The sequence below is a fragment of the Schistocerca cancellata genome, chromosome 3 (assembly GCF_023864275.1).
Source record: "Schistocerca cancellata isolate TAMUIC-IGC-003103 chromosome 3, iqSchCanc2.1, whole genome shotgun sequence".
NCBI lineage: Eukaryota > Metazoa > Arthropoda > Insecta > Orthoptera > Acrididae > Schistocerca > Schistocerca cancellata.
In genome coordinates, this window is record NC_064628.1 from 743499058 (window position 1) to 743787415 (window position 288358).

The window sequence follows — 288358 nt, forward strand, 5'->3', positions numbered from 1 at the left end:
AAAGGGGATAGTGGGCATTAAAGTCACCAAACAGCAAAAGGGGATGCAGGAGCTGATCAATAAGTTGGAGTAAATCTGCACTAGTGATAGCAAATGATGAAGGGTTATAAACATTACCAAGAGAAAAGGTGAAATGCGGAAATAAAATGTAGAGTGCAACAGCTTGCAGCTCGGTGTTCAATGAGACGGTTTGGCTATGGACATCATCTTCAATGAGAAGTATGACTCCTCACGAGATGGAATGCCATCTTCAGGTGGAAACAAAGGAGACTGGAACAAAATGTAATCTTGGAGGCAGGGAGGGGGGGGGGGGGGGGGGGGGACCGACACTGATATTTCAGGAGCAGCCGTAATTCCTCCTTATTGCATCTAATGCCATGAACATTCCATTGGAGGAGAGTCATAATGAGGAATGGGGAGGCGAGTACCAGCCTTCGAAGACTCACTGCTACAGGGCATATGGGCTGAAGAATCCAGTTACATGAAATCTGTGGAGGTGTCAGCATTCTTCTTGGATTGGCCTGCAGACTCCATGACACACAAATGCTAGGTGGTGCACACCAGCAAAATTAAAGTCAGGTGAGTGAGGTTACCAGGTGGCGAGACTGTTGGAAAGGATCTCCGAGTCAGAGAAGGAGAAGACTTTTTCCTTTGTTTGATTTCTTGGAGCCACTACAGTTGGTGAATAGTGACTCAGACTTTTTTTGGCTGGAGGGACATAAACCATCTTCACAGGAGTGTTGCTTTTGTCCTTTCTGGCCTGTCTGTAGTGGAGCAGGTGATTTTGCCAACAGGGGCAAAGATTTGATTGCTTGTTGCGCAGCAGTAGAAGAAGGAAATGGGGAAGCAAATATGATACTGGGGTGATTTCACAACTGCAGTACTGAATTGGAGGTAACAAGTCTGCATGGCCATGTCCATCATGGAGCAATGTGTAATAAGAATGATACTATAAGTTGTGGGTGATAAAATGCAGGGCTTTCGACTAGCCAACAACTTGCAAGCAACAGGGTAGGGTACCTTTTCCTTCACCTGGATCTCCTGAATGGCTCACTCAATAAGATACATGGGACACTCATGGGATGAGGTGGCATCATCACCATTAATATTGATACAGTGGGGACAAGGAGGCAGGTAATTGCCCTCATTAGCATCTGTACCACATTTGGTCTTGTTTTCATAGGATACGTAAGTGTGGTTATAATTTTGACACTAGTAGCATGAGGTTTGGAATGTACGGTTGGACTGTGATGACTTCATAGCCTGCCTTAATCTTCTATGGAAACACTACTCGATCAAATGTGAGAAAAGGGTGTGTGTAGGCACTGTGTTTGCTTCAACTGTTTTCATTATTTGATGGATCACAGATACACCCTGATCAGACAGGTAACGTTGCATTTCCCACTCAGTCATACCATCAAGCAGCTGAGAGTAAATAACACCACACAAAGAATTCAGTGAACAATGGTTCTCAACATGAAAAGGATAGCTGTGGAAGATCAAAACTGTAAACAGGTGTTGGGATTGAAAATCACAACTGGTCTCCAGAAGCAAAGTTCCATTACATCAATGAGAGCAGGATTTCACAGGGCCTGCAATTACATCAGCACCTTTCTGGATAATAAATAGATTAACTGTAGCAAAAGATTGGCCTTCCTCTGTATGTGACACCATAAGGAACCAAGATGCAGTTTGGAGAGTCATTGACTCTTAAGCTTCATTCCATCTGTATTTAGCAAATGTAAACTGAGATGAAGATGATGGGCTCATTGCGAAAAAACCCTGCGTGATTTCCAGCATCTCTGATGGTTCACTCCTTCTGACTGGGGACCCTCTCAGAGGGAGGCTTATCCACCTTAGGTGATTGTTCATACCTCAGGTCACACCTCCCAAACTCCAGATAGAGGGACCAAATGGCAATTGAGTAGGTAACAGCTGAGGCAATCATTTCTCCCTGGGCCTGGCCTGTACCAGGGGGTGCATGCTAACCCTACCTGTTGACCCGGGGCTGGGAATTAAGGGTTACCCAGTCACCTGTTAAGCATCAAACATGTGGGCTGGCCATCTGGAGTGCACAGGTAAGAAGAAGAAACAAAGAGAGACCTCAAACACTGAGGTGGAAGAAGGGGAGGAGATGGAGAATGAAGAAAGAAGGAAAACAAAGATGAGGGACTGTTCTTACACGAGGCTACCAAATCTTCAGAATGCTTTTTCGCAAATAGCCAAGACATATTCCCCAGGGGAGGGGAAAAAGAACAGCAGGAAGATAGACATGCAGCATGGAAAGGGGAGAGGTGCAAAGTATGAACACACCAGTGTGGTGAGCCCCTGGGGGGATGAGGGATGTTGGTGTATATGGAGGTGACATCAACAGTGATGAGCAAGGATTCAATCTGGGATGGGCCAGAGGATTTAATTAGGAATTGGAGGTTATGTTGGACTTCTAGGATGGGATTACTATGACAGCTCTTGTAGTTGGAGGAGTCAGACTGTTGGTGGAAGCCTTCTGTTGGGTAATCACTGTGATTTATCATAACAGTGGTACAGCCCTTGTCTGTAGGGTGTATGACTCACTCAGAATCTGTTTTAAGGTTGTAAATGGCTGTCCTTTCTTCATTTGAGTGTTTAGTGTTCTTACGAAGGGACTTTCGGAAGGCTGACAAAGCCAAGTTGGAGGTAAGAAATTCTTGGGAGGTGACCATGGGGTGATTAGGTGGGAGGGAGGAGGAGCACGGTTGAATTGTGTATGAAGTGCAAGTAGCAAGGTTCAACATTGGGATTATGCTAACTTTGATTGGAGGGATTGGTAACAAAGAAATGTTACCACTGCAGGGATCAGGAGGAGAGTAGGCCTTTGACAAGTCCAACATAGTTGAACTTTGGTGTGGGGCTGAAGGTAAGACTTTTGGATAGGACTGAAAATTCTGTAGGGCTGAGGATTTTGCTGGAAGTGTTAACAACAGTTTTTGGTTTTGTTTGGGTCCTGGATTTCGTGGAGTGTTGAGCAGGACTTTTGGAGGATGTAGAAAATTGAAAAGGTCAGCTGGGCAGGGTATGAGTGCAATGAGGCATTGAAAAGATGGTTCACTGTGGGTGGGATAGGTGTTGATAAGCAGTGGTGCTCCAAGGCGGGAGTGGGTTATCGAAAGGGTGGACAAATTATTGCCGTCACCCCTGCCAATCTGTGTCATACTCATTGTGTGCTGCACCTCACCAGCTATGAAATGTGTGTGTCATGTGCCTAGCTCATGCACTTGCCATCCCTCCCTTCCACATTCCTATCCAGCAAAACTGCTGCCTTCCTCTGAGCCACTAGCTACCCATCCCCATATTCACTCATCCCTTGTTCACACCATGATTAGTGATGAAATGAGGAATGTGGGAGCTGACAAAATAGTTAGAACACTGGATTCATAGCCAGGAAGAACAGCTTTTAAATCCCTTTTTAGCCATTTAGTTTTACAGTCCTCTTCCTGCCCTCTCTCTCTCTCTCTCTCTCTCTCCCTGTACCCACCCAATCCAACACAAACCCCACCCCATCCCAATCCAACCACCATACCGTGTGCCCAGCCACTACAATGCAGGAGCACAGGTATTTGTGTGTGTGTGTGTGTGTGTGTGTGTGTGTGTGTGTGTGTGAACTCTACCTCATCAAAAGGTTTATTTTGAAAGTTACAAGTTTTCTTTCTCTCTTGAGTTTGCCTGACTCAATGCTTCTGCTATTTGTTAACTGTCCTAGTACCACTGGGGTCAATATGGCCTCATAAGCACATTGGAAATATATATCTCCCTTGTTTTCAGAACTATTATTTTTAAAATATATGACTTTCTCCCTGCTGTGTCCAGCTACCAGTGCATGTGAATGTGAGTGAGTAAGTGTAGTGTCGCCGCACATCTTACTTAAATCAACTGCCACCTGTATCAGTGTGGACTGGCCACTAAAGGCCACTAGTAGGAAGTGTACATATGACACAGTCTCTGCTATGCCGTCTACCAGTGACTCACACTTGTATATGCATGGAACAGCACTTATTTAACCTCACCATTTTCTTTAGTTTGAATCACTCACATCAGTTAATCTGTGTATCACTTATGTTGCACCTTCTGTATGATTCAAACACTAACAAAGAGATAGAGGGGCTGGCCAGTACTTACCTCAGCTCAGTACAGCTGATAGATACACAAAAAAACAGAACCGAAAATTTACGTTCCTAGCTTTCGGAACAAATGTTCCTTCATCAGGGAGGAGAGAGGGGAAAGAAAGGGAAGAAGGGAAAGTAGATTCAGTTACTCACAACCAGGTTATGAAGCAACAGGGAAAGGAAAACAGGGAGGGTAGCAAGGATGGAGGCGTGGTTGTCAGAGGGAAGCCAAAAAAAAATTTTTTTTGGGACATTTCTGCGCCACCCGCGAACTTTTTTGCGGCACGCGTGATCTTTTTTGCGGTACGAGTGAACTTTTTTGCGGCACGCGCGATCTTTTTTTCGCCACTCGCTATCTCTGTTTTTGAGCAACGTGTGTTCTTTTCCCCTGATCTGGACATACTTGCTTGGTCTGGTCAACTTTTTTCGTATTTTTCTTATTTAGTGGTCTTCCTTTGGTATTGAACATTACCAACACAATTTCTTTCTTTCTCGTCCTTCCCTCCGTGTTTTATTCCTTCTTATGATTACTATTTCAACTTTAGTTATTTAATTTCCCTACCCACCAGTTACCCACTATGTACCCTAATCCTATACCACATTATTTACATTCATTCCGGAAACATGCATTCACCGTAGCCAAACTGCAATCCCACATACTTTTCCTCCGGTCCTGCTTAACCTTTGGAATTACCCCTAAAAGGCTTACCTTAAAAGTTCCCATCTTTGGGTGCAATTCCTCCTTCCACCAGTCTCTCCTGGACTTACAGAACCTTCAATCCTTAGCTCTTACCCTGTCCCAACAGCTCCTATCTCTCTTCAAAGTCCTCCACCTCTCAAACCCTTGCTTCGAGAACACACTCAAGAACATCATCCTAGAAGCCAGCTGCAAACTTGAGTCCCATGCCACACACCACCTGAAAAAACTATCCACAGTGCTAGTGCAACACCTAAGAAGTGTGGTCCCTCTCCCTATCCCTCACAAACACCAACCACAACAGAACCTTCAACAAATCCCCCTCATAGCCAACAAACCTAGTCCAGCCACCCTACTCAATCTCCTCATCCCAGCACATACTCCACACAGACCAAATCTCAACTATAACCACAGTCAAATGCCACATATCACCAGTCCCAATTCAGTTCTAAACCTCTCATCCAGATACCTCTCTCCTCCAGAGACATCTGTTCTATCAAAAGGCTTAACCTTTAGCCCCCCGCCTAAATTCAACCACACTGCCCCGGTTAAAGATCTCCTCTCATTCACCCGGAACCTCAACTGGAAGTATCACTTCACTACCCAAACACAGCCCCCAAATACTAGACCCAGTGTTGAACCCTGTCTAGAACAGTTCCGACCGCCTTCTCAAAGGGATCCTCCTCCCCTCCCCCAAAACCATCCCTTGCAGACATTTCAGGAATTCCTCACATCCAGTGTTGCCTCCCAGTCCTTCTTGAAGAACATCCTGACAACCCCCAACATCAGCCCAGCTGAATCACATGCCATTAAGGAGCTGAAAATAGACCGCTCTATTGTCATCCTCCTGGCAGATAAAGGCTCTACAATTGTGGTACTTGACCGTGTGGAGTATGTGGCAGAAGGACTGCGTCAACTCTCCAACACCTCAACCTACAAAGCTGTTACCCAGGATCCCATTCCCTCCATCCAGACTGAGCTGCAGAAAATCCTAAAAATCCAAGGTCCCTCACAAGGCCTCGCAACGGCTTCCATAGACTTACTCACTCCACGTGAGCCACGTACCCTTACCTTCTACCTATTAACCAAAATCCACAAAGAGAACCATCCTGGCCATCCCATTGTAGCAGGCTTCAAAGCCCCAACAGAACGTATCTCAGCTCTGGTAGACCAGCACCTCCAACCTATCACCCACAGACTCCCATCCTACATCAAAGACACAATTCACTTCCTAGAACACCTCAAATCCATTCCCACTCCTCTCACATCTGAAACCTTTCTTGTCACCATAGATGCTACATCCCTTTATACAAACATCCCACATACCCATGGTCTCTCTGCCCTTGAGCACTACCTCTCCCAACACCCACCCGAAGATCTTCCAAAAACCTCGTTCCTTATCACACTTACCAACTTCATCCTCACCCATAATTACTTCACTGTTGAGGGCCAGACCTACAAACAAATCAGGGGGACGGCCATGGGAACCAGGATGGCTCCATCCTATGCCAACCTCTTCATGGGCCGCATGGAGGAGGCTTTCCTGAAGACCCAACAGCTGCTTCCCCTGGCCGGGTATAGGTTTATAGATGACATCTTTGTGGTCTGCACTCATGGTGAAGAAACACTCCTTAATTTCCTCCATAACCTCAACTCCTTTTCGAATCTGAATTTCAACTGGTCCTTCTCCAAAACCCAAGCCACCTTCCTGGATGTTGACATTCATCTTGTTGAAGCTCACATCCACACCTCTGTCCATATCAAACCCACAAACAAACAACAGTACCTTCACTTTGATAGCTGCCATCCATTCCACATCAAATGCTCCCTTCCCTACAGCCTAGGTATTCGTGGCAAACGTATCTGCTCCAGTGACGAATCCCTCAACAATTACACCAATAAACTGACCAGTGCTTTCCTCTCCCGCAACTATCCTGCAGTCCTTGTCCACAAACAGATCTCCCGAGCAATACATTCCTCCCCGTCCAACAACTAATTTCCTACCCCCAGACCACACAGAAGCATCCCCCTTGTCACCCAATATTATCCTGGCCTCGAAAACATCAACAAATTAGTCCACCAGGGATACGACTTTCTCAAGTCAACCCCTGAAATGAGATCATCCCTTGACAAAATTCTCCCCACACCACCCAGAGTTGCCTTTCGTCACCCCCCCTAACCTCCTTAACATTCTTGTTAAACCCTACAATATTCCTAGACCACCTTCTCTACTCAGCGGTTCCTACCCATGTAACCGACCCTGCTGCAAAACCTGCCCCATGCATCCACCCACAACCACCTACTCCAGCCCCGCTACTGGTAAAACATACACAATTAAAGGCAGGGCCACATGTGAAACTACACATGTAATTCATCAACTGACATGCCTGCACTGCACAGCCTTTTACATCGGTATGACAACAACTAAACTGGCTGAGCGCATGAACGGACACAGACGAACTGTCCACCTAGGAGATGCCCAATACCCAGTAGCAGAGCATGCCCTCCAGCATAATTCTAGGGACCTAGGAACCTGCTACACCGTATGTGCCATTTGGCTTCTCCCACCCAACACCAGTCCCTCTGAACTGCGGAGATGGGAACTTCCACTCCAACACATCCTTTCATCCCGCCATCCCCCTGGACTGAACCTACGTTAAACAACCTCACTCCCATTTACTCTTCAGTCTTCTCCTCTTTCCCTTTCCTTTTTAGCCATTCACGCATCTTTTCATCCTGAATAGTTGTGTTTATCTTTATACTATATACCTCTTTACTTCTGTATGCATCCTCTTTGGTTTGAAGCTGGCACAGTACTTACAGTAGAATATCTTTGGCTTCCCTCTGACAACCATGCCTCCATCCTTGCTACCCTCCCTGTTTTCCTTTCCCTGTTGCTTCATAACCTGGGTTGTGAATAACTGAATCTACTTTCCCTTCTTTCCTTTCTTTCCCATCTCTCCTCCCTGATGAAGGAACATTTGTTCCGAAAGCTAGGAACGTAAATTTTCAGTTCTGTTTTTGTGTATCTATCGGCTGTACTGAGCTGAGGTAAGTACTGGCCAGCCCCTCTATCTCTTTGTTAGTATTTGTTTCACATATTTATATGAGATTTTCCATTAATCATTTAGATCTTCTGTGTTACTTGGATTGGTTTCGTGTATTAATTGGTTACTACACTCCCTCCAGGTGAAAACGCATTAACATTTATTTATGGTTTTTGTGCTGAGTACCATGCAGTCAGTCTGTCCTCAGCTTTAACTGCATATTTCTTGACTGTAGCATTTATGAAGCTAGAAAGAATAATGTTATGTTGAACAGGTTTATCTGAAATAACAACTGCAACAATGAAAATATTATTTTCATACCCATCTTTAAAGTTTCTTGTATCAGCTGTTGTTGTTTGCTTCCTAGTATCACTGGGGTGAATATGACTCCATAAGCATATTGCAAAATTATATATCTTGTTTTCAAGGCTATTTGTTTCAAACTATATGACTTTCACTCTCTAAGTCAGTTGTACATAACGATGTTTTGCTCAGTTTGATACTTAGGCCTACTACACATTAAAATTTTTCACGTTTTTTTGCACAGAGTACTACTGCAGTCAGTATGCCCCAATTTAAATTTCTTTTTGCTTCTTGAGCATAATATTTATGAATATATATATTTATGAATTTATGAATATATATGATTAGGAGGTGTTGAGGTCATGTAACCAAATGAATGGATGGTAGTTAGACTAAGCAAGTTCTTCATTTGATTCCAAGCAAACAGAAATGGCCTAGTGATGAACTAACAGATGTGTAGATGACATTAGAAAATATGCAATACTGACATGAAAACAGATGACTGCAGACTTATAATACATAGAGACATCTGAAGGAAGCCCTTATCCTGAGTAGATGTGAAGTAAGTCATAATGATGTTGGTGACAATAATAATGATGGTGATAATGACTGGCATCTTGAGACTATGCACAGCATGCAGATGGCCTAATACTTGATTCCTGCACCAGGTCAGTGGTTGAAGGTGAGCTTTTGGCAAATTTCAATGGTACAAGAAGGCCCCTTTGGCATGGAAGTCAAGTGGTGAGGACGCGTGCACACCACTGGCTTCATTAGCCAAGAATGCCGCACTATATTATGCTTCTGCAAACATGTCACACTGCCAATAGGAATTCTGTGTGCATCTGTTGCCAGAATATTTAGGGCCAGACTGGCAGCTCTGCACACAGGTTCATCACAGTCAGCTCCCTTAAGCTCACTGACCATGCAGTTGGTCACCGCCAGATGCTGCGCCACCCACTCCTCATCAGTCCGCCCTGCCAGGGCGCCTTTCTACTGGAAGTGTGGTATCTCACTGGTGTTTGATTTCAGCCAAACCAATCAGCAGTTTTGTCTCAGGCTGTTGTAGTGAACTTTAAGTTTACAAAGGCACTTTTAAGTGTGGACTTTAGTTTTGACCAGTAATTCAGATTTCTCCTTATCTGTCAAGGAAAGATTAATTTTTTCACTGGATGTCTTTATTAATAGACTGCCCGCAGGACAGTGATATGTATTCAAAGTAGTGATCCATGGACTAATTAATGGCAATAATTGGAAGAGACTGTTTTTTTCATTGGTAACAAATTTCCAGAGAGGACCTTTTGTGGACACCATCTTCAACTTGTTAGTTTTTGGTTCAGTGATAAACCTTTGCTTACCAATTTGTGCTTCAAAGATTCAGAACTGAACGTTAAGAATAAAAGGTGTTTTGTTTTGGATATACACATGTTCTTGTAGGAGTTTCCCCACCATGGAACACTTCAGTGGTGTTGGTGGTGGTAGTGATGACGCATACATCTGTGATTTCCAATAATAGCACAACTACAACTTTATCAACAAAACTAAATAGAAGGGATCAATTGTTACTCACCACATAGGGGATGTGCTGAGTCATAGGCAGTCACAATGAGGAAGAATGCTAGAAATATTTCAGCATTTTGTAATATTAGTAATTTTCGCCTCACAAACATCAATATACGCTCAATAGTAAACGCCTGATGGCCTAAAGTTATCGAACAATTGTAAAGTAAAAGAAATGAACCACTGCATAACAGCGACAGAATCTATTATTCTTTATCTTTGCCGTTCTTGCGCGGTGCCAGTAAATCTCTATGTACATGTATCGATTAATGGTGTAAAAAAGAATTCTGTTGTTTCAAGACAAATGAGGCTTTTGGCGCCTCACCTTTTACTGTTTGTATTCCATGAGAGGCGGACGCGGACTTGCTGCGTTCCGCAACTGTATTTTATATTCTATGTGAAAATATTGAGTGAAAATGCTAAATGTCTTTTTTTTTTTCAATCAGAAAACATGTAGTTTCTGGTAACTGATTACGAACAGACAGCATCAAGAGGACATTTTGACTGTTATGTATAAAGTATTTAACCACTATGGTCATCTATTGTAATTTAATATGAAAAGGTACGTAGCATAAAAAAAAAAAAAAAAAAAAAAAAAAACAAAAAAAAAAAAAAAAAACATGTGTTAAAGATAAGTGTGCTTATTTTCGTAAATTAACCTGTGTTACTTCATCATCAGAAATTACGATCATGCTGATGGGCCGAACGCAGCATGAGGCAGAAGGAACATTATCGTTTTCCTATTATTTCTGAACCAACTTTTTTGTGTAGTGTTGCATTTCTTTTAAAGTCCATAAATCTTCTGGTCCCTTAGTGTTGATCCGGGTATGACTACATCGCAACTATAAAAAATGCACAGAAATGATAAAGTTTCTTCCGAACGATCTCAAATATATATATCAATATGCTGCTCTTATTCAGGTATTTAATGGTCAACGTATGTTATTATAATAGCGTAATAAATCCCTGATTCTGTTGCCAAGTGGCCCACCAAAATATTCATTTTTCGACATTTTTTTTTTAAATATAAAATAACAATTCTTTTTCTTTTTGCCCCCCAAGAGCAACGCTACAATTTGGACAAAGACTTTTTTCAGAAGCAGATAACTCACACATGTATACACAACAAAAACTCACACACAGATGGATAATGTCTCTAGTCTGTAAGGTCTGGAGGCAGTGGCCATGTGAATATGAGTTTTTGTTGTGTGAATATGAGTGAGTTTTTTACTTCTTAAGAAGGACTTGGCCCAAAATCTGAAATTTTTCTAGTATTCTTTTTTATGGTGCCTGTCTGTGATTAAACGGCACCTCTGTGTGTTGCGTAGCAATCAATCCTTTCCATATTGTTGTTATTCTATCCTAGACTTTTGATTGCTCAATAAAACTACAAAAATGTAGAAAAATAAAAAGACAATCACTTCATGATCAGGACCTGGAGACTACAGTGTTGACTAGCTGTCATGTCATCCTTTGCCAATGGTGTCATTTGGATGCAATATGGAAGGGCGTGGGTTGTGTCCACCTAAGAAGCCGTACAATGGTTCCAGTACAGTTGAGAGACAACATAGCTACTTTCAGAGATGAAATTTTCTGCAATGGGATAGTATATGCCAGAGGAAGCTGGAACTGAGTGTTCTGAGAAGATCCTGTCAATAATGAGGTTATCAGAGTTGGGACACAAGTTCAGGATGGAAAAGGATGTGGAAGGACACTGGTCCTGTTTGTTTCAAAGGAACCATCTCAGCATTTGACTTATGCAACTTATGGGAATCAAGAAAAAGTAAATTTAAATGGCAGCAATGAAATTCAAATTGCGAGTCCAGTGTCTTGCCAGCACACCATCTTTGCTTAGTCTGGATAGATGACTGGGACAAGCCTTGCAATTGGATGTTTCACACAGATATGACCTATGTAATATGAGGATGAGAGCAGAAGAGGCATAAGGATACAAAAGGATATTTTTTAGACTAGACAGGTGGCAGAATACCACATTTAGAAAAATGGGAAGAAACATGATGAGGATATCCATCATTTCAGAATGTGGTGAAATGTTATCAGAGTTCTAAATTTTCGATTATCATATTAGCTTACAAATCTGAGATGTGCCATTGTGATGATATGTTGTGTAACATTTCTTATGCACATAAAATTGATGGAAAGACTTCACATGTAAACAAACGAAACAATTTTCCACTGATATGTATGTGGAAGACAGTTATTAAAGAGAAGCTGAGAGTTTCAAGCAATCAAAAGTAGTAAAATGATAGAATACACTGAATTACACCAAACTATTTCAAAATGTTTTTCAGAGGATGTGAAAAAGTACAATAATAATATGGCAAGAGAAATAAATTAAACAATAAAAGTGTTAAGAAGACCAAACAAAAACTTATATTGGATAGATACTACATTTCATGATTTAAGATAGCACCTCACACACTAATTGCCACAGTGAAAATTGTGCATACACTGCATGATTTCTTTAATGAGCAAATAGTTCAAGGAGAATCATAAATACAGACAGTTAATAATGAAAATAATCACATCCTGAAAGGTGTGTACAAAGCCATTTGAGATAGTAAGAAGGGAAAGGCAGCCAGAGATGATTTTTTTTTTTTTTTTTCAGTGGAAATGGTAGAAGTAATACAAAAGGAACTTGCACAGTTGTTTGCAGATTGTTTATAGAAGAAGACACTTCTTTGAAACTGGAAAAATAATTGATTTATTCTGCTTCAAAAGTAATGAGACAGACAAGAAATATTAAATATAAACTTATCAGCTTGAGGAGCTCTGAGCAGCGACCATTGTATTGAATTATATTATTCTTCTTTCTTTTCTTTTCTCTTCTTATATTTAAGCTATATGTAAACTGAATGAGTTATAAGCCAAAGACACCACCAAAGGTAAATTAACGACTTTTTTTTTTGTGGCAAGGATAATGTTTTGATACCTTGTTAAATACTTGTATAAAAAAGCAAGAAATATGCTCTTCAATTTATTAATTAATGTATCTTCACTCTTTTTGTTTCATGGAGTAGTAGTGTACGGACGTATGCTTGCATCTGTCATACCAGCATTGTTAAAAATGTGTATTTTAATCATTCATCAAAAGTATTATATAAAGTACATCTAAAACCAAAGATGATATGAATATAATAGAGGGAAACATTCCACGTGGGAAAAATATATCTAAAAACAAAGATGATGAGACTTACCAAACAAAAGCGCTGGCAGGTCGATAGACACACAAACAAACACAAACATACACACAAAATTCAAGCTTTCGCAACAAACGGTTGCTTCGTCAGGAAAGAGGGAAGGAGAGGGAAAGATGAAAGGATGTGGGTTTTAAGGGAGAGGGTAAGGAGTCATTCCAATCCCGGAAGCGGAAAGACTTACCTTAGGGGGAAAAAAGGACAGGTATACACTCGCACACACACACACACATATCCATCCGCACATACACAGACACAAGCAGACATTTGTAAAGGCAAAGAGTGTATACCTGTCCTTTTTTCCCCCTAAGGTAAGTCTTTCCGCTTCCGGGATTGGAATGACTCCTTACCCTCTCCCTTAAAACCCACATCCTTTCATCTTTCCCTCTCCTTCCCTCTTTCCTGATGAAGCAACCGTTGGTTGCGAAAGCTTGAATTTTGTGTGTATGTTTGTGTTTGTTTGTGTGTCTATCGACCTGCCAGCACTTTCGTTCGGTAAGTCACATCATCTTTGTTTTTAAATATATATTTCCCACGTGGAATGTTTCCCTCTATTATGTTCGTATTATATAAAGTTTTAGAAAAGGAATATTTATTCGCACGGTTATAAGTTCAAATCCTATCTGTTCATCATTTCACTCGTCACCAAGATCCTGCATCAAGAGGTTTGGTGCAGACAAGAATAATTTACGTGATATCTGGAGGAGCATTCCTGCATCAACATTCTCACACTCAAGACTAAACACAATGGATTTAATGTGAAAGTAATGACTCAGACTTGGTAGGCACCTATTGAACTTCGTTTACTTATACACTACTCGCCATTAAAATTGCTACACCAAGAAGAAATGCAGATGATAAACGGGTATTCATTGGACAAATATATTACACTAGAACTGACATGTGATTACACTTTCACGCAATTTGGGTGCAAAGATCCTGAGAAATCAGTACCCAGAACATCCACCTCTAGCCGTAATAACGGCCTTGATATGCCGGGGCATTGAGTCAAACAGAGTTTGGATGGCGTGTACAGGTACAGCTGCCCACGCAGCTTCAATACGATGCCACAGCTCGTCAAGAGTAGTGACTGGCGTATTGTGACAAGCCAGTTGTTCGGCCACCATTGACTAGACATTTTCAATTGGTGAGAGATCTGGAGAATGTGCTGGCCAGGGCAGCAGTTGAACATTTTCTGTATCCAGAAAGGCCTATACAGGACCTGCAATGTGTGGTTGTGCCTTATCCTGCTGAAATGTAGGGTTTCACAGGGATCGAATGAAGGTTAGAGCCACGGGTCATAACACATCTGAAATGTAACGTCCACTGTTGAAAGTGCCGTCAATGCGAACAAGATGTGACCGAGACGGGTAACCAATGGCACCCCATACCATTACACCGGGTGATACGCCAGTATGACGATGACGAATACACGCTTCCAATGTGCGTTCACCACGATGTCCCCAAACACGGATGCGACCATCATGATGCTGTGAACAGAACCTGGATTCATCCGAAAAAATGACGTTTTGCCATTCGTGCACCCAGGTTCGTTGTTGAGGACACCATCGCAGGTGCTCCTGACTGAGATGCAGTGTCAAGGGTAACAGCAGCCATGGTCTCTGAGCTGATAGTCCATGGTGCTGCAAACATCATCGAACTGTTCGCGCAGGTGGTTGTTGTCTTGCAAACGTCCCCATCTGTTGACTCAGGGATCGAGACGTGGCTGCACGATCCGTTACATCCACGCAGATAAGATGCCTGTTGTCTCGACCGCTAGTGATACGAGGCCGTTGGGATCCAGCACGGCATTCCATATTACCCTCCTGAATCCACCAATTTCATATTCTGCTAACAGTCATTGGATCTCGACCAATGCGAGCAGCAGTGTCACGATACTATAAACCGCAATCGGGATATGCTACAATCCGACCTTTAACAAAGTCGGAAACCTGACGGTACACATTTCTCCTCCTTACACGAGGCATCACAACAATGTTTCACCTGGAAACGCCGGTCAACTGTTGTTTGTGTATGAGAAATTGGTTGGAAACTTTCCTCATGTCAGAACGTTGTAGGTGTCGCCACCGGCGCCAACCTTGTGTGAATGCTCTGAAAAGCTAATCATTTGAATATCACAGCATCTTCTTCCTGTCGGTTAAATATCACATCTGTAGCATGTCATCTTCGTGGTGTAGCAATTTTAATGGCCAGTAGTGTACTAGAAATATTGTGCTTCATGTGACAAATCAACAATTTCAATGGTTGTGGTGATTATTTGGCACCACACACTACTGGAAGCAGCAGTACATAATAGAGACGGGCAAACTCATTCATCCTTGGGAACTTGTTCACTGGTGATCACTCTTTTTTGGGAACTGTCCATTTTTACTTGTTCACAGTTCATTTGTGCTTGGTATATGGTTCTTATGAAAAATTGAAAATTAGTAGCATAGATGACTGAAGACGGAAGATGCCAAGAGGAGGCAGTTGCCTCTGCCCAAGAGTACAGAGTTTTTATTCATAACAGAATTCTCACACACTTGTAATTTTTGTGATTCTGCAAAACCTCTCATTTAGCCAACTGTAGTGTTATGTGGCTGATCGCAGTGAAATAATATAAGGTGGTGTATGAAAATCCGGCCCCAAGTATAGACTGCTTGCCAATTACGCAGGATTTGTTGACCACTACGAGCAGAATAGGTAAACTTGTAATAATTAGGCAGTGAAGAAATAACAAATAAGCTAATGCAAACAACAACTTCAAAACAATAGATGACGATTGGTAGTCGACAGTGAGCAGTCTAGTATTCAGGGCTGATTTTTCGTGCGCCACCCTGTACCATTGAAATAATATTGTAGAAGTTATCATATTCTCTTTACAAAATGTTAAACCAGACACTTGATTATGGAGTGCGGACTTCATTTGGTTGTAAGTCGGTCTGCCTTCCATAACAATTGAACATGCTCTTTTACCTCGGATCAAAAAAAGACAGAAAATGGCCACTCGTGTGTGCCTTGCTGATTTTCTTTGTATGTGTAATAACAAAAAATTCTTGTCTTTTTACAAGTATTCCTTCTGCTGTTTATCAAAATAGTGAAGTAAGCTGATATGCTGTTTCGTTACCTGAAAAGGTGTATGTATTACATAACACATAATTTTATGTAATATAGGTAATTATAAAATACATTTTAGTTACCAGTCATTGACGCTCAATAGAATACCTGGAAAAGAACCAGAAGTTCAGAGTTCAAAAGAGGTTTGAAACAGTTCCAGAATGGGCGTGCGCAGCGAATGAAACGAACAACTCGATACTGAACTATGAGCAAGTGGTCACATGAAGAAGAAGAAGAAGAAGTCTGGCTGAATGAGACTAAGACTGGGACCGAGACAGATGGGAATGGGACCAAGGCTGGAACGAGACTAGCCGGCGTGCCGTTGCAGGAACGAGACTGACCATTTCCCGTTCCCGGGAACTATAAGTAGAAAGCCGCGACTGAGACCGAGACAGATGGGAACAGGACCGAGGCTGGAATGAGACTGGCCGACATGCCACTGCAGGAACCAGACTGACTGTTTCCCATTCCTGGGAACTATATGTAGAAATCCGCGACTGAAGTGAACTATGAAAGACCGTTCCCTAGAATTCGTTCCTCGCTCATTCCGTTCATCTTGATGAACCATTCCTATGGACCTGTTAGTTCACGAATGACCCATCTCTAGTACATAATGCAAATTATGTTTATTGTCATGGAATGTAATGATATTAAAGGTCTGTTGATATTGTTATCACTTTAAGTTCACCCAAGATTGTGCACTGATTCATAAATTACCTTCAAAAATTTTTTTCAACAATTCCTTCCAATCTATTTTTCCAGTTATTGAAGCAATTAATAATCCATTTCCATTACCACATCTCTATTCAATGGTGACTGTGACAGGACGGCACCAAGCAAAATATGAACAGAGCTTTCAATTGTTGAAATAAAAATATTTGAGATAAATGATTCACATTATTGTTTCATTGTATTTTACAATATAATGAAAAGCAAAGTTGCTGGTCACCGCATAGCAGAGATGCTGAGCTGCAAATAGGCACAACAAAAAGACTCACAAATACATAAATCTTTTGGCCAGTAAGGTAAGCCATTGTATTTGTTACACGTCCATGAGATTGGAAGTGATAAAACCACTGAAGGAGGAATTAAATGCTGCCTACAGATGAGACAAGCTGGGAATACTGATCTCAGCAGTAAAGGTAGGAAGCTGCTACACTGTATGTTTATACAGCCACACTTGGAGCTGTCTCTCTGGCAGTAGATAATCTCTTTTCTTTCCTATTAATATCCTTTACGGAAAGTGCATTTCTACAGAAAAGATGAAAATTTGTACAAAGTCATCAGTAAAGTGCAACTTGACTCATTTAAATTCTATAAGACTGTGTCAGATAATAACCAGGTTCATTAGTTAATACACAGTTAAATCTACTATAATTGAGAAATACCAATACAGACAAAATTTCATTTTTGAAAAATTTTATTCATAATTTTGTCAAAAACTATTCACAATGGAGTCAAAGGAAATGGCCATTGTTGAAAATTCATTACAAAATGCATTATGCCAAGATGTCGGAAATCCGAGCTTGTAACGGATGAAGGTAATGCACCAACTTGTGAACTGGTCGATGGCAACCAAAACAACAAGGTTGGCATCCCACTATCAATAAATGATGACACTGGTAATGTAACTAATCATGATGTCACTTTTATGATGCTCAATGTGATAATTTCTCAATTCTCACCAGGAGACATTTTTTCAAATAGTGAGACTGAAGGACACGACAGCGAAAATTCCTTTGATTACTTGCTCACGAAGTCAAAAACGCAAGAGACAGTTCATAAAAACAATGTAAATACTAGTGAGAGACACAATTTGACATAACTCTTGCAACAAATAACACAACAGTTTACAAAACAACAGGAATTTCAGGAAAGTGTAACACAACAACTTAAGGGTATGACACAGCAGTTCACAAAACATCAGGAAAACACAAGACAACAGTTTACATTGCAAAATCAGGCATTTAATGATTTCAGGAATAGTATTAGTCAACTGTTCAGTGAGGTGAGCAAAACTATCCGCACTGAATTATCTGATGAACTATCTGGAAGTTGACTGAGCTACGTAAACAACTAAAACAAGAAATAATTACCAACATATCCTACAATATAAATATGTTAATGGAAAGAATATTATTCATAGACGACAAACAGGAACAACTTGCAGCTGAGTTACAAAACCCTCGTGAAGCATATTCCCGAATTCAGATGATACAACCCCAAGTGGATGCGTCGGTAAAAAATGGGATGTACACAGCCAGTGACCTGCAAGACGTGTGCAAAAACTTACCTACAAAAGTACAAAAGTTAAGTCTAAGAGTAGACCAGTTAAGTTTAGAGTTACAATTTCCCAAAAAACGGAGAGATAAGATATATGCAGATGTAAAAGAAGTAATTGAACAAGCTGAAGCCGGTATGCTGGACAAGGGCAGCACCCTTGCTGAAAAGGTAGTGTTAGAGTGCAAGATTTATGTAGATACAGGTTTAAAGGAAGCAGAGGAAAGGTTACGAGGCAGTATTGCTAAAACTACTGACATTACAAAACAACATTTGACAGATAACAAACCCATGCTTTTAGAGAAGATGGATACTTTCACTGGTTACCCACAATACGTGGTTAGCCTGTCGAAGGAAAATAGTGAAGGTTGCAGAATGCAACAACACTTGCCAGCAGCTGTAACTGTCAAGCAAGCACAGTTGCCATGCGCTATGTCACAAGTGAACATAAATATGCAACTCACTCACAGCACAGCGTCTTTGTCAACATTACTTGCAAATGAAGGATCACTTAGGCATTGACAATTTCTGGTATTTACCTCTGAAGGGAAAAGAATAAACCCCATGGCCTTTATCAGAGCATATCGAAATGTTTTACCTTGTATATGGACCAAAGCACAGAAAATTAGATTTGTTGTAGGATACACACAGGGTGACTTTCTGCTATGGGCTACAGACATGGCAGAACATTGCAATTACTATGAACAGTTTGAGAGAGCCTTTCTGAATAAATATTGGTCTTAGGCTGTACAAGAGAGGCTCCATTCAATAGCAAACATGAAAGCTTAAGGGCCTATTTTGAAAAATATTTGAATAAAACCAGATACTGGCTGAATCCGGTGTCTCAAGTTGATGTGCTGAAAATTTTAAAGAGCTGTCTACCTGCCCACATTAGGGAAAAACTCATTACCATCGCGGAACACAACACCGAATACTTCCTTTCTGTCCTGGACTCAATAGATTTGATATAAGAAGAGGGACTAGTACAACTGAAGACTGTTAATATGCAGGTAGTGCCATAGAGATTTACGGACCAATAAGTGAACAACGGATTCATAGTACAACACAGATGGCAACCTTACCTCACACAGACCTATGGTAATCGCCCCTACAGAAATTAGCTTTGTCAGCCGCACCTTATCCGAAGCTGAACGTTGATATTCAGTTATGGAGTTGGAGGGTTTGGCTGTAATATGGTCATTTAAAAAGTTTGGATATTTCCTTTGGGGTAAACATACAAAAGTATACTGTGACCATCAGTCCCTATAATTTTTGTTAACTTGTAAATTTCTTCACCAATGGATAACCTGGTGGTGTACGTATCTTCAAGAATTCAATTTTGAAGTAGTGTACATAAAAGGAAACCAGAACATAATAGCGGATGCTCTTTCTTGATTACCACAAGGCTTAGAGGAATTCAATGATCTTTCAGAGCAGGAAGGGGAAATGGAAGACAAAACTCTCTGACCATGCTATGTCCACATGTGTAAACACATGGAGAAATTACACCAGGAAAACACACACTGGAATAAGGTAAGAGCAAAACTTATGCAAAACGGTGATGAAAACTTAAAAAGGTTTTTCACTATTCACAAAAGTATTCTGCACCATAGGAACCATCCCGAACAAGAACAATGGCACATGTGTGTGCCAGAGGAATATGTGGATGATTTTACCATGTCCATATACAATACTGCAAAGTGCACTGACAAAATAGGTAAATATTGTTATTTCCACAACCTTAGACAAAGAGTACTACTGGTGGTAAGAAAGTGTATTGTCTGCCAGAAAACAAAACATTCTAACAGCTCTAAACAGATTGGACTACAACCCATTGTGGCTAAAAAGAAAAAAAAGTCTAGAGAAGGTATCTGTGGGTGTGGCTGGACCCTGTCCCAGAGGTAGGGGTGGCGTAAAGTATATAGTTTGTTTGTATGATATTTTCACCAAATATGTAAAACTGAAGACTGTACAAAACAATACAGCCAGTTCAATCATAAGACAAATCAAACAAGTTTATTTTGTAAGAGTAGGAAAACCAGAAGTCATATTAATAGATAATGCCTCACTGTTTGTTGGATGTAAATGGAAAGAGTTTGTAGATTCCAACCAAATCAAACACATTTTACTATCCAAATTTCATCCCGAAGCATCCCCCATAGAAAGGGTGTTTAAGGAATTCAACAGGTTGTGAGGACCTATATGCCCCGTAAACATACCAAGTGGTTTGAATATGTCACTCCCTTCTTACAAGTTGTTAACAACCTCCCCCATACATCAACTGGATTTACACCAAATGAGCTATGTTCAATTGCAAACAAGTAGGTGAGTGGGAGAAGCCTTTGCCCAAGATACCGATACAGGAGTTATCACTGGAGGATAAAATACAAGCAGTAATCAACCTTGAAACCTGGGCTAAATACAGTAAAGGAATTTATGATAGAAAGCTGAAACATACAAAACAATTTTATATAGGACAAAAGGTGTTACTTAGAACACATCCCCAATCCACAAAAATTGAAAAATTGAACGGTAAGTGGCAACTACTATACACTGGACCATACATAATTACTAAAATCCCCTACCCGGAAGCATACACATTGATACACATGAACACGTGTAAAGAAAAGGGCCTTTGCCCACACAAAGACTTGAAAACGTTTATATATTGAAAGAAGGGCGGTATACCCTGTAAGTTGTATAAATGTATAATAATATTACATTTACACTACTGAAAGGTCACATTCCAAAATTTATGTTGTTAGTTGTTAAGGAAAATTTTTGTTTGCAATTTTTTCTTATATATCTAATGTGTAAATAAATGATGAGTGGTTGTAATGAGGAATACTTTTACTTTTATGTGTCTAATGATGACAATAGTCTAAATACAGTGCTTTGCTTTGCTTGTAGCCCAGTTGTAAACAAATAAATGAACTTGTGAAATGCACGGTAGCGTGCACTGCAACAACTCACCATGACCTGAGTTGTATCAGAGAGACACAGCGCATATGCATTGGGAAACAAGCTGGTCAACAAGCCACAAGCGCATGCATGCCAGACAGGCACAGCTGGAAGCGTTGGAACCTCCAAAACAAACAAACCTGATGAGCTACAGCCTGCACTAGCATTTGTAAAGCTTACTGAATAAACAGGCATAGAAAATTAAGGGAGAGATTTACTACACCTACGACTACCTACACAATACACACACACAAAGATAAGTTAAGGGATTATATACACAGGAAAGGTATGCTAAACTAGGAGATATTTACTTAAGCTATGCTACTATATATGTACTAAATTCACACATTTAAGTACTGAAAGTGCACACACTAATTATACTTGGTAGATGAGAAAAGTCTTGCCGAAGGTAAACGAGCGAGTACAGTATAAGTGGCAAACTCAATAAGAGGCCACACCATGCCTCTAATACACTTTACCTTTCAGATTATATGGAATGACATGAAATATGTTTTGTGATAAAACAACTGCACACTGAAGTGAATGAATACATGGTTGAATATATGAAGAGAGTATTAGTACCCACTGAGCCACTATACACTTATCTACGAAGATTTAGTTTTAAGTTAGTATTAAGCTTTTTATTCCAGGGAACGATGCAGTGACACGTCCTAAAGTGAAGAAAGATAAATGCTTGTAGAGTGTTAGGTACCATATAAACATAAAAAATGACCGCACTGCAAGTAAATATAGCTATAAGTTTATGATATGTATGAATGTGATAGTGTAAAAGTATGTGAAGAAGAAAAAAGTTGCACTATGTCACATATCATGATGCTGAACTGAGGTTGAGTACTACCAAATAATCAAGGGGTCTAAAACTAACTACTGTGAGCATTGACTACCTAAAAAGGCATCAAACACCTGGATTACATTTAAATTTTTATGCATGTTTGTTTCTTATGTAAACATTGTGTTATGCTCATTATATGTAACATATTGTATTTATGATACAACTCTGTAAACCTCAGCACATGAAATGGTTACCCTTTATGCAATGAACATAACAAGTAAATACTGAGCTGCACTTTTAAATAATGAACAAATATTTGATCAGATTTGAGTTGTGCTTCGAAACAACAAATTATTTTGTTCTTGGGATCACCATTAAGTCTATTAATGAGACGTAACTGAGCACATAAATGCCTTTCTGTGGAATTTCCGCAACCCTATAGTCTGTAGATCCTTCCTGGAGAAAGCTAGAGAGGCAAGGCCATGCATAGTTATATGGGCGGTGCATAGTGTCTATTATGGTGACTATTGTTTACTTCTTTGATTCTTTTTGAATTGATAAATATGCTCTAACAATAAGTTACTGTAAATTGAAATGAAATGTTGATCAATTTATGCTATAAATGAAAACAGAATCTATTTTTTTACGAATGTTATATGAAGCATGTATAATCAAACACCAGTAAAATGTGCACTCATATAACTGGAATCAAATAATGTAATGAAAAAGAAATCTGATAAAATGTACTAAAACCAAATAACAACTAATGACCCTACATATAAAAAGGGGAGAGAATATGTTACAGACTATAAAGCATATGAGTGACGATAATGGCATTTCAGCAAATGAACAGGATAAGTGTATTTTGTAATTGTATTTTATTATGTTATGTGTACAGTATGCAGAAAGGACAGTGCAGGAGATTTATGTATTGCAACTGTATGAAACACTCTCAAAAACAAAGTGCAAAAACATGCCAAACCTGGCTGCAAAGCGTTACATGTACATGTGTTAAAACAATATGTGGGTGTGCATGTGGTAAACTAAAGATGGCAATACTTCATGTAACACGAATTTTTTGTGCTCGACAATGTCATACAAGCAGCAAGGAACTTACCTTGTCGATAGATGTTGGATGTATGGCTGGCTCCCCACAGAATAAGTGAGAGCAACGAGGTGAAACAAATTCCTCAGGCCACTGATATGGAAACCAGTTGTTACCACATTGAAGATTTCACAAATGAACACACCGCTGAACATGAGCTTCACAAATTTGTGCAGTGAAAGCCTCTGGCCTCATACTGTACATATGAGTGCGAACTGTAGCGATAATGGACATTGGGCTGCGTGCGTGTACTTCGCAAGCTAAACACTGTGCAGATGATGACTGACAATAATGGGACTATGTGGTTACAGCATGCACTTTGTTAGGAGAGAAAACTTATATATGTATGGGTTAAAATAAGCTGACATGTCCATATTAATTGATAACCACTCAAGATAACTACAATGGCCAAACATAAAGGTTATGCCCATTCCGGCCAGGATTACCAAACCTCAAAAAGGAAAAATAAGCTCAGCAACTGTGCACCTCCATATGACGTCAGTGCACAGTGGGAGGCAATTGTATTGAAACATATTATTTTTCTTTTTTTTCTTTTCTTATACGTAAGTTATATGTAAATTGAATGAGTTATAAACCAAAGGCACCACCAAAGGTAAATTAACAAGTTGTTTTGTGACAAGGATAATGTTTTGATACATCGTTAAATATCTGTATGAAACAAAGTAAGAAATACACTCTTCAATTTATTAATTCATGTATCTTCACCCTTTTGTTTCAGGGAGTGGTAGCGAAAGGACGTGTGCTTGGATCCATTGTACGAATATTGTTAAAAATGTGCATTTTAACCGTTCATTAAAAGTATTATAAAAAGTTATTAGAAAAGGAATATTTATTTGCACAGTCATAATTTCATATCCTATCTGTTCATCATTTTACTCACTGCCGAGATCCTGCATCAAGAGGTTTGGTGCAGACAATAATAATTCACGCGGTACCTGGAGGAGCGTTCTTGCATTCAACAGTGTCACACTCAAGACTAAACATAATGGAATTAATGGGAAGGTAATGACACAGATTTGATAGGCATCTATTGAACTTGGTTTACTTCTACTGAAAATATTGTACTTCGTGTGACATATCAACAGTTTCAATGGTTGTGGTGATTATTTGGTACCGCACACTACTGGAAGCAGCAGTACGTAATGCAAATTGTGTTTATTGACCTGGAATGTAATGACATTAAAGGTCTGTTGATATTGTTATCAGTTAAAGTTCACCCAAGACTGTGCACAGATTAATAAATTACTTTCAAATTTTTGTTTTGCAATTATTCTTTCCAATCAATTTTTCCAGTTATTCAAGCAATTAATAATCCATTTCCATTTCCACATCTCTATTCACCATTCAGTGTTGACTGGCCACCATATCATCCTCTGTCCTTGGCTTCATTCATATGCATTATGGAGGGGCATGTGGTCAAGCACACTGCTCTTGAGGCCATTGTCAGATTCCCAGATCTTGGAGCAACTGCTTCTCATTCAGGTAGCTATCATTTGGAATTACAAGACTGAGTGGAAACTTCCAGTTCTCCCACCAAAGAAAAATTGCTGGCAGTACCAGGAATTAAACCCAGGTCCTCTGCATGGCAAGTTATCAATCCTCTCTGCATAACATAAAATATGTGCACTAAAATTATCTCCATGTGACGGTGTCTACCTGCACTGTTCAGTAAGCTCTCAGTCTCACTGATTGATGTCTTGTATAATAGCTATAAACTTATTTCTAGAAAAAACAATCCTGTCGAAGGAACATCTGCAATTGAGTATTATATCAGCGGTTGAAAATACTGCTGCAGTTGTAAGATTCTTTTATTAACACACGACCGGTTTCGGGCTCTTGCACTAGTTGGTAGCACACCACGTCTTGTACACGTCCACCACAGCACTTGGAGTGACAGCACCAAGTTATGACACCCGAAGATGGGCGTATAAGAGCCTGAAACTGGTCATGTGTTAATAAAAGAATGTTACAACTGTATCGGTATTTTCAGCCTCTGGTGATTTCTAGAAACTGTGCAAATGATGTAAACTGTACAGATTTCCAGGTAATGTCCCTTTTTCCACGTTACCCCTAAAAACATTGTAACAATGAAAACAATCAATTATTGACAAAATTATTTAATTTTTGACAAAATTATCAATCAATTGTTGACAAAATTATTTAATTGGACAGATAAAAAATCTACTCACCAAGTGGCGGCAGAACATGCATACATAAAAGACGGTTGTAATTGGCAAGCTTTCAGAGCCAACAGTTCCTCCTTCAGGCATAAGGGTTGAAGCAGAAGTAAGAGGGATGAAGGAAACGGACTGGAGAGGTCCAGGGAAAGGGGTAGATTTTGGGAAAGTCACCCAGAACCGCGAGTCGGGGAGACCTATCGTACGGGATGAGAAGGAGAGTGATTGTTGGGGACTGCATTGAGTGCAATTTGAAAATCTGAGAGCTTAGAGGTGGAATACAGGGTAGTATGCAGACAGAGATTACTGCTTAAACATCATGCATGAGTTAATAAGAGTGAAAAGATAAGTGCATTGTACGTAACAGAGGTGGGAGGGGTGAAAAATAGATGAGTAAGACGACGTAGAAAACTAAAACGGAGTGAAGCAAAGAGTAGTTATAAGGAAGAAATGCTGAGACGGACGTAATTAACGTAAGTTAAGACCGGGTCAGTGGTGAGAACCAAGGACATCTTGTAGTGCTAGTTCCCACCTGTTGAGTTCTGAGAAACTGGTGTCTGGGGGAAGAATCCAGATGGCGTGTGTAGTGAAACAGGTGCTGAGGTCACGATTGTCATGTTGTGGTTTAATGTGGCTAGAAGTATGTGGCCTTTGGTGAGGACAAGATCAACATCAAGGAAAGTGGGAAGGGGTTCACAATACGACCACGTGAAATTTAATTGGGAGAAGGTATTCAGAGATTTCAGAAATTTTAGCAGGTCAGCCTCACCATGAGTACATGTGGTAAAGATGTCATCAATGTACCTAAATCAAACCAAAGCTGAAGACTTATCGCCCAAGAAAGCCCCCTCCAAGTGACTCATGAAAAGGTTGGCACACGAAGGAGCCATCCTGGTTCCCATGGCCGTACCCCTGATCTGTTTATGTGTCTGGTCCTCAAAGGTGAAGCAGTTGTTGGTAAGTATAAAGACGATTAAGTTGAGTACAAAGGATGCCATAGGTTTGGAATCAGGTGGGTGTTGACTGCGGAAACGTTCAGTAGCAGACAGAGCATGTACGTGGGGGACATTGGTACAGAGGAAGGTAGCATCAATGGTAACAAGCAATGTGTTTGGTGGGAGTGGGATGGTCAGATTTCAGACGATCTAGAAAATGGTTGGTATCTTTGATACAGTGCTACAACATGTCTTTGGTTCTCGCCACCCACCTGGCCTTAATTTACGTTAATTTCTTCCATCTCAGCATTTATTCACAGTGGCTACTCTTTTCTTCACTCCGTTTTAGCTTTCCACATCTTTCATTGTCTTACCTGTCTATTTTTCACCACTCACCTCTGTTATGTACAATGTACTTAGCTTTTCACCTTTATTAACTCATGCAAGATGTTTAAGCAGTAACCTCTCTCCTGCATATTACTCTGTCTTTCACCTTTACGCTTTCAGGTTTTCAAATCTCACCCAATGTAGTCCCCAAAAAGCAGTCTTTCCTTCTCATCCCATGTTTTAAGTTTCCCCTGATCCGTGGTTCTGGGTGACTTTCTCAAAATCTACCCTTTTGCTAGACCTCTCCAGTCCTTTTCCTTCACCCTCCTTCCTTCCCCTTCAAACCTTCTGCCTGAGGAGGAAGGCACCTGCTCCAAAAGCTTGCCTAATTACAATCTTCTTTTATGTGTGTGTTCTGTCACTGATGGTGAGTAGATTTTTTATTTATCTGTCAAAAATTGATTTTTTCTGTAAGTTAATTAGTTTCACAGAAATTGAAATGCATTACTGTAAAGTTGGAATGCTAGTCTTTTGTAATAAATTGTGTCACTAAGTCCATAAATACACTCCTGGAAATTGAAATAAGAACACCGTGAATTCATTGTCCCAGGAAGGGGAAACTTTATTGACACATTCCTGGGGTCAGATACATCACATGATCACACTGACAGAACCACAGGCACATAGACACAGGCAACAGAGCATGCACAATGTCGGCACTAGTACAGTGTATATCCACCTTTCACAGCAATGCAGGCTGCTATTCTCCCATGGAGACGATCATAGAGATGCTGGATGTAGTCCTGTGGAACGGCTTGCCATGCCATTTCCACCTGGGGCCTCAGTTGGACCAGCGTTCGTGCTGGACGTGCAGACCGCGTGAGACGACGCTTCATCCAGTCCCAAACATGCTCAATGGGGGACAGATCCGGAGATCTTGCTGGCCAGGGTAGTTGACTTACACCTTCTAGAGCACGTTGGGTGGCACGGGATACATGCGGACGTGCATTGTCCTGTTGGAACAGCAAGTTCCCTTGCCGGTCTAGGAATGGTAGAACGATGGGTTCGATGACGGTTTGGATGTACCGTGCACTATTCAGTGTCCCCTCGACGATCACCAGTGGTGTACGGCCAGTGTAGGAGATCGCTCCCCACACCATGATGCTGGGTGTTGGCCCTGTGTGCCTCGGTCGTATGCAGTCCTGATTGTGGCGCTCACCTGCACGGCGCCAAACACGCATACGACCATCATTGGCACCAAGGCAGAAGCGACTCTCATCACTGAATACGACACATCTCCATTCGTCCCTCCATTCATGCTTGTCGCGACACCACTGGAGGCGGGCTGCACGATGTTGGGGCGTGAGCGGAAGACGGCCTAACGGTGTGGGGGACCGTAGCCCAGCTTCATGGAGACGGTTGCGAATGGTCCTCGCTGATACCCCAGGAGCAACAGTGTCCCTAATTTGCTGGGAAGTGGCGGTGCGGTCCCCTACGGCACTGCGTAGGATCCTACGGTCTTGGCGTGCATCCGTGCGTCGCTGCGGTCCGGTCCCAGGTCGGCGGGCACGTGCACCTTCCGCCGACCACTGGCGACAACATCGATGTACTGTGGAGACCTCACGCCCCACGTGTTGAGCAATTCGGCGGTACGTCCACCCGGCCTCCCGCATGCCCACTATACGCCCTCGCTCAAAGTCCGTCAACTGCACATACGGTTCACGTCCACGCTGTCGCGGCATGCTACCAGTGTTAAAGACTGCGATGGAGTTCCGTATGCCATGCCAAACTGGCTGACACTGACGGCGGCGGTGCACAAATGCTGCGCAGCTAGCGCCATTCGACGGCCAACACCGCGGTTCCTGGTGTGTCCGCTGTGCCGTGCGTGTGATCATTGCTTGTACAGCCCTCTCGCAGTGTCCGGAGCAAGTATGGTGGGTCTGACACACCGGTGTCAATGTGTTCTTTTTTCCATTTCCAGGAGTGTATATACTAACTCACGTGAAAATTGCCAAGCTGAACTATAGTCAAAAGTTCAAATCAATCATATCGTTTGATTAACAGATTTTCCAGTGAAATTAGCTGGATAAAGAGTTCTTCTTATGGGGCAACCACAGCTCTGTATGTCTATTTTGTAAAACAAAGAAACTGCACCACAGCTGTTTAATACGCACTCTCTTATTGTGTACAATAATAGATTATGGACTAAGCTGCTGTTCTGCAGTTCCTTCATTTCACAAAATGAAACTAGCTGCATCTTTGGAATCAGTATATTGAAAATAGTGCTTTGAATAATGAATTTAAATGGGGACAAGCATAGCTAAGGTTTTGAAATATTTGAGTATCTACATTCTGTATACTACTTAGAAAATATATGGATATTGAAAAATGAAAAAATAAAAAAATTAGTAGAGCTGCAGTAAAACAAATGGGAGTTCCAGCTTGCTCTCCTTCAACCAACCACATAGAAAAAGTGATAGACTTCAGCCAGGCAAAGGAACAAGTTGGATTTAGAAGTGGATATAGTACAATGAATCATTTTAATTTGTATACAAAACTGGAGAATAGAGCAATGGGTAAGAATGACCACTTTGCCTGGGATTCCTTGATTTTGAGAAATTTTCTAAGTCAGTTCAACAAAATCTGCCCTAGCAGTCCTTGGGTAACAAGGCACTGATTCAGTCTTTCCTCGTGCTCTGTTTACACTTCATCAGGCCACAGTCAGACCAGAGGTTCAAAACCACTAGTCTCAGAAACAATAAAGCAATTTTTCAGATCCTAAACTGGGAGAAAGAAGAAGGAATACATGTTAAATGAATGTAACTGAATCAACTTTGTTTGCTGATGTAATTTTAATATCTGCTTCTTGTGCGGATAAAAAAGGAATGAAAAATCTGTATTGTGCAATTTGGAAAGTAAAGCTGAATATCAGTTACAATGAGACTAAAATAATGAATAACCAACATACTGAAAAGAAATTAGTATAAATTAACAACATAATCACAGAATCAACAGTAAATTGTTGTATTCTTGTTTTTTCTGTTGAATCCTGTAACTAGATGGACAGGAAAGAAATAAAGCAATAAAAGTGGGATGAAATGTTTAAGCTGAATATGATTTTGAAATCTAAACCTCTGATCTGTCTGAAAACGAAATTTTACAATTTGTTTGCATTGAAAGTTTTACTTATGGCAGTAACATGTGGCATTTTAATGTGAAAAAGTTTCAAAAAGTATGGACTGCTCAAAAACTAATAGAGAAATGAATGTTGGGAATTACAAATAAACGGATCAGGTAATAAAAGACAGGAAAACAAATCAATGGATCAGATAACAAACGATTGGAAAACAAATAAATCGGTCATGTAATTTTGACCACATAGAAATAAAATTGAGGTAGGGAAGGCATATAGACGTATCAGTGGATTGTAGATAGCCCAAGAAAGCTCTTTGCTGGGTCCCAAAATGACTTAACACAAAGTGAGCAGAGGACATTAGAAAACATGCAGGAGCAACATGGAGGCTTATGACTACTAGCTATAATGCATGAAAAAGTGCAGGATAGATCTTTATCTAACAGTTATATCACATGAGTACTGCTACTGATGTTGACTATGATGTTCACATGAAAATGCTTAGCTCGTGTTCTACTGTAGTTTGGTTTCATCTCATGGAGTAGTTTTTCATCTTACTTAGAAGTGAAATTTCAAAATGACATCACTCAGAATGAGAAGTTTTGACAAGTTACATTTTGTAATTGGTCTAATAAACTAAAGTTATGTTACATAAAAATTATTGTTCCTATGTTTTCTTATGGTTGTGCAATTACTCACAAATAGAGAAAGTATTTCAGAATTTTACTCTCATGAGAATCACTACCAGATGGGCTAAACTTTCTTTTGTTGGCAATAACAAACAGATGCAGTCCTTGTGATTCAAATATACTATTGAATTGCCTTAGTGCTGTAGTTACTCGCCTACTTTGTGTTTTCCAAATAAAAATAAAATATTTGTGATTTTCTAATTGAAAAATAGAGAACTATAATCTTTTAAAAAATAGCTATCCAAACAGAGTAACTTCCTTTTTTCTAATAAAGAAACTATTCAGTTAGAGGTCAATGTTTTACGAATGGCTTCTGGCATCCTTTATGCTCCATCTATCAGTTCAGTTGATTACTTACACTTTAAACAAATTCCCTTCGTTCTTCTGACCTCTTATCTCCTTCACCTGTGTACTGGTACAGGAACTTATGATTACAAAAGAAGTCTACAACTCCTTTAATTGTCTATATGTATGTAAGTCTGGAATGTCCTCCCAAAACCCTGGATGGATTTCAACAAAATTTGGCACACCAACAGCAAACTTCACGAATATCAGCACTGTGTGGTTTGTAACCTCCTAACTCCAATAGGTGCACATATACGGAAAGAATGTTCCCCCCTCCAGCTCTTGACATATAGGCTGCCTTGCAAGACAGGTTGTGTTGTAGTAGTATGAGCCTGCCTTGTCAACCTGATTAGCTGGGCAGCCTAAAAGTCAGGGGTAAAAAAGTGGTTTTCCAGCACACAATGTGTAGACTACCCAGTTCGCCAGGTGTGTTGTGGCAGAAGGATTGGCATGTTTTTTTTATCTATTTTGCAGGAGTTATATGTGCGGATGGGCATGGCTGGTGAAACTTTGAGACAGATAGGGGAGGGGCTGGTCTGTTTGTGCAAGTGCTTGGAGCTTATAGGCACTCAACTCTGAAGTTATCAGTGACTGGGGGAGGGGGGAGGGATTGGGGGGGGGGGGGGGGAGGAAGGGTAAGCAGAGGGATCAGGAAGGCATGAACAGAGTGAGGGAATGAGTGGATGGACAGAGAAATGGAAACAGGAAAGAGAAATGGAGAGAATGAGATTGATAGGGAGAGAGGGTGGAGGAGATCAAGAGAGAGAGAGAGAGAGAGGATTAAAAGAAACTACCATCTGGAACGAAAATTCTTTATTATGAAGATACACAATTACAAATATAAAAAAAATCTGGTTTATCTTAAACATACAAAAATACTTTTATTGTCACTTTTGTATCATGCACACATCAAGGATACAAAATGTACTGCGACACAGAGGACAAGTGCACTTTGAACTCAGCCATGTTTCTGGATGCTGCTGATCCTGCCTTGAAGCAAACCTGAAAATATATCAGTGCTTCATTTTCACAGTCTTCACTAAACATTACCTCAATGTTTTGTGATGTTATAACATTCAAACATTCTGCTGCACCTGTTTAAATTTAAAAGAAATGCCTTAGTACTTTGGGACAGCTACATATATTTTCTATCACATTCAGGTGCAGAACAAGGCACGAACATGGTGCAATATGGTCATATGGCCTAAATAATGGCTGCACCAACCTGTGGATGAAATGATGGGATGCCACATGGGGCAGTGTTGCAACAACCTAGGACAAACATTAGGAAAGGGGGGAGGAATGCACAACCTTTTATTAGGTCATACACAACTGGTAACTGATTTTGGCAAGTTTGTGATGCTTGTCAAGGTCTTTCTTTATCACATTTGACAGTTTAATTCCCAACTCAATCTTGTCCAAGTGACATACATTTCTTGATTGTATAAAATTGTGGAAATCATTACAGTACAGCCTGAAACATACAGGAGAAGTATTTTTATAACATTCTCTTTAGGTTATTTTTCATATGACACTGTTGACCATTCTCCCCACTACAGTGGACAGAGCATTAAGTCACTAGTGGTGGGATGTAACTCACAACATCCTATTCAGTGTCTCACTTCATGATCTTAACTGCAGTGATACTGTTGCTTATTTTTTGCTAGGATGTTATTGGACATACAGCTTTCTAGCCTCACGCAGCTCTTGTTTTACTTGGAGCACTTACATAATTTTGGACACTTTGAGATTTAACACATACTATGTACCAAACATAGCTGTAACCCTGCTCAGATCAGTTAATCACCAATCTGGCACACATATTTAGTGCTTCTACATGCCGGGGTGTCTTAACTGGCACAATGATTCTGTTCCATAGTGACAGGAGGTATCCCATGAGTCACAAATGTTTTACTTGAGTATCATTATTACATGTGACTGGACTCTATCAGATCACGCAAAGCTATTATGTTTCAGTCTTTGGAGTTTTCAATCAGCTCTCATTTGCTCTCTGTGGATGTTTTTTTCCTTTTTCAGCCCAGTTTATCCATGGGCTTGTGCTGAATTCATTCGCTTGCAGCACATCTCATCTGCAATTTTTTTATCTGTATGAGCTTACGCTGAAAATGGCTGATGGATGTATTTGAGCCTTTTCTAAATCCTTTTTGATATTATGGATCCAGGGTACTGCTTCAACCTATAATATGTAGATCAAAATTTTGTAAGTGAGTCTTACTGTTTGGAATCTGTGGATATGCCCATAAAATTTCAATCTTTTTCTAATGTCTGCTGTGTCATTAAATACTTCTTCAGTTATTATTTTGGAGCCAAGTATCTTTCTTAGAAGTTAGTGTTGTTCTTTTAAAATATCTTCTGTATCAGATTTTCTGTGGAGTATAAGAACTGATCCAGTATAAAAAGGCTTCAGGCATGATAACTGTTCACAGAGCCTGTTTTACGTCTGTATAAAGATACATCTTTTGTTCTAGATGTTGTAGGTTTTACTATAAGCTCTCCTAAGTTTTTGCATGCAAATTTTTCGTGACTTTTCTCTTTCCTTGTAGGTTCAACAATTTTACCTAAATGCTTGAAGTATGGAACTCATTTGATTTACTTGATTTGTCCATATGTTGTGAATAGCTTTTGACTAGGGTATTCTGAGCAGATGTACTTGGTTTTCCTGGAAAGATATTGGGAGGACAACTCTGTCAGCGCATTACTTGAGAGTTTGTATCTGTTTTACTGCTGTTGTCTGGGTGTTTGCTAGTATTGCCAGATTGTCCTTAAGATCTAGGTAAGAAATTTGGATGTCATTTTTACAGCTTCAAAGTTGTATGGATTTCCAATAGTACTGGTTCTTCCTTTTTCATACACTCAGAAGACTTGGTCCAAAACCAGATTAAAGAAGATAGCAGACAGAGTGATGTGTTGCCAAACACCAGTTTTAATCAGAAATGGTTCTGATTTCTCTCCCATTAATTTTACTCTGGATATTGATTGCTGAGTGTTTGATGAGATTTAGCATTTTCAGTTTGGGTCCTTGTTGTTTGAGTCTGATAAAGGGGGACTGGCAATCGATGTATCATATGCTACAAAGGAACATAGGATCAGGCTGTTCCTGCTTTGTATTTTAATGCTGTTTTTAAGCTGAATATTTGTTCTATACAATTTCAGTTTTATGATCTAGCTGCTATTGACCTCTTTGGATGAGGCCTCATGAAAGAAATTTGTATGTAAACTGAATAAGGAAGATTCCTTGATAGTTATTTAAATTTGTTTTGTTGCTTTTTTTGTGGAGTGGGTGTATGAGGGTGCGTATTTCGAGGGAATTTTGTTCAGCACTTTTCAGTATTTCTCAGGTGATAACACCTTCTCCTACAGCTCCCTTATTTTTGAATCTGAGGATATGGCTGTGACTCTCTTCTTGTGAGTATGGTGGGGATTCAGTGTGGGTGTAAGTTGAGATTTCCTTAGGGAATCTTGAGGGAGTAAAGTAGAGTTAAACAGTTCAGAAAAAATATTGTGGAAGTTTCTGACAGTTTTCCTGACTGGTCAAGGCGAACCATCCACCTGATTTCCTGATACATAAATTTTTGAGGGGTCTGCCCTCAGACTATTCCTGCAAAAGTCCCATAGAAATCTCACATGTTGTAACTGCAAAAATTTTCTTCAATGGTGTCCAGTTGTTCCTTCCTGTATTACCTCTCAGTCTGTCAGATGGTTTCCTGATTTCACAGAAGGATTATTTACTTTTTCATGTTTTTCCTGTTATACTTACAGAAAGTTTCTTTGCATTCTTAAAGCACATTTTTGCTTTCTGGATTTCACCAAGGGCACCTGGAATTTTTTTCAGTAATTAATCCTTTGGGCTCTCATGTGATTTTGGTATTGAATTTTCCCACTTGTTTGCATATTCTTTTTCCCATTCTTCTTTGAGGCTGGTTTCTCTGATTTTGCATGTGATATATTTTTGAAGGTTTTCTTTTTTTTGGCAATTTTCTTTGGGGTGAACATTGCTTTGATCCTCGTTAAATAGTGATTTGACTTGAAGTGTGGCCCTCTGTGGATTTGAACATTGTGGATTTCTGTCGGTGGTAGGAAATGACTTCATGGCTGATTTGATATTCCTGTATGAGGGACCTCCAAGTCTTTTGTTTCCAGGGAAACTCTCTCAAAGATGCAAATTTGATCCTTGAGTTGTTTTGTAGACTTACTTCAATGAGTTTTGTGCTGTTTTTGTATGTAGATCTGTGGGCCTGATGTTGGTCTACAGTTTTCTGTATTCTCTTTCTTTGCTGACTTGGATATTGAAGTCACCCAGTCGAATCTTTGCATCTTCTGTAGAGGTTTTCACAATGACATCCTCAAGTTTGGCCAAGAAGGTTACAATGTTTTGTTGGAGTTTTCCATTTTCTATGTTAGTGTGCACAGTCACGAAGTGATTGTAGAGACTTCTGACTGTGGTGACTACATTTTTGGGTATCACAAAGGCCACATCCTGAAGAGGAGCACTGTTACCATCTTGTTTTGGTTTTACACTTGAAGCTCTACTGTGTCTTTTTTGGTGAATAGGTTTCTTGGAGGGCTAGCATCAGAAATTTTTGTCAATTTAACTCTGACACTAGAGTGTGTAATTTTCCATGTTGAATTAGTGTGCTGATGTTGAAGGTGCCAATGTGTGTGTGAATTCTAGATGGAACTTTGCCTGAGAATGTTGACCTTCTCTGCATTTGTGATTGCCATGGTCCACCACAATATAAATACCTGGTTGCCATGTCAGTAAGTGGATTGGTTGCCACCTAGAGTAATGCTGTCTATGCTATCACAAATCTTGATAGCCTGTGACTGTTTGTCCCATGTTTTTATTGGTTATTTAGAACAAAAGATTGTCAGTTACTGGAAGGCAACCACAATCAACGGGTGAAAAGATGATGACCAAGTCATCAGTGGTTTGCACTGCAGACATGTCATGGTTGTTTTGCTAGTTTTGGCCTGTCCTTTTTCCCTGGTACCTGAAATATTTGGCAGGCATTCCTCCGTCTGCAATCTGTATGTGAAAAGTGCAAGGAATTTTGACTAGTTTGACAGGAAATGATAATATGGATTTCAAAAGGATATATCCATAGCTGGAACTAAATTCTCAGTGACAAATGTCTGTGTTAAGCAAAAAAATATTGCTTGATGAAGAGTGCCAGTACAGCATCAGAGGATCTGTGGGAAAGTGGTTAAAATCCTACCTCCACAACAAGAAGCAGAAGGTAGTCTTGTATAAATGCTGCACAGTTGACTGGGGTGTGGGTCACTGTGTGTGTACCATGCAGACTTGTGGGGATATGTCATTACTCTTAAATATAAATGACTCACCCTTGCCCTAAAAAAGTTAACTTTGCAAACATTTTGGCTTTGTGGTGACATTAAATTTTTAACTGATCTGCAGGCAGATAATAATAAATTTGGGGTGAGAGTTTCTTACTTGGTTTGACGTAAATTCTTTATAAAACTGAACAAAACAAATTACATCCATTTTCCATTCTGGAAACAGAATTACACAGGAAGTCCCTGCTGTATATTGCACCAGATAGAAAAATATATTGTTCCACATGTTTAGGCAACTTAGACATACCTAGAAACAACACATTGTCCAGATGTTTAAAGGATCGGCCACAATTACATTCAGTGCTGGTAGAGTTTTGAAGATCAGAGTCGTCAGTATCAGAAAGTACATTTATTTTGGGTTCTGAGTCTTTCTATATTGCATTATGCAACTACCTTTTGAAGTCGTGTAACAATTTCAAAGAAAATTTTCAATTTTTTAAAATGTTATCCACATCATGTGGAGAGTATCTTGGTGTTCTGAAGAGTTTCTTGCTATAGTATTTTGAAGAATGTCAGCTTTCTTACCACTACTTCCCAACAGATGTATTCAATCATAAGCTTCACGATTTACAAGCCAGCACACTGTGCATCAAATGACATGTATCATGGTCACAGCACAAGAAGGAAGTCTCACCTTTACTGCGATCTACTAAGCTTAACACCAGTAAAGAAAAATTTAAGTCAAGCTTGGCAGTCTAGCAGTAGAGCTAATGCTGGTCAAAACACAGAAATTTCCAGTCTTCCTTTAATCTAACCTCTCAATGAAGTGTTGCGTATCCAGGAACCACATGTGGTTTGGACTCCATCTTAAACTGTGGGACCTCTTTTCTCGGTTGCATAACTTGGGCACGTCAGGGGCATGCAAATCACTGAAGTGGCACACAATGGAAACACTTGTACTCTGCCATTGAGCCACACACAATTATTATTAAAATCTTCCAGCCACTGCCAAATAACATTAAATGTTTATGCAATAACAATACATTAATTGCAAATAAAATAAAAATTAAAATAATTCTTTATAAGATTTTTTTTATTCTTTAAATGAACTTTTTAGAGTGAGAGACATGTGGTCTGTTTCATGCTGCTTTAGAAGGGAACAAAATCTACACCCACTTAAGTAGGAAGTAGGTGAGCACATCCTACATTAGATAGACCACAACACTCCTAAAAAAAGGAAAAGAAGCGTTCTTAAAAAGGCAAGAAAAGAACAAAGAAGAACTGAAGACAGCCCTTACGAAAACTAAATGTAGTGTAGTTCCTGGTGACTTTGTTGGGAAACTGTGTAGTTGTTCACTGAAGTGTGAAGAAATATAATTACACATTAAGAATGAAAACGTTGATGGCTTCCAGAATATGGCTAATTTTGACAAACAAAATTCATACTCATACACAAAGGAACTACGAACACTGGCTGTGAGTCAGTGTTGATTTAAATCAATGGGGAAAGTTGAAAATTTCTGCTGGACTGGGATTTGAAACTGGGTCTCCTGTTTACTAGGCAGATGATCTGACCACTAAGCCACCCGGACACAGTGGTCATCGCAACTGCATGGACTATCCTAGCATGACTTCTGTTACACACATATTCTCAACTTATCCACACACAACTAATGTAGTGCACCTTGCCCCTTATCCTCATTATTCACAGCTTTTTGCCAATTCCCATAAGAGTTTGAGTCTGGTGTACATCCTCACTGAACAGATTACTGCTGTTCTCAATTTAATTATATATATGTGGCGTCCATTCTTTTGGACATGCACAATGAAAACAAATACACAAGTGTGCTCACAATAAATGACAACATATTTCCATTAAATACTGTTTAAAAAATTAAAACAATTGTTTAGTCCTCCTCGTCAGAAGCGTCTTTTGGCACTCTTTTGTGGGTCTCCTGCATCGTCCCCTACGCTCCTCGGAGTATGGGACCTCTTCATCATCATCATTACAAAGACAAAGTCAGCCAATACATGCAACTGACCACTTCTTAAATTACCGTGATTTCGCATTATCAATTGTAATTAATGTTTAAATAAAGTTACTGGCAAAACAGTGAACTGTTCATTATATAAATACTGCAGTATGACAAAATGTGAGGTGTTCATTCTGTATTCATTTTCTGTGTAATTGTGAAGGATACAATGCTCTGACAAACATTTTCATAATAAAAAGATATAAAGAACACAATAAATCAAGAAATAAAATCGATAAATATAGCTTTCAGAGATGATAGCTATAGTGTAATGCTATCATTTGAGATATCATATGTTGAAATCACATGAAGCTTGTAAAAGCTGTTAATTCAAACGTTCAGTGTGAAAATGTTTATTTGCTGTGAATATTAACTTCAATAGTTTTAAAGATATTGAGATGCTGTTGTCACTGGATGCATCTCATTTTTCTGAGATTGCAGATGTATTCAGGTTTGCTTTAATACTTGACTGTGAATTATTACAGATCCTTGAAGAGCTATCTTTCAGTTTGTCTGACATTCCATCATTTCTTGGGGAACTGACTCCTCAACAAAGGTCATGCAAGCAACAGCTGTCCAAATTCCCAGCTTTAAGATTTACCCATTTCCAGTGGTGCTGCTCATGTTTGTATCTGGCTGGCCTGTACCGGTTGTTGTGGCTTGCCCACACATGGCACTTCGGCTGAGGTGGCCATGCCAGACCCTGAGCCCCAGGGCTGCACAAGAAAATTCATCTCACCTCCTACCAACTCTACGTGGCCAAATTGCTCACCTACATACACATAACAATACAACCCGGATACCTACTTACCACGAGCAGTCATCTTAACGACTTCAGCTATTCATGCACACTCTCCAGACTGACCCAAACTTCCATATGATACACTGTCTACATCATTATATCATAGTCCACTAAATTCCTCACCTAATGGTTGCAGCATAACACGGATTCCTGCAATAGAAAGAATGTGACAACAAGCGATTGAGACCACTGTTGTTATCATAGTGTGCCAGGCTAGGCTTGTCATACATGCATGTCTGAAAGAATAGACACTGCTGAGTGATGAATTTAGTGGAATACAATATAAGGATGCATAGTGTGTTTAAAATTAGTTGCAACTCTTGACGTTTGGCTGACCGGAGGAGGATGTTGCCCAGGTAACACCAATGGAAAAATGGGTTTCCCTACCATGCCACCAGTGGTTCGGCTGGTAAAGTGCCCCTGTTGCCAAACCATGAGTACATAGTACCATGTGGTTTCATGCATTAGATGCATTGACATTTGTCAGCTCTCGTATTAAAGTCATATTTTCTGACACTGATGTGTTTTGTGGTTGTCAGGTATTGTGAACAAGTGATTTGTGTTGGCAATGCATTAATGACAACAGCGCAGTACATCTGAATATGAGATTTGCAATAAAAGAGTCATCCAAGAACAAGTTCACCAGCTGGGAAGAAAACGTTCTGCTGCAAAACATTCCTTGGAATTCAACAATAGTAATGGACAAAATGCCATCTTCATTTAAATCCGAGTATATGGGCCTAAGTGAAAAGTAATGTGGCAAGAAATTGTTGTAACCATGACCGTTCCAGTTGCGAGGTTGACGCGAAGGGAAGTGCTGCGGGACCCATGGAGTGGCCCGTGAACAACACAAACGGGAGAGGACGGACATGAACAATGAAGAACCTTACGAACAATAACCAGATATAAACAACAGAGTCACAAGAAAGCCTAACAAATCAACCACGTCCACTCGTACACGGAACAAAGAATGTAAATACGCTGTCTGAGGCGAGATGTTGATAGATGCACACCAAGGTTACACTGACTGTTGGAGGGAGAGGCAGGCACTTAAATACATGATCAAGGACTCCGCTATTGGTCGCTGAGACCACGTTTTCCACCATGGCCCCCTCACATTAAACGTGGGCCATGAGGTGCGCGCCACCATGACTTACGGTGCGACAGTGCAGAGACCTCTACGGGTCTTTGACGTCCATGCCATCTGTCGTGGATTCAAAACCTACGGCGTGTGGTACCAGAGAAATAGCAAGAAGTTTACACTCACTGAGACTGAAATGCTGATAAAAGAAGCCACTGCAGACATTACACGAGAGGGCTCATCTTGAGTTATTAGCCATAATACCAAGAAGGTTGTTGAGGAGACATTGATTCATGAAGAACTGTGATGAGTTTTGAGGAATATGTAACTTCTCCTGTTGCCACATTAAAAACTGCTTCTCTTGTTAAAACACAGCAGAGTTTAGAAATATTAATCTAACATTGTAATGCAGTTAACATTGCTACATAATCCTGAAATAATGTATCATTAAACTAACAACTGAGTGCAAGTCAGGTCAATAGTTTATGAAACAGCAAATTCTCAGTATAAAAGTAAATGTGTATTTTCTTCACCTATATTTTTACAAAACCCACAGCAGTTCTAGTTTCACCATGTCCCTCAATCATTATATTATTTCTTTGAAAGAATCTGTAGTCACCTGAATATCACTGTAGATATGGAAATTCCGCAAATTAATCATATGACAAAATAGTCTCATAATCATCATCATTTGCCAAAATGTTGTTTCGATATCTCAAAACATTTATGGGATATGAGGAATTTATAAATATTTCATTCTAGTTTTTTCACTGATGCACGAGTGCATGTCAGAGCACTTAATGTACACTGAATTTTCTCAAGGGTGGAAACAGACAGCAATTTCGTGGCAAATGTAAAGAGTAATTTAATATATTATCTACATTTAATACACAGCAACATGTAACCTAACAAGCATCAAACACAAATTTATAGCGACACCTATTTTTCACGGCAAACTAACAATTTCTTGCAGTAATTTACCTACTAAAGTAGTATCACAATAGCTATGAGTATTAGCGAAACAATGGGTGGTTTGTCATGAAGCTGACAACTTCAACTATATGATGTGTGAGAATGAGAGTCTATTACCAAATAGTTTCGTCAAAATCATTTTAGAAAGATCGAAGATCAGCCACCTTGCTGTTCTCGCAGTCACCCTGCCAGGTTGCTTGCCCGGCAGGACTGCCATTATACTGTGGTCATCTGCTGATGTGTGATACACACGCTGGCAACTACATTTCCTTCCACACACTCCATGCTGAACTGTCAAAAGTCACAATTTATTTTAAACGCACTATAAGCATTGTGATGGGGAGCATGTACGAACAGCTGAAGTGATTAAGGCAACCACTCACGATACATGGGAAATCTGGGTTTGTGAGTCCTGGCCCAGCACAAATTTTAAAATGCCAATACTGGGTAGTAGATCTATACCTAATACAGGTGATGTCAACAAATTTGCAGTTTGCAAGTTAATTTTGAAGTATTTCATACAGCTACTTATCGTCAACAGTGTCTGTTCTTTCAGAAATGCATATACATATTACAAGCCTAGGCAGGCACGTAACAGTAACAATATTGGACTTGATTTCTCATTGTCTTATTCTCTCTGTTGTGGAACCCAAGTAACGTTGTGAGCATTAGGTGATGAATTTAGTGGACTACCATATGACACAGACAGCGTGACATATGGAAATTTGGGACAGAAATATGCATATAAGGAATTCACAATGAGAAAATTGATTCTGAAGTATTGTTAACAGTATCTGTTCTTTCTGACATGCATGTAAATATCTTACCAACAAATGCCTGAGACTTAAACAAAGTAACAAAAGTTATTTTTGGGAAGCCATATATTTGTATCCTACAACAGAGCAGGAGATAGCTAAAGTGATAACGAAATTTGATGATCAAACCTTCACTGACATAAACAGGTTTTCAAGTCAAATGAAATGACCAAACCATTTTGCCACCTAGTTATTAATATATGACAGAAGGTACTTTCCCAGATAAACTGAAAGTAACCATAGTCTTACCACTATACAACAAATGAGATCCAATGTGCTTCAACAAGTACAGACCACTTATCATACTATCCATTTCCCAAAAGTTCTTGAAAAAATAAAATACATTAGGTCTATGTCATATTTTGAAAGAAATGGCATCATAAACAGTAAACAGTTTCGATTCCAGAAAGAAGAATCAACAGTTTCAGCTGCATTTGAATGTATAAATTTAATCTTAGTGGGATTCAATCAACACCAAAATCCTCTTGAAACATTTTGCAACTTATTGAAAGCTTTTGACCATGACACTTTAATAAGGAAACTTGATCACTAAAGGATTAGAGGAACAGCTGCTAGTGTCATTAAACCATAACTGCAAAACAGAAAACAACAGTAGAAATACAATTCAAAGAAAAGAAATATTCACCAAAATTCACAAAATAAGTCATAGAGTACCACAGGTTAGCATATTAGGACCCTGTTGTTCCTGATATAAACAATTTCATATTTGAAATATCATCTTGAAAGATAAAGTTAAGCAAACAATAAAACTATTGCTTGTACAGAGACCTTTCTATTCTGTCAGTGAATACGTATGAAATGCAAAAATTGGAAACAGACATTTGCTGTAATGGAATTAAAATGTGTCTAGGCGGACAGATAGAAAATTCATGACATGCACTTATATTTGGCATAACAGAATTAAAATGTCTGTAGGTAGCTTGTATAGTAGAAACAAAATATTTAATTATATATATATTGTATTTAAAAACTGATACACCTATAACAATCAAATAGTGTTTGTGATTAATATTTTGCAAAACTGACAATGCAAATACGTACTCGGATCTGATTCATACATGTACATTCAAAGCTGCTAAATAAATAATACTGGATTTCAATTACCAGAGTCAGACACTTGCAAAATTTGTGGCAGAGTTCACATTAAACTTACTAATCTGATGAAATATTGAGCTAATGTTCATGTGGGATGTGGGTGCTGCTGTTAGACTCGACCATGAAATAGGTAGCTACTGTTTACTTTGAATTGAAATGTAAAAGCCCCACATGTATTATCATTAACATAAAGTGAATGCAGATGTTTCACATGTCATCATGATAAAGCAAGTTTCATTTGTGGTAACAAACCAGCACACAAAATCTTGTTCATTTCTCCTAAAACGGGACAAACATTGTTCTGATATGTCCATTCTCATGTGTTTTTGATCCTGCATCAAGACTCATTATCTTGCACATAATTTTTTTCATTTTTAATTCTTCAGTTAAAATGTGATACACCCTTTTGCACACATTCAACTGCCAATCCTCCATGACCATTTTGTGCACTTTTGGAATGATTTCTGGAGTAGTGATACATCTTGCCCGACCACTGCGCATATCATCATCTAAGCTCTCCTTACCAAATTTAAATTCATTTGTCCACTTGGCAACAGTTGAGTATGAAGCAGCAGAGTATTCAGAGTATTCTGGAAATCGGCATGAATGTCCTTTGCTTTCATACCTTTATTTATGGATTACTGAATCACTGCTCGAATCTTGATTTTTTCTATCTTTGCAAATCAATATGTGGCAACAACAACAGAGCCACATCACCACCACAGCTGTCTTCTGAGAGCACTGACCTTGCACATGTTTACAGGCAGCAGTCCAATGAATATCACGTGAACAACTCATTGCACTAAAGCTGGCCTCTTGTGGTGATTCTGAGAACTTTACAAACCACCCTCGTAGTATAAAAAAATTAAGTTGACAAACCCTCATATGGCATGACATTTAACCATTCTACACGCGAGATCTGAAAGGTGATAATAAGCAAAGAATATTATGCGGTGCCTGTTCTTTCAGACATGTGCAAAAGAACAGACACCACAGAGAACCCGCAACTGTGATACATTACATCTAAACGGAAGGTGAAGGTGGAGGTGGGGAGGAAAGGGATCACTAATTACACAGACTCAGCAGTGATGAGTGAAAATGTGTACCTGGCTGGGATTCGAATCTGAGGTCTCTTGCTTACTAGGCAGGGATGTTAACCACTCACACCATCTGGGACACAGTGTTATTGCAACTGCGTGGACTATCTAGGCACTCCCACTGAGCGCCACCTATCTGCAGTCCCTGTCCATTTCCTATATGTTCACTACTCTGAGCATGCCTGAAAGGACCATTTGCCTAGATAAGCAATGGCACCATCTTCTTCAATGTAGATGCACAAGTACATCTGACCACCTGTGGGAATGCCAGAGTAGCTAGCACGGAGGAAATGGATGGGAACTGCAGATAGGTGGCGCTCAGCTGAAGTGTGGATCGGCCATGAGGCGTGCCCAGATAGTCCACCCAGTTGCAATAACACTATACTCCAGATGGCACAGTGATTAATGCATCTGCCAATTAAGCAGGAACACCCATGCTTGTTTGAATTCTGGTCCGGTGCACGTTTTCACTCATCACTGCTGATTCTGCATAATGTCGCAATGCAGCTGACATCGGTAACACTTCCCTTTCCTTTCCTTTCTCCCTACCTCCACCTTCAGTTTAGATATAATGTATCGCAGCTGTGGATTTCATGTTGTGTCTGTTTTTATGAAGATGTCAGAAAGAACAGACACCGTGCATTCATATAATTGATTCGCCTAGATGGGCAATGGGTCCACCAACTTTAGGGTGCATGCACAAGTACATCTGACAGCCCGTGGGAATCTCAGAGTAGTGAGCACAGAGAAAATGGACAGGGTCTGTGGACAGGTGGTGCTCGGTGGGAGTGTGAATCAGCTTTGAGGCGTATCGAGATAATCCGCACCATTGCAATAGTATTTTGTCCCGGATGGTGCAGTGGTTAACGACCTGCCTGGTAAGCAGGAGATCCCAGGTTCGAATCCCAGTCCAGTACACATTTTCACTTATCACCACTGATTCCGTATAGTGTCCCAATGCATCTGACATCAGTAATCCCTTCCCCTTTCCCACAACTCTACCTTCAATTTACAAGGCATAATTTCACAGAATACTGATGCAGCTGTTTGTACACCTTCAGATAAAAGGCTTGTTGAATTTTGTCATACTGTTCCAAAAATAAATTCTGTAAAACTTACGTTAACCCTGAAAACTAAAATTTAGTAAAACTTGTTTCATCTTGAAACTAACTCAAAATTGGATGGCCTCTTCTTCCACTTAGCTACTCAATTATTCTTTGAAAAGCTGCTTATACTGGAGTGGCTGGAACAAGTCAGAATGATTATCAGGCTTTTAAGACACTATATTATGGTCACAGGTGTTGTTATATATGAACCTCACACAATAGAAAGTCCAGGATGGAATAATATTATGAAAAGGATAGATTGCTACTCACCAAATAGAGGAAGCGATGATTTGCACACAGACACAATCAAAAGACTGCTAAACATTTAAGCTTTCAGCCAAAAGGCCTTCTTCGGAAACAGAGAGCACAAGACACACACATGAACCACTGTCTTTGTCCGATGTGGTTTGTGTGTGTAAGATGTGTGTGTGTATGTGTGTGTGTGTGTGTGTTTTCTCTGCTTCAAAGAAGGCCTTTAGGCTGAAACTTTAAATGTTTATCAGTCTTTTCATTGTGGCTGTCTGCAGCTCAATGCTTTCTCTACATGGTGAGTAGCAATCTATCCTTTTCATATTACTATTATATAGAAACATTTATGACAAAATAATAATTTCATGTGGCTCAATGGCCAGATGCAAGTCTTACACGTGGACACCACTTCAGCAGGTTGTGTGTCCCTAGTCTACTCCAGTTATCCAACTGCATAAAGGGGACATACATTTCGATGTGGGACCTGAATCACATGTCATTTCTTGTGGCTCCTCACATCATGGAGAGGTGAAGGCCAGATTAAAGGTAGACCCAAAATTTATTTGGTCCAACCAAGATTTGATCTCATGACCTCGGTTTCCAGGTACATTCTTTACCACTATACCAACAGGCCTGACAATATCTGTTATATGACAGATGTTACATTGAATAATTTATACTGTTTAGAAACAAATATAATTCGCCACTTTAAATATTAAATTGGTGACCAGTGTGTTTATTTGGATGATTGTGGGTTAGTTTCAGTAATTATTGATGTAGCTGGCATTGATGTACTCATGGCATACTTCCCATATTGCTTACTCAGAGAGCTTGATAGGTACCACAGAGAATGTTGTACATCCTAACTGTATCTAATTTTATATGAATGATGATGTTTTCTGTTAAGAAAGCAGTGTTTATGTTGTGTGATCTGAATATATTAGCAATTTTGTATGAGACTTTTGAATGAATGATATGCAAGCATGGTTTTACATTTTCATTCCATGGTATTACTTTCAAATACTATATAAAATGAATAAGGGACATCAAATGGACATATATTATATTGCAGCCACACGTACGTCCACATTGGTGCCAAGTTGTTCCAGCACTCCCCAGCATCTTTGTTGCTTGGCATTGCATTGCTTTTGCCACGTCCTCCTGGCTGAGCTTCTTGATGTGATAACTCTGGTGGCTGCCATAATTTGAACCTACACCTAACCAATGTCATAGCAGGCTGCCCATTTTTGGCTGAGCTGATGGGCACTCTGCTGACTTCCAACTGGCCTTGAGAGGTGACTTGACACATGCCTCACTGCTTGGCCGACATCCTGCTGGTAACTTTGAGTCTTTGGCAGACATCATTGGCAAAGCTCCTGCCTTCCATGAGTCATTTCACAAAACTACGATGCTTCCTCAGGCTGTTGGTATTCTTGGGTTTTGGGTAGCTACTGATGATCGAGCTCCTGTCTCCCATTGGCTGCAGATATCCTGCTGATGGTGCCTCGCAGTTTTCTGCTGTCTTGGACTCCTGTCGTCATCCCCTCCTGTTGCTCTTCCATGCCTGCTGTGTCTCTTCAGCATTTCCACACCCTACACCCATTGTACCCTCTATCAGGCGCATCACATTTTCAGCTCACAACTCTATTATGGGCAGCTGGGCATCGTGCTGTCTTTCTTTTCTTTGGTGCCTTTTCTTGGTGTTGCCATGCTCCCGTCTGTGGCACACCTTCTGCTGTTTTTGGGCCTCCTTCCTAACCCTCCCATACTGTTTGTGTGTTTTTTCTGCTTGCCTTGGAGCTCTGGCCGGTAGCCATGGCTGTCATCAGCCAAGCTTTTGATTCCCATGACTACCAATGCTCTTACAATCCATCCTTTCCACGTCACTCACTTAGGCACTCCTAGTGTTCCATCCACCAGAGCCCCATCTCCGCCCGCCATGTGTCTCCTCTCCCTATTCTCTCTTTTCATTTTGGCTGGGGTGGTGCCATCATCTTCTCTTAAGGGTGGGGGTGGAAGGGGAAGGGTATTGTAGTCGACCCCTAACTGAGCCATTACAACCACTAATACTACCCCCGGCATCCTGTGCGACATATAGAGGCTGGCCACAGGCATTTCCCTGTCAAAGATGTGAGTTTTCTCACTACACTGTGTGTGCCAATATAGCGGTGCTGTGACCACAGAACTGTTTTCTTCATCCATGATCCTGTAGCTAGACATATCTACATCTGCACCAGCCATAGTAGTGCTACAATCATAATTGTGTGATACTGCGCATCTCAACCGGCCTGTCTTTAAAGGCCTTGATGAGGCCACCTGCAGAAAGATCAGTCTCCCACTTGGGGCAATTACACTGGTCACTTATGCCCCACCAGTCAGTGCCTTATCACTGCCTCACTGGCATTTCCGCATTGCTGATGTACTTGGGGGCCACCATACAATGAGCCTTCCCTCTCATCAGTCGATATGGAAGCATGGTCAGGATATCCCCATGATTTTTTGTGTTTAGGGTATGGTAATGAACCCATTTTTTGTCCCTGGTCACAAAGTGATGCAGAAATCCCTTCCGTTTTTGCCTCTGAAGCAACTGTTCACAAACACACAAATGCCGTTCAATGTCTCTTGGTTTCAGCTCACATGGGACCAAAGGTCCTTCTTTCTTAATCATGTCCATAGCCATGGGATGTTTTGAATTGGCTTGCTGTGTCACTCCCCCTAATCGTGCCAATTCTTCTTGAGTTTGACATGAGTCTTCACTCAGCAATGTCTCCAGTTCTGCATCTTCAAAAACATTCTCTTTTCCACCACTATGCCGGTCTATGACATTAAAATCACCGTTCTTGAAGCATTGAAACCACTCATGCCACATTCTTTAACTAACAGCATGCTTCCCATACATACTTGAGAGCATCCGATGAGACTCGGCCACTGTTTTATTCATATTGAAACAAAACAGCAACACCTCCCGCAAATGATGAGAATTAGGCTCGTAAACTGACATTTTAAATCAAGAACAACTTTATGATGCAGACACAAACAGACTAATGTTTGAATGAGGTTATGTTGACCGAGGTCCAAGTTAACCGAGGAGAGAGTGTTAGTCTGTTAGTTCCATGGAAAAACACAGTCCAAATGCTTAGCAACGAATTCAATACCAATATTGTTTCTGTGCTTACTGATCGCTCAGTGCTTCAGGTATACAATAAGTGGTTACCTCTACACCTGATGTTACTTATATTCCATCCACAACTTACCGCTATAGTATCAATATATTTATGCATAATAGCAGTAGTGTGTACAGTACTGCATTTTAACAGCTTAATAATGTCTATGACCTTCTCCAGCCACCCAATGTAAACTTCTGTATGATGAATAACTTTGAGGTGTTGCATGTTCTTGCTTGAGTCATGCCATCAAAGAGCTCACACTTGCCATCAAAAAATTCTGAAAATTAATTTATTTAAACTTTCCTGGCAAGAGATCATATTTCATCCTCTTGGGTAGCTGTTACACTCAACAGAAATAATGCATTTGAAATGAGTGTGGAATACATAAAATAATGTAATAACAGCACTTAGTATATGAAGATGGCAGTGTATGGTTGAAATATGATGTGGTAAACTATACTGGAAATATAAAGTGATAGAAGACAAATATATGCACCAAGTTCTGTAAACATCCAAGTTTATTTGCTACAGTTTTAGCCTTTGAAGTGCCTGACAGAAGATGATGATCAGTGCACTACGCCCACCTTTAAGGCTTTTTACCTTCTCAATTGTTCTCACTGTCATCATCGTCATAAAACACTAAAGGTGATGCCTTGTTGATGTAGCCATCCTTCTTCCCCCTCACCCTCTGTAAAACACAGCTGTTGCTGTTGCTGCTGCAGGTCACGGCACTGGTAACACTTTTTAATATGGATATTCTGGAACTGCTTCTTCATTTTTTCACAGGTTTCTTCCTGCCAAGATGTTTTTAATGGAGCTGTTATGTCGAATTAAGTGTTCAAATAATTTAGTTTTTTTTTTCTCTCTATCATCTTCATTGCTTCTGTTTTTCTCTCTTGTTTTTTACCTCCAGAGTACACCCTTCTCACAGCTTAAATGCTCCAAATAATCATTCTGATAAATTTTCTTTTTGTTTCTATTTAGGGTGCTTGTTTGTTAGTAAATTACTCTCATTTCTGAATGTTTTTTTAGCCACTGCAATTCATCTTTTAATGCCCACTATACTTCTGTTGTCATCTGTTATTGTACTTGCAAATTAGCAAAATTCATTTACTTACACTAGCATCCTATCTCAATGTTTGCTGTTACTTGTCTTTTCAATTTGACTATCACCATTAGTTTAGTCTTGTTGGCATTTATTTTCAGTTTGTGGCTCTCTGAGGTGTTGGCAACTATTTTTAACATACTGTTCCTGTTCTTTTCAGTCTGTTAAGAGTACTATTTCATCAGCAAATCAGATGCAATGCATTTATTTATCACTGATTTTGATCCCTTTATTGTTACTTTTCATTGTTTGTATTGCACTGTTTATGAGTAAATTAAATAAACAAGGGGAGAGAGAGCAGCATGTTGGACACCTTTCATTAGCCTAGCCTCTTTCTTAGTGCCACTGATACCTGTTTCTGTACTCTGGTCTTTGTGTGGATGGAGACTCAATCCTTTATCTCTCCAGTCTATTCCAATTTTATTCAGTTTTCCAAACAGTAACCCCCCCCCCCCCCAGTTCACTCTATGAAAAGCCTTCTCTAGGTCAATGTTCAATTCTTCTTCCTAAGATCATTCATGGCACTATTATAGCTTTGCTGGTTCCTTTTCCTTTCCTAAATCCAAATTGGTCTTCTTGTAAACATTAGTTGATTTTTGCTTTTAGCATTTCATCCTCATCAAATGCTTCTACTGCTCTGTTCAAGAGTTAATGCTCATTTACTTTCCCTCTTCTAAGCAGTCCTTGAAATGATTGAACCTTTGTCACATCTTCCAAGTAAATTATATCTTTACTCATTCAACACCTCAGTGCATTACACACGCTCAATGACAGGTGGAAACATGAGACCTTTCTGTGTCACAGAATGGAAAAGGCAAAATGTAAAGCACAAACAATCCTGACTCATCTGTATGTAAGTTCTGTTTCTACAACGGACTAAAGGCTTTTGAATGTTAGGCACATTCTTTCTGTTTTATTTATTTTAGAAACATCTTTAAGACTTTTTTTATGGGCAATGCCCAATCATCACTGTGCTGGATATCTTTCTAAGTTACACTTACATAGCACTAGGTGATAAATTTCACTCTTTATTAAACTCACATGTCACTGGCTATTACTAGAGCATTCATTCTCCACAGAGGAGAGACAGATATAGATAGACACACAGACAGACAGACAGACAGAGAGAGAGAGAGAGCAATGACTATCTCAGTGGAAAAGAAACATAGGAACAAAATGACTTACCATCGGCCCATACAATCCACACACCACATAGGTCGGCAGTAACATACTGAACACGCATCAGGTGATGATGTATTTTCACAATGTCTTTCAAGTTTTACATTTGATGGTATCTGCATACAGCCAGCACAAGGTTCGAGTTCCTGTTGCTAAAAGTGAAAACAATAGCTCAGGTTTATATATGTGCTGCAAAAGAGTGAATATCAGTCTACTTCAAAACAGTCGTGTTTATTACAGACAACAGTAATTCACATGTGAGTAATTTATAAAGTACTAATGTGCACCTAAGAAGTGCTGTCTGTATCCACTGTTGCAGGCAATGAAAACAAGTATTTTCCAAAATTATTGTACAGTCATAATTTTAACAGCAAACTCTCAGTACAAGGTAGAGCACACATAAAATGTTCCAGGCTACAGAGAACTGTTTCACAGTGATTAACTGTAGTTTCTGAAAACAATAATCAAGCTGATTTACCTCATCAATCCTATGACGGGGATTCTGTGCAACAAGTTCACGGAAAGTTTCTAAGAACTGATCACTCAGGGAGCGGAACAATGTAACATTTTGCAGAACTGTTATTGGACGACTAATCTTGTCTTGCAAATCACGGAAGTCTGTTGATTCCAACCTGTGAAAAATTTGCAGTAAAGGCATAAGTTATAATCAAAGGAAAGCAGCTGAAAACAAAACATCAAATTCTTGAATATGTAGGAAACTATTTAATTGGCTGATGGAAGTGAAAAGGATGTGGTAGGAAAAAATGTAAATAATACAAGAGGCAGCACAAAGAGAGGACGTAATTAAGAGCTGATTCTTCATGTGTTCTATACATGGCCTCATCAAAATTAAATCAAAGTTGAATCACAACCTTGGTCAACAACATTTAAGAAAACATTTTTTTTTTAAATATCTGGGGATTTTCAGTTTTCCATCTAATGCAACCTGTTATAGATTTTTAAACAAGAATATAAAACTCCATTCTGAACCTTACATAGACATGCATACTCTACCTGGAAATCATTTTTACTTCTAATACTGTGGTTGTGAACTGCACAGTTCATCCAAAATTCCATTCAAAAATCACTCTTATAACTAACTGCAAATACGAATTGGGGAATATACGAGGTCTGTTCAAAAAATTACAGAACATTCATAATTTTCCGCCAATGATGAGTTGAAGTACAATGTGGTTGCCATTCCTGCACACACCTGTGTTTAATGTGTAACTGCTGGAATTTCAATATTGTATGTGTGTTAGTTATTGTGCAGTGCTGCATTGAGTAGAAAATTGTGTTGTACAGTTTGCGAATTTCGATGGCATGGATAGGCGAGCAATGCACCTGCATTAAGTTTTGCATGAAACTCAAGAAAACCTTTACAGAGACACACCAAATGATGCAGGAAGCCTGTGATGGGTGATTAAGCCACTCAGTGTTACAAATGGTTCACAAGGTTCAAAAATAGCTGGACGGAAGTTAAAGATGATCCTCATTCAGGACATCCTAACACTCATGTCCATCATGGCAGGAATGTCAATGAAATTGTATGTGCCAATCGCAAACCGTCTGTCTGAGAGATTGCAGAGAATGTAACCCTTCAGTTGGATCATGTCACGAAATCCTGACAAAGCATCTTGGAATGCATCGTGTTGCTGCCAAGTTTGCCCCATGGCTCATGAGTCAAAGCAACTTTCGCCACACAATCTGTGACAGCTCTTGGAGTGAGCAAATGAGAACCAGATTTTCCTTAAGAGAATCATAACTGGTGATGAGACGTGGATCTACATTTATGACATTGAGACCAAATTTTAATCTTTACAATGGGTCGGGAAAGGTTCTCCAAGCCCAAAAAAGCTTTTCAGGTCAGGTCAAATGTCAAAGCCATGCTGATCGTTTTGAAGGATTAGTTCAACATGAATTCATACCACAAGGACAAACTGTTAATCGATGGTACTATTGGGATGTGTTGCAACTGCCTGCATTCAATGTGACAAGGAAAATGCCTGAAATTTGGCGACACAATTCATGGCTCTTGCATTATGATAATGCACTCACACATTCGTCCCTGTTGGTGTTTGACTATTGCACAAAAAATGAAATTATCCTGCTGCCTCATCCTTTCCACTATCCAGACCTGGCCCTGGATGCTCCATAAATCTGGATACTGCAAGATTTGACCAGGTCTGCCAAATGTAGACCTACAATGAGGCCCCTTTTGAACTCTGTCAAGTGCTGCTAATGCTGTCTCACATGAGTATGCAGCATGTCCTTAACAATGATCACTCAACATCTGATGCTGTTCACACCCTTTGTATATCCTACCGGACCTGGTAACAACACTAAACATGAACAACACTACCACACTCTGGTGGTCATTCTAACAGTCACAGTGAATTTCAACCCTACATCATTTACAGACATACTGATGGAGTGTTTATACAGACATCCTCCATTTCTTCTGGATGCTTCACTGTTTTTGTAAGTAGTGTGTATTAGCCATTGTTACTGTAAGGCAATGACAAATGACAGAAAGTGATTTACTTATATATTAGAACTCTTACTTGCCTTATTGTGAATGATGGCACAAACTGTCTTGTAGGACGAACTTCAATGTTTAAGAATTGTGTCCCAATAGGACTTTCAGGAGCAATGTGATGAGTGTCACTGCTACACACAATCAAGGCTGTGTCACTCTGGTGGGCACAGTCCATACCATATGGTCGCACCCAAAAAACCCAGTTGTCTGTTGCCACTACCTTGGTCACGGGACTTGTTTGCACACAGAATTTATCTAACCTGAAAAGAGCACAGTATAGTGAAAAACATACATTGCGCATAATAGCTAGGAGTAGCTAATGGTGTACATTTTAATTTACTTTTGGATTGGTAGGGTTTCTGTGATTTTGCAAAACACAGTTCTGTTGAAACTACTTTATTGTCACCAGTAATGAACGCCATTAAGAAGTAAATGTACAGGAAGTGAGAATAACAACTCCACGATCTACAAAGAGACTGCTAGAAGATGCATGTTTATTTACTTCACACAATATTCATACTGCTTGTTTCAGGTGAATAAACCCTTTGTTTACTTTTAGTGCTCTGCACAAGGAAATGATTCCATACGGCAAAAGGGAGTGAAAAAGGCCAAATAAGCTAAATTTCTTATCTTTGGGCCAAATCAATTACAAATACTTTTAAGAGCAGAACATGCTAGACTGAGCTTTTTGATTAGTTTACCGTTTTATTGACTCCAGGTAACTTGTTCAGTTTCACCCCAAAAAAATTTATTTTCTATCCTTGAAGAAGCAGGTGCTGACAGGTGTGAAAACTATTGAACTATTTGTTTAATACTAACATGAATCCTTTACAGAAGAATGAAAAAACTGGTTGAAGCCAACCTCGGGGAAGATCAGTTTGGATTCCAGAGAAATGTAGGAACATGCGAGGCAATACTGGTCCTATGGCTTCTCACAAAAGATATGTTAAGGAAAGGTGAATCTACATTTACAACATCTGTAGATTTAGAGAAAGCTTTTGACAATGTTGACTGGAATACTCTCTTTCAAATTTTAAACGTGGCGGGGGTAAAATAAAGGGAGAGAAAGTCTATTTACAATTTGTACAGAAACCAAATGGCAGTTATAAGAGTTGGAGGGCACGAAAGGGAAGCAGTGGCGGAGAAGGGAGTGAGACAGGGTTGTAGCCTATACCCGATGTCACTCAATCCGTATATTGAGCAAGCAGTAAAGGAAGCAAAAGAAAGATCTGGAGTAGAAATTAAAGTCCAGGGAGAGGAGAAAAAAACTTTGAGGTTTGCCAATTACATTGTAACTCTGTCAAAGACAGCAAAGGACTTGGGAAAGCAGTTGAATGGAGCAAATAGTGTCTTGAAAGGAGGATATAAGAAGAAAATCAACAAAAGCAAAATAACGATAATGGAATGTAGTCAAATTCAATCAAATCATGTTGAGGAAATTAGATTAGGAACTGAGACATTTAACGTAGCAGATGAGTTTTGCTATTTGGGAAGCAGAATAACGCATATAAAATGTAGATTGAAAATGGTAAGAAAAGGATTTCTGAAGAAATGAAATCTGTTAACATCAAATACAGATTTAAGTGACAGCAACAACAACATTCTTGGTTATAAATGAAACACATACACCATGCTGAGACAGACTCGACAATGACTGAGAACTGCACTCATGCAGAACGAAATAACAAAGCTAGGCAACTGCAGAGTGAGGACAGGAACACTAACTGAAACTGTGGAAATACAGAAATCATTGTGTGCCCACATTAACATAACCACAGAAGGATTTTTAAAAAAAGGTCAGTAGCATAATCAAGAACTGTTGTTACACACACAACTACTTCACAAACACATGGAAGGTGCCAACTGTGGCCAGTGAACTGTCCTGTATATTGCCCCCTTTTTTTGCGAAAGAAAAGTACTGACACCTACTGCAGGGAGTCTCTGTCGCTGCCCAATTATAATTGTAAACTCATCACTTGCGAATGAGTAAACAAGTTCACAAGCATAACTGAGAACTTGTGGCACTGCCACTACCTTAGCAACCATTGGGTATGATGATTATTATACACCAACACAATGGTGACTGGTTGGCAGTGAACAAAGATGCGCACCTTAAGAACGAGATTTTGAGAGGCATTAGTATGGACCAAAACAAGAAAAATAAGTAAATTAAACATGGGATCCCAAGTGCATATCTTGAGAGTTATGAACATTTGTTCATCTTTGTTTCTGTGGAACACATCCCTTCTACTGAACAAGTGCTCATAGCTCTTAATGTGGAAAGCAAAGAGCTTGCAGGAGAAGAGATCTGTTTCATAGTATTGAAGATGAAGAAGTGATTATAGCTCTTAAGGCATGCATTTTAAAGCCCATGTTTACTCGACTTGCTTCAAATCATTGTTCCTATCATATCCCTGAACACTGATAATTCCTCCTGGGGCACCCTGTATATTATTAAATAATGGAAAGTCCAGGATTGAATAACAATAATACGAAAAAGAGAGATTGCTACTCACCAAATAGTGGAGGTGAGCTGCAGAAAGTAACAACGAAAAAAAAATTGCGTGTCAAGCCCCAGTGCCCAGAGACAGTGGCCATATGTGCTTGTGTTTTCTATTTAAGAAGAAGGACCTTTCAGTCCAAAAGCTTAAATGTTTAGCAGACTGTTTCATTGTTCCTGTCTGTGACTCAGTGCCTCCTCTCTGTGGTGAGCAGCAATCTATTCTTTTCGTATTGTTATATATATTTTATTATATGCAATTGGACTCTATTAGATCATATGAAGCTATTATGTTTCAATCTTCGGAGTTTCCAGGTTGCTCTAAATTTTTTTATTAGTGGATGCTTTTTTTCTTTCTTCTGACCACTTTGTCCTTGGTCTGATGCTGACTTTGTTCTTTCGGAGTACTTCCCATTTGCCAATTTTTTATCTGTATGTATTCTGTAGAAAATGTCTGATGGACTTATTTGAACCTATCCATGTATATAAATATGCATGTGTCTGTGAGTATGTGCATGTATTTAGAGAAGATCCCACAATTATGTTGTTAAACACACTTCTGTCATGTTACCAAATCTGTGATGACACTACAAGAAAACAGGATGCGAGGCTGAAGTGTACTCTCTAAATGGTGGTTGATTATTAAAATGAATTTACAACACAATTTACTTTTGAACTGGGTTATGGGAGTAAGCCAATCTGTTTAGACAGTCAAAATTTGCTAAAAGACCTTTGTGTCGCCGATCTGTCTGCAAATTCAAAGTAGAATTAGATAATCTCTTTACAGCATGATAAATCTCAACTTCTTCTAAAATACTAATGGTATCCCCTTCGCTTTCGAAATGTAGTACCCGTATATTCTTTTGGATGTTGGTAATAAGGTGACCAGTGCTGTGCAAATGTGCTCTTAGTGCCAACTTTGTGCTGGAATCACTGATGTGCTCTCTGACACAGGTTCGGAAGTTTCTTCGCATTTGACCTATATATATTGCATTATAGTCATCACAAGTGATACTATATATCCCTGATGAATTAAAATTAGCCTGTTTTGCAGTCTCCCTATGTCTGTATTTTTGACCATTATTCTTGGGATGTAAGAAACTGGAGTTATATCTTTAGAAGGCAAACACATTTTACAGCCAGTGCAGATCATTTCATTCAAAATCCATAGCCTTACAAAACATAGCTTCATTAGAGACGGTCTGATCCTGAAAATTGGTCATTTTGCCCTCTCATTCCTACATTACAACAGCATGATCATGCACTCAACTTCCTCACCACGTCATGACCAGCTTTACAACCTTGCATGCTTCTGTAAGAGAGAATGAGACAATGAGTAGGAAGTGTCTCCTGTGTCATGGTTCTCAGACTCTTCATACTCACAGAAGGTACAGTGGGAAGAAAAGAAACTGGTATAGCACTGGCGTAATAGAGGCACCTTGATTTCTAAGATATGCAACCCTCAACATTAGATTTGTACCCATGGCATTTCTTATCTCTACTGCGCCTGTTGATACTGTGGCTTGAGTAGGAAATGGGTAAGAGATGTGCATACCTGCAGTCCCATTGCTACCACCTGGCCCATGTTCACATCAGTCACATACACTCTTGTATGTGCTGTGGAAGCAATACAATCTACCATTGCTGCTTTTGCAATGCAACAATCTTGGTGGGTGTCCATGCTGCTTGGATGTCCATTACCTTGTCTATGAGTGTGAGAATGTGCATGTGTCCACAGCTGCGAGCATCACTACACAAGTGGTGTGGCATGTCCGACTTGTATGGCGATTCTCCAAAATCGCCATCCCATCACTCGAGAGACCGCAATTTAATCCCTCTCAAACTGTTGGAAGCGAATATGCGTCTCAATGGTATGGAGCCTGCTTGCCCTACACACATCTGCATCACACTGAGCCCTATGACAATGGGCATTCTCTTTTAAAAGATAGACACAAATGGGATTCCGGTAGCTATGATACTATGTCTAATGCTGTAGAGATGCCATTCTGTTAATTGGTGTTTGTCTTATCAGTACTGTACATCTACCATCTTGCAGGTGGAATATTTGGTTCATCACTGATGATGTCCTTTTATCAGAACTCTCCTTATGAAACACTAAACTATGATCATGGAAAGTTCCGGCAGAATGTAAATAATTTAAGGAGTAAAGGTAACAGTTCAATGCATAGTAGAGGCACTGAGCCATTGAAAGGCACATAAAGAAGAGAAAGAGAGAGAGAGAGAGAGAGAGAGAGAGAGAGAGAGAGAGAGAGAGTGTGTGTGTGTGTGTACTCTACAGCTCAAAAATGGATTCATCCAAAAACTAGCAAAGTTTCCATCCTTATTTATGTCCCTATCAACAAATCAAGATGTCTATTATTCTGTGAGTTGTTATCTTTTCTCCTTAAGCCATGTACTCAGCTTACTGATCCCAAGCAGAGGGGCTAATTAGTGGTGAATTTAATATATCTAAAAGCTGTATCACTAAGGCCCACAGATTTTTTCTTGAAAAGTTAGTGAAGATGCTTAAAAGGATGCACAATCTTTTTTTAAAGTAGAGGGTAACAGAAAAATTAAATGAGGGTGTTATTGTTGTCACTCACAGTTGCTTCTTCACAGATGTACTGATGCGGAGCTGAGATGCTATTTAATGGAATGAGAGTCATCGGAATAAAATGATAAAACTATTTATTATATGTGGATAGCTGACCACTTAATAAGAAACAGTGGCCAAGCTGTCCACTCTGATGCCACTGACATCTGCTCCAAATATATTTTAGCTATGAGGCCCAAAACTTCACCCAATTTAAAAATGAGTATTAAGCTAGGATGGTGGATAGGGTTTCAGTCTGGCTGAGGACTGTTCTTATGTCAACTTATGAAACATTTGCAGTTAAAACTTGTTGTACAAAAAGTCGTATTCCACTGGAGGACCATCCCACCGGAAGAGGAAACTCTGTCAATGGAAAGTGACCGATTTTTGATCTGATTGGCATCATTCCCTTCCATTGATGTGGCTGACATGAGGTTTGCCACAGCTAGTTGGAAAATCTGATTGACTACTGCTTGTTGTTTACCACCTCCAACCACTCCTCTTCACATTGACATGTGATCCTTCTGTACAATAGTGAGCCAACAGCTTATAGGAAGACAGCAGACTAAAACAACACCTACTCTACATGCTTTTTTTGTCAGATGCATCATTTTCCCATATCCCAACATGACCCACTATCTAGCAGAATACCACCTCTTTCCCTCGATTTTGGGTCTGCTCTTAGGCATCTTGGAGAGCCTGAACCATTTATTTTATTGGATATAGTTGTAGAGACTGCAGAGCATTTTGAAGGTTAATTAACTTTTTAAAAAATGTGAAAACTTGTTTTATTCAGTGATTACTTCATTTTTAAATCACATTTTTTTTTTCAAAAATAACACCAGTGTTCTGTGGAACACAGTTTGGGAAACCCTGTGATACACAAGCATAGCAGCAGTGGGCAGTGGCTGATGCAGCCTAATTGCTCTTGGAAACTCCTACAATACAACAAGACTAACACCAATTAACAGAATGGCATCTTAATACGTATGCAACAGCCATACAATCCAGAAAGCTCACAAAAAATAACTATGAATCAGTTTCTGGGCAAAGTTGCTGTCTCATGGGATGAGCAAAGGTACCCCTCCTTATATTATGGCCTGGTTTGGCCATATACTTTTACTGACAGGCAAAAAATCACAGAAGTGCCACAGTCTCATATAGCAATGTTAATGAGGTTGCTTTTCCTAATGATACTCACTTTTAAAAAATGTGACTGTCACATATGCGGCTCCACACACTGCTCGTGGCAATCTGAAGTTTTATGCTTTGAATGTTTTTATCATACATATCACCCTACAGTATGCACTGGTTCTCCTAAAGTATATATATATAAAAAAAAAAAAGAAATCCAAGCAAACAATGAAACATCCTTTTTTCCAATTACCATTCAATATATAAGATCAATGACTATAAAATCTATTTTTAATATGATGTATTTCTTAATGTCACAAAAAATATTGATGTCATTGATGTTACATAATTACGCAATGACAAGGGGGGGGGGAGGGAGACATACAATTGTATTTGAACATGGAGTGCAAAAATTCGAAATTGTGCTACCGACTCACTTGGTTTAATGCTGTGTATACAAACTGATGAAGTAGCATCAAAACTTTGTCATTTTGTCAGAAACTACTGAATGTTGCACCTAAGATAAAATAAGTGTCTCGTTATTTTCATCCTCTTTTCACCAAGCAAGTCACCACAGCCACTGTGTCAGTGAGCGACCTATGGCAGGTTCCCTTTGTTAGCCATGCTTTCTGATGAAGTCGAAGGGTGCTAGTTGGGCGTTATGTGGATTCTGGAAATGGTGCATGTTTCCGGATTAGTAGTACCAATCTGGAAGTTACGTGAAGCAATCCCAACTGCTACAGAGAGGATGGTGATGTAGAACTGGTCACTTGTTTATCCTCACCTCATGGGTCAAGGTGAGACTGGTGAGCCTTATCTAAACTATTTCATTAAAACCAAGATGAAGGGTATTGATCTGTGTCTGCCTAGAAATTTTTCCAATAATGGTTTAATAGCACCAGTTAGTGGGAATGCTTGCTACATTGCACCAGGAATGTAAAGGCAATAGTATATGGTGTAGGAAGCTCCCCACTGCAACCTCGAGTTATCACAGTAAGAGTCTAAAATGGCTTGAAGATATATTCAATGACACATATTTGGCATCTGTTAACTTGTAGGTCAATTTCAAAATGGGAGTACTTATAAAAGCAGTGATCCATATTTTATCTCAAAGTGTTTAATTTATTTCATCAGCCTCATTTCATCTAAATTCAATGCCTAACCAATATTCAACTTTTTCAAGTTGTTCCATGGTGATGGTTTTTAGTCTCAATGTCCTTCTGATTTTGCCCTATTTATGCGACCCTCAATTTTTAGCTAAGCAAGAGCCAATGAGCAACTGTATCAGAAGACATGTTGATGCAAGGTGCGCAGGATCTATCTTAAAAGCATTATTAAACTTTCCAACAGACTTCAAGATGAAATGAAATTTCCCACCGAGTCAAATTCACCCACAAATAATGTAATATTTAATGTAGCTGTCTGTTTTAACAGTTACACATTGATACAACTCTCATATGAATGTTATGATAGCCTGAAGTCATCATTACTGTGAAACAACCACAAAATAAACTATGAGCAAAATGCACCAACTGTGAAGTACTGCATAGAAATTCTGTCCCATATTCCCCTATAGTAATATCTTCTTGTTACTTTGGTTCCTCTTTGTCTTAAGTTGTCTGAAAACTTAAAACCTCATTCACCAGGCACTTTCCGCTTTTGTTGACAAAACACAGGTAGTTATATTGTAGTCATTACAAGTAGACAATACTTTTCAATCCTTTCATTTCCACAGAATGAACGACAGTTTTGCTTAAGAATGGCATATTTGAGGCATTACTGTCAGTACTTTTTTCCCTTGTTTCACATTCTCATCACAACTGCTTCTCCTTTCATGTTATCAGAAGCTGGGATAGAAATTGCACTGCACTCATTCACTTGTTTAATTTTCTTCACGGCTTTTGAATCCTATTTTTGGGTCATAATGGAAGGTTTCCTTGTATGTCTTCCTTTTCTGATTTGAAACTGTATGTTATTTGCATCTTATGGAATTTCCTTGTGGATGTTCACTTTTGTGTAATTTGTGTTATGCTGTCTTTGCATTTGTCTTACTATGTGCTAGAGGTGTTGCAACAAAAACATTCATAAGAAAAAGTGTATTCAAGTAAATAATATTAAAATGAATGTTATCTATTCATAATGTTAGCAGCATCTGGTGATTAAAAAAAGCAAATCTTTTTCAGTGAATGAGTTTTTTTTTAGTTTGCAGTTCACTTAAGGTAGAAAAACAAAAATAGCTGCAATAGCCAGTGAAGCGGAGAGCAGACATGAAATTCAAAAGGAAGAGGATGGATCATATTGCAGAATTCAAGTAATGGAATGAGTTAGTCATTTTAGCTGCTCTCACTAGAACAGAATGGACCACACACATGTAAGTAGTCTTTATATGTAGGATGTATCAAAATTAGTAGCAGGGGAGCAATTAGAAGTTTCCACACAAGGGCAGGAACAGGTAAATGGTAGCACCTAAAACACACATCAAAAACAGCAAATAATAGTCTGAACCAGAGTTCTTTCATTCTGTGCCTCTGAAAGAGGGTAAACTATGGAAGCAGAAACCTGAACAGGATTCAAAACAAAAGGACAACAACAGAAGAGCAAAAGTTAACTACCATCTGTCTCTCTCTCTCTTAGTCTGCAATCCTGGGACATTTACATGCTCCCACATTATCTCTTTATCATTTCCTTTCCTTTCCTCCTCTCCTAAATGAGCTTCACAAAATGGCACTGTTGGTTTCAAAGGCTCAGTATTTTACTGTCTTCTTATGCAATCCTTGTACTGCTGCTCTTACAATAAATGAACCTCAGTATCTTTTTGTCTAATGAAATGTTCTTGTACTTTTGTCCACACGATTTCACAAAATGTGTATGGCATCTTGAAAAGTCTGTCTTTTCTCATCTCTTAGCAAAAGACCAGTATGACCTCCTAACACTAATATGTCAAACAATAAAAGGAAAGTGCCATTACAGAATGTTGTAATCAGGGAAAGAAATGTGAGTAAAGGAAACAGGAGATCTGCAAACATTTCATTTCAAGAATGAGATTTTCACTCTGCAGCGGAGTGTGCGCTGATATGAAACTTCCTAGCAGATGAAAACTGTGTGCTGTACCGAGACTCGAACATGCGACCTTTGCCTTTTGCGGGCAACTGCTCTACCATCTGAGCTACCCATGCATGACTCAGACCCCAACCTCACAGCTTTAGTTCTGCCAGTACCTCATCTCCTACCTTCCAAACTTCACAGAAGCTCTCCTGCGAACCTTGCAGAACTAGCACTCCTGGAAGAAAGGATATTGCGAAGACTTGGCTTAGCCACAGCCTGGGGGAAGGTAGGATACGAGGTACTGGCAGAACTAAAGCTATGAGGACGAGGTGTGAGTCGTGCATGGGTAGCTCAGATGGTAGAGCACTTGCCCGTGAAAGGCAAAGGTCCCGTGTTCGAGTCTCGGTCTGGCACACTGTTTTAATCTGCCAGGAAGGTTTATTCCATTTCAGATCAAACAGTCCTCGGGTGTACTGCCCGCCTACAGCATTGAACAGACACATTATTTCAGCGATCAGACATGTCGCCACTATCAAGTGTGCTGACGAACTGAGCATCACTGTGTGTGCTGACATGCATCATCAATTGCAGACTGTAGGGTTTTATCTTTCTCTGAGGACAACGTACATTGCAGCAAAAATGTATTAAATGGATTGTTATGCAAAAAACTATAATTTTTTGGAAAAGCTGTGCTTCATGGCCAGATTAAAGAATGTAAATACAATACAAATGTTTATATATTTCTTGTACAAAATACACATGTTAAAATGATAGTTTGCAAATGTTTCACAGTTCTAGTTTCAGCTAGGATGGTCTTCAAAACAAACAAAACCTTTTGTAGTACAAAAACACCTGAGCTTTCCAATGAAAAAGGAGACAATATTTATTAATAGTAGAGCAAAGTACGCGCAAATTTTATGTACAATTTTTTGGATAGCATGTTTACATACCAATAACTTTCAGAATATTAACACATAAATGCTGAAGTTTACTAGAACTGATAACAAGCGTAACTTTTCTGCATAACTTCTGAAGGGCAATTAATATTATTTATTTATTTATTTCTCTCTCTTTATTCATCCAAGGATCATCCCCAAATGATGCAGTAATTATCATGATAACATAACATGAATCAATAAGTCAAAACTTAACAATGGAAACTCCAGGTAGGAAAATCAACAATGTAGGAAAAGGCAGATTTCTACTTACCGTAAAGAAGACACCTTACATAGCAGACATGCACAATTAAAAGACATTTCCATAAAGCTTTCGGTCACAGCCTTTGTAAGTAAGGCTGTGGCTGAAAGCTTTATGTAGCATCTTTTAATTGTGCCTGTCTGCAACTTAACACATCTTCTTTATAGGAAGTAGCAGCCTGTCTTTTCCTACATTGTTGATACTCTTAGCTCAAAATATAGATATACACCAAAACATAAGTATGCTTCACAAGGACAGGACAGCTGTTTTGCTGTGGCCTTGATAAAGTAACCATTTTGGCATTTGTCTGAAGTGATTATAGAAAACCTACCTCATGATGGCCAGCATAGCTGGCCTGCACACATTCTACAAGGAGCACTGGTGCAAAATTATACTGCTATTGGAGATGGTCAGGTAGGGCTCACTAGTCCACTTGGTGTGGAGTGACCTATAGTTTATTTATTTATTTGCATTTATTTGATGTGGAAAGAGCCAGTAGTGAGCACAGGGAAAAGGTCAACTCAAGTTTATCGACTCTTGGCCATTCTCCTCTACAATGTCAGAAAGTCTCAAAATTGGAGTCACAAGAGTATATAAAGTGAAACATTTTGTCAATTATGAAGTGAAATTTGTAGACAGATTATAGTCTCTATAGGGTTTAGGCCCAATAAATTTATAAAGCTTCCGTTAGAAATTAAAATTGTGAAGAAGGCACAAACTGCATATACTTTCCTTTACTGACATCTTTCATTTAGCAAACATGAGCATCTTCATAAATTACTAGCAAAGGGCCGCATGTTAAATATATCTAACTGTGTGTAGTGCTGCCATTGTACATAAAACATGTAATTACAGACCAATATCCTTATCACTTTGCTGCAGAATTCTCGAACACATTCTTAGTTCAAACATAATAAACTTCCCTGAGACAGGAAAGCTTCTGTCCACAAATCACCATGGATTTAGAAAGCATCATTTGTGTGAAACTCAGCTTGTCCTTTTCTTGCATGATATCCTGTGAACCATGGGTGAAGGGCAACAGGCAGGTTCCATACTCCTAAATTTCCGGAAAACATTTGAAACAGTGCGCCACTGGAAACTTTTGACAAAAGAACGTGTTTATGGACTAGGTTCTCAGATAAGTGACTGGCTCCATGACTTCTTAAGTAATCGAATTGAGTATGTTGTCCTCAACAGTGAGCATTGATCAGAGACAATGGTCCCATCAGGAGTAAGGGAAGTGGGATAGGACTACTATTATACTCTCTTTGTAGGTATAAATGATTAGACAGAAATGGTGAGCAGCAATCTACATCTGTGTGCTGATGATGTTGTGTTGTATGGGAAGCTCTAATATCGAGTGACTGTAGGACTATGCAAGATGACTTAGAAAAAATGACTGCTAACTTTAACTGCAGAAGACCGTTATTGTGACCCATTCTTGAGTACTGCTCAAGTGTTTGTGATCCCAACCAGGTTGGATGAAAGGAAGACTATGAAGCAATTATGAAGCACACTTCCAGGTTTGTTACTGGCTAGGTTTGAGCAGCACGCAAGTGCTACAGAGATGCTTCATGAACTCCAATGGGAACCCCTGGAGGGAAGACAATATTCTTTTCATGAGGCACTACTGATGAAATTTAGAGAACCAGTATTGAGGCAGACTGCACAATGATTATACAGCTACCAGTGTACATTTTACATAAGGACCACAGAGATGAGATGAGAGAAATTAAGGCTCATATGGAGGATTATACATAAACGCTTTTACCCTCACTCTATTTGCAAGTGGATCAGGAAACGAAATGACTAGTAGTGCTATGTGGTACCCTCCACCACGTACTGTGTGGTGGCTTGTGGGGTATGTATATAGAATATTTCTTTTATTGTCCTTCTGTGGTTCCAGCTCTGTTGGGCCTGATTACAAAGCCTGCATCATCAGCAAAGAGAACTATTTCTGCTTTATCAGTATAAATTGGAAAGTCATTTATATACAGCAAGAACATTAGCAATACTTTTAGATTCATCATGTGAGCTGCATGATATAGCTAACATGGTCATTTGATTCCTATCAGTCAAATATGAAATGAATGCCTCACTCATTGTACCTTGAAAGTCACAGGGTCATTCCATATCAGTTCAACCAGGGGCTCCTCCAGCTCATAGTCTCAGATTTGACTGAAATTCAGTACACTAATTCTACCATGTGTGGAACACTCGTGTACAAAGTATTAGTTTCCCCTACCAATTAGTTCCAGAATTATGACTCGAGAAAGAAGGTGGTGTGACCCGGAAATTGCAACACACATCTGGCAATCTATCTTCAGACCCAACTTCACGTCTTAATAACTTTGGAACTATTCCACACAGTCCAGTGAAATTTTTACAACCCAGTAACATCCATTTAGAGAACAAATTCCATGAATCAAAACACCAACAACATATTTCTGATTGAAAATAAAAAATTCCATAATATGATTTAAAAAAATGTAATATGTTAAAAGGTACATATTCTAGGTGCCCTCTATGCCAAATATAATTCACCCAAAAAGGATATAAATTTTTTTTGTGGTAAGCTTAATGTGGCCTAAACTTACTCGGAACTCATCATGCCCATATCAGTCACAAAAACTGAGTTATATGCACACGAAAATACAAAAATTTGAAAAATTACCTGAAAAACATGGATTTTCGAACTGTGATAGCACAAAAGGGACAAGTGGTATCCAAGCCAAATTTCACACACTGCATCATTAGACCATAATGATATATATCTCAAAATTTCAGCATGTTATTGCAAGACATTTGTGTAGAATGGAAGTTGACAGATGTATTTGGTGATGTGGCCATTGTTCCACAACACAATTTTGTAAAAACATATCGTAAACTGTTCTGCCTCTTCTTATCCTCTCACCTGTTTAATCACTAAGCAACAACATTTAGACAGATTAACACATCCTATAATTAATGTTTACTGCACCTTAACTGCTACAAACCAGTCAATTGTGCTTCGAACAGAAGTTCTTCCACACTTTAGCTACTGTACTCTGTACATTAAGTGGCAAATTGCACTGTCTTCCCGACACTGTGGTAGGAACTGGAACTGTCATAAGAATATGTTCAAAAGGAATCCAACACCTGTCTGCCAAACGTGGCCAATGAAATGATCTTGCTGATCCTGATGGTGCCATGAAGTTCACAAATACATCACCTTCTGCTTCACAGCACTCTGCAACACATCCTAAGTACCACTTGTCATCATAAACAGCAATAACATAGCAACCTGGTTGTATGTTGCTGCTTTTGCTTCTGAATCCTGAGTCAGACACACTATGAAGGCACATGTTGTGCATGAACCTATAGTTATAACTGGACAGTCTACTCATCTGCACATTGTCAGAGTCCGCTGGATGGGTCCTTGTGCCTGCAACAGTTTTTACGTGTTCTAGTCTGCTTTTTAGCAACTCTTTGACTGATTTCACCTCATCTTCCGAAACATAGAATGATTGTATGCCAGAGATATTTTTCTGTGCCCAGGTAAATAATTGAAGAGGTGTTAGAATGTGACCTTCTTTAGGGTGCTGCAGACTAGCTTGTGATGCCATGCACTTAATGGTAGCTCCAATACCATCACATACATTTTTACCATGACTTGTTGCAAAAGAATTCCATTCTGTGTGAATCTGAAAATCATGGTAATGCATGCATAAATTTTTGAGATTTTTACAGTTTTTGTACTGCCTGGCTGCCCCATCACTGAAGTATTTCGCAAAATGTATGTGAGGCAGCTTGTTTTTCACATATGCCATGACAGTGCGAATGTGGGCATGAACTGCAATGGCATCATGAATTAAACAGTAACTAAAAACGCATACGTTCATGACAGACACATCACCTGATTCACCTCTATAGTAAATCGCAAATGGCTGGAGAGTTGCTTGTCTGAAACTTCCCGGCAGATTAAAACTGTGTGCCCGACCGAGACTCGAACTCGGGACCTTTGCCTTTCGCGGGCAAGTGCTCTACCATCTGAGCTACCAAAGCACGACTCACGTCCGGTACTCACAGTTTTACTTCTGCCAATATCACGTCTCCTACCTTCCAAACTTGGACGTGAGTCGTGCTTCAGTAGCGCAGATGGTAGAGCACTTGCCCGCGAAAGGCAAAGGTCACGAGTTCGAGTCTCGGTCGGGCACACAGTTTTAATTTGCCAGGAAGTTTCATATCAGCGCACACTCCGCTGCAGAGTGAAAATTTCATTCTGGAGTTGCTTGTCTGTTGTCCCAATGATATCCTTGGATGGCATCTTGAACTACAAATACATAATTTTCAGAAAATAGTATTACTATAATTTCATCTTGTTTCGAATTATCCTTACAAAACTGGAGATAAGCCGACTGTGCTGTTGCTGTGGAGCTGTGTGTGGTCAGTTTGTCCGTTTTCTGACAACACATTTCAACAAAATCTTCCACTGTACTTTGCTTTGTTTCAAGACTTTTGCGATCCATGTCTGTCCATTGTTTATAAGAAACAAGTTCATTGTCATCCATAAGGAGTTCACCATACAGTTTGTGATTCATGTGTTCTGCAAGATTTTCCGTACCAGGACACTTTTCACACCTGTGTATCATGCACTGGTAGGAACTGATGTCACACACTAACAGCTTCATTGCACCTTTATAATCCAGACCAGAATCCTTTATAGCAGCAAACATCAGCTTAGCATTTTGATGGGTCTCACATACACAAACATTGTGTGTGCCCCTTGCAGCTACAGGCACAACCCATTTTGTCCGAAGATTGAAAAAAGATGATAAACCTACTTTGGTATTGGGATATTTTCCTTGAATTCTACATATAGTTCTGATATGTTGCATAGCAACAGTCTCTTTTGCATCTGTACATGTACATTTCCCATTTTTACCATTACATAGTCTTTTTTTTTCCAGGCATTATTCGGCTGTAGTCATTATTTTCATAAAACTCCGACACTAGCACCTTTATTTCTGAACTCAATTGCTTACCCTGAGCCTGCTGAAGTTGTAGAAGCACTCCTTGGGTTGCTTTTATTTTTCTAGCTTGTTTTACCATATATGTAGAAACATTGAATTCCTTTGCAGTGTAGTCAATAGACTAGCTAGAAGGTGCAAGGGTAAGAATAGGTACTTTTTTTCTGGAATGTGGATATGGCACATTTTTCTTTCAAATCATGCACAATTTTGTCCAAATCAGAACATTTCTGGCATGATTTCTGGTTCTTTGGAGCAGATAGTTCTTCCTCTTCCACCATTAGTGTGTCAGCTATTTTGTGTTTTAATTCCATTTGAGCTTCTTGTAGTTTTCTTCTACTGTAGCTGGGCCTGTCTCTTTTCCCAAATTTGTATGTCTTCATGGGAGACAAACCAAGAGCAGTCACTGAAGTATTTAATTGCTCATCCACACAGGTTGTAGGTGGCTGATACTCTTCGTCACTGTCATGTAAATTATCAGAATATTTTTCATTTTTTAGCAGTGTAACACACCTGGAACATAACTTTTGTCCTGGTTTCATGTTAAGTCCCATGCGCTGATTCAATTTCAATACTGATTTTATATCACTTTCTCTGAGGCTGCACTTCACTGTCTTCTTATGATTCTGAAATTGATCAAAACAACTTCTTTGTAGGACAGAATACTTATCCAGAAACACTTTCATATGATGATAACAAACACTAAAGTTTCCTGGAACTGTACTTCTTGTGCCCACAGGGTGTATCCTGGATCTCCATAGCAACAAATCTTGGTCCAATTCATCCAGATCATACAGTACAAAGCGAATGCCACATTTTGTTCCATGTGTTGTTTTATGACATTCAGATGCTTGTGCTATACCAATACTGCAACTTGTTTGAACAAAAGCACCACTAGTACACACTTCTGCCTGCATACTGACTTTCCACATTGCTTGTTTCCTTTGTTTTTCCTGCCTAACAATGATTCATTCTGTCCCTGAAAACTACCATTGTTTAACTTTCTGTTGCCTAATGGTTCCCAACAATTGCTGCAGCTTTATCTGAAACAAGCTGTCTGCATCATCACAATTACTTGCTAAATTGTGTTAAAAGAAACATAACCAAATACATCTCTGTCAACTTTTATTGTACACAAATGCCTTGCAATAACAAGTTTAAATTTTGCCAGATATTATATTATGGTCTAGTTTGCAGTGTTTGAAATTTGGCTTGGATATCACTTGTCCCTTTTGTGCTACCACACTTAGAAAATCCATGTTTTTCAGGTGATTTTTCAAATTTTTGTATCTTTGTGTGCATGTAACTCTGTTTGTGTGACTGATATGGGCAAGATGAGCTCTGTGTGTGTTTAGGCCACATTAAGCTTACCACAAAAAAATTATACCCTTTTTGAGTGAATTATATTTGGCATAGAGGGCACCTACAATATGTACCTTTTAAAGTATTACATTTTTAATAACATTTTGAAAATTTTTTCTTTCCCTCAGAAATATGTTGTTGGTGTTTTGATTAATAGAGTGTGTTCTCTAAGTGGATGTTACTGGGTTGTAAAAATTTCACTGGCCTGTGTGGAATAATTCCAAAGTTATTAAAACCTGAAGTTGCGTCTGAAGATAGATTGCCAGATGCAAGTTGCAATTTCTGGGTCACACCACTTTCTTCCACAAGCCATAATTCTGGAACTAATTGGCAGGAGAAGTTAAAATTTTGTACATGAGTGTTCCACACTTGGTAGCATTGGTGTGCAAAATTTCAGCCAAATCTGAGACTATCAGCTGGAACATTTTCTCAAATTGGTTGAATTTACATGGAATGACCCCATATACCTTCAGGCTCCTCCAACATAATGTTGTGCAACAAAATGCCTTAGACAGACCACAAAAAGAGTTGAAATCTTTTCATATTTTCATGCATGATCAGTGAAATAGTAGATGGCATGTTCAGCAGAGAAGGCCTTCTGCAATCCAAAATGTGACAGAGTCAGAATCTTAAATTTTGGGATGTAGACCTACTCAGCCATTGTTACATACATCACCTTTTCAAATATTTTATAGATGGTAGTCAATAGCAAAATGTCTTGATAGTTATTAATATCTGTCTTCCTTCATTTGAAGGAAAATAAGCATACTTTAGTTTGCCTGTATACGTTCCTTGTGAAAGTGATGAATTAAACATATGGCCAAGTATAGTAGCTAAATCAGAAGAATATAATTTTTAATATTCTTCTGGGAATGATAAATCTTGAACTGACTGAATGCATGGGGTACATGTATTGGATTGACCTTTCGTTTCTGAGTTGACTATACGAACTTTCCCAGTTTGCTTACAAAGTAACTGTTAGCAGGAGTGGCCATACCTGCGGCAGGGGGGGGGGGGGGGGGGGAGAGGGGTGGCCAATCCATAGTTCTCAGGTAAAGAAAAACCTGTAGTGAAGATAGCTGAGTTCCTTTCAAGAAAATGATTTGAAAATCTGCATTATACAGGTTTTCAACACGGTCAGAGATGACAGTTTTTATGGCTACCTACAAGTCACTATTCATCTTCCAAAATATTAAAATACAGTATACCTTAAGTCCAGCCTTTCCCTTTCCTCATAAGCTATAAAGCGTCGACAGAAGCATCCGATCTCACGAGTCGGCTTTGACCCGTGACGTAAGGTTGTTGTGGTGTGTGACGTCATTACGGCGCGGAGTTTGGTTTGTGAGTGTGGCTTGTTTGTAGGTGTCGTCGTGTTGTGGTTTGTTGTGCCCTCTGGTGGTATGTTCAGGGTTTTCGTTTGTTTGGTGTATTGGGCTCAGTTTGCTGTTGCTCAGTGGCGAGTGCTGCTTGCGTATTTTTGAAGCGGAATTTGTATCAGTGAGGTAACAGTTTTGTGGTTTTGTTTGAAGGTTAATGTAGTGATGATTGCTGTACGTCGGGTGGTTTTGTTATTAAGTTTAATTGGTTGTGGTTTTTTGTTCAGGAATGGATATGAAAGACAAGATCAATAGTTCTCAGTTGAGGGCTATGATGGGGGACACAGCTTTAGAGCTGATTAAGTTCCTACAGCTTTTTGGCTTAATTGCCGAGGTGGTGAAGTGCGGTGTGTGCCGTGAACCAATGAAATTGGTTAAAGTTCCGGCCTCTCGGACCAGGGATGGTTATATGTGGCGCTGTCGCAAAGATGACATATGGCATTCCATACGGCGCGGTACCTGGTTCGAGAAGTCTAGGTTGGGCATGCGTGAGATTGTGCTTGTTACGTATTATTTTTGTTATAGATCCCCACAGAGTTTTTGCGCGCATGAGACTGGTGTGAGTGAGAGGAGCGTTTTAGATTTGTATTCCTTTTGCCATGAAGTGTGCGGAATTTATTAAGTACAGGGGTAAGGTGGGGGGGGGGGGGGCGGCATGGGGTTGTTGTGGAGGTGGACGAATCACAGTTTGGGAAAAGGAAGTATGGGAGGGGGAAGTCTGTGGCTGGTCTTTGGGTGTGGGGGGGCTGTTGTTCCGGGGGGTGGGGGTTCCGAATGTGTTTTTAGGGTTGTGGAAGGGAGGTTCAAGGCTGAGTTAGTGGGGTTAATCGAGGAATATATAGAGCTGGGGTCCACAATAGTTTCTGATGCTTTTTCTTCTTATATGGGGTTGGGTGAGAGGGGATTTAATCATTTAGTAGTGAACCATAGTTTAGAGTTTAAGAATTATGAGACAGGGGCTTGTACTAATACAATAGAGGGGATGTGGGGGGCGGTTAAGTCAGTTCTTGGGAGGGGTAAGAGGTGCACCTTCCAACTTTCAGTCTCATTTAGATGAGTACTGTTGGTAGAAGTGTGTCCTAGAGGGCTATTGTATTGTTTGGGTTTTCTTAAGGGCTGTGGGTAAAATGTATAGGTCGAAAGTGGTTAGTTAGGGTGGTCTGGGTAGGTGGGTGGGTGAGTGGGTGTGGCTCAGGGTGGGGTGGATGGTTTATTTTGTTGTCTAGTATTTGTTAAAGGGGGGGAGGGGGCGAGTGTGTTTGTTTTTTGTTTTAGTTGTGGAGGATCTATTTTGTTGAAGTTTTTGTTGAGTTGTAGTGATTGAGATGTTTTTTATGTTGCATTTGGTTTTTGTTTGTGGCTTTTTTATTTTGGGGTCGCGGGGGGGGGGGGGTTGAGGTGTGGGTGGGTTGGGTTTTTCTTTTGGTTTAGTATTTTTTCGATGGTTTATGTGTGTGTTTGCGGTGGCAAATCTAGTTTGTGGGGCTGGAACTTTCTTGTGGTAAGTTCTCATTTTTTTTGTTTTTGGCGTATGTGTTACGTATTGGGGTATAGGGAAGTGTTTCATTGAAATTTGTGGCTGTGAAGGTTGGTATTGGTATTGGGAGATGTTTTTGAGTTACATAGGTCATGGGTAGTGGTCGATCCTAATTTATGGGATTGGGAGCTGCTGTTGAGCTATATAGTTGGAGGGAAGTGTTCAATCTCAATGTTTGGTGGATTATGTTGGTTTTTGTAATGGGAGATGGGATCGGGAGCTGCTGTTGAGCTATATAGGTCAAGGGAAGTGTTCGATCCCAATTTATGGGATCGGGAGCTGCTGTAGATCTATGTAGGTCAAGGGAAGTGTTTATTCGTAATGTTTGGCGGTGCATTTTGATTTTTGTATTGGGAAATGGGATCGGGAGCTGCTGTTGAGCTATATAGGTCAAGGGAAGTGTTCGATCCCAATTTATGGGATCGGGAGCTGCTCTAGATCTATATAGGTCAAGGGAAGTGTCCGATTCCAGATAATATTGTATTTTGTGGTATTTGGTGAGTTTTGTGATGCCGATTTTTTTCGTCGTTTTGTATGGGGGCGGGTGGCTACATTTGTTTATATTTAGTTTCTCCCCACCCAAAAACCCCCAATTTCCCACGCTTGCCCCGTTAGTCGTTAGGCTTTTTGTGAAACGTGTGTGTGTTTGTTTTTTGATGTATTTTCGTCTTTATGATACGTATGCAACGATTTTATATCCGCCATATTGGAATTGTCGTTTATGGTCGTTTCCGCCATATTTGTGACGTCATGGGTCAAAGCCGACGGGTGGGATCGGACGCTTCCGTATTTCCGTTATAAAACGGGTGCTCTTGATTGTTAGACTTGTTTTAAGTTTAGGGTCATGGGCCATTTAATCATATCTTTAAATACAAGATCATCTTGTTCCCTGATGGAGTTTCCTGTTTTCCTTTTAACTACACTTCATATTGTTTTTATTTTATTTTCAGAATTGTAAATCTCTGATATGACATGTTAATCTTTTTTTATATACATAACACTTGTCAAAAAAGATAAATATCTTATACAATCTGAAAGCAATTTGACATCTGTGCTTATTATGACCATTTTGTACAGTTTTGACTTTCTGCTTCATGATAATGACTTTGCTACTCAAGGTTTCTACTACTTGTGCTATAATGCAGTTTCTATGGGGAAACAAAGGTTATGGCAGAGATAAATTTACTTAGAAATGAATTAAATTTAGAACCCATTGCCACATATACTTCATTCAAGGTGATCCTTTGCGAGTTTCTTCTAAAGGCGGGCAGTAGTTTATAGCATTTTATAAGAGGCCTTAGATCGCCACTATATTTGTCATAGTCAGCAATCAGAAATTATTGTATACGATTGCACTGTGTAGCGATGATATTATACGTTAACATTAAGATTGTTGAATACCTTCTAAATTCCAAGTTTATATCTGATGCTACAGATTCCCAGGCTGTATTTTCGGTAGCAAATAACCTCAGCGTCTGGCAAATTGGATGTCGTTTCCAGTTGTCTTTCCACCACGTCCATATAATACATGCTGTTGCTATAGGTAGCAGTACTGATGCAATTACAAAAATGTTCCACAAGTATCCTCCTTCAAAGAATAACATATGCAGGTCTTCAGTGATAAACAGACATAAACCCACCAGATAACCTAATAAAAAAAATAGAAACATTTACTCAATGTAAAGTGAGATTTGGCAGTTGCAAATTGACAAATACCGCATACCTAACGGTAAAAGTGAGTGGGAAAGTATAGTTATAGATGAACGTCGAATATGGTACAAAACAAAATTTTCAAACTCGCTACCGAGCCAGCTACTGAAAAGCTCTTCCACAGTTAGTCCTGCATAAACGAACGCACTCGTTGGATAAATAAAACAGATTGACACAGCAATATAGAAGAGTGTGAACAAATGAAGTGCCATAACAATAAACTATATCAACTATATACAAAACATACATCAGAGATGTTATGCTACGTTGAACGAAAACATAAATATCTACTTTGTTTGTAGTCGTACTGGCACAAGATCTCTGAAGAGCATATTGTATTCATCTGAATATATTTACATTTTATCTTTGGTACTGTAGACTATGGGGACATGTACTTTCTTGCTCCCGTAGTTTTACGTGTACTATCAATATTCTCTGTAACGCATGGAACAGAACAAACAATGTGCATTTTGCGTCAGTCTAGCAATGACTAATGGGTATTGATTTTTAGTTTTTTGTAATGCATATGTAGAAGGGGAAGATGCAAAACTAGCGTGTAGATGTCTACTTTGTCTCTGATTATCTTTGGCAAGTTTGTATTTGAGAATCAGTGTATATATGATCAAGATGGCGGTAAGGTTCGGTTTGATGATATGGTGGGTGGCACACAGTGACTAATTTGGTGTTGTTTGGAGTAAAAAATGTGTAAAATGTATACGTTTGTGTTATCCGCAAGAAATAATTACACACTGAAATTTATGACAGCGGATTTACTGCCTTAATTTGATCTTACCGCTTTTGTCATGTTACGGGATGTTTAAGAAGATACTCGTATGGCAAATGCTAGGCCTTTAGCGTCAGATATGAATGATCCAGAGCTACAGGCTCATGAGTACGTACGTCGGAAAGACTGGTTTAATGCTAAGGAACTTTTTGATCAACTTTTGCTTTCAGCGCTGAACAAAGGCACTCCAAAAGAAAAAGTTGTATCGTTTCTTCTAGCACGCTCCGAATGTTGTGTGGAACTCGGGTTGCATGAATTAACTGTTTCAGACTGCCGACATATAATCAAACTCACGTCTGATACCGATACTGTAAATCACAATGGAGCAAGAGCGAGACGTCGTTTGGTACATGCATTGTTTTCCTTGCATAAATTTTCTGAAGCCGAAACAGCAGCAAGAGAATGGGTAGACTCAAGTACAGGAGGACCAAGCCTTCAAGAAGCAGCGAAAGTCTTGGAACGCATTCGGATTGTGCTTCAGATGGTGAAGGGCCAGAAAACAAATAATCACAAACATGTACCGCCTCAACAAAGATTGGAGCCAGAGTCCAGTGTAGAAACAAAAATTGAAAATTGGCCTGGATTGGAAGTGGTTGATCGACAGCGAAGAAGCAGGAAACATCCCGTAGAACTTTTAGCTGAATCAAGTGAACAGCATCCTGTTGTACAAGATGGTTTGGTACCTGCGTTTACTTTGGAACCTTTAAGGGGAAAGCAAACAGTGGAAGTTTTGCCTACAGAATGTGCCAGATCATCAACTCAGTCTCAACAAATTAATAAAGGTATGTATAGATTTATGTTTTTATTATGAGCAGAAAATATATTTCTCTTGATTTAATCTTGTTCTCTTGACTAAGTCCTTTTTACAGGTAACAAATCCTATTTGTATTAGAGAAGATTATTGTTCAAATGTAACTGATTTAATACACATTTTTAAAAGGAGTTGAGTTAGTCTCATAGGCTTAAAAATGTGCTTGCATGGCAAATGAAGGCTGTCAGCAGCATCACTGGACTTTTAACTCTGTGAATCGTATATAGATCATTTCAAACAACTAAATATAATGATAGTACCTAGCCTGTATATCTACAGCTGCCTTGTCTTTGTTAAAGAAAACCTAAGTAAATTTGACCAAAGGTGGGTAATTCATGACCACAACACAAGAAATGGACATCCAATTTCCCATACATTGGGCTGGCAAAGAGCCATAAAAGCTACAAATGTCATAGCTCTCTCTACTTCAGCAAATTACCTGAAAACGCCTACCAGTGCAAGTAAATAAATTTAAAACTAGTGTTGTGAAATGACGTAAAGTTAAAGGATTTTATTATGTTGCTCAGGAGTCATTTGAGTGTGTGACAAATGAGCTACATTTAGTATTAGAATGAACACTAAGTAAGCAACAGACTTTATTAACACACACAAACATATATATGTCAAGCTTTGTAACTATTTTATTAACAACCCACGTTGATTATCAATTTACCTGTTTAATTCTTGGTTCCATTGGCCATTCACTTTATTATGTAGTGCAGTTAATTTATAATTGCCCTATTATGGAATTATGTATTGTTATTGTGATTTACTTAATTATATGGTGCATAACCTTGTGTTTTTTCTTACACTTAGTTTTTGGGAAGATTTTTAGGCCCTGAAAACGCTGAGGACTGAGGCAGCTGGTACCCTACTTTTCAGTCAGAATCTTAGAAAAAGGAGCATATTCACCTTTTTTGTACTCCAATAGGAACTCTGCTTGTTTTCTTCTTTTCCCTGCTACAGTAGGACGTGTCACTTATATGAAAAAAACTTTAAATTTAGGTAGTTTACGTATGTGAAATCAGAATAATGAAAGCCAGTTTTACACCTCTGACTGGATTTTATGTGCACAAACATTTTTTGTGTGCTTTAGTCTTGCACCATGGGGTTCCCAAAATACTCCTCATTATAGGAGACATTTTACAGAATATTTCTCCATGTGCATCACATGTTTTCAATGTATACTGCATTTTATGTTTATATTTTATGTGTATGGGGAGGGTAACATCGAACCTCTGTATCTCAGAAATGGATAAAGATCTTAAGAACATATTGTGAAAATTGCAGCCATGCAAAAATAACCAACCAATTGGCTCCATTTGCATAATCTGGAAGAAGAGTGTAATATTAAAATTGTTGCCTTGCGCTGTAGGATGGTTAGAGTAAGACTATCCTTCTATAAAAATGTTCCTTACCTCAAGGTCTGTCCAAAAACCTTGATCCTTCCGTCCTATCACCAATAGAACCCAAGGTTTGATGCTCGGAAACTCTTCACTTTTATATGCGACTTTTTGGAACATATTGGTAGCATATGATGTCACATGCATACCGGTTTTGACCGGAAAGTTTCATTGTCATATGAAGATTGTTTAGGCCTACTGAAAGAATGGCAAGGGTGAAAACATATAACTTTAAAGTTTTAGGATTCTGCTTTCAATATGCTTAAGTATTTAGGGCTGAGAGGAACATTTGATATCAAGTCAAGTTTGACCGGTGATGTAATGTTAATGGCTGCTGTGACATCACCTTTTGGTGCATATTTTTATATTCTTGTTATTAGTTCACTAAGCCCAGAAATACGAAACCAAAATATCCGTTGTGATAACGTTTCTGATCTGTAGCTTAGCCAAAGATCTAGATTGGATTGGAAGGTGACAGTTTAGTTGTGAGTGAACAAAGCCAACATATGTTAAAGAAAAACCCTGGTTATGATGACAGTCTAATCTGTAGCTTAGTCCATTTGAGGGGGAAAATGCTACTGATGTCACTTTACAATTGTCATGTTGAAACTTCTTGGCAGATTAAAACTGTGTGCTGGGCCAAGACTCGACCTCGGGATGTTTGCCTTTCGTGGACAAGGGTTCTGTTGTCTGAGCTACCCAAGCATGACTCACGACCTGTCCTAACAGCTGTACATCCACCAATACCTTATCTCCTACTTTCCAAACTTCACACAAGCTCTCCTCTGAAACTCGCAAGACTAGAACTCCTGGAAGGAAGAGTATTGCGGAGAAATGGCTTAGCCACAGCCTGGGGAATGTCACCAGAAGGAAATTATCATTCTGCAGCGGAGTGTACACTGATATGAAACTTCTTGGCACATTAACTGGTGTTGGACGAAGTCACGATCTGAAGTTGGAAGGTAGGAGATGGTGGCTGTAAAGCATTGAGGACAGATCTTGAGTTAGTCTTGAGTAGCTCAGTCTGTAGAGCACTTACCAGCGAAAGGCAAAGGTCCTGAGTTTGTGTCTCAATCTGGCACACAGTTTTAATCTGCGAGGAAGTTACATATCAATGCACACTCGGCTGCAGAGCAAAAATTTCATTTAGGAATTGTCATGTTGTTTACAACAATTGTCTCAGTTCTCACTTGTCAAAGCCAATAACTAGTATCGAATATTCTGACATTATGGAAGCATCTGATTCCACTCGTCTGCTGTGGCTCATAATGTCATCAGTAGGATGGTAATGACTACTTTCAGGGTATACAAGATGACAGTAACATCACTACATACACACGTCAACAAACGTGAACAAAATTTAAAATGACACAGTAACATCTCGAAAAGGGGGGGGGGGGGTAACTAATGGGACGACCATGGAAAAATGGGGAGTTAGGGCAGGTAAAAGCCAAATATACAACAATAAAAGAACCCTGCACCACACCAAAACAAATAATATACAAAAAAATTAATTCACAGCATTCTGCTACACCAACATAAAAAAAACCCAATCACCTACAATTCTGAAAAGTGGGCCCCAACCCCAAAAACTCAAATACCCCCTATTCACTTCCCCAATTAAAACACAAGCGAACTACCATAAATATGCAACACACAAAACATCACGATTACCGTAAAATAAAACCAAAATAAAAATTACTTTCCAAAAAAAGCATCTGGTAATACCACCTACATTGGCCACCACACACGAGTGTGTGCCCTCACACACACACACACGCGCGCGCGCGCACACACACACACACACACACACACACACACACACACACACACATACACACAGTGAGTGGCCTGAGCCACTGGGACTCTCATCAACATCATGTTATTGCCACAAATGTGAAACCTAACATACATGTGCAGAAACTCATCTCGGAACGTAATGATATACTCATGAACTTACCTGTTATATCCATACCCAACAAAGGGGGAATTTAAAAAAAAAAATGTCAAACATGCGAACAAGAAAATACCGTAATAACTCACTGAAAACACTTCCACAACCCATGTAATCAAATCAACTACCTAAATTCAAAACCACGTTACCATGATGACAAGAAAAACTCAAATGAACCCAATACCACAGTTAAACTCACTACATCCACATCCACCACCAGACGGCACCATCAAATAGAACAACATGACATCTGCAAAGACAACCAACTCGGAAACTCCACACTGTAGTGACTTCACACACCTTAACACCATTATGTCATGGGTCAAAGGAGACAGGTGGAATCGGACACTTCCAGTGACCCTCCTCTTCATCCCATATTTCAGTTTGATGAACAGAGCACTTACTAGTTGTCGTCTACTGTACAATTTGATGTGAGAAACTATGTAATGCAGCAATACCACCCATCTACTGTCAGCCATAACACCATCAAACTGGGGGAACAAACCACATATAGAAACCTGGTTTGCATAAAATATGTGTAATAAAAATACAGATATTATCGTGTCATGTTTGTTATCGTTATTAATTATCAACCAAACTGTTACATTTCAGACTAACCTAAGCCTTGAACTAAGCTACAACTAATCGATCCCCACTACTAAAACATCTTATTCACATTTTCTGTCTTCGACTACTCACAGTCAGTTACCTTCCAACCAAACTAGACTATAGGGTGTGCTACAGGTCAGTCCAAAACCGCAACCTATGCACCAAACCAAATGTTGTCATTGTTCAGTCCTATCTCCATTTGCACACACATGGCCAATAAGAATTAGAAAAATATAACCTTTAGAATAATTTTTGTCTTTTGTGTATGACATACACGAACTAGATATTGTACAGATACTTTAATATGGTAATATTTAACATATGGGTCTGAACAGTGGTTGCCTAAATTACTGATGTTGGATGGGCCTTTACTACTAAATTTATGGCACGGCCACTCTCATCAAGCAGTTGCACTAGGCATTACCGAATAGTTTGTGTTGTACATTGCCAATGCTTCCTTTCCTTGTTTTAAAATTGCTGAAGAGGCTACTATGCGTCCATCTCAGGATTTGAGTACTACTCCCGCTACCTGAAAAAGTATCTTCAATCACCAGCACCTTGTGTCAGTTCTGCTTGCACAGAAGCTTAAATGTAGGTTTCAAGGCATGTTGGGGGGGGAGAGATGTTGATCCCCTACACTGTTCCGTTCCTCGTGGTGGTCCAAGTTTGTGTTTGTTTGTGCTCACAGCTGTCATTTGTCTAGGTGTTGTGTGTTTAATATTGATGCAGTAGTCTACCTGTTTCATTATTTAAAAAGTTCTGAAAAATGATAATTAAATACACAGATCCTTGTTAGCTAGTTTGGTCAAAATTATTGTATGTTTGTTGTTTCTTACACCTTTCAGCCCATGGTTGAAATGGAACAAAATAAGGTGTAAATTTTAACCCCCCCCCCCCCTCCTCTCTCTCTGTGTGTGTGTGTGTGTGTGTGTGTGTGTGTGTGTGTGAATGAATCAATCACACAGTTGTTAATTGGGTTATTTGCATTAAAATAGAAAGAGCTGCACTCGGGTATTACCTGCCATTAAATTAAGTTACTGTGTCAAAATAAGTTGTGAGATTTATGGGGGGTGGTTAAGTTCGCAGATCAGCACAGCTAATATAAAAATCATTTTAGAATACACAGAGATTATTTCATGACTGCTTATAATACTGAATCAAAGTCTTTATCAGTCATAGTACTCTAAGAAATTAAAATTGTAATATAAGAAAAATACTAAAAGTATGAGTAAAGCATTTGGTGACATGTTGGGTGGTTGGAGCATATGAAGTTGCAGAAACAGTGACAACATTGCGTCCAGTGTGCATCATTGTGGCATTACACATGTCATAATCCAAACTAAAGTAGAATAACTCTCAAAAAAATTGTGAAGTATGCCATTTAACACTTTTTAAATCACATTTGACTGGCTTTTACATACATAGCCAAACTGTCATATTGTCACATAGAAGAAGGTGTAATTAGATGAATGACTAACACTAACTTCACTTAACAAAGGTTTATTCAATGCATGCACATACAAGAGTATAGAGCGAACTGCTTCTGGCCAGAACACATACAGTATATAAACAGCTACAGAACATTCCAGTACAATTTGTGGATACTTCTAGAATGTACTCGAACCGAATATAGAAATTAAAATTGTACAGTTCAGTTGAGTTTTGAACTCACGACCATCCATGCAACAGTTTAGTATCATACACCACAATGCTACTCAGCTTCTTCTGCGACATTGCTCCCTCCTTAAGAGAGCAGCGTCTCGGTGTTATGTCCTCCTAGTCCGGGAACAAGTCATCGGCCCTTCATCCTCCGACTCCCGATGACTGATGTTTGTCCTGGCAGTGATCTTCTTAGAACTTCCTTTGCTGCTATGCTCTTCGTCACCTTTCCACTTGTTGTCTGTCACTGGAGCTTCAAATTTACCCTGGGTTGCAGGATCCTTATAGGGCTTCATTCGAAGGACGTGGACCGTACCTGTGGGGGTCGAAATCTTCAACTTCATAAGTAACATCAGACAACTGTCTTACAACCTTATAAGGTCGAAAATAGCACCTGAGGAGCTTATCAGAGAGACCAGTCTTCCGAACAGAAGTGAAGATCCAGACGAGGTCACCAGGCTGGTAGACAACGGGACGGTGGCTTGTGTCATACCTGTGGTGATAATTCTCTTGAGCCTGCAGCGTGTGGAGTAGACCTAACTGCCGAGCTTCCTCAGCTCTGGTTAACACCTAGCCAATGTAGTCATCATCCACGTCATCAGGATGCAACGGAAACACAGTGTCCATCGTCGTAGTCGCCTCACGCCCATGCACCAGGAAAAATGGCGTAAATCCTTTTGTGTCTTGTTTGGCGGTGTTGTAGGCAAACGTCACGAAAGGTAGCATCTCATCCCAGTTGCACATTGACGAACATTGACAGCATGTCGGCTAAGGTCTTATTAAGGAGTTCAGTAAGCCCGCTAGTTTGCGGATGGTAGGCAGTTGTCATGTAATGAGTAATGTTGAACCGACGGTTTATCTCTTGTCACAAGATTAGATTGAAAAACTTTCCATCAATCTGTAATTAATGATCTTGGGGTACCGTGTTTTAATACAATGTCTTCCACAATGAATTTGGCTACCTCAGATACTTCAGCTGTTTTCATGGCTTTTGTAATGGCATAACATGTCACATAATCAGTGCAAACAATAATCCATCTATTGCCACTAGCAGATGTTGGAAATCATCTGAGGAGGTCAATCCCAACACGCTGCAAAGGCGGTCGGCTGGTGGAATTGGTATGAGTCGGCCAGGTGGTTTCTGAGGAACTGCCTTTCTCCTCTGGCACTCTTGACGGTGCGACATATGGTGATGGACACTCCTAAATAAACCTGGCCAGAAAAATCTCTTGCGGATTCTATCGTATGTCTTAATAAATCCTAAATGTCTCGCCTTAGGTGTGTTATGGAATTTCTGTTGAATATCTAAGCGCATGTGTTTAGGAATCACTGGTAGCCATCTCTTTCCAAATGGATCAAAGTTTTTCTTGCAAAGTAAGCCATTAACTGCCGTAAATTGTCCTTTCACATCCTCTGACCAATTTAAGGCAACCATAATTCAAGATATCTTGGCGTCCTTCTTCTGCTCAGCAGAGAGATCACTATCTTCATCGAAGCCTTGATCATCTTGCACAGGGTTTCTTGAGAGGCAATCGGCATCTTGGTGTTTTCTTCCACTTTTGTACACTATGGTAATGTCATACTCTTGAAGACGTAATGGCCACCTGGCGAGTCGTCCTTTAGGATCCTTAAGACCTGTCAACCAACAAAGTGAATGACGGTCTGTAACAACTGTGAATTGCCTTCCATAGAGATACTTTCGAAATTTGCACATGACCCAGATCACAGCAAGACATTTTCTTTCTGTAGTTGAGTAGTTTCTCTTGACTTTTGTAAGTGTCCTAGAAGCATAGGCTATAACCTAGTCTTTTCCACTGGAACTTTGCACCAGAACAGCACCTATCCCATACCCACTGGCATCTGTGTGTAGTTCTGTAGGTGCTCTCTCATCATACAGACCAAGTACAGGGTCAGTCGTCAGAGCTTTTTGCAGCACATTGAAATAATCTTGTTGAGCACCACCCCAGATAAATTTAGCATCAGCTTTTAACAACTCTTGGAATGGCCTGGCTTTGCTACAAAAGTCTTTAGTAAAACAACGGTGTTAAGAACATAATCAGAGGAAGCTTCTCACATCTCTAATACTTTTAGGAATAGGAAATTCCGTTATAGATCTCACCTTTTCTGGGTCTGGCCACACACCTTCATTTGACACAAGGTGTCCAAGTATTTTGATTTCTTTTGCTCCAGAGTCCACAAGATCTTGGACTGATCGGCCATCCAGGAGGATATTAACATAGTTTACTATCATTTTTGTAGTGATCGGCAGTGGAGGATTTTTCTCTTCAGTGGCCTCACCTCCAAGGAAGGTCGCACCCTTTAGTTTTCCAGGTTGCGATGGCTAGGTGATTGGCTGGAGCTTCTAAACGGCGATGGAGACCTTGATCGGCGTGTTGGGGAGGGTCCTCTCCAGCTGCTAGCTTGCAGCAATGATGACCTAAGTCGTCCTGACCCACATCTTCTTGTTCACCTTCATTGTTCCAGAGTTGGCGTCGGCTAAGATTGGTCTGCTGTCTTCTGGCATGGGCATCATCAAATATCTGCCGCCTTTCTTGACAATAGCGCACCACATGTCCCGGTCGTCCACAGTGGAAACATACTGGCTGGTTATCCTGGGTCCTCCAGACGTCAGTCTTCCTTGGTGCCTAAACAGGTTCCTCATGCGGCATTGTAGAAACGTAACTTCACCTGGGTTTTGACTTTTTCACCGTTTTAAAGGGAAATGAAGGATGAGAGATTGGGTTCAGTGTCTGTGACTTCTTGAAGCGTCTCGGTTTTTTGCTCGCCATGCAATCCAAGTGCCTTCTGAACTTCCTCTATCACTATCTGACGAAGAACATTTATGAAATCAGTTGCTTCCTCCATCACAGACACAGATAGTACATTTGGAAGCTGTCCAAACTTCTTGCATGTAATTCTTTTTTGATGCATTGTCTTGATATACTGGCACCATTTTATGAAGTCGTCTGCTGTCAAAACCTCCTTCAGGAGTAGGGCTTGATACATGTCCTCAGCAACACCCTTCATGAGATGTGCAACCTTATCTTCCTCCTTCATTCTAGAATCTACTATTTTATACAGCTCCAAGACGTCTTGAATGTAGTATGCTGTAGTTTCTCCTGGACGGTGTGCCTTGCATTTTAATTTATCTTCAGCCTTGCACTTTTGTCATTGGGTGTCGCCGAAATACTTGCTCAGTTCGGCCTGGAATACTTCCCAGCTTGTAAACTTCTCCTTATTGTTATCATACTATTGCTTGGCAGTTCCCTCCAAGTAAAAAATATGTTAGCCAAACACACGGTGTCATCCCATTTGTTAAATTTGGCTATACGCTCATATTCCTTCAGCCACTTGTTTGGATCTTGGCCATCGTCATCAGAGAACGAGGAAGGATGTCTCGTGTGGTGGCACACAGTTGCTGTCATTGTAATGTCCTCTTCTTCTCCTGTCTCCAATAGATTGTGATGTGTTGAATATGGCTCAAACTCGGGTTTCTCGCCACGTAAACAGCAGCTCTGTCGTGGCCTGATGGGAGCCACTGTGTTGTCGATAATGCGTGCTATCACAAGTTCCGATACCCAGCATCTCCACCAGAATAATGTCATATAGAAAAAGGTGTAATTAGATGAATGACGAACACTAACTTCACTTAACAAAGGTTTATTAAGCACTTGCACATACAAGAGCACGGAGTGAACTACCTCTGGCCAGAACACATACAGTATACATAGAGCTACAGAACATTCCAGTACAATGAGTCTTGATGTTTGTGGATACTTCTAGAATGTACTCGAACTGAATATAGAAATTAAAATTGTACAGTTCAGTTGAATTTTGAACTCACGACCCTCCATGCAACAGTTTAGCATCATAACCACTACACCGCACTGCTACTCAGCTTCTTCTGTGACAATATTTCAACATAACCCAGACATCATACTGTACTTTGCTCACATTTGTTGACTTCACCATCTCACACTTAAACTCTCACTACGACGTGCACTCCAAAAAATTATAAAGAACAAAACTGAGTATTGTCAGTGTTCTATTATATTTTTGTTCTCTTTTCGACACCTTGCTCACATTGAGACAAAAGCATGTCACAAGTACGTTGTCTCTGTTAGCTGATATCTTGTTGCAAAAGAAGTGCTAGCACTGCTCTGAGATAGAGTTGCTAGCTGTCGTTCATTTCAAATATATGCTTAAGTTTGTTCATTTAAGAAACAATTCCACATTTATGGATACAAAAGTTGAGAATATTCACAGATTTTACACAGACATGAATTATACTTGATGGGGATTCCGAATTGCCCCTTTGAGCACATCATGCAAACAGCTCTTAAGCATAATTTGAAAATACTGTATGATACATTTTACTTTTTGGAACACTTTTCCTTCTTGCTCATACTGAAACTGTCACAAACTTTGCAGCCACATTTGGTGAAGTTGTTTTTCAGTAACTGGTATTTTTCCAGAAAACTGCCTACCATCAAGTATATTTGGTGCTTGGGCTAAGCTAAGACTGGAAATGATGAGTTTCTTGAATTTAGTTGCCTTTGCTGCAAAATAATTTCTTATATCTACAAGGAAATTGCAGGCTGTACACTTCTGAAACAGTGTTAGCAATGCCAATCGCAGAAAATCGAGAGATGTTATTCCCTCCATTTGAACTGCATTCAATTGAAAAATCAATACCTAGTCATCAAAAAGTGCTTTTCATATTAGTGTATGGAAACTATAACCCCATATTACACTGATTTCATTTTCATAACTAGATCTTCTTTCAGTTGCTTTGATATCCATTGCTAGATTAGCATGACATGTTGATACATCTAAACATCTCTTGTGTGTGACTTTGTTCCAGGCAGAGCTGATTCTTCTACTGCAAAAATGTTTTTCCCCCTGTCTTTTTTTGTCTCGTAGTGCGAGTTATGCATTGTGTCATCTTAAATTTGTGCAATGGAACACATCATTAACAGATAGTAATGGTCATATATTCATTATAAGATTTGGTGAAATAATCTGCGTGACAAAAAAGTGAAGCAATCAAAAGTCTTGGACAGATATCAGCGTAACTTTGCAGAAGTGCACTCCATCAGCAGGTATTTAAATTATTAGAGTTGCAATTCCCTGTGGCAGGTAGAACAGCTACCAGTATGTGACAGTGTTTTTTGTGTTTAGTGTTGTTACCATGTCTTGTAGGGTATGGAAGAAGCTTGAATAGCTTCAAATGTTGAGTGATCAATGTGAAGGACATGGATGAAGTTTTGTGAGGCAGCGTTATCAGCACCTGATAGAGTTTGAAAAGGGACCATTGTGTTATTTGTGTTTAGTGTTGTTACCATGTCTTATAGGGTATGTAAGAAGCTTGAACAGCTTCAAATGTTGAGTGATACATGCGAAGGACGTGGACAATGTCTCTTGAGACAGCGTTATCAGCACCTGATGGAGTTTGAAAGGGGACCATTGTGGATCTCTGGATGGCCAGCTGGTTGAATCATGCAATATCCAGATTTTTGAGGCATTTGGTTATGACAGAGGCATAATGTTGGACTACATGCGGATTTGATGGCTGGCATACTTGGTGGTAAGGTTCCAGTTGACCATGTCTGACCACCACAAAGAAGAATCTCTCTCTTCTGTACCAAGCACATCATAACCCCTTCACATTCATGCCTGTGATCTGAGGCCAAGTAATCGACATCCTGCTACATTCTGCATCATCCCGCACCATTAGTCAGGAGACTAGCAGCAAACCGGATTAGGGAATTCTGTTCCATGCATAAGCTGCCATTAACACGACACCACGAATGGCATTGTTTGGATTAATGCCATGATTGGGAAGCATGGACTGCTGATGAATTGAGTTTGGTAATGAATCATGATTCAGCATTACCGGATGTGATGGTTTTCGGCAAGTACAACTGTGGCTTGGGGTGAGACCTGGTTATTCCAATGTTTTGGAGAGGCAGAGTGGTGTTACTACTTGTGTCATGGTGTGGGATCCATTATTTGTGACTTTGGTCATGGCTGACAGTGATTGAAGGAACTCTGATGCCACAACAAAATGTCACAGGTGTCCTGCGTCCTTGTATGTTACCTCTCATTTAACAGTATTGTGCCAATTTTCAACAGTAAATTGCCTTGGGAGAGGGTACAATGGCTTTATGACAGCCTTCCTTTATGACAACCTTCCTAACCAGTGCATGCATTCAGGCTAGAGAATGTGGTGTGTCATAATGATAGGCAAGCTAGTACTGTCAAGTTCTTTGTATATTTGACTTGATTTTGTAATCACTGAAATAACACCACATGCCTCTCAATTCATGAAATTTCATTTCTTCCTTCCCACATGGGTGCTTCACTTTTTTTTTGTCAGACAGTGTAGTTCATGGGCAGTCCATAGAAAAGTACCATAACCACTAGCTCCTGTGGCATTTACCGTGCAGTTATCTCTATCCTCAGCATATAGCCAGTCAAAGAGTTTGGCAAAAAAACTTTGACGTACAGTGTTTATCTGGTTCATCATTCAATTTGTACTGTGTGCCAGACCAAGATTTGAACCCGGATTTCTGCAATTTGTCGGCTGTGTGCCATCAGTTATACTGTCAAAGCATAACTCGTAGACCAGTTCAAATTTTCAGCTTGTCACTGGTTACTTTTCTTAACTTAATTCATTATTAAATATATTCAAGAAACGAAGGAGAGATGAAATTCAGACAATATAGAAAGAAGCAAAATTTAAAAAATTTATTCTTATCATTCTAATTACAAAGAATATTTTTCATTGTTGAACTGCAATATTCAAATCATACATATATAATCTATACATGTATATTCTCCACAAACTACTGTACTGTTCTTAGCAGAGGGTATATTGTACCAGTGCTAGTAGCTTTTGCTCCTTTTCCATTTGCTTGTGGACAGAAGGGAGAAAGGACAGTTCTAGATAATTTGGTTTTTTTGAAAGGTAATTCCTTTATGGTTACAAAGAAATCCTCCATTTGGATTTATCTGTCAAAGTTCTTTTACTATAGTGTTCTGAACTTCTTTATAATTTATGGAAAATTTTTTTTAATCAATGCCAGTCCATAAAATTTTGCTTTTGATTTTTTTTTCCCTGTTGATTAGTACCATATAGTTCTACATTCCCAGAAAAGGAGAGCTTCCACTTTTATATTGAACAGGTCTTATGAAAAATTGAATTTTTTGCCATACATAAAACATGTTTTATCATCACATAACAGGCTCATAAAAATCAAAACCTAGCCTTATTTAACATGACTTTAGTTTCGAAAAATGAGTGACAGAGACTCATTTTTTAAACATTTTAAATGGTTCCAAAATGTATTTGAAAGGTCCAAAGGCATAAATGTTTCAATTTATACAACTTCTGTGCATTCTGTTTTGTACTGAAAAATGCCAGTCAATGTGTTCCACTGCTTCAGTATCTTCCATTGAGATAGTGAAGCCTTCCTGTTGAACCAATAGGAACTGGAACACTTACAATCTTCAAAACATTGTGAACAGGAAGTGAGCACTGATGACATTGCTGCTGTCCTTCAGCAGGAAACCTATATCCAGCAACTGGTCCATGTGGTAGCATAAAGTTCACTACAATTTCGTTAACTCATAACTGGAGTCTATAATCTCTGCAATCCACCAGTCACAGTCATACACACACACAACAAACCTCCCCCTTATCAGGTTGTAAAGCTGAATATTATCATGCTGTTTCTGAGGTGTTGGCCGAACAAACAAAATTTCTTCTTTCTTGCCATTTAAAGTGTATGCAATATGAGTTTGCCCATCACTTTGAGTCCAAAAAGGTGTCTTCTGAATTGCTTTCGCAGGAGTAGTTTGTTTGGACCAGTCTTCTTTTTTCTGCTCATGGAATTCTTCAATTTCCTCTTTGGACAAAAGAATGAGGACACTGTGCATGTGTAAGATTTCATGACTCTCGTAAAATTGTCAGCATTCTGAATCACAGCTGTATTTGGCCTGGAGAGATTATGTTTTGTAGCGTGGTGCTTCAGCAGGCTTCTTACACCATCACAAGGACTAACACCTACCTCTGTAGTTGACTGATTCAGGGTATTTAATTCTTCCTCTATTGATGCAAAATCTGTATCATCTGCACAATGGGAGGCTTCACCTTGTTCAGATACTATCATTGTTGTTATTCTGTCAAAACATTTAGAACCCAAAAAGTTGCCACTGGAAACATCTTCACTTTGAAACAGTCTTCAAATGAGAACTTATTCCCAACATGAAAAAAGTCAGTTTTTTTTTGTTTGTCTTATATATCACTCTTCTATGGATATGCAAATAGTCAGCACATTTCACTCTTGTGTGGCCCCAGTCAGAAGACATTTCAAACAGTCCTTTTCACAAAACACCCTGCAACTGTGTCAACTGGCAAATTCCTCACGAAAACACAGAACTCGCAGGATGGTCTCGGATTTCTCAGCAGCCTCATCAGTAAACAAATTAGCACTGAACAATTAACAATACAGAAACCTGCAATGAACTAAGACGACAAAGAAACTGGCAAGAAACTACAACAAAGTGTAAGAAATATCAGCGACAATGAAAGTGAAAAGAAGTAACTGCAACAAAGGAAGTGATAAGAAATAACTGAAACAAAGACAATAGAAATAAACATTGTAACAAAGTAATTAAACAACTTCAGTGGAGACATACATTACCCTTGAAAGTTAAAATGATTTTTTTAAAATAAAACCTGTCCAACTGAAAAGTGGAAGCTCTTCTTTACAGAGAATATAGTACTACATGGTACTAATCAACAGAAAAAATCTAACTTTTCTCGATTGGCATTTTGAAAAAAAAAAAAAAAAATTCTGTAAATTATAAAAAAAAAATCTAAAGGCAACAGTAAAAGAACTTTAACAGATGTGTCCAAAGGGAGGATACCATTGTAGTCATAAAGCAATTATCTTTCAATAAAAGAAAACTCTAACAAAATATCTAGAACTGTTACAGTCTCTACGCATACACATATTCAGAGTACCAGGTAGAACAACTGGTGGAGCGCGTAAACACGTTCAGAGCACACAGGGACAGGTACAAAGGCGCACGCGTTAACACGTCCAGAGCAGTTAAAGGGTTAATGAGTAGGCTACAGGTGATTGGCTGTGGTCTTGGTGGAGGAACCATTCTGACATTGCCTGAATTGCTTTAGGAAAATCTAAATTGAAGCACAGGGCATGGGCCTCCATCTCTTGAATCTGAGGCCAGTGTCATAACAAATGTAACACATGTTCAGTTTGATTTTAGACTGTGCTCTTATGCTGTCATGTACAAGACAGGAAAGAATGCACATGTAAACAACTCCAGATGACTTCAAACAGCACATCAAGGAAACTTACTGCTCTCTCATCCATAGGCAATGTAGAAAGCAAGTTGAGTTGTATATTCAGGAAAATAGGCATTCGTTTGAACACCCCATGTAAATGTATGTCCCCCACCAGAACATCCATTCAAGCACAGCCAATTATGTATGTACAGCATGGTGTATCTACCCCCAAAATTTTGAATATTCACAGTTCTAATGTTTTGTTTAAAAAATTAGAACTCATTACTGTAACACTTAAGAAAATAACTAAATAAGCCATGATCACAACTCCACAGAGTGAGTAACATTTTCTAGATTCACTCTAAATAAATATTCCTTGCGCTTATTATTTTGTAAGTTGTAGAGGACACAACCTTTTCTGAAACACCCTATATGCAGAAGAGATTTTGGAAATCAGTTATGGAGAGTAAAAGCAAAAGAAAATATGCTAAACAGTATCTGCTTGTTGGCTGTGTGCATCAGTGTGTTTGCAATAGATTGTGCAAAAATGTAAAATCCTGAGCAAATGTCAACCATGCATTTTATTCATCATCATTGTCCAAAATGAACATGCACTCAGTGTGTAATGACAACCTTTTTGATGACTCATTAAATTTTGCTGCTCCTCCTTACCTTCTTCTTCTTGAACTATAAACAGTTCTACAAGGGAAGACTGCCACTCACAGTGTTGAGAGTAGACAAGCACATAAACTAGGTTTGTTTGTTGACTGCTTTAGCCATTGAACTTTTATTACACACACACACACACACACACACACACACACACACACACACACACACACTATTTGGCATGGGTGGGGGAATAATGTCATTTGTGTGGCTCTCTCATGCTTAGTGCTGTTTGTTTATCAGAATAAAATAAAAAAAAACTTTAAATAACAAAATATTTCTTTTTGGTGTCTTATTTTTCAACAGGTGCTCAGAACCATTAAAATTAAGGTTTTTGTTGTTTTTTATGTCTTAGTGCCCTCGGCAGTCAATAAAGAAAACAGCAATGACCAGAAAACGGCTTGTAGTTATTGCTGTCTCAATTTCCCTGATCGAGCTGCACTGCGTGCTCATTGCCAGACACCTGCACATCAAACGGTTATCATGTCAGATGAAGGGAGAGACTGGCAGTTTCGCCCACCCCCACGTGGTTTTACAGCTGATACTTATAGTTTATGTGAAAGTGGCACACACTGCCGCTATGGTAACCAGTGTGTGGAAGCTCATTCTGCCGATGAACTGGCTGAATGGCGGGAGCGGTTTGAATATCGACGGATGAAGATACAACGAGCCTGTGAGAAGGAACTTTTTGGAAAATCATATACAGAGCAATTACTCGAGAGGTATGATGTCCTGAATTAATGTAGTTCATATGTATTTCTTTGCTTATAAATTTTTTCTGTGTGCTTTATCATGGCAGATTTATGCTGCAAAATATCATAGGAGTCTATTTTTGTAAGCTGAATCATGACCACCTTTCGCATGTTTCTGTATGAGAGAAGAAATCGTGTCATTTGTCACAGGTCTCTATCAGTAGAGTGAAGATACTTGTGTTTTATTTCTTAACTGAGAAACGTCTGCACATATTAGCAATGTTGGATACAGATTGATTATACTACTTCAGCTGTGACACTTCAAACTACTTTCTTTCTGTGCTATTGTGTGGGTTCATTGCCATTATTTAATTGTTTAATGCAGTGTACCCAAAAATTTAAAACCAAATAGATTGGCAGTTCTTTGTTAGTCAGTGAATGTTCTGCACAGTAAGCTCACAAAAACTTGATTTCAACTTATTTCTTCATACAGGCCTTTCTTTATGAAGCCTAGTGTGACTTGACGAAATAGCTCAATATGAAATTAAAATTTTGATAACATATCAAATTAATCTGGATAATTTCAATACGCAAGTTGTGAAATTTGTATCTCTCTGGTTACCATTTTTGTGTTGATCTACTGACAGACTGTTTCTTCTTAAGATACATGATCCTTTCTTTACACTTAGTGTGCAACTACAACAAAGTTCAGAGCAGTGATCACAACAGTGGAGACACTATTGTACTACCAGACACAAAACAGTTATGTCATTTTTTTTAAATATTCCAGAGTGTGTGCAGCAGTTAAGTTACATTGGATGAGTCCAAAGGACCACCAGTAATATTTGGTAAGTTAGTGGGTCATCTTTGATGGGAAACTAATTTTGTTTATGTTTAAGCGAGTTTCTACAGGTAATCAGACTGTCGCTATGTCTCCCAATTCTTTTCCTGCATCCACTGCATTGTCCACTTGCTTTATCCACTCTTTCTGCAACCTTATCTGTATTTTAAAATGTGGATTACATACAAAAAGCTTCTCTACCCACAGCCTCTATTAAAGTGGATCCAAATAATCAAGCACGTAACATATTGGGTCTGCCATTTCCTCTAAAACTGGCTTCTTCCCCTGTTTCGAATTCTACCTTTTAATTTCACTATTGCTGATTCTCTTTAATTGTAACACTCCATTATTTCTCAAAGTACCTTTATTGTGTTAAATTTCTACATTTTACGCACAGTGTTGTTTTTATTTTCATATGACATTACAGGGATACACTTCTTGACAGCACAGTGTATTGCGTTTCTTATTCAACTGAGAAAGACAGTGCTATATTTAAGATACTGGACTCGCGTTTAGGAGGATGAGAATTAAAGTCTGTGCTCTGATATTTAGGTTTAGGTTTCTCAGTGTTTCCTTTAATCGATTAAGGCGAATTGGAACGCCCTATCCCGACAGTGTTAAATTTAGTTACTTGGCTTCCCTGTATTTCAGGAACCACTGTAGCCATTGACATGAAACTTTTACAGGACATTAAACTGTATGTTCTGAGTCTACTGAATTACAGTAATTGTGTTTCAGCCACTGCTTTCGGAAATACAATATTTTAATTATACATATCATTATGATCTTCTTTTAGTTCAGTAGTCTCAGGATATGTATGTTATTACTCCCAGAAAATTTGAATACTCTACTCGAAGTGGTTTCTGAGATTTAGAGAAAAATGGAACAGAAAATGTAAATTTTCAGGAACGGCTTCTAAAGTTTCAAGAGACTGTAACTCACTTAATATATGCTTAATTTTTTTTTTGTATTTTTAGTCACCATACTGTATATCATCCTCTTGACCTTTTTCCAAGTTTTTTCTTCTTTCTGGACTCCTTAGTGGCCAACTGTGCTGCATACTCTGCTCTATCAATGTGAACCTTATCCATCCGTTCAAGTTCTCTGATGCAGTTTGCTGTAGGACTAATTCCCATATGCTGTAGCACTTTCACCCCACCAATGTTGCCATCATTAAAAGCAATAACAGCATCACTGAACCCCCACTTTAGTGTCTTCATTCCAACAAAAACATTTTTTGGTAAGGGAGTCCATATAAAATTAATGAACGACTCATTGGGATTTTGAGTCTGACCTTGCACACACTTCATCAGTAATTCAGGATTTGCCAGGTCTCTGTAAATGAGTTTTATGATATCCATGACTGCTGCTGGGATGGAATGTTTATGGCTGCATGAACTGTTTGAGTACTGGGCATTGCGATAATTGCACCATGAATCGTGTTCGGGAGGGCAAAGGTGGTGTACTGATTTTTCATCAGTTGACAGCATGTGGAAGAAGTTAGCCCATATTGCCTGCTCTATTTTCAACAAATCCTCAGTATTAGTTCTAATGGTCATCCAATAATACTGCTGGAATTCATCAATCATTTTGTCTGTCGGCATGCCTCTTACGGTTTTACCATCAGAAAGTCTCTTGTCTCTCAGACTTTTTTTCTATTTCCTCAGGCTGGTGCCCATCCTCTTCTGGGCATGACCAACACATTCCAGTTTGTGATAACCTTCTCACCATAAGGCTGAGTGGCTACTACATTCCCCCCTTTCATTCACAAATTGACTAAATAGCTGCAGAGGCCTCCATACCACCACTTGTTCCGTCACAGATATTCCCTTCTTCATTCCCTGATTTACACTTATAACAGTGTTTGGTTAAAATCTGGAAATCTATTACCTTTCCAGAATCCACACTGATCACTGTAGCAACAGAATTCTTAGAACTGTAGCTGTGCTTCTGCTAGGTGCCATCAAACACTACTGGTATGTCAGTCATACCATCATTTATTTCAACAGCTTCATTTCCAGCACCATTCATTGGCTCACATGCAACAGATTCCACAGCAGCTTCAATAAATCCTGCATACTTGTCCATTTTACAAGGTGGGTGTGGCATATTCATCATGGCACACATGGTTTCTGCTGCAGTGTGTCCTTTGCCAATGGCTCTCAATCATTAAAACCACCTAACATTTAGGCTACTTCAAAATAATTATCTTTACGTTAATCAGAATTCCAAAATGAATGAGTATATTTACAACTGGCACAATTAATGATAAGTTTCCTGGCTAGTCCATTTGATACCTCAGTTTTCATGTAAACTAATTGTCCCTCCACATATTTTACAACACACACCTTCATCTAACAACCTTTTTAGGATGTATAAATCTATCAGAATATAACCTAACCTACCATTTACATCACTTTCATTTTGAAAAAACTGTCTATCACAACGCTTTTTTAATCTTCGAAGCACTAATGGGTGTTTCTCTAGAGACTGATGAGTTTGCCTGTATTTCATTGTCTGTAACTTCACACGCCACATGTTGAACACAGTGTTTCCATTTATTCGAAAATCTATTACCATGAAACCTGTGTTTCTTGAAAACTCTTCATTTTGGCACCATACTTTACTTTTTGAGAGATATACCAATCTATTCGTCACTTTTCCTCGGAAAAGCATTAGCACTTCGACATACAACGAGTGTTTACACTATGAAATGATACGATACTGTTTTTGATAGTGCTACCAATACAAACACGTAATTTAACCATTATAACACAGTAATCCACAGCCTTCTATATAAAAAGTTACCGATTTTATTAGATCTTGAAGTAATCCACATAAAAATTTTAACATTTTCAACCGGTGTAGAATCATATTTAAAAAATAAATAAATAAAATACTTCCCATGTGAGTTTATAAGTGATATATATCATTATATTTGGAAAATTGCAAATTTTATAATGAGATAAAAATCCGAAAATGTGAAAAAAAAAATGTTTTCCATTCTAACTACCCTTAAGATGACTGTTAAGATGGCACTCCTGAAAAAGAGGTGAATGCTTTTGTTCCCTCTCTTTGTCTGTTACGAACTTGTGCTCCATCACCAATGGCCAGATCATTGATAATGTGGTAAAAACTTTATTTCACTTGTTTCATGCCTTATTTTATGTATCCTGTGCCTTCCTGAAATAACTATATTGCATTAGGTATTGGTTGATAAGTTGTGAATATTCTTAATTTTGCTTTGTGTATACTAGCACCCAAAGTTAGTGTTTGCTGTTATGTCTGAATTACGAGCAGATGAGACACATTCCATGTTGCAGATTCATATGAAATGCCGGTAGCTTAGACACAAGTCTCTAATTACTAAACAATATGTAGAGCAAATTGAGATAATAATATAGTGTTATGAAAATCTACAGAATGCTGAACAACAAAGTGGATGTAGGATAAGGAAACCTAAATTTGTTTCTACTGGGAAGGACCTTAATGAGAAGCAACACAACAAAAGTCCTGTCTCAGGGTAATTGTAAGATCACATTTATGTACACTTTCATGGAGAATTTGCAGTCATGGAAATTTATGGCTAGTTTGCAGTTGATAGAGTAGAAAAATGTTCTCTCAGAACAATCCTAGGCCTTTGCTATATCCTTTCTTCCAGATGTGCTGTTTCAGCCTGGCTGCATTTCCTCCACCCTGCCCCTCCCTCCCTATCCTTGCTCCTTCCCCATTGTCTCCTCCTTCCCCCCTCTCGGTGTTCTGATTTATGTCGTCCTGGCTATCGACCTAGTTCCCTGTATTGCTTGTAATTTTGTTCCTTACCTGCCTATTCTTTCGTCCTTTTTGGCGTTTAGGTCCCCACTTCATATTTGACCTCCATTTCTAAATTTTCTGTTTTTAGGGTGAGCCATTTGAACTCCCTTCCTAGTGTCTACGGTGTGGCTTTCTCTCTCGCCCCTTTCCTTCCCCACCATAGCCTCCTCCCAACCTGCTAGATCACCAGCACTTGTAGCCAGTCCGTGCAGTGGGGCCGTTATGTACCCATCTGGCTGAGCCTCATGATGCCACAGGGATCACACTACTGATACCAGAGCAGTTCGTTCCCCATGTATGCCAGGGTGTGGTTGCTTGTCTTCCTGGAGCATCGGAATTTCTGGCAATGGCCGCCATGCCAGGCAATTCTCGCTGTGGCTGGATGGTGCCCATGGTGAGAGCCCCTGATTGGAGTGGGTTGTATCAGCACGGATACTTGGTGCATGAAGCGTATAAAGCTGCAAAAATCTGACTGTTCTCAAGTGGCCATCCCTACAAATGGTGCTGGACCATTGAATGCTGCTTCATGTGACCCAGCTGCCTTCACTTTCCTGTCTACACCCTGGGAGGAGGGCCAGGCTCACTGTCTTGGGATGAAACTCTTTCCCTGCTACCTTGTCTGCACTAGGACGGAGGGGGACACATTCACCACCATTAAGTCATTGTTTTATGTGGAGTTGAGGACAAGTTTGGTGAATTGGAGTATCTCAGTAGGATGCAGTTGTGCTTCCTGTCGATCAAGCTTCTTCTGCCACGCAATCTGCAGCTCTTCTTGCATATGGTTGTGTTGGTAATGTTCCAGTGTCTGTTGCTATCTGAATGTGGTCCAGGGAGTGATTTTTCATAGGGACCTCATTCTGCAAACTGATGAGGAACTCTGGGCTAATATGGAGTGATGCGGCGTTCAGTGTGGCAGAAGGGTTGTAAAGGTAACTGCACGAAACTTGTGCCTTCGTTCTGGCTTTTGAGGGAAATACCCTCCCAGAGAATATCAAGGTTATGTGCCACAGATGTGATGCGAAGCCATACATCCCACCACTCATGAGGTGCTTTCGGTGCTTGCATTTTGGGCATATGTCTTCCCTCTGTACAGCGGACCCTTTGTGTGGTGTCTGGGGACACGAAATCCATGACGGAAGCCCCTTTGTTCCGCCACCCATGTGTGTCAGTTGTCATGACCGCCACTCTCCAGACTCACCAAATTGCCCTGCTTACAAGAAAGAAAAGAAGATCCAAGAGTACAAGTCCCTGGATTGCCTATCTTGCTGACACTTGCCAAAAGTATGATTGACTCCATGGAGTGTTGCTTTCTTCAACTTTTGCCTCTGTTACATCCTTTCCCATTCTACGTCTTCCTTACCTCAGCTCCATCCCCTTCTCCCCTCCACTTCCCCCTCCCCCTCCCTTGCAGTTCCCAGGACCTCCCCCCCCCCATCTCTGGGAGCCACTCCCCCTCCCTCACCAAAGAAGTGCACCCCTTCCTCGGCACCTGCCAGTGTGATGGGGCTCCCCTCCCTCTCAGGACCCCTCCATCTGGCGTCTCTCAGGCTGGAAGCCTACTACCACAGCTCACCGTGAGACACACCATATGTGTGTCCCAAGGTTGCCAACTTTCTTTCGGTTCTGGATCTTGAAGATGCCTATTCTCCCTCTGTGCCCGGCCCTCCTCCACCTCTGAAAGAGAAGAAGAAGCAACATAAGTCCCAGGACAAGGCTCCTCCCTCCCCCAGTGTCCCTAGAGATGCCATCTTCCCCCTCGCAACCTGAGTCTGAAATTTTACGTATGGATGTCACCCAGTCCTTGTCTGTGTGACAAACAATGGCTGAGTACATGACCTCTGACCTCCCCTCTGCTTCTTTATGTCTAATCTGGCCTCTCACCACATGGTAATCCAGTGTAATTGCAACGGATACTATCATCACCTACTGGAAATACAATGCCTCCTTTCTTCCTATTCTGTGTTCTGTCTTGTTCTTCAAGAAACACACCTCTGTGATGACAACTCTCCAACATTTCATGGTTATTGGGCATTGTGTTGGAACCATGCTGGCTCCGAGATAGCATTTGGAGGAGTCTGCGCTTTGGTTCATGCTGATGTCTTTAGTGACTGGACCCCCTTCCTACCAACCTGGAAACGATAGTGGGGGGAAGCCAAGGCCATCCACACGAGTGCAGGAAAGTTTCTGCTGACGTTCTTATTTGATCAAGATGGCCCGCTTCTGATTCACTTTCTGCAGCACGGGACAACAGTGAATGCCCAGTGTTACTCACAAACCTGGACCACCCTTCGCCAAGCGATCAAATCAAAACGACCAGGCAATCTCACCTGTGGGGTCATTCTGCTCTACGACAATGCATGGCCTCATATGGCCAACACAGTCATGGCATTCCTGCAGAAATTCAAATGGAAGGTTCTCGGTCACCTTCCATACAGTCTGGACCTCTCTCCCTGTGATTACGCCATTTTTGGTCCCCATAACAAGGCGCTGAGGAGCAAACGAATCACCTCGGATGAAAACGTCCAGCTGTACATGCACAACTGGTTAACATCGCAGGCCCGGGAATTTTATGAGACAGCCATTCATCGCCTTGTGTTACAGTGAGACAAGTGTCTCAACAGCCAGGGTCAATACTTCTAACATACAGGTACGGTTTCTGCAATTATGCCTGCGGCTCATTTCTTTTTGGTTGCCCCTTATAGTTGTCCACGTCTGTAAGGCCGGGAATAACCCAACATTTCTTGACAGCTATTGCCCGATTAGCCTGACAAACATACTTTGTACACCGCTTGAGAGGATGGTTAGCTTCCGATTTTGTTGGGTACATGAATTTCAGGGCATTTTGTCCCAATATCAATTTGGCTTCTGGACAGGACGATCTCCAACTGACCATTTTCTCAGATTTGAAAGAGCAACCTGATGGGCTCTTACTGACCATCATCACCTTGTCGCGTTCTCCTTCAACCTCCATAAGGCATAAGACACAGTTTGACCCCGTCATCACACTCTTCCTCGTAGTCATCAATGAGCTTGTAGCCTCTCTTGGGCATCTGGTTACTCCAGCATTGTATGCCGACAATTTTTGCATCTGGTGCAGCTCCCACTCAGTAGCATCTGCTGAGCACTGGCTCCAAAGTGCCATCCGATGGGCCTCTGCATGGGCTGTATGCTTTGGCTTTCAGTTTTTTCCCTCCAAAATTTGCGTTATGGTTTTTTGTAATTGACCCGTAGTACACCCCGATTCATAACTTAATTAGGCGACCAGCTCCTAGATGTTTTAGCAAAGTTCTGTTCCTTGGGCCTTATTTTTGATAAAAAAGCTAATGTGGCCGCCCCATATTTGTCACCTGAAGACTATATGCATACATAAGCTTAATAATGCTCTCTGCCGTCTGGCCCTCACATAATGGGGTACAGACTGTGGTGCTCTTCTCCAGCTTTACCGTGCTCTGGTCTTATCCAGACTAGATTATGGTAGTCAGGTTTATGGCTCAGTGGCTCCTTCCACTCTGAAAATACTTTACCCTGTTCACCATTATGCAGTACACCTGGCTATTGGAGCCTTTCGCATTAGCCCCATTGACATTCTCCTTGCAGAAGTGAGGATTCCCCATCTACGGATACAATGGAGCCAACTCCTGGTTTCTTATGTGATTGCCATTCGACAATTCCCTGACCATCCCATCTCCATAAAATCTCTCTTTGTCCAAAAGTCGAATGACATCTGGTGCACTACTGCTATCAGGAATAAACTCCGCACAATCAAGGAGACTACTACAGTTTGGCACTCTTCCTTCTGCTCCTCTCAGAAGCCATCCGCTGATAATGCCGTCTGTGCGTTGGTCATACCAGGCTGACCCAATATTTTCTTTCATATGTAGTCTTCGAGATTCCTTAATTTTAATATTAGCAGGCAATTCGCTTTCCTCTGCGAAAGTGGTTTTTATTTTCAGATATAAGATTTTGCTTTACTCCTGGAGCAGGGGCAGAGTGGTCGTGGTTGTGACCACTCTTTGTGTCTTTTCGGTCCACTTCCCCGTGGAAAGATCACACTTTTTTCCAGTTTTTATGTTTTGTCTACTCATTTATGTCTTCTGTGTGTGTTTTAACATCTTTATTTCATAATTTGTCTTCTCTGACTGGATCCTTCCACTTTCAATTGAGCCTCTCTTTTCTGTGAGTAAATTTACAATTGTGGGACTGATGACCTCTCCGTCTGGTCCCATAACCCCTCTCAATCAATCATTCAGTTACAGTGAACTTTGATTTTAAGTTCTATGATTTTATGTTCGTGGTTCTACACCATAAACATGTAGCCCCTTTGAAAAACCCATAAGATCAGTGCTAAAAATTCCCCGATTTTACATTTCTTTCTAGTACAGTTTACCTCAGTTCTAACTTCTTACTTGACTTTGTCCTGTTTTCTTGCTACTGACATTTGATGTGACTGAACGAGTTACAAATGGTTCAAAAGACAGATGGTTCACACCATGGGTTGTTATGGAGTTATGGGAATATTTTAGGCCATTGTGAGGGTGGGGTTGTGAGAGAGGAAATGCTGCATTAATCTATGATCGATGTTGCTAATACAACTTGCAATACTTAGCTTCACCACGCAATTATGATACAACTACTGCTTGGTTGCAGCGGTAATGGACACTCTATACAAAGTGTTCCAGACCGAGCCAATACGTGATGAAGGGGGCAGCCACCACCTTTCCTTGTGCCACCTGTAACTTGGTCTTATCTTTTTGCATGTAATTCTGATGTAGTGTGTTCAGCAACAGTATCAATCGTTAAAATTCAAACCCAGAGTCTCGAAGAATATGCTCAGTTATAATTGTCGCCCATTTCCGTCTAGTGAACAGTTATTGGCTGGTGAATTGTTAAGTCACCCAATAGCCAGTGGAGTCACCACAGCATACTTGCCAACTGGATGTGTGAACGGGGAGTGGCCCTTCAACAACGGGAGTAAAGGTAGGGATGAAAGCATTTTGTGAAGTGCCGAAAATATACTTTTTGTGCAGATGATTATGTGCTATGATGGAGGTGTCATTTGGAAATAGAACAAGGGTTTTGCGATAGTACATTTTAAAGACTTTCCTGTTCACACCACATACTGCAGATCATAAAGATTGGCAGCAGAGATAGAGGGCATGAAGCAAAACTGTTGCACCTGAACTTTCTTTCAAATTTACATTTTCCACAGTGTAGAACAATTCACAGGTTGTGATGTCAGTTGGGGAAGTAAACTCATTTTTTCATGTCTCTGTTTCTCTCTTCACGCCTAAAATAACACTTTAATGGTGGTGAGCATATGAAGTGCAGCTCATAAGAGAAGCATTAAGCAATAAAAGCAGTGGTGATAATAAAGTATGTCATTAAGCAGATGTCCACAGTTATACACTCCTGGAAATTGAAATAAGAACACCGTGAATTCATTGTCCCAGGAAGGGGAAACTTTATTGACACATTCCTGGGGTCAGATACATCACATGATCACACTGACAGAACCACAGGCACATAGACACAGGCAACAGAGCATGCACAATGTCGGCACTAGTACAGTGTATATCCACCTTTCGCAGCAATGCAGGCTGCTATTCTCCCATGGAGACGATCGTAGAGATGCTGGATGTAGTCCTGTGGAACGGCTTGCCATGCCATTTCCACCTGGCACCTCAGTTGGACCTGCGTTCGTGCTGGACGTGCAGACCGCGTGAGACGACGCTTCATCCAGTCCCAAACATGCTCAATGGGGGACAGATCCGGAGATCTTGCTGGCCAGGGTAGTTGACTTACACCTTCTAGAGCACGTTGGGTGGCACGGGATACATGCGGACGTGCATTGTCCTGTTGGAACAGCAAGTTCCCTTGCCGGTCTAGGAATGGTAGAATGATGGGTTCGATGACGGTTTGGATGTACCGTGCACTATTCAGTGTCCCCTCGATGATCACCAGTGGTGTACGGTCAGTGTAGGAGATCGCTCCCCACACCATGATGCCGGGTGTTGGCCCTGTGTGCCTCGGTCGTATGCAGTCCTGATTGTGGCGCTCACCTGCACGGCGCCAAACATGCATACGACCATCATTGGCACCAAGGCAGAAGCGACTCTCATCGCTGAAGACGACACGTCTCCATTCGTCCCTCCATTCACGCCTGTCGTGACACCACTGGAGGCGGGCTGCACGATGTTGGGGCGTGAGCGGAAGACGGCCTAACGGTGTGGGGGACCGTAGCCCAGCTTCATGGAGACGGTTGCGAATAGTCCTCGCCGATACCCCAGGAGCAACAGTGTCCCTAATTTGCTGGGAAGTGGCGATGCGGTCCCCTATGGCACTGCGTAGGATCCTACGGTCTTGGCGTGCATCCGTGCGTCGCTGCGGTCCGGTCCCAGGTCGACGGGCACGTGCACCTTCCGCCGACCACTGGCGACAACATTGATGTACTGTGGAGACCTCACGCCCCACGTGTTGAGCAATTCGGCGGTACGTCCACCCGGCCTCCCGCATGCCCACTATACGCCCTCACTCAAAGTCTGTCAACTGCACATACAGTTCACGTCCACGCTGTCGCGGCATGCTGCCAGTGTTAAAGACTGCGATGGAGCTCCGTATGCCACGGCAAACTGGCTGACACTGACGGCAGCGGTGCACAAATGCTGCGCAGCTAGCGCCATTCGACGGCCAACACCGCGGTTCCTGGTGTGTCCGCTGTGCCGTGCGTGTGATCATTGCTAGTACAGCCCTCTCGCAGTGTCCGGAGCAAGTATGGTGGGTCTGACACACCGGTGTCAATGTGTTCTTTTTTCCATTTCCAGGAGTGTAGTTTAACCACTTTTGGTTTAATTCTACACATTCATCAGTTTTTGCTTTTTTCTGGGTGAGCACAAAGGGTGATGTCTCAAAAAATGTGTGTTTTGAACTTTTAATTTGTGGTCATAGCATGTCCAAAAATAGCTTGATTACCATGAACCCAGAAACCAGTTTAAATTTTTTGATGAGTTTGTACTTGCTGTTACACATCTGTGACTTTTTAAGAACTGATGAAATTCATTACCACAAATTATTGTATGAGTATTGTATTGTGCATTTAATTTCCTTCACTTACAGAGATTTTATACAAATTGTTGGAAATTATTGCGATTTTTAATCATATATGCATATTACATGTGTTTTTTCCTATATTTTGAGGGGTTTTAATATTTTCCTTGATTGCCGCATTTTTCTCAAATTTGTGTTTTAAAGTCTGACTGCACGAAAATGTAAAATAGGGATTCCACTGTATTTGTTTATAACTCATGCTAATACATACCACATTTGTGTTATTCTTTACTATAATCTGTCACTGACAGTGTGCATCAGTGTCAGGTATGTCATAAATGACAAAATAAATAAACACATGGGTAAAAAAACTTTGTTAAAATAACATATGAAACTCCAGTATGTTGATGCATGATTGTTACAGCTGCAAGCCTATTTATAGACTTAGAAGTTCACAAATTATGAGACATCCACGGCTGAGACTCCTGATCGGGATAGCATATTGCACTGTAATTCCAGAAAACATTGCAACTGTTAACCCTCGAGCAGGTGCGCAGCTTTCATAACACGAGCGGGTGCGCTGATTACTTTGTACACATGTAAAGAGTAGCTGGCTTTAGATTGCCAAGGTAGACATGTGCAAGCAAAATCACAGTTTAAACTTTGTTTAATTAAACAATGTTAAAATAAAGTTACATAATATGAGCCAAAGCATTGTCGTGTTTAACAATAATGAAATAAACTTTCATTAAATCACTCTGTTGCCACACAGACAGGTGTTACTGAGGCAGTAATGACCCACTTGAACCATTAAATAGTGCAATTCCATCAGATCCAAGCCAACCACTTATTTGATTACTAATTATCTTGCAGAAAACTGCCTATTGTGGAATTCTGCTCCTAGCTCGTAATCTGGGTCATTTTCTTGCACAGACTGTAAATTTTTTCCTCATCTAGCTCACTTTGTATTTTCTGTTACTGCTGCTCACTTTGAGCAACAACACAATTTATCACTGTTTTAGCTGAAGCAATAATGAAGGAATATCGGCTTGCAATTGTGAAACAACAATGAAAATGTCCAAAACCACTTCATTTGTTTGATTACTAATTATCTTGCAGAAAACTGCCTATTGTGGAATTCTGCTCCTAGCTCGTAATCTGGGTCATTTTCTTGCACAGACTGTAAATTTTTTCCTCATCTAGCTCACTTTGTATTTTCTGTTACTGCTGCTCACTTTGAGCAACAACACAATTTATCACTGTTTTAGCTGAAGCAATAATGAAGGAATATCGGCTTGCAATTGTGAAACAACAATGAAAATGTCCAAAACCACTTCATTTGTGGTTGGTGCACTCTGTACCCAGGCATGCCCACTCGAGGGTTAAAGTCATTATGATTGAAAGCCACTAACTGATACTGTGTCACATGGCAGCAACTGTAAGTGTTAGTCATGGCTCAGCATAACATATGGTTTTTGATGTGCTACAGTTTCATAAGTCTCTGCAGGATGGGCGTTCAATAGGAGCTGTTGTACAGAATCACAGACAAGTTCATTCCAGAACACATGATCATCTTTGTCAATTAGGTAAAGGTGCTGTGTACCTTGAGGAAAAAACCTGGGTGCACTACCACTAATCGGTAGTGAAGAGAACAAATAAAGAATGACGCTGTTGCATGCCAACCAAAACAAAGACGTTCTGAACTCAACCACCAGCAAGAGAAGTTATGCTGACCTAAATTTGGGCAAAGAAAGCATAACTGAGGAACAGTATGTGTTGTGAGGGACTCCTGTCTCTAGTGCTTCATACTTGCACCTTGTGAAAATTTTCCTTTGGCTTGCAATCAAAGTAAACAATGTAGACTTTTATGCATTGCCCAGTGCAAATATTGTGATGATCATATTACTTGTATTTGGTGTGGCTTCTGTGTAAACCTTACTTGCGAAACTCTTCTCCAATCAATTTCCATAGTTTTGGACCACTCTGAGAAGGGCTGGGTGGCAAGGAGTTCCGTTCTGAAAAGGAAGTATGCCATATGAAGTGCAAGTGCACTTTTTTTCCTATGGGAACTCAAGCACTTTATTAGTATTTGCAAACTTGCATTGAATGTGATGGAAATTATGATGAAAAAGGTACTGCTTTCTGCCATTTATGTACAGCAGAGAACATGTAAAATAATATACTCATTTTGGTTTTTATTTGATTCGTGCTTGGTATTTGACAGTGTTGATTTATTTGAATGAGTTGTTAGAGAAGACAAGCACATAAACATAAAACAAAAATAGTTAAAGTAATATCATTGCTCCATGCTACAGATGCAACAACGAAAAAGTGGCGCACCTTTAAAATAGTTCACTGAGGTAAATGCACCTATAAACAGTACTACCAAGATATCCAACATATCACAAGAAGTTGAAAACCCCTAAGTTTGTGCTCAGTCAGCATTCTTGCAGTTTTACTATGGAGGAATACAATTTTTAAGAATGTTAAAACTAAAAGAACAAGAAAGAATTTGTGTTTCTCTGATAATTTTTGAGATAGTGTCATGTTTCAGTAAAAGAATCCAGCTCTGGAACATGACAAATGATTAGTAGTCTTTTTCACATCAAAAAATGGTATTTCATAATGAAGCATATCAATTGCATAAAAAGTTAAAACAGGTGACAACAGTTTGATTGATTGCTGTCAGAATTGTCAGTTGATCTTTATATCAAAGGCTTCTGTGTCATTGAGGAACTCAGAACTTGCTTGCATAAAATTTGGGATACTGTAATAGGACCACAGTAATTGTTAGCATTTTAGGGCACAAAAAATTGCACTTGTAGAGCACTTTTGGATGACCGTTTCATTTGTTATGATCTCAGGAGAGTGCTGCTTCAGAATCAAGCCTTTGTCTCCTATGAATCAGTTTGGTTTAATGATAAATGCCTGTTATGGATGTGAAGAAATGAGAAGTAACAGTAATACACTGTGGCTTTTTGTAGAGATACATAATAGAGATTTAGTGGGTTGGTGATTATTTTCTCCTACAAACTTTGCTCTAAGCTACAAAACTTTATATAAATACAATTTAAAAATGGGTTGTAACTGAGTCTGTCAGTGATAGTGAGAAGCAGCGAGAATATTAAAAATGTGATGGTGATGCAGCAAATGTTAAAAGTGTTCAGTTGTTTTTCTATCATAGCATTATCCCTCTTCAATCATCTGATGACTTTCCTGGCAATGGAAAACAGTGGAAGCATTTTCTGCTGCTGTTAGTGCCTTGGTGAGTTGAAATAAGACGAACAAAGCAAGAACAGAAAAAGATCTATAAATAAATGTCACACAGAATATAACAGTACATATTCAAATAGAAATCACTAGGATGCTGCCAATCACTTCCTGCTTCCAATCATTTTCTGTGTAGATCCATCAACTTCAGTGCTTTTGCCACAACTTCATTATGTTTTACTGTTTGTTCCTAATACATCAGGAATTCCTTGTGGTGCTACATACATCAGTTTGTAGACATTTCTCCTTAACTAAATCAGATCTTTGTTAAAACTGTGTAGTATATGTTGTACAATTAGTAATGAGTAACAACAAATGTTCTTTTTATTTCCTAAATTCCTCGTATCTCAGTGACGTAAGTCAGTCTTATCTTCTGCAGTGGTCTTCATCTTCTGCAGTGGTCTTCAAAAAGTCAAGATCCACAGATACTCGTGTGCATGACAGTTATCTGCTTTTCATTCACAGCCATAGTCTTTTGTTTCCTTTCAGGTGTGCTAAATTCCCCTACAGAGAATGTGTTTGATGTTTTATTTATTCCTTGGCTTCTTAGGTTTACATCAAATAACAATTTTTGCTTATAACTTTTTAATTGTTTTTCACTACGCATTTCGGGAGTGACTTTCCATCAGGTTACATTTATTTATTTCATAATTCCTTGTGACAAGATGTAGATTCAGAATGATCCTGCTATACTTTCATTTGAATTCTTGAATGGCCCTCACCAACCATGGTAGTGCAGTGGTTAGCATGCTGGGGTTGCATTTGGGAGGATGACAGTTCAAATCTGTGTCCGGCCATCCTGATTTAGGTTTTCCATTATTTCCCTAAATTGCTTAAGGCAAATGCCGGGATGGTTCCTTTGAAAGTGCACAGCCACTTTCATTCACCATCCTTCTCTAATTCAAGTTTGTGCTGAGTCTCTAATGACCTGTCGTCAATGAAATCATAATCTCCTCCCCCTTAAATGGACCTCTAAATGCGTAGTGAAGAGCAAATAGATATTTTTGATTGCATCTACTAATTTTCCTCTTACCAATTTGAAACAGCCTTAGCATTTAAATGCTTGGTGCTTTGTGGATGTTTTCATTGTAAAGCTCTAATAACTATAGCTGAAGTGACTGTGTACAGTATTAAGAGTTTTCTGCTCATCAGTTGTGTCTTGCTCTGAAAAATCTGCTGGTCATCACTAACATGCCTGACATCACCACCATGTGTTTTAATATCTTAATTTATTTGTATTTAAGCTTTAATAAGTCTAAAAAAAATGTGTTGCTGATGTCTGTGCATATGACCATTTCGGCTATTTTGTCGTAATTGTTCACATTGTACTATGAAGGATATATTGAAACTTTTGTAACATGAAATTCTTCAATTTTTACTTTTCTTAATTAACTAATCAAATATACAAAATTTCTGAAGGTGTGTTGCAGTACATATGTGATATCACTTACATAGAAAATGTTACTACTGTTTCAGGTGGATACAAGCACCAAGCCCTGAGAAAGTTATGCGGGAAAAGTTGGAAGGAGTGGAAGATAGTTGTTCAGCAGATCTTATCACAACTATTTCATCAAAAGTTAGTCATAAAGAGTGGAAATTTGTGCTCCACACAAGCCAAAGGCTCCATGTCATTGCCCTGCTGCAAGATGCCCATCGAAATCATTTCTCCATCAGGTTGGTGTCTCAAGTATACTTAAAACAGTAGCTATGTATGAAAAAATCCTAGATAGTCTCATATAAAGCAGTTGATTTTATTATGCAGAAAATTTTTAGTACGTTACTAGGAAATGTACAAGGCATTGTTCATTTATTAATATGACATTTTCTTTCATAAAATGTGCTTTTTATTTATTTTCAGGAATATTTCAACTAAGGAAAGAGATGGGAAGCAAGTTGGGGAGTGGGTACCCACAAATGATCAAGAATGGACGGCAGGGCCTTTGCCAGACAACAATGATTTTCAACAGCTGGAGCATAGTATCATTATTGCGTTTGCCACTGATATTTATGGCACATTTCGGCAGTCTGTTGTATTTGACCTAGGGGGTGAGCCAGTGTTGGTGCGTCATCTATGTGTTGATGTTGTACCAGTAACGGATGTTGATAGAGTACGTGAAGTACGACACGAAATTGTACTGAAGTCTGCAGAGCGCTGGGATTCCAGCAATTCCACGATAATAAAATTTGAACATCCATCAGGAAATAATAATGATGAACATGATGATGGAGACAGTGTTCCTTCCGATGATGGTGAGCGTGAACGAGATTTATTGAGCGCATATCCTAGCCCCCGGGCTGATACGTTCACTATAACACAGTCAACATTAACTGAAAAGAAGTTAACACGAAACAATTACAGAGCACGCATGCATGAACTGCTGTGTGTCGAGGAAATGGCACGCTATGAGCAGGTTTGTCGTCAGTACTAATTTTAAAAAGGATTCTATATTAGAATATGTTAAATACATTGTGTTGCTTTGAAACAACCTAATATACTGGTGAGCTGCTGTTACAATCTAGATCTTGGCAGGTCTTAGAAGCATGATAAGAGTGTTAGATATTTTTATAAAAAAATATCAGTTATTTTTGCTTAGAGTTGTTTTGTTTTCTTTTTAATGTACAAAAGGAATGGAATGGCTCTACATTGCAGCTGAGAGTAGATAAGCAGTTTTCCAAACCTTCAAGATGAAAATTACACAAATGGCAAAGAATCTTAAACTGAGTACTGCAAGTTGAGGAACTAATGGTCTGACACGAATGATAAATTTCTGTTTGACATAAACAACTAGCACACTGTAGAAAAACTTGAACACTTAGTAACACTTTGTAGTGCTACCCTACTCTCAGTGTTTGTATTACAACATAATTCATTGACAGAACTGAACTCGAGGTTTAAAATCAATTCGCCTAATTACCTACACACATTGTTTATGATAAAGATGTAATTTCTGTTCCGCCAGTAATCTCCATACTGTGTTCTTCAAACTGTGAACTTCATGGGAAGTTAATGGCTGTCTATTGAAGAATCTTCTCCCACACAATCCAACACCAGCTCCTCAGATTTCTACTGTGTGAAAAGCTGGGTATTGAGAATCTTGGCCAGCTCTGTGTAGCTTAAATGACCAAGTTTCTTATAAGTTCCATTTCAATGTGATATATTTCTTCCTATTAGGATGACTCCTGCACGTAAAAAACTTTGTTGATATTTCATCCTTGTGCACATACGTGAAATGCATGTCTGAAATTCCATCAGCTTGTTCCTTATTTCAAAATTTTCAGTTTAGAGTGCTTTACCATTTGTATAACGTAACCCCACCAGCTCAGAATACCATGCGATACCATATTTGTGGAAGACAAAAGGCACCCTCCACCCCTACCCCAATACATCTACAGTATGCAGAAAAGTGTTGTTGTACATTTTCTAGTGTTTTGCAGTGTGAGGCACCAAATGTGCAAAAGATGACCTGTTTCCTGGCATGTTTTCTGCTGCCTATACAAGCTACTACTTGAGAGCTCATGGCAGTTATTTTACAAATGCTGATCAGTAAAGTCTCATTGTTGGGACTACTCAGAAGAATATTGTCATCAGATGAGATAAACTCTGTGATTTTACAGATTGTGGTGTGGAATATTAGAAACTTATACTTGGTTAGGTAAATTAGAGAATTTGAAAAGAGAAATGGATAGATTGAAGTTGATGTAAGTCGAATTAATGAAGTGCAGTGGGAGGTAGAATAGGAATTCTCACCATTGAGTACTGGGTTATCAACACTAAATCAGAGAAATGCAGGATTGGGACTAATAATGAATAAGAAAATAGAATTGTGTATGTAGTACCATGAACATCATACTGAACACATTTTCATAGTAAAGATAAATACAAAGCCAAAAACCCACCACAGCAATACAAATTATAAGCAGTAAGCTCTGTGTGTCAGTTGTATATAAGGCCTTTGGATGACAAAGATTGAAGAAAAATGTATCATGAGATAAATGAAATCATACAGTTCATTAAGTGAGATAAAAATGTAATGTTGATGGGGCACTGGCAAGAACAAAAGACCCAGTAGAAATCATTGGGCTATGGAAGAGACACTGAATATAATTGACAAAATGAGAAAATACAAAAAAGTATTGCAGATGAAGCAGGCACAAAAGAATACAGATGCCTCAAGGAAATGAGATTGACAGAAAGTGCAAAATGGCAAAGCAGGCATATCTAGAGGAGAAATACAAAGGTGTAGAAGCCTGCTCGAAATCTCTGGAGAAAAGAGGAGGAGCTGTATGAATATCAAGAGGTCAGATAACAAGCCAGTACTAACAAGATAAACTCACCACAGCTGCCTCAGTGTTCGTGGTAAGAGGGCCCAGTGGACAGCCTGTCAAAAACTGAACACAGATCAAACATGAAAAGAGGAAGAATGTGTACTGGATTGTGAAGAAGAAGAAAAAAAAGGCAAAATAGAAATGGTCCAAGAATAATAAGTGCAAGATAGAACAGTTCCTAAGAGAAATGGTGTCCTGGTTAAGTGGTTATGGTGTTGGACTGCCAAATGGCGGAGCTGTGTTCAAACCTTCTTCTGCTTCTTCTTCTTCTTCTTCTTCTTCTTCTTCGCTTTTTTTAAAATTTGTGTCTGTATCATGTTGTAATGACAGCGAGGTGTCAGGTAGGGACCTATGACAGTTGATTCTGCACAACTATTCTATTAGCAGCCAAAAGGAAGTAGCTTTAGAATGAGAACTGCAAATGTTTGATGACATAGCAATAAGTCAACCGAATTCTCCACTGAAAAACAGGTCTGGTGTGTCAAACATGACACTAATGACAGTATGTGTGTCTTATGATAGGAATCCCTTATCGAAACACCTAATTTGTATGACTGGTGAGTGAGATATGGCTTCTTGCCCACTATAGGTGTTCATATGAATGTGAATGTGATCCAAGGAAATGATGAAAACATAATAGTTTATAATAGTTGGAAACATTCCACGTGGGAAAAAAATAGATAAAAACTATATATAAAAAGTTGTGTGTGTGTGTGTGTGTGTGTGTGTGTTTGTTTGTGTGTGTGTTTGTTTGTTTGTGAGTGTATACCTGTACTTTTTCCCCCCTAAGGTAAGTCTTTCCACTCCCGGGATTGGAATGACTCCTTACCCTCTCCCTTAAATCCCACATCCTTTCGTCTTTCCCTCTCCTTCCCTCTTTCCTGATGAAGCAACCAGGGGTTGCGAATAGCTTGAATATTTGTGTGTGTGTTTGTGTTTTTTATTGTGTCTATCAACATACCAACGCTTTCTCGTTTGGTAAGTTAAAACATAATAGTTCGTCACATAAGCTGCAACAGATGAATGCAACAGTTTCACAATCACATAGTTTCTATGTGCTCTATCAAAACACACATTTTAACACTTTTAAAGCTGCATTCTGTTTTGGAAATTTTTACTCTCGAATTCCTTTGTTTTTAACATAGTTCACACCTGTTTATGTGTTGTTTTCATTTCTGTGGGATGTCTATGTGGTATCTCACCTGCTCTCACTATTCACCATGCTTACTTGTGACGGTAATGTATTCTTACCACATGACTCATATTCTATAACCAGTGTATAGTATGACAACTGCTAAGACTACAAAAAAAGAGCAAACACTGCAGTGAGCGGACAGGCAGTTCATAATGTTGTGAGAAATTAAAAATAAAAAATAAATCTCACGAGGGAGCTTCGAATGTGGCTTGCCCGTTTGGCATTCCCAACACCATGACCACTTACTGATGACGTCATTGCTATCGAAGGTTGCTCTTTATTGCACTCCTTATTCTTGGACCATTCACTGTTTCCATTTTGCTTTTTTTCACAGTTTAGTACAATTTCTTCCTGTTCTCATGCTTGATCTGTGTTCAGTTTTTGACGGACTATCCTGTGGGCCATCTTACCACTAAATCTAAGGGGGTTTCAGTGGGGAGTTTCCCTTGTAAGCCAAGAAGATTAGGCTGAAAGATGGCAGAAATGTTTAAAAGATCTATGCAAGGGAAATGAACTTGAAGACAGTATTAGAGAAGAGGAAGTAAATGAAGAGATGGGAGAACTAACATCGCAAAAAGAATTTAACAGAGCACTGAAAGACATAAGTCAAAACAAGGCACCTGCAGCAAACTACATTCCCTCAGAACTCTTGAGATCCTTGGGAGAACCAGTTATGACAAAAGTATCCCACGTGGTATGTGTCAAAGAAGAGGAAAAAATAAAAACTACCGTATTTACTCGAATCTAAGCCGCACTTTTTTTCCGGTTTTTGTAATCCAAAAAACCGCCTGCGGCTTAGAATCGAGTGCAAAGCAAGCGGAAGTTCTGAAAAATGTTGGTAGGTGCCGCCACAACTAACTTCTGCCGTCGAATATATGTAGCGCTACAAGGGCATGCTTTGTACGCACAGAGATAAATACTGGCGCCAAAATCTCTGCGTCAGTAAATAAATTAAAAAAAAAAAAGGTGGAAGACGACCTTTTTTCTCCTCCCCGAGTTTCGACCACTGCATTTTCGTACATTATCCAACGAAGTAAATACAAATTCCGTATTGTTCATCTTCGAATGTAGCAGAATTTCAATGTACAACGAAAATCCGACTGGCAAGACTGTTTGGGATGTTTGTCAATATGGCCAACTCTACGTGTTGAATTTTTTACTACCTGTGAGAAGAGGTGGTTGCTAATAGGAACCTGACGAAATGTGAATCACATGCAGTATTCTCTTCACCATAAGAATAATATGAATGTAAACATTATGCCACGTATTCTTTCGTGTTTGCTGCTATTTCATTTAAATCCTATCTGCCTAATAAACTATGAAACTAGAGTGAGACAACAGCAAACGCGGAAGAATATACGTATCGTGTCATGTTTACATTCGTATTTTTCTTATGCCTAATAGTGATACAGTCAGAAATTAAGCACGGCAACTGATTAGATTTTTAAATCTAAGATGACTAATTCCTGTGCAGAATTTGACGTACTAGAGAAGCGGCCGCAAAGATTTTCAAACGGAGAAAAATTTTCGCCTAACTCTCGTTCAGAACATATTCTATCATATGCAGTCTATTATTTGGTTCTTGTTGGTCATTATCAAAGAAAGCAGTGTAAGTAACAACAAATAGCAGTCTCTTGCCATTGTTTCGCTAGCGAGACGATTCCTCTCTTTTCTTTTTTTTTAATTGTAAGCGGCGGTAGTGTGCACAAAAGCAAGCCATGCCGCGCGTGGCGACAGGCCGTAAACACGCACTATCAGAATGAGACAAACAATGCATGATAATGCATTTTCAGCTCAGAGTGACGTTAACACCTATAACAAAGAAAACGGCACTTATCAGATCAAAGCAAAATAAGCAATCAATTCAAACCAGACGAAGCACGTGAAAAGGAAGGGTACCCGTATAAATACGGACGGAGCGCCTGACGTATAGCAATGGCTACCTGGTAAAACTTAACTGTTAAGCTTACGACTCGAACCAAACTCCTGTAGCTGTATCGTCATTCATTCGACCTAAATTGTGTCTCGTATTACAATGGACCAACTTTGTTTTGATTTGGAGGTGCGGCCTAAAACTTTTCTCTCCCCTTGAATTTCGAGTCTCAAATTTCAGGTGCGGCTTAGATTCGGGAAAATTTTTTTCCTCGATTTCGAGGCTCATTTTTCAGGTGCGGCTTAGATTCGAGTGCGTCTTAGATTCGAGTAAATACGGTATAAGGTTTGCCGTTGACATAGTATTTCTATCAGAGACTGGCAAACCAGACTTAAAGAAGAATATAATAATACTAATTCTTAAGTAGGTGCATGCTGATCGGTGTGAATATTAACTGAACCATCCATTTAAAAAGTCGTGGTTACAAAATACTAACATGAATTATTTACAAAGTCCTTGTGAAAGATCTGTTTGGGTTCCACAGAAACGTAGGAACATGCGAATCAATACTGAACCTAAGACTTATTTTAAAACATACAATGAAAAAAGGTAAAGCTATGTCTGTATATTCAGAGAAAGCTTATAAGACAGTGACAGGTTATAGGTGTAACATCATTGCAATAAAACTATTGGTGGTGTTTTCTAAATACGGACATAGACTGCAGAAATTACGATTTTGCTGCAGTTTACGTGGTCTCCATAATGAGAAGTTTTTCGTCATATGGAAAGATTAGATTACATAACAGATCTTTATCTTGACATACACAGAGAACCTGTATGAAGATAAATCAGAACTTTCCAAATAGAGCAGGAGTAGGCACATCAGAAATGGTGATTAACAGCAAAGGTTCCAGGCAAAGCTCTTCTTGGGAGAACTGACAAATCCTCCTCCACCTGCCACCCGCCCCCTCTCTCTCTCTCTCTCTCTCTCTCTCTCTCAGTTTTGTGGCATTGGAGGCTAAACATATTGTGGAACTTCAGATTCCCTTTTATGGAAACACACATGAGAAAGTGTTTTTATTAGGAGAGTAGAAATAGGCAGGTCACTCAAAGGTTTTTCTTACTGCAAAGAGTTTGCCCTCACCTAGCTTATGTCTAACAGGGTATCCTCTTATGACCTTATAATACCACACCTACACTTTGTAAGTGATAATATTAAATGGAAACTGGGTATAGCAAGGAAGGTATTTCTGGGAAAAAAAAGAACTTGTTAATATCGAATATAAATGTAAGTGTTGGGAAGTTTTTTCTGTAGATATTTGGCTGGAGTATACCGTTGTGCAGGAGTGATATATGGGCGATAAGCCACTCATACAAAAGGAGAACAGAAGCTTTTGAAAAGTGGTGTTACAGAAGAATCCTGAAGATTAGATGATAGGTTGTGTAACTAATGAGAAATTATTGAATCAGATTGGAGAACAAAGATATGTATGCCACAATGTGACCAAAAGACTGAATTGGCTGATAGGACACATTCTGAGGAATTGTCAGTGTGGTATTGTATGGGAGTGTGAGAGGTAAAAATTGTAGAGGGAGAGCCAAGGATGTATACAGTTAGCAGGTTCAAATGGATATAAGCTGCAAGAAATATTTGGAGCTGAAGAGGTTTGCACAGGATAATCTAGTGTGGAGATACATCAAACTAATCTTCAGACCACAGTCCATGATAGCAACATAAAAAAAACTACTGAAATATGAAGCATTGACTTATTTGTTTGATTGTATTGCCATATTTTCATGTTTTTTGTGTTTGTATTTTTATTCTATTTTAATATAGTTACATAAATTTCAAATAGAAGCAACATGTAGAAAATGAACACAGGCAACCACTCTTCTGTAGATAAATTGCTGGTTGATACATACCATTGCTGGAGTGGGAGTGACAGTCAGAAATTAGTACAATTATCAGTTTTTAAAGTATGCCCATGGGTAAAGTTTTTTATTTGAATCTCATGGGGTGGTGTTGTGGTCTTCAGTCCAGAGACTGGCGTGATGCAGCTCTCCATGTTATTCTATCCTGTGCAAGCCTCTTCATCTGCAACCTACATCCCTCTGAATCTGCTTACTGTATTCATTCCTTGGTCTCCCTCTATGAATTTTAACCCCCACGCTCCCTCCAGTATTTAGTTGGTGATTCCTTGATGTCTCAGAAATGTGTCGTACCAACCAATCCCTTATTTTATTCAGGTTGTACCACAAATTTCTCTTCTCTCCATTTATATTCAGTATCTCCTCATTAGTTATGTGATTGACCCATCTAATCTTCAGCATTCTTCTGTAGCACCACATTTCAAAAGCTTCTATTCTCTTCTTGTCTAAGTTGTTTATTGTCCATGTGTCACTTCCAAACACTCCATACAAATACTTTCAGAAATAAAATCTATACTCATTGTTAACAAATTTCTCTTCTTCAGAAAAGCTTTTCTTGCCGCTGCCAGTCTACCTTTTATATCCTCGCTATTTCGAACGTCATCCTTTATTTTGCTTCCCAAATAGCAAAACTCATTTACTACTTTAAGAGTCTCATTTCCTAACCTAATTCCTTCAGCATCACCTGATTTAATTCAACTACATTTCATTATCCTCATTTTGCTCTTGTTGATGTTTATCTTATATCCTTGTTTCAAGATACTGTTCATTCCATTCAGCTGCTGTTCCAAGCCTTTGCTGTCTCTGACAGAATTACAATGTCATTGGCAAACTTCACAGTTTTTATTTCTTCTCCCTGGACCTTAATTCCTAATCCAAATATTTCTTTTGTTTTGTTTACTGCTTGCTCAGTATAGAGATTGAATAATATCGGGGATATGCTACAACCCTGTCTCACTCGCTTCTCAGCCAGTGCTTCCCTTTTGTGCCCTTCAGCTCTTACAGCTGTCATCGGGTTTCTGTATGAATTATAAATAGCCTTTTGTTCCCTGTATTTTAGCTCTGCCACCCTGAGAATTTGAAGGAGTGTGTTCCAGGCAACAGTGTCGAAAGCTTTCTCTAAGTCTACAGGTGCTATAAACGTAGGTTTGCCTTTCCTCAACCTATTTTCTATGAGAAGTTCGAGGGTCAGTGTTGCCTCGCGTGTTCCTACATTTCTCTGGAATACAAACTGATCTTCCCCGAGGTCGGCTTCTACGTTTTTCCATCCTTTTGTAAAGGATTCATGATAGTGTTTTGCAGCTGTGGCTTATTAAACTGATAGTTCAATAATTTTTACACCTGTCAGCACCTGCTTTCTTTGGAATTGGGATTATTATATTCTTCTTGAAGTCTGAGGTTATTTCACGTATCTCATACATCTTTCTCACTAGTTTTGTCTTGGCTGGCTCTCCCAAGGCTATCAGTAGCTCTAATGAATTTTGTCTACTCCTGAGACCTCGTTTCGACTGAAGTCTTTCAGTGATTTGTCAAATTCTTTATGCAGTTTCATATCCATCTTCCTCTATGCCCTCTTCCATTTAATTAATATTGCGTTCAACTACATCTCCCTTGTATTGACTCTATATATACTCCTTCACCTTTCTGATTTCCCTTCTTTGCTTAGGACTGGTTTCCCATATTAGCTCTTGCTAGTCGTACAGGTGGTTGTCTTTTCTCTGAAGCTGTCATTAATTTTCCTGTAGGCAGTATGTATCTTACCCCTTGTAATATATGCTTCTACATCATAACATTTGTCCTCTAGCCGTTCCTGCTTAGCCAATTTGCACTTCCTGTCGATTTCTCTTTTTAGACATTTGTATTCCCTTTCACCCACTTCATTTATTGCATTTTTATATTTTCTCCTTTCATCGACTAAATTCAATATCTCTTGTGTTACCCAAGGATTTCTGCTCCCAAGGATTTCTACTAGAACTCGTCTTTTTACATATTAGAGAGTCTGGTTCCTTCACTATTTCACCTTTCAAAGCTACCCATTCTTGGTGAATAAAATTCTTCTGGGTTTGTGACTGCACTGTTAACTATAAAATTCTTCTTCTGACATATTTCTTTCCTCTGTTCTTGTCAATCGTTCCCCAGTGCTCCCTCTGAAATCCTCTACAACCACTGGTTCTTCCAAGTTTTTCCAGGTCCCATCTCCTTAAATTCCTGCCTTTTTGCAATTTCTTCAGTTTTAATCTGCAGTTCATAACTAATAAATTATGGTCCACATCTGCCCCAGGAAATGTCTTACAATTTAAAACCTGGTTCCAAAATCTATGTTTTGCTATAATATAATCAATCTTAATACCTTCTGGTGTTTCCAGGTGTCTTCCGCATATACAGCCTTCTCTCGTGAGTCTTAAAGCAAGTGTTAGCTATGATTAAATTATGCTCCATCCAAAATTCCACCAGGTGGATTCCTCTTTCACACCTTTTGCCCAGTCCATTTTCACTTACTGCTTTTTCTTCTCTTCTTTTTCCTAATATCGAATTCCAGTCCCCCTTGCCTATTAAATTTTTAGCTCCCTTAACTGTCTAAATAATTTCTTTTATCTTAACATACATTTCCTCAAGAGCTAGTTGTCATATAAACTAGGACTACCATGGTGGATGTGGGCTTCATGTCTATCTTGGCTGCAATGCTGTGTTCACTGTGCTGTTCGTACTAGCTTATCCGCATCCTATCTTTTTACTCATTATTAAACATACTCCTGCATTACCCCTATTTGATTTTGTATTAATGACCCTGTATTCACCTGACCCAAAGTGCTGTTCCTCCTGGCACCGAACTTCACTAATTTCCACTGTACCTAACTTTACTCTATCCATTTCCCTTTTTAAGTTTTCTAACCTACCTGCCCGATCAAGGAATCTGACATTCCACACTCCGATCTATATAATGCCTGTTTTATTTCTCCTGATAACGACATCCTCATGAGTAGTCCCCACCCAGAGATTGTAATGGGGGGGCTATTTTACCTTTGGAATATTTTACCCAAGATGATGCCATCGTCATGTAACCATACGGTAGACCTGCATGCTTTCAGCAGAAATTATGGCTGTAGTTTCCCCTTGCTTTCAGCCGTTCACAGTACCGGCACAGCAGGGCGTTTTGGTTGATGTTAGAAGGCCACATCAGTCAGTCATCCAGACTGCTGCCCCTGCAGCTACTGAAAAGGCTGCTGCACCTCTTCAGGGACCACACATTTGTCTGGCCTTTCAACAAATACCCATCTGTTGTGGTTGCACCTATGGAACGACTACCGTATTTACTCGAATCTAAGCCGCACTTTTTTCCGGTTTTTGTAATCCAAAAACCGCTTGCGGCTTAGAATAGAGTGCAAAGTAACCGGAAGTTCTGTAAAATGTTGATAGGTGCCGCCACAATTAACTGCTGCCGTCGAATATATGTAGTGCTACAGAGGCATGCTTTGCAGGCACAAAGATAAAATACTGGCGCCAAAACCTCTGCGTCAGTAAATAAATTAAGGTGGAAGAAGAGATTTTTTCTCCGCCCTGAGTTTCGACCACTGCACTTTCATACATTATCCAATGAAGTAAATACAAATTCCGTATTGTTCATCTTCGAATGTAGCAGCCTTTCAGTGTACTACGAAAATCCGACTGGCAAGACTCTTTGGGATGTTTGTTAATATGGCCAACTCTACGTTCGGAATTTTTTCATACTTGTGACAAGAGATGGTTGCTAATACAAACTTTTATGAATTGTGAATCACATGCAGTATTCTCTTCACCATCAGAATAATACGAATATAAACATTTTGCCACATATTCTTTCGTGTTTGCTGCTATCTCATTTAAATCCTGTCTGCCTAATAAACTACGAAACTAGAGTGAGACAACAGCAAACGCGGAAGAATATACATATCATGCCATGTTTATATTCGTATTATTCTTATGCCGAATAGTGATACAGTCAGATATGAAGCACGGCAACTGACTAGATTTTTAAATCTACGATGACTGTAATTTCTGTGCAGAATGTAATGTACTAAAGAGGCGTCTGCAAAGATGTTCAAACGAAGAAAAATTTTCGCTAAACTCTCCTTCACATCTTCTATCACATGCAGTCTATTATTTGGTTCCTGTTGATTATTATCAAAGAAAGCAGCAGTGTAAGTAACAACAAATAACAGTCTCTTGTCATTGTTTCGCTAATGAGACGATTCCTCTCTCTCTCTCTCTCTCTCTCTCTCTCTCTCTCTCTCTCTCTCTCTCTCTCCCCTCTTTTTTTTAAAATTGAAAGCGGCGGTAGCGCGCACAACAGCAAGACATGCCGCGAGCGGCAACAGGTCGTAAACACTCATTATCAAAATGCGACAAACAATGCATGACACAGTCCAATAATGCATTTTCAGCTTAGAGTGATGTAAACATCTATAACAAAGAGAACGGCACTTATCAGATCAAAGAAAAACAAGCAATCAATTCAAACCAGGTGAAGCACGTGAAAAAGGAAGGGTACCCGTATAAATCCGGACGGAGCGCCTGACACACAGCAATGGCTACCTGGTATAGCTTAACTGCTAAGTTTATGACTCGAACCAAACTACTGTAGCTGTATCGTCATTCATTCAACCTAAATTGTGTCTCATATTACAATGGACCAACTTTGTTTTGATTTGGAGGTGCGGCCTAAAATGTTTCTCTCCCCTTGAATTTTGAGTCTCAAATTTCAGGTGCGGTTTAGATTCGGGAAATTTTTTTTTTTCCTTGATTTCGAGTCTTATTTTTCAGGTGCGGCTTAGATTCGAGTGCGGCTTAGATTCGAGTAAATACGGTATCTGTATTCTGTATTGCTGAGGCACGCAGGTCTCCTCACCAATTCCAGGGTTCGTGGTTCATAAAAGGGGGGGGGGTCATACTTATATTAAGTATCTTCATTGTTTTCGTTCACATGTGTTGTAAGTCTCTTGTGTGTTTTTTATGCATGTCCATACATTTTCATTGTGTATTGTTATCTTGCTTTTGCATTCTGCCATCTCATGCTCTAATTGTTCCTTGGTATCTTGGTATCTCCTGTTTCACATGATGTTGTTAAACCTAAATGATCTCATGCTGTTACATTTTATTTCTTTTAAATAAATTATAAATTTAAACATTATTTCTTTTAAATAAAATTAGTCTTTTCTGCAGTAACAAATACCTCTTTTATATTATTTGTGAATTTATGATATTTTGTTTCATGATGACATTCTAGGTGGCATTATACAATTTGACAGCGAAGCTTCACTTGGCAAGTTGCTATTTGCTTGCTCCTAGTGGTACATCAGCAAGTACAGCTAAGTATGCACGGCCTGGAGAATTATTTGCTGTTTTGAACCTTGGAAAAGATGTTTCTGAGGACACATCTGCTGGACGACTGATTCTGAATAACTGCACCACAGTACTGCTCTCTGTAACTGGATCAGGTAATATTTATAATAGTTTTTATGTGATTATATTATTTTAAAAGTCTTTCAGTGTTCACTGTTTGTGATAGACTGAAGTATGGAGTTCAAGGATAAAATTTTTACTTGCTGCTGCAAGGTGATCAAGTACAGGCAGTCATAATACTAACCTCAGTTAATGTCTCACTTGCAAAAGCATCAGCTGTACAGTAACAGTCCAGATGGGTTGTTCTGTGTGTGAAGTGATGAGGGAGACAGAGAGAATACCTTTTATTTTCTGTTTCCTGTATTAACAAATATTTTCTTTTTGTGGTTTGTGTTTTTGTGGTTTGTATTTTTGTGGTTGGTGTTATATTTTATATACAAATTTTGAATTTTAGAAATAATTGTTTTGATTGACAAGAGAAATAAATAGCAGCTCTAGATTCTTTCAGGCTTCTAGCTATCCCTCAAGATTTTTGAATGTGTACTGCTTTAGTCTGCATAGGCAATTCTTCTCAAGCCCTAACAGTACAGTGACTTTACTAGCTATGAAGCTACATTTTTTGTATTTGAAGTACACGCTTTCCTTCATACAGTGACGTAACACTGTAATGCATCTGCCTGCAGTTGTGGCAACTCTGGCTGACAGGTTTGAGTGGAGAACAAAGAAGTGTTGTTAATACTTGCAGCCATTCTTCCTCAGTTGCTGCTTCAATTATGTTTATCATGGAGATACGAACAAATACTATCTCTCTATTTCAACTAAATTTTTGTTTTGGTTTCAACAAAACTTGTTTCACATATTCGTATTAGTTACCATCAGTAGTGTATAAAATAAAAGATAATTATTATATTGTACATATTTCATTGGAGATGAATAGTGTTTCCCAGCAGCACACTGAAATTAAATTGTAAATAGTAAGACACTTTAAATGTGCTGTGTGTCAAAACAAAATATCTGTATGAAAAGATTTATTTTTAATTTTGTTGACGACTGTCGATGCCAATGTGAAGAGACAAAACATGTTTTGCCTAAAAACAAAATAAACATTCAGTTTATAAAGTTAGATAATATTTTTTTTATGTACATGATAAACACAAATGAAAGAAGGTATGTGTTAAACGGGAAGCGATAAGATGCATGGGTTTAATGCGGCACTGGTTGCTATCTGGGGCAATAGCAGATGAGAATGGAAAAAAGTGGTTGCCTCAGATTTGGAGGGAGGGGAGGGGGGGAGGGAGAGAGAGAGAGAGAGAGAGAGAGAGAGAGAAGGGAATACAAGGTTTAGTCAGAGGAGTAATTGTGTGGGAAATTGTGGAAACTGGTTTTAAGAAAGGGGAATACATTGGAATGATCATTGTTCCCATATACATAGTTCAGAGAAGGTGGCGGGGGAGGGGCAGGAGGATGCAAATGCTATGATACTGAAGCAGATGTTAAAATCATTGGTGTGATTGAGTGATGCAAGCAATTTTTAATGTAATTCTACTAAAATGTGATGCACATACTATGAATACATATTGTTATAACCTTTAATCACCAATAATTGTGTGGATATTCAGACACATTCACTTAGAAACAATAGCTGGTTACATGATAACAATTCAGTATCTCTCATTCGACTGCCGTGCCGTGACATGCGGCCGGCGCCGTTCATAGCTAGGTGGTGCTCCCGCGCTCAGCCGAGTTTCGGAGCGCCTCTATCGCCGTTTTCGCGTACTGTCGTGGCGGCACTGTTAAATGTCATGGCACTGTCACAACACTTTTCCCCCCTTGAAAAACAAAAAAAAAAAACGCTCACTTCCTTGGAGACATGGACAGTGCGGAGACATCCATGGCCTCTTGTGAGGCCCCGAGAAGATCCCGTGGAGATACACGAGAGTATGGTCGAAAATGTCCAGGATGGAAGCTCGTGTGTGGAACGTGCCTCCTGGACGAGATGATGGGTGAAAACTCCAGAGCAGCATCCATAGGTGTCGTAGACCTGGGGGTGTGCTCCAGCGAGATGGGTCCCGGAGAAGGCGGCGTCGCGACTGGGGCCGGTTCCAGCGTACTCGGAAACGGTAGCATCGTCGGCTGCATCAACACGTACGGTTGATCGGCAGCAGCGGCAGGACGGGCTTCTCGGGCTGGTGGAGGCGAAAGGAAGGGGCGGTGGCACCGGCGTGGCCACCACTCGTGGGCGCATCTGGTTGTAATGGCGAACAATCATGCCGTCGTCCGTACGTATTTCACAAAGTCGGTGGCCGCGAAGAGCCTTGACCACCCCCGGAATCCATTTAGGGCGAGATCCATACCCCCGTGCCCACACGTAGGCACCCATTGAGTATTTTCCCGCACTAGGGGACACAGCACAAGGCCTGACAGGGTGAAGCAGGTGCAGTAGAGGACGCGGTTGGTAGCCATGCAAGAGTTCAACAGGGCTGCGATCACCCAGAGGCGTGAAGCGATAAGAACTCCGAAATTGCAGCAGAGCGTCATCTGTGGAAAAATCACTAAGTAATTTTTTCATCTGGCTTTTGGAAGTGCGGACAAGGCACTCGACCTACCCATTCGATTGCGGATGGAAGGGCGGTGCTGTAACATGATGAATCCCTTGTCCAGTACAAAAATCACGGAAAGCCTGCGAAGAGAACTGAGGGCCATTGTCCGTGACGATCGTGGATGGAAGACCTTCTAGCGCAAAGATTTTGGACAAAGCCAGCGTCGTCGCCGCAGTGGTGGGCGACGGACATCGAACAACAAACGGAAACTTCGAGAAGGCGTCAATCAACAGTAGCCAATAAGTACCGAGGAAGGGGCCAGCAAAGTCAGCATGCACCCGTTCCCATGGCTGCGCCGGATCAGGCCACGGAGAGGGCATTGTACGAGGTGCAGCCAGTTGTTGAGCACACTGACCACACGCAGCAACCATGTGGGCGATGTCCGAATCAATACCGGGCCAATAAACGTGCCTGCGGGCCAGGGACTTAGTCCGAGAAATTCCCCAATGGCCTTCATGCAACAGTTTGAGAACATCTTTGTGAAGAGAGGCTGGCACCACGACCCGTGGAGATGCGGCATCCGTGGCCAGAACAACACCACCATCACGAACAGACAGACGAAGGCGCAAGGCATGATAGTTGCGAAGGGGATCCGATGCCCGGCCCTTGGTCCTGTCCGGCCAACCCCGTTGAACAAAACCGATCACCTGATGCAGGACCGGGTCCCGCGCAGTAGCCGACGTGACCTGCGAAGCTGTAAGTGGAAAACTCTCGACCGCATGACGTTCTTCCTCATCAATGTGGAAACAGAGTAGTTCATCACGATTGAAAACCGGGTCGGGGCCCCGTCGGCAATCGCGACAATGCGTCAGCGTTGGCGTGCCGGGCCGTGGGGCGATAGTGAATCTCATAGTGAAAACGAGACAATATACTTGCCCAACGTTGCAGGCGGTGAGCTGCCTTATCCGGAAGCAACGCCGATGGGCTGAACGGAGAGACCAGCGGCTTGTGGTCGGTGATGAGGTGAAACTTAGAACCATACAAAAAAAACGCTGAACTTTTTTAGAGCATAAATGATAGCAAGCGCCTCCTTTTAGATTTGAGAGTAACGCCGTTGCGCATCGTTGAGGGTCTTGGAAGCATAGGCGATGGGTTGTTCCGACCCATCCTCATACCAATGGGCGAGAACAGCCCCTAGGCCATACTGTGACGCGTCAGTCGCTAGAACCAAGTGCTGACCCAGACGGAATGTGGCAAGACAAGGCGCCGACTGCAAATGAGCCTTCAGGCGGACAAAAGCCTGCTCACACTCATCGGACCATCAGAAAGGGACATTTTTGCGTAACAGCTGATGCAGAGGATGAGCTACCACCACTGCGGATGGAATGAATTTGTGATAATAAGCAAGCTTGCCTAGAAACGCCTGAAGTTCTTTGACCGTAGACGGCCGGGGTAGAGCGTTAATGGCCGCAACGTGCTGACGTAGAGGACGTATACCCTCACGGGACAAGTGGAAACCAAGATACACAATGGAGGGTTGGAAGAACTGTGACTTGTCCAGATTGCACTTCAACCCAGCCGAATGCAAAACCCGATACAGTGAACGCAAATTGCAAAGGTACTCCTCAGTGGAGGCCCCCGTGACAACAATGTCATCCAGATAGTTTATGCAGCCGGGAACGGAAGCCGTGAGCTGTTCCAAAAACCGCTGAAAAATGGCCGGCTCGCTAGCGACGCCAAATGGTAACCGCTGGTACTGATACAACCCACAAGGAGTGTTGATGACGAGAAATTCCTTGGAAGAAGCATCCAACGGCAACTGATGATACGCCTCCGATAACTCAAGTTTGGAAAAGAACTGGCCCCCAGCGAGCTTGGTAAATAACTCCTCAGGACGGGGGAGAGGATAAGTGTCAATGAGGTTGTGAGCATTGACGGTGGCTTTAAAATCACCACACAATCGCAGACTCCCATTTGGTTTAGAAACCACCACAATTGGCGATGCCCATTCGCTGGAGGTAACAGGAAGGAGAATCCCTGAAGCTGTTAACCTGTCTATCTCAGCCTTGACAGGTGCACGCAATGCCACCGGAATAGGGTGTGCCTGGAAAAACTTAGGTTTAAGAGTAATGTGGGCTTCAAAATCCTTGGCACGACCCAGACCAGCAGAAAACACGGACGAAAATTCAGAACACAATCCATCCAGCTGGTGATATGGAATATCCTCAGATATGAGGTGCACATCTTCATCAATGGAGAACCCGAACAACTGGAAAGCATCATAACCGAACAGGTTTTCAATGCTCGCATGATCCACCACATAAAACGTGGGGGGCCTAACAACAGACTTGTAGGCAGTGGAAGCATCAAACTGGCCAATGATAGGAATTTTCTGTTTATTATAAGTTCTCAGATTTCGCGTAACTGGAGACAAGGGAGGGGAGTCCAACTCCAAATACGTGCGAGAATTAATGAGAGTTACTGCAGAGCCAGTGTCCACTTGCATGCAAATGTCTTTATCCAGAACATGAACAGTAACAAACAACTTATTTGTTTGAGAAAGAACACAGTTAACATCCATGTCCGATGCCTCGTCCTCGTCGACAGGAACTTTAGGGGACTGACACACGGAAGCAATGTGGCCTTTTTTCCTACATGAATTACACGTGCCCCAACATTTTGGACACGTGGCCCTGTCATGCTGTACGAAACAACGTGGACAAGAAGGAAGTGCGGAACGAACATGCTTCTGTGGTTGCTGTTGTCGCTGCGAGCGTTGCGGCCCAACGCGACATCATTTACGCGAGTGAACCGCCGCCACATCTTCGTTCTCCTGTGAAACAGGCAAATTGTCCATGTAGAAAGTTGACTGTACAGTGCCTACATCACCATGTGTCTATTTGCGCGCCAGCAGCGTGAGACACTTCAAAGGATTGAGCGATGCTTAGAACTTCTGACAACGACGGGTTTGGCAGTTGTAGGGCACGTTGCCTAACTTCTTTATCAGGAGGAAGCCGTAGAATAGCATCCCTAACCATTGAATCAGCATAAGACGCACGATGAGTGTCCGTGACAAACTGACATTTCCTACTCAGACCGTGTAGTTCCGCCGCCCAAGCCCGGTAAGATTGATGGGGCTGTTTACGACACCGGTAGAACGCCACGCGGGCGGCAACGACGTGGGTGTTTTTGTGGTAATAGTTAGACAATAAGTCACACATTTCTTGGAAGGACAGGGAGGCAGGTTCCCGCAGAGGGGCTAACTGAGATAGCAGCTGATAGATCCGTGAGGAAATCCAAGATAGAAATAACGACTTACACATAGGAGCGTTGACAACGCCGAAAGCCAAGAAGTGTTGCCGCAAATGCTTCTCATAATCCTCCCAGTCTTCAGCGGCCTCATCGTAAGGAGGGAATGGAGGCGGAGAAGGGGATGACAGACTATGAGTAAGTGACGTCGACAGCGTCTGAATAGCAGCCGTCAGCTGTGTTTGTTGTGCCTGAATAGCAGCTGTCAGCTGTGTTTGTTGTTCAATGAGCGCTTGCATAAGCTGTTCCATGTCTGCCCCGTCACGAACACACAAATCCACAACGCAGTGAAGATATCCGACCTTGTCGCCAAAAAGTGTTATAACCTTTAATCACCAATAATTGCGTGGATATTCAAACACACTCACTTAGAAACAATAGCTGGTTACACGATAACAACTCAGTATCTCTCATTCGACTGCAGTGCCGTGACATGCGTCCAGCGCTGTTCGTAGCTAGGTGGTGCTCCCGCGCTCAGCCGAGTTGCGGAGCGCCTCTATCGCCGTTTGCGCGTACTGTCGTGGCGGCACTGTTAAATGTCGTGGCACTGTCGCAACACATATCAGTGAAATTAGTCTGTATTTGAAAATATAATATAATCGCATAGATAAATCTACTCACCAAGTGGCGGCAGGAGAAAACATACATAATGGTTAAGGAACTGTGCAAGCTTTTGGAGCCAGTGGCTCCTTCTGACAGAAAGGTTGGAGGGGAAGGAAGACAACATCATATTACAATATTTGCAGGTAAATCAAATGTAACTTTATACATACAGAACTCATAAGTGTGAGTCATAATCCCTTAGAAAGTCAATGATTATTTTGTAAACTTTTGCATCTCTGATATGAGGGTAGTGGAAATATCAGCAGGAAATTGGTGTTTCAGTGTATGTAGTCTCTAACACAACTTACATGCTTATTGTCATACGCACATTGATAGAATACCAGTCTGATATATAGAAGTACAACCAAGTTGGGGAGTTTCAAATAGATGTCCTTGTCATTGACATTTGATACTGTCCAAGAGACAGCATGATCTTATGGAGACAGCAGGTTGCACATTTGCAAATGCAACTAGGAAGTCCCTCGTCACTTAACACTCCCCCCCCCCCCCCCCCCCTCTCCACTCTCTCTCTCTCTCTCTCTCTCTCTCTGTGTGTGTGTGTGTGTGTGTGTGTGTGTGTGTGTGTGTAATGAGATTGTCACCTTTCACAGTCCTCATTTTGCTACTGCTCCTGAGAGCCAACCATCTTCCCCTCTCGTTACTCTCATTACATTTCCAACCCTCCTTGCTAGCTACATCTCAAGGGGTGCATATGCCTTGGAGCAACCGGGAAATCCAGGCAAAACCTGGGTATTTTTTCATCCTGGAGAAAACTGGGAAAAATCTGGGAATTTTTGAGAATTTCGGGAATTTTTCAGTGTCTTAGTAAAAGTTAAATTTTTGTAATTTTGACCGTTAAGAACTGATACTCTAACAAAGAATATTGCTGTTTTCCACAAATGCAGAGCAATAATGCTGCAGTAATACATGAGTGAGAACAAAAAGAAAACTTAAGCTGCAAACGGAATGTGCCATTTACAACAACAAAATACAGTGCACACACCAGCATTTGCCATCAGTAAAATGTGTCGAAGGCCTTAGGGCGAAGACTATGTAGTATGTCATAACAACGAACTGCTTCCAATGAGTGTGACGTCGCAATCATTTGCATTAAGTTCATTCGAGGCCATGCCAGCTGGCTCATGCGCATTCACAGTTGAGTCTCGCGTGAGCTGTATCTTCTCCTGCTGCTGGCTACTTGATGTGTGACTGTTAGTGATTTTGCTGTTTCCTCTTCCTTTCAAACTCTCAGTCAAATGAAAACAAAATCGATTTCTGAGGCCAGGAGTTACCAAGTGAATTAAAATAACATTCACATAATTACGGAAGGCTGGAATATGTTATTAGTTTCAGTTTTCTAATTTTATTTTATTTCCATGTTTTTGGCTGACAAGCATTAAGTGCCTTCCAGAACAATAAAGTTACTTTTGTCGGTTGGCTAAAGAAATTTGGCTTTTATTAATCTTTCCCTCTGAGGCAGTCAGATTATTTGGAACGACATCCACACTATTGGTTAGGCTCAACTGTTCATTGAATTTGAAGTGCACATTTTCATCTTTTGGCATCTATGGCATTATGCCATAATAAAGAAACTAACATGCGATACTACAATACTTGTACTCCAATAAAAATCTACATCCTGAAAACCACACTGAGAAGCTTAATATCAGATTGGGGCCTACTTTAATGTGAATCCGGACATACAAATGTGCACTTTAAGCTGAATTATGCATTTTAGTATGGTTTACGAAATTCCGATACTCTTGGAGTAACCTCTGATGTCCTCTTTCTTTTATAATGTAATGTAAGTTAATGCTTCATATGTACCAACATGTGGGCTTTCTGCATCTCCTAGCTGTGCACACGCAGTAACTGCTATTTTCTGACGCTCTCTGGCAGCTGCTGAAACAAACCTATTTCTAACAGTTTGCAGGAAAATGTCATGAATGGGTGGTTTGAAAAGCGTTACTTTCAAAATAAATTTCCATTTACACAAGATGAATTATGTTACGTGTGAGAATGCTGGATGAATTTCTTAAATCACAGAGCATTTGACTTTCATTTAAAACTTAACACTTTAAGGACCAACCACTTAGAAGAATTTTGAGCCCAGAAGACCAATCAATTATTCATCATTTAAAAATTTTACTGGCGCATTTGTGTGGCGTATCTTAATGGGTAACACACACAAAAATTACCAATATTACATGTGAAAGTGTAGCTTTCTTGCTGCTATGCAGTGTATATTAATTTAAACTACTACTTTTCCATTTGTGTGTTGCCATTGGCTCACCACATTGCATGTCCTAAGCTCTGAATATATGCTGTCATCCGCTGGCAAGATCACGTGACGTGAGTTATGATTGGTCTACAACAGCACATTGCAGTCTCAATTTCAATGCTTTAGAAACTAACATGCTTTGTTGGATGGAATTCGAATTTATACTTTTGTGATATGAAAATATGCAGCATACAAGTTGCTATACACCAAAGGTCTTTTGAAAGTATCCTGTCAGTTAACCGGAAAAAGTGTGTTTTCACTGGGGATAAAGTGTATTTTTAAGTGGAAAATCTGGTAATTTTTTTTCCGTGTTCGCGCATACGCCTTGATCTCATATCTGCCTAGTTGCAGTACTACTTTCCTCTCCTTCACTACTATCACATTGAGCAACCAACGAGTATTAGACACTGTCAGTGCTGGTGTTCGAGTGTCTTATGGTTGTATTTGGGACAGAGTATATGAGGTTTTTTCAAAAAATTCCACAGCTTTGTCCACACAATTTTTCTACACTTATCTTTTATTTATTGTGCATGGTTTCCTACAAAATACTCACCTCCACAATTGATACACCGCTCCCACTGCAGTTTCTACTTCTGGTCTTGGTACTCCTTTTACTCGATCGCGCGAAGCACCGCCTACGAACATTTTTTTAAAATCTTGTCTATTGTTGCAAATCTTTGTCCTTTCAACGGGGTTTTCAACTTCGGAAATTAAAAAAAAAAAAAGTCTGCAGGGGGCAAGACCTGGAGAGTCCGGAGGGACGAGGCAGCACTGATTTCATTTTTTTGTGCAATGGTCATGTAGCAACAGGGATGAACTTGCGGGTGCATTATTGTGGTGCAAGAGCCTCGCATTGTATCACATTTTCAGGTCGTTTCCTTCTCACATTTTCTTGCAGGCATCGCAACATGTCCCCTGTTGCACGAATTCATGATGAATTAATTCTTCAGTGTTAAAGAAAACCATTAGCATATCTTTGACATTTGACCTGACTGTATGAGTTTGTGTTGCTCTTGGAGAACCTTTCCCGACACATTGTGAAGATTGAACCTTGGGTGTCAACGTCATAACCATATACCCAAGTCTCATCACCAGTTATGATTCTTTTAAGAAATATCTGGTCCTCGTTTGTGCAGTCCAGTCCAGAAGCTCTTCACAGATTGCAAGGTGTAGGTCTTTCTGGTCTTGACTCATGAGCTATGGGATGAACTTGGTGGCAACATGAAGCTGTGTTATGATTTCATGACGTGATCCAACTGAAATGTTACATTCTTCTGTAATTTCTCGGACAGTCAGTCCTTGATTGGCACACATAATTTCGTTGATGTTCCTGACATGAGCGCCATCAGTAGATGTTGAAGGCTTCCTGACTGAGGGTCAATTTTAACTTTTGTCTGGCCATTTTTAAACTGTACCAACCATTCGTAACACTGAGTATGACTTAACCACTGATCACCATAGGCTGCCTGCATCATTTAGTGTGTCTCTGTAAAGATGTTTGTGAGTTTCATGCAAAATTTAATACGGACTCATTGCTCCTCTATCTCTGCGATCTCATAATTCTCAAATTATGCCACACAACGTTCTATTCAATACAGTAATGAACAATAACTCATTGACAAACAACAATGGAACTTCAGGCAGTAACACATTAAACACTGGCATGTGCAGGGATTCCAACTGCATTTTGCTCTGACACACTATTGGCATGAAATTATTAATGTTTCGGAGTTTTTTGAACAGAAAAAAGTGGTAGCTTGTAAGTTAGTCCTATTTTTGTCTTGGTGTGGAGTGCCAAAATGGATTTGTGATATAAATTACATAATTTTTAAATATGAATGTAAATTATTTTAATAGTAGCAACCAACCACTGAACCTGAAAAATATTCTCTCTCCATATAAGTCTTCCTTACAGTTGAACATTTTTGTTCATGTAGAATTATAGAATAAGGTGATATAGTGGTTTTGGCTCAGGACTTGTATTTGAGAGAAATAGGGTTCAGTCCTCTCTGCAGTTATCCCAAGTAAATGCAAGGATAATTTCCACCCAAGTAAATGCAAGGATAATTCCATAGAAAAGGCAGCAGTTTTTACTGTACCATTTTTGCCCAATCATGATTTCATCTCAGTCTCCAGGTATCCCACCATTGACAGGTAGGGAAAGGAAAAAATTGTTTTATTTACAACCGAATTCGGTAATATTTTTTGGCAAATTTTGTTGTTTTTGGTCAGATTTGTTGTTATTCTTGCCAGGTTCATCACTATTTTTGCCAGTTTTGTTGCTATTTTTGCAAAATCCGGTGTCTCTTGACAAATTTGATATTATTTTTTTTGCAGAATTTGTTGCCATTTTTCTTGTCAAATTCAGCATAATCTCCCCCCCCCCCCCCCAGCTGTTTTTTCCCAATTTAAGTATTACGTTTTGCCACATTTGGTGTTCCTTTTCTGCCACCTACCCCCCCCCCCCCCACCCCCTTTTTTTGTGTGCAAAATTTGGTGCCTTTTTCGTCGACATGTCAAGTTTCATTCGGCAGAATTGAGCTGTCATTTTATACAATACATAAACCTTGACCTAGAGGAGATTAGAAGTTGAAATGCAATTTTAATAGTTAATAACTATAAGTTATGAATATTAGTGAACTGCGATCCTCAGATTCATACTGTAACGTTTTTGTATTGGGGAAATAAAAATTTCATGATATCTTGTAAAAATCGCTGATTTTGCATTATTTCCCTAAAGCTGCTAATTTCATAATATTTTTCAGGTTGTTTTCGCAAATTTTTTCTGTCTGAATCGGTGGGACGTAAAATATCAGACTTCCATTTCTTTAGGAAGCATGTCATTAAATATAACGGAGCCCACCATCACACCAATATAGTAGAGCCACTATAATTGTAAAATATTAAATGTCAAGTCCGTAAGGCCTTGCAATTGATCAATACAGCCTCTTACTATTTCAGAGCAAATTTAAGCTAGTTTGTTTCTTGTTGCATGCATCACATGCACAGCAGATCTGTATTATCTGGAATATGTCAATATGTTAAACAGTTTGTGTAACATATACATGTCTCAGATGTAGGACTATTTATGTGTGTTATTTGGAAAAAAATGTTGGGAATATTTATCATTATTAAATTTGAAACTTCTGGAGCACTACACTCCAGCCCAGTCGGTCCTCGGGTGCCTCCAGTGCGATCCCAGGTCCTCTTGGCCTGCTACCCAACTAGGTACAGGGATCTTCCTTGGGGTAAAAAGTTACTGCAGTGATGGGCTTACCTCCCTCCTCCCTCCTCCTCCTCCTCCTCCGCCTCCTCCTAGTATAGCAGCAAATGAAAGGCTGCAGTATACCTGCAGTCAGGCCAAAAGCCCTTTCGCGAACTGAGCACCACAGATTTTACCTTTATATTTAAGTTTGAAGTTGTCTTGCCTCATACTGAGTCTGGTAATTTCAATTTATTGATATTATCTGTAAAAAGGCCACAGTAAAGACCTGAAACTTACCTGTTGAACCAGAAGGCACTGAACACCAATGTTACACTGGAAATGTATTGTGGGGCCTGTTGGTCTTCTGTTGACATTCTTGCTTTAGAGACCCAATTTTTAAACACAGGCTTCTTGACTATTCATAGTAACAGTAGAAATTTTGGTATATTAAGTTAGGTTATATGTTTCAATTCTACATGGTCTAATATTGCTATTGCTTCATTCAATGTAGGGGGGGGGGGGAATGGTTTGAGTTTCTCCCGTATTGTTGAAGCTACTAAAAAGCTCGGTAATTTCATATTTAAAAGAGAAAATTTATGCATACCTACAGAAGTGTGCCTATTTCTAATTCAAACTAAAGTCTGAACTAAATTTTCATTTTGGTCTAGCTTCTGGTATCTGATGAAAATGACCCGATCATATATTTTCAGAATTTGGCAATGTATCAACATATTTCAACTTCTGTCTGTCTCTGATAATTAACAGTAATATCTATTCACATACTCATTGCAACTAAATAATTATATTTTGGATAGTAATATTCCACATATTGCAAGAGTAATCACTAATTTTTAATCATCCCCACGAAAAAATAGTTACATAATTAGCTTCTTTTTTAACTTTGCAGGTACATTTCTGCAGTCCTGGTATACAATGAAATCCCAGCACCACAGTATTGTAGCATACTGCTAGAGTAGCAAAAACAATATGGTGCAGCCCATCTCCATCTTGTCATTGGGCTCCACCATTTTGTTTTGGCTACTTTAGCAGTACTGTGGTGTGGATTTCATTGTGTAAAAGAATGTGCAGATACTGTATGTATGAGACATGATGAAAAAGTATCAGGAACTTTTTAATTTCTTGGGCGTTATCCATACGAGCTTAAAAAAAATTAACTTGTTGGTACACATGTTCCCTTATGTATGTTTGCATTTTGAGCTGTTTTAGGTAATTAGTTTATTGTTGACACTCGAAAAGGTTACACGTTTTTAAGTGCTTGGCAAATTTTTACTTTTGGAAAAGATGGATCAATGAATGTTCAGTAAATTTTGCTTGAAAAATTGAATGTAGCACACCATCACATTCAAAATGTTGACTGTGGCTTTTGCTGACTCTACTTTGAGTAAGACAAGAAGTTACAAGTGGTATAAATGTTTCAAAGAGGGTCGAGAAGGCGTTGAAGATAACCACCACCATGGACAGCTCAGCACAACAATTACTGGCGACAATGCAAAGGAGTAAAGAGGATGCTTCTGGAAAATTGCTAAATCACCATCACAGGGGTTACTGATAATCTTGGCACATCCTTTGGCTCAGGCCTAGCAATATTTTTCGGATGTTTTGGACGTGAAATGTATAGCACCAAAGCTTGTTAAAATCATTGAATTTTGACCAAAAATGACATCACTTAGACATTGCTCAGGAATTGCTGAATGAATTCAACAATGTTCATGAACTTATAAAGAAGATTATAATAGGTGACAAAACATGGATATATGGGTATGATGCCTAAACCAAGGCCCAATTGTCCCAATGGAAACTGCCTGAAGAGGGAAGACTGAAAACAATTCCACAAGTTCGATCACATGTCACGGTTCTTCTCACTGGGCTTCCCCCCCCCCCCCCCCCCCCCCCCAATTTACTATGGCATAGTGCATAATGAGTTCCTGTCGTCTGGTTGTACTGTCAATAAGGAATGCTACCTGGAAGTTATCTGTCATTTGTGTGAAGCTATCCGAAAAAAGCAATCAGAATTGTGGCAAAACCACTCATGGAAATTGCTTCTTGATAATGCTCCTACTCACATCTCAATGCTTGTTTGTAATTTTTCGACAAAAAGCAGAACTGTTATGTTGCCTAGCCACTATATTGCCAGACGTGGGCCCCTGCGACTTCTTTCTGTTCCCAAGCTGAAGAGAACCATGATAGGATGTTGTTTTGTCATCATTGACGAGATAAAAACAAAATTGCTGATGGAGCTGAATACTATAATGAAAAGTTAATTCCAGAAATGCATCCAGGTTTGGAAAGAGCACTGCACAAGTGTATTCTATCTGAGGGGGGTTACTTTGAGGGTACAAAGGTAATGATGATGTTGATTAAAAACAAAAATTCCCATTACTTTCTGATCACACCTTGTATCTACCAATAATCAATTTATTATTACACAACTTCATTTTTCGAGGTCATAGTTATGGCTTTGTGTCTATCTCTTGTACTGCAGTATGCATCATGTTGAATCTCGGTGACTGATGAAAGCTGTGTACCAAACTTGGATTTAAATCCAGACATCTGCATGGTGTAATCGATATTCCTTCATGTGACCTACTTGAGTACACCTCACAAAATGATGCATTGCTTTACTCTAATTCTGTTAACATTTGTTTTGCAATAAGCCATTGACTGTTTACAATGCGTGATTATAAGCAGTGACTACAAAACACTCAATAAGGGCTCTATATCATATCGAACAAAATAGCTACATAATGAAGGAAACTATAACTGTCAGATTCTTTACATATGTTAATACTTTCCATACTTTATGCCGTCACCAATTATCAAAAATTGTAGTAATTTAAGTTTTATGTTTACAGATAAAAACAAAGGTCAGTCTGCAATGGCAGAAGACAGAGACCGAGCAGCTGTGAACAAACTCAGAGTGGTGTATGAGGCACTTGTTGAAGATAAGGGAAAAAATATCATTTATTTGCGTTTGTCGGCTGACACTGTTGGATCTCTTCAGTTGAGACCAGATACTGATCTGAGAGCTGATGTGCAATTTCAACTGAATCGTATACCATACTGTGAGTGGCATTATGCTGTTGATAAAATGTCAGACTTCCGGATTATCTTCCCAGATACTTACCTGGAGCCAAGCATACCATGGACACCTCAGAGGTTAACAAATATTTTACTTACATTCTAGTTTTGGTTTTGCATAAAAGTGATTAAAATGCTGAATTTAAGTCCAGATTATGTTGTTATAAATTTACTGTGTATGATTATTGCTTACGTGTGCATCTGTTGTTATCCTTTTACTGCCAAATAACTATCTAATTGTGACAAAAAATTAACATATGGGAAGTGTTGCTCATGATTTGAAAATGATTATGTCATGCTGCCGGCCACCCCCCACCCCGCCTCCCCATTCCGACCCCACCCTACTCTTCTGAGCTACAGCAGAGGTTTTAGTAAATTAACGAAAGATTCAAAGGCAATGGCTATTTGGTATCTTTTCCATTCTTGATATGATGTAGTGGTGTAATTTTGCAATAACATGGAAAGTAATAAGAATGGTTTTTTTTTTTTTTTTTAATACTTGCGATCTGATTTTGAAAAAGGAAGAAAAATCATGTTGATGGCAACTTGTTCTTTTATTCTTTTAGTGACAAGTGCACATGTAGATACTATGAAGTAAGAAACATTATTTCAAATAGTGAAATATTTAGAAAATGAAAGATTTTGCTGTAGGAAGCCTTCGCATATACAGTGTATGGGACATAATTTCCCAGGCTATATGGTTAAGTTTTCAGATCTTCATTTCTGTGCCTTGGAATATTCAGTGACTAAAATTGCAACATAAGTCTTGGAATTAGTTACTTTCACTGACTATAATTTACAAAAGATGACACAGTCATTATTACTGGTTACGTCATAACCCAACGTGTGTTGTGACCTACCTACATTTAGAAGCACACACTCAGACATTCAGGATTGGCATACTAGTCTGCTTCATTTATTGCTTTTTCATGTGTTTGCAAGGAACATGCTGAAGAACACAGATACTTATTTACAAAAACATAGTTGAGATTTACTATATTCTCCAATCACTTACCAGAATAAATGACTGTCCTGGCCTGTAACTTAGTTGAGAACTGAACAATGGAAAATCCAGGATCGAATGTAACAGTACTATGAAAATGATAGTTGCTACGCACCATATAGAGGAGATGCTGAGTCACAGTTGTGCACAGCAAAAAGACTGTCAGAGAGTGAGTTTTCAGCCAACAAAGTCTTTTTGTAAATTAGACAAAACACACACACACACACACACACACACACACACACACACACACGCGTGCGCACAACTCACACACGACTGATACATGACAGAGATCATGGTTGTGTGTGTGTGTGTGTGTGTGTGTGTGTGTGTGTGGGTGGTGGTGGTTATTTTTGACAAAGGCCTTGTTGGCCGGAAGCTCCCTCTCTGACAGTTATTTTGTCGTGCCAATCTGCAACTAAGCATCTCCACTACATTGTGAGTAGCACCTATCGTTTTCATAATATTATTAGCTGAAAATTGGGCACAGTAGTGCTAGATTCTATTTTTCTAACTAATTCTTGAGATTCAAGTTCTAGTCACAGTGTACGTGACAGACATAGGTACAGGTAGACAAATGCATGTTGGAACCCTGTATAGAGGTACATCCAGACAGGCTTTGCAAGTCCTTCTTACTGCACGAAGTTAACTGAGACTGACAGCTTACTTACAGTCTTTTCTTTAGGCTCATCCACCCAAGGGCACCCTTGCTCACTGAAACTCATGAACTGAGCCTTGTTTGGTATTTGAGGACCTCAAATTCGCAATTGGTGCAGTGGAAATCGGTGATGTCTCAGTGCTTGTGACCTTTTTTGAACTGACGAAAGCATCTTGCACTGTTTTCCTCTACCTTAGTTACAAGACTTATAGCTAATATTCATACTTGGTGGATTTTGTTTTCTTTCTCTGGCAGCCTTTCGTTTTTTGGTCATTACAGTTATTTTATTGAGCATTTAATGCAATAATCATAACTAACAAAGCCTTTTAAAATAACATTGATAAGTATGTCTCAGTGTGAGTTGATTCAAAGTTTTAATTGTTCCCTTTTAAAAATTCTCACTCATATTCCCCACCCCCACACCCAACCCTCTCTCCTGGAAGTTTTAGATTCCATTAACCTGTACTTCATATAATAGTACAGCCCAAGAGATTACCTAAAAACAAAATATTGGATTTTTTGTGACATAATTAAGAAGTTTTAAATGATGTTGCAGCCCTAAATTTTTACAAAAGAAAATTTTATTTGTATACCATCAAAAACATTGAAATGAGAAAAATGGTTTTTTCTGCCCAGAAGAGGGGCAAAATAGAGATTATGTGGTTATAGCTTGTGGATATAACATTACTCATAAATAAAAATGTATTAAATGTGATATGAACAGTTCAATTTGTTGTGCTGTTCATTGAAGAAATGTGGAAAATGCTATCCTTGCCTTCACTACAGGTGGGCCCCCATTCTGCAGTCTCAGTGACTCCTTTCCCTAACTTTCTGATTCTATCCCACTTTCCTCTGTCAGGGAGGAATTAACAGTTGCAAAAACTGGGATAATGAGATAAAGTCATCACTTTTACGCTTATGTATGCCTAATATTTGAGAGTGTAATTTTTTTCCCTTCCTTAGGCAATGGAGTGATATTCTTGACCCAAAACTGAACTTGAAGCAAAAGGAAGCTATTGTTGCCATCACAACACCAGTCACCTACGCACTGCCACCAATTCTCATCATAGGTAAGTAAATGTGTGACATTTTACAAAGGCATTCATTCCTGACATGGTTGTATAGTCTGATGAAAGGCAATAGGTAAAAATAGTTACTAGCTGTTTAGTTTTGATACAGATAATGATTTTCATTGCCGAACTTTGAATTGTAATAAATCAGTTAATATAGTGTTATGAGAGAAATATGTTCACATATGTTCTAATATTCCGTTGAATCTCTCAAAAAATGCCTCCCAGCAGTGATAGCTGTAGAAATTGACAAGAAGCTATAAAGTTCATCAAGAAGCATGTGAAATGCGCAACTATGTGGTATACAAAAATGTGAAAATGTGTAATCATCACCTTTTGATTTGTGTTTGATAACCCCACTTAAGGCCCATATTAAAAGTGGGTCTTAAGACTTTCCAGTCAGTCACTTTGGCTGCCTTTCGCTGCTTTGGTCACGTATACACGTTCCCTGCACCATTTCCCAAATGGGGTGGATGTGTGTATGTTGGCCACTTGGGTTTTCCTGCAGTGATATGGCATCTGTGTGCATCCTTAGTTACTGACCTCTCACTGCTGCGGATGATTTATTTCCATATCTCAATGAAGAAAAGAGTTCAGAGTATTTAGCATGCAAGATATATGCCTCATTGCATCCTGTCTGTACCGATGACTTAAAAACTTTAGAACAGATTCTCACTTTTGATTAAGGAAAGACTAGTCCCAAGTTTGCACATATAATAAATTTTATTATTGTATAGTTCCTCAGCACATGTTCACATCCCTTGGTACTCAAAAAAATATACTGTACAAGTTACATTCATTACACTCGTTATTTTTTAGCAAACAAATTTTGAAATAAATACGATCACTATCGAATTCTCTTTAAACCATTTCAGTAATACCAAAAATTTAAGCAAAGGCTTTCAAAGTGAACTCAGAAAGAAACTCGCCTCACAACCAGGCTAAAGTTTACCTTTCCATTAAATAAAATACACTAAAAAAAACTCAACATTAAAAAGACACAAGCATAATTGCATTAAAAAAAATATTTACCCAATTAATAAAATTATTGAACGTTCAACATTATCTTAGCAAACCTTGAACAAAGCAAAATTTCTGCAAGCTTAACTACCACACATTTAAGCATAAGCTACTCAGACAATTATAGCTCAGTAAGAGTGCTAAATTACAGGAAGAAAATACAATTTAGAATTTTACAGTCCTGCTCTGCACACACGCTCTTCTTGCTCTCCGAACGGACCCACACGACCTGCGTACTTCTCCGGGCCAAGGTACATAAACATTGAAACCAGAACAAGAAAGCCTTCTAGAACACACAGAAATCTGCTATTAGAAACATTTCTACCCACGGCCTTATACATACGTTGCAGTCTTTAACATGCAAATAAAACACAATAAAATAGTGGCCATACAATTAAGAAAACAACCCCGCAACTTAATTATGAGTAAAAAACCTTAACTTTTACACATCTCTCTTTAACTAATGAAAAGAACATTCACTGATATAAACATACGAAAACCAAAATGCCTCTTTCACAACCAATTAGCGTGTCCCGGCTTAGTCGAATATTAATTAACGACAAGTAATGAGCAGCACCAGTATCATAATCTGAATCTGAAGTGAGAACGTTTTTATATGACGAATGAGCCTGCGCAATTTTTGTGATAACCACAGTTGTCGTTGGAATGATGCTCACTAGGAAGATTATCAGTAAGACTGAAACTCCAGCAGATGGAAACGGAGCCCCATAACCAACGTCTGAGGGCCGGAGAGCAGATCAACGTCCGGTTTTAACACGAAGTCAGTCCAGCTGTCACTCGCCTCTCTTGCACACTGTGCTCCAGCCACAGTGCACGACAGTTGTGCCTCCTGGTTACTCAGTTCCGTCCGCCTCACTGCTTGCCTCGGACATCCGCTATATACCCAGCCAGTGCAAGACAAAATTGGTACTGGCTAGCTTACATAGTCTTTGAACCAGAGGAGATAGATTCTATTACCTCGATGTGAACACATCACTGTCATTTGTAGGAAAACTCATTTTGATATCTTGAATTGTTTGAGATCTGATGTTTGATAACCCTTCAATTTGTGATGTGCAAGGGTGTGAATGGGTGTGTCACGCACAGCCATCTGTTAATATAAAACCCAATAACTCAAGCGAAATGGGATACTGTTGTGCTCTCAATTTTAAATAAAATTTCGATATCTTATCTACATTGCATTCACTGCAATGTATGAGCTAAAATCAACCATTTGCAACATTTACACAATGCATTTTTACCTCTGCAGAATCTTAAAAATTTTGCACTGTGTTTTATGTAATTTGATGTAGTACAGTAACTGTGATGTATAATGAAAAGTAATTCAGTCATTTATCAAGCAAGCAAAGCCAGCCGCCATGGCCGAGCAGTTCTAGGCGCTTCAGTCCGGAACCGCGCGACTGCTACGGTCGCAGGTTTGAATCCTGTCTCGGGCATGGATGTGTGTGATGTCCTTAGGTTAGTTAGGTTTAAGTACTTCTAAGTTCTAGGGGATTGATGACCTCTGGCGTTAAATCCCATAGTGCTCAGAGCCATTTGAACCATTTATCAAGCAAAGATGTCAAACTATAAAATGTGCAAAAATCAGACTTTTGAGCTAGTAATAGGCTTAAAATCATATGATAAGTACTTTGTAGCAGCTAGAACACCTTTTCTCTGAACGGGAACCAGCGTTTGGCAAGCAGTACAGCTGTAACAAAAGCCAGCTTCAGCATAGTGTGTGTAGAGCACGTCTTTGGCAGCGAAAAGCTTAATATAAAATTTGTTGCTTTGTCTTTGGAAATATTTCTGAAATCATTATTCTTTTCAGGGCCCTTTGGCACTGGGAAGACTTACACTTTAGCACAAGCCATCAAGCATTTACTTTTGCAATCGGGTACACACATCCTAGTCTGTACACATTCTAACAGGTATGTTTGCATTATTTTTACAGCTTGCCTTTCTTTCCTCACTTTGTTCAGTTGCAGAGTATTATAAGCAGTTTCATATTCATTAATTGTATCAGTGCACGTGGAAGCATGCCCCCCCCCCCATCCACTTCCCTCCCTCCCTCCCCCCCCCACACATAGAGAGACAGAGAGAGAGAGGGGGGGGGGGGGAGGGAGGATGCAAAGTGTAAGCCAGCATGTACTTGTCACTGCTTGCTAGCCTTCCAGTCCATTACTTTAATTTACAATTGAATTTGATGATTGTAAGACAATCAGTGTAAACACATATCTGATTTCTGTACAATTTAATTAGTAAAGGTTGAATGCCATCTAAGTGAAATTGTGTGAACTGCATCTGCAAGTCAGAATCAGGCTAGTTATTTTACATGAATCAGAATCAGGCTAATTGTTCTATATGAACAACTGAGAGAAGACAATAACTCCTCACTTACACGTACAAGTTATTTGCCATTGTTCTATATATAAAGCAGTTTAAAGATGGTACGGAGCAGTCTACTCGATTAAAAAAAGTCAGCATTCACTCAAATGAGCAGATATCAGTTACAGCAACTAAATAATCCTACATATAACTTGTGACCATCTTCAGCTGTGTTAGTATCAATTATAATTTTTTTACAGAACCAATAAAAGTAAATGCTGCATTGTCTTTTTTCATAATTACCAGACATTTGTTACATTATTCTGTCTACTGCCTGTAGATATAGCAAATGTTGTGACACTTGTCTCCTTTGTGTGTCATTAGACAGCCAAGAGAATACTGTTAGGCATGGTTTTTGCATTTACCACTCAGTACCTTTATTGGCTGTTTACTTATATAGTAGATGTAAAATTATTTAATTAGGTCTTCAAGCAGAAGGAAGAGGGGTGAAGGAGAAGAACTGGAGAGGTCTAGGAAAAGGGGTAGATCTAACATACGGGATGAGAAGGAAAGGAAAAGTCTCCCCTTCTCTTCCTGTACGGTAAGTACCCGCAGTTCTGGGTGACTTTCCCAAAATCTACCCCTTTTTCCAGACCTCTTCAGTCCTTTTCCTTCACCCCTCTTCCTTCTACCTGAAGAAGGAGCCACTGGCTCTGAAAGCTTGCCTATTACAACAAATCTATCTAATTAAATAATTTGAATATAATAGAGGCAAACATTCCACGTGGGAAAAATATATCTAAAATCAAAGATGATGTGACTTACCAAACGAAAGCCCTGGCAGGTTGATAGACACACAAACAAACACATAAACACACACAAAATTCAAGCTTTCGCAACCAACGGTTGCTTCATCAGGAAAGAGGGAAGGAGAGGGAAAGACGAAAGGATGTGGGTTTTAAGGGAGAGGGTAAGGAGTCATTCCAATCCCGGGAGCGGAAAGACTTACCTTAGGGGGAAAAAAGGACAGGTATACACTCGCGCGCACGCGCACACACACACACACACACACACACACACACACACACACACACACACACATCCCAAATATCTTTGTTTTTAGATATACAATTAAATAATTTTGTCAATAATTGATTGTTTTTGTTAGTACATGTAAAATATATCACTTAGTACTTAACATTATGAAATAAATTAATTCTTCTTGATATAGAGATTTTACTCTTGCTCAGTTATGTTCTTCACTTACGAAATAACTGAAAGAACGAAATAGTAACAAAATGTCTCCAGACAAATTACAAAATCCCTCTATATTGTACTTTCAGAACCTCTACATGTGGAAGGTGGTGAAACACACTCTCTCTCTCTCTCTCTCTCTCTCTCTCTCTCTCTCTCTCTCTCTCTCTCTCTCTCTCTGTGTGTGTGTGTGTGTGTGTGTGTGTGTGTGTGTGTGTGTGTGTGTGTGTAAACTGCAAAGAACAAGTGCCCATGTAATAGACTGTGACTTGTGAGGTTAATAAACAGTGAAATGTACCAGGACACACTACATGAGTGTACCACTAACAGTTTTCAGACACGTGCTGGATCTTTTAAGAACATAAGCATCTCGATCTATTCTGACCTCACACCACCATGCCACGCTCCTTCTCTCCAGTGATCCTGTCTCTTGGTCTTCTTCTAGGTTACTCATTCCTTACTCTATCCCTTCCAGTACACCCCATTCTGCTTCTTTGAAATTTCATCTCGTAAGCCTGTATGCTGCTAATTTGCTTTACTTCGTTACCCACATTTCTGATGCATACATTAGTATTGGAACACAATACGTCGATACGGCACTTACGTTTTGGCAGTACATCCCTGCTCCACACCGGGCTTCGGACACAGGGCAGAAATCTACGTGGTTGACTACCCCGTGCACTTACCTCCTTATCATTCCTCCTGCTATCTTCTATTATGCTTTCCAGGTACTTGATATTTTCACTATTTTAGTACGTGTCCTCTAATAGTTACATCTATTGCTACTTTCCTCTTAGTCCTGTCACTGTCATTTCGCACTTCTTCGCGACAAATTTTGATCCGTACTGACCCGCCACTTCCTCCCACACATTTAAACTTTCTCTTAGCTCTCTGTCTCCATTTCCCCGTGCCGTTCCTTTCTTATTTTCGTATCCTATTTGTGCTACTGCCCATCGTTACCTTTCCGCAATGCTGACGAAAACTAGGGAGGATAGTGCAGTCACTTGCTTGAGCCCATTTTTCTCTTCAAACCGGTCTCTATTCTCTTAATTTTACACAACTGATTTCCTCGATACATTTTTTTCGTTCTCACAGTCGACCTTCGAATTCCCATTTTCTGCTTCTGTAAAGATGTTGCTTTCTTCACACTGTCATATGCTTTCTCAGTGTCCAGTAACACCATTATTATATTCTTACCATATTTGTAGTGCGTGTCTTAATGCTGCCTTACATTAAAAATTGGATCTGCTGTTGCCTCCTACCACGTTGTATACTGTGTTTTACAGAATGTTCTCAAATACTTTGGCAGCATAAGAATAACTCCTTTATAATTTTGATGAAGTTTCCTGCAAACCCCTCTTGAAAATTGGCACTATGACTCCCTTTTCTAGTGTTCACATGTCCTCTTATTCTTTCTATGCTGTTCTCGTGACGTGATGCACCCACTGTGCTCCATCATATCCATACTTTCTCATTCAGTGCAGGTGCATTTCATCCTTTGATTGTCTCTGTCATTTCTCCATTTCTGTCCAAATTATGTCCAGCTTGACATCCTCTACATTCCCTGGCTCACGACTTTCCTCTTCCGTATTTCCATTGGTGTTTAGTAACTCTTCAACATATCCCTTCCACATCTCCTCGATTTTTGTACCTTCTCAACTTCCTTTCATTCACTATTGATCATCCTGACACTTTCCATCAGGTCTCTCTTCTTAGGCATAACCTATTCCATAGAGGACCTTTGTACTCCTCTCACTGTCCTTTTTCATAATTTTTGTCCACTATTCCATCCATTTCCTCTTTTCTGCTGCTATCAGTCTCTTTGCTATGCTGTGTATTTTTTTGTGCTTCTTCTGATCTGTCCTGAAATCGTATATGGGAAGCTTTATTTTTCTTTGCAACCTACTTCCTTACTCTATATTTCCACCAGGGTGTTTCTTTCCACTTTTTCTTATTAATGGTTTTTACACACAATTTTTGTCCTGTTTCCACCATAATTGTTGTGGATCTTTCTTTCTCTTCGTCTACTGACTGCATTGCATTCCACAGTGTGTCGTTCTTTAATATTTTCTGAAATTATTTAAATTTTGCTTCTTTCAATTTCCACACTCTTATCATTCTTTTCTGTTGTTCTGCCCTCTTTTTCCTTTTTACACAGCTTCACCACTAAAAGAAAGTGATCACTGCTTAGGGCTTTGGAAGGTATTATCTTGACGTGTGTGCTGGTCATGTATTATGTAGTTTATCACTGAGTTACTTGACAAATCATGTCAGTACCGTGATACCTTGTGACTTCCTTTTCTTAAACTAGGTGTTACTGACTGGTAGCTCACCCCTTTCACAGATGTCTAACAATTTTTGCCCTTCCTCCTTTCTCTTTCCCAGCCTTCAACTATTAGTACTTCCAAATAGCCCACATGTCCATTTAAGTCTCCCATTATTGTGATCTTCTATCCAGTTTGTTGTTCCTACATTTTCTATTGAAAGTCTATCTTTAACAGAACATCTGACTTGTGGTCCCTGTAGTAGCATCAGCCGTACTGAGGTCATTTATAGTTAATAACAATATTCAGTTCCATTTATTGCTTTTTCTCCAGCATTACATTTTTCTTCATGTAGCTGAATGTATGTAAACTGTAACAAATCTTGGTTCAGTCTGTTTGATGCAGTAAAACCAGCAGTTCCAAACACTGCTGCAAATGTAATAATTTTGAAATGCACTTTGTTCATGCAAATAGGGCTGAAAATTTCTGTTTTCATGCTGCAGCATACAGGTGTAGAAGGTCTCAGAAAGATTGATCAGTATTCGGGGATCTGACAGAAGTGCTCATTTGAAGCAAAAAAACTTCGTATGGACAAATGTCCTTTTCCAAATGGTTTCTAGGACAGAAAACATTTAATCTGCATTGTTATTTTTTTTCTGTATTATTCAATGCATTGTCAAGTTCACACACATATAACAGTTTGAAAACATTACAACATGTATTGTACTAAGTATCAGTTGAAAAATAAGTATTTTTAACACATTAGCCTCTAAACATTATCATACATATTACACTACAGCTGTTGTACTCTGCACAATAAATGTTTGAATAGCCCACTATCAACTTCCACACATTGGTGCACTCATGGGAGAACACGTTGTGTTGCCTGTCAGAGTGCCTCTGCACCTTTTCTAATGTGTTCAGCTGCATCAGTGACATGACCAAGCAGCTCATCTTGCATATTCACCTTCTGTTTGTACACCTTGGACTTAATCCAATTCCATAAACAAAAATCTGATGGCATAAGGTCTGGTGATCTGGGTGGCCAGTTAATTTTACTACCACAACCAGTCTGGTGATTAAGGTAGATGCAGTTGGGATGTTCCCTCATACGTCTGGTAAAATGTGGAGGGACCCTGTCATCCTGGAAGCACATTGCAGTCTGAAGGGGCAGGAGAATTTCCTCAAGGTGCTCAGCTAATGAATTTTTCAAACAATACTAGTAATTTGCTCTTCTGAAATGACTGGATCTATCAACGTATTACCAATCATACCACATGAAACATTGATCGAAAAATGAACTTGTAAATTCCATTCCATGTAAACATCTCTTCATCAGTGAATAGTATTAATGAAAGCAAATGACAGTTGTCTTTGAACCAATGGCAATTCAAGTCGTGTAGCATTATCGCCAATACCAAGATTGTGAACTTGCTCTACATGAAATGGGTACAAGCTTTCTGCATTTAGTGTTCATCGTACACTTGTTCATGGGACATTGATACACGCAGAAAGTTACCGTGTGTCATTTCAACAATGTGTTGCTGTTGCTGCACAAGTTGTTGAACTACACGCCCAGAAGAAAAATGGATAAATGGTAGAATACCCTTTCACACAGTGTGCTTGAAATTTTGGTAAACACTCTATGATCAAGAATTCGACTCATTGGAAAGCACTGACATTATTCTTTGACAGCAGTAGGAGCACTATCATGGCAGAAGCTGTGAACATATTTCCTAACTGCATATTCTTCATTATTGTAAATTTGGGACATTTTAGGCAGCAAGCGTACAAACACAGTTAAACAATGCTTCTTCGTGATATATGCCTAATCTCTCACACTACTTTGCTCATAACCTGCTAGTTTAATGGGAGAAAGACATTCCAAGCAAAGATATTGAAAGTAATGAGGCAAGATGGGATAGAATAAAATGTCGAAGGTGTTGGGCGGGTAAGACATACATGTGAGCCACTAGTTTAAAAACAAATGTACATTAAATGTGTTCTATCTTGGAAACCACATGAAGTTTTTTTGCTTCAAATGAATGTACCTGTCATATCCCGGAATATTGATTCCTCCTGGGATACCCTGATGTGCTACAGATGTTGATTTCTATTATTTATTTCTTCAATTTGTAATACATTCTATCAAATGAGTGAAAGCAGTCCCTTAACAGTCACTTAGGCTCTTCTTCGTTACTAAAGCTTATGGCTACTAATGTTCATTGGGTAATATACTCATGGGCTCCTTTCTTGTTATAAGCAACAAATTTAGCAGTAAGGTGGAGACAATAACTCTTGCTCTTGTCTTAAAGAGAACTACAGGATAATGTGCATGTACCTTATTAAATACAGATACTGTTTATTATGTAACAGAAACTTTGCAAAATTTTTCACTTGTGTTGATTTTCTATGCTCAGTTGAACAGTTGATGCACAGTTTCAACCTGTCATTTCTTGTCCCCTAAACTGACAAGCTCCACAAAGACTGTCAAGTAACACTGCTGAATAAGCACATATTACAGAAAGGATGCCATATAGAAATGTTGAAACACAACTGTTGTTTTATTTGTGAATGAAAAAATTATTTTATGGGAGATTTATTTGGTTGTTCAATTCTTGTATTAATGTCATATTACTGTGTGACATTAGTACTCCACAACTTGATGGAAATATACTTTTGTTCGTCTTCTTGGCCACTGCTTTTTCTATTCTTTCTCATAAGTTTCTTCCTTTTGTGGAGTAAGTCCTCATCCAAGCTTTATTTTTCTTCTTTCCTTGGTCTCTGATTTTGCCTTGGTCTTCTTCTCCCAATACTATTGTGTTATTTTATTTTATTCTTGCCAATTGTTTTCTGCGGTTTCTTTCTGATTTCCCTTCCATGACGCCTTTGCTTGTAATATTTATCAAGGAAGTAGTGGTCTGAAACAAAATTGTATGTCAAAGAAGGATAACGCTCTCAGTATCCTTTTGTAAAGAATTGTCTGCACCAAGTTACCTTGGATCACTTTTTCAGTAGTACTTTCGTACTTGCTTCGCTTTGAAAATCTTTCAATTTTATATTTCCTTTGAGCACTACTTCAGTTGTTTCCAGGAGGAATTGGCTCTCTAGTCTCTACATGATTAACTCAAGCTGCTGTTTGCCCACATTAACCACATTTATTGTTGTCGGAATATTTCTCATCTCTTTCTTTCACTGCAATGAAGTACTGTGTTCCCATTTCTCTGAGGGTCATAAAAAGGCACCCATTTTACATTTAAAACATAAAGAGCAAAAAGTTGTGAAAAGAGTATGTTGTAATCTGGATGGGCCACCAGTCTTTCATTTGTTTCTACATGCATGTTATAATTAGACTGAAACGACAGTGGAACTGAAATTGAAACATTCCCATTTGACGACTTTTACTATTTTATGTAGGAGACACACACAATACCACACAAGACACCCAAATGTACACTCGTGCAGCTCTGGTGAGATTAATTATTGATAACAGTTGCCTGGCCTGATGGCAGTGGAGAGAAAGTAGGGGAGGACACAAAAGGCAAGCAAAGGGTAGCACGGTAGAGTGAGGCAAGTCTTTTGACAGATGAGTGAGTGAACAACAAGGTCATAGGAGTTCACAGAGCCTTTAATTATAGAGTGATGGAGAGAAGGGGAGAATGAGAGGAAGGCTGAGATGAAGAGGGAGAGAAAATAGGGAGAGGGATGAAAGGGGGGTGGGAGAGAGAGAGAGAGAGAGAGAGAGAGAGAGGGAGGGGGGGGGGGGGTGGACAGAAGATATAATGGAAGAGGTAAGACAAAGGAATGGGCAACAGGTTAGGAGAGATGCATGTCAGGGAGATTGTCAGTGTTGTACCGTATTTATGGACTATAAGATGCACTTTTTTCTTTACAAAATTGCCTCAAATTCAGGTGCATCTTATACTTGATATTAATATAGAAATGTCCAGTGTTTGATTTAAAATTCCTGCTGGTCTTAAAATGACCTGTCTCTTATTTGACAGCATTGGATCCAAGTGGCAGTAGCAGTGCACCAATGCGACAAATATGTGGGGATTCACAAGCTTGCTGACACTGTCTCCCTCCCATCCCAAAGCAGAACAATGTATAGCCTGTGGTGCTTCATTGGAGTCTACAGTGCCAGTGAACTTGAAAGTTCTTTGTGTTATCAGTAACAGTACAATATTTTTGTTGGTAGCTAGTTTCATAGTGGAAAAAATAAAAGGTATTCATATGATGCGGTCTATAAAATGAAAATTATAGCTTATACAAAGAAGAGTATGTTGTCATCTGGATGGACCACGAGCCTTTCAATTGTTTCTCTGTGCATGTTGTAATTAGACAGAAACGGCAGTGAAATTGAAACATTTTCATTTGATGATTTTTACTATTTTACGTAGGTCTGAATGAAAATCTGTTTGAAACATTAAACACAAACTGAGCGGCATTTTGGGCCTTCACCAACAGAAAAAAAAGATTCGCGATTGATGGCCTAGTAAAGAAGAACTGAAAAAAGTGAGGAAGACTAAATGTGCAAATAAAGGACTGAGTGCAAAATGATCCAAACTAGGAGATGACGTATTGAAACGGATTCAAGGACACCATCGAAATGGCGTTGGAATTAATACAAAAATGATTCAAATACACACTCCTAAACTAGTGCTACAGTGGAACTTGACAGACTTTGAGGGTGGAATTGGCTGGTGCTATAGGTTTATGATGTGTCAAGGGCTTAGCATGTGAAAGAAAACCAAAATTTCTCAGAAAATGCCACAAGAGTATGAAGAGAAAATATCATCTTTCCATTGCTTTATTATTCAACATCGAAGGAAAACCAGTGTCGAACTAAGCCAAATAGCGAATAAGGACGAAACGCCTCTGACATTTTTTTTGTGCTGAGTAACGGAACTGTTGCCGTGAAAGGTGTTAAAACTGTAACTATGAAAACAGGTGGACGTGAAAAAATGCACTACACTGTTGTCCTTTCATGCTGTGCTGATGGCACCCAGTGATCATTTTAAAGCATGAAACAATGCCAAAACCTTCTGAAATATTGCCAGTTGTTGCTCATGTATATGAGAAGGTTGGATGGATGAGGCTGATATGAAACTGTGGATTAACAGAGTGTGGGAGAGAAGGAAAGGTCTTTGTTGAAGAAGAGTTCTTGTCTTGTGCCAGATCAGTTTAGTAGTAATTTGGAAAATCGTGTGAAAGATAAATTGAGAGAGGAAAGTACAGAGCTTGCTGTTATTCTGGAAAGACTTGCTTCACAATTGCAACCTCTCAATGCCTCAATAAATAAACCATTTAAAATGTGTATGAGAGAGGAATGAAACAAATGGATGAAACACAACATGAATTCACACTGATGGGAGTTTTAAAATTACTTACAATCAAATAAGTGTGTCAGCGGATTAAACAGTCATGGTCTAGAGTGAGATAAGACATTATTGTTAAATCTTTCAAGAAGTGTGACATAAATAATGCTCTCGGAGGAAGTGAAGACAACCTTGTACGGGAAGAGGAGGAAGAAGAAAGTTCAGATGATGTTTTCATGTATATTAAAGATCAGTTTCGTTTTATGAACTAAGAATTGTTTTAGTCTGGCCTTGCAATCTAATAATATAAATGGTAAAAATGTTTAAAAAAATTGCTCAAAAATTAAGATGTGTCTTATAGCTCGTAACATCTAATAGTCCATAAAATACGGTATATGTGTAGTAAGACCATCCTTGCTGCACCTTTCAACAAATTTAATGCACCTTTAATATCACATTGCTTGTGTTTTATAAGTTCATACATGAGAACTCTCAGGTTATAAAGATGCACAGTCAAATATTACCCATTGTATACCAAGCTACTACACTGTATAACTCCTGAGATAAATTCTGTTGTTTTAGTTGTCAGCAGTAAGGTTGGTTTGATGTAGTTGTTTAGCCCTGTTACCTGCAGCTATATTCTTCATTTCTGCGTAACTGCAGCATCCATCATCCTCAACAATCTGCCTTCAGTATTTGTAGGTAGCAATACTGCTGTGATTCTTTCCTTTCATCAACACTTAAACTACAGTTTTCAACAATGAGTCTTGTAATGATGTGTGAATAACTGTTCTATTCTGTCACTTTAATCAGTTATGTTCTTTATTGAATATACTTGATCAATATATCAAGTCCTCAGCAGTCTCCTGTAATACTGAATTTCTAATGCTTCTAATGGATTCATTTCTGTCTACTCCATATTCTATCTGCAGAAGGTAGAAAAATTGTTCCAAGTGGTAAAAGGCAGTGTGTTCAATATAATGATTAGTAATGAGGTATGCCTGTACCAATTCAGTCTTGAAATGAATTATTGGCTGTACCTTTCAGACTCCGCAGAAGAGACCCACCTAGCAAATTAAAAAACGGGGTATGCAGTAAATGAATGATGTGCATTGATGGGGATAAGGGCAAGAGGAATTTGTGTCTGTAGATTCAGTAGAGGCATTGAGGAGAAATGGCCAACCACCTTACAGTTTTGATCAAGCTTTACTCAGTATCTACCTGTTTGTCAGAATGGAGAGGGGGATCAGCAAGTGTTGATTTGAGTTTCTTTGGATATAATGTGTGGTTAAAGAACTTCCTAGAAGATGCCTGCCTTGTGAAGACCTTACCAAGTGCTTTGAATGAGTGCAAGAAGGCATACATATGCATACAGGAGAGTAGTTCAGAAAGTGCTGTGAGTGTCAAAACATGACGACTGAGACCATCTTAAGACTTTTTATTTGTCTGGCAATTGATCATTGTGGAGGAGATTGTATTAAAGCACCCAGGAGAGGAAGAAACAAATTGAAACTTCAGTCTGAGAGAGTATATGATGATATTGCAATGATTAATTTCAGTGATTAAAGTGATTGGCAGTATTTGCTCACTAATCTGTATGATGATGCACCCTCTCTGGCTTGCACTGATTTGGTTGGCAAGAGTGTTACAAAACCAATGTCTCTCTTCGTGGTCTTTAATATCCTAGATACTGGTACTGGGATGGCATTGATGTCAGTTGGTCTCTCACATGTTCTAAAGGGTATGAATTGGGATCTTGGTGGCCTTGAGTGTACAGTATCATGTACAATGTTCATTGAGCCATGTTGTGTGGACAAGTGTTCTACTGTTGAAAAATGGCCCATGGTACTATCATATTAGAGGAAACACATGAGGGTGCAGGATGTCTTTATATACTTTCGTGCCGTCAGAGTTCCCTCAGTCACTGCCAGCTGTGACCTCAAGTCATACCTTATGGCTCCCCACACCACGACACCAGATGTAACGCCTCTGTGCCTCTTCAAAACATTGGAAGAATTGGGCCCCATTCCAAGTGGTCACCATGCTCAGTGATGATCACCTTCTGCAGTAGTACAGAACTGCAATTCATCACTGACTACAGTGCGATGGCATTCATCGGCAGTGCACACTTCCCAGCCACAGAAGCATTCCAAATGCAGCTTTTCATGTTGTGGTGTTAACAGTAGCTTATGCTTTCGAAGGTAATTCCCTAGTTTGGCTGCTGCTAGTCTCTGACCAACAGTGTGGGATGAGACAGAATGTTGCACAGAGTCCATTACTTGTTCTTGAATTACAGGCACAGATGTGAAGAGCTTTTGATTTGCTTGGTGCACAATATAGTGATCCTTCCTTGTGGTGGTCAGATATGGTCAACTGGAACCCTGATGACGATTATGCCCTCCATCACATACGTTTGCAGTCTGACATCAGGCCACTGTCACTGTGATACCTCACAAATTTGAATATTACCGAATCGACCCGGTGATCAAATTGAGACACACAATGAGAACTCTCTCAAAATTTTGTCAGGCACTTATAATGCTGTCTCTCACAAGTGTGCTGCATCTCCATGCTCTTCACAGTGACCACTCAACATCTGATGCTGTTAACGCCCCTTCTATACCCTACCAAGCCAGGTAACAAACTAAACACAAACGACAATAATGTACTCTGGTGGCTGCTCTACCTGTCACAGAGAATTGCAGCTCTAATCATTTACATACCCACTGATGGCATGTATTAAATGAAGTTATATTGTCATTGGACCATGTCTTGTGGGTGCTTCCATTTTATTTTCAAGCAGTGTATCATGAGAGTTGCCACATTTCCTCAGCCTTGTAAAATCTGGCATGGAAGAGCACAAATCCAGTTTTGAAATGTTACCACAGTTTCTTTATTGTTAGACAGTGTGCATCAGCAATAATGGCAGTTCCTCAATGTATAAAATCGAGAGACAGTAGACTACTTGTGTTGCAGAAAATGCTGTCATTAGTTTTTGAGTTCCCTTTTTTGGAATTGTTTCCTATAGTTGGTGAACCAGCACGAGACCACTCTATCGGCTGATGTGCTTAAAGTGTCTTATTTCTTAGTTATTTTGACACTTCCAATAGATCTTTGACTTCCATGGTTGCCATATTTAGGAAATAATGTGGTGCTATCCTGTTGTCCTCCACATTGCAGTTTTACTGTGGTCCAAGTTGACAGTGCCACAGAATATTGTCACCTCCCAGTTGACGTGGACAGGTGTCCTTTGCATTGTGCTGATACTGATGACATTGCTTCCACAATCGGGAAAGAAGATTCTTCCATTGTTTATGCCATTGAGATTGTTATTTTCGGCAGCTATTGAACTCATTAGTCTTCTTCATCTGTAACCTTAGGCTAGTGTCCTTACATGGTGCTAACATCTGGGTCAGGTATACATTTCTTTTTTTTTCTTTTTAAAGATGTTACTTCTCTACTTTCACTGCTGTAATGGAGTTGGTTTTGGTGTCTCATAAGAAAATAATTTTTTTTTCAGTAGTTTCGATGTGTATCTGGAACAAGCCAATCTAGGTTAGATAATAATGTAAGGAAAATTCTGGTTGAGAATAACTAATTATTTGGGAATAAAGGAGATGACTCAGCTAAAGGCAGAAGCACTGTGTCGTCAACAGATAAACACGCAAAAGGTACAGAGATTTATTTTGCTAGTTTTTGGAATGGAATTACACACACACACACACACACACACACACACACACACAGGGCTGTCTCCGTACATTTTGCTCATATTCGACTGCCAGCTCTTTCCTGGCCCACGGTGATTGAACAGGGATGAGGTGGGGGTGCAGTGTGGGGTGGGGTGAAGGATGGAGAGAGGCGGGAGGCAGGGTGAGGGTTGGGGGGGGGGGAGGGAAGTGTCTAGGTCTAGCAGCTCGTGGGAGAGTGGGGAGCCACTAGATGCTTCCACTCCCGAACCCCCTCCCTGCCTCCCACCTCCCTCCATCCCTTACCCCACCCCACCCCACAATGAACCCCCACCTCACCCCAGTACACTCACTGGACCAGGAAAGAGCTGGCAGTCGAATGAACACAATATAGGTAGACAGGTGTGTGTGTGTGTGTGTGTGTGTGTGTGTGTGTGTGTGTGTGTGTGTGTGTGTTTACAGCTTGAGAAAAGAATTCCGTTCCAAAAGCTAGCAAAGTAAAGCATCTTTTGTGTGTCTATTTATTGACGACGCAGAACTTCTGCCTTTAGGCGAGTTGTCTCCTTAATTCCTAAATAATACGTCAATCTTTGTTAGAGTAATACTCTGCAAAATTCAGGACTGCATTTGTATGCATGTTCTTGCATTTAGATTCCTATCTTTTCTCATTTTTTTTCCTTTTCCTTTCACCATCATATGATCTTAAAGAATTTTTGAATAATAATGCTGTATGGTATGCAGATGTTTTGCGTTTCCATTGAGTAATTTAGTGTCATGTTCCCCCTATGATAGTCTCTTTATGTTTCCATCTCCCCCCTTTCATCTCAGAGGCTGGTGACTGGTCTGGAAAACCTGAAAAATTGAAAATATGCAGGGAAATTGAATTTACTGGAAAAGCCGGGTAACCTTGTGGTACTTTGAAATATTTAGGGAATTCTGAGAAGTTCTAGGGGGAGCTGAAGTGTTCATTGATGGAAAGAAATGTTTGGAGTCATTTTATTACAAATTGTTCTGGGATTCTTCTTTGAGACCACCTCTGGTGTGGTTATTGGCCTCAATCCTTTTTATTATCTGTGTGCTCTACATCTCCCCATTGCAGAATTGTGAATGTGACAAGAAGTGTAAAGTACAGGAGAATTTGTCACGTAGCTGTGAATTCCTCATTTGCACAAACAAGAAAGTGGGTTTTTCAGTTCTATAAAAAATATAAATACAGATCTATAGTTGAACATATGTGTTTTTAGCTCACATTTTAATAATATTCAAATTTCAGTTCCATTTTTACAAATTGCAATGCAAAGTAGTACTTTGATATCTTTTTTACAGGGCCATTCTTCAATTTAACAATAAACATAGCATGACGTGCATCTGATTTGAAACTAATGCATTGTTGCTATCGAAGTATATTGATATAACATTCCAGTGACAACAGTTTGAAACATGTTCTATCGAGGATTTCTCATTTATCTAATGTTATTGCACAGTGACACAGCATAGTGCATAATTTTTGACAGACAGTCACAATAAAGGAATTTCCAGTGGCAGCAAGAGCTTATCACTTACAGAATTGTTGGTGAAACATAAATCCAAACTGAACTTGGAACAATCACTAAGTGATGTGGCAAGAAAAAGGCCATAATAACTAGTTAGGAAAAACTTGTTTTCACATAAAACAAATATTGTTGCTGGAAAATTTGGGATATAGCCTTGAAAAATCTAGAAATTTTGTGATTAAATAAAATTACCACCTTGTCACAGTTCTTGAATAAAGGTCTTGTTCCCATAATTCCAAGAAATTATTATATTTGTCTACAGAGTTGCTGTCACATGTTGAGTCAGTGTGGGATTGCTATACCTACTCATACTTGATTTTTACTTTAGTATTTTCTGTTTCATGATTACTGAGGGCTTTAGGTATTTTGACTTTTGTCATTTCTTTGTTTTGTGTGTCTCTGATATTTACTATTTGTTATTAAGTAAGTCAGTTACCAATTTAGTATTGGCATTATTTAGTTGTTCCACATTATTATTTCCATGGTGAGTGAACAAATTTGGACAACATGATGAAGGCAGTACACATACTTTACAGAAAAAAGGTATTTCTTTTGAATAAAGTAATTTCTGTTGCTGAAGTACCATTATTTTTTTAGTGCAGCGGACCTTTACATCAAAGATTATCTTCATCCATATGTGGAGGCTGGTAATGAATATGCAAGACCTTTAAGAATCTATTACCACAAAAGATGGGTTGCAACTGTAAACCAGGTTGTGCAGAAGGTAAATATTACATACAATGCTACTTACTAAACTTAAAAGTGACATTCACACTGATACATTTTTTCTCTTTTCTCAGTATTGTCTAATAGATGTTAAAGGAGGAGTGAAATCATTTCGTATTCCCACAAGAGAGGATATTATGAAGCACAGGGTTATTGTTGTAACTCTGAGTATCTCAATGTACCTATCAACATTAGGTTTGCCAAAAGGTGAGTTGAAACAGTGGTTAGAAATTCTTTGGTATGGTTATATTTCATATACTTTCTATTCTATGTGAGAGAAGTTAAATAAAGGAAATATTTTTATTTTTGCAAATAAATAGATTTTGGTAGCTGTTTAGTGAAAAAATTGCACTTGATAACAGTGAAGAAAGCATCTACAGACCCAGTGGATACCACCTCAGTGTGAAAAAGCTTCAAGAGAGATATATTGAGATATACTCTTCCCAGACTTCACAAGCCAAGTAATACCTGTGATTGGTTCAGAATCTTCTAGCTGCTTGCCCTTGATTGGATTTTTATATCTTCAGGCAGATATTATACCAAATTTGTGGTTGTGTTTAGCCCCTCTTTTAACAATAATATATGATGATACCTTGAACAAAAAAACTTTGCCCATTGGTTGGAAGAAGGTGCAGGTCACACCCATCTACAAGAAGGGAAATCGATGTAATTCACAAAACTACCATCCAGTGTCCTTGATGTCATTTTGTTGTAGGATCTTAGAACATATTTTGAGTTCAGATATAATGAGGTACCTTTGACGAATGTTATGAAGTATCTTGGACACAATTACCTCCTCCATACTAACTAGCATGGCTTCTGAAAATATTGTTGATGTGAAACCCAATTTGCTCTTTTCTCATATGACATCTTGAAAGCCATGGATCAAGATGAAGATAGGTGCAGTGTTTATTGACTTCTGAAAGGTATTTGACTCACTGCCACACATATGTTTGTCATCAAAACTGTAATTGTATCGGTTAGCAAGTGAGATTTGCGACTGAATTGCGAATTTTTTGAGGGGGAGGGCTCAGCATATTATATTGGATGGAGTCACTGACAGATGCAGAAGTAAATTCAGGTATGCCCCAGGGAAGTTTGTTTGGACCCTTGCTGTTTACGTTGAGTATTAATGACACTGCGGACAACACTAATAGCAACTTAAGACTTTTCACAGATGATACAGTTGTCTATAGTTAAGTATTGTCTAAAAAAAAGATCTGCACTAATATTCAGTCAAATCTCTATAAGATTTCAAAGTGGTACAAAGACTGGCAATTTCCTTTACATGTTCAGAAATGTAAAGTTGTATATGTGACAAAATGTGGAGGAGGGAAAAAAAAAGACTTAGCATTCTATGAGTCACAGCTGTAATCATCTATTTGTACAAATACATACCTGGGTGTAACAACTTGTGGTGATATGAAATGGAATAATCGCATAATACCCATTGTAGGTAAAGTAGGTGACAGGCATTGATTTATTGATAGAATACTGGGACATATAATCAGTCTAAAAAGTAGATTGCATACATGTCCATTATAATTATCCGGGCTGTTATGCCGTGGCCGGTTGATGAATTCTGTGTCGATTCCCAACGTTTTGTCTCCGCCCGCGGATCTTCAAGGGGGTCCCCCTTCATCAACCGACCACGGCTTAACGGTCCGGATAATTATAATGGACATGATATTTCCGGCCGTGAAAGTCTGCATTTTAGTATCAGATTGCATACAGCCTACATACATTTGAAAATAGACACAAACTATCCCGTGAAAGTCTGTTTAGAAGTTTCTAGAATCAGCTTTGAGTGATGAATGTAGGAGAATATTACAACACTATATGTATTACTCCCATCCCATAGGGCTCGGGAAAACGAGATTAGACTAATTATAGTGTGGATAGAGACAATTAAGCAATTGTTCTTCCCACACTACATATGTGAATGGAATGGGCAAAAATCTTAATAAATGGTATCTTGGGAAGTACCCGTACCAAGCACATCACAGTGGTTTACAGAGTATAGATGTAGATGAAACTTCCTGGCAGATTAAAACTGTGACCGAGACTCGAACTCGGGACTTTTGCCTTTCATGGACAAGTGCTCTACCATCTGAGCTACCCAAGCACGGCTCGTGCCCCGTCCTCACAGCTTCACTTCTGCCAGTACCTCATCTCCTACCTTCCAGAAGTGAAGCTGTGAGGACGGGGCATGAGTCGTGCTTGGGTAGCTCAGATGGTAGAGCACTTGCCTGCGAAAGGCAAAGGTCCTGAGTTCGAGTTTCGGTCCGGCGCACAGTTTTAATCTGACAGGAAGTTTCATATCAGCACACATTATGCTGCAGAGTGAAAATATCATTCTTTAGGTGTAGATGAACACACATCAACAGAAGTTTTGCATCACCCTTTTATTTTAAAATTTATGGTACAGAAAAGAAAAATTGGCTTTGAGACATGCATATACATTCATGTGCAGTGTGTCCAGATCATCAAATAAAAAAAATGGTTGTTTGTATAACAACAATATCGTATTTCTACTGTTGAGGATTTTTCTCAGCACTCCTGAGTAATCTAATTACTTTGTGGAACACTCACTTCTTTGGATGCAGACATGAATCTGTTGTGGCATACCATCAATGAGTTGATCATGCCAGCTCTGGTCCACATTTTCCCACTCTTCAGTGGCTGTTATGTATAAATCGCACAGTGCATAGTCACTGTCAATGTCCAAAAACAGATCATTGGAATCAGGCCCCCACATTTCAATTGGGTTTACGTCCAGGGAAGGGCAAGCCACTCCACTCTGGTGATCCTAGCATGCTGACAGAATTTGTTCATTAGAACAGCACAACGGACATGCGATTTAGCATCCGTCAATATGAAATTATCACCAAAATGTGTGCAATAATGTCCCACTAATGCTTGCAGAATCTGGTCCCTGTATTGTAGAGCAATAACAGTGTCCTCAATAACCACAAGAGGTATGCAGTGGTCCCACAAAATATAACCAAAAACATCAATCGACCACTACCTTGTCGCAAAAGTGGGATGCCGTGTCAGAGGTGTTTAATATTAATGGTTTGTCTCCAAACACATTCCTGTGACTGTCACACCTTACAAGAATGTCAATACGGTCCAGGGCATAATCTTTCACCATGATCTTTTGCAGTCTGATGATGAGCTGCGGGCCAACTTAGAGCGATGGAGTGTGTACTTCATCCCTCATGTCCATAGGGAACCAAGGAAAGACAGAGTTGCTACCGAGATCTTCATCTCGGCTTTGGAGTACAAGCAGATCACGGTTTCGCCCATAAATGAGACCTGCCACAAATCCTTGGGCATCCATTGTGCATGTCTTCTTGCCCATCATTAATGGAATCAGTGGTGTTGTGGTATACAGTAGGATGCTTGCCATAGTCGTACATACATACATACATACTTGGAGATACACGTTGAGCATTCGTCTGTGATGTGATGCTTGATGTCCTGCAGCCCCTTTGAATGCTGAATTCAGTTCTAGAGCACTCAGTCGACTGTTCCTTTGGCTCATGAAGTCATAGATATTTGTCATCCTTTGCACCTTTCGAAAGCAGACAGCCTGTGCAATGCAAGTCTTCAACACTACCTGTCATATGGAACTGATTCTGTGTCCACAGCACATCACTTTGACTCTGGTGCGCACTGCGAGCAACTTCCGTAGTTGACAAGTCTTCTGCACGTAACATGATATTGTGTACAAAATCAGTGGTCGTGATTGTCCTTTGTGGTATGATGGATGTTCACTCTACTGGTCTACAGATGTGTCTAATGTGTCCCTACTGGTACCTTAATTTCAACTGAAATGCTGCAGTCCATTAGAGTACAGAAATCTGCCAGCAGGTAGTGCTGATGCTAACTGTGTGTGCATGTGCACGTGCGTGTGTACATAATGTGAAGGGTAACCTTCTGACTGGAACAGGAACAGTCCCAGGAACAACATGCCTGTATGACGTATTCAGGTGATGCAACACTTTTGTTGATCTGTGTAGGTTCTGTCCTTGGTTCCCAGAGACTGGAATATTTAATAATGTCAGAAAACAAAAAATAAAAGTATGTTCTTAATGCATAGCAGCAAAATTATAAGCCATTTTTCATCTGCAGTATGAGCAAGGCCTCATCCATTCTTCTCTGTGTATCACATTCTTCATCCTTAAGTTTCAAAATATACCCTGCTTGTTTCCTGGCATTGTCATCTGACTTTTCTCTTGCTATTTAAACCTCTTTCAAGATGTCAGAAAAAACACTCTTGAAATGGAATCACTGTGACTAACCCCTCTTCACCCATTTTTTTCAATTGTGAAATTTCTACTCTCTTGATATAATGTAGTTGGAGCTGTAACCTTCCTGCAGATTTTTGTTGTATAATTTGATGTGTGTAGATTCATTTACTTGTTTATATTAAGTGCTCTTGGAAAAGATTGTCTCATTATGGAATCAGTCATTTTTTAAACCAATAACTGATAATTAATTGAAATAGAAATTTCAGCTATACATTGACATGCCAATTAGATCTGCTGTTGCAGTGGTTATTCAGCAGATTTGCAATGGAATTAAACCTGAAACACACACAGACTTTCTAAAAGCTATATTTTAACCTATTGACTTACTTCTTCAGTCCATTGTAATTTTGAAAGTCACAAATCTTTTTCACAGTCATTTCTTGAATACCGTAGTAATATGCTGGATTCAGTAGAAGATGGTCATGTATATAGTACCCTCCCCCTGGCCTCATTGTGCTACAAAACTCTGTCAACTCAGAACTGTTATACAGCCTGAGTGGCACCGCACTGCAGTGTGACACATCCTTTTCCAGTAAAACTGTCATGTAGTTTGACTTAGAGGTTCTGCATTGTTGTACTGTGCACTGTTCTATTCCAGAGATATTTTATTTCTGGTCACCATTCTCGAAGTTAATTCATTTCATGGTCCAGCTATGCAGTGGCATGGAACTGTACTGTTGGACTTCTTCCCCTTGTAGCAGATCTCCAGTCTGTCCAAACTACTAAATGGCATAAACAATGTAATGTTATCTCTTCTGTATTTTATGCTCAGTGTTTTTTTGTCTACAACTTAAGTACAGTGATGGGTGAACAGGTCTCTCTTATTCTGTAGCTTGTTATAGACCATTACAGACATGTTTCTTGCTTTGACATTAGCAGTCAAGAGGGAGACAGTTCTCATAGTCATTCTTTAGTTTGCTTATTATCATTTACATTCTTGAATGAGTCTGTTTGCTCCTTGACCTCCAAGGCATGGTAAGGCTGTGATGTCCAAAGGACAAGCTCTCTGCCACAGCAGGTGGAGAGGTTTATTCTTCATCAGACCTTGCCAGAGCTCACGGATCTTACACTTTTTCTGTGCATACATAAAATGAGAGCATGCACAGCAGGATGTTCTACACTTAACAACTAACTAAACTACTTTTCCATGTCTCACCCCCACCCACCCACAGGGTCACCACTCTTTGGTGAGTATATGCTTGGTTACCACAGAGCCCCTGCCCTTGGAGTGTTGCTCTCTTTTTCTTTGCTGCATACCTAAACTTTGACTATCTCTTACCTCCTCTGACTTTGTTGGATGGTCCTTTTGGGGCAGATCCTGCTTGGGTCCGGTTCACGATTTTTATCTTCATTTCTCGTTTCATCTCCCATAAACAGTTATATGGTCCCCATTATTGTGGTTGACCTGGCATCTTTTCCAAATTTTACAGAAGTGCATGTTGTGGAGTAAAGGTTGCCCACTGTGTTGTATGCACCGTCTCTGTGCCTTTCCCCCCTGGCATCTTTCCTTCCTCTTGTCATAGTACATAGTATGCCCAAAACCCAGTACAGTAGCCATCCTGTTGTGAGGCAGGGAGGGGAGCGGGGCTATTCGTCAAGTACTTGTTGCACTTAGTGCAGCCCGCCCCCCCCCCCCACCAGGATTGCACTGTGGTGCCTGCACTGCCCACTCCACAGGTATTCCCTGTAGTTTATGCCTATCATGACTGGGGCACAGAAACTCCTGGCAATGGATTAATGGCCAGATAACCATTGGTGTGGCTGGATGGCACCCATGGGGAGAATCCCCATTCAGAGTGGGTGGCACCATGGCAGGTAGTTCACACATGAAGTAACTTAAACTTTCTCCCATTGGTGGTCACATGGCCCCAGCAGTCTCTTCAAATGAAAAGGCCTGATATGGGGCAAGGAAATATGATCCCAATACGTTCCCTTCCATGGCCACACCATGGGAGGAATGTAGGACTAAACGACTAGGGGAAAAATGCTCCCCCAAATACCTGGTCTGTACCAGGAGTATGCGATGGAGACACCTTTTTGGCTAAAAATCCTTTACTCTTCATCAAACACATTGAAGACATGTGGGGAAGTTGCAGCCACTTCTAAGATGAGGAAGGATTCCTCGCTGATTAAAGTGTCTTCTCCTGCCCAGTCACAGACGCGGCTCTCTTTTGAAAAGGTGGGTGACATTCCCGTGACTGTCACACCTTACAAGAATCTCAATACGATCCAGAGCATCATCTTGCACCATGATCTTTTTCAGTCTGATGATGAGCTGCGGGCCAACTTAGAGCGACGGAGTGTGCACTTCATCCCTCATGTCCATAGGAAACCAAGGAAAAACAGAGTTGCTACCGAGATCTTCATCTCGGCTTTGGAGGTTGATACAGTGCCTGAAAACATCACGGTGATGATCTACTGGTGTGATGTGAAACTCAATGTTCCTCCTCCTATAAGATGCTTAAAGTGTACGAAGTTCGGATACCGGTTTTCCCATTGAGCTGCTACCCCATCCGCATGGGTTGTGGATGTCTGTTGTATGCGAGCCTTCCTTGTTCCCCTCCCGTCATCTGTGTAAACTGCAGTGGGCTCCATTCTCCCTGCTCACCAGATTGCTCAAATTGTAAATGTGGTCCCCATCCCCCAGCCAGAGGCAGCTCATCCTCCTCCAGCTTCTCCAGCTACGAAGAATCCCCATGGGATGCTTTCTTCCACTGTTCCTGCTGGTCCACAGCCAGATGCCAGCCTGTGGCTGAAGGAACCACAGCCTGGTGGCCATCGGTCTTCTTGTTCTTCCTCTGTCCCTGAAACCAATTCAGGGAAACCCTCTCAGTGCTCAACTTCTGAGAAGGACAACTAGTAGTCTACTAAGACAAAGAAAACTTCAGTGGCCCCCACACCACTGCACACTGCATGTACTCCTTCTGTGCCCAAGGTGGAGATCCCAGTGGCCACTGAGGCACCAGATCTCCCAAGGCAAAGTGCCACAGAACCTATGTCATGTCAGTGGATCCCCTGACATCTCAACCAGTGGCAGCACATGATTACATATGTGTCTGAGAACTGTGAACCCGCATTTTGGCTCGTAAAACAGCAGGAGGAGTGAATATGCTTACCTTTACTGCCTGCCACCTGGAGCAATATAATGCTCCATTCAATGAATGGGAACTCTCCAGTTCCCTAGTCAGTTGCTCTGATACGGCCCCAGGGCCTGACCGCACCCAAACCAAATGCTGAAACATCTCGCAGTGGATTGTCAGCGTCACATCCTTGCCCTCTTTAATCGGATCTAGAACTAGGGTGAGTTCCCATCTCAGTGGCGAGAAAGTGCATAGTACCAGTACTGAACCAGGTAAGAACCCCCTAGAAATGGGCAGTTATTGCACAATCAATCTTACTGATATTCTGTGTAAGTTGCTTGAATGGATGGTGAGCAAGCGGCTGTGTTGGCTCCTTGAGTCTCGGGGTCTTGTGGACGCATCTCATGGCATTTCTCGCAAGGCCACTCCATTGCTGATAATTTGGTTCACCTGGAGTCCACCATCAGGATGACCTTTGCACGTCATCAGCACCTCATTGTTTTTTCGTCCTGTAGGTCGTTTATGACATGACATGGCATCACCACATCATTACTGCGATACACGAGTGGACTCTCCAGTGTCCACTTCCACTTTTCGTCAAGAACTTCTTGTCACATTGTACATTCCGGGTTCAAGTAGTTTCTTCAGTCAGTACCCCCTATATCCAAGATAACAGCATTTCGCAGGGGCTCTGTATTTAGTGTCCCCTTCTTTATGGTGGCGCCATTAATAATCTAGCGGTTGATGTGGGGTTTTTGGTGTCATCATGCTTATGCCAATGATTTTTGCTTTTATTATTGCTCCTCTAGTATGCATGTTGCTGGGTGTCTCCTACAGGGTGCCATACTAAAGGTGCAGTCATGGGCTCTGTCCCATGGCTTTCGGTTTTCAGCTGCCAAGACTCGTGTCATGCACTTCTTTCATCGTCGTACTGCCCACCCACATGCAGAGCTTTTCCTAGAGGATCAGCTACTTCTTGTAGTTTAGACCCACCCTTTCTGGGACAGGTCTTCGATTCCCAGCTGATGTGGCTTCCCTACCTTCACCAACTTGAGCAAAAGTGCCGATGACACCTCGGTACTCTTCGCTGCCTCAGTAACACTAACTGGGGTGCAGAGCGCTCTGCCCTTTAGTGGCTCTGCAATGCCCTGGTTCAGTCCTGTCTTGATTATTGGAGTCTTGCATATGGTTCAGTATCACCCTCAGCAATTTGGATACTGGACCCCATTCATTATTGTGGGGTGCAGCTTGCAGCAGGAGCCTTCCAAACTAGTCCTGTGAACTGCTTGTTAGTCAAGGCTGGAGTCCCTCCATTATCTATCAGGCATCAACAAGAGCTGCGGAATTAAGCTATGTACGTTTGTAGCTTCCCTGAACATTGCAACTACTGTGTCCTTTTCACTGGAAGGGAGCTCCATCTCCTACAGCAGTGACCCAGAACTGGATTTGCAATTGCTGTACACCTTCAGTGTCTCTGTTCAGGACTGCAACTTTTTCCACTGTTGCCTGTGTTGAGGGAGACTTCACATCTGCCCCCGTGGGCTTCACCCCAATATTTGACTTGCGTCGAAATCTCCTTCAGCCCAAAAGATTCTGTTGACTCCACTATTTTTCACCATCAGCTCTTGGCTGTTCTTGAGAGTATCTGGGTTTGGAAGCAATTTTCGTCAATGGTTCGACAGTCGAAGGACAAACAGACTTTGCATACACTGATGCACAGTGCAGTGAACTCCACTCTCTGCCAAATGGCTGCACTGTCTTCACTGCTGAATTCATGACCATTAAATTAGCCCTTAGCCATGTTCATCCTTGCAATGGCAAGAGTATCCTAATCTGTTGTGACCCTTGTAGCAGTCTTCAGACTATAGACCGGTGCTACTCTCCTCACCCACTTGTTACAGCTATCCAGGATCTTGTCTCAGACCTTCATCAAGCTGGCTGGCCAGTTGTTTCCATTGGGAGCACCAGTCATGTTGGGATTTCGGGAAACGGATGAACTGATGGTTAGCCAAGCTAGCCACCAGGATGCTGGTTCTGGAAGTGGGGATCCAGAACTGGACCTTCGATTGTTTAGACGTCATTGATTGCTGGAAGTCTAGAACTCAGAATTGTCTATCATGATTTTCCCAAACAAACTGAGGACAATTAAGGAGATGATGACCATGTGGCAGTCCTGCCAGCATGCTTCGTGCAGGGAATCCACTGTTGTCTGTAGACTTCTCATTGGCCACACTTGGCGGACCGGTGGCCACATTCTCAGACATGAGGATCCCCCTCACTCCCGAAGCAGAGCCCACCTGATGGTGGCAACCTTACTTGTAAATTTTATTTATATTTGAACCTTGCAGTATTGTTATTTTGAAAAGTATTATTCTTTGTAAAAGATTGCAGATAAAACAAAAGAAAATTGAAAAAAAGATGAAAAACAAAAATTGTAAGATGTATGACCTGTTTTAAAACATCAGGTAACAGGTCTATAATTTGGCAATAAATAAATGAATTAATTAATTAATTAATTAATTAATTAATTACTTGTAGACTGCCCTAATTTGGCTGCATTGAAGTGGAATTTTAATCTTCCTGACACACTGTCTCTGGTACTTGCAGACGATGTCAACTCAGTTGGCATGGTATTACATTTTTCCCATGAAGGTGGTTTCTATGCATCCCTGTACTGCTTGAAGGTTTGATGAATCACCCCTCTCTGGCCACCCTCCCCCCATCCCTCCCCCCTCAGGGTTCCTTGGCAGCACTTATTGGATGGCCCACCCAGCCTGGTCTCTACCCTCCCCACCTTTTTATTTTCTTTATTCTTTTTCATTTCTTGGTTTTCATACCTTGTCTTGGCTGACCTTTTAATGACTAGTGTGTGCTGTCTTTTCTCTGGGCTTTTGTGTGTGGGTCATTTTTATTTTAGTTACATGTAGCCTTTCCAGGATTTGCCTTTCACCTCCTTCCTTTGACGGCTCCTCCTGGTTTCCCACTTAATGGATGAAGGGATTGATGACCTTCCAGCTTAATCCCTTTCACTTCAAGCACACCAAACAATGATCACTTCTCGTTAATATCTTTCATTGGTCTTTTAGAGGATAAAAGTGGAATACGTTATTCCTAAGAATCCCAAGTTGCATCTCAGATCACAAGATGTCATGTAGCTCAACATACTTAATCAATCACAACATTTCATAGCAACAAAATATTCTTTAAATAGTAACAGGTTTGTTTTTATTATCGTTCTTTTCATTGCTTAAAGTATTTTAAAACAAAATCCATTTCTATTTTTGATGAAGTGCCATCAGTTAAACAGGTTCAGTGAGACAAAGGATCGAATCATACCTAAATACTTCATCAGGAATATTCAGGCATGTTCAACTGACCATTTCCTCATTCATCACATCCTAGATTCTGGTAAATAATTTTTCCCTTTTGCATTTTGTTGCTCTCGTTGTATGGGATTTCCATGTACATTGTTTCCTTTTTTATAGTGAAGAATATCAGAAAATAAGAGATCTATTTATCTCAGATGAAACAGTTGTTTTGTGCTTTTTCATCATTAATCATAAGAGCATAAGTTGTCAGATTTATTGGGTTAGGAAAAAAAGATAAAATTAATCTTTATGGTAAGGAGTTATGTGCCGACATGTTAAACTAAAACCCTCTTAACAACTTCAGCTGTCAGCTTTGTGGTATGTCAATATGTGTGGAAACAAAAATAAAAGTAATCATCAGTGTCCAGGTACATCTATTATACATCAACTATTTTGGAGAACACTTCAGCAGAATGTAGAACTTCATACCTCTGTAAGAACTGCACTCACACCTTCCATTGTTTCTCCTATGCTTTAATCTCCAATACATACCCAAAATTGGGCACACCCTGCCTTGAATCTTTAACAGTATTCACAGCCTCCAACCCCTTTTCTTTATTCATTCTAATGATGAAGTTTCTCTGTAGTATTTTGACTCTACCCAATTACTCCAAATCTATTTTTTCTAGCTCCTTCTTTTGTAACTTTGATTTCTTCTCCTTGCAGTGTTATAATTCAATTATGCCTGCATACCACTTGTTAATTACTGATCTCCCAGAATCTACTGGTGACTGCTAAATTACATGAGTTTGCTTTCTCTATTACCACAGTGGTCACATTCCACTCACACAAAAAAAATCCTGCAGTTGAATATCTTAATGATAACATAGACCATTCTTCACTTCTTGAGACGCATGCTTGCACTATATATTCAAAACCTCATGACAGGTTCTACTGATAATAACTTTTAAGTTTGCCCTTAAGCTGTAGTTATTCTTCTTTACCTATAAGGTATGACACATCTACTTAATATCTCATCAATTCATTGATTTCAGTTTAATAGAAATAATATATTCATAACTGTTGCCTTTTTATTGCATTTGTTCAACTCATTTGTATAGTAGTACTCTATCTTCAGGGATAACTTGTCTCCTGTATTACATTCGCTATTCATCTTTTATTCAGTTCTTTATTGCTGTTTTTTAAAGAAGTAATTAAGGCTCACATACATCTACCCAACAACCCCCGTCCGGCCATCCTGATTTAGGTTTTCCGTGATTTCCCTAAATCACTCCGGCAAATGCCGGGATGGTTCCTCTGAAAGGGCACGGCCGACTTCCTTCCCTATCCTTCCCTAATCCGATGAGACCGATAACCACGCTGTCTGGTCTCCTTCCCCAAACAACCAACCAACCATCTACCAAACAATTTTTTCATTGAACTACTGCTTTACCTTTATTTATATGTTAGTCTGTCATACCTACCTTCACTTGGGTAATGGTTTCCGTTCCCTTACTTCCCCCTGTTGTGGTGAAGTGGCTAACGTATGTATTAATACAAATATATCATCTGTGTCAGTTAACAGTATGTGTGTTTTGTCATCATACATGTGTTTCTGCCCCATGCTATGTTATATTAGTAGGTTGTAATTAACATAATATGGTCTGTGAGAAACAAGGGTTTCAGCAATAGAAATGTATGAATGTGGAAAAAGGTAATCCAGTCAGAGATTTAATAAAAAGAAATTTAAGAATGAGTTTGTTAGGATCGAAGGGAGGAAAAAAAAATAGAACCCCCAAAGACAGACTGTCATCAGAATCCGCTCCCTGATGGTTTCGTCACCAAGACACTGGAGGATGGATTGTGGTCAGCACACCATACAGAATGGACTTGTCTTGGTTTCACCTGTACAGGCCCCTGTTGTAAACATGCGTGGTATGGAGTAACAGCACATTTGTAATTTGTCAAGCAGTCATCATTATAAGTAAATCTGTCTATTGCCTCTTGTCTCCTGACATTGGTACTGTCTTGGTGGATAACTTCCCTTATAAAAGTCATGGAAACTCAACTATAATATGTCAAACATAGGTAAAGTAAGAAATCTCCTTACCTCTAATATATATTACGTGTCATGTACATCCTGATTCGCTTGTCATACACGATAACTGTAGTGGGTTCTGTATCATCATGTGTGTTTCTTGTAGTTGCAAGAGAATTATGTTAAGTACTTCTGCAACATGTCATTCAACAACTAAAATTAGCATAGGACAGTGATAGATACATTAGAATTAAGGATCACAAAATAGCAAGAGTAAAGGAAACTATTTCAGAGAAAACGCAACGTGAAATAGTGACACAGTTAATTCAGACATTTAACAGACGTCAACATGACGAATGTGCAAAGCCCGCAGATTCTCCTAGGGATTTGAATTTCTTTGAAATATCAGTGTTGTATAAGCCCTTCCCTTGACCAGTGTATAAGGCTACTAAATACAGCGAAACCCCTATTTTACATTTTCACACACTCCAAACTTTAAAAAATGCAAAACTAAGGACAATGCAGAATTTAGGAAAATGTTAAAACCCCAAACATAACAGCAAAAACTTGTGTAATTGGCATATATGATTAAAAATCGCAAACCTGTCCAATAATTTGTATAAAATCTTTCTAAGTAAAGGAAATTAAATGTACAATACAATGTTTATACAATAATTTGTAATAATGAATTTCATCAGTTCTTGAAAAATCGCAGACATATAACAGCAAGTAAAAACTCATCAAAAAATTGAAATTCGTGTCTGGGTACAAGATAATCGAGCTATTGTCAGGCATGCTATGACCACAAATTATAAGTTCAAAACATGCATTTTTGAGAGATCATGCTTTGTACTCACCCAGAAAAAAAAAAAGCAAAAATTGACGAACATGTCGAATTAAACCAAAAACATCACAGCAGCTAAGTGGTTAAACCATAACTGTGGACATCTGCTTAGTGACATACTTTTCTATCACCTTTGCTGTTATTGCTTAATGCTTCTCTTGTGAGCTGTACTCATATGCTCACCACCATTAAAGTGTTATTTTAGGCTTGATGAGAGAAACAGAGACGTGAAAAAATGAGTTTACTTCCCCAATTGACATCACAACCTTATTAGAAGGCATCTCAGTGAATTTCTGTACACTGTGTAAAATGTAAATTTGAAAGAAAGCTCAGGTGCTACAGTTTCACTTCATGCCCTCTATCTCTGCTGCCAATCTTTATGATCTGTAGTGTGTAGTGTGAAACGAACAGGAAGGTCTTAAAATATGCTATCGCAAAACCCTTGTTATATTTCCGTATGGCATCTCCATCATAGCACATCATCTGCATGAAAAGTGTATTTTCAGCACTTCACAAAATGCTTTCACCCCTAGCTGTACTCCCATTGTTGAAGGGCCACTCCCCGTCCACACATCCAGTTGGCGAGTGTGGTGTGGTGGCTGCACTGACTATTGGGTGACTTAACAAGTCACCAGCCAATAATCGGCAACGTTCCCTCAATTGTAGCCGAACATATTCTTCAAGGCTCAGGGTTTGAATTTAAAATGTTGCTCATTGGTGCTGTTGCTGAATACAGTACATCAGAAATTCACGGAAAAAGATGAGACTGAGTTACAAGTGGCACAAGAAAAGGTGGTGCCTAGGCCTCTTCATCACGTATTGGCTTGGTCTGGAATACTTCACATCAACCTCCCCCCCCCCCATTACCGTTGCAACCAAGCAGTAGTTTATCATAATTATGTGGTGAAGCTAAATGTTGCAAGTTGTATTGGCAACACCAATAATAGATTATGGCAGCGTTTCCTATCTCACGTCTCCCATCTCCTTAACAGCGTAAAATATACCATTAACTCCGTTACCACCTGTGCTGCGAACCATGTGTCTTTTGTGCCACTCATAAGTTGTTCAGTCACGTCAAATGTCAATAGGAAGAAAACGGCACAAAGTCAAGTGAGACGTCAGCAAGAACTTAGAATCAGGGTAAACATTACTAGGAAGAAATGTAAAATCAGGGAATTTTTAGTATTGATCTTATGGGTTTTCCACAGGGGCTATGAATTTATGACATAGAATCACGAAAAACATAAAATCAGAGAATGTGAAATAGAAGTTCCTCTGTATACTGCCTTTTGATAAGGTGTACCCACTAATTTAAATGGTCTGCAATATTCTGGGAAAAATTACTAGCCTCTTCCTTTATTCCTATCAGAAAAAAATTATTATACTCTTTTAGAAGTTTGTAATTCACTCAATATTTATTGTTGCTACATTGTATATGAAGTACATGAAATGATCACATTTATAGATCAATAGCACAAACGGTTCTGAGGTACTAGGTATAAACCCACACTGAAATACCCATATTATTATGTGGTGTAGCCTCCAAGGGCGTCTAGATGTGGGCACTGACTCCGGCATCCAGTCGATTGTACAAGTGGCAAATACTGTCCTGGGATATATTATTCCACACCTGCTTGACCTGTTCTTGTAATTCCATAAGAGTTGGTTGACGAGTTGCATGAGTCACTTCTAGTGCCTTCATATCTCACATGTACTTCATTGGAGACAAGTCTGGAGATCGTGCTGACCAGGGAAGTTGCTACACATCTTGCAGAGCACATTGAATTTCACAGGCAGAGCTTGGGCGAGCATTATCCTGTTAGAACAATACATCACCTTCCTGTTTGAGAATGGCAAAAGAGTGGGTCTAAAAGCATTGTGCATGTTCTGAATGTTGGTTAGCATCCTCACCAGAAACACCAAAGGTGAATGGGAGTAGTAGCTTATCGCACTCCAGACCATAAGGCCTGGGGTGAGGCTAGTATGTCTTTACTGAATGCACTTTATAAGTCAGTGCCACCAGGTCTACATCATTAGCATAAATGACCATCACTTGCATGCAGGCAGAATCTGCTTTCATTGCTGAAGACTGTGGCATGCCATTTCATCTTCCAGGTGATCCTCTGACAGCACCAGTTGAGCTGTGCACATCAATGCTGTGGCATGGGCGGAAGACAGCCTAGAGGTGCGTGTGCCCGTAGTCCCACTTTGCAACAGTTTGTGTTGATGTGTGTGGAGTCACAAGCCCTCTTATCTGTGCTGTGATAGTGGTATGATCTGCCACTGCTGCCCTTACGATATGACAATCCTGGTAGTTGACTGTGCTGCCTGTACATCGAGAATCTTATCTATGGATGTGAGAATGTTCACGTGGCCACTGATACCAGCATCATTGTGCAACTGACACAGCCTGCCCAACTTGGGTGGCAATTCTCCTAAAGGACCATCCTGCCATTCAGAAGGCCACAATTTGACTCCTTTTAAATTCGTACAGTTGGCTGTAGTACGCACGAGTGGATTTCAGTGGCATGGTTGCCTGCTTGCTTCATATATTTGCACACACTGAGCCATGTGGCCGTGAGCATTGCCTTTTTTTAAGGATAGACACAGAAAGTGTTCTATAGCTATGCCACTGTGCTATCTGTTGTCAGATGTTGAAGCCATTATCAGTGCATCTACTATCCCTCAGGTGGCATATGCCATCACTGGATCAAAATGGACATGATCTATCCAGGTGTACTAATTTTTTCTGGCAGTGTATTTGAATTATAATAATACGATGTAATCAATACACTCCGGAGATTACACAGTGTTCAGGTGTTATGCTCGCAACTCCATTGATCATCTTTCATTCACTTAACCAAACAGCTGAAACTCTGGAACGACTGAAAGTGCTGCTTACTTTATTTGTCATGCAGCTTAAAAAACACTCCAATAGTGTTTACCAACCATTTAATAAATAAGTAATGAAGCTGTAGAGCTGTGGGTAAACAGTAGAATTAATCAATAAGATACTAATGTAATAAACATAACTAAATATAATTAAAAAGAAAGATGATGAGACTTACCGAACAAAAGCGCTGGCAGGTCGATAGACACACAAACAAACACAAACATACACACAAAATTCTAGCTTTCGCAACCAACGGTTGCCTCGTCAGGAAAGAGGGAAGGAGAAGGAAAGACAAAAGGATATGGGTTTTAAGGGAGAGGGTAAGGAGTCATTCCAATCCCGGGAGCGGAAAGACTTACCTTAGTGGGAAAAAAGGACAGGTATACACTCGCACACACACACATATCCATCCACACATACACAGACACAAGCAGACATTTGTAAATGTCTGCTTGTGTCTGTGTATGTGTGGATGGATATGTGTGTGTGTGCGAGTGTATACCTGTCCTTTTTTCCCACTAAGGTAAGTCTTTCCGCTCCCGGGATTGGAATGACTCCTTACCCTCTCCCTTAAAACCCATATCCTTTTGTCTTTCCTTCTCCTTCCCTCTTTCCTGACGAGGCAACCGTTGGTTGCGAAAGCTAGAATTTTGTGTGTATGTTTGTGTTTGTTTGTGTGTCTATCGACCTGCCAGCGCTTTTGTTCGGTAAGTCTCATCATCTTTCTTTTTAAATATATTTTTCCCACGTGGAATGTTTCCCTCTATTATATTCATATAACTAAATATAATTATACACTCTCAGCAAGTGAATAAAGTTTGTACTGTCTTGTGCTAAGTCATATGAGAGACATCACATTACTAATGATCAGTGATGTTCTCTAGGGCAATTATTATAACCTCCTCCCAAGTTGGGAGAACAGATACAGCATGTGTCTTTAACACTGCCTGTTGGATTAAGCAATAAATGTATTGTTAGTGAACACCCTGCATCTACATTATGTAGGATGTCTATCTCAACAAGGACTGCATCATCACCAAGCTCTGCTGTTTCAAGTAACAGTAGTTGACACAACATCTGATGTACCATGCATTCACAATTAAATAATCCATTATTCTGTGTGTTCGTATTCATGTGCTGACTACAGTCAAACTTAAAACCAGTATGTATTTTAACATTTGTGCTAGTAAACCTGCCTCTGTGATATACATCACATTCAAACCATAAATCTGTTGTTGAATAATCGTTATGGGTTACATAATTTTCATAATTATATTTTCAATCATTGTAGTCTTTAGTAAGCTCACTGGGACACAGTAGTTTAGGCCTGTTCCTTTCAGTGATTTCAATCATGGCCGTCTTATCCTCAAATTTCCCAAATAACACATTACATTGGTTTCCACGGTTATAAAAGAAAATTAGTTTTAAAAGCCCTTCAATAACATCAGTTTTTATTTACCCTTCTTCACCAATTAAACTCTTTTGGAGTTTAAACACAAACAAAGCACACAAGAACTCAGTTCTGGGTTCGGTACAACTCGCCTAATAACTTGGAGTGCTGATTGCCATGCATTGCTGATGTGTCATATATGGGCAATGTGATGTCATGATGAGCCACTGTGCAGTTGCTGCATAGTCAGCTGATCAGCTACTGCACAGTTGTCCCATTGGTTGACCACCATTGAGATGCCATTGATTGTTGTTGCTGTACTCATAGCTTCGAAGGTAACATGCAGAATTTTTCTGTATCACTGAGGGATGCTTTTTGACTCAAAAGCTTTTGCTGAAATACACAAACATATCTCGCTGTTGACCTTGTTGCTGTGGTCAGTTATTTTCCTTTATCCAATTCCTTGTAGCAATTCAAAAATCTTTGGTTTTCACCAAATGAAAATTACTTCTTAAACACACTTATTACTTCGGGTGACACTGCAGCATGTGCTCACTTATATCTTCATCTCTGCTTACTTAAGTTGCTCTGGGCAATGGCCGGCTAAAGTGGCCGTGCGGTTCTAGGTGCTGCAGTTTGTATTATATTTGTATTTATTTATTTATCCTGTGGATCACATATTGTACAAAGTACACATGATATAGGACAAGTCATTTTTCTTAACAAATATCATTTTTAAAAAAATTGTTCATTGATGAATATAGTAACTTCACATACAGAGAATACAAACAATTTACATGGGGAACTCAGAAACATGTAGGCAATGTAGTGCTACTTTAAATTTACACAAATAATCACTGAGATTACAGAATAGTGAAAATGTCAACTGGAAACACAACAGAAGGACAATGTCATTTAAAAACTACATTAAACATGAAATTAACATTGAGATTTCACAGACAATTAAGTTTTAGTACTAATAGAATGTGTACTTGTACATTGAACCGCGAGACCGCTACGGTCGCAGGTTCGAATCCTGCCTCAGGCATGGATGTGTGTGATGTCCTTAGCTTAGTTAGGTTTAACTAGTTCTAAGTTATAGGGGACTAATGACCTCAGCAGTTGAGTCCCATAGTGCTCAGAGCCATTTGGGCAATGTATTGTCTTCTATTATTCATTTAAAACTCTTCTTATTTCAGCAACAGTTCCCTTCTTTAGCACCTCTTTTTCACATCCTGTGCTTAGAGCACTAAATGTTGTGTTGTGCGGTTGGTATTGAACTGTACTCCACGCATGATCTCTCGCCTGATATCTCTCTCTCTGTGTGTGTGTGTGTGTGTGTGTGTGTGTGTGTGTGTGTGTGTGTACCATCGCCTTGAATTTAATTTGTGATCACCGTTCTCAAAGTTAATTCCTTTCCTGGTCCTCCTATGCAGTGCCATAGACCTGTACTGTCGTACTACTTCCCATTGTCGCAATGCGAGTTGCTGGAAGAGAGCTGTCCAAGGTACTAAATGACATTAACAGTGTAGCGTTATCTCTTTTGTATTTTACCCTCAGTGTTTTTCGGCCACAGCTTAATCACAGTGATGTGTGAACAGATCTCTTTTACTTCATAGCTCATAATAGACTATCACATATGTGTGTCTTTGACAATATCAGTTGAGAGAGAGAGAGAGAGAGAGAGAGAGAGAGAGAGAGAGAGAGAGAGTTCTTATAACAGTTATTCAGTTGTTTATTATTATCATTTACATTCTTGCACTTTTCTTTTTGCTCCTTGACCTGCAAGACACCATAAAGCCAAAATGTCCAGAGAACTAGTGTTCTGCCACAGCAGGTGGAGAGGGTTATTCGCCATCACAACTTCCCGACATCCATAGCTGATGTGACTTACACTTTGTCTGCACATACATGAAATTAGAGCATGCCCAGTGGGATGTTCTACTCTTAACAACTAACTAAGCTATATTTTCACTTATCATGAACAACTCTCATTGGCCTAAGTGGATAAAAGTGGAACGTTATTCCTAAGAATCCTATGTTACATGTCCTTGTGTGCCTTTCATACTTTATTCAGATACTGATTGTCGCATCAGATCTGAGTACTACTACAACTTTTGTCCACGACTTCACAGCACTACAGTTAATCTTCAAGTACTACGAACAAAGGCACCTTTAACACTGCTTCTATATAGTTCATTGGTGGCAATCAGCAATATATTTTTCTTATTCTTTCAACAGCTATATATTATTTGGTCTGCTATCATGTACCTGCCACCGACAGCCAGACTCCATGTGAAAGAATAAAAAATACAAAATGAATTACATAGAAGTACTATGTACAACAGTACATGGCTCTTACATGCCCCTAGTCACAAAAAAACTATTTATATTTTGAAAAGTTGTGGACAACGTAAGATTTTAGTGTGAAGTCAAATAAATGCCAGTAAGAGAATGCAAAAAGAAGAGAATTTTAAATGTAAAAAACACAATAATATCAAATATTGTAATGTAATCATAGGGAAGACATGTGAAAATAAACTGTGTATATGTTTGTTGATAGTGTATCACAAATGCAATTATAACCTCTTAACATCAACATCTATTTAATTGAAGCACTGTCATTTGCAAAAAACTGATGATGATTGATAGCGGCATATGCAAAAAGACTGTAGTTACGCAGCTCGTTCGAGCAGTTCTAAACCTATATGCCTGTTTCTTTAATGTGAACATTATAACTTAGCAAAAGATGTGAAACAGAGACAGATAACTATTAAATAATGTATACAAAGTCATCTATTTATAATAGATGACTCATTGAACTCGATCTATATATGTGACACAGTGAAGTGAAAATTTGTCATAAATGTGTTAGCTAAATTAAACAGTCATGTAATTAGGATGACACTGTTCAACATGAATGAAAGTAAACATCATGTGAACTATTTTAGTAAAGCAAAATGATAGATCAACTTAATTAATTTGATAAAAAATATGCTTAAGGAAATTTTATGATGTAAGGATGTCAACAGAAACAAATTATCATTAAGATAAAATTGAAAGATAAAGCGAAGAAGTGGGTAATACACAAGGGTGCTACACACTTCTAAAAATTATTTCATACAGTTAATTATATTACCTTCAAAAGGTCATCCAATTTAATTACATTGCTGTCAAAAGTTTATCCAATTACGTATTATAATCTTGCACTACACTGTAAAACACTTGCAGGTTTTGTATTTTAGATAAAGCCTACTACACAATTTATATTGTCACATGCAAACTAATCTTGAGTTATGAAGATTCCTCGTGTCAAAGTGTGTGTGAAGGAGTCAGCATTTTCTTGCACTCTAGTGCCTAGCATTGCTACCTCTGGATCACAGGGTCCTGGGTTCGATGTCCAATCGGGTTGGGGATTTTCTCCCCCTGGTGTTTGTGTTGTCCTCATCATTTCATCATCATCCTCATCATTTGTGACAGTAGCTAGATTGGACTGTGGAAAAAATTGGACTGTAAATAAATTTTTGTACGGACGTTGAAGACCGTGCAGTTGAGCACCCCACAAACCAAATATCATTTTCTTGCAGCAGGTAAACTATTTATTTATTTATTTTTTGAGGGGAGGGGGGGGGGGGGGGTAGAAATTATGAGTCCAGACAAAATAATGGCTTCACTGCCACTTCATAATTTTTTTAAATTTTGTTGAGTTGCAAAGGGTGATCTGTGATAACACACTATAGAAGGTAAACTACTTTGCCAGGATCACTAATAATAGTTTTTATTCTTGATAACCAGTTTCAGTATTCAGTGTTACTATCTTCAGATCTCGATGGACTAGTCATTGCATATTTTTTTTTTAAATAGTGCTAAAAGTGCTCTCTGTCTTGAATTGGCATTTATGTAACAGTCTAGCAGTGCCCTGGCTCTGATGATGTGCTCTGTTGTGAGTGACATGAGACCTGTGTATATGGAGAATAATTATGTATATAGTGATTTTAATTTTGACATGTGATGCATCAGTCAGATGGTAACATTGGTTACCAAAACCAGTTATCAAGAATAAAGGCTATTATTAGTGATTGTGTGCAAACAAATTTCTCTTCTCTAAAGTACTGTGCCAGACTGTGTTCCTTTGTCTCCCCATCTGTTCCTCTGTCCCTGCACCTGTACACTACCCCTTGCCCTTCCCCGTCCCCTCCAGATTGCTGCCGCCATCCCATGTGATAGTTGCGTTCGGGCCTGAGCTGTTGGAGTTGGCAGTCATGTTTGCATGAGGAGTGCTTGCTTGTGTGTATGAACGGTGCGTGTCTCTCTGTTTCTCTTTTATTGGTGAAGGCTATGCCCAAAAGCTTTGTGGAAGTGTCTTTTAATTGTGCCTGTCTGTGACTTTACATGTATTCTTTACAGTAAGTAGCTATCTGTCTTTTCCTACACTGTTGATATTCCTACATGGAAATTCCAGTTCTTGATTTTGCCGAATGGCTTTTCTTCCATCCTGCAACCCTCTGATGTTTCTCTTTGTTACTCTTCTCTGTAGCATTACTCTTCTCTGTTTCCATTGTTTTTCTTCTGCCCTGTGTTTATTCACCACGTTCCAAACAACTACTTCTGAACCACACTGTAACGACGATTTTCTAGCATAACACATTCACACGGATTGTTGATGCAGCATCTGGTGCCCCAGATTCTTTCCCTGATATTTTTTTTAAAGTCATCACTCAGTTTGATGTGGCCCATAATGAATTCTTCTCCTGTGCCAACCTTTTCATCTCAGAATAGCACTTGCAACCTACGTCCTCAATTATTTGCTCGATTTATTCCGATCTCTGTCTTCTTCTACAGTTTTTGCCCTTTATATCTTCCTCTAGTATCATGGAAGTCATTCTCAGATGTCTTAACAGATGTCCTATCATCCTGTCCATTCTCCTTGTCAGTGTTTTTCATATACTCCTTTGCTCTCCGATTCTGCACAGAACCACCTCATTCCTCACATTATCAGTCCACCTAATTTTCAGCATTTGTCTGTAGCACCACACCTCTAATGCTTCGATCCTCTTCTGTTCCATTTCTGCCACAGTCCATGTTTCACTACCATACAGTGCTTTACTCCAAAGGTACATTCTCAGAAATTTCTTCCTCAAATTAAGGCCTATGTTTGATACTAGTAGACTTCTCTTCACCAGGAATGCCCTTATTACCAATGCTAGTCTGCTTTTGGTGTCCTTTCTCCATCCATCATTGCCTATTTTGCTGCCTAGGTAGTAGAATTCCTCAACTTCATCTACTTTGTGACCATCAATCCTGATGTTAAGTTTGTTGTAGTTCTCATTTCTGCTTCTTCTCATTACTTTTTTCTTTCTTTGGTTTACTCTCAATCTGTATTCTGTACTCATTAGACTGTTCATTCCTTTCAGGAGACCATGTAATTCTTCTTCAATTTCAGTCAGGATAGCAATGTCATCAGCGAATTGTAACATTGATATCCTTTCACCTTGAATTTTAATTCCACTCCTGAACAATTCTTTTATTCCTGTCATTTCTTCTTCCGTATAGAAATTGAACAGTGGGGGCGGAAGTCTGCATCCTTGTCTTACACCCTTTCTAATCCGAGCACTTTGTTCTTGGTTGTCCACTCTTATTATTTCCTCTTGGCTCTTATGCACAATGTGTAATACCCATGTCTTCCTAAAGCTTACCCTTATTTTTCTCAGGATTTCAAACATCTTGCACCATTTTACATTGTCAAATGCTTGTTCCAGGTCAACAAATCCTATGAACGTGTCTTGATTTTTCTTTAGTCTTGTTTCCATTATCAACTGCAACATTAGAATTGCATCTCTGCTGCCTTTGCCTTTCCTAAAGCCTAACTGATTGTTTCTAGCACATCCTCAATTTTCTTTTCCATTCTTCTGTATGTTATTGTCAACAACTTGGATGCATGAGGTGTTAAGCTGATTATACAACAATTCTCACACTTGTCAGGTCTTGCAGTCTTTGGAATTGTGTAGATGAAACAAAAGTCAGATGGTATGTCACCAGACTCATACATTCTACACACCAACATGAAGAGTCATTTTGTTACCACTCCCTCAATGATTTTAGAAATTGTGATGGAATGTTATCCGTCTCTTCTGCCTTATTTGGTCTTAAGTCCATCAAAGCTCTGTTAAATTCTGATTCTAATACTGGATCCTCTCTCTCCTAAATTGACTCCTGTTCCTTCTTCTATCACATCAGACAAATCTTCCCCCTCATAGAGGCCTTCAGTGTACTCATTCTACCTATCCGCTCTCTCCACTGCATTTAACAATGGAATTCCTGTTGCACTCTTAATATTACCACCCTTGCCTTTAATTTCACCAAAGGTTGGTTTGACTTTCTTATATGCTGAGACAGTCCTTCCAACAATCATTTTTTTGTAAATAGTCTTAACAGGTTTGCCGCTGGATCACGTTGTGCAAATTCTACAATATTTCCGTGGAGCAACTGTCAGACATCTTCAGGTGGTTCAACTGTGCTCATTGCTAGGTACGACTGATGGTATCCGCACACCAATGCACCATTTTTAGAACACTTGCGTGAAGAATGCGCAGCCGTGGAAATCACGCATGCGTAGTGACTTACCCTATTCAAACTCCCTCTGTCGAAAATTGCAGAGCGGCTCTCCCGCACGTGCACTGTACACTGCGTTTGTCAACAGTGTGACCAGACGTTACTCACCAACGGGTGTACTGACCAGTGTTATGACGGGCCTGTTGTCGAAGAATCTTGATTTTCGCATTGTGATTTAATAGCAGCTAATGCAGGGTTCCAGGCTGTGCCGAGTTGAAATCCTGCATCCTTGTTTGTGATTATCGGCTGTACGGATATGTATTGCTTCCTTAGTAATGCAGTCCCAGAAAGATGATGCTGGGGGTAAAACTTGCGTCTTTTCATAAATCATATGACTTGTTCCGCAATTGCGTCATACACGTGTTCGTCAACTGGAAAAGTCGGCAATTGCGGAACACTGCCTGAATACAGGACATCATATGATTTATGAAAAGACACAAGTTTTATCCCCGGCACCATATATCTGGGACATCACTGAGAAAGGTATTTTGCTCACAGTATTTGTACAAGGAACTTCTCATTGTTGCATATTTCCTTCCATAATTGTTTAGAGGGGAAAAAAAATATGTAACGCTCTGTGGCAAGGCTGCCCAAGGCATGCCCCACTATGTGGGGGCTGCGTGTGAATTGAAGTTCAACCTGTCTTGACTTTACTTGGTCCTTCTCAGAACTACCTGGTGCAGCGCAACATTTTATTTAGTGTTGCAGTGCGATATGTTTTGATCGGCATGACTCTCTTCAGTTTAGCAGAATTGTGGTGTCAGCACTGTTTACCCCTCTGGTGTCAGCACTGTTTACCCCTCGCTGTTTGTTCATGGTACAAAAGGAAGTTCACAGTTCCACTAGCTGCCCAGAAAGAGCCAATCTAACAGTCTATAGTCACAAGGCTTTAAAAATGAATGGTAGCGACAGAAGAAAGGGACAAAAATTCTTATTATCTATAATGCAGACTCCCAATTCACAGGTATTGCAGTTTTGTTGTAAAATGACTTTGCAGCAGCATGCAGAAAGAATCTAATGATTTAGTTGACAGTGAAAGAACAAAATATTTCAACAATCGACAGATGGGCTTAATTTTTCTGTAGATCAAGAAGTGTTTTGTGCTATATTTGAAGGCATGGAGCGTGTGAAATTACAGCAGTTGTCAATGAAACTGGACAAAGGTTAAAAAGTTATTTTAGGTTGTGGGCAACTGCAACTAAATTCCACACATTTAGAATGAAATGATCTGCACTGGCTGTAAAATACAATGAAAGTTACAACTGGTTTCGCATCAATTGAAGACCCATTCTCAGGTGACCTGTACAAAAGTTACAAAGAAACATTTTTATGGTTAATTCTTAACAATGATCTGAAGAATAAAGGGTTACTGAAAAAAGTATCATATAGCAATACTTGAAGTGTAGTCGCAGAGATGCTATTTAACAACCTGTATTGGAATGGTGACTGTATGTAGGTTAAAAGTATTTTACAGCCAGTATGGATTGTTTCATTCAAAATACAAAGATTATGGACACTTTATATTACTTTAAAGTGCCTTGGTTAAGTGAAGGGGCATGCTGGGAATGATGTTTTTTTTATTTAAAACCTGCTATTGTTGCATTTACGAGGGAAAAAGGAGTGCAGGAACTAAAATTAGAATATCCAGAATGGATTGCAGATGTCGCATTTTAGGTGGACTTGACTGCACACTACCCATAGCAAAACACTGCAAAGTGGGAAACAGCTTATTTCTGATTGGATTGGGATGCATTAAAAAAGTCACCTTGTAGAAGGGACAAATTCTGACAAGAGACACAGTCCTGATACCTAAGCTCACTGCCATTAAAGAAGATGCGAGTTTTGAAGAATTTATAATGGCCTCAAAAGAATTACAAGGATAGTTTTCTAAACATCTTGAGACCACTATCAGTCTCACATGTTTTTGAGCTGCTTTCTTGACCGTTTGCCAATTCAGTTGAAAGTACCCTTGTGCTTGTGCTTGTGCAAATGGAACTGATTACTCTGTTGTGTAATCCCTGTTTTAAAGACAGATGCCGGTGCATTAAAACTGTCCAGGACATCTATGTTGTTTTCCTCTGGAAGAGTTTCCTCACCTCCAAAATATTTCGATCAACTTTGTGTGTGTATGTGTGTGTGTGTGTGTGTGTGTGAGAGAGAGAGAGAGAGAGAGAGAGAGAGAGAGAGAGAGAGAGAGAAACTGTTTTATGGGTACCTATTTTGGCTTTCTTGATGAAGACAGAGTCTATGATGTGAAACACCATTCTGCATATTTTTGTGATAGTTATTACACAAATGATTATGTTATCTGTGAGTAACCAGTAATTTTTAATTTTATTGGATCAACAGCATTGTATCTGCACATTTATAGTGTTAAGCTGGCAAAACACATTGTTTTCTTTTGTCTTACTTACTGCGGAAGCAAACATCTTATTTGAGAAAATTCAACAACACAGGTCAAAACGCATAATGTTTGTTGCATTCCAAATCTGCACAAGCAGCAGCAGAAGATACTGAAAAATTTAATGCCGTTGCTGTTGCAATTACACTAAATATGGACATTCAGCATTTCATTTTCAGTTTTCAGTCAGTGGATTTTTCGAGAAAGATGTGTAAATCCACTGTTTACTTGGTAGTTGCTTAGAAGTTCTATTTTTCGACTGGGATATTCTGGCATACGTCAAGTAAGTCATTCTTCTTGGAATTTTTGGCAATAGTTTATCATAGAACATACGAAAGCTGAAATATCAGCAGACAGTACATATCTTTTCCTGATACCTCTCACCTTCTTTGCAGTGATTGGACAAACCCACAGTTGCAGGATTTTATGATCTTTTCTTCCTTTTAGTGTAGTAGGGTCATCACATGAAATTTGTGGCCAGGCATACTCAGTTATTTTGAATGAGCATGTATGCAGCCCTTGGTTTAGTGCACTAATATCCCTGAATTCCTTTGGTTCCATCTTGCAGACAAGGAATTCATTATTCTTGGCATTGGCAATAGCTGGCTTACATTCGTTTGGATGATATACATCTTTTGTTTCTCTCCGTGAGTTCAAAATCATTATCATATTATAGGAAACTAAGTGCTCTAATGAGAAATTTCTGGTGCAAGCAGTGAAATAAATAATGAAGATCAGATTCTGGAAAAAGAGAAATCATCTACCAGTTGTTGGTCTGCTCATTGCAGTGGTTGGACCAGATTGCCATATTTCAGACTTCATGTTGTGTACATAGTTCCGCGTAGTCAGCACGTACACAACTTTCCCACTAGAGCATGCCCCGTTAAGCACAACAGCGCAGGCGCAGCGCTCGTTCGTCTCTGCACTACGAGATGGCGCTGCCATAAAGATGGACCAAATTCTGCTTCCGCCGATCCGTGTATTAATATGTAACGCAGCCAGTGAGATTGCTGCTAATGTAGAACCTCACGCAGTGATACCTGAACGCTCAAGGTATTATAACGAGTGTACAGACTTCCGATTAGTCAGTCTGCATTAGTCTGCATCAGTATGCATTAGTCTGTAGTCAAGTTTCAGTCTGCGCCTAATAGGATTATCATATTCCTGTACATAGCCATGAAGAGAAATGTATAGACACTTTGTCAAGTATCAGAGATATATGAGAATAAGATTAACGTACCAAGACCAAAGGAATTTCAGATTGTCAATTGTAAATAGCATCCAGAACCAAGTTAAGTAATTTTTATGCTGGTTATTATTTTAATAAATGTGTTTGAAAATTAATCAAGTTATGTTTAAAATTGGTCACCATCAATCTGCTACTCTAAGCACGCAAGTGGCATTTCTATCGTCTGACCTAACGGCAGAAGATAAACACGCCACGATAAGACCACGAGACATATTGCTGACACTCGCCTACTTCGTTAGAGCGACAAGTCAAATAATCTGATGGTGTGTGTACTGAAGGTCTTACAGTACGCATACCACACTTCATCATTATGAAATGTATTGAAATGTGTAAGATCATACTTCAGAAAACACAGAGAGGTCTCTGCATGAAAACAATGTTACTACCAGTATTCTGTATTGATACGTTTTAACAAGAATACTGCTGCTTATAAAACTCGGAAGAATGATCCATCTGTGAACAGAAGAATACCTGCTGAAGATCAACACACCAAGTGACATTACTAGCTGTTGTTTTGCCTTTCTGGTATCAGCAGCAAGTGATTTGTACGCTGCTTTGGCTCTCACTCGATGAATTTTGTGTTCCATTTCAGCTTTTATAATTCTTTCGGCAGGGTCTGCACTAACCACTCGCATAAAATGTTTGTCGCTATATTCCGACCTTGGAATATCAAATTTAAATTTAAAATCACTTCTGAAAATATCTCTGTAATCTCTGTACATACTTTCACTAATATTTAGTTCAGGGTATGTCTCCTGGAAAGGACATACATTATATACATGCTCGGATCTCCTCCTAAATAGAGACTAACATTGTTGCACCTGGAGTAGTGCCTTTCTTGCTTTGAAAGTATTTATTGTGTTTCTTTACTAAGTCTCTGTCATGATCTGGGATTCAGTGAGGCCTGTTGGAATACTTTCCTTATTTGTCTTTGAGGAGTGAAGTGTTCTTTCGTTTGTCGATCAAAATTTGTACTGTTAACTGTAGTACATGAAATATTACATAGTATCTTTTGACAGATGTGTTTCTTATCAATTTCTAAAGGCAAATAAACAGTGGCAATGATACACACTCTTCTGTTCTTCAACTCTCCACATCAGTCATAACAGTGAACAGGAAAGCCAAAAATTGTATTTGGTTGTCATAATCAAATGTGTAAAATCTCTGAGATCTGCACCTTAACATTTTCCAATAAACGTCTGTATGAAAACTGACTGTGGCAGTCTTTTTCCTGCAAAAGATTGAGATTTCATTCATAATATTTTGAATATCTTCCACAAAATCTGCAAACTTTATGTTTGAATGAATACCATACAAAAATAGGAATTATGTTCAAAACATTACAGTTCTTACTTAGTGTTACACTATTATATTATAACTCGCAAATTCTTAAACATATACAACTTTTTGGCTATGTGAATTATGAAAAACTTTTGTCATTATGAGTAGTAGTTACAGCATTGTTCTACTCACCCCATTAGGTGGCAGATTAGCTGGTATGGGACCAATGCTCCTCAATATATAAGGACATCTATTGTCACTGAGTGCCTTGTGTTTATTGTCTTTCTACTAACAAATGTTTACTTCATGGATACTTTCTTTATTAAAATGCTTTTGCACTCTGTTTGTTGCCACAGCATTCTAGTGCGCCGCGCATGATGCCTTCACATGCAATGTTGTTCGTCTCAATACAGAATTTTGTAGTTCGACAATGGGATTAAAAATACCATGAGGTGGAAACAATTTAATGAGCAAATGCTGGGTGTCAGGTACAACACTATTCAAACTTTAACATACTTCTGACAAATGTTGGTTTCTATATTGTTTGGGCAAACAATTCAAATGTTGCATATTTATTAGGAAAACAATTTCCCTATGTTTGTGCATCAGTACTCGTGTGTTGTATACACATACCAGTTTTTTCAACTTCACGCAGAATACATGAAAAGGCAGTTCTTACAGCTTCATGGCATCAACCAGGTGAACATGTTTACGGAGGTAGAATTCTTTAAAATGACCTCAGTTTGTAAGATTGTGAGTAACAATCTTTGTACTACACTTGGCGTTACGATTTTTTTTGTATTGTTGCGCTATCTTTCATGCAAATTAAATCTGTATAAATAAGTGAACTGCATGTTTTTTGTATGTATGGTAACTTATCTGGTTCCTGATTATTTGTTTCTAATTTAGAATCATGTTGTTCTATACCAGCCACAGTCATTTCTATCTCCTGACACTGTCCTCAGACTTCCATGTCTGACTTCCTTAATCTTCCCTTTGAAGTCTTTTCATGCTTGAATATGAGCCTCTGATTTTTAATCAGTTGTCTGGTTTCCTTCCCTCATTACCTGACTTTAATGTGTAATTTCTGTCCTCATTACTATATTTTCTGTCCTCATTTGTCACAGAAGTTGTATTATCAGCATATTACTTCCATGCACTTCATTAGCCACAGTGTTACTTATAACCAAATCTTGTGCCCACACATTGGAAATTTGGACCTGAATTGTCACTTGCAATTGAATTTACAGGATCATTCTTATTAAGTGCTGTTAGCCTGTTAAGGTCTACAACACTCAAATTTGAATAAATTCCACCAACAGCCGTGTGACCACTATCATCAGAATTAGTCATTTTTGATTCAACTCAAAACAAAATGCTATTAAGTTAATAACACTTAGAATTAGCCAATTTTAGTGCAGCCCTATGTAATATCTGTTGGATTAGGACTAAAGAGCAATCTGACTTTCGCACGAGTGATGCTTCACTTAGTACATATTTCTCCAGAGTATTATTTACAATTGTGTAAACTTTGCCCATCATTCTGCTATGTCCATCATACTGGAACTAAATTATGTCCATCCATTGTCTTAAGTGGGATGCTAACAACTATGTATCTGCTCTTTGTAGAAAAAATACTCTCATAGCCTCCTTTATTGTTTTATTAACTTTAGTAACCATTGTCCTCCAGTGCCCCATAAATATTCAGTGGTCTTGGCCCTCTTTGATTTTCTGCATACAGTAATTATTGGATTTGTAGCTCAGTGCCTCAACATCATTTTCTTAAAGCAAAATAATGCAGTGCTAAGAAAGAAAACTTTCAAATATGAGAAGATTTCTTAATGCTGTTAAAGTACAAAAAAATTTTACCTTATTAATATAGTTGCCGGTAACTGAGAGCACTTGTAGTCATGAATGTACTGGTTTCATTCCTGCTGGCAGCAATGTCTTTGTGGTGTCACCGCCAGACACCACACTTGCTAGGTGGTAGCTTAAATCGGCCGCGGTCCATTAGTACATGTCGGACCCGCGTGTCGCCACTGTCAGTACTTGCAGACCTAGCGCCACCACATGGCAGGTCTAGAAAGACGGACTAGCACTCGCCCCAGTTGTACGGACGACATTGCTAGCGACTAGACGTACGAAGCCTTCCTCTCATTTGCCGAGAGACAGTTAGAATAGCCTTCAGCTAAGTCCATAGCTACGACCTAGCAAGGCGCAGTTAACCACATCTGGAGAGAGTCTTACTTGTATTCACCATAAACGATGTATACCAAAAGGATGGATTAAAGTTAAGTATTCCCAAAGCAACGTACTTTTCTTATTAGCATTCATTGAGCATCCTGTATCAGACTTCACGATATTCTGGGTGAGCTTATAGCGTGCCTATTCGGCCCCTTCAAAATAACACTGTGTCGGCACTTCTGTCGACACATAACAGTCTTTCTTATTTTTATTTAAATTACATGTTTATTGACAAATGGAAATGTTGGTTAACAAATAAGTATAGCTGTTATCAACCCAGAGATTGGTATGAACAATACTTAGGTGTACCAGGCATGGTCCTATTGGAGGTGGTATCCTATTGCCATTGTCTAATCTCTGAACTGACTATGCAGCCAGTTGTATGGGGCCAGCGGTTTAAGTGGACTATTAAACACAGCATAACTTGGTGTTTTCACCTTAAGAAACATTGCTGGAGATGAAAGAAGTGACAAGTGATGGACAAAAATCGTAGGACTGACTGGGAATTTTACAGTGAATTAAAATTTGGTTCAAAAATATGAATTGTAAAAAAGAAAAGAAAATATTTTATTATTCCTAGGTAGAGACTGAACAGTATTGTTGATATATACATTGATCAGCCAGAACATTATGACCACCTGTCTATCAGCCAGTATGTCCACCTTTGATATGGATAATAGCGATGACACATCATGGCATGGAAGCAGTGAGGCCTGGTTGGTCACTGGAGGTAGTTGGCACCACATCTGCACACAAACACACACACACAAGTCACCTAATTCCCGTAAATTCTCGGGAGGGAACTGATGAGCTCTGATGCTACATTCAGTCACCTCCCAGATGTGTTCCATCGGGTTCACATCTGGTGAGTTGGGGGATCCATCACATCAATTGAAACTCACCACTATGTCCTCAACCAATCCATCACACTCCTGGCCTTGTGACATTGCACATTATCTTGTTGAAAAATGCCACTGGTGTTTGGAAACATGAGTGTCATGAAGCGGTGTACATGGTCTCTAACCAGTTTACAATACTCCTTGGCTGTTATGGTGCCCACAAGCTCCACTGTACCCACGGATGCCCAAGTGAATGTTCCCCAGGGCGTAATGGAGGTGCCGCCAGCTTGTCTCCGTCCCGCAGTACAGGTATCAAGGAGCTGTTCATCTGGAAGAAGACGGATTTGCACCCTCCCATCGGCATGGTGAAGAAAGCATCGGGATTCATCAGACCATGCAGTGCTCTTCTACTTCAGCAATGTCACGTATCAGTTGTAGTTGCCGATGTTGTGATGTTAACATTGGCACATGCACTGGTTGTTGGATGTGGAGGTCCCTAGTTAGGAGTGTTCGGTGCACTGTGCGTTCAGACACAGTTGTACTTTGCCCAGTAACGTCTGATGTTAGTTCTGCGTCAGTTCGCCCGCCACCTGTCTTGTTTTACCAGTCTGCCCAGCCTACGAAGTACAACATCTGTAATGAGGGGTAGCTGCCCAACTCCAGGTTTCACTTTGGTTTTGCCATGTGTTGAAGACATGCAACACAGCACTCCTTGAACGCCATAAAAGTTGTTCAGTTACCAAAATGCTTGTGCCAAGTCTTCGGGCCATCGCAATCTTTCGTTGGTCAGACTTGGAAAGATCGCGAACCTTCCCCATTCTACACACAGACAGCATGTTCACAGATATTACATGGATCATTTGAATGCCTGACTAGCAGTCATTCCTCACCAGGTACTGCAGCCATCACCTGGACGGGTTTATACCGATAGTAGGTCGATTGTTATAATGTTTAGGCCAATCAGTGTATAATTTTCTCCTCATTTAACAATAGGGCATTACGTATGTCTGTTTCAAATTTTAATTTACCTTCATACAGTCCATAATGAAAACTGAAAAGTTATTTTTATTAAAAATTATGGTTCAGTATTTGTTAATTAACATTTCCATTTGTTAATAAACATAGAATTGAGATTAAAGCTGCTACTAATCTGAATCGATCCAATGACCTTGATTATAAGACTTTTACATTAAGTGCTCAACTACTGGTGACTGTTAATAATCTAAAAATGCTTTGTACTTAACTGCACTTGGAAGTCTTAATATCTTCAAAGCAACTATTTTAATGGAATTGTGTTGTACTGCCTTAGGAAGTTGATGCCTAGGCACTGAGCATCAAATAAAAGTATCTAGAAAATGGATGATGGCAAGTTTGTGCCTCGTACCATTGCAGCATGATTTTGGCCTTGTAACATGGACAGTTACCCTGCTGGAAGATGCCATCGCTGTTGAGGAAGACATCAAGCATATGAGGTTACAGGTGACCATAATAATGTTCACACAGTCCACAGCTGTCGCCGTGCCTTCGATTACTACCACAGGTCCAATGGAGGTCCAGGTGAATGTCTCCTATAAGACTATACTGCTCCCACTGGCTGGCATCCAATGGCCATTGGAAAGCTCTCAGTCGAAATGATGGTAAATTTAAATGGAGAATGTTATTCAAGAGTAATTTTGAATGATGGAAAATTTGACAAGATGATGGCGGACATTGTTTGTGTAATTTTTCGTCACATATATTTATTGATGAAGAGTTTTATTACCATTTATCTCACAGTATCCTGAGTTTCCTCATCTATTAAAACTACGGTCAAGGATAAAAAGAAAATAGCACAGAAATTTCTAGAGTGGCAGAAGTGTTTCATCTATTCCACTAATTATGACATAGGGAGAAAGTAAGAAGAAAGTCAGTGTTCTACACACAACATAAAATGGGAATGCAGTAAAATAAATTTAAAAAAGGAGCTCCCCAGTTCTTCCCAGGATGATATGGGCTGTAAGTTCACGTAATTTATTATTTTAGTGAACTGTCAGGACACAACCAAGTAGAAGAAAATAAATTTTGCGTACATGTCTTTTCCAATGTGGGGGTGAAGCAAATCTAAACATGGTATTAAAAGTTACACTGCCCTTTGGAAGAAAGTTGATGTAACCATCAGATTCTGAGTGTAACATTTCCTTGAACAGGTTTTCAAGTATATATTTCTCATTTTAAGCCATTCCCTGGTCCAGTCTTCTTCTTCTTCTTCTTCTTCTTCTTCTTCTTGCTTAAACCCAGTACGAGAGTCATGCTGAAAATGTTTTCTCTTCATTTGTAACCTTCCCACTAGTGTCAAGGTACAGCGTACACAAACAGTATCTACATCAAAAGTGATGTTAAAATGATGGACTTGTTGGACCATGCATGGACTTGTTTGAGAAATCTGTGAATGTATAGGAGCAAGTTCGACAAACAATTTTTATCATACACTGGGTCCCTCAACACTATTAATGAGCATTTATAAATAAAAACATACCTGTCTTAATGTCTTATTTAATTAATTGATGACTTTGTTTTCAGGTCATTTCTCTCACATTCTTCTTGATGAAGCAGCGCAAGCAATGGAATGTGAAGCAATAATGCCACTGGCTTTGGCCAGTTCAGAAACTCGTATTGTATTGGCTGGAGACCATATGCAGGTAAACTTTCAATATGTGGAATCCAGATTTCTGTTTTATCTAGGAATAGCTCTTTTAAAACATATCTTGGGCAGTACTGGAACTTTGCCCCTGAATATAAGTATTGTCCAGCTTTTCTGTCTCCTTGTAATTGTATAGTTCTCCCAAATGATTTTTCAGTACAGTGTGAACGTATGTTTTTATAAGTATGAATACATGTCCTGACAAAAATTATCATTTTCGGCATTGTGTTAAGGGGGGTAGTACATCAAACGGGCCGATTTGGAGCAGGAGAGGCATCGCAGGACATTTTAATTTCCAGTGTCTATACTGTTACAAATAAATTCATAAAACTTTGTCAGCATCACCAGGCTTAAGGATTCAGGATTCACACCCATTGCAGTGGAAGTTCGAAAACATAACAAAATAAATTTTTTTTACATGCGAAATTTCATCATTTTTTCACTTACTAATGGCTGCATTTGTTGCTATAGGTACACTTTTCTTCATAAGTTAGAGAGATTCTTCGATGAATTTTGCACAGCATACATACCATACTCACAGGTGTATGAAACTCTAGAATTTGTTTAATTTATGAAAAAAACAAATGAACTGTTATATTTTAAACTTCATGTTTAGAAAAAAAAAACAAATTTTATAGTTAATTACCTCAATTTTTACCACAGTTTTTAATAGATTTGGGAAATTCTAGAGTTTCATACACCTTTAAGTATGGTTTGTATGCTGTGCAAAATTCATTGAAGAATCTCTCTTACTTATGAAATAAAGTGTACCTATAGCAACAAATGCTGCCATTAGTAAGTGAAAAAAAATGATGAAATTTCACATGTAAAAAAAAAAATTACTACTTTATGTTTTCGAACTTCCACTGCAATGAGTGTGAATTCTGAATCCTTCCTGATCATGCTGACAAAGTTTTATGAATGTATTTGTAAAAGTATACACAGTGGAAATTAATATGTCCTGTGGTGCCTCTCCTGCTGCAAGTTGGCCCGCTTGACGTCCTACCCCCCTTAAAGTGGTCGCATTATTCATATTTACAGACCTAGTGTTACAATAGAATGGAAAAGGCAACAAGCTGTAGGTTTTTGAATGAAAACTTTCTCTGGATTTTTCACTTTTGTAACCAAGGTCATCAAAACACATTTTTGCAGTGACATACAACTTGCATACAGCCAGTTAATATCCTGGTGGTGGAAATAAATTTCATCTCCATTATTTGGTTATGAAGGACACGAGAAGCAATGGTATAATCTCTTTGGTCACTGGGCTGTATACTAACATCCTAGTCTAAATTTCAGTCTTAGCTGTATCTCGTGGACTGAGGGCATATGACACTGTTGTAGATTTCTGTTGGGTTCATAAAGATTGACAGTCCCTCAAGAGGAGTAGGCTATGTCAAATTAGCGTCTAGTTACAGTGGTGAACTGTGTTCCATCATTTTGTACTAATTGTAGTTCATGGTGTTATTGAATTTATTCTTCTGGTTTTCAGTTAAGTCCAGAGCTGTTCTCCGATTTTGCCAAGGAGCGTAATCTTCATGTATCTTTATTAGAAAGGCTGTATGATCATTATCCTGCAAGTTTTCCTTGCAAAATCCTTCTGTGTGAAAATTACCGTGCTCATGAGGCTATTATACAGGTAATACATGTATATTACATCTGAGAAAAAATGTGTTATTTTGTGTTTAAGTTTTTTTACATTATTTGAATGCTGTAGTTTCATTTTTGTGTAGAGAAAGCTGATGATAACTGTAGTTTGTGTAATATTTTACTATGCACATTGAAATTTTGTAGGTATTAATGTGGGGATTGTGATGAGTGTTAATATCTTACAATGACAAAGTAAAAAAAAAAGTTTTATTTTGTGTTTCAGTTCACATCAGAGTTATTTTATGAGCAAAAATTGGTCAGCAGTGGAAAGCAACCAAGACATGAAAAGTTTTATCCACTTACTTTTTTTACAACTCGAGGAGAAGATATTCAAGATCAGAATTCAACTGCTTTCTATAACAACTCTGAGGTAAACAGCATGCATAGATCTCTGTTTCAGCTGGAAAAGCTCAAGAACTGTGAAATAACAGATGTATGATTAGTAAAATGAAATCATAAACTTTACAGGTGTATGAAGTTGTTGAACGTGTCTGTGAACTGCGCAAAAAGTGGCCTACTGCATGGGGGAAAATGGATGATCAGAGTATTGGAATAATGACACCTTATGCTGATCAAGTTTTTAGAATTCGGTCGGAACTACGAAAAAGGAGAATGGGTGGTATTTCAGTGGAACGTGTTCTCAATGTCCAAGGTATGATTAAAATAAAATATGTAATAACGTTGTTGATGACTAGGTTTATAGGATTTATTATTTGTTGTCTTTAGTTCGGTGCTCCCTAGGCTTTAATTGGAAGAATTGGAAGTGCACTATCTGCACTGTATTTTTTGCCAGCCTTTTATAAAAGATGATGCAGAGGCACATTCCGCAGCCTTGGTGAATGTTGACAGTTGTTTCATAGTATATTTGTGTACTCTAGTTCCATTTTACACTAATTCTACCAATTCTTCAAGTGTTCATTACCAATCTAGGGAGATTGCAAAACAATGGTAGCTCTGAATGAAGAATTATACAAAATTGTCAAATCTTAAGTAGCCAGTGACGCATGGCCTTTTTCTACCATTTTAAAGTCAATCACTCTTATAACAAGCGTTTGTCCTTGATACCTATTGTGGGTGTTGCACACTTTATTAATTGATGAGTATCTGCTTTATTCACGGAAGAAATACATGGATAAGTTTAGTTCTAATAACAACTGAAATATCATTCGTGATCAATTGAAAGTAACATAAATAAAGTTTATGGCATGATACATAGTCCTAATCCTGCACAGCTGTAGAGCAGCATCCACGGGGCTGCATTGTGCTGAATACTGTGAAGCAGTGTGGGGACAGTATGCTGTAGAGCAGTGCGTCCAGGGTGGTCTTGAAGAGTTCCGATTGATGAGCTACGAGCGTAGCCAGCTCTTGGCCTGGAACTAAGTGAGCTGCTGAATGCTATCACCAGAGTTTGCAGTTCTCCTTAAGTATCCAACGGCCAGAAATATGTCTATGACCGTGTGTCATGGGGATGCTACTTGTTTCCTTGATAGCAGTACCATCAGTTTCTTGGTGCACGCGCTGCTCGAAAGTGTGGCTGGTGCCCCTGATGGAGCTTGTAACAAACGATATATTGACAGGCTGTTTGTACACCTAATGTATCCATAGTGTGTGATGTCCTTGTGTTATTAGTAAATAGTTTCCGGAGGAGAGTTGCCTGCGGGTGAAGGGTAAGCAACTTGCAGGGCAAAGATGTTATGTTGGAAACACAGTCAGCCTACAGCTATTATACCAAACCCCTTCCCCTTCAAGGAAGAGGTGGCGAAGGAGTCTCGATGAAAACCACAGATCATGAATCCGTTCTTCTGTGATGAGTCACAGCGAAGCTGGAAAGGAAGAGTGGTGCTCTTGGACATCCATGGAGCATTGCTTCTTCCAGGTGATGGGGTTGTACAAGAGGGTGGGGTACTTGGGGTTGCAGTGACCCAGTCGTACGAACCTGGGACCAGAGATTTGTGAAACAGTTGCTACCAAGGGCATGGACAAATTGGGCAGTACTGCAAATAGAAAACGTATGAGAGTTAGTGACATCACAGTACAGACATGTATGATCAGGCCAGAGGCCTACGGAGGCAGTCCTAATGACCAGGTGGTGCCAGGGCATGAGTTGTGAAAGTGCCAAAAGCGAAAGAAGTGGTGGTGGCAGTAGTGCAGGGTGCTGGAGACACTGGGAGACTGGGTTTGACCAGTGCAGACTCAGTAAGAGCAATGGTGCCGGTGACAGACATGGTGTCAGTGTGAGCTGGTGGCACTGGGAAACTGGGCTGGATCAGTGTGAGTGCCAGGAGTACAGTGGTGCTGACAGGCTCGGTGTTGTCAGGTGCTGACAAAACCTGTGGGTAGTGGTTGCTAGTGGAGAGAAAGTAGGGTTAGTGTGGGTGTGGCAAGAGTGTGAAAGACATGGGAGAAAAATGGTAGTATGTGTGAGGAGTGCAATAATGTATAGTTGTGTGTCGGTATGTGTTGGTTGTGCTGTAGGAATACATCTGTATGTTTTGGGAGTGCATTGGTGCACAGTAGCGGCACCTTGGTACGTGTTGGTTGTGTGTTGGTGCACGGTACGAGCACATCAGTACTTGTTGGGATCGCGAAGGTGCACGTTAGGAGTGCAGCAATGTTGGTTATAACCCGGAGGGCAGAGAGTTGCCTCAAAAATGAATGGAAAAGGCAAAAGGAGTAAAGTGAAGTGCACTAGCGCACGGCAAAAAACTGGCTGAAGAGAGGCCACAGGTCAGCAGGAAGGACATAGCTGGAACAAACACAGCAGCACAGAAAAAACGTGAGCCGAAGGGAGACCCAGTGTTTCAGGGAGGCGATCGCCACAGCGTGCGTATGAGTGTGGAAAGAAACTGGCCGAATGGTGACCAGGGACAGTGTATGGCTATTGCTGTGGGATATGTAGGAGGATGAAAACAATCTACACCACAGAGAAGCATATATGTTGTGAGAAGCAAAGCAGAGGCAAGTAGCGCAGTGCAGTCCTCAGAGGAGGATGTTGGCCATGGTTGTGTTGGCCATAAGAGGTGGTGCATGTTGATGGGCAGTGTCGGGTTCAACCTTGAGAGGAGAGCATAGTGTTCGGCTGTAGTGGAGCTGGGGAACAACAGTGGGGCTCCAGACTGCACACTTGCAGCAGTTAAGATGTAGTGCTACCCTGGAAAGGGAAGCCGGTCGTGGCTGCACCAAGACAAAGGTGCGGGAAATGAGCAGTGTTGGGTGTGGTCGGGAATGTCAGCAGCTGGATGGCATTTGAGTCGTGGCAGTGTATCCAGTGATCCGGTCTTGACTTCATCAATGTGAACAAGATGTCGGTCACAGCAGGAGGGAATGCATGTGGGGGATCTAGGTGCCGATAGATGTGCACCATTCTCGTGAGGGCGGCTGGCAGTGACTGCACCCTTGAGAACTAGGCGCAGCTGTTGGCTGCAGTTGATTGTATTGGCAGCTCCAGACATACAGATGTATGATCTAGTTTAACAGTATTAATAAAAATTAGGGTTTCTTGCCTCTAACAGTGTTCAGTTATTCATATGCAAGTTTATTCTTTCCACATGTCCATTTCTCATAAATTGATACACGTGCAAAAACAAAATCTCAGTTTTGCAACCCCACAGGGGGCTCAATACTCGTGTGTATGTGCTTAACTACCACAGGGCCTCAGGTTTTACAGCACTATGTTCTATTTCTGTGCTGCAAACCTATACTTTGGCCATCTCATACATCCTTTGACTCTGTTGGATGGTCCTTGGACTGTGTTCAAGATTTTGGTCTTCATATCCAATTTCATTCCCAGTGCTATAGTCTCCTTCTGTTAACTATTATATGGCCCCCCATTATTGGGTTTGACCTGCCATCTTTTCCAAATTTTACGGAAGTGCATGGCTGTGCACAGAAGGTCACCCACTATGGTGTATGCCCCACCTCTGTGCCCTTCCACCATGGCAGCCTTCCTTTTTGTTGTCATAGTATGCCCAAAACTCTGCGTGTTGGCCATCCCATTGTAGGGGGGGTCATCAGTTACCTGTCAGGTAGTAGCCTCCTGACCACACAGGAATCACACTGATGGTGCTTGTGCTGTACTTTCCCCACGTATGCCTGTCATGACAGAGGCACCATCACTCCAATCAGTGGATTAGTGGCTAGGTAGCCAATGCTGCGGCTGGGTGATGCCCAAGGGGAGAGCCCGTGTCTGGAGTGTGTGGCGTCATGATGGATAGTTCACACATGAAGTGACAAACTTTCTCCTGCTGGTGGTCACATGGCCCTAGCAGTCCCTTCAAATGGAAAGGCCTCATATGATGCAACAAAATAAGATCCCAACATATTCCCTTCCCTGGCCACGACGTGTAAGGAACGTAGGACTAAATGACAAGGAGAAAAATACTCTCCCCAATACAAAGTCTGTACCAGAACCGATGGGGACACCTTTCTGGCTGCAAATCCGTTATTGTTTATCAAACACATCAAAGACAAATATGGGGAAGTTGCAGCCATATCTAAGATGAAGAGCAGTTCCCTCCTGATTAAAGCATCATCTCCTGCTTAGTCACATGTGCTGCTCTCTTGTGTAAAATTGGTTGACACTCCCCTGACTGTCCTTCCTCACAAGTGTCTCAGTACATTCGTGGGTGTTATCTTTCACCATGATCTTTTTCAGTCTGATGAACTGCAGGCCAAATTAGAGCAACAAGGTGTGCACTTCATCTGTTGTGTCCATAGGGAACCTAGGGGAAACAGTTGCTACTGGGGCCTTTATCTTGGCTTTCAAGGTTGATATGTTACCTGAGAAGGTCAAGATGATCTACTGATTTGACATTAAACCCCAATGTTCCTCCTCCTGTAACACATTGCAAGTGTATGAGGTTTGCGCCTGTCTTCCTGTTGCACCGCTACTCCTGACTGCAAGGATTGTAGTTGTCTGTTGCATGCAAACATTCCCTGTACCTGTCCCCCCATCTGTGTAAATTGTGGCGAGCTCCATTCTCCCTGCTCATCAGATTGTTCTATTTTTAAGTATGAGAAGAAAGTTGGGGAATAAAAGACACTGGACAAGCTTACATATCAAGAAGACATAAAAAGTATGAGGGTCTTAATCCCATACAAATTCTGACACAGTTGTAAGTTACAGTCACATCATCATCACCTTTTCTGTCGACGGTGCTTTCCTCAGCAGTGCCTCTTACAGTGTGTCATCAGAGCCAACTGCTAACGCCTGCACCCCAGGTGATGGGGCCCCTTCTGGAGCTTCTACCGTACCCAGCTCAGGAGCACTGGCTCCCCAACTGCCAGGGACACTGGTCCTCATCCCCCAGCCAGAGGCATCTTATCCTCCTTTTGCTCCTCTACCTAGGAAAAGGTCCCTCTGGACTCTCCCTTCCACAGTTTCTGCTAGTCCATGGTCAGGTGCCAGCCGGTGGCTGAAGGAACCACAGGCTGCTGGCAGTCAGCATTCTGTATTACCATCCATGAAACATGGTTTCCAGCAACTCAGATCCCTGCCCTTCGTGGCTACCAGTCTTATTTTAAGAACTGTACCAACTATGAAAGCGTATTGGATGGAGCTTGTACATATGTTCTGGACTCCGTATATAGTGGCATTGTACCTCTTGATACACCTTTGGAGGTTGTGATTGTTTGGGTAAGGGTACACCAGGATTTTGTCATGTGTAATGTTTATCTTCCTCCCAATAATGCCATGTCCCACGATTTACTCTCTGCATTACTTTTTCAGCTCCCCCCATATTTCCTAGTCTTGGGTAACTTTGTGGGCTGCAATTTATCAGCACAGCTTGATCTTTGCCTCTTGAACTCTGGTGCCCCCACACACGTCAGTGTGGCACACAGAACTTATTCATATTTCCTTTTGCAGGCCTGGTCTTCCAGCATCGATCCACTGGACAGTTCATGATGACCTGTGTGGTAGTGACCACTTCCTGATCTTCCTGTCCCTCCCATGTCATTGATGCCCAGATGCCAGCCCAGATGGGTTCTCTGTAATGCTGACTGGGATGGGTTCACCTCTGCTGTCGTCCTTAGCTCCCCATCACAAGGCAGTATTGATGCAGCTGTTCAGCATACTACAGCAGCTATTCTTTTGGCATCTAACCTCCCTCCTTGGAAGACAGGACGCTGGTGGAGCCCAGAGATCGATGACACTGTTGGAAATTGTAGGCAGGCAATTCGTAAAATGACGAAAGCAAAAATCCTGGGAATGGTACGTTTCCACCAGTGGATCAAGTACCTCTCCATCACAGGTATCAGACACCTATCTGGCTTCCAATCCCCTGCCGGAATACCAAGTATCCCCATAGATGGTGCCAGTCGTACTGATCCAGACACTGTTGCCGAACATTTTGCTGAGCATTATGCTCATGGATCTATGCCTGAGCACTACTCCCACCCCACTCCCCCCTTTTCGGCTCATAAAACAGCGGGTGGAGCGCATGCACTCACCTTTTACTACCCACCACCTGGAGCCATATAATGCTGCATTCAGTGAATGGGAACTCTCCAATGTTTTATCCCATTGCCCTGACATGGCCCTAGGACCAGACCACATACACTACCAAATGCTGAAGCATCTCTCAGCGTTTTGTTAGCATCACATTGTTGCCCTCTTGAATTGTATCTGGAACAAGGTTGAGTTCCCATCTCAGTGACGAGAAAGTGTGATAGTTCCGGTACTGAAACCAGCTAAGAATCCCCTCGAACACATGGTGAACAAGTGACTGTATTGGCTCCGTGAGTGTCGTGGCCTTTTGGCTGCATCTCAGGAGTTTTTTGCAAAGGGCACTCCACTGCTGATAATTTGGTTCAGCTGGAGTCCAGCATCCTGATGACCATTGCACATTGTCAGCATCTCACCTACAGAAGGCTTGACACGACATGGGATCACCACATCCTTACATATTACATTAGTGGGCTCTCTGGAAACCACTCCTGATTTTTGTCAAGAACTTTTGGTCGCATCGTATGTTGTGGGTTCAAGTGGGTGCTTCACTTACTAACCCCCTTATCCAAGAGAATGGGGTCCTGCAGGGCTCCATACTGAGTGCCCCCTCTTCTGGTGACTATCAATGGTCTAGCAGCAGCTGTGTGCTCTTTGGTATCGCCCTTCTTATTTACCAACTATTTTTGCTTTTATTATTGCTCCTGTAGCATGGGTGTTGCTGAGTATCACATACAGGGTGCTGTACGGAAGGCACAGTCATGGACTCTCACCAATGGCTTTTAGTTTTCAGCTGCCGAGTCTAGTCTCATGCACTTCTGTCACAATTATACTGTCCACCCACACCCAGAGCTTTACCTAGACAATGAGTAACTTCTTATAGTTGAGATAAACTGCTTTTTGGGACTGGCCTTAGATTCCCGACACTTATACGGTCCCGTTTTTATTATGGGAGCCTTGCATAAGGTTCTGCATCACCCTCAGCATTGTGCATACTGGACCCCATTCATGATTGTGGGGTGTGACTTGCGACAGGGGCCTTCCGAACTAGTCCTTTGAACAGCCTGCTGGTCAAGGCTGAAGTCCCTCCATTACTTATCGGGCGCTAATGACAGCTTCTGAATGCTGAATTATACTATATGCATTAGTAGCTTTGCTAACCATCCCAGCTACTGTGTCCTTTTCCCCAGAAGTGAGTTCTACTCCCACAACAGCGACCCAAAACTGGGTTTACAATTGTTGTACACCTGTAGTGTCTCTGTTCGGTATGGCAACTTCCTCCACTGTTGCCTCTGGTCAGGGAGACAGCGCATCTGCCTCCATGGCTTGTTCCCCAACCTCTGATTTGTCTCAAAGTATCTATTAGTCAAAAAGATTCCTTTGACCCCACAGTTTTTCTCCGCTTTTTCTTGGCCACCCTTGAGATGTATCCTGGTTCAGAAGTGGTATTCACCGATGGCTCAACAATCGACAGACGAACAAGCTGTGCATACACACATGCACGGTACAGTGAACTCCACACTCTACAAAAAAGCTGCAGTGTCTTCACTGCTGAATTGATGGCCATTAAACTAGCCCTTAGTCGTGTTTGTTCTGTAGTGACTCCATTAGCAGCCTTCAGGCTATGGACCAGTGCTACTCTCGTTACCCACTGGTTACAGCTATGCATGATCTGTTTCTGACGGCCAGTTGTTTTCTTGTTTTCTTTTAAAACCCCTGTCATGTTGGAATTGTGGGCAATGAAGGAGCTGACTGGGTTGCAAAGCTAGCCACCTAGATGCCAATACTGGAAATTGGGGTCCCAGAACTGGACCTTTGGTTGTCTGTACCTCATTGGAAGTTTAAAACTCAGAATGGTGTGCCCTGATCTTCCCAAACTAACTGTGGACAATTAAGGAGACCATGACCATGTGTCAGTCTTTCTTGCACGCTTCCCACAGGAAATCCACTGTCATCTGTTGACTCCACATTGGCCACAGGTGGCTGACCCATCACCACATTCTCTGACATGAGGATACCCTCAGTGCCAAAGCGTAGCTCGCCTGACACTGCCCCACTTACTCATAGACTGCCTAATCTTACTGCTTTGAGGTAGAATCTTAATCTTTGGGACACACAGCCTCTGGTGCTCGCAGACAACTCCAAAGCAGTTGACCTGGTGTTACATTTTGCCTGCAAAGGTGGTTTCTATTCATCTCTGTAAGGTAAGGCTTCTTGACCTCATTGACTGCCTGAGTGGTTGGTCAGGGCCACCCGTCTCCTGCACACTGTCCCCGCCCTCATCCCCCCCGTTTCGCCTGCTCCCCAGGGGTCCCTCAATGGCCCTTGCTCAGTGGCACGGCCTGGCCTCGTCTCTTCCTATCTTTTTATTCTCTTTGTCCTTTTTCATTTCTCAGTTTTAATGCCTTGTCTTGACCGATCTTTTGATGACTTGTCTGTGATGTCTTTTTTCTGGGCTTTTATCTCTGTTTTTTTTGTGTGTGTGTGTGTGTGTGTGTGTGTGTGTGTGTGTGTGTGCGCACGCGCGTGTGTGCGTGTGTGTATATATCTGTTTTAATTACACTTCGGTTTTCCAGTATTTGCCTTTCACCTCCTTCCTTTGACAATCACTCTTGATTTTACGACTTAATGGATGAAGAGACACATTACCTTGGAACTTAGACCCTTCACTCCAAACCAAGCAACCAGCCAACAATCAGATTTGCATGTCACTGCATCTTTGCATGACTCTCACAGATGCTTAGATTAGTTGGTGTGGGACACACTTCATAACGTGCGTTGGGAAGCTGGTTATGAATAGGAGAGGGATGTTAGCTGCCAGTTGAAGCCATTGGTGGCTCCTGTGTAATAACAGGGCAAATTAAATTTGATTATAGTGTCACATAAATTTGAACTCTGAAGTGGATGAACAGTTTGTTGTCTACTCATATTCTCTGAGTGAGTTACGAGCAATACATTTATTCTGAATCTCTTGTTATAATGAACACACAGACTTAAACTTCCTCTCAGACTGAAACTATGTATGGCACTGGAAGTTGAATTCAAACCTTACATTTTGTGGACAGCTCTTTCTCCAAGCTGCACAAGCACACATAACAGATCAGCTGTTAGCTTCTGTCTTCAATACTTTTCTTATATTTTTGAAATTGTGCAGAACATATGATTAGAAATTGCTCAGGCAGTCTAAGGGAGTATGTTTGTTCATTGTTTGCATCAAAATAATAATAATAATAATTAGTTAGTACTGATGTTGACAATGAGCTTTGTACAAAAAATATGTTTACAAGAGAAAGATAAGTTTTTATTTGTGTTGCTTTGAGGAGTGTTAGAAGGTGAGGGAGATATGGAATGAACACAGTCCCAGTTTAATTTCTTCTAGATCTTTGGATGTTGGAGAAAAGTTACTGGTGGGCAAGTGTGAGCACCCTTTCAAAAGCAGCAACATTTCCCAAAGCAATGTTAATATATATGTGTGTAGCGCTGTCGTGCCAATGGCTCAATGGAAAGTGGTCTCAATAGATTTCTGGGATTAGGAGCAATTTCTCATTTTTTTTAAAACATTCCTTATGTCTGATGTATGTGTTAAAGCTGCAGATATATTAAACTTATTTTATTTATTTGAATATCTATTTGCAGGCAAACAATTTAGAGCCATTTTCCTGAGTACAGTGCGGACACGCCGTACTTGTTTGTCAGGAACAAAAGGTTCAACGAGTGAAATGGACTATGGATTTTTATCCAATTCAAAGCTACTTAACACTGCGATAACACGGGCTCAGAGCCTCGTAGCAGTTGTTGGAGATCCTGTCGCTCTTTGCTCCATTGGAAGATGCAGGTTAGTTTCCTTAGACAGACAAATGTAGCACCTGGCAAACTTTAAAATAAAATGGGGCTCCAACATTAGACCTATAAATGACATGGTAGATTTGTATCTCTCTGAAGCTGTTACAAATAATGCAGTTTTTTACAGAGTTTTTCTCGTAAGGAAGTGGTTATGAAATGCATGGAGATTTGGAAATGGTTCACACTTAACTTCATGAAAAGTCTGGAAGCTGGCCCTAAAGATAAAAAATATAATGTTATGCATTTAAATAGATGAAAGAATTGTTTGACTATATGATCCCCAATCAGTCACCAGAATCTACACTCCTGGAAATTGAAATAAGAACACCGTGAATTCATTGTCCCAGGAAGGGGAAACTTTATTGACACATTCCTGGGGTCAGATACATCACATGATCACACTGACAGAACCACAGGCACATAGACACAGGCAACAGAGCATGCACAATGTCGGCACTAGCACAGTGTATATCCACCTTTCGCAGCAATGCAGACTGCTATTCTCCCATGGAGACGATCGTAGAGATGCTGGATGTAGTCCTGTGGAACGGCTTGCCATGCCATTTCCACCTGGCGCCTCAGTTGGACCAGCGTTCGTGCTGGACGTGCAGACCGCGTGAGACGACGCTTCATCCAGTCCCAAACATGCTCAATGGGGGACAGATCCGGAGATCTTGCTGGCCAGGGTAGTTGACTTACACCTTCTAGAGCACGTTGGGTGGCACGGGATACATGCGGACGTGCATTGTCCTGTTGGAACAGCAAGTTCCCTTGCCGGTCTAGGAATGGTAGAACGATGGGTTCGATGACGGTTTGGATGTACCGTGCACTATTCAGTGTCCCCTCGACGGTCACCAGTGGTGTACGGCCAGTGTAGGAGATCGCTCCCCACACCATGATGCCGGGTGTTGGCCCTGTGTGCCTCGGTCGTATGCAGTCCTGATTGTGGTGCTCACCTGCACGGCGCCAAACACGCATACGACCATCATTGGCACCAAGGCAGAAGCGACTCTCATCGCTGAAGACAACACGTCTCCATTTGTCCCTCCATTCATGCCTGTCGCGACACCACTGGAGGCGGGCTGCACGATGTTGGGGCGTGAGCGGAAGACGGCCTAACGGTGTGTGGGACCGTAGCCCAGCTTCATGGAGACGGTTGCGAATGGTCCTCGCCGATACCCCAGGAGCAACAGTGTCCCTAATTTGCTGGGAAGTGGCGGTGCGGTCCCCTACGGCACTGCGTAGGATCCTACGGTCTTGGCGTGCATCCGTGCGTCGCTGCGGTCCGGTCCCAGGTCGACGGGCACGTGCACCTTCCGCCGACCACTGGCGACAACATCGATGTACTGTGGAGACCTCACGCCCCACGTGTTGAGCAATTCGGCGGTACGTCCACCCGGCCTCCCGCATGCCCACTATACGCCCTCGCTCAAAGTCCGTCAACTGCACATACGGTTCACGTCCATGCTGTCGTGGCATGCTACCAGTGTTAAAGACTGCGATGGAGCTCCGTATGCCACGGCAAACTGGCTGACACTGACGGCGGCAGTGCACAAATGCTGCGCAGCTAGCGCCATTCGACGGCCAACACCGCGGTTCCTGGTATGTCCGCTGTGCCGTGCGTGTGATCATTGCTTGTACAGCCCTCTCGCAGTGTCCGGAGCAAGTATGGTGGGTCTGACACACCGGTGTCAATGTGTTCTTTTTTCCATTTCCAGGAGTGTATTACAACTAAAGAAGTATCTGAGTATCTGTTCAGAGTGATGGGTGCCGTGATGACCTTGTAAATCTAGCTGTGGGGAAAGGGGGATGCCATACTGACATTTATTGACCAATATTATGAAAAAGGTAGGTTGCTACTCACTGTAAAGGTAACATGTTGAGTTGCAAACACACACAATGAAAAGACTGGTACATATAAGTTTCAACTAAAGCCTTCTTCAGAAAAGAAAAATGCACACAGATTCACACAAGCAAGCATACCTCACACGCGAATGACCAAATGACCCCTATCTCCAGCAACTACAGCCACAAAAGTGCACATACATTCACACAAACAAGTGTGCTCGCGTGTGCACGCACACACACACACACACACACACACACACACACACACACACACACACACACACACAAGACCGCTATCTCCAACCGCTAAGGCCATTCTGGCTGAAGCAGGTACGCTTGCTTGTGTTAATGTATGTGCGTTTTTATTTTCTGAAGAAGGCTTTGGCTGGAAGATTATACATAATAGTCTTTTCATCATGCGTGTCTGCAGTTCACCATGTCCTTTTTATGGTGAGTAGCAATCTATCATTTTCATTATATTGTTGATATACCAACCTGGACTTTCCATTGTTTGAGGTTTATTGAAGGTGTTTTTAAGACCGTAATTCCCTTGCAGTGGAGACCGGCTTACGAAGCTCTCATTTGAGAAATTATTTAAATTTACCGCCAGTTTGAGACCTTTATGAAGTTGTATTAATGAAAGAGGTAGAGAGGATTCAGAGAAGAGCTACATGGTTCATAACTGTGTTGTTTTGTTTACCTATTGCTTATTGTGCATAGCCTCCTTTGAAATGCTCCACTCCGCAAATGATACACCACTCCCAATGCCGCTTCCACTTCCGGAAGCCGTCTTGGTGTGGCTCTTGCTGGATCATGCAAATTGCGAATTTTCTTTTACCTCATATGTAATTGCAAATCCTAGGCCTTTCAGTGGGGTTTTCAGCTTTGGAAATAAAAAAACCCCACAGGGGCCAGGTCTGGAGAGTATGGAGGATGAGGCAGCACAATTATTTCATTTTTTATGCAGTAGTCATGTACCAACAGGGATGAATGTGTGGGTGTATTATCATGAAGAGCCATGATTTGTCTCACCACATTTCAGGTAGTTTCCTTCTCGCATTTTCTCGCAGGCATCGCAACACATTCCGATAGTACCGTCAATCAACAGTTTGTCCCTGTGGCACAAATTCCTGATGAACTAATCCTTCAGTCAAAGAAAACATGGCTTTGACATTTGACCTGACCTGACAAGTTGTTTTCACTCTTGGAGAATCTTCCCCAACCCATTGTCAAGATTGAACCTTGATCTCAACATCATAACCATAGACCCGTGTCTCATCACCAGTTATGATACTCTTTTAAGGAACATCACGTTCTCATTGTATGATACAAAAGCTCTTTACAGATTATGAGGTGAAGGTCTTTCTGGTCTTGACTCATGAGCCATGGGACGAACTTGGTGGCAACGCAATGCATTCCAAGATGCTGTGTCAGGATTTCATGACATGATCCAACTGAAATGTTACATTCTTCTGCAATTTCATGGACAGTCAGTCTTCGATTGGCACACAAAATTTTGTTGATGTTCCTGACGTGAGCATTGTTGGTAGGTATCAAAGGGTGTCCTGAATGAGGATCATCTTTAGTTTCCACCAGGCCATATTTAAACATGTGAACCACTCACAACACCAAGTATGGCTTAAGCACTCATCACCATGGCTTCCTGCACCATTTAGTATGTATCTGTAAAGATTTTCCTGAGTTTCACACAATATTTAATGGAGATGTATTGCTCTTCTAACTCTACCATCTCGAAATTTGCGAATTGTGTGATACAACAGTCTACTGAATATAGCACTGAATAATAACTAACAGACTACAACAATGAGACTTTCTGAGTTACACATTGAACACAGGTGTGTACAGGGATGCCAACTGCATTTCGCTCCAACACACCGTTAGCATGAAATTATGACTGTTCCAGAATATTTTGAACAGATTGTACACCTGAAGGTGACATGCTATACTGAGAGATGCCTACAATCCTCCTTACCAACAACCACCCATGAAAGAAAGGCATCAAAATCGGAAATGATTCTGATTCACCATGTTCCTGCTCCTTGCAAAGTGCAAATGTAGGGGTCAATAACAGAGTGTAAGTTTTGTAGACAGCTATTATGTTCTTCTTACCAATTTGGATTCTGACATGACAAAATGAAAAATCAACTGCACAATAAACTCTGCACAAACTGATTTGATTTAGCCAATGAGACAAAATAAAAGTAGTCTTAGCACCAGTTGCCCACATCAAAACAGAGTTTATTGTGCGGTATCTCTCCCTGACATTGTAGTAAAGGCAGTCAGTAAAGTAGTAGGAGACCCTTTACTAGGTCTTTGTTAGTCTCAGTTTCTCCAGAAATTAATGACACAAATATATTGTGTTCTGGCTTCGAGTGCTTAGAGTTGGAGGATTAAATTTTTTGTGGTTTCTTCCCCTGAGTGACATAGTGTGCACTTAGGGAGTTGTTTCTGTGTCCCCATCATGTACAGGTATTTTCTGAAATTTACATGGCATGTCATTAGACCTACCAGGCATTCAGTCCCTGTTCTAGCCCAGAATTGCACAACTTTTAAAACATGATGGTCAAAACATGATTTCACAATCATTAGCTTTCCATGTTTTTGTTTTTGGATTTTAATCCAATATTCTACTTGTTGCCTCCTGGTCCACCTACATGGGTTTTATTATTGCTGTAATGATGGTTAAGACAATTTCTGACTCAAAAAATGGAGTTATTTCCCCTGACCTGTCCAGTCTATCAGCTTGTTCTACCACTAATTACAGAGTTACAAGGGATGCACAGGAGGCTTAACCTGTTGTTGCTTTCTCCTAGCCTCCCAAGGGCTTCATGAATACCTCAGCCAGCTTTCCTAGATAGATTGCACTCTCTGGTCAAGACTGCCCAGCTCCAGGACCTTCGCCTGTTTTCAACCCTTCAATAAACCAGACTATCACATGAATGGTATCTTGATTCTTTCTTCCACAGCCCTTACTTCATATGGTTACAGAGAAATATTTTTGTAAGCAGCTGGACATTATTGCGTTGTTGCTATTCCTATGTTACCACATATGTTGTACTAGTGTGTGATTCCGGAAATCCTAAAGATTTCCTGTTTTCAGCCTGTAAGCTCCTGTTGCAGCCTCTATTGTAAAGCTTGCCTCACACAGAGTAAGATTCACCAAAAGCTTACTTGCCAGATCATATGACAGCTCCCTTGCAGACTCTGTCATCTGTTACCCAATTGCTCTGCAGGGAGCTGTGCATGTTTCCTGTGATAGCTCCTGTACTATTTTCCTTGTGAGGCCTTGTAAGGTTTCCTGAATGCTACATGCTCTGGCCTGTCAGGACTCATTTTTGGTGTATGATGTAACAGCCTGTTGAACAGGAACACTCAGGCAAAGCCATTTAACCCTCAAGACCAAACAGAATGTCATGTACCCGCTGGTCAATCTGTGATCTTTCTCAAACGATTGTAAAGAAACTATTTGTTAATAAAATGATTCTCACACATATTATAGTCTCATTTGTCAGCTTTACCATTCCGTTAATGGCCATTGTTATTCTGATATTTCAGGATAAGTAAACTACTGCAAAAATTTTGGAAGGTTTGCATTAAAAAATAGAGGTTGCTACGTAACTGTGATGAGTATATGTTAGGCCACATGTTGCTGTGTACGAAATATAGCTAACATATTGAATTATTCTTCTAATTTGGAATGGTATTGCTAACCATCATTGATCTCGAGAAAATGGATTGTATGTAAAGTGCTTTGTCACGAAATCACATGCTAGTGAAAAAGCCAGAGTGAAATATTCACAAAATTCCTTGTATTTCATAAACGACTGTAGATATCGGAACAATATTTTGGCGAATTATAGTATCGGATGATCAATTCGGATTGCCTCTCTCTTTGCTCTTGGCCTGTTGCCATCTGAAGTTAGGCTTGGTACTGAAAATAAATAAATTCTTTGCTCAATGAAATTTTGATTTCTAACAATGGGAACCCCAGGTAGGAATATCAACAATGTATGAAAAGTTAGTTTGCTACTTACCATAAAAAAGACATGTTAACTTGCAGATGGGCACAGACACTTACATGAAGCTTTTGGCCAGTCTTCACCAGCAAAAGAGTAACACACACTTTTTATACACACAAGCAAGCACACCTTATGCACACATGATGGCAAACTCTGACAGCTTGGGTCAAAATGCAACTGTCACATAGGAAGCAAGCAGCAATCTGGTGGGGGCAGAGAAGGGGAAGGGAAAGTAATGTACGGGGGGGGGGGGGGGGGGGGGGGACGAAAGCTGTCTGGCAGAGCGTGCAGGTACTAGAATGCCAGCAGGTGAAGTATCAGAAGGTTGTAGGAAAGTTACGGCTTCAACCTGCAGTAACATACTGTCCCCACACCCTCCACCCAACAGTTTCCACCCCCTCCTCACAACCTTCTCACACTTCACCTGTTGGCATTGTAGTCCTTGCACACTCCGCCAGACAGCATTCGTCTCTCCCTCCACCCATACACTACCATCCCTTCCCCTTACCCGCCCCCTACAGGTTGCTACTTGCATCCTACCTGATAGTTGCATTCCGACCCAAGCTGACAGAATTGCAGTCATGTGTGGATAAGGTGAGCTTGCTTGTGTGTGTGAATGGTGTGTGTTTCTTTTGTTGATGAAGGCTGTGGAGAAAAGCGTTATGTAAGAGTCTTTTAACTGTGCCTGTCTGCAACTTTGTGTGTCTTCTTTACAGTTAGTAGCAGTCTATCTTTTCCTACATTGTAAATTTTGATTTCTCATTGTTTAATTTAACTTTTTGACTTTGCAGTTCACTGTGAATCAAATTCCGTGCTATGTATCCCAAAAACATTTTGTATACTTTATCGTGATGTTTTCCAATGTAAGGAGACTTTAGGGTGTCCAGTCTAGTAGTTTTTTTTTCTGATAAACTGCTGTTGAAAGGTTTGGAGAAACTGCAGATTTGAGATCAATGTGGCTTGTATATAAGCAGCCATTAACAGCACATCAAAATTGTTCCATCAGTGAGTTACACTGGTAATGGTGAAAATATTGTTTTGAGCCAAAAAGAAAATTTCAACATTTTGCTTACAGTGCTGTAAGGAACTCTACTTATTATACTTTCTCGTATGTAGCAGACATTACTGTAGTGCCAATTAGAACACAATAGGTTGTCATTACACAAGTTGTATCTTGAAATGATCATATGGCATTGATGGCCGGGAGTCCCCACCTGGGAAGGTTCGGCCACCAAGTTGCAACTTCTGTCAGTTGACACCACATAGTGCGACATGCGTGTCAGTGATTATGAAATTGTATCGGGGGCAACACAACGTTCAGACTCTGAGTAGAGAAAATCCCCCCACCCGACTGGGTGTCAAATCCAGGCCCGCTGCGTGGAAGTTAGACATGCTGACCACTCAGCTGAGGAGACGCACTTTTATGTCATAATATGTGTCCATTACTTTCTCTGTTTAAGTGCCCATACAAAATTTATTCAGTAGTGTTTAATCAATGTACTTCCATTGTTTTAGATAGTATTTCATTTCAAAATTGAAAAACAGAATCCATCTCATAACAATTTGTGACAACAGATAGGAAGTAATGTCCATTTACGCTATCAACATGTTTTATTATTGTCTAACCAACTGTCACTCGTGCAGCTTTGTGGTTCATAGGTCACTGTTGTGGCAACCAGTGTTGGAGATACTTTTTGCATTTCCATCTCTTTGTACTGGATGGTGTACACAAATCATGAAGAAAACTTCACTTTGAGACCCTATCACTTGTACTCAGCATCCATTCATTACTTCTTGCATTCACTGTCATGTTGTCAAAGCAACTGGTTTATAATTGCACCTACTTCAGTTCATTGCCTCTCAGTACTTTGGAAATTGGCATGCGTGAACACAGGTTTGTTATTGTCATAATGCTGATAAGCGTCTCACACATTTGTTGATGGATTTCATCCTGTTAACATGTCCAGCAAGTGGTTATAATATGTGAATACATGCAGTTGATTCACATAGTGTGTAACCATGGTAAGTAATGAATACGCATGCATGCATGCATGCATGCACAAGCACACACAGCAGCCACAAAAACATTTGGGTCTGTGAAGCATCTGCAACATACACTCTCTTATTTTAAGTTCACACTCATCTTTCTATATGCGCATAGTTCCCAGAACAAATCAAGACCTTGGAATTTGAGATTGCCTGCAGTTCTTCTACAGATTTTGTATTAAGGCGGCATATAGATTTCAATTTTAATTATGCATCAGCATCCTCATTATTATTATATTATTTTTTTTTTTTTTTGGGGGGGGGGGGGGGTTCTTAAATGTCTGTGCCAGTAGGGTTTTATGGGAATTGATATCTTGACTTTAGTTATGGTTGAGGATGAAAAGGAAGATAATATAAACGCTATAAACACTCTGCTACCATCCAGGGAACACCCACTTTAGAGCTCTAATGCAATCAATGACTGTGTTTGCTCATATTGTAAATCAGAATAGAATAGGCTCTGTTCATCCCAATGATTTTAAACTGCTGGTTTTTTTGTCTGTACTGCAGTATGAGTGATTTATTAGCATAGATCATCAAGGTTGGTACAAATAACTTGTGACACATTTCGCAACTACACATTTTGAAATAATTATCACAGAAAATAATTTGAAACCATCTCAAACTTATTTGTCTTATATTTACCTCTTTATATGACAGTGACAATGAGTTAATAAATTGGATATAACTTTCTCAGTCATTACCCTTGCATAGTCACAATGTAAACTTGCCGTGTTTATACTACATTGTAATAAGCAAATTATTAAGACTTCCTTTCTATCTTCTTTTAGGAAAGTATGGGAGCGTTTTATAGAAATATGTAACCAAAATAAGAGCCTCTTTGGTATAACATGGGCACATTTGCGGAGTCAGCTGGACACAGTTGAATTGAAGAAGACATATACATTAAATCCACTTGCACCGGAGTTTGTGCCACGGCAGTATCAGGCTGAGTCATATATAAGGCTCCCAACACTATTGGGGCCATTTAATTCGCCTCCCCAGCCTTTTGTTCGAATTCCTGCCCAGCCTCCCCCAATCACAGCTATTCCACCCCCACCATATGTACCGTACCATGTACATCCTGCAGCTGTGTACTATTATAATCAGCAGGCACAACCTCCAGCTCCTCCACCCGGTATTTCGGCTGCTCCAGGATTTTTCCCTTTGAGGCCACCTCCTTCAGTGTTTCCCGTGGCACAAAGCACAGGCACTCTTCCGCCTCCTCTAAACCCTTGGGCATTAAGCATTCCATTGATGTCTCCATCTGCGCCAACATTGCTACCTAGGAAAAGACAAGTTCGACCTGGTCCTCAGTCAGCACCAGACGAGTGTGGACCTGGTTGCGTAATTCCTGCTGCCAATTTCTTGCGTCCATCAAATCTGGGATTGGGAGATCCTGCAGCAGCAGCAAATTTGTCTGCACCAACTACCACAACAATTCCAGGAATAGATCTGTTAGGAGGACGATCCGTAGCAGATAAGCCTGAGCAAATACAGTTTCTGCAAAATGTTCACTTTCCTGAACGACAGTTGGCACAGGTAAAGTATAAAAGAAATATGCTTACTTAAAAGTATTCTAGCATGCTTATGTGATTTAGGATAGTAGTTATATTGACATATAGTCACTACCATATTTTAAATATTTTGCTTTAATCGCCCACAGGGTGATTATACCAACCTCCTCCCTCCTGGTGTAAGCCTTACAGACATGCTCCAGTCACAGGAAAGGCAATTACAGTGGTATCATCAGTTGCTTGACTCCTTCGCACCTGAAGTAGCCAACAGGTAATCATATAAAAATCTTACATTTGCTGTTATATTTTCCATTTAGTTTTTGTGGTGTGTTGCTGGAGTCAGCTACAATTGAAAATTGGGCTTGGATGTGTTCCATTGTTAACAGAGAAAGTAATTTTTGTTTTCATTGTAAACAAAATCTCCCCTACATTATTTAAATAAGTTAAAATAGTGTATTGCACTAACTTTAGGTTGTTGTAGCATATGGGCAAATAAGAGTATTTGTGACACTAAGATAGGTGGCACCTGATGATTCTCTGGAGAGGCACCATGTATAATACATTTCAGAAAACTGGTTCCTCAACTCTATCCCGTTTTGGTGGTGGGGGATGGGGTGGCATTTACATATTAGTGTTAAGTTACTAGGTGCAGGAGGAAAGCTTTTATTAGGGGCAAATGAATGGATGTATAGATGGCAGGAGTGTATCAGAAGTCTGTATTATAAAGAAGAATTTTACTGTATTGTGACAGAAATAAAGGGGAGAGTGGGTGTTTGAAATTAAATGAATCACTAGCGTAGTTGGAGCATGATAATCTGTTCAAACAATTCAACAGGAAGTATGTGGTATAGAAACTACCAGCTGTTTCACGTACGATGCTTGGGGAAGCCTGCAACTCACATAGCAGATTTATCAGCCATTGCCCCTTCCGTCTACCACAGGATGGCCGCACATGCCTCCCATGAGAGTTTCACATACGACCCTGTGCTGAGTTTGGGGCTCCCGCTACCTGTGTGTCACTGTGCTCGATCCTCGACAGTAACACTGTGCACTTGACTCCTGTACTCTGCAATTGAATGCACACGTGTTTTCTTTTGAGTTTTTTGTCAAGTTTCCATTCGTTATTTAACACGCGAAGGATCAATGAGTTTTTTTGTGTACATTTATACAAAACAGAATATTTTATGGAATGTCGGCTTGCATTCGTACAAAAATTTCGTGTTCTGTGCGTTCCCAGTGAGCCAGTGGTACATACATCAGTGAAGAAATTTCAATAGACTGGACTGTGTTAGACAAAAAAAAAAGGTCTGCAGAACGCAGAGTATTAACTGAAAATGAATTTGACGAGGCAGAAGAGCCTGGGAAAGAAGTCTGAGAAAATCGGTGCGCTGTTTAGCACTTATGACTGGTATATTGGTAGCACCTGCTCTCAGAGCTGTGCACAAAACTTCAACTGAAACCACACAAAATAACAGTAGTGCCTTGACTAATTGAGATTCCTTTGCGTTATTGCAACTGGCTGTTACAATTTGTACATGATTAAAAGGTTGATCCTGAAATGCTCTCCCTTTCTTTTTCTTCTTCTTCCCCCCCCCCCTCCCCCCCCCCCTCCCCCCATGGTACATAAATTCGTGGACTCATCGGTCATATCAACAGCTTCTGCATGATGTGAAAGCAAGATTGTGATGTGCAGTTAGTACAAGACATATTATTGGATAAATCTTTTGCCATGATCAGGAGTGTCTCTGGTGTTCGAATGATATACTGTATCCTTTTTTAGAGAACTAACACCCAACGAAAAGACCTAGGGTTATTTCATGCAGGCCAGTGCAAGACCACCCACTGACATTCCTCCAGCGACAGTAGTAAGAAGTGTTTTTAATGACAGGATATTTGACTGGCCTCCTTGTTCTCCAGTCTAAATCCCTGTGATTTTTAGCTTTGGGGAATGTTAAAAGATAAGGTATGTGCAAACAGTCCCCGTATACCAGAAGACTTTGACAGCCGAAATTCATCATATGTTTGGGAATGTGTTGAGATGATGTCAGTCTATTTTTGCCATAGAGAGACATCATTTTGAGCACCTGCTGCAAATGAAGATAAGATTGATTTAGTCAAGACTACATCATTATTTATGCTCAAGTCAGGGGAAGAGCCTACAGCTGTCCTGGGCCAGATGCAGAGGGCAACAGCCAGTAAATGTGCCATGTGAGCTGCAGGCTTCCCAAGGCATTGTACATGAAGCGTCTTGTAGACTGTTTCATCAGATATCCAGAATAAATTAAACAGGAGACACACCGTCCGATTCCCAGATAAGCGTAGTCACTTCTCTATAGAAAAGGCATTAGTGTAGATACATGTGAGAACTGTTACTTGATCATTTTGCCATCTCATGCCTGTAAATTCATGATAATAATAATAATAATAATAATAATAATAATAATACAGGTAAGTGGAAAATTGCCGTCCCATGCCTATAAATTTGTGGTGATAATAATAATAATGATAATAATAATAATAAAGGAAGAAAGAAATAATAATAATAATACGAGGCAGAGATCAGAACCAACCAACACACAGAAGAAACCCACAAAAGCAGCATGGCAGCACAGGCTACATATCAGAATAGAAAAACTGAGACAAGACATCGGACAGCTAACACAATTTATAAGAAATAAAATATCAGACAAAACACAAAAAAGGTTAGGTAAAATCTCACAACAAGAAGTGATAGAGCAATTAGATGAAAAGAAGTAGAAATTACAAGCATTGGCCAAACGACTTAGAAGATTCAAAAAAAGTGAAAATAGAAGGAAACAAAACCAAACATTCAACACAAACCAAAAGAAATTTTACCAGACAATAGATAACACACACATTAAAATAGACAATCCACCAAACATAACAGACATGGAACACTTCGGGAGCAACATATGGTCAAACCCGGTACAACATAACAGGCATGCACGGTGGATACAAGCAGAAACAGACACATACAAGATGATACCACAAATGCCTGAAGTGATAATTTTGCAACGTGAAGTCACCCGAGCAATTAATTCTATGCACAATTGGAAAGCCCCTGGAAAAGATAAAATAGCAAATTTCTGGCTAAAGTAGTTCACCTCAACACATTCACATCTAACTAAATTATTTAACATACCTAAAAACAAAGATGATGTGACTTACCAAATGAAGGTGCTGGCAGGTCGACAGACACACAAACGAACACAAACATACACACAAAATTCTAGCTTTCGCAACCAATGGTTGCCTCGTCAGGAAAGAGGGAAGGAGAGGGAAAGACGATAGGATTTGGGTTTTGAGGGAGAGGGTAAGGAGTCATTCCAATCCCGGGAGCTGAAAGACGTACCTTAGGGGGAAAAAAGTACGGGTATGAGCATATATAGGCGGGATAAAATTGTATAGTAGATTATGGTAAAAGGGGAAGGTGAATACAAAGTGAGACTACTGGTAAAAACAGAAAGAGAAAATAAGACGACAGGAAAGATTTCGAAATGCAACAGCGACAATAACAAACGTAATTGTTGGGTTCAAATTAATGATATGGTTAAAATAGAAGGAAACATTCCACGTAGGAAAAATACACCTAAAAACAAAGATGATGTGACTTACCAAATGAAGGTGCTGGCAGGTCGACAGACACACAAACATACACACAAAATTCTAGCTTTCGCAACCAATGGTTGCCTCGTCAGGAAAGAGGGAAGGAGAGGGAAAGACGAAAGGATTTGGGTTTTAAGGGAGAGGGTAAGGAGTCATTCCAATCCCGGGAGCGGAAAGACGTACCTTAGGGGGAAAAAAGTACGGGTATGAGCATATATAGGCGGGATAAAATTGTATAGTAGATTATGGTAAAAGGGGAAGGTGAATACAAAGTGAGACCACTGGTAAAAACAGAAAGAGAAAATAAAGAGAAAATAAGATGACAGGAAAGATTTCGAAATGCAACAGCGACAATAACAAACGTAATTGTTGGGTTCAAATTAATGATATGGTTAAAATAGAAGGAAACATTCCACGTAGGAAAAATATACCTAAAAACAAAGATGATGTGACTTACCAAATGAAGGTGCTGGCAGGTCGACAGACATACAAACGAACACAAACATACACACAAAATTCTAGCTTTCGCAACCAATGGTTGCCTCGTCGGGAAAGAGGGAAGGAGATTTTCTCTTTATTTTCTCTTTCTGTTTTTACCAGTAGTCTCACTTGGTATTCACCTTCCCCTTTTACCGTAATCTACTATACAATTTTATCCCGCCTATATATGCTCATACCCGTACTTTTTTCCCCCTAAGGTAAGTCTTTCTGCTCCCGGGATTGGAATGACTCCTTACCCTCTCCCTTAAAACCCAAATCCTTTCGTCTTTCCCTCTCCTTCCCTCTTTCCTGATGAGGCAACCATTGGTTGCGAAAGCTAGAATTTTGTGTGTATGTGTGTGTTCGTTTGTGTGTCTGTCGACCTGCCAGCACCTTCATTTGGTAAGTCACATCATCTTTGTTTTTAGGTATATGTTTCCTACGTGGAATGTTTCCTTCTATTTTAACCATATCATTAATTTGAACCCAACAATTACGTTTGTTATTGTCGCTGTTGCATTTCGAAATCTTTCCTGTAGTCTTATTTTCTCTTTATTTTCTCTTTCTGTTTTTACCAGTAGTCTCACTTTGTATTCACCTTCCCCTTTTACCGTAATCTACTATACAATTTTATCCCGCCTATATATGCTCATACCCATACTTTTTTCCCCCCTAAGGTAAGTCTTTCCGCTCCCGGGATTGGAATGACTCCTTACCCTCTCCCTTAAAACCCAAATCCTTTCGTCTTTCGCTCTCCTTCCCTCTTTCCTGACGAGGCAACCATTGGTTGCGAAAGCTAGAATTTTGTGTGTATGTTTGTGTTCGTTTGTGTGTCTGTCGACCTGCCAGCACCTTCATTTGGTAAGTCACATCATCTTTGTTTTTAGGTATATTATTCCTACGTGGAATGTTTCCTTCTATTTTAACCATAAATTATTTAACAGTTACATTGCAGACCCATACACATCCCTGATACACTTACACAAGGAATAACTTACCTGAAACCTAAAGATCAAGCAGACACAGCAAACCCAGCAAAATATCACCCCATAACATGCCTACAAAATATTAACTTCAGTCATTACACAGAAATTAATGACACATACAGCACAGAACAAAATTATAAATGAAGAACAAAAAGGCTGCTGCAAAGGAGCACGAGGATGTATAGAGCAACTGATAATAGATGCAGAGGTGACATATCAAGCTAAAACTAATCAAAGGTCGCTACACTGTACATACATTGATTACCAAAAAGCTTTTGATAGTGTACCCCACTCATAGTTACTACAAATATTGGAAATATACAAAGTACATCCTAAATTGATACAGTTCCTAAACATAGTAATGAAAAATTGGAAAACCACACTAAATATCCAAACAAATTCAAATAATATCACATCACAGCCAATACAGATTAAGCGTGGAATATACCAAGGGGAATCATTAAGCCCTTTCTGGTTCTGCATTGCTCTGAACCCACTATCCAACATGCTAAATAATACAAATTATGGATACAATATTACTGGAACATACCAACACAAAATCACACATTTGCTACACATGGATGATCTAAAGCTACTGGCAGCAACAAATCAACAACTCAACCAATTACTAAAGATAACAGAAGTATTCGGCAATGATATAAAGTGGCTTTTAGAACAGACAAATGTAAGAAAAATAACATAGTCAAGGGAAAACACACTAAACAAGAATATTACATATTGGATAACCACAGCGACTGCATAGAAGCGATGGAAAAAACAGATGCCTATAAATATCTAGGATACAGACAAAAAAATAGGAATAGATAATACAAATATTAAAGAAGAACTAAAAGAAAAATATAGACAAAGACTAACAAAAATATGAAAACAGAATTGACAGCAAGAAACAAGACAAAAGCTATAAATACTTTTGCTATACCAATATTGACCTACTCATTTGAAGCAGTGAAATGGAGTAACACAGACCTAGAAGCACTCAGTACACTTACATGATCACAATGCCACAAATATAGAATACATCACATACATTCAGCAACAGAAAGATTCACATTAAGCAGAAAGGAAGGAGGAAGGGGATTTATCGACATAAAAAACCTACGTTATGGACAGGTAGACAATTTAAGAAAATTCTTTCTAGAACGACTAGAACCTAGCAAAATACACAAAGCAATCACTCATATAAATACATCGGCTACACCATTGTAATTTCATAACCACTTCTACAACCCTTTAGATCACATAACATCAACAGATATGAAGAAAGTAAATTGGAAAAAGAAAACACTACATGGAAAGCACCCATATCATCTAACACAGCCACACATCGCTCAAGACTCATCCAACACATGGCTACGAAAAGGCAATATATACAGTGAGACGGAAGGATTCATGATTGCAATACAGGATCATAAAATAAACACCAGATATTACAGCAAGCATATTATTTAAGATCCCAATACCGCAACAGATAAAGGCAGACTTTGCAAACAACAAATAGAAACAGTAGATCACATCACAAGCGGATGTACAATACTAGCAAATACAGAATACACCAGAAGACATGACAATGTAGCAAAAATAATACGTCATCAACTTGCCACACAACATAAACTAATAAAACAACATGTTCCCACACACACGTATGCACCACAAAATGTACTGGAGAATGATGAATACAAATTATACTGGAACAGAACCATTATAACAGATAAAACAACACCACATAACAAACCTGACATCATACTCACCAATAAAAAGAAGAAATTAACACGACTAATCGAAATATCCATACCCAATACAACAAATATACAGAAGATAACAGGAGAAAAAATTGAAAAATGCATCCAACTGGCTGAGGAAGTCGAGGACATGTGGCATCAGGACAAAGTTGGCATTATACCAATTATATTATCAACTACAGGAGTCATACCACACAATATCCACCAGTACATCAAAGCAATACAGCTACATCCAAATGTATATATACAACTACAGAAATCTGTAATTATTTATACATGTTCAATTACCCCAATGTTCCTAAATACAATGTAACGTATACCGTACAGTTAAAAGGAAGTCGTGCTTGATCAAGGTCCGCGTCACTTTCCATTTTTAACCAGACGTAACGTCTGAGAAAGGAAAGAATAATAATACAGTTAAATGGAAAGGGCGAATCTAGAGATACTGACCGAAAACCAGTTTGCCTCCAGAAAAGGTAAAAGTACCACAGAAGTAGTTCTTACTGTGTGATTAGTAATACTGATGATACCAAATGAATTTACACGCTGCAGTAGAGTATGCACTGATTTGGAACTTCCTGGCAGATAAAACTGATTCCCAGACTGAGACTTGAACCTGAGTCCTTCCTTTCTTACAGGAGTGCTAGTCCCATAAGAAATGCAGGAGAACGTCTGTGAAATTTGGAAAGTGGGGGAAGAGATACTGGTGGAAGGAAAACCATCAGGGCAAGCCTTGAGCTGTGGTTGGATAGCTTAGGCAATAGAGCACTTGCCCATGAAAGGCAAAGGTCCCAGGTTTGAGTCCTGGTCTGGCACACAGCTTTAATCAGCCAGGATGTTTCATTTCAAATAAATTGTCTCATATACTGTAAGGACAATAACTTAAGTACCGAGATTGAAGAATAATGTGGATTATTTATGAAACAGAATTTTTACTGCCATATACACTTGTGTGAGAATTACTTTGGTGCAGCAGTCAGTTCATCAAATGAACTCTGTCATTTTATTCTCCTATATATATCTAAAAAGAAAGATGATGAGACTTACCAAACAAAAGCGCTGGCAGGTCGATAGACACACAAACAAACACAAACATACACACAAAATTCAAGCTTTCGCAACCAACGGTTGCCTCATCAGGAAAGAGGGAAGGAGAGGGAAAGACGAAAGGATTTGGGTTTTAAGGGAGAGGGTAAGGAGTCATTCCAATCCCGGGAGCGGAAAGACTTAACTTAGGGGGAAAAAAGGACAGGTAAACACTCGCGCACACACACACATATCCATCCGCATATACACAGACACCAATGTGTATATGCGGATGGATATGTGTGTGTGTGCGAGTGTTTACCTGTCCTTTTTTCCCCCTAAGGTAAGTCTTTCCGCTCCCGGGATTGGAATGACTCCTTACGCTCTCCCTTAAAACCCAAATCCTTTCGTCTTTCCCCCTCCTTCCCTCTTTCCTGATGAGGCAACCGTTGGTTGCGAAAGCTTGAATTTTGTGTGTATGTTTGTGTTTGTTTGTGTGTCTATCGACCTGCCAGCGCTTTTGTTTGGTAAGTCTCATCATCTTTCTTTTTAGATATATTTTTCCCACGTGGAATGTTTCCCTCTATTATATTCTCCTATATATTTATATTAGTGTCCATTCACATGCCATTTTCATTTGCTGTTAAATATATAATTTAAATTTTCTAATGGTTCAATGGTAACAACTAATAATTTTCACTGTCATCTGGTTGATTGCTGTTGACACATAATGTTATCGTCACGTAGAAGTTCCCTTTTGGGTTTAATCGTGAATCATGTATTTAGGAAGTACATTTTTTTTTCTTCTCAGAGAACTCAAATTGTGTGTGTCCCATTTTTATTCCCAGTGTCAAACACTTAAGATTTCTTGTACAGGTCATTTACGTTAAAATTACTCATTATTAATCTGTAATGTGATTCACAGTTGCATAGCAGTTTTTGTAACTGTTGATTACTGTCTTGAACCTTCATTTGAGTGTAAAGATGTTGCCTTGTACACTTGAATTATTCCCAAGGTGTTTATATTTCCTGTTTGTGTCCAAAACCAATCTTTTTGTTCTATCTTTGATTTCTGTTTTGTTGAGCTTCTAGTTCTAGCAAACTATCCCCAGTCCTTAATGTTACACATAAGTTGATTTGAACTGTCAACATGTTTTAATTTGTCAGTCTTACCAATGTATCATTGGATGAAATTTCATGCAATTTCACGCTTCCCTTTGTTATTTTGCCATCGTGGTATTTCTTAACATATGTAAGGAAGATATATCCTAGCATTGCAGACTGGTAAGATTGCAGGGTGGTCAAGTTACTGTCACATTTAAGCTGTCCATTCAAACGTAGCCACTGTAACATCTGTTAGCAGCTAGATTTTTGTCCAGAAAGAATAATCCTATTGTCTTTGTCAGTAAGGAGTGCCATAATTTATCTCTTGTATCAGTGCAACCTTTCAGAATGTTATGACGCATTTATCAATCCAAACTATGTACTGAAATTTAATCTTTCCCATTTCACATAAAAACCTTGATCATCATAAAGATGTATCGCCTATCTCCATTAACATTTTACCTCATAAGCGTAGTAAAAGAGCACAGTAATCAAGTATTGTTTGAAAAGTAAACCAGATGGGTAGTGCACGCAATGTCAATCATGGATTACTCGTGAATCCTGCAAGTGAACTGACCCTTTGATATGGCACATTAGCAACAACAGATATTACACATGATATTGAAAGGCTCTGATTAGAGGATATTCATTCCAAAACATGAAATGAAAGAATGATTCTTTATATTTTCATAAATTGGTATTTATTGTAAAAAAACCTTATATTGCCATTTGAAAACACATCTTTTATTAGTGTCATAGAAACAAATGTACTTAAGGTTGGAAATTACAGGTGGAGAAAAATTAAGACTGTTATACAGGTTAACCTGTTATGCTAGTTGATGGTTCTGAGAATTAAATGAATGAAAACACCAAAGTTTACTGTAAAATTCCTTCTCATCACACACCCCACCCCCACCTTCCTCTCTTTTTCTGTGAAATACATAGAAATTGTAATACAATTGTTGGCAATACAGAAACATTCCAATTATAAATGTTCATCAAATTATTATTTGTGGATAACATGAGGTGTGCTTTTAATAAACATCTTTATTTCTAAAGGTTTCTTGAATTGCTGCGCTTGGCAAGTAGGAAGCAAGTGAGTCCCGTACAAGATCTAGCAAGAACACTGGACGAGATTCTTGGTGATAAGACGCAGCCTACTTTCCAGCAAGTACAGGTGTGTTATAGCATTCATTTACCTTTTTCGTACATTGATATATATGTGTAGACTTGAACAACAAATAGAAATTTGTACCAAGACTGGAATTATGGATCTCTTGCTCACTAGGCTGATGCACTAACCACTATGTCAACCTGACACACTCACTTTGCCCAGCTGCATGAACTGCCCTAGCATATCTTCCTTCTCAGTGCAAATTCCCATTCACACCTCAGCCGACTTTGTTTTCCCCGTAAAGTCGAACAGATGTATTGGAATAGCACCTCAGCATTGAATGAAATCGGGGATCCTGCCTGAGACCGAAGCATAGGCGGCTGAATCAAATGAAAGTGTATTGTTCACAAGACCTTTTTGAGTCTCAAACATCCATGATTTGTATATGCGCAGTGCTGAGGAGCAGCAAATTTCACAAGTTAATGTGGCTGCTGCATTCAATTACTGAAAAAAGAATTCTGTTTCTTTCCGGAAGCACAACTTGATGTTTAATATGATCTGTTTTGTTGCTGATTCTTAAAATATTTTGTATCAGTTGGTGGTAACTGTAGTAATTATGTTATAAGGTATTATTATTATTATTATTATTATTATTATTATTATTATCATCATCATCAGTTATTCCTCTTTAGGAGAACACATGAATTTGAGCAAATCTCAGCTTCACTTCCTTTTCTTCCCAAAACCTCTTCACTGATTCGCTGTTTTTTTCCAGTGTGACATGTTCAAGTTTCTTGTTTTTGATTTTACTTCTGAACTGCTTTCTGTCTTCAATTTCTTATTCTAAAATTTTCAATTATTGTCGGTCTTTTTGTGTTTCTTTCATCTAATTCGTCTTTTTGCTTGTTTTAACAATGTTGACAATTTTTTGTGAGTTTTTCTTGCACCCTACCTAGGTGCTCATAGAACTTCAGGTGAATTTTCCTAAATTTTGTGTTTGTTGAGTTCCTTTGTAGGTCGTCTGACCTAAGTTCCATCTCTGGGAATAGCGCCGTATATTTTTCTAAGAATTTTTTGTTCATGTTTTTCGGTGTCATGAATTTTTTTCATCCCTGTAATGACTGTAGTTTCTTCTGCATAGAAGGCTTCCAGTGAAACGACAGTGTTGTAGTGTCATAGTTTTGCATTCATTGTGAGCAAATTGTGTAGACAGTGGTTAATAATAAAATCAGCATTATGCCTTTTTCTCTTGTTTGATCTTCTCTGCTCATGTCCTGTTCCTGATCCATTACATACGGAAACATTTTTATATATCTTTCTTGCATTCATAGTGCCAGATTTTCATCTTTGTACCAGGTGGCCAAAATTGGAACTAATTCTTTCCCTGTCTAAATCTGTTCTCCATTAACACATTAGAATATCTATCAAGTTTTGATGCCATACAATAACTACACCCCATGCTGGACCTTTGTGAGTAGCTACACTTTAATTATAACCACCTGGTGGTTTATCTAGTTGTAGGTTGACTTCATCTTTTTTGTTTTTTATGTCGCCAGGTCGTCTGCAAAGGCCAGGCGCTTCACAGTGATACTTTTTCTTTTCTCTTTCCCATTTTGGCTACCTTTGACATAGTTTTCCCATTCCCTGATTATTTTTCCTGTGGAATGTTGACAAAGAGTGGTGATAAGCCATCTCCTTGTCAGAATCCTGCTTGAATTTTGAGTGAGTTTGAGATTTCTCCCATGAATTTCACTTTTAATGTGGTTTCTGATAAAGTTTTCTGGATGATTGCTACTAAACAGTGTTTGTTAACAAATCATAAACTTTTTTGAAATCAACAGATGTGAGTGTAACATGTAGTATGGCTTTGAGATCCAGATCTGTTCAATACAGGGTCTCCCTTTTCTGAATCCCACCTGATACTTGCCGGTCTGAGGCTCTGCTTGCAATTAAAGTCGCTTCAGCAAAGCCGTAGAGAGAATTTTATAATTTTCATGTGTAATCACTGGGATCTGTTTTGTCTCCTTTCTTGTGGAATGGGTAACAAGGTGCTCTTCTGTTCTTTTGGAATTTTCTGTTTTCCAGATTTCTGATATTATTCTGTGAATCTTTGGTGTTATGTTTTTGTGATCCAGTTCCATAATTCTGAAATTATGTCATCTTCACCATGTGCGCTGTTGTTTTTCAGTGGTGTGATTATTTTCACTATTTTTTCTTGTGAGGGTGGAAGCAAATAAGGATTTTGGTACTGGTTTTACAAATCAGAGTTGTTCAGATGGATCTTTACTATGGAGGAGTGCACGGAAATATTTGGCCAGAGTTTCACAATTATTCTGTGTATCAGTTTTCAGGGATCTGTCAGATCACTGGAAGTTTAGGCTGGGAGGTTGGTAGCCAGTTAAATTCTCTCCGAAGATTGTAAAAATTGTGGGTGGTGCTTTTGGTAGTGTCTTCTTCTATTTCATTCAACCTCTTATTATTGTATTTGTATTTTTGTCATCAAATAAATTTAGACACACCTCCCCCATACCTCTAAAACTTTGCGCCTCTCTTTTGTTTTAAGATTATTGAAATTATTCCATGTTTTAATCCTAGATTCGACATCTTGATTGCGTGTGATGTTTCACCACCTGTGGTATGTTTTCATCTTCTCGAGGGTTGACCTAATTGTATTGTCTGCTTTACTTTCTCCATGAGTTCAGGCCAGTTTGTTGTGTCCATCCTACATATTTCTTCAGTTATTTATTTTCTTCTTGCTGAATTGTGGGTATTTGGGATATGTCCAGAAACTCTTTGTTTCTCTTGTTTGTTTTTTTACTTTGATCTGTAGTAAGTTGTGGTCTGACACTAAGCATACTGTCCTGGTTTTTGCAGTGAGGACATCTTCGGTGTTCCATCAAGAGGTAGCAGTACGGTTAATCTCGAGCTCTCAGTGTGTTTTATGGGGCCTTTCCATTTCTTTAGTTTTTGTGAGGATTTCTTGAGTAGTGATGACATAATTTTGAGATTAAAATTTTGGCAGAAGCATATGAGATGTCCACCATTTTTATTGGTTCTGTTGTAGCTGTGTGCAGCCCAGTGAGTCTCTGGCATTTCTTTTATTTTCGTAACTGCCCATTGAAGTCATTGATGTGGTGTTCGAAATTTTTTTCATGACTTCTTGCAGAAGTTCCCAGAAGTCTTCTATCACTCGTGAGTCTTTTCTACTGTAGTCATGCACATTAATCAGTGTGTAGGCCTCCTTTCCTCATTTTATTGACTGTATTGAGAGTGTTTCTGAAGGTGATTTAAAGTCAGTGACTGAATCTGTGATGGACTTGCGAACCGAGAAACCTGTGCCAAATTGTTTTGGTCCAGTGTCGATATGCACTGCAGGGTTTCCTTATAGAACTTTCAGTTCTCAGAGTTGAAGTGATTTTCATCTGTAAACCAGATTTCTTGCAATGCCATAATTTTGATGCTGAATATTTCCAGTGTATTCGTTAAGTGTATCAATTTTCCTGGGTTCAGTAAAATGTTTATGTTCAATGTAAACCATAACATTTTTTGTTTTGTTCTAAGGTTTTTAGAAGTTACGATAGTGCTATATATGGCATGTCTGGTCCTCCCAGAATCCTGTGACTAGAGTGGGAATCCAATCTGTTGATGGAGTCCTGGGTAGTGTAATTGTTTCCTGTTGTTCTCCCATTATTTCTTCAAGTTGAAGATTGCCAAAAATCAACCTCCGGTGAAGATCATCAGATTATAAGACTCAATTGTCAAGATTAAGGTGCATTCCTAACAACTGCACCAACTATGTGAACAAATGCTAACCAACAGCCACTGATTACCATATGTGATGGTGACTGATTTTGTGATTGTATTTTGTCCACCTTGGGTATTTAATTTCCCCAGCACCACTCAAATCGAGGGGGCTTTCCACAGTGCACCACCCAGGAAGGCACCTGATGGGGGATCTAACAACCCCTCACAGGTTTATTATTAGTTAGGCATTATTATTTATTAGGTATTATTAGTTGAATATTAGAAGTTATAAACAATATAATAATAGTAAGAAAAATAATAATGATGATAATAATAAGTCGTAAAAGGCGACGAAAAGGACAAACCACTAATAGGGCTAACCCCCCTTTTAGTGTGATTACTTGGTTCAGGACAGAACTAAAGAAGCCTCGGACAAGCGCCGTCATGGTCGGGGACGATGCTTGAACCCTATGCCCGCCCACAATGGTAACGACACTGCTAGCCAACTGGAAAATTATTTAAATCCAAATAGAGGTGTTTTGCAGGATATGCTTCCTGCAACCACCCTAGAAGGAAAACAAAAACAGAGGATGAGATGGTCAGATGAAGTTAATCGACACCTCATGTTCTGTTATTACCAAGCAACAAACCTAGGGACCAACACAACTGGATACAGATCACAAGTATACACAACATTTATTACCAGATACCCGGAATTAAAATTTTTAACAGAACATGACTAGCTGATCAGATCCGTGTAATAATAAAAAATAACAGGATACCCCAGTCAGAATTAGAAAACATCAAACAACAAGTACAACAAATACTGGAACAAAATAATGTGCAATCAGAAGAAGAAGAAAATACAGTAATGGACTCAAACATCCCAGAGCAAACAAACAAAGACCAACACGCATCAATTAAACAATCAGAGGAAAACGAAATCTTAAGACAGCCACCAGAACAAGCACAAATAGAACACGAAGAGACACACGTGTTAGATATAGAAGAGAAATTTCAGCTGACATATATAGAATACAAAGACACAAATACAGACATTAGACCATTCTTGCATAGACCGCCAAATAACCCACAAGTCGAAACAACAATAAAAACTATCAACACAATCATACACAACAAAATAAACGAAAACACAACTATGGAAGAGTTACAACTACTGGTTTATATAGGAGCACTCACTACACTAAATATACACACTAGGCAGAGATCAGAACAAACCAACACACAGAAGAAACCCACAAAACCAGCATGGCAACACAGGCTACATATCAGAATAGAAAAACTGAGAAAAGACATCGGACAGCTAACACAATTTATAAGAAATGAAATATCAGACAAAAAACGAAAAAGGTTAGGTAAAATCTCACAACAAGAAGCAATAGAGCAATTAGATGAAAAAAAGCAGAAATTACAAGCATTGGCCAAACGACTTAGAAGATACAAAAAAAGTGAAAATAGAAGGAAACAAAACCAAACATTCAACACAAACCAAAAGAGATTTTACCAAACAATGGATAACACACACATTAAAATAGACAATCCACCAAACATAACAGACATGGAACACTTCTGGAGCAACATATGGTCAAACCCGGTACAACATAACAGGCATGCACGGTGGATACAAGCAGAAACGGACACATACAAGATGATACCACAAATGCCTGAAGTGATAATTTTGCATAATGAAGTCACCCGAGCAATTAATTCTACACACAATTGGAAAGCCCCTGGAAATGATAAAATAGCAAATTACTGGCTAAAGAAGTTCACCTCAACACATTCACATCTAACTAAATTATTTAACAGTTACATTGCAGACCCATACACATTCCCTGATACACTTGCACATGGAATAACCTATCTGAAACCTAAAGATCAAGCAGACACAGCAAACCCAGCTAAATATCGCCCCATAACATGCCTACCAACAATATACAAAATATTAACTTCAGTCATCACACAGAAATTAATGACACATACAACACAGAACAAAATTATAAATGAAGAACAAAAAGGCTGCTGCAAAGGAGCACGAGGATGTAAAGAGCAACTGATAATAGATACAGAGGTGACATATCAAGCTAAAACTAAACAAAGGTCCCTACACTACGCATACATTGATTACCAAAAAGCCTTTGATAGTGTACCCCACTCATGGTTACTACAGATATTGGAAATATACAAAGTAGATCCTAAACTGATACAGTTTCTAAACATAGTAATGAAAAACTGGAAAACCACACTTAATATCCGAACAAATTCAGATAACATCACATCACAGCCAATACAGATTAAGTGTGGAATATACCAAGGAGACTCATTAAGTCCTTTCTGGTTCTGTCTTACTCTGAACCCACTATCCAACATGCTAAATAATACAAATTATGGATACAATATTACTGGAACATACCCACACAAAATCACATATTTGCTATACATGGATGATCTAAAACTACTGGCAGCAACAAATCAACAACTCAACCAATTACTAAAGATAACAGAAGTATTCAGCAATGATATAAATATGGCTTTTGGAACAGACAAGTGTAAGAAAAATAGCATAGTCAAGGGAAAACACACTAAACAAGAAGATTACATATTGGATAACCACAGCGACTGCATAGAAGCGATGGAAAAAACAGATGCCTATAAATATCTAGGATACAGACAAAAAATAGGAATAGATAATACAAATATTAAAGAAGAACTAAAAGAAAAATATAGACAAAGACTAACAAAAATACTGAAAACAGAATTGACAGCAAGAAACAAGACAAAAGCTATAAATACTTATGCTATACCAGTATTGACCTACTCATTTGGAGTAGTGAAATGGAGTGACACAGACCTAGAAGCACTCAATACACTTACACGATCACAATGCCACAAATATAGAATACATCACATACATTCAGCAACAGAAAGATTCACATTAAGCAGAAAGGAAGGTGGAAGGGGATTTATAGATATAAAAAACCTACATTATGGACAGGTAGACAATTTAAGAAAATTCTTTCTAGAACGAGCAGAAACTAGCAAAATACACAAAGCAATCACTCATATAAATACATCAGCTACACCATTGCAATTTCATAACCACTTCTACAACTCTTTAGATCACATAACATCAACAGATACAAAGAAAGTAAATTGGAAAAAGAAAACACTACATGGCAAGCACCCGTATCATCTAACACAGCCACACATAGATCAAGACGCATCCAACACATGGCTAAGAAAAGGCAATATATACAGTGAGACGGAAGGATTCATGATTGCAATACAGGATCAAACAATAAACACCAGATATTACAGCAAGCATATTATTTAAGATCCCAATACCACAACAGCTAAATGCAGACTTTGCAAACTACAAATAGAAACAGTAGATCACATCACAAGTGGATGTACAATACTAGCAAATACAGAATACCCCAGAAGACATGACAATGTAGCAAAAATAATACATCAACAACTTGCCATAAAACATAAACTAATAAAACAACACGTTCCCACATAAAAGTACACACCACAAAATGTACTGGAGAATGATGAATACAAATTATACTGGAACAGAACGATTATAACAGATAAAACAACACCACATAACAAACCTGACATCATACTCACCAATAAAAAGAAGAAATTAACACAACTAATTGAAATATCCATACCCAACACAACAAATATACAGAAGAAAACAGGAGAAAAAATTGAAAAATACATCCAACTGGCTGAGGAAGTCAAGGACATGTGGCATCAGGATAAAGTCGACATTATACCAATTATACTATCAACTACAGGAGTCATACCTCACAATATCCACCAGTACATCAATGCAATACAGCTACATCCAAACATATATATACAACTACAAAAATCTGTAATTATTGATACATGTTCAATGACCCGAAAGTTCCTAAATACAATATAACATATACCGTACAGTTAAAAGGAAGTCACGCTTGATCAAGGTCCGCGTCACTGTCCATTTTTGACCAGACATAACGTCTGAGAATAGAAAGAAATAATAATAATAATAATAATTGTAGATATTTCCCACAGTCTTGAACTTAAATGATGGAATTTGAGGAACTTTGTTTTCACATTTAAAACTAATTTTACCCCTAAAATTTATTACAGTCTCAGCAGTAGTTTTAATGATTTCAAATTATAGGCGAAGTCATCATTTTTTAAATTTGAGGGAACACACAGTATTTACAAACATTTTAAGACACTCACTGTGCCATTAGTATTGATGGAAAATACTTGATCAGATTATGGCCTGTGAGTGATAGGGTGTACTATTTTACCAATGGAATAAGTACACTTGAGTCTACATTTTGTACTTCTTTCATTTGAAAGTACAATGAGAGCTTCAGGGATATAATTCATCATGTAACCAGGAGTCGGAGACAACTTCATAGATTATAACACAAGTTACATATATGTTTTATGTAAATTCCAAATACTGCTGCTTAGCAAAAGAGTTTTGAAATAATTAGATTTATTCACACTTGAAAATAACATAAATTTGGATGATAAAACATAAAGTATCTCTGAATTTTTGGGAATAATGTTCACAAGTCCTCCTCCAATTATATAATCGTAATAAAATACGTAATTGTACTTTTATTTTCGTAAGATTTTTTTCTATTTATTTGCTTCCTACCAGTCCACTTATAAACATTCTCATCATATACTAATCAAAACTGTTTTCTCTCCATGCTAAATATGTATTTCTACATATGCTTTAATCTGTGGTGGTGAAGAGAATGCAGTCTAAGATTGAAAGACGATAGTGCAAGACAAAGTCAATTGGATAAGTGGCTAGGACACCGAGAAGGCAAACCTGTCGGATGAGGCAGTCTGCCTGCCTGAGGGTGTGGTCAGCTGTTGTTGCCTTGGCAACTAGGGCACACTAGTGATCAGAAAACCATTCTGCTGCTTGGTGGGAAGAGATATCCAAATGAAAACACACGAGCTCCTCCCAGTCTAACTCAAGGGCCAACAGGCAACCAGGATAAGGTGACTGGATTGGCACAGTGCTCTGTGATATGAAAATTAATGTTATAGTTGTATTTAGAGGGGAACAAGGCCCACCTCTGCAACCTGTGGGCTGCCTTATCAGGGACCCTGGTGCCCTGACTAAATTATGAAAGTAAGGGCTTGTGGTCTGTAATTAGTTGGAATTCGGTGCCATACAAGAAAATGTGAAACTTGGTGACCAGGTACACAATGGCCAGAGCCACCTTCTGTGCCTGAGAGTACTGGATCTGTGCTGGACTGAGAGTTTCGGATGCAAATACCAGTGGCTGCTCAGAGTCGTCTGCATTCTGATAGGTGAGGAACACACCCTCCTCCCCCTTCCCAATGGTTTTTTGGGATGATCAATGGTAGCTAGACATTGTGTCGATCACAGGAGTTCCGTCTGTGTGTTGATGGCCTGGTTGCACGCTGGAGACCTGACGAAAGGAGCACCTTTGCATAGAAGGAGATGAAGAAGTGGTTACGTGATGGTGGACACCTTGTGGATGAACTGTTGGTAGTAGGCAATTTTACCTTCAAAAACCTGCCGTTCACGCAATGATGAGGGACTTTGCAGTTCCATAATGGCTGTGACATGGCATTCCACAGGTTGGATGCCTCGAAATGACATGGCCCAGATACTCAAGAGATGGTTGATAAATTTGAACTTCTGCAGATTGCAACACAGACCCACAGCCCAGAGTTGTAGGAAGAGGTCATGGAGGTCGTGCAGGTGGTCGCTCATAGTATATCCTGTAATGATGATGTGATGTGTTCCAAATTGCAAGGTTGCTTCCAATTCAATCATCAACCCTTGATATTGATAAAGGTCAAATGGTGTGTTAATGATCATGATACACTTGGATTCATCATCCAGGGGTAATTGGCGATATGCTTTGGAAAGATAAAGTTTGGAGAAGATTTGACGCCCTGCTAAGCGTGTGAACAGGACATGTGTTGATCACAGACTACGAGTTCACAGTATCCTTAACATTGCTGCAAAGACACAGTTTGCCACAGTGTTTCTTACTCATGACAAGGGGTGTGGCCCATTCACTAGAGGAAGTAGGAGCCACAACCCAAGAGAGCGGAGCTGTTCCAGCTCTACCTTTACTTAGGAGAGGAGGGCCAGGGGAATCTGCTTAGCATTAAAAAAAAATCCAGGACGAGCTGACTGCTTCAAGGTTATGTGGGGTTGAAAGTCTGTGGCATACCCTATGCCTACCTCAAAGAAATCCCAAAATTCCAAGCACAGAGATTCCAAAGACTGTTAGGGGATCTCGGCAGATACCAACTGTACAGAGTCCATGACTGAAAAGCCAAAGGCCTGATGTGAACTTCCATCATGAATTGGCCAAGACTTCCACAATGTGGCTTTTTTTCTAACACTAAAGATGGCTCAATGCTGGGGAACTCTTAAAATTCGAATCATATCAACCTTGAATATAACCAATTAAGTAAATAAATAATCTATATAAACCTTGTGATCTGTTATGTTTGGAGTAGCATGATGCACATGACAGCAACAGAGTGGTGGCTGGAATGCTCTGTAAGTGCTGTGCAGGAGCTTACAGATCGGCCGACTTACACTGCCACAGTGTTGTGCTCCCCAGATGCAGTAGATGCGGCCGGGCGAACCTGCACTGCTGTGACATCACACCAGGCTTTCAGTTGCTGAACAGTGGCTTATAAGACCTCATACGAGGGGGCAGTTGATGAAACCTCTTTCAAGGGAGGGATTGTAACTGGAGGGCCCATTGCTGGGCTTTGTTATCTGGGGTGGAGCAGATGATAATGTCATGGAACATGGTATCTGCATATGACTCTTTTGACTTGTCCATGACAAAATGGCACTTGTGACTATGGCTGTGGAGGGTCACAGCCCAGGCATGATAAGACTGAATGGACTGCATCTTGCATTGGTAAAACCCTAGGGGGCATGACATGCATGCGGTGCGGAAAAGAGGAAGACAACAACAAAAATGAGACATCGAATGACACTGAGGAAGGCTCCTGCAAGGAGGCCAACTGCTGCAACATCTAATCCAAGGTGGGAGAAGCCAATGACAGAAAGAGTGCATGATGTACCTCCTCATGTGTAACGTGGAAGGCATGAAAATGCTGCTGTAGGCAGTGTTTGTCCACCTCCCAATCTTTTGCTACCACATCGAATGGTGAGAACTGAGGAAAAATGGAGTGAGAGATTAATTTTTGGAGGGCAACACTGGCAAAGCCTGTTGCATCACCGTGATGAGATCCTTTTGTTGCTGCACCTATGTTTAAGTCAGAGACTCCACGCAATGACAAACTGTGAAAAGCAACTGCAGAATGGAAAACACGTGAAGATACGACCCTACTTGCCACCAAGAGAACACCACATGATGACTATCACAGCAAACTTTATTAAGTCTAGAAGACAAATTTATCATAATGGGTATACTAGCCATGGAGTGGTCACAACAACAGTATGATGACACATATGCAGAGGGAAACATATAATGAGCTAGAGTTGGCTGGGCCCATCTCTAAAACCTGTCTGCTGGCCAGTAGGGTACACGGACAGTAGGCTGTGGGCACATTCGAGGGTGGTGACCTCTGATGATTGTCAAACTTCTAGTTGCATTGGCAACTTAATGTAGCGTGCCTTATGAATGCCTGCCCAGATCTCGGACCTCTATCTGTGCGGGTCACTAGTGTACACACTGTCTGGGAGTCAGAAGATAAAACATGTTGTATCTGAGCATCTGACACCCTTATCAAAGATGATTAAATTCTTATTGCGGATTTGGTGTGTGGGGGAGGAGAGGGCCGGAAGAGAGGAAGAATTATTTTAATATGCCACTCGCCGATTTTTTCCTGACAACTTTAAGTTTATTCACATTTGTGTATGGTTTTTATTAACCACTGGGAGAGACTTTTAAGACATTACATCTGAAAATACAACCACTGTTTACTCACTGTTTGCCTCATGGGATAAATACAGCAATAATATGCATGCTGTGCATCAAAAATTGTATGCATGTGTAAGACAGGGTTGAAGGATTGTGGATTTGGTTACTAATATCTTTTTTTTAGCTTTCCAACCATGCTATGCCTCCAGGCTTTGCTGTATTGCATTGAATAGGTTCAACTTTTAACACTCAGGTGTGTCTTTTTAACTATAGGATGTAAGGCTGAAAAATCATTCAGTGTAAAGTCATAGTGTGGAAATTTTCTTGTTGTATGTTTTAATCATATTTCATTTTGTCTGCAGTGTAACCCACTGGTGCAGAACTTCCCAAACATTATACTCGAGAAAGCAGTGGAACCAAATGCAACCTGCAACGCGAAACAATTTTCGCTTCATGAAAGTGAGCTGCGCCGGCTGCAACAACAGCAGTTACTGCTATTGCAACAACAGCAGCAGCAGCAACGGCTACAGCAAAATATACAACAGCAACAGCCACAGCAACCACAAAATGTGCAACAGCAGCCACTAGGTACACAGCAGCAGCTGCCAACGAGTGTACAGCAGCAGCTGCCAACGAGCGTACAGCAGCAGCTGCCAACGAGCGTACAGCAGCAGCTGCCAACGAGCGTACAGCAGCAGCTGCCAACGAGCGTACAGCAGCAGCTGCCAACGAGCGTACAGCAGCAGCTGCCAACGAGCGTACAGCAGCAGCTGCCAACGAGCGTACAGCAGCAGCTGCCAACGAGCGTACAGCAGCAGTTGCCAACGAGTGTACAGCAGCAACCACCTACTACTGCACAGCAGCAGACTCTGCCTGTCCAGCAGCAACTGCCAACGATGGTGCAGCAGCAGCAACCGCCACCTTTGAGTACACATCCACCGCTATCTGGTGTACAACAGCCACTACCATTGGCAGGTGTAAATCAGCCACTGCCTGGTCTGCAGCAGCCACTGCCAGGTATGCAGCAACCCCCACCAAGTATTCAACAGCTGCTACCAAGTGTACAACAGCAGACAGCAGGCATGCAACAACCTCAACCAGTAAGTGCACAGCAACAAACTCCAAGTGTACAACAGCAGCAACTGACTCTACAACACCAGCAGCAACTACAACTGCAGAACATACAGCAGCAACAAATTCGTTTTCATCATCTGCAGCAAATGCCATTGCAACAGCTACAGCAGCAACAACAGTCACAAGAACAACAACAACAGCAGCAACAACAACAACAACAACAGTTTCCACATCAGATTTTTGTGAACTCACTGACTCTGGCACCTCACATGCAACCACAATCCCCTCAGCAGTCTGTGCCCCTGTACCGCCGCCAGGCCGCTTTATCGAATCAAATATCCTCTCAGAGAGATCTGTGCTGTATGCTAGACAATATGACTGACAGGAGCCTGTCTGGGAGCAGTGGTGGCAGCACCAGTGGAGCATTTGCTGGCTATGCTCGTGCTGCTGTAAGTGTGGGTTTGCAGATGCAGCAGCCGTTAGTGCAGAGTGTAGTTAGTTCAGAATCTGGAGCAGATGGTGAGAAGAAATCTGCACCAAGAGAAAGTGATAGCAGTGGTGATTGTGGCATTGGACAGCAACCGGGTCCTACTTATGCGAGTGTGGTGAGGGCACAGCCACAAGTAGGTACTGGTGGATCAGGTATCAGAGATACTGGTGGACAGCCTGGCAGTGGTGAAAATGGAAGAAGAGGGAGTGGAGCGGTGGGAGATCCATTTGCCGTTTTACGTACACTAGGGTCACGTGGGTCTGATGGTGCTAACCCTGGCCTGTACCGTTACTTCTCTTAAGGCAGCAGCTTTGTAAGAGCAATTTTAATGTACTCTACTTTTGTAAAAGAAGGAAAATGAAAAAAATGAAAAGATTTTCTGTGTTGTCCTGTGACACACAATTATACCTAAAACATGATTTGTAGAAACATTACTTATGTGATGTGAAACATAATTTTTACTTACATTATGCCATTACATTACATACATTTATAGTATGTAGGAAGTGGCAAAAAAAATGGGTTTCTGGGACTAATGACTTTTTAAAATGTACAATTACTAGAATATGTTTTCTAGTAACAGAGAGAGGTTCTGAAATTTTACATATGTAATTTAAGACCGAATCATTTGTCCACAAAGGTGGTTGCAGTTGTGATAAACAAATGGAGGGATATTGTGGGGAAGGAAAGGAGGGGGGGGGGGGGGGGTTGAGATATCAGTGTTTGGAGACAGAACAGGTAACACATGTTTAATTGTTTATTTCAATGTAGTTTAATGATGAAACATAAATTATTACTTTTCAACATTTCTGATTTTGTACTTACAAAGTGAATCTCAAGCAGTTAATCACATTCCGTGTGGTATTATGCCTTTACTATACTGACAGAACATCAGAATTTTAACTATGAGCTGCAGTGATAAACGTGGTTGATTCTAATTATTGTATTAGTTGTTAACTGACACTGAAACATTTGAAGTAAAAGAAACTAGGGATTATCTCTATATTCAAAGTTACTTTTTTGGGTTAGTTTTATCAGGAATGTGGCTTCATTGCTTTCTTGAATGTTCCTGACGAAGTGTGCATTTAATTGTGTAAGTAACAGGTAAGGTGATTTGGAAGAATGTTGTGGCTTGTAATTCTCATCCTTACATCATCACAAAACAGTTGTGCTGAACACACATTCCTTTTTTAGTTGAATTCATGTGTTCATGTATTTAAAATTTAAAATACAACAAAACATTTGTTGAATGGATAGGGTTGAAATGTGAGCATTGATTATATATAAGTAAGACAGTATTATAATAAACTTAATGATTTTCTTTGGTGGAAAGTCAGAAGCTCTCCTACTGTTTGCTGACCTGACACTTGATCCAGCAGAGAATGAATATTATGGAGGATTATGTACGAATTGCCAGCCTTATCAAATCTTTCTGTCAGCTGAAATATGACTCCTCTTTCCCATTTCACACATTAAAATTCTTTGGGTTAATTTTCATTTATTATTATTACTTTATTTTCTAAAATTCTTTGTAACATAAAATTACAAATTATGCAAAAGGCTTTTTGCAGCCATTCATAGTTTCTGAATATCTGTGAGATTGTTACAGAGAGAAAAGATGAATAATATGTTTGTGTAAACCATGAATCAACAATTCAAGCATTATGATTGTACGTATACATGTATGCAGGGTCACATTTTGATGCCTGAGGATTTTTTTATTTTATTTTATTTTTTCCCCCTAAGTATTAATGTAATGTTAGAAAAATCTTGTTACTTTTGTCATAGACGTCTGTGTTTGGCACCTTGTTTCATTGTTATTAACACTGTTGGCTATAACACAATCACCAATAGTCACTTAGAGTAACTGAAAACGTACTGATATTAGCAGACTGACTTCTCAGCTGTCAGTTTGTCTTTGTGAGAAGGTGGTGGTCTTGATTGTGACCCATGTTCATTCAGTTAATCAGGAATTAATGTCCTTACTGCAGCCCTGTTTTGTTCAGATTTTAAAAAGTTCCATTTATACTCAGAGTTCATTGTTTGTATGTTGTTCTCGTTCCTGCCTTGATACTTCCTACTGTTCTCGTTCCTGCCTTGATACTTCCTACTGTTCTCTCTCCTGCCTTGATACTTCCTAGACCATCCTTATTGTTGAACCGGTAAATTTTAAAGATCTTGGTATAGGCAGATAGAAGATGATAGAGGTAACTCTCTTAATAAACAATTACTAACTGTGAAATATGTCTTCGGCTGTTGTAAATATGGGAAAGAATGGAAAAAAAAACTGAGGCTGGTGTAGGGTGAAAGATGAGAAAACTGGTGCATTTTATTTATAGCAATCTTGGGCAAAAGAGGCAGAAAGTCTGACAGCCAGTGTGCAGAGAAAAAATTGACAGAAAAAGGCATTGTATATTGGCCTTCAGTTGTTACTTATTGATGGAAATGACATTCCGTTTCCTAGATGTTTTTTCTTCCATTAACTTTATTCCTTGAGAGTTCTTTGACTTGAGATCGTTCATATTTACTAGTCCAGATTTGGTCAAAATTGACTTGGCTTTCATGATACCATCATCATTTGTATTTTTATCTTATGAGGGAGGAAGCTATGATCCTAAAATCAGAATGTAACAATGACAGTAACTGATGTATTATAAATATGTGCAGTATTTAGACATAAATTATGTGTTGTATAATTGGTGTGTAATAGATTTTTCTTCCTATTGTTGTACCACAATAGTATGCCCCAGTTTTTGCTGGATTTTTTTGCTGATTGGTGCTTGTCTGTGAAACTGCATTTGTGCTATTTTTATTTTTTATATCTCGTAGTGCAGCTGTGTTGAACATAGTGTAAGAAAAACAGTCTTCTTATGAAAAAATTTGTTTTTTGATACTACATTTTGTGCTAATCTGTTGCAAATGTGCTGGAAGACAGTTTTTCATTTGTTTTATTTTCTGTCACCTATAGAAATATTATTGAACTTTTCTGCACATTAATGCTAGTCATCGCCAATGCATGATGAATACATTTTTGTATTCCATCTTGTGTAAATGTCACAAATATTTTACAGATTTTTTTATAATTTTTGTTTTCTTTATTACTGCTTATAGAATCTTTAAAAAGTATTATTCCTATACTCTACATATTTCTCAGGTAGAATTTTTTTTACTTTTTGGCAAGAGAGTAGTATATTGCAAAACATGTATTGGTCAAATATAGATGTATGTTGTTATTGTTGAAATGTAATGTATTTGTCATTTCTGCTTACCTCTGCAGTAGCATTGACATGTAAAGATGGACTATAAATGTTGCATGCACTTAAAATAAAATCTTTCAGCTATGTGTAAAGTTAATGTGCAATTTGTCTGTCCCACAAGATCTGTTCATTGACACATTTAATAATTTGGATATGTGGTTTTCACTGTGATGAATCTTATAATATTTGCACCACCTTTCAAGATTTTGTATCAGTAGGTCTCAGAAATACCAATATTATAAAAAAAAATTATTACCTGCTATAAAAAACATGCACAATAAATCCAACCTTTTCAGCTTTTTGTTAGATTATTTCGTGGATGATATGTAACAGCACTTGTATGTAGTATAGTCAGTATGAGTGTAGTTTCGTTTTCCTAACATAATTTTGAGAAGTTTGTTAACATTTTTGAGGGGGTTTTTGTCCCGTAGAAGGTTTCCCCCTCAAAAAATATTCTGCTGTTTGATACAAATTGTGACATTTCTTGTAATTTCTATTATAGAGTATATTTATTTTGTATTTGTAAAATAAATAATGAAGAAACAAAACAAATGGTTTTGTTCTTTGATCTGTACAATAATGAAGTCAATCCCACCATGTTTTCCTTTCATGATGACTTCCAGTTGTGCGAGATAATTTTCACAAAATTACGTATAAAGAATGTAAAAAGTTTTTATTCATTTCTAAGTACAAGTTCCTGAAATGAATAATGCACATGTGATAAGTTATGACTGTGTTCTTGCATGATACACCGTTCAGTTTGTTGCAAGTTTGTCCAATGTAAACAAGCTTTTAGTTAAAAAGTGGTTCTTCGAAATAAATTTAGAATGTGAGGCCAAGTAAATCCTGTAAATAGTACAGAAGCTCAGGATGTATACCTTTGTTGAAACACGTGTATATTGGCAACTGATGCCTTGCTTTATGTTCCAGGTGCATAAATAGTTCTTAGTTGCCAAATTGTTATGGGGTATGAGACTCTGTGGACATTGCAGAACAGAATTGCAATTGTGGTGTCACCACCAGACACCACACTTACAAGGTGGTAGCCTTTAAATCGGCCGCGGTCCGCTAGTATACGTTGGACCCACGTGTCGCCACTGTCAGTGACTGCAGACCGAGCGCCGCCACACGGCATGTCTAGAGAGACGTCCTAGCACTCGCCCCAGTTGTACAGCCGACTTTGCTAGCGAAGCTACACTGACAAATACGCTCTCAGTTGCCGAGACGATAGTTAGCATAGCCTTCAGCTACGTCATTTGCTACGACCTAGCAAGGCGCCATGACCAGTTTATATTGAGATTATATAATGTATCAACAAGAGCGATGTTCACCAATTGTGGATTAAAGTTACTCTTGTTTGGCTAGTCTTATTTCTCTGACCTGTTCCAGACCTCACGCCAGCCTGTGTGAGCTTAAACGCGTGCTATTCGGCTACAAGTCATAGTGGATTGGCTGTCGGGTCAGTCCACTACAGCAATCACTTGCACTTGACCAGAAAGGAAGGCATTTTGCACCTAAGGCATCAAACTGTATTGTTCCTGAAACATTAATTATCACAAAATAACCCCCCACCCCCTGGGTCTCGCCACTCTTTGACGGGTTTGAGCTTGGCTGCCAAGGGCCCCCAGCCTTTGCAACATAATTTACCTTCCATGTCTCATGTGTATCCTCTTGCTATACTTTTCCCCCTTCCTCAAGGAACAGAAGCTCTCCTGTGCAGGAGAGCTTCTGTAAAGTTTGGAAGGTAGGAGACGAGGTACTGGCGGAAGTAAAGCTGTGAGGACGGGGTGTGAGTTGTGCTTGGGTAGCTCAGATGATAGAGCACGTGCCTGCAAAAGGCAAAGGTCACGAGTTCCGAGTCTCGGTCCAGCATACAGTTTTAATCCGCGAGGAAGTTTCAACTCAAATAAATGTTGGATATTCAGTAATTTGCAGGTATAAGATTTGACAGAAATGGTTTTAGAGTGGTTATGGAGTTCTCGTATATTGTTACTGTATGTAATGTCAAGGGTAGTGGATGCTTGACACCCACTTATTGTCTAAATAGAGCTCATTAGGTGATGAAATCCCCTTGAAGTGAAGTTGTAACAAGTTTCTAAATTAGTCCAGAATTGTGGTGGTTGTTGTGAAAGACGACGTGCAATAATCAACAATGACTGGAAGTGGAACCTCAGCACAACTGAATGTAATATAACAATGAAAACAAATTATTGACAAAATAAGGTACTATGACAACACATGTTCTAGCAGCACAAGTAGAGTATCCTGTATGAAACATGATAACGTGCTCCATTGAGCGTAGGTGGAAGAACATGGGGCCCAATCAAGACATCACCAACAATGCCTGCCCAAACGTTCACAGAACGTCTGTGTTGATGACGTGATTGCACAATTGCGTATGGATTCTCGTCAGCCCACACATATTGATTGTGAAAATTTACAGTTTGATCATCAGAATCGAGGAAGTACAGTACATACTGATGAAACTAAAATGAGCTCTAACATGGGAATTAAGCGTTTCCGGGCACATGTCCACATAACATCTTTTCTTTATTTGTGTGTGAGGAATGTTTCCTGAAAGTTTGGCCGTACCTTTTTTTAACAACCTGTAGAAAACTAAAACACAATGGAGAAAGGACTAGTTACTGTGAAGAAATAGTGAGTCAGAAGAAATAAACATAAATTAAGGACAGGTGGGCAGCGAGAACCACAGACATCTTGTGACGCTAGTTCCCACCTGCAGAGTTCTGAGAAACTGGTGTCTGGGGGAAGAAACTAAATGGTACGCATGGTGAAACAGGCACCGAGGTCACGATTGTCATGTTGTAGAGTATGCTCTGCAATAGGAAACTGTTGCTAGTATACACCCTCTGCCTATGCCCAGTTTACTGGTAGTCATGCCAATGGAAAAGGCCGGACAGTGCTTACATAACAGTTGGTATATGATGTGTCGTTTCCCAGGTGAGTCTCCTTTTGATAGTATATGTTTGGCCAGTTATAGGGCTGGTATAGCTGGTGGTGGGAGGGTGCGTAGGGCAAATCTTGCATCGAGGACAGTCACGGGTAGTAGTAGCAATAGGATAGGGAGATGGGTGCAGGAGGAGTCATAGAGTATGACAAGAATACTACAAAGATTGAGAGAGCAACGAATAGCTTTCTAGATGTGGTGGGCAAAATCTCGGACAGAATGGATCTAATTTCAGGGCGTGATTTTAGGAAGCCGAGACCTTGTCAAAGTATCTGTTTATAATACCAGGATGATACTGAGTGACCAGTGGTGGGCTCTGAAGTTTTTGTTTTGAGGGATCAGTAGTACTGGGATTGGATGTGATGTCCTAGGAAATCTGCTTTTGAACTAAGTTAGTGGGGTTATTATGTCCAGCGAAGGTTGAGGTGGGAATTGTGGTGTATTGTTGTAAGGAGTCTGCATCTGAACAAATACGTTTGCCTCGAATGTCAAGACTGTATGGGAGGAAATATTTGACATGGAAAGGATGGCAACTGCTAGAATGTAAGTACTGTTGTTTGTTAGTAAGTTTTATGCGGACAGAAGTGTGTAGCTGGCCTTTGGTCAGGATGGGATCAACATCAAGGAAAGTGGCACAGGATTTGGAATATGACCAAGTGAAATTTAATTGGGAGAAGGTATTCAGAGATTCCAGCAATTTTAACAGGTCAACCTCACCATGAGTCCATATAGTCTACATCTACATTTATACTCCGCAAGCCACCCAACGGTGTGTGGGGGAGGGCCCTTCACATGCCACTGTCATTACCTCCCTTTCCTGTTCCAGTCGCGTATGGTTCGCGGGAAGAACGACTGCCGAGAAGCCTCCGTGCACTCTCAAATCTCTAATTTTACATGCATGATCTCCTCGGGAGGTATAAGTAGGGTGAAGCAATATATTCGATACCTCATCCAGAAACGCACCCTCTCGAAACCTGGACAGCAAGCTACACTGCGATGCAGAGTCTGCCACTTGAGTTTGCTAAACATCTCCGTAACACTATCATGCTTATCAAATAACCCTGTGACGAAATGCACTGCTCTTCTTTGGATCTTCTCCATCTCCTCTGTCAACCCGACCTGGTACAGATCCCACACTGATGAGCAATACTCAAGTATAGGTCGAACGAGTGTTTTATAAGCCACCTCCTTTGTTGAGGGATTACATTTTCTAAGGACTCTCCCAATGAATCCCAACGTGGCACCCGCCTTACCAACAATTAATTTTATATGATCATTCCACTTCAGATCGTTCCGTACGCATACTCCCAGACATTTTACAGAAGTAACTGCTACCAGTGTTTGTTCCACTATCATATAATCATACAATAAAGGATCCTTCTTTCTATGTATTCACAATACATTACATTTGTCTATGTTAAGGGTCAGTTGCCACTCCCTGCACCAAGTGCCTATCCGCTGCAGATCTTCCTGCATTTCGCTGCAATTTTCTAATGCTGCAACTTCTCTCTATACTACAGCATCATTCGCAAAAAGCCGCATGGAACTTCCGACACTATCTACTAGGTCATGCATATATATTGTGAAAAGCAATGGTCCCATAACACTCCCCTGTGGCACGCCAGAGGTTACCTTAACGTCTGTAGACGTCTCTCCATTGACAACAACACACTGTGTTCTGTTTGCTAAAAACTCTTCAATTCAGCCACACAGCTGGTCTGATATTCCGTAGGTTCTTACTTTGTTAATCAGGCGACAGTACGGAACTGTATCAAACGCCTTCCAGAAGTCAAGAAAAATGGCATCTACCTGGGAGCCTGTATCTAATATTTTCTGGGTCTCATGAACAAATAAAGCGAGTTGGGTCTCTCAGGATCGCTGTTTCCGGAATCCATGTTGATTCCTACAGAGTAGATTCTGGGTTTCCAGAAATGACATGATACGCGAGCAAGAAACATGTTCTAAAATTCTACAACAGATCGATGTCAGAGATATAGGTCTATAGTTTTGCGCATCTGCTTGACGACCCTTCTTGAAATCTGCAACTACCTGTGCTCTTTTCCAATCATTTGGAACCTTCAGTTTCTCTAGAGACTTGCGCTACATGGCTGTTAGAAGGGGGCCAAGTATTAAAGATGTAGTCAATGTACCTAAAACAATCCAGGGGCTGAAGACTTATGAAACTCAGAAAAGCTCCATGTGACCCCTGAAAAGGTTGGCATAGGAAGGAGCCATCCTGGTTCCCATGGCCATACCTCTGACTATTTCTGTCCCTCAAAGGTGGAGTAGTGTTTTGAAAGTATAAAGTTGATTAAGGTGAGTAGGAAGGATACCATAGGTTTGGAATCAGGTGGGTCCTGACTGAGAAAATGTTCAACAGCAGACAGACCCGGTACACGTGTGATGTTGGTATAGAGGGAGGTGGCATCAATGATTACACGCAGGGTGTGTGGTGGGAATGGGATGGGCACAGATTTCAGAGAATCTAGGAAATGGTAGGTATCTTTGATAAAGGAGGGAAGTCTTTGTACTATGGGTTGCAGGTGCTGATCAACTAAGGCAATCTACATAACATTCTTGTCAGCCCTATGCTCCTTCTGCAACCATCTCCCTACCCTATGACTCCCACCCCTGTGACCACCCCCACTGCAAGACCTGCCCTATGCAACCTCTCATCACCACCTACACCAGCTCTGCAACTGGCAAAATATATACTATCAAAGGGAGAGCCACATGTGAAATGACACATCATATACCAACTGTTACACAATCACTGTTCGGCATTTTCGATTGGCATGACTACCATCAAATTATCAGTTAGGATGATTGGACATAGGCAGAGGGTGTATACTAGCAACACAGTATCCTCTTGCAGAGCATGCTCTTCAACATGACAATCGTGCCTGTTTCGCCATGCGCATCATCTGGAGTCTTCCCCCCAGACACCCGTTTCTCAGAACTCCGCAGGTGGGAACACAAGATGTCCGTGGTTCTCGCCGCCCACCTGGCCTTAATTTACATTAATTTCTTCTGACTCAGCAATACTCCTTTCTTCACTCCGTTTTAGTTTTCTGTATCTTTCATTTTCTTACCTGTCTTTTTCTCTGTCCCCGTCCCTCTTTTCACTCTTATTAACTCATGCACAATGTTTAAGCAGTAATCTCTGTCTTGCATGTTACCCTGTCTCCCACACTTAATCTGTCAGGTTTTCAAATCTCGTCCGGTGCAGTCCTCAACAATCAGTCTTTCCTTCTCATCCTGTCCGGTAAATTTGCTGTGACCTGCAGTTCAGGGTGACTTTCCCGAAATTTCCTAGACCTTTTCCTTCACTCCTTTTGCTTCCCCTTCATCCCTTCTGCCTGAAGGAGCCACTGACTCCGAAAGCTTGCCTAATTATTATCTTTTATGTGTGTTCTGCCTCCGCTTGGTCAGTAGATTTTTTTTACGTATCCGATTACCTAACGTGTAATAAAATTCACACAAATAAACAGAGACCCAGTATTTATTATTATACTCCATTCACCGAAACAAGAGACAGAGACGTACTGTTAACACGGCAAGGCGCGTGACCACAGCGGTGCCGTCGAGGGTTGTACTAGGCAGGGGCGTCAGAAATTAAAAAATTAAAGTCGTGTTTTTTATAATTTGGCGCCTGAACTTGATAAAGTGATCCGAGAACTACCTTCCAACACCTTTTTTTACATTACATTAAAATTTATTGTCACTGAAAAAGAGAAATATTTAAGCTTTCAGGAAAAGTTGTTTTTTCGCGTTACTCTATATTTATCACGCCATATCTCCTAAACTGTGTGTCGCACAGCAAAATAATTTTATAATTGCCTTCATTACTATATTTTGATGATGTATGCAAATTTTCTGCCTAGTAGAGTCAGTAATAGTGAAGTAATAAATTAAAATCTCACGTCTGATGCAGAACTTTACCAAATCATCATCCGAAATATAGTAAGCGACAAACTTTTCCCCTTTGATTTTTTTTGTGGGGGCGTAAGTGAGAAAAGTTTCATAAAGGTTTGAATTTAATTTTGTAGTTTGTTCGAATGCGATGGGTGGAACCGTTTGTCCTTTATGAGCGATGCATTGTGCGGTTCGCAGGCGCGGCGCTCAGTCAGTGTGGCCGTCTCAGTTGCAGGTGTGAGCTCGTTAGTGGGTGTTGTGCAGCGGCCATTTTAGGATATCTTAAGTTCTTCTGCAAAGACGCTTGAAAGACAAGTTGTTGATTATTAGAGTAAGTATATCTCTTTGTAGTCACGCTGAGCATTCACTGTTTATGTGTGAATCCAATAGCATAGTTTCTTATTTTATATATTCACTTATTTCATTAGCATCACATACGGCTGTCCTCATTATGTCATCCACTGATTCAGCGAGCGAGGTCGACGTGTCAGTTCTGAGTCTACCAAAGAAGCGAGCAAAGAAGAAATCATTAAGTTCTCCTGAGAAGCACATGTTGCTTAATGTGTATAAAACGGAACTGTTACATCCAGAGCAGTCGATGAGTGACGTTTCGAAAACAGCTGCAGCTACAGGTGTTGGACATTCTTCAATATATTGTGTGATGAGGGGGAGTACAAGGCCACACACTCTTTGAAGTCTCCCAAGAAAGGAAAATTACGACAGAAACTTTCTGAAAATGTTGATGACTTCGATAGAAATGCGATACGAAGGAAAGTTCACGATTTTTTTTTCGTAAGGAATTGCCAACAATTGACAAAGTTCTTACAGTCGTGAATGTAGATGCAGATCTGGGCAATTTTCGGAGAACTACATTTTATAAGTTATTGAGAGAAATGAATTTCAAATATGTCCGGCGTGGGCGCGATACCATGCTAATAGACAGGGATGACATGATTTTATGGAGGCGGCGTTATCTTCGAAACATTAAACGGTTGAGAGATGAAGGCAGGCCCATTTACTATTTGGACGAGACGTGGGTGAACGCAGGACATACCCGAAGTTACGTCTGGGTAGATGACACTATAAATTCCTCAAAACAAGTGTTTCTGTCCGCATTATCCACCGGAAGCAAGGGCCCATTAGGTATAGGGAAACGTCTGATTATCGCACACATTGGCAGCATAGCAGGGTTCGTTGAAGTATGTGTGTGGACTTTCGAATCCAAGAAAAGTGGAGATTATCATGAGGAGATGTGCGCCGAAACCTTCGAGAAGTGGTTTCAAGATGTTCTTCCTCGGCTTCAGGTAAAATGCGGTTATTGTTCTTGATAACGCGCCGTACCATTCTCGGAGAAAAGAAAAAGTTCACAGTGCGAATTCCAATAACCACGAAATATCAGAGTGGCTAAAATCTAAAAACATCGATTTCGAAGACGGTATGTTGAAGAAAGAACTTTTAGATATAGTTAAAAATCACAGAACAGCGCACAACGAATATGCAATAGATGAAATGGCGAAGAATGCAGGGGAAACTGTTCTCAGAATTCCTCCGTACCACTGTGAATTAAACGCCATCGAGTTAGTGTGGACAGAATCAAAGGCTATGTTGCAGCGAAGAACAAAACATGCAAAATGCCGGAAGTTAAAGTACTGCTAGAAGAAGAAGCAGTAAGAACAGTGACTACAGTGGATTGGAACAAGTGCGCCCGCATCTCGTGGTCGTGCGGTAGCGTTCTCGCTTCCCACGCCCGGGTTCGATTCCCGGCGGGGTCAGGGATTTTCTCTGCCTCGTGATGGCTGGGTGTTGTGTGCTGTCCTTAGGTTAGTTAGGTTTAAGTAGTTCTAAGTTCTAGGGGACTGATGACCATAGATATTAAGTCCCATAGTGTTCAGAGCCATTTGAACCATTTTTTTTAACAAGTGCGTTCTCCATGTCGTAGAAAAAGTGGAAACTCAAATGTGGAAATTAGACTGCATTATAGAGGAGAGAGAGGAGCGGTTTGTTATAAACCTCAATGAAAACAGTTCGACAGAGTGAACCTTGTTTCGACCTTTATCATTATTATTACTGGTATTGTTATTAAAATTAACAATTAATTGTGTTCGAATGGAGCGTTTTGTTAGCAACCTGTATGACAACAAAACTGCTTCGACATAATGAACTCATTTTAACATTATTGTTAAATTTATTACGTACATTGTTGCTCAGGTTTCTCACGGTCCGCTGTGACAGCTCGGCAGCCAGCCGAACGCCAAGCGTGCGCCAAGGATTTTCCACACCCCTACATATCACGTGAACACCGAATGCTTTCTCTGGAAACGAGCGTAGTCACTCACGTGACATTGTTTATGTTTGGTCCCAGCTCTCGGTGAATAGACTGTAGAGACAGGATTATATGTAAAATAAAAATCTCAAAACATGTATGAAAAATGATAAAAAGTGTGCGTGAAAAGTTTCGAAACATGCAAGATTAAATAATAAAAAACATAGTAGTTAATTTTTAATGCTACAGGCCTGCATCCACGAGGCCTATCCGCATGGTAAGCACGCGCCTGTGGTGTGCGAGTGAGAATAATACGCTTCGCGAACGTTGGCGGACGTTGCCGAAGATTACTGATGCTAGTGACAGCAGCGTGGACAGCAATAAAGGTGGACTACCTGTTTTTAAATCGTGACTAAGGCTTTGCTGCAATAATTGCAGTTGGTACAGAAAGGTGGAAACGTCTTACAATCGTCTCTTGACAATCTCACGACACACAAGTTGCAAGCGTGCTGCAATATTGTGAACTCTTTTTTATATACTCGAACCCAGTGTGTCTCCTGAAATTTTTGTATCTCAAAGCTGTATGTAACTGCATGGACGGACGTCAGATCGAAAAACTATTCCGTATTCTAACACAAGCTCACTCAGGGTTAATCCTAAAAAACTTCAGATCACTCTGGATATCCAGCAGCATACCGTAAACGTTTTAGGAAACTTTAGATTAAAAGGCCGGTGATTTTAATCGTTAGGACCGGTTCACTCATTTTGTAGCACTGCAACTACAAATTGTGTAGTTGTACTAAGGAGACACGCACATCCGATAGTGTTAGCAATGTAAGAAAGGTTTTGAAGATTGAGTGTTTTTGTCAGCTGCGTTCTCATTGTTGGCTGCTTGCGTAGACCTTTTGCGCCATGTTAGTAGTTGGAAGGGGAGACGTATTGACAGGTGCAGATACACATGAAGCGGGCCGGGTCGGTAATGAAGAAAGGCTGTAAAGCACTAAGCAGACCGCCTGCGGCAGCCGTTAAGAACAGTGGTGCATTGCAGCCCGCGTACTGGGCTTCTGCGACAGCCAGCTGGCTCCGCGCTGCCAATTGTGAGCAGAATGTCTCGTGGAGAACTTAACGTGGCTGCCTTCGTCGTCTGTGCACTTGTCGAAACAGCCAGATCTTCCTTTCATCTTGAAACAAATTTCATGACGACTTTCGTCAGCTTGTAGGACTTGGAAGAATTTCCAGTTCTGGAGGGATGTACAATGACTTTCAAATTTTGCAGTCACTTCATTCTGGCACATTATTAAAATACAGCATCCATTTACTACAGCAACTGCAAATTCTTCTCGAACATCCATTGGGCGATGAAGAATTCTTCGTTTCCATTTGTTTGCTAGAGAGTATTCTATATATATCACCTAGTCCGAGACGACCGGTTTTTAAAGGTTTTCTTGCTTGTTAAACTACTTCCTCCTTAAGAACGCATTAAAGTTTCGGATATACCAAATGCCTTGTCTCCGACAATGACGCACGGCATCAGTACTCCCTTGTTTGATATGGAGACTTTTCTCCGATATTTATATCTCTACTAACGAGATTTTCATGTTAAATTGACTGCATAAAAATAAATGAGTCACTATATTTTCCACATGCTCCAGCATCCGTATAAGTGAACTTATAATCCTCAGTGCATAAAGCAAGTAAAATAATTTTTATAATTACAGTGAAGTACGTTTGTTATGAGGAAAAACGCATAACATATTGGACGTCCATACCTCTCGGACGATCGCTCACGATTGACCCTCAGGTGGCTGACCAATTGGCAGCTTAACATTGCGACTGCCTAGTGCGTTATGGCTTAAAATGCTGACGCCGTCCGCCTATAAGCATTCTTATGTTTCATTTGTTACACTGTAAATGAAGTAAAGCTGTGCTCAACTTGAAGGATGGTTTCAGCACTGCAGTGCTTTACTAGGCTTCTACTTCCTCCCACCTCCCAGATATAGTCAGTCAGAGGGGAAGCTACGCTTCAACACGTACTCCGAAATATAGTGGCACTTGACTTGGCATTATTGTCATTGTTATAGGTGAAAAAAGCGATAACAGAAAATCACATGCAGTCGTGGACTGTGCGGCTGGTCCCGGCGGAGGTTCGAGTCCTCCCTCGGGCATGGGTGCGTGTGTTTGTCCTTAGGATAATTTAGGTTAAGTAGTGTGTAAGCTTAGGGGCTGATGATCTTAGCAGTTAAGTTCCATAAGATTTCACACACATTTGAACACACAGAAAATCGTAGGATCAACTGGGGTGGAACCCTAAGCCTTGTTTTGTAGTCTGCAACTTAAGCCACTTAGCCATAAAAGCACACTTCTGTACAAACCATTAATACGTTATTTATAAAACAGAAACCGCACTGAGCCAAGGGAAAAAATACTAATTTGTACAAGAAGTAAACAAATAAAATCCATCGGCGTTATATGTTCTTAACTATTTAGTTTACAGATAATTTATTGGCGGTTAAATTTGTCTGAATGATCTACTTATTCGAATAATTATCCAGACAGAAATCTGTTGGAATAATACCCATCTCTTTTCATCACTACACCCTTCACTTCTTTTCTCTTTCTGTTCATATTGTCAAATGTAACGAGCCCAACTAGTTCACTTGCTCGAGTTATTCATGAAAACCTTCGGAGTAGCTGGTTTGAATTTTAGTTCATTATAAACAAAGCTGACAATTAGTCTGTTGTCACACTCTCAATATAAATCTTTTTAATTTTTTCTGATAAAAATTTGTCTAAACCTCAGTGCGATTTTAGGAGCAGACTGAAAATGAACATTAATGCATCACCTATTATTTCACGGAAATATACAGTTCCACAAATGAAACAAAGAGCTTCAATAGCATTCAATATTCTGTTGTCACTTAAATTTTCCTTATCCTTGGTGAATCTCAGGTATAAGTGCACTCCTTCTCCATGGAAAAAAATGGAAAATCTACAGCTGAAAAGAAATTCTAATTCTAAACGCATCTGAATGCTTGCCGGGTTCATTAGTGCCGCTACGTTGTGTCGAAGCTGTAGAGGTAGAGTCTGTTTCCTTATCCGCACGGCGAGGCCACGTGGCTGTTGCCCATCACTCCTCGAGTGAGTGTCGCGTGATACCGAGTGAGTAAACTACTAGCCGCGTGATTCCGCTTGCGCTTGCATAGCGAGTGATGTAGACGAGCACTACTCACGCGGATTCGCGACGCGGCGGCAGTGCTCCAGATACTGCGTGTGATATCTCGAAGTGGACCTGTGCATATCGACTGCGAGGAGGAGCGCCGGCCACACGAAAAATCGGGACATTTAGAATGCTCATCTCATGATCTGTATACTTTGTGGTAGACGTTCGGTAGGGTCCTTTTTGAGACGAGTTTTTAAAAAATTGCAGAGAGAAGATGCATACCATGTTTCAAGTATTGTTCCTTCTTTACTGTTGCTGTTGTCTGTAACAATCAAGTTGCTGTGAAACAATCTACATTCACAGGTCCAGCTTCGAGAAATATCACACGCAGAGGGGCTCGCATAAGAACTCTGTAATATTTTATTTCAAAAATAACATATAATAAGGAATTTTTTGAACAACATTAACGTTTAATTAATTTTATTGGACTGAAGTACCGTTTACAAATTGTTGTACATTTTGCTACTACTGTAAACATCAGGTATTGTTCCAAATGTTCAGTAGTAGTCTTCGATCACTTAAAATGAGCTAAGTGGACAGTATTTCAAATGGTTCAAATGGCTCTGAGCACTATGGGACTTAACTTCTAAGGTCATCAGTCCCCTAGAACTTAGAACTACTTAAACCTAACTAACCTAAAGACATCACACACGTCCATGCCTGAGGCAGGATTAGAACCTGCGACCGTAGCGGTCGCGCGGTTCCAGACTGTAGCGTCTAGAACCGCTCGGCCATCCCGGCCGGCGCAGTATTTCAAGTTGGGTGCTATGTTGGCACTTATTGTTTCTGGCAAAAGTTCACCCATCCCCTTAATAAAACCATCGGTTTGGGACCAAGGTTCAAAGCCTGTTTCCAGACTGTTCTCAAACTTTTGTTTAAGTTTTCTCGGGCACACCTCCAGCAATGAGTTTGAAGCATTTTAATGCTCGCAGGTATATGGGAAAAAATGAGTGCTAATCACAGCATTTTTTGTTTTTACTGGAATCATTAAATGGTTTCTTGCACTGGCAAACTGCCAAAGCCTTTGCGCTATAGAAGTCTTTTTCTATACCTCTGATGGCCCCAAAATGTCCATCTTAAAACAACACATCTTATATCCGCGTACACCAATGAATTACCTACCAGTGGTTCAGGAGGTAAAGGCACATTTGGCAGTTTTTCTTTGTAGGTCCTGATGCAAGCAGATGCCTTAAGAAACACTTTCTTTATGGATGAAATCAATTTGTTTACATTCCCAAACATGGATCGTACTACATCAGCATGGGAATGTACAGTACTCCATGAGCAAAGAATCAAATTGAGATAAAATACTTGGAGGGCTTTGCCTGCTTTTGTCATATAGGATGCAGTGTCTGAGAGAAAGACGAACACGCTTTCATCTGCAGAAGCTTGCGAAAACTTCTAGTACCCTCATTCACAAATCTGGCGATTGTAGAATGATTTGCCTTTTCCAGTTCTTTGTAGGACACTAATTGCGTATTTCTTCGAGAACATGTACACTAACTGGCAATTAAAATTGCTACACCAAGAAGAAATGCAGATGATAAACGGGTATTCATTAGACATATATATTATACTAGACCTGACATGTGATTACATTTTCTCGCAATTTGGGTGCATAGATCCTGAGAAATCAGTACCCAGAACAACCACCTCTGGCCATAATAACGGCCTTGATACGCCTGGGTATTGAGTCAAATAGAGCTTGGATGGCGTGTACGGGTACAGCTGCCCAAGCAGCTTCAACACGATACCACAGTTCATCAAGGGTAGTGACTGACGTATTGTGATGAGCCAGGTGCTCGGTCACCATTGACCAGACGTTTTCAATTGATGAGAGATCTGGAGAATGCCCTGGCCAGGGCAGCAGTCGAACATTTTCTGTATCCAGAAAGGCCCGTGCAGGACCTGCAACATGCGGTCATGCATTATCCTGCTGAAATGTAGGGTTTCGCAGGGATCGGAAGAAGGGTAGAGCCACGAGCCATAACACATCTTAAATCTAACTTCCATTGTTCAAAGTGCCGTCAATGCAAACAAGAGGTGACCGAGATCTGTAACCAATGGCACCCTATACCATCACACCGGGTGATATGCCAGTATGGCGATGACGAATACACGCTTCCAATGTGCGGTCACCGCGATGTCGCTAAACACGGATGCGACCATCATGATGCTGTAAACAGAACCTGGATTCATCCGAAAAAATGAATACACCATCGCAGGCGCTCCTGTGTGATGCAGCGTCAATGCTAATCGCAGACATGGTCTCCGAGCTGATAGTCCATGCCGCTGCTAACGTCGTCGAACTGTTCGTGTAGATGGTTGTTGTCTTGCAAACGTCCCCATCTGTTGACTCAGGGATCGAGACGTGGCCGCACGATCCGTTACAGCCATGCGGATATAATACCTGCCATCTCGACTGCTAGTGATACAAGGCCGTTGGGTTCCAGCATGGCGTTCCGTATTACCCTCCTGAACCCACCGATTCCATATTCTGCTAACAGTCATTGGATCTCGACCAGCGCGAGCAGCAATGTCGCGATACGATAAACCGCAATCGCGATAGGCTACAATCCTACCTTTATCAAAGTGGAAACATGATGGTACGCATTTCTCCTCCTTACACGAGGCATCAAAACAATGTTTCACCAGGCAACGCTGGTCAACTGCTGTTTGTGTATGAGAAATCGGTTGGAAACTTTCGTCATGTCAGCACGTTGTAGGTGTCGCCACCGGCGCCAACCTTGTGTGAATGCTGTGAAACGCTTATCATTTGCGTATCACAGCATCTTCTTCCTGTCGGTTAAATTTCGCATCTGTAGCACATCATATTCGTGGTGTAGCAATTTTAATGGCCAGTAGTGTAGATAAATTGTAGGTATGTAATTTTTACGCATTGTTGCTTCATTTGTTATATTTTGATTTACGCAATATTTGCGCAGGAAATCTTTGAGGATAGGGTTTGCAAGTTTGTGAAGCGGAATATTACTTGCAATGTATACTTCACACAGATCCATGTTAAAGTGATTTTTTGGTTATTTTTGGAGGTTTAATCCCTGCTACTACTACGTGCCGCTGTCAAACGTCGTGAGCCTTTCTTTTACGTCCCATAGACTCGCATTCGGGAGGACGACGGTTCAATCCCGCGTCCGGCCATCCTGATTTAGGTTTTCCGTGATTTCCCTAAATCGCTCCAGGCAAATGCCGGGATGGTTCCTTTGAAAAGGCACGACCGACTTCCTTCCCCGTCCTTCCCTAATCCGATGAGACCGATGACCTCACTGTTTGGTCTCTTCCCCCAAACAACCCAAATTTACGTCCCTGTGATATGAAGTCTTTTCTTGACTTACTGGTCAATTTGAAACTTTTTTTTTTTTTGCTCGAAACTTTTTTCTCGCAGACTCGACAATATAAAACATTTCCGTCATATGTAAATGTTTCAGGATTGTCAGCTATCCACGAAACGACATTTCTTTTCTCGGGCGGCATGGTGCACAACACATTACACACTACAGGTAAACACTTTAAATTTTGCACAGATTAAAAGAAAACTAAACTGAAACAATGGACCTGCAATTTACGACTTGCGTAATTTAATTTAATCATTGCCGCCGACGCATGCGGTGTGACACGGGAGCGGATTACGCCGGTGCGTCGGCAGCAGGCGCGTTGACTCTGCCTGCCCTATTCCTGTTCAGTAAACAGTTGGCTGCCCAGTAAGTAGCCTCTCGGTTAGCGATAGCACGCAGTTGTTGGTCGCGGTCACTCTGTGAGATTGAACTAGAGCCGACTCGTCTAGGTTTGTAAACTATTGTCAACTTAGAGCGGAAATATGCAGTAACTGGTAAAAAGGATCCAAATACGGAATGCATGTGCAACGTACAAATGCATATAATCCGGTCTCTATTTATTGCAAAATATCGGATAGCTGACAACTGTCAAAGGTTCTTTGCGCAGAGTAATTTTAAGATAAAGAGATTTCACAAATCTAGCTACTGGGAAGGAAGATACTAGGCAGTTACTGTGAGAATCATAAGCAAGTGTAACTGATTCATGGAGGTCTCACAATGAAACTCATTAAACTCTTTCTTGAGCACTTTTTAAGTCACAGAATAGTTTCTTTGTTTAACTCTACATATTTAGTATTCTGTTGTAGGCCACATCCTCTTTTTAAAAATAGATTGAGAGAAATGGGTCGGTAATTAGAGATCATTAACTTATATCAGTTTTTACAAATGGATGTGACTACTACCTATTTGAGCCTGTCAAGAATTGTCCATGAAGTATGTGAATGGTAATAATAATACCTCAAAGGAGGTCATATCTAGTTATCTTTGAAAGTAATATCTATCATTGATGTATAGAGAGGCTACTGGAATAAAAAAATTCTGTGATATTTTGGTTTTTTATTAGCAGGTGCATAGTTTGCTGATAATATGAGGAACCAATAATTGTAATTTATGCCAATGGTTTCCTAGTGTCATTTATTCCTCAGTATTATCTGGGAACTGAACAATTGCCTTTCGGTTTTTCTTCTTGTGTAATAACTCTCCTTATCATTTTTCGTTTATTCTTGAACAATTTTATTTTTGTGTGTAACACATGTTTCACTTTTCTGGCAACAGGCAAACACTAAAGTATAACATATTTATGCCAAATGAAACACACATGTCACGGTAAAGGATGCCCAGACAGTAGCATCAGTACACAGTGTACACCCCCTGTAGCGGCAAAGCAGGTGTGTTTCCTCGGATGTAAACCATCATATAGAAGCCGAATGGCATCCTGAGATAGACTGTACCAAGCATCTGTCGGCTTTCGTTGCAGTTCAGCCATGGTTCTTGCAGGCCCCAGAGAACGATTAATTCCTGCTTCATCATGTCCCATACGTGCTCAACTGGCGAGAGAACTGGTGATCATACTGGTCAGGACTGTTGCTGTATACCTCAAAGAGCGCGTTGCATCGCAGCAGCCGTATGTCGATGTGCGTTGTCCTGCTGAAAAGCACATCATCTTCCTGTCATTGAGCTGGCAAGGAGCACGGGGATAACTACCTGTGCAATGTAGCGGGCACCTGTTCCTTTACGGCACTGGTTCCTTTACCCTGGAGAAATACTGGATATGAACACTGCGCTATCGGCCGCAATTTGGGTGACCGCACTTCCAAATACGCGCGCCGCCAGTTACGCTGCCACGTCTCTTCCAGCCACCACTGCGACACAAGAGCGTTGCCACAAACAATTATTCCACAGCCAAAGAGATGCTCTACGGAGCTCCAGTGGTGGGTGTACGTATGTTCGAACGTTCATGCACTGACCCCATTTTGTGAGTTTGCGCCGGCCGTGGTGGTCGAGCGGTTCTAGGCGCTTCAGTCTGGAACCGCGTGACCGCTACGGTCGCAGTTTCGAATCCTGCCTCGGGCGTGGATGTGTGTAATGTCCTTAGGTTAGTTAGGTTTAAGTAATTCCAAGTTCTAAGGGACTGATGACCTTAGATGTCCCATAGTGCTCAGGGCCATTTGAAAATTTTTTTTTGTGAGTTTGCCAGTTGAATAACGTTTACAATCTTTTATAGTGTCCAGGGCTAGACGGCTTTTGAATAGATATTTTATCGAAGATTGACAGATTTATATATCTTGTGTGCCTGTATATGCACTGAAGTGACAAAGAAACTGATATAGGCATGCGTATTCAAATACAGAGATATGTAAACAGGCAGAATAAGACGTTGAGGTCGGCAACGCCCATATAAGACAGCAATTCTCTGGCTCAGTTACTACACTCATGCTCATAAATTAAGCATAACTGCAGAATATGGTACCACACAACGTGGCACTACACAAAACTGGCGCTAATAGGATAGGCACATAGGGAACACACACGACACAGGTCTGTAAGTCCACAGTATTGGTGATAAGTTGAGAAAATCGTCCCGAAACACATGTTTTAGAAAACACCACGTTTCCTGCCATGTACCACGATATCAATATGGGATATGATCACCATGCACACGTACACAGGCCGCACAACGGGTTGGCATACTCAGGATCAGGTGGTCCAGCAGCTGCTGGGGTATAGCCTCCCATTCTTGCACCAGTGCCTGTCGGAGCTCCCGAAGTGTCGTAGGGATCTGAAGACGTGCAGTGATACGTCGACAGAGAGCATCCCAGACGGGCTCGACGGGGTTTAGGTCTGGAGAACAGGCAGGCCACTCCACTCGCTTGATATCTTCTGTCTCAAGGTACTCCTCCACGATGGCAGCTCGGTGGGGCCGTGCGTTATCATCCATCAGGAGGAAGGTGGGACCCACTGCACTCCTGAAAAGGCGGACATACTGGTGCAAAATGACGTTCCGATACACCTGACCTGTTACAGTTCCTCTGTCAAAGACATGCAGGGGTGTACGTGCACCAATCATAATCCCACCCCACACCATCAAACCACGACCTCCGTACAGGTCCCTGTCAAGGAAATTAAGTTGGTTGGTATCTGATTCCTGGTTCACGCCAGATGAAAACCCAGGGAGAATCACTGTTCAGACTATACCTGGACTCGTCCGTGAACATAACCTGGGACCACTGTTCCAATGACCATGTACTGTGTTCTTGACACCAGGCTTTACGGGCTCTCCTGTGACCAGGGGTCAGTGGACTGCACCTTGCAGGTCTCTGGGCGAATAAACCATGTCTGTTCAGTGGTCTGTAGACTGTGTGTCTGGAGACAACTGTTCCAGTGGCTGCGGTAAGGTCCCGAGCAAGGCTACCTGCAGTACTCCGTGGCCGTTTGCGGGCACTGATGGTGAGATATCGGTCTTCTTGTGGTGTTGTACACTGTGGATGTCCTGTACTGTACCGCCTAGACACGTTTCCCGTCTGCTGCAATCATTGCCATAATCGTGAGCTCACACTTTGTAGCACACGGAGGGCCCGTGCTACGACCTGCTCTATTTGACCAGCCTCCAGTCGCCCTAGTATTCTACCCCTCATAATGTCATCAATATGTGTTCTTTGAGCCATTTTCAACACATAGTCACCATTAGCACATCTGAAAACGACTGCACATTTACTCGCTGCACCGTAATCCTATCTGCACCAAGCCGGCCGTAGTGACCGAGCAGTTCTAGGCGCTACAGTCTGGGGAACCGCGTGACCGCTACGGTCGCAGGTTCGAATCCTGCCTCGGGCATGGATGTGTGTGATGTCCTTAGGTCATTTAGGTTTAAGTAGTTCTAAGTTCTAGGGGACTGATGACCTCAGCAGTTAAGTCCCATAGTGCTCAGAGCCATTTGAACCATTTACGTGCACCTACACACCTCTGCATATGTGGACTGCTGTCAGCGCCACTGTGCGACGACCACAGGTCAGTGCACTGCATGGTCACACCCCGAGGTGATTTAAACCCGCAAACCGCCCACCAGAGCGTTGTTTCACAATGTGTCAGCATTGCCCTTAATTTATGATCGTGAGTGTAGATCAGTTACTGCTGCTACAATGGCAGGTTATCAAGATTTAAGTGAGTTTGAACGTGGTGTTATAGCCGTCGGACGAGCGATGGGACACAGTAGCGATGAAGTGGGGATTTTTCCTTACGGCCATTTCATGAGTTTACCGTGAATATCAGGAATCCGGTGAAACATCAAATCTCCGGCATCGCTGCGGCCGGAAAAATATCCTGCAGGACCAGGACCAACGACGACTGAAGAGAATCGTTCAACGTGACAGAAGTGCAACCCTTTCACAAATTGCTGCAGATTTCAGTGTTGGCCCGTTAACAAGTGCCAGTGTGCGAACCATTCGACGAAACATCATCGATATGGGCTTTCGGAGCCGAAGGCCCACTCGCGTACCCTTGATGATTGCACGACACAAAGCTTTACGTCTCTCTTGGGCCCGACAACACGACACTGGCCTGTTGATGACTGGGAACATGTTGCTTGGTCGGACAAGTGTCGTTTCAAATTGTATCGAGCAGATGAACGTCTACGGATATGGGACAACCACATGAGTCCATTGACCCTGTGTGTCAGCAAAGGACTGTTAAAGTTGGAGGAGGCTCTGTATGGTGTGGGGTGTATGCAGTTGGAGTGATATGGGACCCCTGATTCGTCTAGATACGACTGTGACATGTGACATGTACGTAAGCATCCTATCTGATCACCTGCATCCATTGGTGTCCATTGTGTATTCTGACGCACTTGGATAATTCCAACAGGACAATGCGACACTCCACACGTCCAAAATTGCTACAGAGCGGTTCCAGGGACACTTTTCTGAGTTTAAATACTTCCGCTAGCCATCAAACTCCCCAGACATGAACATTATTGAGCATATCTGGAACGCCTTGCAACTTGCTGTTCAGAAGAGATCTCCACCCCCTAGTATTCTTACGGATTTATGGGCAGCCCTGCAGGATACATTGTGTCAATTTCCTCCAGCACTACTTCAGTCGACTCCATACTACGTCGTGTTGCGGCACTTCTGCGTGCTCGCGGGGGCCCTACAAGATATTAGGCAGCCGTACCAGTTTCTTTGGCTCTTCGGTGTATTTCTACATTGAAATCTACTGTTAGCAACTGACACTGCAAATACGTCAACCTAGTTTTATTTTATTTTTATTATTTGATATTAGATGTAGAATAAATTAATATCTGAGTTCTCTCTTCATGAACAGCATCTCTTCCTCGCTCCTGTAACCATGAAAGAACTACACAGCGTGCATGGAAGACATAACGGACTAGTGACGAGGAAAATGAAGTGGAACAAGGAGATTTGGACACCAGAGCAGAACGATTTTTTTCTTTCTATTGTATTGTGTATGTATATTTTAAGTTGAAGCTAAACAAGGAATTCAGCTGCCGCCTCTGCCCTTCTATTGTTTTAAAAATTGTTTTAATAATTTCTCAAACAAGTAACGTCCAAGGTGCCTTGTTGTTTGAACTATCATGACGACATAATGGCCAGAACAACACCTTTAAAATTTGGACTGTGTTTGTCAAGTTTTAACTGAGGTGGGTCTCAAATGTAGCTTGCAGAAATGTTCTTTATTCAGTTCAACGATTGAACACTTAGGACATATCATCGACGCCAGTGGTGCTCGTCTTTCAACAAAACATTTGCGTGCAATTCAGCAATTGCCATCTCCTAAGAATTCCGTGAACTACAACCTGTTCTTGGAAAACTGACATATTACTTGAAGCTCATTCCTAATGCGGTGCATATTGCTGCGCCTCTAAACCGCATCAGACGTAAAAATGTTCCGTTCCATTGAACAAAAGACTGTGACCAAGCTTTTTAAAGACTGAAAAATGCATTGCTTTGTCAACCGTGCCTTATGTACTACGATCAGCTCAGATCACTTGTACTTGGAGTTGATACCTTGTCCCTTGGGATCGCGGCGGTTTTATGCCATAGTATTGGCAAAACAAAAAATGGCTCTGAGCACTGTGGGACTTAACTTCTGAGGTCATCAGTCCCCTAGAACTTAGAACTACTTAAACATGACTAACCTAAGGACATCACACACATCCATGCCCGAGGCAGGATTCGAACCTGCGACCGTAGCAGTCACGCGGTTCCAGACTGTAGCGCCTAGAACTGCTCGGCCACCACGGACGGCTATTGGCAAAACAACGGCCTTTCGCATTTGCTTTCAAAACTTTGAACCGTGCTAAGATTAATTATACTCAGCTAGAGAAGGAATATAATATATGGTGTCCCTAAATTTCATCCTTGTGTGTAGCCGGCCGGGGTGGCCGAGCGGTTCTAGGCGTTTCAGTCTGGAACCGCGCGAACGTTACGGTCGCAGGTTCGAATCCTGCCTCGGGCATGGATGTGTGTGATGTCCTTAGGTTCGTTAGGTTTAAGTAGTTCTAAGTTCTAGGGGACTAATGACCTCAGAAGTTAAGTCCCATAGTGCTCAGAGCCATTTGAACCTTACGTGTATGGCAGAACATTTTCCCTGGTCGTGGATCATAAGCCTTTGACTGCACTTTCATCCGTCGAAACAAGTCCCCGAACGCACGGCGCAAAATCTTCAACGCTGGTCGCTATTATTGTCAAATTACTAGTATGAAATTCTGTATTACCCGAAGAAGCAATACGTAAACGCCGACACATTTTCATGTTTACCTGTCAGCACAGATGCAGCATTCAACGTATCGGATGCTTCTTGTTTACGTATTGATTCTCCTGATTCGCAAGCACGTATTCTTTTTCTATTGATTCACGGAGGGTCGCACAAGCCACGGAGCGTGACCAGTCACTACGACTGCTAAAAAGTTACATTCGCAAAGGTTCACTGCACTCTCAGAAATGTATTCCCGATTCCTTAGTTCGAAGATACTTTGTGCACCGCAACAGTTTATCTCTTCCGAATGATGTGATTCTGCTTGACACGCCTAATGAACAGACAAGAGTGTTCATATGTGGCTCACTGCAACAGCAGGTGTTAAGTCTTCTACATAGAGGTCATTGGGGAACAGTTCACACTAAGCAGCTGGCGCGCCAACATTGCCCGTGGCTTCGTTCGGATAAGCAAATGGAACGTGTGACGGCACAATGCGGACCATCAGGCCGCTCCGCGCCAGGAATTTTTCTCCTGGCCATCTTCTGATACTCCGTGGCAACACCTCCTTATGCCGGCCGCGGTGGTCTAGCGGTTCAGGCGCTCAGTCCGGAAACGCGCGACTGCTACGATCGCAGGTTCGAATCCTGCCTCGGGCATGGATGTGTGTGATGTCCTTCGGTTAGTTAGGTTTAAGTAGTTCTAAGTTCTAGGGGACTGATGACCACAGATGTTAAGTCCCATAGTGCTCAGAGCCATTTGAACCAACACCTCCTTATAGACTTTGCTGGCCCCTTTTGATAAACACGTAGGTTGATTATTATCGATGCCTACAGCAAATATCGTTTTGTTATGCCAATGCATTTGGCGAATGCCGCCAGCGCTATTAAGGCTCACGCTCCTGAATTTTCACTCGAAGGCTTGCCACAAACAATTGTTTCTGACAATGGACATTCTTTTTCTTCCCCTTGCACAACTTGGAAGCACACTGAAATACAGCATGTCAGGACAGCTTCACTCTTGCCACTGCCCAACAGCGAGGCCGAACGTTTCGTTCGAACGTTCAACACGCAAATGTCAAAACTTCGAGCTTCGCATTCGTGTGAAGATACCTTACTGCTGTTTCTGAGTTCACATCGTGCTTTGCCTGCTACTGACATCCATACGGCAGAACGTTCGCGTGTGAGACGCCATCGGACCCTCCTGCATTTGCTTTGTCCTTACTCTTCTGCTCCAGCTTCAGACTTCACCACGAAGTTTCACCAAAATGTCAGAGTTCAATATCGAACGCACTACAACAAGCCACATTTATGGGAATCTGACGTTCTCAGATCAGCTGGCAGAGTAGTTTACTATTCGCGGCAACTCAGCTACGAGTCAGCGCCCCCTAAATCAGCTACGACTCTATGAATTCAGTGAATTTGCCGTAGATCAAACCGTTTCAGATTTCTTCACTGCTCGACGTCCTCCGCCGTGACGCAGCCACACCCGCCCTCCTCAGCGCAGCCTCCGACGCAGCTACCGAGCGGGTGCCTCCACCCGCGAACGTCTTACCGACGCAAGTTTCCACCTGCTCACCTGCGACGCCGTTGCCGCCAATGCCGCAGGTCGCCTTTTCATGGACACCGACGCCGTCACCATCAGCTAGTCGCCGGCACCCACCTCGAATGCGTCCTGCACCTGGTTTTCCGGGGCAGCTTCCCTGGCTCTCACAAGACACAATGTGGGTACGCGAGTTGGTCTGCTCTGACACCAGCCAAGCAACCAACCTCATCACTATCCACAGCGCATAGCGCTTCCCCCCCCCCCCCCCCCCCCTAGCCTTCTCCCTCGGTCCGTACCTCCCAAGTTGAGTGGGTAGGGGGGAGGGATGCGGCATCAGCCGCAATCCGGGCGGCTGTTCTTCAACTGAAAAAAATACACATAATGTATAAAAAAGAATCATCCGATTTAAAAGAGAGATGTGCATGAACAACGTACTGTCGGAAAGAGCAAACTCTCAAGTTTTACATAGTTCCCGCTAGGTAGCAGCAGTGTGAGCCCACTTCAGTTCTAGTAGTTGGAAAGAACAAACTCTCGAGTTTTACTTAGTTCCTACATAGTTCCCGATAGGTAGCAGCAGTTTGCGCCCACTTCAGTTCTAGTAAAAATGGTGTCGGGACAACAAATGGTTCAAATGGCTCTGAGCACTATGGGACTTAACATCTGTGGTCATCAGTCCCCTAGAACTTAGAACTACTTAAACCTAACTAACCTAAGGACATCACACACATCCATGCCCGAGGCAGGATTCGAACCTGCGACCATAGCGGTCACGCGGTTCCAGACTGAAGCGCCTAGAACCGCACGGCCACACCGGCCGGCCTCGGGACAACAGAAAGCGTTTTGTGTTCTACGTTTTGTGCAGTGCAGGTCAGTAATAACTGTTCATCGAGACTTTCGTACAAAGTATGGTGTGGATTCTCCCACAGCACAGAGCATTACACGATGGCGTGAACAATTCCGAGCCGGCCTATGTGGCCGAGCGGTTCTAGGCGCTGCAGTCTGGAATCGCGCGACCGCTACGGTTGCACGTGGAATCCTACCTCGGGCATGGATGTGTGTGATGTCCTTAGGTCATTTAGGTTTAAGTAGTTCTAAGTTCTAAGGGACTGATGACCTCAGATGTTAAGTCCCATAGTGCTCAGAGCCATTTCAACCATTTGAACAATTCAGAGAAACAGGTTGTTTGTGTAAATGGAAATTGCCGGGCCGTCCCCGTATATTGCGCAAACACGGCGTAAAAACGATTTTCAAACCGACAAAGAAGATGAAAGAGTGTCTCAGATCGGCAAAGGAGAAAAGGGACCCACTTGCAATGCCGGGAATATACCGCATACCATGCACATGCGGAAAAGTTTATGTTGGAATGACTGGACGATCGATCAACACCAGGATCACAGGACATAAGGGACATTGCAGGTTGCGGCAGGTGGAGAAATCGGCGGTGGCACAGCTCTCGCTGTATGAGACCGACCGCGTAGTAAAATTCGTCGACCCGGAAGTTCTGGCTGCAGAAAAGAACTGTCACACTCGCTTGTTCAGAGAAGCTATAGAAATACACAAACAAGAGAATAGCTTCAACAAAAAGCAGAAAGCCTCAAGGTAAACGGATCCTGGCTTCCCGTGATGCAGCGAACGACCGTCGCAGGTAGCAAAAGAACCGAACCGGAGATGACAGCGGAGCAGCCCTCGGACGTTGGCGCGCCAGGTACATATAGTCTGCAGACGTGAGCTCGGCTCCAGTCCACCACCAGCAATGGAGGGTGAAACTTTGACAATGCCAGCCACTAGTGTTGGCGAAACGTCAGAAAAATCATCAGACGGACGTCGGCTGAAGAACACGAGACAGAAGCCAACAGGCAGTTTGTCATTGTCGAAAATGTTTGACAGAGAGGTAGATAGCAGGCAAACGTTGACAAGTCTCGCCAGTAATAACTAACCATTCCGACGCCCTGCGTGATTCTTTGTATGTAGTGGAAAGGTGCATACGCAAAATATCTTCCACGTTCTGAGGTATGGGAGAAATACCGACTTTGGACGCGAGGTAACCAAGAAATGCAATCTGTCCTGAGCACACATTTATCTTTAATAATTTTGACATCGTGCGTGTTCAGATGAGAGAAAACCACTTATACATCGGACATATGATCAATCATATTACCAGAAAAACCAACACACCATTCATATAGCAAAACATGTGATTTAAACCTTGTAAAACCACTTCCATAAAACGTTGTCACAGCTGGGCAGTATTACGGAGGCCGAAAGGCATGACGTTATGTCGAAATAACCCAAAAGGCGTTGTGATGGCAGTCTTATCCTTGTCTGCTTCTGCCGTCGGAATTTGCGCAAAAGCTTTAGCACAGTCTACGACGCTGTGTACGGAGGCGTCCTCCAAACTGCTTGTAAAGCCTGACACGTCCAGCTTTGGGTAACGTGCCTGAGTTCAGTCCTTCAAAGTCGTCTCAAAAACGCTAAGAGTCGTCTTTGTTATGAACCATCCGTAGTGGGACTACCCAAACACTGTCAGGAGGAGACGCTGTTCCATCTGCCAGTATTGCTACGAAGGCAAAAGCCTCTCTTAAACATTCCAGCTGTAGTCGCCGTGGGTGGTATGTCACGGGTTTACTAGGCATTGTGTGAATGTGGTGGACGGTAGAATCTTTCCGCTGGCACTGCCCCGATACCGGATCCATAATGGCAGCGAATTCTGGAAGCAACAGATGTGCAGTGTCGTTGGCCGGATGGGGAGGTGAGGAGAAAGATGAAGGCAAGAGTGGGGAACCATCAGGAGTCTCGTCGGGCCTCTTCGTTAAACTTCCTGCTTCTGCCTGGGCCTTGGGAAGAGATTTCTCCGTGTCAGCAATCTGCTGCTTTAGACAAGACAACCATTGCTGTCAGTCAAGATCCTTACAGACTCCTTTCCTTTCTGGTCAAGATAAGTGAAATGTTCAGTCCCCTGCTGTAGTGTAGTGAATGCTGCTGAAGTGAAGTCAGCTCCGTGTTTTCATGCGAATCCCATAGCGCAGTTTACTTGCGTGAGGCACTTATGTGCATCCTACAACGAGACATGCACGGGATGGAGAGAAGTTGTCGCAATGTAGAAGTCATGGGAGACGTGGAAATCTTTGTGACTTCCGTGCAGGCAGAATGGCATCTGCTGTCCGATGCGGAAGGGTTTGTGGCTACAGAAGGAGACTGTACAAGAAGATGATGGCTTGGATGGCGTGTACGGGTACAGCTGCCCAAGCAGCTTCAACACGATACCACAGTTCATCAAGGGTAGTGACTGACGTATTGTGATGAGCCAGGTGCTCGGTCACCATTGACCAGACGTTTTCAATTGATGAGAGATCTGGAGAATGCCCTAGCCAGGGCAGCAGTCGAACATTTTCTGTATCCAGAAAGGCCCGTGCAGGACCTGCAACATGCGGTCATGCATTATCCTGCTGAAATGTAGGGTTTCGCAGGGATTGAAAGAAGGGTAGAGCCACGAGCCATAACACATCTTAAATCTAACTTCCACTGTTCAAAGTGCCGTCAATGCAAACAAGAGGTGACCGAGATCTGTAACCAATGGCACCCTATACCATCACACCGGGTGATATGCCAGTATGGCGATGACGAATACACGCTTCCAATGTGCGGTCACCGCGATGTCGCTAAACACGGATGCGACCATCATGATGCTGTAAACAGAACCTGGATTCATCCGAAAAAATGAATACACCATCGCAGGCGCTCCTGTGTGATGCAGCGTCAATGCTAATCGCAGACATGGTCTCCGAGCTGATAGTCCATGCCGCTGCTAACGTCGTCGAACTGTTCGTGTAGATGGTTGTTGTCTTGCAAACGTCCCCATCTGTTGACTCAGGGATCGAGACGTGGCCGCACGATCCGTTACAGCCATGCGGATATAATACCTGCCATCTCGACTGCTAGTGATACAAGGCCGTTGGGTTCCAGCATGGCGTTCCGTATTACCCTCCTGAACCCACCGATTCCATATTCTGCTAACAGTCATTGGATCTCGACCAGCGCGAGCAGCAATGTCGCGATACGATAAACCGCAATCGCGATAGGCTACAATCCTACCTTTATCAAAGTGGAAACATGATGGTACGCATTTCTCCTCCTTACACGAGGCATCAAAACAATGTTTCACCAGGCAACGCTGGTCAACTGCTGTTTGTGTATGAGAAATCGGTTGGAAACTTTCGTCATGTCAGCACGTTGTAGGTGTCGCCACCGGCGCCAACCTTGTGTGAATGCTGTGAAACGCTTATCATTTGCGTATCACAGCATCTTCTTCCTGTCGGTTAAATTTCGCATCTGTAGCACATCATATTCGTGGTGTAGCAATTTTAATGGCCAGTAGTGTAGATAAATTGTAGGTATGTAATTTTTACGCATTGTTGCTTCATTTGTTATATTTTGATTTACGCAATATTTGCGCAGGAAATCTTTGAGGATAGGGTTTGCAAGTTTGTGAAGCGGAATATTACTTGCAATGTATGCTTCACACAGATCCATGTTAAAGTGATTTTTTGGTTATTTTTGGAGGTTTAATCCCTGCTACTACTACGTGCCGCTGTCAAACGTCGTGAGCCTTTCTTTTACGTCCCATAGACTCGCATTCGGGAGGACGACGGTTCAATCCCGCGTCCGGCCATCCTGATTTAGGTTTTCCGTGATTTCCCTAAATCGCTCCAGGCAAATGCCGGGATGGTTCCTTTGAAAGGGCACGACCGACTTCCTTCCCCGTCCTTCCCTAATCCGATGAGACCGATGACCTCACTGTTTGGTCACTTCCCCCAAACAACCCAAATTTACGCCCCTGTGATATGAAGTCTTTTCTTGACTTACTGGTCAATTTGAAACTTTTTTTTTTTTTGCTCGAAACTTTTTTCTCGCAGACTCGACAATATAAAACATCTCCGTTTCTGGATTGTCAGCTATCCACGAAACGACATTTCTTTTCTCGGGCGGCATGGTGCACAACACATTACACACCACAGGTAAACACTTTAAATTTTGCACAGATTAAAAGAAAACTAAACTGAAACAATGGACCTGCAATTTACGACTTGCGTAATTTAATTTAATCATTGCCGCCGACGCATGCGGTGTGACACGGGAGCGGATTACGCCGGTGCGTCGGCAGCAGGCGCGTTGACTCTGCCTGCCCTATTCCTGTTCAGTAAACAGTTGGCTGCCCAGTAAGTAGCCTCTCGGTTAGCGATAGCACGCAGTTGTTGGTCGCGGTCACTCTGTGAGATTGAACTAGAGCCGACTCGTCTAGGTTTGTAAACTATTGTCAACTTAGAGCGGAAATATGCAGTAACTGGTAAAAAGGATCCAAATACGGAATGCATGTGCAACGTACAAATGCATATAATCCGGTCTCTATTTATTGCAAAATATCGGATAGCTGACAACTGTCAAAGGTTCTTTGCGCAGAGTAATTTTAAGATAAAGAGATTTCACAAATCTAGCTACTGGGAAGGAAGATACTAGGCAGTTACTGTGAGAATCATAAGCAAGTGTAACTGATTCATGGAGGTCTCACAATGAAACTCATTAAACTCTTTCTTGAGCACTTTTTAAGTCACAGAATAGTTTCTTTGTTTAACTCTACATATTTAGTATTCTGTTGTAGGCCACATCCTCTTTTTAAAAATAGATTGAGAGAAATGGGTCGGTAATTAGAGATTATTAACTTATATCAGTTTTTACAAATGGATGTGACTACTACCTATTTGAGCCTGTCAAGAATTGTCCATGAAGTATGTGAATGGTAATAATAATACCTCAAAGGAGGTCATATCTAGTTATCTTTGAAAGTAATATCTATCATTGATGTATAGAGAGGCTACTGGAATAAAAAAAATCTGTGATATTTTGGTTTTTTATTAGCAGGTGCATAGTTTGCTGATAATATGAGGAACCAATAATTGTAATTTATGCCAATGGTTTCCTAGTGTCATTTATTCCTCAGTATTATCTGGGAACTGAACAATTGCCTTTCGGTTTTTCTTCTTGTGTAATAACTCTCCTTATCATTTTTCGTTTATTCTTGAACAATTTTATTTTTGTGTGTAACACATGTTTCACTTTTCTGGCAACAGGCAAACACTAAAGTATAACATATTTATGCCAAATGAAACACACATGTCACGGTAAAGGATGCCCAGACAGTAGCATCAGTACACAGTGTACACCCCCTGTAGCGGCAAAGCAGGTGTGTTTCCTCGGATGTAAACCATCATATAGAAGCCGAATGGCATCCTGAGATAGACTGTACCAAGCATCTGTCGGCTTTCGTTGCAGTTCAGCCATGGTTCTTGCAGGCCCCAGAGAACGATTAATTCCTGCTTCATCATGTCCCATACGTGCTCAACTGGCGAGAGAACTGGTGATCATACTGGTCAGGACTGTTGCTGTATACCTCAAAGAGCACGTTGCATCGCAGCAGCCGTATGTCGATGTGCGTTGTCCTGCTGAAAAGCACATCATCTTCCTGTCATTGAGCTGGCAAGGAGCACGGGGATAACTACCTGTGCAATGTAGCGGGCACCTGTTCCTTTACGGCACTGGTTCCTTTACCCTGGAGAAATACTGGATATGAACACTGCGCTATCGGCCGCAATTTGGGTGACCGCACTTCCAAATACGCGCGCCGCCAGTTACGCTGCCACGTCTCTTCCAGCCACCACTGCGACACAAGAGCGTTGCCACAAACAATTATTCCACAGCCAAAGAGATGCTCTACGGAGCTCCAGTGGTGGGTGTACGTATGTTCGAACGTTCATGCACTGACCCCATTTTGTGAGTTTGCGCCGGCCGTGGTGGTCGAGCGGTTCTAGGCGCTTCAGTCTGGAACCGCGTGACCGCTACGGTCGCAGTTTCGAATCCTGCCTCGGGCGTGGATGTGTGTAATGTCCTTAGGTTAGTTAGGTTTAAGTAATTCCAAGTTCTAAGGGACTGATGACCTTAGATGTCCCATAGTGCTCAGGGCCATTTGAAAAATTTTTTTTGTGAGTTTGCCAGTTGAATAACGTTTACAATCTTTTATAGTGTCCAGGGCTAGACGGCTTTTGAATAGATATTTTATCGAAGATTGACAGATTTATATATCTTGTGTGCCTGTATATGCACTGAAGTGACAAAGAAACTGATATAGGCATGCGTATTCAAATACAGAGATATGTAAACAGGCAGAATAAGACGTTGAGGTCGGCAACGCCCATATAAGACAGCAATTCTCTGGCTCAGTTACTACACTCATGCTCATAAATTAAGGATAATTGCAGAATATGGTACCACACAACGTGGCACTACACAAAACTGGCGCTAATAGGATAGGCACATAGGGAACACACACGACACAGGTCTGTAAGTCCACAGTATTGGTGATAAGTTGAGAAAATCGTCCCGAAACACATGTTTTAGAAAACACCACGTTTCCTGCCATGTACCACGATATCAATATGGGATATGATCACCATGCACACGTACACAGGCCGCACAACGGGTTGGCATACTCAGGATCAGGTGGTCCAGCAGCTGCTGGGGTATAGCCTCCCATTCTTGCACCAGTGCCTGTCGGAGCTCCTGAAGTGTCGTAGGGATCTGAAGACGTGCAGTGATACGTCGACAGAGAGCATCCCAGACGGGCTCGACGGGGTTTAGGTCTGGAGAACAGGCAGGCCACTCCACTCGCTTGATATCTTCTGTCTCAAGGTACTCCTCCACGATGGCAGCTCGGTGGGGCCGTGCGTTATCATCCATCAGGAGGAAGGTGGGACCCACTGCACTCCTGAAAAGGCGGACATACTGGTGCAAAATGACGTTCCGATACACCTGACCTGTTACAGTTCCTCTGTCAAAGACATGCAGGGTACGTGCACCAATCATAATCCCACCCCACACCATCAAACCACGACCTCCGTACAGGTCCCTGTCAAGGAAATTAAGTTGGTTGGTATCTGATTCCTGGTTCACGCCAGATGAAAACCCAGGGAGAATCACTGTTCAGACTATACCTGGACTCGTCCGTGAACATAACCTGGGACCACTGTTCCAATGACCATGTACTGTGTTCTTGACACCAGGCTTTACGGGCTCTCCTGTGACCAGGGGTCAGTGGACTGCACCTTGCAGGTCTCTGGGCGAATAAACCATGTCTGTTCAGTGGTCTGTAGACTGTGTGTCTGGAGACAACTGTTCCAGTGGCTGCGGTAAGGTCCCGAGCAAGGCTACCTGCAGTACTCCGTGGCCGTTTGCGGGCACTGATGGTGAGATATCGGTCTTCTTGTGGTGTTGTACACTGTGGATGTCCTGTACTGTACCGCCTAGACACGTTTCCCGTCTGCTGCAATCATTGCCATAATCGTGAGCTCACACTTTGTAGCACACGGAGGGCCCGTGCTACGACCTGCTCTATTTGACCAGCCTCCAGTCGCCCTAGTATTCTACCCCTCATAATGTCATCAATATGTGTTCTTTGAGCCATTTTCAACACATAGTCACCATTAGCACATCTGAAAACGACTGCACATTTACTCGCTGCACCGTAATCCTATCTGCACCAAGCCGGCCGTAGTGACCGAGCAGTTCTAGGCGCTACAGTCTGGGGAACCGCGTGACCGCTACGGTCGCAGGTTCGAATCCTGCCTCGGGCATGGATGTGTGTGATGTCCTTAGGTCATTTAGGTTTAAGTAGTTCTAAGTTCTAGGGGACTGATGACCTCAGCAGTTAAGTCCCATAGTGCTCAGAGCCATTTGAACCATTTACGTGCACCTACACACCTCTGCATATGTGGACTGCTGTCAGCGCCACTGTGCGACGACCACAGGTCAGTGCACTGCATGGTCACACCCCGAGGTGATTTAAACCCGCAAACCGCCCACCAGAGCGTTGTTTCACAATGTGTCAGCATTGCCCTTAATTTATGATCGTGAGTGTAGATCAGTTACTGCTGCTACAATGGCAGGTTATCAAGATTTAAGTGAGTTTGAACGTGGTGTTATAGCCGTCGGACGAGCGATGGGACACAGTAGCGATGAAGTGGGGATTTTTCCTTACGGCCATTTCATGAGTTTACCGTGAATATCAGGAATCCGGTGAAACATCAAATCTCCGGCATCGCTGCGGCCGGAAAAATATCCTGCAGGACCAGGACCAACGACGACTGAAGAGAATCGTTCAACGTGACAGAAGTGCAACCCTTTCACAAATTGCTGCAGATTTCAGTGTTGGCCCGTTAACAAGTGCCAGTGTGCGAACCATTCGACGAAACATCATCGATATGGGCTTTCGGAGCCGAAGGCCCACTCGCGTACCCTTGATGATTGCACGACACAAAGCTTTACGTCTCTCTTGGGCCCGACAACACGACACTGGCCTGTTGATGACTGGGAACATGTTGCTTGGTCGGACAAGTGTCGTTTCAAATTGTATCGAGCAGATGAACGTCTACGGATATGGGACAACCACATGAGTCCATTGACCCTGTGTGTCAGCAAAGGACTGTTAAAGTTGGAGGAGGCTCTGTATGGTGTGGGGTGTATGCAGTTGGAGTGATATGGGACCCCTGATTCGTCTAGATACGACTGTGACATGTGACATGTACGTAAGCATCCTATCTGATCACCTGCATCCATTGGTGTCCATTGTGTATTCTGACGCACTTGGATAATTCCAACAGGACAATGCGACACTCCACACGTCCAAAATTGCTACAGAGCGGTTCCAGGGACACTTTTCTGAGTTTAAATACTTCCGCTAGCCATCAAACTCCCCAGACATGAACATTATTGAGCATATCTGGAACGCCTTGCAACTTGCTGTTCAGAAGAGATCTCCACCCCCTAGTATTCTTACGGATTTATGGGCAGCCCTGCAGGATACATTGTGTCAATTTCCTCCAGCACTACTTCAGTCGACTCCATACTACGTCGTGTTGCGGCACTTCTGCGTGCTCGCGGGGGCCCTACAAGATATTAGGCAGCCGTACCAGTTTCTTTGGCTCTTCGGTGTATTTCTACATTGAAATCTACTGTTAGCAACTGACACTGCAAATACGTCAACCTAGTTTTATTTTATTTTTATTATTTGATATTAGATGTAGAATAAATTAATATCTGAGTTCTCTCTTCATGAACAGCATCTCTTCCTCGCTCCTGTAACCATGAAAGAACTACACAGCGTGCATGGAAGACATAACGGACTAGTGACGAGGAAAATGAAGTGGAACAAGGAGATTTGGACACCAGAGCAGAACGATTTTTTTCTTTCTATTGTATTGTGTATGTATATTTTAAGTTGAAGCTAAACAAGGAATTCAGCTGCCGCCTCTGCCCTTCTATTGTTTTAAAAATTGTTTTAATAATTTCTCAAACAAGTAACGTCCAAGGTGCCTTGTTGTTTGAACTATCATGACGACATAATGGCCAGAACAACACCTTTAAAATTTGGACTGTGTTTGTCAAGTTTTAACTGAGGTGGGTCTCAAATGTAGCTTGCAGAAATGTTCTTTATTCAGTTCAACGATTGAACACTTAGGACATATCATCGACGCCAGTGGTGCTCGTCTTTCAACAAAACATTTGCGTGCAATTCAGCAATTGCCATCTCCTAAGAATTCCGTGAACTACAACCTGTTCTTGGAAAACTGACATATTACTTGAAGCTCATTCCTAATGCGGTGCATATTGCTGCGCCTCTAAACCGCATCAGACGTAAAAATGTTCCGTTCCATTGAACAAAAGACTGTGACCAAGCTTTTTAAAGACTGAAAAATGCATTGCTTTGTCAACCGTGCCTTATGTACTACGATCAGCTCAGATCACTTGTACTTGGAGTTGATACCTTGTCCCTTGGGATCGCGGCGGTTTTATGCCATAGTATTGGCAAAACAAAAAATGGCTCTGAGCACTGTGGGACTTAACTTCTGAGGTCATCAGTCCCCTAGAACTTAGAACTACTTAAACATGACTAACCTAAGGACATCACACACATCCATGCCCGAGGCAGGATTCGAACCTGCGACCGTAGCAGTCACGCGGTTCCAGACTGTAGCGCCTAGAACCGCTCGGCCACCACGGACGGCTATTGGCAAAACAACGGCCTTTCGCATTTGCTTTCAAAACTTTGAACCGTGCTAAGATTAATTATACTCAGCTAGAGAAGGAATATAATATATGGTGTCCCTAAATTTCATCCTTGTGTGTAGCCGGCCGGGGTGGCCGAGCGGTTCTAGGCGTTTCAGTCTGGAACCGCGCGAACGTTACGGTCGCAGGTTCGAATCCTGCCTCGGGCATGGATGTGTGTGATGTCCTTAGGTTCGTTAGGTTTAAGTAGTTCTAAGTTCTAGGGGACTAATGACCTCAGAAGTTAAGTCCCATAGTGCTCAGAGCCATTTGAACCTTACGTGTATGGCAGAACATTTTCCCTGGTCGTGGATCATAAGCCTTTGACTGCACTTTCATCCGTCGAAACAAGTCCCCGAACGCACGGCGCAAAATCTTCAACGCTGGTCGCTATTATTGTCAAATTACTAGTATGAAATTCTGTATTACCCGAAGAAGCAATACGTAAACGCCGACACATTTTCATGTTTACCTGTCAGCACAGATGCAGCATTCAACGTATCGGATGCTTCTTGTTTACGTATTGATTCTCCTGATTCGCAAGCACGTATTCTTTTTCTATTGATTCACGGAGGGTCGCACAAGCCACGGAGCGTGACCAGTCACTACGACTGCTAAAAAGTTACATTCGCAAAGGTTCACTGCACTCTCAGAAATGTATTCCCGATTCCTTAGTTCGAAGATACTTTGTGCACCGCAACAGTTTATCTCTTCCGAATGATGTGATTCTGCTTGACACGCCTAATGAACAGACAAGAGTGTTCATATGTGGCTCACTGCAACAGCAGGTGTTAAGTCTTCTACATAGAGGTCATTGGGGAACAGTTCACACTAAGCAGCTGGCGCGCCAACATTGCCCGTGGCTTCGTTCGGATAAGCAAATGGAACGTGTGACGGCACAATGCGGACCATCAGGCCGCTCCGCGCCAGGAATTTTTCTCCTGGCCATCTTCTGATACTCCGTGGCAACACCTCCTTATGCCGGCCGCGGTGGTCTAGCGGTTCAGGCGCTCAGTCCGGAAACGCGCGACTGCTACGATCGCAGGTTCGAATCCTGCCTCGGGCATGGATGTGTGTGATGTCCTTCGGTTAGTTAGGTTTAAGTAGTTCTAAGTTCTAGGGGACTGATGACCACAGATGTTAAGTCCCATAGTGCTCAGAGCCATTTGAACCAACACCTCCTTATAGACTTTGCTGGCCCCTTTTGATAAACACGTAGGTTGATTATTATCGATGCCTACAGCAAATATCGTTTTGTTATGCCAATGCATTTGGCGAATGCCGCCAGCGCTATTAAAGCTCACGCTCCTGAATTTTCACTCGAAGGCTTGCCACAAACAATTGTTTCTGACAATGGACATTCTTTTTCTTCCCCTTGCACAACTTGGAAGCACACTGAAATACAGCATGTCAGGACAGCTTCACTCTTGCCACTGCCCAACAGCGAGGCCGAACGTTTCGTTCGAACGTTCAACACGCAAATGTCAAAACTTCGAGCTTCGCATTCGTGTGAAGATACCTTACTGCTGTTTCTGAGTTCACATCGTGCTTTGCCTGCTACTGACATCCATACGGCAGAACGTTCGCGTGTGAGACGCCATCGGACCCTCCTGCATTTGCTTTGTCCTTACTCTTCTGCTCCAGCTTCAGACTTCACCACGAAGTTTCACCAAAATGTCAGAGTTCAATATCGAACGCACTACAACAAGCCACATTTATGGGAATCTGACGTTCTCAGATCAGCTGGCAGAGTAGTTTACTATTCGCGGCAACTCAGCTACGAGTCAGCGCCCCCTAAATCAGCTACGACTCTATGAATTCAGTGAATTTGCCGTAGATCAAACCGTTTCAGATTTCTTCACTGCTCGACGTCCTCCGCCGTGACGCAGCCACACCCGCCCTCCTCAGCGCAGCCTCCGACGCAGCTACCGAGCGGGTGCCTCCACCCGCGAACGTCTTACCGACGCAAGTTTCCACCTGCTCACCTGCGACGCCGTTGCCGCCAATGCCGCAGGTCGCCTTTTCATGGACACCGACGCCGTCACCATCAGCTAGTCGCCGGCACCCACCTCGAATGCGTCCTGCACCTGGTTTTCCGGGGCAGCTTCCCTGGCTCTCACAAGACACAATGTGGGTACGCGAGTTGGTCTGCTCTGACACCAGCCAAGCAACCAACCTCATCACTATCCACAGCGCATAGCGCTTCCCCCCCCCCCCCCCCCCCCTAGCCTTCTCCCTCGGTCCGTACCTCCCAAGTTGAGTGGGTAGGGGGGAGGGATGCGGCATCAGCCGCAATCCGGGCGGCTGTTCTTCAACTGAAAAAAATACACATAATGTATAAAAAAGAATCATCCGATTTAAAAGAGAGATGTGCATGAACAACGTACTGTCGGAAAGAGCAAACTCTCAAGTTTTACATAGTTCCCGCTAGGTAGCAGCAGTGTGAGCCCACTTCAGTTCTAGTAGTTGGAAAGAACAAACTCTCGAGTTTTACTTAGTTCCTACATAGTTCCCGATAGGTAGCAGCAGTTTGCGCCCACTTCAGTTCTAGTAAAAATGGTGTCGGGACAACAAATGGTTCAAATGGCTCTGAGCACTATGGGACTTAACATCTGTGGTCATCAGTCCCCTAGAACTTAGAACTACTTAAACCTAACTAACCTAAGGACATCACACACATCCATGCCCGAGGCAGGATTCGAACCTGCGACCATAGCGGTCACGCGGTTCCAGACTGAAGCGCCTAGAACCGCACGGCCACACCGGCCGGCCTCGGGACAACAGAAAGCGTTTTGTGTTCTACGTTTTGTGCAGTGCAGGTCAGTAATAACTGTTCATCGAGACTTTCGTACAAAGTATGGTGTGGATTCTCCCACAGCACAGAGCATTACACGATGGCGTGAACAATTCCGAGCCGGCCTATGTGGCCGAGCGGTTCTAGGCGCTGCAGTCTGGAATCGCGCGACCGCTACGGTTGCACGTGGAATCCTACCTCGGGCATGGATGTGTGTGATGTCCTTAGGTCATTTAGGTTTAAGTAGTTCTAAGTTCTAAGGGACTGATGACCTCAGATGTTAAGTCCCATAGTGCTCAGAGCCATTTCAACCATTTGAACAATTCAGAGAAACAGGTTGTTTGTGTAAATGGAAATTGCCGGGCCGTCCCCGTATATTGCGCAAACACGGCGTAAAAACGATTTTCAAACCGACAAAGAAGATGAAAGAGTGTCTCAGATCGGCAAAGGAGAAAAGGGACCCACTTGCAATGCCGGGAATATACCGCATACCATGCACATGCGGAAAAGTTTATGTTGGAATGACTGGACGATCGATCAACACCAGGATCACAGGACATAAGGGACATTGCAGGTTGCGGCAGGTGGAGAAATCGGCGGTGGCACAGCTCTCGCTGTATGAGACCGACCGCGTAGTAAAATTCGTCGACCCGGAAGTTCTGGCTGCAGAAAAGAACTGTCACACTCGCTTGTTCAGAGAAGCTATAGAAATACACAAACAAGAGAATAGCTTCAACAAAAAGCAGAAAGCCTCAAGGTAAACGGATCCTGGCTTCCCGTGATGCAGCGAACGACCGTCGCAGGTAGCAAAAGAACCGAACCGGAGATGACAGCGGAGCAGCCCTCGGACGTTGGCGCGCCAGGTACATATAGTCTGCAGACGTGAGCTCGGCTCCAGTCCACCACCAGCAATGGAGGGTGAAACTTTGACAATGCCAGCCACTAGTGTTGGCGAAACGTCAGAAAAATCATCAGACGGACGTCGGCTGAAGAACACGAGACAGAAGCCAACAGGCAGTTTGTCATTGTCGAAAATGTTTGACAGAGAGGTAGATAGCAGGCAAACGTTGACAAGTCTCGCCAGTAATAACTAACCATTCCGACGCCCTGCGTGATTCTTTGTATGTAGTGGAAAGGTGCATACGCAAAATATCTTCCACGTTCTGAGGTATGGGAGAAATACCGACTTTGGACGCGAGGTAACCAAGAAATGCAATCTGTCCTGAGCACACATTTATCTTTAATAATTTTGACATCGTGCGTGTTCAGATGAGAGAAAACCACTTATACATCGGACATATGATCAATCATATTACCAGAAAAACCAACACACCATTCATATAGCAAAACATGTGATTTAAACCTTGTAAAACCACTTCCATAAAACGTTGTCACAGCTGGGCAGTATTACGGAGGCCGAAAGGCATGACGTTATGTCGAAATAACCCAAAAGGCGTTGTGATGGCAGTCTTATCCTTGTCTGCTTCTGCCGTCGGAATTTGCGCAAAAGCTTTAGCACAGTCTACGACGCTGTGTACGGAGGCGTCCTCCAAACTGCTTGTAAAGCCTGACACGTCCAGCTTTGGGTAACGTGCCTGAGTTCAGTCCTTCAAAGTCGTCTCAAAAACGCTAAGAGTCGTCTTTGTTATGAACCATCCGTAGTGGGACTACCCAAACACTGTCAGGAGGAGACGCTGTTCCATCTGCCAGTATTGCTACGAAGGCAAAAGCCTCTCTTAAACATTCCAGCTGTAGTCGCCGTGGGTGGTATGTCACGGGTTTACTAGGCATTGTGTGAATGTGGTGGACGGTAGAATCTTTCCGCTGGCACTGCCCCGATACCGGATCCATAATGGCAGCGAATTCTGGAAGCAACAGATGTGCAGTGTCGTTGGCCGGATGGGGAGGTGAGGAGAAAGATGAAGGCAAGAGTGGGGAACCATCAGGAGTCTCGTCGGGCCTCTTCGTTAAACTTCCTGCTTCTGCCTGGGCCTTGGGAAGAGATTTCTCCGTGTCAGCAATCTGCTGCTTTAGACAAGACAACCATTGCTGTCAGTCAAGATCCTTACAGACTCCTTTCCTTTCTGGTCAAGATAAGTGAAATGTTCAGTCCCCTGCTGTAGTGTAGTGAATGCTGCTGAAGTGAAGTCAGCTCCGTGTTTTCATGCGAATCCCATAGCGCAGTTTACTTGCGTGAGGCACTTATGTGCATCCTACAACGAGACATGCACGGGATGGAGAGAAGTTGTCGCAATGTAGAAGTCATGGGAGACGTGGAAATCTTTGTGACTTCCGTGCAGGCAGAATGGCATCTGCTGTCCGATGCGGAAGGGTTTGTGGCTACAGAAGGAGACTGTACAAGAAGATGATGGCTTGGATGGCGTGTACGGGTACAGCTGCCCAAGCAGCTTCAACACGATACCACAGTTCATCAAGGGTAGTGACTGACGTATTGTGATGAGCCAGGTGCTCGGTCACCATTGACCAGACGTTTTCAATTGATGAGAGATCTGGAGAATGCCCTAGCCAGGGCAGCAGTCGAACATTTTCTGTATCCAGAAAGGCCCGTGCAGGACCTGCAACATGCGGTCATGCATTATCCTGCTGAAATGTAGGGTTTCGCAGGGATTGAAAGAAGGGTAGAGCCACGAGCCATAACACATCTTAAATCTAACTTCCACTGTTCAAAGTGCCGTCAATGCAAACAAGAGGTGACCGAGATCTGTAACCAATGGCACCCTATACCATCACACCGGGTGATATGCCAGTATGGCGATGACGAATACACGCTTCCAATGTGCGGTCACCGCGATGTCGCTAAACACGGATGCGACCATCATGATGCTGTAAACAGAACCTGGATTCATCCGAAAAAATGAATACACCATCGCAGGCGCTCCTGTGTGATGCAGCGTCAATGCTAATCGCAGACATGGTCTCCGAGCTGATAGTCCATGCCGCTGCTAACGTCGTCGAACTGTTCGTGTAGATGGTTGTTGTCTTGCAAACGTCCCCATCTGTTGACTCAGGGATCGAGACGTGGCCGCACAATCCGTTACAGCCATGCGGATATAATACCTGCCATCTCGACTGCTAGTGATACAAGGCCGTTGGGTTCCAGCATGGCGTTCCGTATTACCCTCCTGAACCCACCGATTCCATATTCTGCTAACAGTCATTGGATCTCGACCAGCGCGAGCAGCAATGTCGCGATACGATAAACCGCAATCGCGATAGGCTACAATCCTACCTTTATCAAAGTGGAAACATGATGGTACGCATTTCTCCTCCTTACACGAGGCATCAAAACAATGTTTCACCAGGCAACGCTGGTCAACTGCTGTTTGTGTATGAGAAATCGGTTGGAAACTTTCGTCATGTCAGCACGTTGTAGGTGTCGCCACCGGCGCCAACCTTGTGTGAATGCTGTGAAACGCTTATCATTTGCGTATCACAGCATCTTCTTCCTGTCGGTTAAATTTCGCATCTGTAGCACATCATATTCGTGGTGTAGCAATTTTAATGGCCAGTAGTGTAGATAAATTGTAGGTATGTAATTTTTACGCATTGTTGCTTCATTTGTTATATTTTGATTTACGCAATATTTGCGCAGGAAATCTTTGAGGATAGGGTTTGCAAGTTTGTGAAGCGGAATATTACTTGCAATGTATGCTTCACACAGATCCATGTTAAAGTGATTTTTTGGTTATTTTTGGAGGTTAATCCCTGCTACTACTACGTGCCGCTGTCAAACGTCGTGAGCCTTTCTTTTACGTCCCATAGACTCGCATTCGGGAGGACGACGGTTCAATCCCGCGTCCGGCCATCCTGATTTAGGTTTTCCGTGATTTCCCTAAATCGCTCCAGGCAAATGCCGGGATGGTTCCTTTGAAAGGGCACGACCGACTTCCTTCCCCGTCCTTCCCTAATCCGATGAGACCGATGACCTCACTGTTTGGTCACTTCCCCCAAACAACCCAAATTTACGCCCCTGTGATATGAAGTCTTTTCTTGACTTACTGGTCAATTTGAAACTTTTTTTTTTTTTGCTCGAAACTTTTTTCTCGCAGACTCGACAATATAAAACATTTCCGTCATATGTAAATGTTTCAGGATTGTCAGCTATCCACGAAACGACATTTCTTTTCTCGGGCGGCATGGTGCACAACACATTACACACTACAGGTAAACACTTTAAATTTTGCACAGATTAAAAGAAAACTAAACTGAAACAATGGACCTGCAATTTACGACTTGCGTAATTTAATTTAATCATTGCCGCCGACGCATGCGGTGTGACACGGGAGCGGATTACGCCGGTGCGTCGGCAGCAGGCGCGTTGACTCTGCCTGCCCTATTCCTGTTCAGTAAACAGTTGGCTGCCCAGTAAGTAGCCTCTCGGTTAGCGATAGCACGCAGTTGTTGGTCGCGGTCACTCTGTGAGATTGAACTAGAGCCGACTCGTCTAGGTTTGTAAACTATTGTCAACTTAGAGCGGAAATATGCAGTAACTGGTAAAAAGGATCCAAATACGGAATGCATGTGCAACGTACAAATGCATATAATCCGGTCTCTATTTATTGCAAAATATCGGATAGCTGACAACTGTCAAAGGTTCTTTGCGCAGAGTAATTTTAAGATAAAGAGATTTCACAAATCTAGCTACTGGGAAGGAAGATACTAGGCAGTTACTGTGAGAATCATAAGCAAGTGTAACTGATTCATGGAGGTCTCACAATGAAACTCATTAAACTCTTTCTTGAGCACTTTTTAAGTCACAGAATAGTTTCTTTGTTTAACTCTACATATTTAGTATTCTGTTGTAGGCCACATCCTCTTTTTAAAAATAGATTGAGAGAAATGGGTCGGTAATTAGAGATTATTAACTTATATCAGTTTTTACAAATGGATGTGACTACTACCTATTTGAGCCTGTCAAGAATTGTCCATGAAGTATGTGAATGGTAATAATAATACCTCAAAGGAGGTCATATCTAGTTATCTTTGAAAGTAATATCTATCATTGATGTATAGAGAGGCTACTGGAATAAAAAAAATCTGTGATATTTTGGTTTTTTATTAGCAGGTGCATAGTTTGCTGATAATATGAGGAACCAATAATTGTAATTTATGCCAATGGTTTCCTAGTGTCATTTATTCCTCAGTATTATCTGGGAACTGAACAATTGCCTTTCGGTTTTTCTTCTTGTGTAATAACTCTCCTTATCATTTTTCGTTTATTCTTGAACAATTTTATTTTTGTGTGTAACACATGTTTCACTTTTCTGGCAACAGGCAAACACTAAAGTATAACATATTTATGCCAAATGAAACACACATGTCACGGTAAAGGATGCCCAGACAGTAGCATCAGTACACAGTGTACACCACCTGTAGCGGCAAAGCAGGTGTGTTTCCTCGCATGTAAACCATCATATAGAAGCCGAATGGCATCCTGAGATAGACTGTACCAAGCATCTGTCGGCTTTCGTTGCAGTTCAGCCATGGTTCTTGCAGGCCCCAGAGAACGATTAATTCCTGCTTCATCATGTCCCATACGTGCTCAACTGGCGAGAGAACTGGTGATCATACTGGTCAGGACTGTTGCTGTATACCTCAAAGAGCACGTTGCATCGCAGCAGCCGTATGTCGATGTGCGTTGTCCTGCTGAAAAGCACATCATCCTGTCATTGAGCTGGCAAGGAGCACGGGGATAACTACCTGTGCAATGTAGCAGGCACCTGTTCCTTTACGGCACTGGTTCCTTTACCCTGGAGAAATACTGGATATGAACACTGCGCTATCGGCCGCAATTTGGGTGACCGCACTTCCAAATACGCGCGCCGCCAGTTGCGCTGCCACGTCTCTTCCAGCCACCACTGCGACACAAGAGCGTTGCCACAAACAATTATTCCACAGCCAAAGAGATGCTCTACGGAGCTCCAGTGGTGGGTGTACGTATGTTCGAACGTTCATGCACTGACCCCATTTTGTGAGTTTGCGCCGGCCGTGGTGGTCGAGCGGTTCTAGGCGTTTCAGTCTGGAATCGCGCGACCGCTACGGTCGCAAGTTCGAATCCTGCCTCGGGCATGGATGTGTGTGATGTCCTAAGGTTAGTTAGGTTTAAGTAATTCTAAGGGACTGATGACCACAGATGTCCCATAGTGCTCAGAGCCATTTGAACAATTTTTTTTGTGAGTTTGCCAGTTGAATAACGTTTACAATCTTTCATAGTGTCCAGGGCTAGACGGCTTTTGAATAGATATTTTATCGAAGATTGACAGATTTATATATCTTGTGTGCCTGTATATGCACTGGAGTGACAAAGAAACTGATATAGGCATGCGTATTCAAATACAGAGATATGTAAACAGGCAGAATAAGACGTTGAGGTCGGCAACGCCCATATAAGACAGCAATTCTCTGGCTCAGTTACTACACTCATGCTCATAAATTAAGGATAATTGCAGAATATGGTACCACACAACGTGGCACTACACAAAACTGGCGCTAATAGGATAGGCACATAGGGAACACACACGACACAGGTCTGTAAGTCCACAGTATTGGTGATAAGTTGAGAAAATCGTCCCGAAACACATGTTTTAGAAAACACCACGTTTCCTGCCATGTACCACGATATCAATATGGGATATGATCACCATGCACACGTACACAGGCCGCACAACGGGTTGGCATACTCAGGATCAGGTGGTCCAGCAGCTGCTGGGGTATAGCCTCCCATTCTTGCACCAGTGTCTGTCGGAGCTCCCGAAGTGTCGTAGGGATCTGAAGACGTGCAGCGATACGTCGACAGAGAGCATCCCAGACGGGCTCGACGGGGTTTAGGTCTGGAGAACAGGCAGGCCACTCCACTCGCTTGATATCTTCTGTCTCAAGGTACTCCTCCACGATGGCAGCTCGGTGGGGCCGTGCGTTATCATCCATCAGGAGGAAGGTGGGACCCACTGCACTCCTGAAAAGGCGGACATACTGGTGCAAAATGACGTTCCGATACACCTGACCTGTTACAGTTCCTCTGTCAAAGACATGCAGGGGTGTACGTGCACCAATCATAATCCCACCCCACACCATCAAACCACGACCTCCGTACAGGTCCCTGTCAAGGAAATTAAGTTGGTTGGTATCTGATTCCTGGTTCACGCCAGATGAAAACCCAGGGAGAATCACTGTTCAGACTATACCTGGACTCGTCCGTGAACATAACCTGGGACCACTGTTCCAATGACCATGTACTGTGTTCTTGACACCAGGCTTTACGGGCTCTCCTGTGACCAGGGGTCAGTGGACTGCACCTTGCAGGTCTCTGGGCGAATAAACCATGTCTGTTCAGTGGTCTGTAGACTGTGTGTCTGGAGACAACTGTTCCAGTGGCTGCGGTAAGGTCCCGAGCAAGGCTACCTGCAGTACTCCGTGGCCGTTTGCGGGCACTGATGGTGAGATATCGGTCTTCTTGTGGTGTTGTACACTGTGGATGTCCTGTACTGTACCGCCTAGACACGTTTCCCGTCTGCTGCAATCATTGCCATAATCGTGAGCTCACACTTTGTAGCACACGGAGGGCCCGTGCTACGACCTGCTCTATTTGACCAGCCTCCAGTCGCCCTAGTATTCTACCCCTCATAATGTCATCAATATGTGTTCTTTGAGCCATTTTCAACACATAGTCACCATTAGCACATCTGAAAACGACTGCACATTTACTCGCTGCACCGTAATCCTATCTGCACCAAGCCGGCCGTAGTGACCGAGCAGTTCTAGGCGCTACAGTCTGGAACTGCGTGACCGCTACGGTCGCAGGTTCGAATCCTGCTTCGGGCATGGATGTGTGTGATGTCCTTAGGTTAGTTAGGTTTAAGTAGTTCTAAGTTCTAGGGGACTGATGACCTCAGCAGTTAAGTCCCATAGTGCTCAGAGCCATTTGAACCATTTACGTGCACCTACACACCCCTGCATATGTGGACTGCTGTCAGCGCCACTGTGCGACGACCACAGGTCAGTGCACTGCATGGTCACACCCCGAGGTGATTTAAACCCGCAAACCGCCCACCAGAGCGTTGTTTCACAATGTGTCAGCATTGCCCTTAATTTATGATCGTGAGTGTAGATCAGTTACTGCTGCTACAATGGCAGGTTATCAAGATTTAAGTGAGTTTGAACGTGGTGTTATAGCCGTCGGACGAGCGATGGGACACAGTAGCGATGAAGTGGGGATTTTTCCTTACGGCCATTTCATGAGTTTACCGTGAATATCAGGAATCCGGTGAAACATCAAATCTCCGGCATCGCTGCGGCCGGAAAAATATCCTGCAGGACCAGGACCAACGACGACTGAAGAGAATCGTTCAACGTGACAGAAGTGCAACCCTTTCACAAATTGCTGCAGATTTCAGTGTTGGCCCGTTAACAAGTGCCAGTGTGCGAACCATTCGACGAAACATCATCGATATGGGCTTTCGGAGCCGAAGGCCCACTCGCGTACCCTTGATGATTGCACGACACAAAGCTTTACGTCTCTCTTGGGCCCGACAACACGACACTGGCCTGTTGATGACTGGGAACATGTTGCTTGGTCGGACAAGTGTCGTTTCAAATTGTATCGAGCAGATGAACGTCTACGGATATGGGACAACCACATGAGTCCATTGACCCTGTGTGTCAGCAAAGGACTGTTAAAGTTGGAGGAGGCTCTGTATGGTGTGGGGTGTATGCAGTTGGAGTGATATGGGACCCCTGATTCGTCTAGATACGACTGTGACATGTGACATGTACGTAAGCATCCTATCTGATCACCTGCATCCATTCGTGTCCATTGTGTATTCCGACGCACTTGGATAATTCCAACAGGACAATGCGACACTCCACACGTCCAGA

The 288358-nt window shown here is 40.8% G+C and overlaps 2 protein-coding genes and 1 long non-coding RNA gene across 4 annotated transcripts; 2 read left to right on the forward strand and 1 right to left on the reverse strand.

The window, feature by feature from the left end:
- The first annotated feature begins 19674 nt into the window (after positions 1 to 19674).
- Positions 19675 to 24352, forward strand: LOC126175762 (uncharacterized). The gene is made up of 3 exons (XR_007535611.1): positions 19675 to 19894; positions 19975 to 20078; positions 23960 to 24352. It is a non-coding gene; the product is annotated as an uncharacterized LOC126175762 (long non-coding RNA).
- Positions 24353 to 31643: 7291 nt separating this feature from the next.
- On the reverse strand, positions 31644 to 75201 carry LOC126175758 (E3 ubiquitin-protein ligase TM129). 2 transcript variants are annotated; one of them, XM_049922726.1, is made up of 6 exons: positions 74901 to 75200; positions 74579 to 74825; positions 53454 to 53684; positions 51364 to 51517; positions 50892 to 51037; positions 31644 to 31849 (listed from the first exon to the last, which is right to left on the reverse strand). In XM_049922726.1, the coding sequence occupies exons 1-6, from the start codon at positions 75097 to 75099 to the stop codon at positions 31735 to 31737; spliced, it is 1092 nt and encodes a 363-aa protein (XP_049778683.1). In that variant the 5' UTR covers positions 75100 to 75200; the 3' UTR covers positions 31644 to 31734. The 2 variants fall into 2 exon arrangements, with proteins under 2 accessions (XP_049778683.1, XP_049778685.1); XM_049922728.1 differs by lacking the exon at positions 31644 to 31849 and adding an exon at positions 38994 to 39148 and having other exon boundaries at positions 74901 to 75201.
- Positions 75202 to 75531: 330 nt separating this feature from the next.
- LOC126175761 (probable helicase with zinc finger domain) lies at positions 75532 to 242095 on the forward strand. Its single transcript, XM_049922733.1, has 19 exons — positions 75532 to 76453; positions 92448 to 92814; positions 109229 to 109426; positions 109611 to 110163; positions 122339 to 122549; positions 137266 to 137569; positions 140116 to 140222; positions 143074 to 143173; positions 158246 to 158372; positions 158449 to 158581; positions 193429 to 193547; positions 195042 to 195188; positions 195423 to 195569; positions 195668 to 195851; positions 205281 to 205479; positions 214213 to 214963; positions 215088 to 215209; positions 224981 to 225098; positions 237085 to 242095. The coding sequence occupies exons 1-19, from the start codon at positions 75751 to 75753 to the stop codon at positions 238585 to 238587; spliced, it is 6093 nt and encodes a 2030-aa protein (XP_049778690.1). The 5' UTR covers positions 75532 to 75750; the 3' UTR covers positions 238588 to 242095.
- Positions 242096 to 288358: the final 46263 nt, after the last annotated feature.

What these genes read in the sequence shown, in the direction of transcription:
- LOC126175761 (XM_049922733.1), top strand. Translation starts at nt 75,751, where the DNA reads ATGAATGATCCAGAGCTACAGGCTCATGAGTACGTACGTCGGAAAGAC. An exon ending in AACATTAGGTTTGCCAAAAG is followed by an intron (nt 158,582 to 193,428) that starts GTGAGTTGAAAC and finishes CTTTGTTTTCAG; the next exon opens with GTCATTTCTCTCACATTCTT. An exon ending in TGGCTGGAGACCATATGCAG is followed by an intron (nt 193,548 to 195,041) that starts GTAAACTTTCAA and finishes TCTGGTTTTCAG; the next exon opens with TTAAGTCCAGAGCTGTTCTC.
- LOC126175758 (XM_049922726.1), bottom strand. Translation starts at nt 75,099, where the DNA reads ATGGCACTTCATTTGTTCACACTCTTCTATATTGCTGTGTCAATCTGT. An exon ending in CCACTCACTTTTACCGTTAG is followed by an intron (nt 74,826 to 74,900) that starts GTATGCGGTATT and finishes TTTTTTTATTAG; the next exon opens with GTTATCTGGTGGGTTTATGT. An exon ending in GTGGATTGTATGGGCCGATG is followed by an intron (nt 31,850 to 50,891) that starts GTAAGTCATTTT and finishes ATATATTTTCAG; the next exon opens with GTTTGCTTCAAGGCAGGATC.